We start from the raw sequence: 261,377 nt of genomic DNA, 5'->3' as shown, positions 1-261,377 counted from the left end.
TGTTTGGCATAGTCAAAGTAAAAAGAACTTCTGTAGATCAAAATAGTAATTATTTATAGAATTACATTTCGAGATTATTCAAATTCCTAGGGCCAAAATGTGATTTACTGTAAACTTGCAACAATAGGGTGGGGAATTGCCTCTCAATACTACATTTTATTTCTATTTGGTTTTTAAATCCACCATATGCAATGAGGGGGAAAACCACATGCACACAAGCCCTCTTCCCTTCCCCCCCCCCATAAAACAACATGACCATTGTTTGTTCCTGAATACAGTAGTTTTATAATTTTGTTAAGTTTGTTCCCCAGTTACTTCACCTTATTGAAGCTAATATACAAGCTGATAATATCAGTGGTTTTCCCTGTTTTTTTCAGCATTGTTGCTATAAAAGAAGTCTCTATCTTCATCAGTCATCGTTCCCATTACCATATGATGAATCACATTTGAAAAGGGTTTAATGAAGAGTTATATATGCTCAATAGAAAAGATTGCAGGGATCTTGGGCCTGATGCTGAGAAGTGCTAAGTGTCCTTGACTCACACTTTGGCAGGTGCTGAGCATCCTGCAGGATTGAGCTTTTGTTTTCAGTTTTGATTAGGTCCATACAACCATAGTGGTTTATAAAGAATAAATAAGAGTTTCACACCAGTTCTATTAAAAATGAGTAACAGACAGGCTACTAGTTTATTATCCAGAAATTGTCAGGTGACACAAAGGAAAGGCAGCACACACTGAGCTATGCATCAGGGCTTGATGCCTTGGAATATTGGTAACAGCGTGTCATTTTTAGGTCACTATTTCATATGCAGTTGGAGTTGGAAACTAGTGTTCCTCTGGAACCATCACAACCCTGATCCAAAGCTCTGTGTAAAGAGTTGGTGGGCTTGCTCCAGTGGCTAGTGTAAAAGCAATTTTCATCAAAGAACCAAAGGACAGATTGATTTCATACCAAGTGCTCTACCCTCGCAACTCTAGCCATTCCCCCCCTCCCAGCTGTTCTGAGTGTAATTTAATACTCTTTTTAATTTTTTGTCTGTTGTTTCACTATTTTCCCTCCCTCTTTCCATAGGTGCTGGAATTAGGGGTACTGCTGCACCCCCGGCTTGAAGTGGTTTCCATTATATATGGGGTTTAGTTTGGTTCAATGGCTCTCAGCATCCCCACTATACAAATTGTTCGAGAACCCCACCTCTTTCATAGCCCCTGTGAGTTTTCGTGGGATTCTACAGCAACACTTGCTGATCAAACCTTTGAAAAGAGTTTCTCTTTCCCTTTCTGCTCTGTCCTTGGCAGGAAAAGGCATAAACACAGAGATCAGTCTCCCACGAAGAAACCACTGGAATATGCCATTATCCTCATAGGGATATAGAGTTACAAACTTTAAAAATTAAAGCTGAGAATGTCATGTTCTTACTTGAGTGCTGGGACTAAAGAAAAGCATCAAACAGGGAGAGACAGTGTGTGTGGAGTGGGAAGCACATCAACTGTTTCCTGATTACAGGAGGAGAGTATAGAGACAGCAGTAAAGGAAGGAGCCTCCAGAAGGGAGCAAAGTGTGGAAGGTAGTACAGAAAGCCCAGCCTGAGTGTATATGTGTTTGAGGGCAGTGAAGGCCACCTGCAAGCTCAGCAACAGGCAGGGGGTCCTATGTTTGGCAACAGAAACTGAAGCCACAGAAGCCCTTTTCATGCCACAGGCTCTTTGTTTAGTGTTGCAGCAGCAACACTCCAGATGGATGCTGCAGTTGTCAGGGTGACCAGACAGCAAGTGTGAATAATTGGGATGGGGGGTTAACAGGCGCCTATAAGAAAGAGACCCCAAAATTGGGACATCTGGTCACCTAGAAAGGAAACACTCATCTGGGGTAGGGGCCCATTTTGTGGCCCAGCTAAGGATCACTTTGGAAGCAGCATGCAGGATGGGGGGGGGGGCCTCTGGTCTTGTCCACAGCCTTAGGAATACAAAGCAGCAGCCAAACCCTTTGCTGGAGGTCAATAGGGACAACAGTCCTGCCCTTCTTCCCTGGTTCACCAAAGAGCACACCCTCCCTAATTCCCCACCCTCACCTAAAAGGGTTATTCAGGCTTGGGGGGGGGCATAGCTCCCCTGCTGTGCAAGGCATGCTCAGGCAGGACCACGGGGTGGCAAGTGGGGCAATTTGCCCCAGGCCCTGCAGGGTCCCTCACAAGAATATAGTACTCTACAGTATTGCAACTTTATTTTATGGATCAGCCCCCTGAAATTGCTTTGCCCTAGGCCCCCTGAATCCTCTGGGCTGCGGGTGCTCAGGGGACCCCGACGCTAGGGGATGGGCGAGCTGGACATGCAGAGAGGCCGGGCAAAGGCTGGCTGAGGCACACAACCTGGGCAGGAGCAGGCGCAGGCGCAGGAGGCGGCCGCCCAGTGCTCCCGGAAGCGGGGGAAGGGCTGTCACATGGCCGCGCTGGCAGCGGCAGCCCCCTCCTATCCCGCCGGCTGAAGAGGAAGTGCCGCGCGCTCGGGGCGAGCTCAGCTGGCGGCGCTGTGCAGGCTCCGTGTGCGGGCGGCGGCGGCGGGTCCGGGAAGGCCGCTGGTGGAGGGCGAGCGGGGGCCGGCTGCTGCCCCGGCGGGCGGAGGAGGATGAGCAGGATGAGGCGCGCCTGGCTGCTGTGGGCCGCTCTCTGGGCCCTGCTGCCCGCGGGTAAGGGGCTGCTGTGCGGGCGACGCCGGGCCGCGGCCGGCCGCCGGCCCCGGTGATGGCGGGGAGGGCCGTCGGCGGGGCCGGCAGGGTCCTAGGGGGTGCGCCGGCGCGGAGGCTGTGGGGCGGGGGCCGCCAGGGCGCTGTGGGAGAGACCTGGCGCTGCAGGGGGAGGCGAGGGCCGGTGTAGTGGCAGGGAGGGGAAGGGCTGGCAGGGGATGTGGGAAGGGGGGGGCGAGAGTCGGCAGGGGGCTGTGGGGCGAGGACTCTGGAGTTGGGGGGGGGTGAGGGCTGGCGGGGGGTTGTGGAGCGAAGCTGGCGGGAGGGTGAGGGCCAGCAGGGGGCTGTGGGAAGAGCGGAGGGGGGGCGAGGGCTGTGGGGGAGAACTGGAGCTGTGGGGGGGTAGATGCAGTGTGGAGGTGGAGGGGGTGATAGACCTGGGGGAGGGGTGTGGCATGATGTCATGTTGAGGAGAGGTTGGTTGGCATCATGTGGAGAGTGGTTGAGTTCAAGGTCCTGGACTGTGCAGTGTGAGCTGCTGGTCACAACTGCAAGACTGTGGAGTAGGATGATGAGGTGGTAGTGGACATGGGTCCTAGTCATGTGGGCTGGTGTGAATGGGTTTGGGTGTAGGACTGCTTGTGTGAGCTAATATGACTCTGTGTCAATTCTGCTGTGTGCAAAAGATGTCTTTCTCTCCCAGCTGATGAACTTGTTGTGATGAGAACCAGTCACTTTCTCCCCTGTTGGGAACTCTGCTCACTTTCAGAACCAAACTCAGTCTTAGCTGTTGAAGATCTGAATGTCTGTCTGAAAAAGATGGATTGGCTCTTTTGGGTTTTCCAGTTCGTATCCAGGATCAGAATTAAAACTGCTTTAAACATTATGACAGGCCATCCTGGTAGTATTTCTAACTGGGCCTGGATTGTCAGGGTATTTCCAGTCCAACTCTGCTGACTAAAGGTCAGAAAATGTCAGATAAATATATAACTTTCAGATGCTTCCTAACCTCACACCAGCTCTTTTGAGGTCCATTCTATTGATAGGTCAGTGCTATTGGCCTCTGCCCACAGGAGGAAACTTTTTAAACACCCTATTGTTACAACTTATCAGCTCCACAGCGGGCAGGTTAGTATAACTGTTGTTTGAAGTACAGTGTTGTATTGACATGCTCTTAGTAGGATTATGCAACATGCGTAAAACACTGGCTGTCATCTAGAGCCTATATACATTAACAATGAAACTATGACTACTAATGGAAGTTAAATGGTGATAGCAGTTTGGGACCGTTTTGCGAAACAATGTAGTAGTGTAGTGTTGAAGAAGTGATCACTTGTTTAGAAAAAAGATTACTACTTAGGAAAGCTGCAGTGCTAATTTTTCATAACACCATATTATTTATACCTCTCTCATTCATACACAAGAAAGTTCTGAAAATGGAAGGGGCTAATGTGAAAGCCTCTAGTTCTTGCTGCTCAGACTTGCTCCTGTCTCCATTTGAAGCAAGATGATGAATATCATGACTTTTAATTGCCAGCAGTTTATATTTTTAGATGAATGGGCTTAGTTTAAGAGGTAAAGATTGGCATTGCTTTTGCTTATTATAAATCGTTAAATAACTCTTCAAGATCTGACTTTATCTAGTAACTGAAGGACTGTACCTTTAAAGTAGTAACAAGCTCTGACTATTTTCACACTTTGCCTTGTAAGCAGATGTTCACTCTTGGAGCCTGATGAAATGAGTTGCTCTTAATAAGAATTTTTGCCATTCAAACCAGACAGACCTAGAACTCTGAAACAACTACACAGGAGCACCTCTGGCTTTTCTCTCCTTTTATCTGAAGGTCTCATTTGCTGTAGGAGATGGTCAATAACACAGAGAAATAAAGCTATTAGTGAACTTCCTATATACATGGCACGCATCAAATTCCAAACCTCTTTTTTTTCTACTTCTCTCTTGCTTATTAATATGGCTTAAGTCTATACCTGTCTGATAACAAAAAGAAATCTAAAACCTACAACAGGGCTCGCCGACTCCTTTTGTTCTAAATTAATTCCTGATGTTAAGGTAAGTGCCTCTTTCAAGAAGAGTTAAGATGACCAGTTTTAAATTATGGCTTAATTTTCCTTAGTTCCCAGTCAATTTCTTTCTTTTCTGGCAACACCTAACAAGAAATGACACCTTTTCTTTCATTAGTCACCTTCTAGATATAATTTTTTTGAATTATAGATCTTTATCTGGAACATGGAAAAGAAATGTTACATATTTCCTTTATTGTGGACAAATTCTATAGTGCCTGACTATTTTGTGAGTCTACGTTTGTTTTATATTTAATCAAGTGTGTATCAAACTGGAAAATTAGGAATTTAACTTTAAAAAAAAAAAGACTTTTAAGTATTTATAATAAATATAGTTTCAGAATCCATCCTGTAATGTGCCCCTCCAACAATCTTGCCAAAAGACGTTGGCAAGAATTGTGAATAATATATTCATTTTTAAAAAACACAATTATAGGAATTGACATACAATAACCTTGTCTCTGTCAGTTAGTGGCCAGCTTTGAGAAATACAGGTGGAGAGTGCTATATCAGAAAATTTATTATGAAATTTGGTTACTGAGCACTTTCAGAAATCAGTTTTCAGACTTTAGCATCTTCATTTTTCTTTCACTCTGTGCCTACACACGCAAAATTATAAATTATAAAATCCTGTCTTAAAAATTCTTTAAAATCAGGGTGGATAAAAATCAATGATTTTTTAAAAAATTGGTTTTTCTTTAAATCAGATTTTTTGATAAAATACTTTTTGAGGAAAAAAGCATATCTAAAGATAGTTTTAGTTAAGATACAGTATAGCTCAAAGATCTCTCATTATGGAATAGGGATTATAAATTCTAATTTTATAGTATGAGACATATATTCATGTAATGTTTAAGAAAAGTTTTGTAAATGAGTTCCAATAGTTCATGGATTAGGGACCCAATCTTATGGAGCTCCAGGGGCTTCTGTATAGATTATTTAGGTTAATGTTTCTGTTTATCCAATGCGACTCAGTGCTCAGTCTAGAAGAGGGGTGGGCAAACTTTTTTGGCCCGAGGGCCATATCTTGGAATAGAAACTGTATGGTGGACCATGAATGCTCAGAGAATTGGGGTTGGGGTGTGGGAGTGGGCGAGGGCTCTGGTTGGGGGTGTGGGCTCTGGGGTGGGGCTAAGAATGAGGAGTTCAGGGTACAGGAGGGGGCTTCAGGCTGGGGCAGGGGAGTGAGGTGTGGGAAGGGATGCAGGCTCAGGCTGGGGGTGCAGGCTCTGGGTTAGGGCTGGGGATCAGGGGTTTGGGGTTCAGAAAGGTGGTCTGGGCTGGGATCGAGGGGTTCAGAGGGTGGGAGGGGGATCAGGGCTACGGCAGGGGGTTGGTGGGGCATGGGGAGAGGTTCAGAGGTGCAGGCTCCAGGTGGTGCTTACCTCAAGAAGCTCTCAGAAGCAGTGGGATGTCCCTTCTCTGGCTCCTATGTGGAGGCACAGCCAGGTGACTCCGCACACTGCCCCGTCTGCAGGTACTGCCCCTGCAGCTCCCACTGGCATGTCAGAGGGGGAACCATGCCACAGCTTTCAGGAAGCTCTCAGAAGCAGCGGGATGTCCCTTCTCTGGCTCCTATGTGGAGGCACAGCCAGGTGACTCCGCACACTGCCCCGTCTGCAGGTACTGCCCCTGCAGCTCCCACTGGCATGTCAGAGGGGGAACCATGCCACAGCTTTCAGGAGTCGCATGGAGCAGCCCCTGACCCTGCTCCCTGGCTGGAACATCGAAGGGGGGGGGTCATGCCGCGGCTTTCGGAGCTGCATAGAGAAACCCCCAACCCTGTGTCCCAGCTGGAATGCCTGAGTGGGGCCATGTGGCTGTTTCTGGGAGCTGTGTGGAGTGGCTGCCAACCCTGCTCCCCGGCTGGAGTGCTGGAGCAGGGCAAGTCCCAGATCCCACTCCCCAGCGAGAGCTCAAGGGCTGGTTTAGCACCGCTGACTGGCCGAATCCGTCCCATGGGCCATAGTTTGCCCACCCCGGTCTAGAAGATACTGTCAAAGATACTTAGTTTTGCGGTTCTCAAACTGTGGATTTGTGTCTCCGGAGATAACATGCTTGTTATCAGCAAAACTGTTTTAAAATAAATAAATAAATATATATATAGAGGTGAGAAATAACACCTCAACCCTACGGTTCCTCTGCAAATTTGTGTACACAGAGTCAATCCCTTATCGCTCTCTAAAAGTGCAAAGTTTCAAAAGCTTGAATGTTTAACTAAATTCAAAAATTCATATGCTGGTTTTGTTAAAATATTATATGTTTGCTGTTGAAGAAAAAAATCCAGAATACATAATGTTGTGTTTTAGTTTAAATAAAATAATTTAAATGTCTGTCTAGTGATGATCTCCTCCTAATACAGCATGGCAAGAAAATCCTCCAAATATTGATTAACCTGTTGAATTGGAGTTAGTTTACCTCCCAATGACTTCATAAATATCTGCTTTAATTACCTTTGGTAAATGAAATAACCAAACAATCATTCATTTTCTGATACAGCTGTAAAACTCCTCTGAAAAGTTTTCAAAATAAGTCAATCACTTAAAACATGTATACTGTGTACTTTCTAAAAATGAAACCTACATCTATCTCTGAGTTGTGAAGAATATGTATTAAGGTTATAACAACTAACAAGAATGCACTTTTATGTAGAAATCCATGATTATATCAAGTCTTCCTGACTGTATAAAATATAGCTACTTTGGTTTACAGGTGTCCAAAATAATCTGCAACCAAGTATTCCCACAATTTAGAATTAAGTCTAAAATTTAAATCAATGTGGGGGTGCTGTGTTTATCCTCCTTCTCTCCCATCCCACAGCCCCCCCCCCCCAAACCAACTAGCAAACCAAAACTTCCAGGCCAAGACTGAATCTTTAGAATTGCTATGACTCCAGGAAAAACATAAGGCTTAATCATACATCTACTGCTCACAAAAATAAATTTATATGAGCATTCCCAGTGAGGACTAAGCATGTGAGAGAAGGTATTTAAGATGGAGCCCATGACTTGAAATATAGATTTGTACACCACATCCTCTATGCTGGCTATATCAGTTGTGTTTTTAATAACCTTTTTTACAGTTTAAAGGGAATGTAAAATCTTATGTGTAGAATCTAAGAATGCTTGCCTGAAGGTTTCTGTTACTTTAGTGTGTGTGTGTGTGTGTGTGTGTGAGAGATGAATATGCTGCATTTGAAATGTACTTGAGCATCACTGTTTCCTTGCTATGGTTAGCCATGCAAACTCTTATCAGTTTTCCACTTTTTTACCTGTATTACAGAATCAAAACCAAGTTGTCAAGGTTAATCTTGTTACCTATTCCATTTTTTTTTTTTTTTTTGGATATTGAAACTTTTAAGTTGTCCTATTCTATTTAGAAGAATATTATTTGTCCACTGATAGTGTAAACTGTTTTGCTAATGCAGAAACTTCATATTATAGGTAAATGCACAGGAGGGAATCCTGCATGCTTCTGGAAATGGGATACCCCCATTAACAAAGGATTACTGCATACGTTACAATCCTTCTTGGGTATCTCTTCCAAATACCCTGGATAACATTGTAAGTCATTATGTAGCTATACTGTCTAAGAATTATAAAACCAAGAACAGTTTTGGATCAAGTGGAATTTCTAGGAGAAAGTACTGAGTAAAATCAATGCTATGTTAAATGTATACCCCAAATTAAAAAACAGAAGACCAGAAAAGTGCCACCATGGCTAAACTACTAAGAAGCGGTTAGAGGCAAAAGGGCATCCTTTAAAAATTGGAAGTTGAATCCTACTGAGGAAAATAGAAAGCAGCATAAACTCTGGCAAGTCCAGTTTAAAGGTATAATTAGGAAGGCCAAAAATCGATTTGAAGAGCAGCTAGCCAAAGACTCAAAAACTAACATCAAAAAATTAAATACATCAGAAGCAGGAAGCTTGCTAAACATTGAGTGGGGCCACTGGACAATCGAGTTGTTAAAGGAGCACTCAAGGAAGACAGAATCATTGCAGAGAAACTAAATATGCTTTGCATCAGTCTTCACTGCAGAGGATGTGAGGAAGATTCCCACGCCTGAGCCATTCTTTTTAGGTGACAAATCTGAGGAACTGTCCCAGACTGAGATGTCATTAGAGGAGGTTTTGGAACAAATTGATACAGTTAACAGTAGTAAATCACCAGGACCAGAGGATATTCACCCATAGTTCTGAAGGAATTCAAATATGAAATTGCAAAACTACTGTGGTACATAACCTATCATGTAAATCAGTTTCTGTCCCAGATGCCTGGAGGATGGCTAATGTGACCACCAATTTTTGAAAAAGATTCCAGAGGTGATCCCAGCAATTACAGGCTGGTAAACCTAACTTCAGTACTAGGAAAACTGGTTGAAACTGTAGTAAAGAACAGAATTATCAGACACAAGATGAACACAATTTGTTGGGCAAAAGTCAATATGTCTTTTGTAAAGGGAAATCATGCCTCATCTATTAGAATTATTTGAGGGAGTCAACAAACGTGAACAAGGGTGATCCAGTGGATATAGTGTACTTAGACTTTCAGAAAGCCTTTGACAGTGTCCCTCACCAAAGGCTCTTAAGCAAATTAAGCAGTCCTGGGATAAGAGGGAAGGTCTTCTCATGGATCAGTAACTGAATAAAAGATAGGAAACCAAGGATAGGAATAAATGGTCCGTTTTCATAACGGAGAGCGGTATAGTGGTATCCCCCAGCGGTGTGTACTGGGACCAATACTGTTCAACATATTCATAAATTATCTGAAAAGGGGGTAAACAATGAGATGGCAAAATTTGCAGATGATACAAAATTACTCAAGATAGTTACGTCCAAAGTAGACTGCAAAGAGTTACAAAGGGATCTGAAAACTAGGTAACTGGGCAGCAAAATGGCAGATGAAATTCAGTATTGATAAATGCAAAGTAATGCACGCTGGAAAACAATCTGAACTAGACGTACAAAATGATGGGGTCTAAATTAGCTGTTACCACTCAAGAAACAGATCTTGGAGTCATTGTGGATAGTTCTCTGGAAACATCTGCTCAGTGTGCAGTGGCGGTCAAAAAGCTAATAGACTTTTAGGAACCATTAGGAAAGGGACAGATAAGACAGAAAATATCATAATGCCTCTATATAAATTCATGGTATACACACATCTTGAATACTGCATGCAAATCTGGTTGCCTCATCTCAAGAAAGATATATTGGAATTGGAAAAGGAACAGAGAAGGGCAGCTAAAATTATTAGGAGTAGGTAACAGCTTCTGTATGAGGAGAGATTAGAAAGACTCTTCAGCTTGGAGAAGAAAAAAGAACTAGATAAGTTCCTGGAGATAGATCCGTCAATAGCTATTACCAGGGTGGGCAGGACTGCAGTGCCATACTCAGAGTGTCCCTAACTTCTGTTTGCCAGGAGCTGGGAATGGGCGATGGGATAGATCACTTGATGATTACCTGTTCTGTTCATTCCCTCTGGGGCACCTGTCACTGGCAACTGTCGGAAGACAGGATACTGGGCTAGGTGGACCATTGGTCTGACCCAGTATGGCCATTCTTATGTTCTATGTTCTCATTAGGATAACTTCTAAATGGGTACCACTGCTTATCTGCTGTCAAAAATAATCAAAAAAGAATTTCTTGAATTTAGCACTGTGAGTGTATATTTAAGATTAAGCCCAACTTCCACAGTACCCCAAATGATACTGTCATGCTGTTTAGACACCAAATTTTAATGTTTTTAAAAAACCTTTCAAAGCCTAATATTGAAATGCATTAATAAAAGTTGCTGATTTTTATTTCTCTCAAAGTTTCATGTTTAGATTTAAATACTCAGCTACTCCCCAAGTGTTCGTAACTCTGATTTTTGAGTATCAAGTCAGTTCTTGGCAAAAAAAAAAAAAGTTATAAATTAAAGTGAAATTGACTTTTTTGTTGTTTTCCAGACTGAATGAATCTCAAAAAAAAAAAAAAAAAAGTCGTCAAAATGGAGAAAAATGAACTAGATTTTAAAAATATTTCAGTTAAGTGTTCTTGGAGACACTTTGAGTTGAAGTGACTTTGTATGGAATACACCTTATTTTAGAACTTGATCTGTTTAGAACAAGAGTTGCCAATATTGATCAGCGTGTGCATTTGGGTAAAATACTAAAATGTATATGTTAAAATATATTTAATTTCAAATGGGTTTTCAGGTGTCAGTATTTTAATGATTATTTGGAATTTATATCACCATGCCTTAGTCTTGATCAAAACTTATCCTTGAGCCAAGATTAGAAAAATCCCACACATACATGTTAAAGCCGTTTTTTTTCCTTTCCTTTTGCTACCCTTGATGTGATTGGTAAATGCTAGAGGTTTGGAAATGAGAGAAATGTTTTTTTCCCTTGATTCATAAACAAGGCTAACTCTGTACAAAACCAGAGGAAGTGTAACAGCCATCTTTCTGTCAAGGACCTACTGTGGCCAAACATAGCTTGACTAGCCAAAGAAGACAGCTTGTTTTTTTTAAATAGGACTTAGTAAATGTTTTTAAAACTAAAATTAAATATACGGAAAAAATATTTAAACTACTACTACTTTGTTTTAGGGCTGGGCTACTGTCTTGGTGTGAGTGTTGCAAGAAAACCAGAGTTTGGATGTGTATCTGAGTCACTGCTTCTTTGGCTGGTGAAACTCGTGTTATGACATAGTTGGATTCTCTAGAGAGTTGCTGTCTGCTGCAGCATAAGCATATTCTGAAGACTAGTTTACAGAGTAGCATTGGCCTTGGAATAGGCTGTAAAATGGTTAAGTCTGGTTCAGAAATCTCAGATATACTTAGTTGCTTATTTCTATACTTTTAAATTGTTTTTGTGATCTTAGTATTGCAATGAACTCGCATGAACATGTCCCAGAAAGTTTATTCCTCTCCCGCTGCTGATTTCCTATTTTGAATCCAACATGCTGAGTCAACTATTCCATTATATTTCTTAATAGGTCTCTTTACTCCCTGTAAATAAATGTTTTTGTGTTATAAATAAATGGGAGAAACCATACTGGAAACTAATCTTTGATTTTTAGTTTTAACTTTTATACAACTTTTGATTTTTTGTAGACTTCCAGTAGTTTGGAGAACTTGACCTCTAAAGTGTTCTGCAGTAATTCTGAAGTTCCTTCTACTCTTGTAATAAAGGACAAGGCAGTTGTAGTGATGAGGGGAAACTGCTCATTTGTGGATAAAGCGAGAACTGCTCAAAGTCATGGTGCTAAAATACTGCTGATTGCCAGTAAAAGTGGTCTAGTAAGTTCTAACATTCTATAGCTTAATCTTTGTTAAAGTGACATTGTCTTAGTTGCATTTATTGTATTTTGACCTCTGTGGTTGTCTATTCTTTATACTCAAAATTACTAAATGAAAAGGCTTATCTTTGTTGTTTTCTACTAATTTTAGTTGCATAATCCTTTAAGTGAAAATTTTACATTTTATTAAGCATTAATATAATCCAGTACCTGTACACAATCATTGCTACAGAAAACAAAATCACTAAAAATATCAACTAATACAGAAGAACAAAAGGAGAGAAATTGACAGTAATAACTGCAAGATAAGAACAGTTCTTTTAGATCCTGTTTTATCACTTTGCCAGACATGCATGTCCTATTTTTCTTGCTCTTTTAAAATATTGGATATCTATTTATGTACATTATACTTGTATTTGCAGTTTGCGCAAATACATTTATATACAGCAAAATACAATATTGATAGTATAGCATCACTGATAATTGTTAATTTAAAAAAAACTGAGTTAAACTTGTTCTAAAAGGTGGGTTATCAGAGTCAAACTATTGAGTTTTGATTATCTACATAAAAGCATAAGACATTTACCAGAACATCTCTGGGTCTATAATGTCAGCCTTTCAGTGTCTGTAGCATAGTTTTCCTTAAAATATCTGAGAGTTTTTCTCTGTAGCTTTGAATCGTGTCTGCTGATTTTTGTTTGTGAACATAAATACTGGCATTCAGAGGATAATCTGCATATAGAGTTGTGTTCTGCAAATATGCTATCAAGTTCTCTCATACAGGTTTTATGTTTTAGTCTTCTCCTTCAGGTAACAAGACTGATGTACAAAACGTAACCATTCCAGTTGCTCTTGTAAGATTATGATATAATGGATATGCAGCAGGTAAGTGACTGATAAAATACTGTAATCATTTAATCTATCATTATTATGATCTACCCTAATATTTTTATCAGGTAGTGGCCAGTTAGGCATGCATATTGTATTTTTTCCTTGGTTCAAGTGTTTAGACAATATCTGTCTTCTATCTTTTTCAGAGAAAGGGGATTGAGATTTCAGTCATGAAAGCATTAACTCGCTCTTTGATTCTTTCAGGCTAATCTGTAAGAGTGTTCCTTCAGCTTATAGAGCAGACTTTATTTCAGTTGTCCACTTGTTATGCACTGTGATCTGTTTTTACACTTTATTGAAATGTACAGATTAGAAAAAGACTGACACTGAATTAGAAGAGAATATAGAACTGAACATGTCATGACCAATAGCTAGCAACTCTTCCTTTTGACATATGGGATACTGTGTAAGACAAAACAAACACTACATGTGATTACTTTTATATAGTGTGATAATGCAATATATAATACTAACGTTCAATAACAGATAGCAATTGACTTTTCTTTCATATTTTATACAACTTTGATTATCTGAAGCTCAGTAATTCAAAACAAGGTAATTTCTCCTGAGTTCTATTAACTGCATCAAAAGTTACTTCAGATTTCCAAATGCATTCAATGCCCTGTGATGTTCAGATAATTGAGATTATATCTTTGTGAAATTTGTGATATTTCTTGAATAGAAAGTAAAATAATCACTATGTTGCTAGTACACTCCATTCATTCACTATTGAATCCTCCCTTCCTCATCTCTGCTGGCAACTCCACTGTACAGTAACTCCACATTTAAAGTCATCCCGGTTAATGTTGTTTCGTTGTTACGTTGCTGATCAATTAGAGAATATGCTCATTTTAAAGTTGCGCAATGCTCCCTTACAATGTCTGGCAGCCACCTGCTTTGTCCACTGCTTGCAGGAAGAGCAACCAGTTGGAGCTAGCTGGTGAGGGCTTGGAACCAGGGTGGACTGGCAGCCCCCCATCAGCTCCCTATTTCCATAGGTTCCCTGTGTGGCAGCCACCCAGCAGGCTATCAATTGCTGGCAGTTCAGCTGTCCCTCCCCCACTGCCATATGCTGCTTCTACCCTCTGCCTTGGAGCTGCTTTCTGGAGCCTCCTGCTTTCTGTGCGGGGGGGAGGATGGGAGGGAAAGGGGGAGGAAGAGGAGCTAATGTCAGAGTGTTCCCCCTCCCCCCTGCTCCTGCACTCCGCTTACGCCAGTTCCAAAGAGCAGGGGGACACGTGACAGGGCTCAGGACGGAGGGGGCTTGCTGGTAGGAGCTGCTGTCTCAACTTGTTGATCTGTTTAAAAAGGCAATGTACTTAGAGTGGTGTCAATGTACTTAAAGGGGCAATGTGCATCTCTCTCTCTCTGACACACTGTGTGTGTTATTGTCTCCCCTCCCTCCATTCATGCTGCCTTGTAAAATGTGAGGCTGCATTAAAAACAATGTGCTAAGCCTCGAGGACTCAGCCGATTGCTAGTTCATCATTTAGCAGTAAGGCAGAATATCCCACCCTCTGACTTCACCACCTCAGCCAAGCTTCACAGTCGTCATCGCTGTGTACCAGTATTAAACTCTGTGTGTGTGTGTGTGTGTGTGTGTGTGTGTGTGTGTGTGTGTGTGTGTGTGTGTGTGTGTGTGTGTGTGTGTGTGTGTGTGTGTGTGTGTGTGTGTGTGTGTAAAATTTCCCTGGAACCTAACCCTTCTGTTTACATTAATTCATTTTGGGAAATTGGATTTGCGTAACATTGTTTCACTTCAAGTTGCATTTTTCAGGAACATAACTACAACGTTAAGTGAGGAGTTACTGTATTTCCTGTATCCTGTACTGTATTCCCTTGTCATGTTCGGTTCCTCTCTTGTTCTTCTCCCACATCCAGGCTATTCACAAATCTGTTAGCTCTTCCTCTGCATCATCTCTGATATCTGTCTTTCCTTCTGTGTTCCCACTGCAGAATTTCTTTTCCATGCCATGGTTATGTTTTACCTTGACTACTGCAGCTTCCTCCTTCTGTGTCTGCTTGTTTTTGTACAGTGCAGATTACTTTGACAGCACTAAATATATTATAGTGGACTAACAGGTACATGGGCCAGGTGCACAATTTCTCAAGTTGTTTTAGGAGTGTAATCCCTCCTTGGAGTGCCTAGTGTACTCCCACAGCATGAATTATAAGGTTGCTTCCAGGTCTCTGTCTCCAGCGTCGCAGTGGGAAATGCTGTTATCCCGCTATATCAATTCATTATAAGTATATAGCGTTACAGTTGCAGGGTAACAGCACCTTGGACCCATGCTGTCGTCTGCTCTATGGCTGCCCCCTTAGGTCTCAGACTTCTGTCACCTCTCTCTGGGCAGGGACCTGTGCCCTATCCCCTCAGATCTGGAATTCAGGCTGCAGTCCACCTGCAATTCACTGTGATTATCCCAGCAGGTCTGACCTAGCTCAGCACCTGCAGTTCACTCTCTTTCTCTAGGAGCAGTGACAGCGGCCAGACCGTTTTCACAGAGCACAGTACACTTAAAGGAAAACCGTTATGCAGAGAACCTATAACAAAACAATAAACAGTCTAAACGCATATTGAGTTTACCAGATATTACCCAACTTCCATGTGGGGATGTAGTAGGTCAAAGTCCTTCAAACCCTTTGAGTAGAGTTTGCCCCCTTGGTTAAAGGTTTATGTCCATTTGTTGGTTCAAAATCAGGGCTGCTTAGTCAGTTCAGGCTGATGCTTTACATCAGTATTTCCCCAACTTGGAAAGCCCCTGGTGGGCCGGGCTGGTTTGTGTATCTGCCGCGTCCGCAGGTCCGGCCGATCGCGGCTCCCACTGGTCGCAGTTCACTGCTCCAGGCCAATGGGAGCTGCGGGAAGCGGCATGGGCTGAGGGACGTTCTGGCCACCGCTTCCAGCAGCTCCCATTGGCCCGGAGCAGCGAACCGCAGCCTGTGGGAGCTGCAATCGGCCAGACCTGCAGATGCGGCAGGTACACAAACCGGCCCCGCCCACCAGGGGCTTTCTACATAAGCGGAGTCCCAAACTTGGGAAACGCTGCTTTACATGATTTTGGGGCCTTTGTTTCCGAGGCCTCCTGAAACAGGTAAACTAATCAGTGCCCCTTTCCTTAGGTGGCAAAGCTTCAGCAACTGGATATCTGCATAACAGCATTGGGATTTTGCATTAATCACCCCACAATGTGACACTTCCTGGGTTACCCAAGGTTGTGAGGCACCTTGCTACCACCTGCCCTTAGTGTGAGGAAACCGTGTACGTGTCTGCCAGGGATCAGCTGCTTGACCCTCACAGCCACAGCAATACAAGTGTTCTCAACCCATGTGGGCTCCGCTATTTGTCATGCATACCAACATGCTACAGGTACACTCCAACCCCTGAGTCCTTCAAGCATCTCCCTATGTGTTCAGCCCCGTAGCCTGGACACTCACAGAATTAGCAGGCCTGCTGTTCCCAAGGGAACAGTACAGCTTACTAGCTGTACCTTAGAACAAAGCTCTGCTCAATATATGGCACTTAGACTTCTTTATAAATAAAGAAAATTACAAGTTTTTTTAACAAAGAACAAAGGTTCATATGGTAGCAAACACAGAATATTTTGAGTATTTCTTTGGAAAGGGTTCCGTATAAGATGCCTTCTTGTCTAATAAGATACTGCTTAAGCTAAAGTCCTTCTCACAGTGTGACCAGGATGGCCGAGACCCTTCTTTCATGAGGCCAAGCACACTGGCAGCTTGCCTCCCCCAGTGAAGGATAATGGGCTTGATCTGCTCTCCCCAGATGTAGTTCCAAAAAATCATTTTCTTTAATCCTAAATGGGGTAACCCCTGCTGTTTTTGTTTTTTACTGCAGTGGCTACAATCTGTTGACTAGCATTTTGCTCATTTTATAAATGGACGTCCATTGTGAACCATACAATACTCAGTTTGCACATGACCACCAGAGAAAGAGAGGCTTTCCTCTCTTTCCAGCTGCCTGGTGGTGACCTGCATTAACTCACAGACTTAGAACATAATTGTTAGTATATATACATAACTCCTCACATATTTGCTGAACATAGATCTCACAATGATTATGATGACCAGTATTACACAGGCTTTTGCTGGAGACCTTACATGAACTAGTATGTAGATCTCAGACGCCGTAACATTTATGCTCTCCTGTGTTCTCAGCCAATTAGCACAAAGCGTTCCCTGAGTCTTATATGGGAAACTCAACCAGGAACATAACACTTATTGATACAAAAGTTTTTAACATATTCATAGACCTATGTCATTTGGAACATCTCAGTATAATAGTTTTTTAAATTTTAATGCTTCCAAGTCTGGCTTTCAAAAATGTAGATAATATTTTTAAAGTTGAAAAAATAGTCTCAAAGTTATGCCTATGCTGGGGGAGATGGGACAGATATGACCATAGAGAAGGATTACTAGGGTGCCCGACCAACATCTTAGCGGGACACACAGGTGTATTTCCTGCATGGTATGTCTGCCATTACCTCTTACAATTTCATGTTTCACCTACTTATATAATAAACATTCTCACAACAAGCAGGCATGCATGATTCACAGATGTGTTGGCACCATTTGACGACCATCCCATGTATATCTCTCTTTAAAACCTATGGGATGGATCTGCAGGGGGAGCTTTCATGCACTCCTGCTTGCCCTGGTCACCCCAAAACCTTTGGGTGAGAACTTGAGACTTGGTCCTTGCACTTCCAGCTCCCATGAAGCTTTCAGGGAGTGAAGATGCTAAGCCTTTGTTCCTCAAAGTGTCAGCTGCTTCCATGGTGGGTTGGGAATTCCCCACCCACATCTTCTTGGCATAGCCTAGGAAGCAATTCTTTGGAGAGAAGAGGGAACTAGTTGAGTTCTGGCTCCCTGTGAGGTGGCTCTTAACCACATGCTGCTTTTAACAGCCAAGGGATCCCAAGTCGTGGGCAAGGATATCTTCAATCCTCCCCGTAACCAAATTCATTTATCTGCCTCACAACCTCAGGCATCAGGCCAGGAGACTCCTGTAGTATAACCTCGTTCTCTGGGGGTGGAGGAGGAAGGGTATTGAGCTTGATCCTTCACTCCACTGGGCTGGCCTTTTGTTCCTACACTGAGATGAGGTGAGCAGTGTTTTTCTCGTCTGCCTTGCTCAGAGCACTTACATTTTCAGAGATCATTGGGCAGTTACAGACTCTGGAAAGAAAATTCCCCTTCCAAGGTCCTGGCTGTAATAACCTCTGAAATATCCCAGGCAGCTGTTTTACACTTTACTTGAGTGGGTGACATAGTTTTGGCAGTGCTTTTTAGCTGCCTCAGTGTCCCCACTTTCAGCTGAAGACTTAGTCACCACTCTTCTGTCTCAGGGTCCCTGGTATGGATGGGCAGAGAATGATCCCCCTTGCCTGCGCTCCAGGTCTTAGAGAATTTACCTTGGCTGTCTCTTTTCCCCACCTCCTAGTATCAGATATTTGTTTGGCTGTGCTAAGAAGGTGACTTGAGCTTAATGGGGCTTCCTGTATGTTACAGTTAATTTACACCCCCACCCTTCTCTCAGCCCCTCCACTTGCATAGTCACTGACACCCTTACCTGCATGATTACAGATAGCTGTCAGCACCTGATACAGGCCTGTAGCTTTTACAAGGAGAAGGGGAGCGGGCTTTGTTTGACAGTTAGTGTCATTTCCAAGATGCAGACCAAAAATAGTATCCTTTCATACACCTACAGCGAGCACTCCTGACCCTTCCTGGGGCTGTGCAGAAATCTGTGCTGCAGGTAGAGTGAAGGCTTTTATATCAGGAACTTAAAACCAGATTTCATAGCCTTTCAGCATTTCAGGGGCTTTCACTACTGGGGTTTTAATTATGGTCCCGGTGGTCTCAGAATGTCTTTTCATTAATTTTCACTTTCCTTTCCCACTGGGAACTGTATGGATCTGCACCAAGGAGGGTCAGCAGGACATGGGTGGAGTGATTTTGAGGTGTATCCACATCAGCATGCACATCATATGGAACAAGTGAACTGTTCCACTGAACTTGCTTTCTCTGGAGATTGTTACCCAGTTAATTGTAAGGTTGGAGTGCAGGATGGCTTTGCAGGACTGCGCTGGGTCTCAGTAGTTGATTAGGAAATCCCTTGCAGTTTGTCACAGATGATGTTGTTTTTCCGCATCTGCCCCAGGATTTCCTCTGAGGTGGCCTCTCTGCCTTGGAGCAGATCCTCCCCTTTGAGTATGGGTCTCTGCTTGGGCCCAGTCCAGGCTCTGTGATCCAGTTCCATCCCTATTAAGTTTTTATCCCTCTCAAACTGACTATTGGCTAATGGTCTGCCATTTTCCCTGCTAAACACAATTTTCTAGGGCTTCTATCTGCTAACCATGATTTTAGGCCGGGGAGGTCAGTTTAAACTTTCACAATTAGGCTTTTTTAGGTAGTTTATAATCTTTATAGTCCTCTCTGTCTGTATGGGTGAAAGCATCTAAGGAGGTGGTGGGCAGCCTGCGGCCCATCAGGATAATCTGTTTACCCACTTTCTGGATTCTTCTAGGGATACTCTCTTAGGTCTTAAGCCTCTAGCCATTACTTCTCTCAGGACAGGGCCATCATCTATCTCTCATCAGAACAGAGATGTAGGCTCTCGTCTTCTTGAAATTCACTGTGATTATCCCAGAAGGTCTGATGTAGCTCAGCACCTGCAGTTGACTCTCTCCAGGAACAATGGCAGAGTTACCACGTATCAGGTTTCACAAGGAAGGGTACACTTATTTTAGGACAGAAACATTACACAGAAAATATATAGGGTGTGGAGCTTCAGCAGCTGGATATCTGTATAACAGAATTGGATTAACCACCTCAAGTGATTTTTGCATTAACCACTCTCTAGTGATTCCATATTTCACATGAAACCCAATCAGGAACACACACATACTCGTAACTTACTGATACAAAGGTCTATAAATATTCTATGGACCCCATATTTAGTGTGTCTTAATAAAAAGTCTTTGACGTTTTTGTGCATCTGAGATCTAACTCACAAAAATTCAGGTAACATTTATAAAGTTGCTACAATAGTCCCCAAGTTATATCTGTGTTTGTCATATTTGTCACGTATAGTACATCTTCATACATAGTAGGTAGGTAAAATTGACAGTCTGACCCAGTTTGCAGCAGAAGGTGAAGATAACATCTGATTTTAAAAAACAGGATAAACAGTGCATATTCTGCCTGTCATAAAGAGCCTGTGCTGTTATATGTAACTGATACATTTATCATTTTTCAGGCCCTTGGAGCAAGCGTTAATGTGACACTCTATTCACCATCTTTGCCAGAGTTTGACTACAGTATGGTTGTCATCTTTCTAATTGCTGTGCTCACTGTGGCGCTGGGAGGCTACTGGAGTGGAGTATCAGAGCTGTAAGTTCTGTTAAACCATATAATCTATTAAGCAATGTAAAATGTAGATCTAAATATCTGGTGGTAGTGGTAATGGATATGAGAGGGCATCTTTAAAAACAAGATTGGATTTTCCTAAAAGGATATGCTCTAATTCAAACAGGAATTAGTTTGGGGAAGTTCTGTGGCCTGTGTTATGCAGGAGGTGAGAGCAGATGATCACAGTGGTCCCTTTCTGGTTTTATAATCTATAATTTATATGCTGAAGATAAACATATAGTGCCCATCTATACAAAGGGAAATAAAACAACCAGGAAACTACAGACAAGTTAGTTTAACTTCTGTGCCAGGGAAGATAATGGAGCAAGTAATTAAAGAATTCAACTGCAAACCCTTGGAAGGTGGTAAGGTGATAGGGAATAGCCAGCTGTTGTCATTAGCCACTGGTGTGGTGCTCTGCTCTTGTTTGATGATAACAGTCGGCTGCGTGCATGTTCCATCTGTGTGCTGCCCTAGCTCTGCGCAGATAGCTGACACAGCAAACCCCAAGAGAACCCCCAAAAACCACAGACTCTAGTAAGGTACGGAGGAACCTGAGCCAGGTTTATTGTCAAACCAAGCACAGTAATAGTTCCCATACATTCTACAAGACATACTATGAATTTGTGCCCGCTGGCAATGGACCGACTCAGTCAGTGGCGGGACTTTCCACTGCCCTGTAGGCTAGACAAAGATGTGCACTCCGGGACCTACTTTTATAGTTATAGGACAGATTACTCATCCCTACTGATGTATTGAAGTACAGCCCCTTGGCTCATTAAGGTGCTGTCACCTCCTTCAATCATGTTGTTTCAAACAGATCTATCCATCATGCTGTCCTTTTGACCCTGTCTTTAAGATGCACCTGCCTGTTCCTCGTTATCTCCGTGGAGTGTTCTGATGTTATCTTGGCACAAGTTCCTCTTATTAGCACTTGTCTGGATGCACCTGCCTCTAGCAACCCTCTTCTCGCCAACTTCTGTGAGGGGCCTGCCTCTGGCTCACAGCCCAGCTTTTGCTTAGCAATGCCTGGAAGTACTTTGGTTCAGGCTTCAGGCCTCAGACTGGACCTCTGACACAAGAGTTTGTTTCAGGGCCACATCTTACTACACCAGCATGGATTCGTAAAGAACAAATCATGTCAAACCAATCTGATAGCTTTCTTTGATAGGATAATGAGTCTTATGGGTAAGGGAGAAGCAGTGGATGTGGTATACCTAGACTTTAGTAAGGCATTTGATACGGTCTCACATGATATTCTTATCAATAAACTAGGCAAATGCAACTTAGATGGGGCTACTATATGGTGGGTTCATAACTGGCTGGATTATTGTACTCAGAGAGTACTTATTAATGGTTCCCAATCCTGCTGGAAAGGCATAACAAGTGGGGTTCCGCAGAGGTCTGTTTTGCGACTGACTCTGTTCAATATTTTCATCAACGACTTAGATATTGGCATAGAAATACGCTTATTAAGTTTGCAGATGATACCAAAGTGGGAGGAGTTGCAATTGCTTTGGAAGATAGGGTCATAATTCAAAATGATCTGGACAAATTGGAGAAATGTTCTGAGGTAAACAGGATCAAGTTTAATAAAGACAAATGCAAAGTGCTCCACTTAGGAAGGAACAATCAGTTTCACACATATAGAATGGGAAGAGACTGTCTAGGAAGGAGTATGGCAGAAAGGGATCTAGGGGTTACAGTGGACCACAAGCTAAATATGAGTCAACAGTGTGATGCTGTTGCAAAAACAAACAAGATTCTGGGATGCATTAACAGGTGTGTCGTGAGCAAGACGCGAGAAGTCATTCTCTGCTTCCTGCCGCAGGTGAGTGTGGGACCTTTCCCCAACTCCCCCACAGCAACACGGCTGAAGCTGGGGCAAGGAAAGTGGAGCAGGCTGGGACCACATTGCTCCGTTTCCTGCCCCAGGTGGCGGGGCTTCCTTGTAAGATTTGTAAGCCACTAACTTAAAACCAATCCTCACAGGAAGTATGTAATACACTTAGGAAATTCTTTTTCCTGTTGATAACTATTGCCTTTTCAGCATGTCAGCATTTGTAAATACATTGGCCTTGGGATTGGGGAGAGTGTGATGTCTGACAGGGAAAGTTTCACAAGCATCCCATACCGTGAGAGAGGTAGTTTGCCTGTATGGTTAAAGGGTTTCAGTTGTTTTGTTTGGTGCAACACTTCAGCAGTTTCAATGTGATTATTTCTTGTGGTAAGTTGTAAATATGGAGCACGTTTGTATTATAACCTTGAAGAAATGTTACTTTTAATGACACTGCTTTATTTCTCTTTCTCTCCCTGTTTAATTATGGACTGTAGAGGCAGAAAACTGATGGTTGACTGACTGGATTTTGCTGACACTAATGTTGTTGAGACACTTAATGAGATGGAACAAGTCCCAAAACACTTACTGGATCTTGTGCCTGTCAGTGACAGATACATTTTCAGTGGTTTTGAGTTCCTGGGCTAAATTCACTGCTGGCTTAATCAGGAAAACTCCACTAAAATGAGTGAAATTGGGGCTACTTTACACTAGAAAATTAGATGGACCCAGCTGTGTTGCTCGGAGTTGTGAACTATTTGCTCAAGGGTGTGGATTTTTAAGCCAGTCCGAGTCCCTGTGTAGACAGTGGTATATTGACTGATGAACCCTTCCTGTTGGCAAAGGTAGTGTCCATATTGAGTGCTACAGTGGCACAGCTGCAGCTGGGCTGTTGTAGTATTTCAAGTGTAAACTAGCTGTTATTCTGGTTTTATTCTAATGCCAGATTTTGCATTTTTAGCAGATTTTGGTAGCAGATTTTGGACCAGTGGCTCCTAAAAAAAGGTGTGAGAGGCTCCTTCCATTTGAGACTGTTCTTTTAGAGCTAACTTGGACTTTTTTGCTGGAATGTTTTCTTTAAAGTTCGACCCTCCCTCTCCTCAAAAACAGATTAATAGAAGGAATTAAATATTTCATCATGACCTATTGTGGAACAACAGCATGGACCTATAGAAAAGTAAAGTTTTGGGGGAGAATTTCAAAGGATGAGATGGGAATTTGGCGTTTTCTTCCAACTTCATATTTTTCTGCAGTAATAGTATTATGAAAGATCAGAATAAATCCTCAAGGTTTTTTCCTTTAGGCTATCAAATCTTAATGTTCTGCCTGAATCTGCCCTTACAGCTATGTGGGTTATTTTACAAATCAAAACCAGCTTCAGCAAGTTAGTTCAGCATATGCCTAGCTTTTGAAGTCAGTGGCCCTGTGCACATGCTTAAAGTTAGGCGTGTGGTTAATTACCTTGCTAAATTGATCCTCCAGTGACTACTTAAATCTTAATACAACAAAAATTGGACGCAAGGTAAGCACTTTGTTTTTATGTCCATGTTCAGTTTCTATAAATGAAATATTTTTGTCTATACAGTGAGGATTTAAAGGCAGTGACAAACCCTGAAGACAGAGAAATGAGAAGAAAGAAAGAGGAAAACGTTACTTTCACCCCTCTAACGGTTATCATATTTGTGGTAATCTGTTGTGCCATGCTACTCTTACTTTATTTCTTCTACAAATGGCTAGGTAAGAAGTAATATATAATCTTATTTGATTTCATATTTAAATATATTTTCTCCTTTAAATGCCATTGTTAACAGTTTTATGGAATTTAGTTTTATTTCAGAGTCAAAGTTCAGCTAACTTTTTTTTTCTTTTTAAATAACTCCCCCCTCAATTTATTGATGGAGCAGAGTAAGGCGAGTTATTTTTTTTTTTAAAAAGGGGGGGATGGAGAGGGGGCAACCTCTCTCTCTCTCTGTCTCCCCCCACCTGCCAATTTGTTTCTCCATTGAGGTTGCCAAGGCAATAGTTATTTTGGATAAAGTATATATGAGAGACAATCTCTTGCCTTGATGGTAAAAAAAAAAAAAAAAAAAAAAAAAAAAAAAGGTGGTAGAGTATACGATACCCTTTGTTCATCCTTGTAGAGGGAACATGGTAGCTGAATACTTAGAGCAACTGCTTACCTACATTAATGAGTTGTATCTAGACTCACTTTGGATTTGTAGTTTCATCAGACTCCTTGTGGTAGGTCCTAATGGCCTAAGTAAACCTGGTGTAATTAGATAGAGTTGGACGTGCTACTGATGACATAATAATTTTCCAGATGATGCAGTCCCAAGGAAACTTTTGCGTAATCATGTATTACTTTTTTCCATGCCTCGTTCGGTGGGTTGTGTAATGAATGAAGCTGGTGTCTGTAGGATCCCTGCCTCATTTGTTACAGAAGTTGGAAGGGGTGTGGTGTTTAAGGCAGGGGATAGCAGGAAGAGAAAGGATGGTCTGATGATTAAGGCAGTTGAATGCTGCCCTGGAGAACTTGATTTTATTCCTGCCTCTGCCACAGAGTTCTGTGTGAAGTTGAGTGTAACTGAGTGGTCTATCCCTTTTACAGCCAGGAACCTGAGGCCAGCCAGCTCTGTTCTTAGGGAGAGCCCCTTGAACAGCATTAGGACCTGGTAGAAAGACTTTATCAGACCCAGCTGGGAAGGGACTAGGTGATTGCCTGATGAACACCTGATTGCTATAAAGGCTGGAGGAGTTACAGGAAGGAGATGGGCTCCTATGTCAGGCTCTAGAGCAGGGGGACTACCCAGGCCTATAGGAAGAGTTGCCAGGAGCAGAGATGATCTGGCAAAAAGTCCCTTTGTCAGGGGAAAATTAGCTGATGGATTTATGTTGAATTGGTTTATTTTGTGGTTTTCTGAAGATCATCAGTGCACCCAATAAATGGTGTCCTGAAGAAAGGGGCTGAACAGACTCTCTGGGTATGGCGTTAATCCTTCCTAGGCTGGGGAAATGTCTTCTCCAAAAATTCTATAGGTGGCCACTGTGTCTTCCTCATTTTCTGGGTTGCCATCTTGAGACTCCTGGGATCTGATTTGCAGAAGTACTAAGTATTCACAACTGCAACAGAAGTCCATGGGAGTTCTTTTCTGAACACACTAAGTACTATAAATGCAAAGAACTTGGAAAAATTAGGTCTTACGTGTGATGAGATCTCGGGGGTTCAGCCTGGGACTGTGCGATCGCTGTGTTCCCTTAACTCTCCAGCATAGGGACAATGCTTTGCTAGTAACGAGCAGCAAACCGCTCCAGGCTCTATTGTCACTCAGCACAACCACATGTGGATCCCAAACCCAGCTAGAATGCATGAATGCTCTGAGCCACTCATGAATATCACAGAGAGAGGCACCAGCCAAATCCTCCCAGCTTGGTACCTCAGGAATGTACCATCTTGCACTGCTCAAGACTAGCAGTGCAAATTTATTTACTGATTCACCACTTCATCCATTGAAAGTGGATATACACCAGCCTTTGGTAAGGGTGTTTGCTCAGGTTTACAAACACTTCAGGCAAACTCACTGGTAAAGATAAACAGTTAAATTTATTGACAACAAAGATAGATTTTAAGTGATTATAAGTGATAGAGAAAAATTCAGAGTTTGATACCAAAAGAAGAAAAAATATAAGCAGGCAGTCTAAACTCTCAACTCTATTAGACTGAGTAACATCTAGATTAATCAGTTTTTCTGACCCCACTGGATATTGCAGTTCACAGTACACAGATCTCACTCTTGAAACCTGGGCCAGTTCCCTCTGTTGGAGTCTTCAGTTTCTGAGTGTCCTTGTTGCTTGCAGAGTAGGTGGGGGAAGGAGAAAGGTCAAGAAGTTGGCCCTTGTGTTCTGTTGTATATCCTTAGTCCGTGTGCTTGGACAACACAAGTCCAGGTATGTCTGGTGGGCATTACTGAGTCTCCAAGCAAAGCTGAGCAATTCCCCTGGTGTAGCCTTATGCAGGTGAGTCATTGAATTGTAACTCCCTTGCTTGACAGTGCCTGTTGATGGTTGTGTCTCAGTTCCCTATGTGCAAAATGGGGATGGTAGTACCACCTTACCTCACAGGGAGGTTAAAATTAAAGTGTGTAAAGAGCTAAGATGATATGAAAGTACTATAGAGAGACCCATGAAGGAACTAATAAGTCTGTATACGGTGTAGAGTTTGGATGGTGTGCAGTAAATAATACATGGTATCATATATTAAATGGCAAGGATAAAAATAAATATTGAATAGCTATCCATTCAGAGAGCACTGTCCATCCTGTGTGCTGAATGAGGTGTGGAGTCCTATAGGAAAAAAATGGTATAATTGTGTTATTGAGGACTGCATCATAATGCATATCTACAAGGAGGCTGAATTAAGGTTGCTCATGCAACCATAATAATTCTGGCACTTCCTAACTTTTGGATGCATGTCTTTGCTACCTTAGTGTTTTTGTTATATACAAATACTAATATAGGTTGCTTCTGGGTCTGTCTTTATTCTAGGCTGTTTGCTAAATTCCTTCCACATATCTGAATTTAGATGGCATTCTTGAGGGTTTTATTTGACATCCTTCCAATAGTTGGAGTGAACTCCTTCAGCAGGTTCATGTTGTGGCCTAAATGGTTTAAAACCCAGGAAATTCCAATCAGATGCTAATGCTCTAACTATCTGATGGGCATGGAGGAAAAAACAAACAAATAAGATAGTGTACTTAGGGAGTGTCCACCTTAACTTTATATTTCTTGATTTTTAATGGTTTCTATTACAACCAAGGAACCTATTGGCAAGCAGTTATTCCCCCCGGGTTACCCATTGTAAAGTTGCACAGGTGCATTGATTTTGATAGGTTAAGGCCCAGAGATGTCTAAATGGAAGGGTTTTTTGGTATTTGAACTTTTTTATGGTACTATAAGAGGAAATTATTTTGAGGTGCATAGTAGAACACACATTTAGACTTGAATAAATAATAATCGTGCAACACTGTCTAAAATATATATTAAATTTTAATTAAATGATTAATGTGTATTTTGAGAGAAATCATCTTTTGAGGAAAATCATATGCATATTAAGCCTGGTTATATATAACTGACTCATGAGGAACCTAAATCCTTATTCCACACACTGATGTTTTTGTGATGCTCTGCTCAGGACACCCAGAAGTGGAAGCCACTGTGTTAACCCCCTGCCTCAGCAAGTGAGAGTCGTGCTAAACTCTTGTCAGCTCCCCGACACTCCAGGCTGTCTGCCTTGCCAGCAGATTCCTTGAGATTCTGCCAGGCTAAACATGGCCTTGCAGGTAACAATCAGTGAACCCCAAGTTGCCCAGAGACATCTCCCTCTCAGAAATTATTAAATTTGCTGCCTCCAAAGAGACAGGGCACAAATCCGCCTGTTAGCTTACCTGAAAATTCACACTTTCTTCAGTACAACAGCACTGAGGTTTATAGTTTATGTAAAACTAAGAATAAGTTGAGTCATAAAGAACAGATGTAAGTGATACTAAGCAAGAGTAAAAGAGACTGGTATGGTTACAAACAAAACAAAAACCATGCTTTCTAGTGACTAAAATTAAATTTTTAGCAAGTTACAATCTTTGCCTATGCAGTTTTCTCACTTGTATCAGGTTACTAGCATCTCTAGCTCCCCAGGCCGAGGAGCCAATTTTCACAGAATCACAGGATGCTGTCCCCTTTGTTCCCTAAGTGATGGAAAACTAAAAGGTCTTTTTGCTCTCCTCGTATTTCCTCAAAGACCATTGTCTTTGTCCCACAGCATGCTCACTTAGCTGTTTTCTGCTTAACTTGATTGCTTTGTTATATGTACATGTACTTTCAGTGTCCTCTGTCGATCAGACAGGTAAATCCCCATTCCTTAGTCCAGGACAGGCTTATTTTATGCACTGCCTCTCAAATATGTTTTAAGAACATATTTCCAGTACGCATACATAATTCTTTATACACAACCTATACATAAATCATGCAGTGAAATTCCTGACCAGTGCATCACCAGTTTACATACAATATCTTACTAGATACCTTTTGGAAACATTAAGATGGCACGTATGTTGGGATATTGAGTGTGTCAGGCCTGTTATGAGTACAGTATAGTGGGCCCTCTGCCAGTGGGCATTGAGGGGCTCTGAGGGGCACAGGCTTGGTAGAGCGTAATAGATCCTTTAGTGTTTAATCCAACTATTGGGAATGTCTGTGAAGTATCCATTTCTATCAAAGTCTAACTTTCTTAGCTGCTCCTATTGAAGTAAGTGGGAGTTTCACCACTAACTTCCATGGCAAAAGGCATGAATCCTTTATTTGGTAGGATAAGACTGACTGAGAAACACAATGTAACTACAAATAATTATGTCTTATTTACTTTTTCTATTTTTCTGTTGCCTCTCCAAAACTCTAGGGACTTTGCAAAATTTGAAACGCAGAATTAATAACACACAATTTTTAGTACAATATTCTAGTTTTTTTTCTAAGTGAGATACACCTAGGAAATTTAAAGAACTCTATTTAACTATCTCATAAGAACCCACCTGAATAACTTTCAGTCCTCAGCTCCAGAGGCGTTGACTTTCTGATTTTCCTGTGGAGTGCTTTAGCCCTGCTCTGTCCCTGGCTCCACCCACATTCTACTTCTTCCCCCAAGGCCCCACCCTGCCCTGCATCTTCCTGCGCTGCTTCTCCCCATTCTGCCCCCTCCCCTGAATGTGCCCTGCCCTCCCCTTCCACTGCCTGCTGCTGAGCACCTGATCAGCAGCAGGTGGGAGGTACTGTAGGTGAGAGGGAGGAGCTGATTGGAAGGACCTGCTGGTGGTTGCTGAGCACCCACTGTGTTTTTTTTGTGGGTGCTCCAGCCCTGGAGCACCCACAGAGTTTGTGCCTATGCTCAGCCCCTCCACCTGTGAAATCCCAGCTTTTCTAGATGCCTGCAAGAAAAGTTGAGTCCTGGAGAGTGCACACAAGGTTTACAAATCTAGGCTCTGGTGTTCCAAGGATGGGATTGTTCTGTTTCTTAGTGGCATTGGTGGAAAGAAAACCACATGTGAGCATGAACTTTCTTTCCTTTAAAAATGATGATGTTTAAAACATTACAATTCAAGTCTCTAGTTAATGGGAATTTTTACAGCATGGTACAGACCTTTGAAGTTTCAGTATTTGTTTTATTGAAAACCTATTGATACAATCTCGATTTAAAGAGGCTGTCATCACAGGTATTTCCTAGCTCTTGGCTCCTTCCTGCCAGAGCATCTTTGTGTTGCATACATTTTGTCACTTATTTATTTTCATTTTTCTTCCTTCTAGTGTATGTAATAATATCAGTTTTCTGTTTGGCATCTGCAATGAGCCTGTACAACTGTCTTTCTGCTCTAATTAGAAAAATATCATTTGGGCAATGCAGGTATTGTATGTCTCTTTACTTTGTTATGGTTTATTTGTTTTGGATATTTTTCTGTAGCTACTAAAACTGCTGGGAGGAAATGTGCTAATGGTTTGAGAAACTAATTTTAAACTTGCAGCTGCTTATGTACTGTATTCAATATTTTAGATTTGTAACACAAAATAAGGGTGCCAGGGGGTGAAATGAGGCTCTTTATAAAATTTTAAAGTAATGGTTCCTGAGTAGTCCTTACTACTTCATTAGGACTACTGTGTCAGCAAGGAATACTAGCATAAAGAAATCTGGGATCGTGAAAACCATGGCTGAACAAACACACCTATGCTTTCTTGGCAGCAGTGGTGGGTTTAAATTGTAATATCTGAGATGTATTTTCAAGCAGTGTGTTATGGTCATATGGACTCATCTGTTTTCAGACATGCTGTGGAATTAGTGGTGAGCATGGAACTGCATGTGTGGCCTGTAAATGAATCTGCCTGATTGCATACTCTTCCTATTCCACCAGTGTCATTTGCACTACATTTAATTATAATTTTCTCTCTTTAACCTCTTTAAAATGTTTTCATGCACATTTTAAGCCATAACAGTCCTTCATTTGCACTGTTCTGTTAACTATTTTTTATTTCTCCAAGTTTCTATAATATACCGAAAGTCATCCAAGCTGTGTTCTGGATGCCTGTCTCATAAATCTAAAAAAGCAAAACAAGCAAAGAATTGCCCATAGGTACCCATGCCTTTGCTTTTCTCTTGGGCTGTTGAGAGCTTTGCACTGTGATTACAAAGTTAATAAATCTGGACTCTGGCGGAGCAAGTGGGCAGAATGAGTTTCAAAATGAAGGACTCCTCAGAGAGAGAGAGTGCCTTGTGAGCACCTCTGTTGAATTTAACTGTGTATTTTATTTGTTGTTATATTGTAGGCCTTTTTTGTATTTAAGACAAATTAATTTAACGATTTCATTTTTTAGGATTTCATGTTGCAACAAAAGTATTGAAGTGAGACTTATTTTTCTTGCTGGATTCTGCATAGCCACAGCTGTTGTTTGGGCAGTGTTTCGAAATGAAGATAGGTATGTGATGATTTTGGAGAAAATTTTGAATGGTGTCATGACAACAACTCAAATGTTATCCATATAGAAAATCCTGCAGCACAGTGTCCTTTCTAAGTTTTTGTTATTGTTAGTTTTTAAAAAGTGTATATAAAACTTTACTAAACTTAAACAGATGAATGAAAAGAACTGGTAATATTAAAACAAACCTATACAATTCATGTTTATATAGTTATTTGTAGTTAAAATTAAAGAAATTCATAGTGGTGAGGGAAATCATAATTCTTCTTACTACGGAAGAATAAATACTGAAAGAAGGAGAAGAAAGAAGGATGCAGAAACAGGAACATGTTACTTTTTTGGAAAAGACTGACTAAACTGACAGGTCATCTTCTACCATCCTTGACTAAAAACAAGTCTCTTGACCCTGATGACTTGAAGCCTTGTGCAGAACAACCTATAAGGCTAATATTAGCGTCAGAAGTGAAGCAAAGCTAAAGGAGCTGGTATACCACGGGTTGGCACAAAATATAGCTCTACTAGTCTAACATGGGTGAGGGGCGTTGGCAGCTATTTCATCAGTATCTTCCCACCCAGTTCATCTTTGCAGTTGATATACTCTACAGCATGCTGGTCAGGGGAGTCTGACCATTCTATCAGAGGAGGTTGCTCATGCGTAAATGGGCCATCTTGAAATAAGTCTCTTCATGTTTTCATTAACGCTGCTTCCTAACAGCTAACTTACTGAAAATAATCTTCATAGTGAAGAGTGGATTGTTTACACACAAGCTCAGTGCTGCAGTTTATAAAGACAAATTCTACCTATTAGTGCTTTCTCAGTGGCTTAATTGAGGTAGGAAATGAGGAATCCCTGAGTTAATTTTGGTATGAGTAAGGAAATAGGTCTTCACCTTCCTGGCATTGCAATGATTTAAGGCCCTTAAATGGACACTGTGAACTTGAAATTTACTCTTAAAATAAGTTCAAAGTAGTTTCGGGTACTGCACTAGGTCCCGTGTTCCTCTGGCCATTTTTGTGGGACTTACAATCATATTTTTCCATTTTTTAAAAACTTTCTTCTTCCCCACACAATTGGGGAAACTTACTAAGGCCTTGGCTACACTCACACTTTACAGCGCAGCAACTGGGGTGTGAAAGAACACCCCCCCCGAGCGCTGCAAGATACAGCGCTGTAAAGCGTCAGTGTAATCAGGGCAGCAGCGCTGGGAGCATGGCTCCCAGCGCTGCACGCTACACCCGTAAGGGATGTGGTTTACATGCAGCGCTGGGAGAGCTCTCTCCCAGCGCTGCCGCTCTGACTACACTCACACTTCAGAGCGCTGCCCCGGCAGCGCTGCGAAATTCCAAATGTAGCCATACCCTAAGATTCCAATCCTGAAACTTCTTTTGTGTGAGTTGACTGCTGCAGCTGTGCAGATTTCCACTGAAGCTCAGCATGGGCACAGCAGCCTACTCATTTCCAAGAAGTTGCAGGAATGAAGCCTAATTGCTTATGCATGGCAAATAAGAAACTGACTATATACAAAATTGAAGATTTTTGCTCCTTTTTCCATTAGTCTTAAGTATTACTTGTTATAATAGCAGATAAAAGACTTACATTAGAAGTGACTTTTATAGGTTAAGACTGTCTTCCATTAATGAACATCAATAAGTAGATATAAAAACTAGACTCCTCTCATTGTTATATCTTGCTGTAAGATTATAGAATTTGGTTTTTATTCCAACAAGACCAAACAAACCTACAGTATTCTGAAATATAGAAAAATAAAATGTAAAGAGTTCATTTTTATTTGTAGGTGGGCTTGGATTTTACAAGATATCTTGGGAGTTGCTTTTTGCCTAAACTTTATTAAAACACTGAAAATGCCCAACTTTAAGGTACAGTAAACAGTTTACCTAAATAAAGCATGTTGATATGCACATAGAAATCTAGTAACCGGAGGTAAATTAAAGAATGAAAAATAATGTTTAATGTTTTTTGGAAAAAAGGAAAGTTAGCAAAAGGACTCAACAGAATGTTCTTATAAATCATAAACTAAAACTACCAATAGAAAATGTTTACATAAATATTATGAGAGAATGTTAAAGGTAACCTAGAGGCATTTAGGAAGTATTGATGTAATTATGATTATCATGCAGTCTTTGAAAACTTGTGTTTAATGTTTCCTTCTCTCTTTGCCAGTCATGTGTGATACTTCTAGGTCTCCTTCTTTTGTACGATGTATTTTTCGTCTTCATAACACCATTTATCACCAAGGTAGGTCCACAGTTGTGATAAAGATTTGTGGTATGGAGGCCTGCTGGTGCATTTTAATTTTGTGCACTGAATTTATGCATTTAAATATTGTCCAGACATGGCTACCATTCTAGACATTCCAGTCTGTTACTCACAGGAGTTTATCTGTGAAGTAATTTCTCCTACGTTTCTCAGTCTACCAACATCTTAATGAAGGGTTGCACAGGAATGTTTGTCTCATTCATTTAAACTTCGAAACAAAGGGGAAAGGATGGAAACAGTGTAACAAAAATAAGGTGGATCCAAGCTAAATACAGCCTAGGGGGTGGGGAGTAAGTAATAGTAGTAGTAGTAGTAATAGATACATCCAAAGGGATTATAGTAGGAATAGGAGGTAAGGAGCACTGATATAATGGCAGGGGGCAGGGGAGAGGGAAACTAGCCTCAGGATGGTCGTTAATCCTTCAAAAATGGGATTGTATATCTCTTTTGTGCTACAGCCCCCAAAAGGCTGCTCTGTTTTTACTTGCTATAGTTTACATTCTAAAAATGCTATCAGTCATACAGCAACCTGCAGTTTTTCAAATTCTCAGTTTTTTATTACTGCATCCTATCTAAATTCTGACTTATTTCTATACCCCATCTTTTGCTTTAAGACCCTTATGTATCAGTTGAGGTTTTGGTGCTTTGTAGAATGTTGATTCTTTAACATGTTGTGGCACAAATTATTTGCAAGTGCCCACATTTCAAAGTAGAAAGAGAGTCTACAATGGCAGGAGTAGATTGCTGACACGTTCTTCAGCTAAATAACAGCTTTAGCTGCTTTCATTAGAAAACAAACTATAGTAGCCAGTTTAGGTCTGACAGTTTTTCTACAAAACAAAAGCATAAATCTTTACTTCATTAATCCGTGCACTTTGCTGGAATTTGAACAAGTTCTGTTTTGGATCAGTGCATTCCATTTTGAATGGGTTTGCTGGATGACATCCTGGACAAAATAATCCTGCATACAGTAGTACATTAAGAGGATTAGAGGACGTTGAGGTGCAAGCAGCAATTCTATGTGTAATATTGAAGTGTTACACTGTATTTTTAAATAAGTGTTAAATCACTAATTGAAAAATAACCTTAAATTTCAGAATGGGGAAAGTATAATGGTTGAAGTTGCAGCTGGTCCTTTTGGTAACAGTGAAAAGGTATGAATAGTCATTCTGTATTATGAATGCAATATGGATACATATGTGCAAGATATAACACTAACTGAATTAGCTATGGAAAGTCAGTAAATTCAAGTAGCTTTTAGGAATAATTTTCTCACAAAATATAGCCAGCTTTTGCTACTTTTGTTAAAGTATTAAATACCTGTTGACTTGGGTTTGATCCTAGAATGATGGAAACTTGGTGGAAGGCCCTGCTGAACGCTCAGCTCCCCATGAGAAAGTAAGGATTGTATTTCAGATATGTTCACTGGACTTTAAATTGCATCCTCTGAAAAGGCTGTTCTTTTGGGGAAAACCTGACTGTCAAAATTTTCCTCTTCAGGGCCTGGATATCATTGTTGGTCAATAGTTTATAGTCAGGATATCAATGTATATCTAATATTCCCATTGCTTGTGGTTACATTGTTCTTAATTTTTTTCATGTGTATGATCTGTAAAATTGCAAATCCATTTTTTTCTACTCTAAATCTTAAAATCACATTTTAAACACTCAGTTTGTTGGTTCCTGTTTTCTTAATTTAGGTTCTTCCTAATTTGATGTTTTCAGAAACTAGATGAATAAGTAGTTCTAATATTTAATATTTCTTTCAAAAAAAATGTGATTTAGATTGAATTCATGTGGGATTTAAAAATATTGTTTTACAGTTACCAGTCGTTATTAGGGTACCTAGACTTGAATACTCTGCACTGACGATATGTGGAATGCCGTTTTCACTACTGGGTTTCGGAGACATCATTGTACCAGGTAAAGAAATGTTTTTGTCAACTATAAACAAAATTATCTGTGAACCTTTTTCATAATAACCTGATTCTCAAAGTGGATTTTCTATATTTCAGGCCTACTCCAGAGTTAAATACTGATTTCTAGCTTTTGATCTATAAAATGCATTGTAAAACAATCTGTATTTTTATAATAGTCTGTAGTCTAAGTACAATTGTTTAAATTTAAACAATCTGCTTTCATATAAATTTATTTTATGGCACTTGTATTTGTAGAATATAGTGCCATTAATATAATAATAATCAGGATCAGTGATTTTTAAATCAAGTTGGGTTTTACAGGAAATGTAACATAGCAAAGGATTATCATCACTTAATTTCTAATTCTATGATGTATGGTACAATCAAAATCCTCATTTTAAAAGAGCAATGTATACTACATAACCAAATTATTTCTACAGTGTTCATAGAAGGAGAAAATATATTTGCCTTTTAATCAACATCATAATAGTAATTAGCTTTCTTCATCAATAGATCTCACAGCACTTTACAAAAGATTAGAAGGCTTATCTTGTGAAAACCTGAGTGCTACACCTGGCTCCACCATAGACTTTCTTAGAGACCTTGGGCAAATCACTTAACTTCTGTCTGACTTTCTCATCTGTAAAATATGAGTGTTTTTAATTTTTCTCTCCTGTACTGAGGCAAAATTTAATTAAAGTGTGTTGAGAATCTTTGATGGAAGGCACTGCATACGTGCTAAGTATTGGGTGTTGGTTACCACTGTGTAGTGCAGATCTGTCGTTTATATTTAATTAGTTGCAAAGCACATTAACTCATTTAAATGGACATATTGACTTTGGAGACAGGCTTATTCTAGAGTCATGTCTACACTGAGAGTGCTATAGCAGCATAGCCATGCCACTGTGATTCTGTACAGTTGATGCAGAGTACAGTGAAGGAAGGGGGTTTTCTGAGCAACAGTAGCTAGGTCAACAAAAGCATTCTTCTGTGGAACTAACTGTGTCTGCTCTGGGGTTAGGTCGGCATAGCTACGGTGTGGATTTTTCACACCCCTGAGCACAGTAGCTATGTTGATGTAAGTTTTTAAGTATAGACCTGGCCTAAGGTTTCTCAAATAAAACTAATTGTGTTCTAGCTGTCCACAGTATTTAACTTGCAATTTTATAGTTAACTGTTTTCTTCCATATTGTTGCTATAATGGGAAGTATGAATGTAAATTTGTTATGGCAACTTAAACTTCTTCCAATAAATACTTTCTCCATATTCTCTCTTTAGGTCTCCTGGTTGCCTATTGTCGAAGATTTGATATTCAGACAAGATCGTCTTCTGTATATTATGTTTCCTGCACTATAGGTAAATAATTTAATACATTATTTTGGCAAAGTGTGTTTTTCTGTAAGCTGTTTTGTGAGATTACTAGATCATTTTTTTAAATTTTACAAAAGGGAATACTGTTAATACTTTAATTTCTAGTTTGTTTTACTTGTCTGTATCTGAGTTGCGTTGTTAGAAATCAGTACTCTTGAAAACGTGAATATTTAAAGCACACTGAAATTACTATTTTTGCACATTTACATAATTAAATGGAAAATACTGTAATAGCTATAGTATTAGTCCTGTATGCAAAGGATATCTGAAATACATTGAGTGATGTAGTGCTGTATACTATTCAGTAGCTGTCCTGAATTTTTTTAATAGCTTATGCTGTTGGCATGGTGTTGACTTTTGTTGTTCTGGCACTGATGAAGATGGGACAGCCAGCCCTTCTCTATTTGGTACCATGTACATCATTACCAGCTCACTTGTTGCCTGGAGACGCAAGGAGATGAAGAAGTTTTGGCAAGGTAGCAGCTATCAGGTAAATGTGAATGTGTTCTATAGTCAAAACAGGTTTGTAACTTTGTGTGTATTCTTCCTTAAATAAGTATGTAGTATATATTAGTAGCCAGTCACTTTACGTCTGTATCAGTAGTGCTTATTGCATTTCTTAAAAAATTATATATTTTAGTCTGTAAGTCAACTTGATAGAACAAGATTTAAACGAAAATACAGATATTTGGCTCAATCCAGTAATATGAAAAATCAAAACAGATGACATTTTTCACATGAATACAATAGGAATTGTGCCAGAATGTGTATTATCTTCAGTATCTCTGAACCATCATATTGATGCAAAGTGTTATCATTTGGAACACTGAATATGGCACCCAAATGTTAAATTGGAAACCAGTTTCCAGGCTGCAATAGTTTCATATTAGAATACACTTGAAAAAAAATTGGAAGCACATTAGAGTTGACCAGTAGTTAAGAAACTAATTTCTAATGTTTTCTGCATTGGTCTTATGCTGTCATGATCACAAATGCCATTCTGCAACAAAGTGACCATTTGTGACTAGAGGCTTAGAAATATCAATTACAGTCAAAAAACTTTTTTTACTGTGTCAGCACAAAGCAGTTGTAACTGGCACTTTGAGGATTTCCCCTGCCTAAACTGATTCTTTCTTGAGTGGTGAGAATATGTCTATGACCCAGCAATCTTGGGAGCTGTTGGCAGCTAGCATATATAAAAAGAGCCTTGATGTTACTCTGATTTATTCTGGGAACTGGCTCAGCGGTAGGACCATCCAAGAATACTGGGAGAACTTAAAGGTGTCTTAAAGCCATCTTTGTATGTCCTGCCACTGAGTTGTATGATAGCTCTGGCCAGAATATGGACCACTGTTTTCAAGAACAATTGATTTATGGTGAGAGAAGTTGCTCTTAACTTTCAGATAGCTGTGTTAAGGTAAGCAGGAAGAAATTTTTTGTTTTTGTTGCTAATATAGGATGACACTCATCCAGATGTAGAGAGGTTACCTCCATGCCATGTAAGCTCTACATTGCCTGTCTGCAATGTAGAGAGCAATAATTCTACACTAGCTTCATTTAACGTGGTGTGTGTATTGCAGGCACTTGGGGGGAGGGAAGGAGTAACATCTCCTCACATAAATCCAGTGTGTAGAAGTGCCTCATGATGGTGTGGTGGGATTTTGCTCAGTACTCCAATGTATAGGCTGAAATAGGCTATGGAGAAACTGCATGGCCAGCCTGAATAGATACTTATGTATGTACTTGCTCTCCCCCCTACGGTGGAATTTCTTGTACAAAGCCCAATTGCACAGGTTGCTTCTGGGAGTAGAGAGTTATAGTTAACTTCATTCCAAGAGAACATATATGTTCCTTGCTTAAGTTGTTAGTATGTTTGGTCTAAAAACTTCTAGTTTTTTAGCTACCAAAATTTTTTCTTACATTTCCTCTAACAAAATTCATATTTGGAAGGTTTATGTTGCCATCGTAGTTATTTTATGTGCTTTTTCAACTGTGGGGTTTGTTTTTGTTTGTTTTTAAGGATGAAAACCGCTCTGAACTTGGCCCTATTATTGGGTCAAAGTTTGGCACACACAAAAGTTTGATTTACTTACTGGAGATTTGGCTGAAATTCAAACATTCTATGTGATCTTAATGAGGCATTTACTCAATTTCTTCTGTACAGTTTTAGGATTTCTTTGCCTTTGTTTCATCCAATTTATTTTTTTCAGAGGATCTTATTCAATGCATCTTCAGATTCAGAGAATCCTGTATATCTCAGATCTTTATCGCATAGTTTAACTTCCTGCAGTATATGAATATTCTGTTTTTGAACTAGCAATGGTTTCTTTACATACTTGTATTTTAAAAATATATTGGGGCCAAATCTTCAGTGCTAATGCTCAGTGCAGCTGGAGGAAAGCTGTGTTTACAACCATCTTTCAGCTAACCTTCTCTTGAGGCCTCTAGCATTGGAATACATTAGCTGGAGTAGTCCTTACTGGGATGGAGGGGGACCCCGATATACTTGCTGCACACGCTTTATGCCCATGAGGATTCTCCCACACTGAGAAAATCATCAATATCCCTTTTATAGCTAGTTTAATGTTCCTTTGTGCTGTTTCAACAGGGCAAAAGGACCTTAGAAGATGCCTAGTATCTTGTCATTAATGTATAATGTAAGCTATACTTAGTCATTTGACACAATAGCTCTGGTTTTCTAGATGCTGTTATCACTGAATAATTCTTTGTTGTTAATTTGTCTTGAAACATTCCTGTTGTGTATGACTGTAGTAATGGAGTGAATTTCATTTAGGTGTTGGACTCCTCCAGGAAGCCTTTGCTACAAGGTGTGATATAGTCTTCTTTTAGTGCAATTTGTATTAATCTGCTCATCCGTTCTTTTCTTTTGCTTTCTATTTTTCAATTCTTTGCATCTGCTTTCCTTCCATTTTTGGATATAATTCATTTAAAATATAAGGCAGATGAGAACTTCTGATTACATACTTTAAGAAATATGAGAGTCACGAAGATTTCAGCCTTTAATGTGGAATTTGAATAATCAGGCAAACTAATAACTGCATTAAAAATGAGTATTACTAAAGACTTTTTGTTTTTGTTTTTCCCCAAAACAAATTGTACACATTTTCTTCAGGAACTTAGCTACCTTTTACTCAGGTGGGGTAATGGTGGTGGCAGCAGCAGCAGCAGCCGCCACTTTCCACTGCATTGCCAAAGCAATAAAAACATGTCATGGAACTAACTGAAGGATGCCCTTCTGTGGGCTTTCCCCTAACAACTCCCATCCTTTGTCAAAATTAAAGTATTCCTTTTTTGACAGAGGGTGAGAATGTTTTAAAAATTCTAATATGTAAAATGTTATCATTGAAGACATATTACAAGAGGAGTTATGCTTTCTAGGCATTACATTTTTCCTGAGAATATTGTTAGAACTTTGTCCAAATTCAGGGCACATGCAGGCTGAGAGCAAGTGGAAGCATGTTTCATAAGAGTGGAAAGGCCGTGTGTATCTCACTACTACTCAGTACACCAGATCTCCATGGATGCCATGAGAGTCGCTGGATTGGTGTTTGATTACACTGCTTGCTATCCTTACTGTGTGGTACCCCGCTGATATTTCCATCTGGCTCAGTGCCTCATATAATCTTGTATACTGTCTGTGTGTGACTATTATTTCATAGTCATTACTAGTTAATAGCTTCCATGTCCAGCCATGTATTGTGCTGCCTTCCTTGACTTAGATCTCCCTGTGACTACCATGGTTTAACACAGTACCCTCCTCTTCTTTGTTACACTTCTTTTCAAAGCTTACAGGGGGATGATTGAGCAGTGGTATTCCACAGCCTGAGATGAGTATCTTTGTGTACAGTATCTGGAATAACACGTGACTTCACACACACACACACACACAGCTCTTGGCTAACATTAATGATGATAACTTTGGCTACAACTCCAGATGTAATGCTAAAAATGCATGCCTGACTACATAATGTAAATTAATTGCTTTTGCTCTGTTTACTTTTTTTGTTGTATCTTTTTTGAAAAGGATTGCAGTGTGAGAAATATACCTTCTCCAATCAAATTTCATGGGGATTTTTAGAATGCAGATGTAGTGGTCTTGTACTGGAATACTATCCACAGTCTCCTCATTATTATGCTTTGTAAAAAAATCCTGATTCTTATTTGCTTAGTCTGAACTAACTCTGAAGGGGGACTGCACACTATTGGGCAAATGCAGTGTTTTGAACCCTGATCTTCTTCGTCCCTCTGAAAAGAGAGACATGAAATTAAATACAGAACTTGCTTAAGCAACATTAATAATCAGATCAAATTTCACAGAAATAAAGAATCAGCCAAGATTACTTATATTGTTAAACTGTGTGTGTGTTTAGTAAATAGGCAGAAGTCTTAAAATGCAAATTAAAATGGGACAGGCAGTCTGATTTGTAACCTTTAAACTCACTTTCTTCACCCTCTTTTCTTCTCCCTCCACTCGCCACAAGAGTACAATTCTTATTCTTCTTATTTTTTGGACAGTGTTATCAGCATGAATTTTCAACTGCTCTTGTGAAATTCCTCCTTTGTTACATTGAGAGAGTTTTTGAGGCTCAAGTCTTTAGAAATGAGCATGACCGTATACATCTCACTGGGCTCAATGACGCAACCCTACTTTCAGATTCTGACCTTTTAAGGTGTATTCTGCTGGGAATTTTAATGAATCATTGCACACAGGAAAAGCGTTCATGACTCACTATAATATATGATTTACTTGGAAAAGTAAATTACTCATTTTTTTAAGTGTACAGCAATTCTGTGTAAAGTTGCACAGCTTTTTAAAAAATGAATTGGGTTTTTTGGATTGCTTATATTTCGCAGGTGGGCCAGTGGTGTAGCCCAAGTGGTAAATGTGTTCTTTTTTGGTCTGATATTTATCACCAATTATTGTTTTAATCCAAATATTTTTCCATAACCTGTTACTGTGCTTGTATTAGCAGAGCCTATAAAATTGTTCTTGGTGTTTTTAAAGTTACTTTTAAAAAAAAATTTAAAGTAAAAGTTCTCCCACTGGAGCAAAAAATAATGCAATATTAAAACTATAAATGTCTGAGACACTTAGATCATTGTTTTTCTATCTTCAGATTTTTCCCAACCTCTAAACATAAGTCATTGGCTTGTGTAGAGACCTTTCCTCACCGATCTATCTGTTATACTGGATATTGATAAACAAGTATATGAATAACATGACATGTTCCACAATGTATGCGTTTTATTAGTTCTGTAACTTAAATCACACGGGGTCATAATTGCAAGATAAGGATTTGATTAACTAGCAGTAGTTTCTTGTAATATCATCAGGCTTTAGCATTATGGTGTATATGTCTACATATAAAATGTACATGTGAGATGCAGTGCAAGGTTGGAGGTTTTTTTTGTTTTAATTGGTATGAGTTTGGGATGGACTGACTTGTTCAGAGGCGAGTTAGCTGGTCATCTGAAACAGATGTCAGAAAAATCTTTATCCTCACCATACTATTACATATTCTGTATATGCCACATAGACAGAATTATTTTAGAGATTTTATCATACTTTTAGTTGGCACTTTAACGTTCCACTTATTAAAGCCAGGTTTCCTGAGTTACTGCACAAAACCCAGAAACAGAAGAAAATTATAATACATTTTAAAAACTACCTAATTGAGTTTTTCCATGTACAAAATGTCATTATCTTAAGGTTTGATATCTGAGGACCTCTCAGAGCAAGAAACAAGTGTTGTGACCAGGGTGGGTTTGATTTAAATCACTAGTCAGGAAGAGTCGTTTTAATCATGGATTTCTACATAAAAGTGCATTCTTGTTGGTTGTTATAATCTTAATACATATTCTTCACAACTCAGAGATAGATGTAGGTTTCACTTTTAGAAGGTACACAGTATACATTTTTAAAGTGATTTATTTTGATAACTTTTCAGTTTTACAGCTATATCAGAAAATGAATCATTGTTTGGTTATTTCATTTACCAAAGGTAATTGAAGCAGATATTTATGAAGTCATTGGGAGGTGAACAATTTTCAATTCAACAGGTTAATCATTTATATTTGGAGGATTTTCTTGCCATGTTGTATTAGGAGAAAATCACCAGACAGAAATTCAAATTGTTATGTATTGTTTTTTTTTCTTCAACAGCAAACATATGCTTGTTTTGTTAAAATATTATATGAATTTTTGAATGTAGTTAAACGTTCAATTTTTTTTAAAATCAAGTTTGTTTTTGTTAACATTGTTAACTAAAATAGTTAAATGAAATATTAAAAAAAAAACACCAAAATTAAATAAACTGTGTCAGCCAGGTCAACACGAGTAACTTAAAATATTGGCTTCTGCAGCTAACTCAGTCGTCTTCATTTTCCTGTTTGTTTATAACTTGGAAAAGAAAAAGAAACTTTCCTGCTTTTTCATGTCCCAAGCAATTTCTCAATTTGGAATGAATTAGTCTAAAGAAAGAAAATATTCTTTCTAGACCGGCAGAAGCTACTGCTATTAAGTGAGCTTATCACTTCAACAGTCTCTGAATCCAAGTGCTTAAGTGACTTCCACCAGTTCACTGGTATGACTTTCTTTTAAAACATTATCAGCAGACATATATTTCTTGAATGGTTCACCCTTATCGCTGAAGTGTATTATAGTTGGCATTATGGAGGGATGATTGCTGGATGTCCATGCCATAGCCAGCTCCTCCTCTTCAGCAGTTAAGGTTTGAGCCTGGTACCGAGTATTGAGAATATTTGCAAGAAATGAACTGGAGATAGTGCTTGTTCCATATAATTTTTAATGCTTGTAATTAACTCTGTCATTGCATATTTCTCTCTTTAAGATCTCACTCAGTTCCTTCCAAATTTCAACAGCATCAGCAATAAAACAGCTGTTTCCCTGCATTCTGTTCAAGGCTACAGAAATAGACTTCAGGGTACTCAGCGTGTGTTCAACATTTCTCTTAAGCCCAATGTTGAGAACTTCAGCTGTGACAGTGCCATCTATTTTTTTCACAATTTTGTTCACAAACTGTCATCGTATTAGGGCAGTTCTTGATATAGTGCTCAGAACAGTCCACTACTGAGTTCCTTTGCATGTCTTGTGGAAGAGTTAACTTGGTTCCTCCCACTTTTTTCAGAGCAGCTGCTGCAAAGTGGTTCTTATGGAAGTATTTTGCAGTTTCAACATCATTAGCCTTTATTTCTGGAACACTGAAGTCTTTGACTAGGAGGTGCATCAAATGAGCACTGCAAGCGTATGTTATTAACTTGAGACTCTCTTCTAAGTAATTTGTTCTCATCTTGGATACATTTGCAGCATTGTCTGTGACCAAGCTGTGTATAGGACGTTTGAATTTTTTCCCACAGTTTGTTATACCTTTTACTGCTACTTTTTGTAAGTATTCTGCTGTGTGTGCATTTCCTGATGTATCAATTGTTTCTGTAAGGAAGACATTCCCTTCTTCTGTTGTCACACAAGCACATACAACAGGATCATTGTGGACATTGCTCCACCCATCAAGACTCAGGTTAACAGTTTCACCCTCTAGACCTTTTGCACGCTGCTCAATTTCTCTTTCAAACACTTTATCCAGCATTTGCCTGTGTCATCTGCTCTGTTGGGTGTACCGTAAAGCTGTCACACTTACATATGGAAGAGCTATATTAAGTAGCTTATGTTTTCAAATATATTTATCATTTGTCTGAGGTGGCAATTCGGTGACAAGTCCTTCAGTCCCTCACTTCCTCTTTGGCGGCACCTCGGTGGCACCTCAATCGCTCCGCCTGAGTCTTCGGCAGCAGGCTCTTCACTCTCTCTTTTCCTCTTTGATAGCACTTCGGTGGCAGCTCAATTGGGTTTTTCATTTTTTTCTTCACCGCATGGGGTGACAAAAAAGCTGGAGCCAGCCCTGCATTTGTCTCTTCTCCAGTGTCTACTCATTAGGGGACCCATGGTAACGTCAGCACCCTTATTTACGGATTGGAGAGATTTGAAAAAGAACTGCAATAACCGTTGTTTAGCTAACCAAAACATTTCAAAAATAGTTTCTATAAAACATAACTTACAAAATACATGGTCATGAGTAGTGCAGCCATCCTGAAAACATGAGGCAAAATATTTATACCACATCACATGTATAGTATATAAGATATAATACGGATCCTGAAATGGAGTTTATAGAACATTTTTATTCTGAAGAAATTAATTACCTGTCATTTTAAGCAGTCTGCAATACTCCCATTCATTCTGTATCCTTCATTTGGCTCTTGGCAGATGTGAGAGGTGTGTGTATTCAGGGGATTTTGAATTGCTCCAATAATTTAATACTGGCCTGTTTAGTAGGATTTTTTTAACAGTTCATAACAAGTTCTTTTCCAACTCAGTGTTGCATGTATGATCTTGGACTAAGTGGGATAGAGGAGGATATGCACCGTTATCAGAGTGATGTGGTAGTGCTTCCGATGAGGGACTAAAACACTTTTTTCCACCATTTTGAACGTAGATTCCAATGCTTGATTTGTGTAGACACACCTGGGAGGGGTTTTGTTTTGGCTTTGGCTGATTTGTCAGACACTGGATTTTCCAGCTGTAGAATCATGGAATTATACCTTTGTTATTCCTTGCTTATTATTTATCAGTGGTAATTGGCACAAAAAATCCAGCTTTGTTTTTAACATCCCAATTTGAAAATTACTTTCCATCACAAAACAGAAATCTGTGGATTTTGAATTAAATCAGTTAATTTTTTCCCCAGTACCTAAATACATAGGTGATCTTAATCAGTTACTCTAGGCTTGACAAATATGAACCATAGTTATGTTTATGTAATTGTTTTCTGTAGGTAAGAGATTTGTTTATTGTAAAGCTGAAGAATTGTACAAAGGATTCAAAAACAGGCAGGAGCTGGCTATGGAGGACAAATAATATGTAACTGGAATAATTAGAATGGTAGAACAATGTAAGAACATAAGAGAGGGTATACTAGGTCAGACCAGTGGTCCACCTAGCACAGTTTCCTTTCTTCTGACAGAGGTCAGTGCCAGGTGCTTCAAAGGGAATGAACAGAACTGGCAGTCATCAAGTGATCCACCCCGCCTTCCATTCCCAGCTTCTGGCAAACACTAAGGACACTTGGATTATGGTTTTCATCCCTACCCATCATGGCTAATAGCCATTAATGGATCTATCCTCCAGGAACTTATCTTGTTCTTTTTTGAACCCAGTTATAGCTTTGGCCACAAGTTGACTGTGTGTTGTGTGAGAAATACTTGCTTTTGTTTGTTTTTAACCTGCTGCCTATTAATTTCATTGGGTGATCCCTAGTTCTTTTGTTATGTGAAGGAGTAAATAACATTTACTTATTGACTTTCTCCACGCCAATCACAATTGTACAGACCTATGTCATATCCCCTCTTATTTATCGCTTTTCCAAGCTGAAAAGTCCTATTGTTTTTAAACTCTCCTCACAGGGAAGCTGTTCCATACCCCGAATAATTTTGTTGCCCTTCTCTGTACCTTTTTCAGTTCCAATATTATTTTTTTTTTTGAGATGGGGTGACTAGATCTGCAGGCAGTATTCAAGATATTGGTGTACCCTGGATTTATATAGAGGCATTATGATATTTTCTGTCTTATCTGTCCCTTTCCTAATCATTCCAAATATTCTGTTAGCTTTTTTGACTGCCACTGCACATTGAGTGGATGTTTTCAGACAACTATTCAGATGACTCCAAGATCTTTCATAAGTGATAACAGCTAATTTAGACACTATCATTTTGTGTGTATATTTCAGATTGTTTTCAGTGTGCATTACTTTGCATTTATCAACACTGAATTTCATCTGCTGTTTTGTTGCCCAGTCACCCAGTCTTGTGAGATCCCTTTGTAATTCTTTGCAGTCTACTTTGAACATAACTATCTTTAGTAATTTTGTATAGTCTGGAGCCTTTTTTAAAAATTGGCGTCACATTAGCTATCTTGCACTCATATGATACAGAAGCTGATTTAAATGATAGGTTATATACCATAGTTGTAAATTGGACTCTGGCTTCATTGCAAATAAAAACAACTTTCTCTTCGGAAAGGATTTTGCAAAGTTTAAATATTAAATAAGACACTTGAATTCTGTTTCCAGTTCTTACAGTGACACTGTGACCTTGAACAATTTGCTTCGCCTCTCTGGTCTGCTTATACAACTGTTAATTTTTTTTAATGGCTGTTTCTCTACCTCATAGAGGTGTTCTGAGGCTTTTAATTAATTTCCTATAGAGTACTTTGAGATCCTTAGATGAAAAGCATTGTCATAGTGCAAAATGTTAATTAATTAAAATAAGCTTAGATATTTCCTTTTCAGTCTTGTGTAGAGAATTTTCTCACTATATGCTGCTTAACTCCATGCTAATCCTTACTTAATTAAATTTCGCTTAACTAGATGAAAAGTTTGGACCAATGAGAAGTTTAGTATTTTAAAAAGAATAATCTTGTTTCTGCCTAGATGATGGAACATCTAGATTATACAGCGAATGAAGAAAGCACTACGACCACCAATGAACAGTCTGGAGAACAATAACACCGAAGAGTGTGATCTAAAATAGTGGTATTCAGATTTTATACAAATAAACTTTAGAAAATTGACTGATTTAACATTTACGCTAGAGTATTTCATGTTCCAGATGAACATTGTCTTTTTTACACTTGCACATATTTTTATGGAAAGGGTACTATTAATTACATTATATCGAAGTGATTAAAATAGATTTCCTTTTTTAACAGACAATATATTTAGTAAACCTGTGCCTTATATCACTTTAAATAAAAATATTGTCTATGCAATTTTCTAAATGTGTTATATACAATATATTTTTATACAAGTATATCTTGCCCCCAACTCCATCGGGTATAAAATGACTTTCTGACTGATATTTGCTTAAAATTGGTTGGCTTGCACTACTAGAAATTAGAAGTTCCCTTCACAGGACTTCTCTCAAACTTCTGAATGCAGAGATTATGTTCATTAGATTATAAAATAGTAGCGCAACTGTCTGATTTAGGTCTGTATATATAAACTATATGGCATAAGCCATAAAGGTGGATATGGTGCAACTCAACTTGCTTTTATTTTCTGCCCCACATTGGCCCGTCAGTCAGCAGTGAAAATAGAACTACAATATATAATTTAAACTAAACTTGATGCTTTGGTTGCGTTACTCAATTGCCTAGAAATCTATATACAGCCCCATAGTAGTTAACCACACAAACTTCCAGTTTCTTTTTTCCTAGAATTTCTTTAATTAGGAAAAAAAAAAAAAAAACCTCTGGAATTCTTGACTGCTTTGAATCTCTGGCCTGGCAACTTGCCCTAGAACCCCAGACCTTGTTCTTGCAGCTGTGGACTTCAATGGGTGTAGGATCAGGCTCCTATAAAGGAAGAAGAATCCTCTAGATTTGGACCCACCCAATCCTGAAGTTTTGGAGAGGAAGTTTTAAGAGTTATTTGTAGTTGATGCTATACAAAATAAGTAAAAGTCACTGTAATCCTTAGTTAAGGCCAAAGCATGTGTTTTAATTTGTCACTTAATCTTAATTTCTGTCTTGTTTTATTGATATGTTATAAAAAAATTAAAAAGGAAAGTGAGCTAAATCATTACTTCACATTTAGGAGAGTTTGATTTTGTTAACACTTGATTTTCTTTTGGAAACTGCAAATGGAGGAGATACTGAGGGATTAGGCCCATAATACGATACAGCAGTTATGCTAACACTTTTTGACCAAAGAGGCTTGCAGAAGCCTACAACTGCAAACCACTGAAGTTGACCCACTGCTAATTTCAGGAAGCCATTTAAATACAAAGCTTCTTCCTTTTTTGTAAGTGAATTAAGTTCTTACAGTAAGTGCCAGAGTGAGATCCCTAGAAACGGCAATTCAACAGCAGACTCAACACGAGCAATGGCAATGCCGGCTTCCCAGGAACATCTCACTTAGTCTCCACAGCTCAGTCAATCATTGACCTTTTTGTAGAGACTGACAACATGTATGCCAGCTGATGTGGGTGATTTAGCCACTTTATTTGGTTGTAACTGCACTGAAACTACCATGGCCACAAAACTGCTTTCAGATGGTGATCGTGGTCACTTCCTACTATCCTGAGCTAAACATACCCAGGCTATATCAAGTTGAAATGCTGTCATATCCCATTATCGATTTTTCTGAGCTATCCAATACCTCTTCAGTAGACTCTAGTTATTACAGTCAATTTCAGGCATTGGAAATACCTCAGTGCTTAATAGCATTACAGTAAACGTTGAGGTAATCTGAAATCAGATTACAAAATTCTGTACAGAAAAATAGGGTAAGACGTCTTTTTACTTTACTTTCTAGTGCAAACTGCTAAGTTGCTGTAATGAATGGAGTGGTAAGGAGAGAGAAGTATCTGAAAATTTCATAAGAAACTAAGATCAAAACTTGGTGTTTTGCTGTACTTTCAAACTTTAAAGGCTTCATAAACCCATGTAAAATTACCCTGTGTTTTTCCCTCTGGAGGAATTTCTATCTAATTTTATGTTAAACTTCCAAAACTACTTGATAACCAATCTAGTGTAAATTAAGGAGCCGTTTGGCAGCTTGTTTAACAATGTGTTCAGCAGCTTGCTGTGAGAGGTTTGTATCGCTCAAGGCCTAATTACTATTCTCTGAGGTTTCACACACACGGGATGTAAACTAACAGTTTTTTTCTTTGAACGCTTGTGCTTGATTTAGGGAAAAAATCAATGAGATTAAAGTTCGATGTACTAGTTAGTGTCAGCTACTGAAACTTATTGTATGACTAGTTCAAGAGAACATGTATTTTCAATTTGTTTTAAGGAGTTTTGGTGGTTTAATACTTGGACTTTTTTTTACACTAAGAGCCTTACTAGCATTACTTAATATAAAATTGTGCTTTAACTTTTTTCATTGTATGAATACTGACAACAGCCCTCTCCCGTGCAATTTTAAATGATCACATTAAGAATGTTTTCAATAAATTGTCTTTTTAAGAAGTAATTTGAGTAATTTCTTTGTTCCTTGTGTCTTTTTAAAATAAAACTAGTACTATTGACAATATTAATAGTGATACATGGTAAAATTTTCAAAAGTGCACAAGTGACTTGTGAACCTAACTCCTCGTCTAAGTCTCATGGATCTACACTACAGAACTATATCTACGTAAAACTGCATTGGTCAAGGGTGTGAAAAATCCACCCCCCCTGAGCGACATAGTTAATATATTCCTCCATGTAGACAGTGCTATGTTGGCAGGAGAGCTTGTCCCATTGACATAGCTATCGCCTTTTGGGGAGGTGGATTAACTATGCCGACAGGCAAAGGTCTCCTGTCAGCATAGAAGCATCTTCACTTAAGTGCTACAACAGCACAGCTGCAGTGCTATATGTGAAGATAAGCCCTAGGCTTCTACATCAGTTAGACACATATGAAAACTTTATCCACTGTCTAAACTACAATTCTATTTTGAAAAGGAACTGTCTTGTTTTGTTTTAAAATAGCACCTTCTTATTTGGGGAGGTACTCATCAGGTCTGGTGGTCTTTGTGTGAATTTTGAGTCACATCCATTTACTTTAGTGGCAATACTAAAAGTCCAGCAAACACTTGCTGTGTAGCTTTTAGTGGCATGATTCAATGGGACTACTCATGACAAATACTGTGCCTGGTAGCATTTGCAGAATCAAACTCTATATTTTGACTTCTGTACTTTTCTGTAGGTCCAACCTAGCTATAGAATACCTCTGTATTCTAGTGTAGTCCACTACAGTAATTTACTAATTTCTAATCCATTACACCTCTGCAACTCTTCAGATGGTAATGGCTTTACATGTGTCACAGAGGGCTTCATTTGATGAGCGTGGTTTGCACAGTTCTAAGAATATAGTTCACCCTGAAAAGTTTATTACCAGAGAAGAAAGAAGAACATAAGAATGGCCATACGGGGCCAGACCAAAGGTCCATCTAGCCCAGTATCCTGTCTTCCAACAGTGACCAATGCCATGTGCCCTAGAGGGAATGAACAAGTAATCATCAAGTGATCCATTCCCTGTCGCTCGTTCCCAGCTTCTGGAAAACATACACTAGGGACAGCATTCCTGCCCATCCTTGCTAATAGCCATTGATGGACCTATCCTCCATGAATTTATCTAGTTCTTTTTTGAACCCTGTTAGTCTTGACCTTCACAACATCCTCTGGCAAGGAGTTCCACAAGTTGACTGTGCTTGTGTGAAGAAATACTTCCTTTTGTTTGTTTTAAACCTGCTGTCTATTAATCTTATTTGGTGACCCATAGTTCCTGTGTTATGAGAAGGAGTAAATAACATTTCTTTATTTTTTCCACACCAGTCATGATTTTATAGACCTCCACTTACTCCTGGAGGCATTCTGTGCCACTGCACATGTGCAGAATTTATATCCTTCTCAAATTTCTTTGCTTCTCCATAGAAAAATGACTTCTGATGGGGAAGAAAGGGAAGCTGCAAGAGCAATCATGCCCCTCCCCTGCAATGTGGTGCATTGTTTCGGGCACCCAGTGCAGCTATGGCAGAGGTAAACCACCATGGTGGGGTTGTCCTCTTGCATCTGGATCTCTCCCCCTACTGATCCTCACCTCTAGACTCCTTTCCCCCCCACCAAACAGCCAAATCCCCCTGCTAAGCCCTAACCACCTTTACCTAGACCCCCCCCACAGAGTCCTATTTCCCCCTGCATCTGGAACCCCCCGATGAGCCCCTGTGCATCCAGATCCCCCCTGTACCTGGACCATCCCCCCTCTCCACCAAGTCCCTTGTACCCAGATTGCCCCACACAGAACCCTCTTACCCCATACTTGGATCCTCCACACTTGGATCTTGCTGGGCTGAGCCTGGCTGCTTCACAGCTGGAGCGAGGGCTAGGACTGGTCAGGAGTAGGAAACTCTGTCCCTCTTGCTTGCTATCTTAGTGGGCCTGGGGTGTTTCTGCGGCAGGCCTGGCCCATGTGTCAGGATCGGGTGCAGCATCACCACCAAGTCTCAGTTGCTTTATTCTCACTCAAGTCTCTACAGATTCCAACCTTAACCACAGTGTGGAATATTCAGAACTAAAGATCAAATGTGTTTTCCCATTATTGCCCTACATGACCTTTCTATTGCTGTGTTGAAAATGTATACAACTGTTACAAGCATGCACTTTGTACTCTATGCATGCGCTGACTCAGAACACTATTATAGTCAACAGCTATGGAAATTCAGGTCAAATGGGAAGCAGAATTTAACAATATTGCATACCAGAATAACTTTTTAACTTGAATAACTAATCCTGTCTCATTCATAGATTTCTACAAAATTGTGAAATCCTCTGTGTTGGGGTGTAATTCATGTATTCAGATTAGGTCTGATCATTAACTAATGCTGCGCCTGACCTGAAACCCCAGGGGCAAACCTCCCAAACTTTGGGGCAGTTTGGATTCGCGGCAAAACTTTGCAGTTGGCCTTTATCTCTAGCGTAAGCTGTATTAGAACATGGCTGAACTTAGGGGAAATGTATATCCCAGCTTTGTTGCTCAGGCCTGCTTCTTCCAGAAATGTCTGTCTTACCCATGTAATATGGAGATGGGAACAAATAACTCATTTTTTGGAGCTTATGTGGAAACCTAATGTCAGCATTAAAACTACCCTTAAAAAATATTACTTATGTAACCTACTAAAATGGCTTGTGTCACGATGAGGAGTGCAGTATAAAAATGTAGATAACTTCCCATAATCAGACATTTGCACTTATTTTTCAAATAAACAAACATAATATCAAAATAATTGGTTGGGCGGCTGAGGAGAAGCCTAAACCCACTGAATGTGGGATCTTCAAATTTGTCAAGGTATAGAATAAGGGTTAGAGTGCAATAGTCCAAGGGCAATAACATTTCAGGAAAGCAAACGGAGGAATTAAAATTTTGAATAACTTCTGTGGGAAGGAAATATTTAATTGTGCTGTTGTAGGATTTCACACCCATCACCTCTTCTGATGATTTTAAGTGCAACAGTTTGCAATTCTTTTGTGCAGAAGATACGAGGGGAAAAAACAGGGTACAGTTAACTCAAAATTGGCTGAGATGCTCTGACGGCTTGCTCAGGTCACCCAGAATTGAGAGCCACTGTGATACTACTTTGCCTCAGCAAGAGTGAGCTTGGCTGCTGCTAAGTTATGTGTCAGATTCCTGAACCACCAGCTTGCCTGCCTTCCCAGCAAACTCTTCAGAATTCTGCCAGGTAGAACTGAGTGAATCCTACTTCTCAAGTTCCTCAGAGACATCTTTCTGCAGTGTCCAGTCCTTCTCACTGGACACTCAGAAGTTAAGTTTGCTGCCTCCAAGGAGACTGAAGGTTATGGTTGTGTTTATTTTAAATAAAATGTGGTTTATAGGGTGCTTATGCATAGGGAAGCATGCTGTGGCTCACCGGCCTAGGAACGTTCTGGAGAAGGCCACGGGGAGGGGTGTGAGCTCGGCATGTTGACTGGAGCACTATGAGCATGTGATAAACAAACCCATATATGGGTTTGTTTAACTCTGATTGTTTAGAGGTTCATGTTATGTAAGTTGTTATATAACTTGTTATATAAGCACCATGTGCTATAAAGTAGCAAGGGAAGGGGCTCCTGGCTGGAGGGACTCTGCCTGATTCTTTGTACCAGGGGCTCTCTTTGTGCACATGTTGAATAAAGCTTTATTGAATTGAATTGCATTGAAGTCCCATGATTTCTACCCAGCATCAGACTCACTGGGAACCACCAAATCCCAACAAGACATAGCACACAACAGCCTTTTAACTTATCTGAAGACTTACACTTCAGGAGCAGTGAGATGGCTTTGTAATAAAACAGTAAGTTTTTATTAACAAAGAATGTAGGTTTAAGTGATTTCAAATAAGTAAAAAAAGAAAAAAAAACTTTTGAAGTGATAATCGAGATGACTCATAGAAGGTGTGAGAATACTTAACACGGGGAAATAGATTCAACTGGTGTAATGGCCCAACCATTCCCAGTCTCTGTTCAAACCTAAAAGTTTTTTTCTCCTGCAGATGATAGCTCATCTCAATTCATTGGCCTCTTACAGTTGGTATGGCTATTTTAACCTTTTCATGTTCTCTGTTTGTATAAATATCTTCTTGCTGTATGTTCCAGTCTATGCATCCGATGAAGTGGGATGTAGCCCAAAAAAGCTTATGCTCAAATAAATTTGTTAGTCTCTAAGGTGCCACACGTACTCCTGTTCTTTTTACGGATACAGACTAACATGGCTGCTATTCTGAAACCTGTCAAATAAGAGTGAAAGAGATGAAAGGTTACAGATAAAACAAAACACGGGGTGTTTTTTTGTGACTAAAACTTAACTTCAGCAAGTTACAGTCTTTGTCAAAGCAGGTTTCTCATCTGTAGTCAGTTCCCAGAGACTTCAGTGCCTTTAGTTGAAGGATTCAGCTTTCTCAGATTTCAAGAACTCTGGCCTCCTTTGTCCCTCAGCTGATGAATGCCTCAATGGCCTTCTGTTTCGCTTATATTTCCCAAAGTCCATTGTCTGTTTCAAGTGTCAGGAAGGCTTCCTGGCGGGTTAAAGCCTCCGTCCACTATCATGATTGTTAAGTGGTCACCTTCCCCACTTCCTAGTTTGATGGCTTTGTTTACCTTATGTAAATATACTTCCATTTTTTCTGATGTCTTCTTGCTAAGTTTACATTGGAGACACAGTCAAGCAGGTGGAACAATGTTCCTTTGTTTAGGACATGCTGAGTTTATGCATTGCTCGCTGAACGTATTTCCAGCTCACATCTAATTCTTTATACACCAGACATACTTGCGTTATGCAATAATACCAATGACCAGTGTGTTATCAGTTTGCATGTGATACCTTACATGACACCTGTTAGATACAGATTATGCCAAGAGTGAGTTTGGGCAATGGGTATGTCAGGTCTGATGTGAGTTATGTTATGGTGTGCCCTCTGCTGGTTGGCATTTAGGAGCTCTGGGTCACAAGTACTAAACTCCTTTTTAAAAAAACAAAACCTATCTTCAGCAAGAACAAGAAAGAAAAAGCTTGGACAATGAAGGGTAGAGTATGTCCTGTATTAAAGACCATCTCTCCATTTTCAAGCAGAAGGCTCCACTGACACAATTTTAGGCAGCATGCCTCATGATGTCATAGTATGGTCCCAAAATAGCTTTTAATTAGATATTTGAAAACTTACAAGGTACATAGATTGTCTAGTTCAGGTTATGGGTATACTAGAGTATCAAGATTTAGCAAATAAGTTTCCTACTAATTATAATTTGAAAAATCAAGGGAAAACTGGAATATTGCCAGAAGACAGGAGAAAAGCAAGTCACCAATCTTCACTGAAAATAAACAAAAATGGTCCCGGCAGTTTCCCTTCTGAAAATAAGGGAACAAATATAGAGTGAGAAATCACTAAACCTTTGAAAAATAGACTCGTGATAAGATAGCTAGTGTTTCACTATTATTTTTTTACTCAGAGCTCAGTCCAGGAGGAAGATGGCCAACAGAAAATATAAAATGCATAAATCAGGCCCATCAGTCTAACCTGACCCAGGTAAGGATATATTACCCTCAAATCTCCTTGAATAGTTGGCATATCTTCTTTGAAGGCTATGAATCATCTTCCTTAAGATGCTGTCATTCTAACAACAGAGGAAAAAACTAAACAACGCTCTGCTCTGTTGCCTAAAAAGGTACCTCAGCTTGTTACTCTTCATTTTTAAACACAAAGAGCTTTAAATAGGTGCCCCTGAAATGTACAGTTGCTTGATTCAAATCTATCTTGTCCTGAAAACCTGATCTTTCTGGGTAATAAGCTTGAAGTTTGACCTCTAAGATTTTTGTGACTGGGGTAAACTAGTCCTCTGCAATATTAAATACTTGTAGAGATGATGTAAATAACTCAAGTGGGTTTTTTAAATTATTACTGTCATCCAGCAATCCAGGAAAATTTACTAACCACTGTTATGAATGTGTGCAGGCCTTCTGCAGATGTTGCATTTTGCACTAGACCAGTCTTCATTAGGGAACTGAGCTAAGCCTGAAGCATAGTTGTTATTGATTTTCAACCCTCTGTTCCTTTAAGTGTTCGAAAGTCTGTGCTAACTGCATGGATTTTAATCTCCTTTCTGCTTATTGAGGTGTTAATGGCTTCTAACTTGAGTTCCATTCTGCTGCTGGCCATATATAACTTTTTGGAAATTCTTTCTGGAGAAATATCACTAGCTTGTCTACACTTACTGGGGGATCGATGTATGGCGATTGATGCATTGGCAGTCGATTTAGCGGGTCTAGTGAAGACCCGCTAAATCGACCACAGCTCACTCTCCCACCAGCTCCTGTACTGTACTTGAATGAGAAGTGCAAGGGGTAGGGTGACCATCCATCCCGTTTTTAACGGGACAGTCCCGTATTTAAGCCCTATTGCAGGTGTCCCGTCTTTTTTTAAAACGGGCAAGTTGTCCTGTATTTTCTGCTCTTCCTGCTGGTCAGTCAGGGGTCAGTCGGCGCCGCCTGCGCCATGTGCTTATGACTGGTGAGTGAGTGCAGGCAGGCGGTGGCTTGTCAGTGAGACCACGTGGTGGCTTCAGGCCAGGTGGAGAGGCAGGAAGATGACTCTTCCTGTGTGTCACCCTTTGCCATGTGAAACCTTAAGCAGGGGTTCTCAATTGGGGTCTGCAAGTGCCTTCAGGGGGGTCACTGGGCACTGATGCTGAAACCCAGTGCCTGAGCCCCAGCGCCACCCATGGGGCTGCAACCCCCGATCCTTGGCACCTTCCACGGGGCTGAAGTTGGAGCCGCAGGAGAGGGAGGTTAAAACCCTGATTCCCAGTGCTCACCACAGGGCTGAAGCCAGAGCCAGAGGGTGAACTGAAGCCCTGATTCATGCCACCCACTGCGGGGCTGAATGCCTGAACCCTGGCAACCTCTGTGAGGCTGAAGGCAGGAGCTGCGGGGCTGAATCTTGGCTCTCTGGTGCCCTCCATGGGGCAGAAGCCTCTGAGCCCATGGGCAGAGTTGGGGGGCACCGGGAATGTTGCCACCCCAAACTGCAGTGCACATGAAGGGGTATCCTGGGGCAGCTCCACACCCCGCACTCCTCTCTCTGGCCCTGGGCCAGTTCGGAGGTGGGAAGCTGCAGCCGGGCAGTGCGGGGCAACTGCTCCTCTGGCTATTAACATGGAGCAGGCAGCCATGGTGTTCCCTCCTCTCCTGCTGGCTGTTTCTCAGCTCCCAGCCCCATTTTCTCATGCAGCCGGTAAGAGCTGTAGGGATGAGGCTGGCAGAGCCCTCAGAACAGGGACTGCTCCCTGCACCCTGAGCTACCCCCTGCCCGCATACAGCCCCTAACTATCCCCTCACTTCACCCTGAGCTACCTCCTGCCTGTCCTCAGTCCCTAGCTATCCCCGTCCCTGCACGCTGAGCTACTCCTTGCCCGCACCCAGCACCCAGCTGCCCTCTCCCTGCACCCTGAGCAGTTATCAAACTTTGAGCTGAACCGTCCCATTCCCCGCCCCCCGTTGAGTTATAATTTTTGATGGTTCTTCGGGTGCTTGTTCACGTCCATTCCAATTAGGTGTATGCGCATTGCATGCACGGACATTGGAAACTTTTTCCCTTAACAGCTCCTGTCGGGATGGCAGGGGAGCCCCCTAGCATGGTGCCCTAAAGGCGGAGTATATAATACCGTGCTGGCCCAACCCCTCCACCCTTCAGTTTCTTCTTACTGCTCTCCTGCTTGCAAGTGATCCCTTGGCAATTTAGTCTTTCTAGTGAGAGTTTTTCTTAGATAGTTTTGAGTTACAGGTGTCTGGGAGTCGGTTCCAGCACCAGCCTGGAATGCCGCAAACCCAAGGGTTTAAAGCTTGCGCCACTTGCCGCAAGCCTATGTCCACTAGTGACGCCCATGACTTGTTGTCTGGGGGAAGTGCATCAAGCTGAGCACTGCAAAAGCTGCAAGGCTTTCAAGCCACGACGAAAGAAAGAGACTTTTGTCTTGAGCAGCTGCTCATGGAGGCCGCATTGCAACCAGCTGCCCCAGGTGCCGTCCGGTGCTGGGCCTGAGTTCCTTGGTGTTCCAGACTGAGGCTCAGGCCCATACAAATGTGGCTTGCAGCATGTTACCGCCTATCCCGAGTGTGCGACTCGGCACTTCCCAGGCACTGTAAATCACAGGCACCGAAACAGGCCGACCAGCTGGCTCGAGCCCTGCTGACCCCTGTTCTCCAAAATAGAAGTCATACTACGCATATGCCTGAGTCCGTCCCTCCCTCCCCCTCAGGCCCCTGACGTCCCCCTTTCCCTGCTGGGCTCTGGAGATTTTATAGCATGTTGGGTGGGGGAGGGAGGCTACTGCATCATTCTTATTGATTGCTGTTTAATACGAGCAATTTTACAAGGTGTCCCGTATTCCGCACAGGGAAATGTGGTCACCCTAGCATAGTGTGGACCCCACGGTAAGTAGATCTAAGTACATCAACTTCAGCTACGTTATTCACGTAGCTGAAGTTGTGTAACTTAGATGGATCTCCCCCTGCAGTGTAGACAAGGCCATTATTATTATAGTCTCTCACTTTCTCAGTAGGTGACACATCCCCTCTGTGATAACTCAGCTGTAAAGCTCAGAGGCTTCTGCTGCAAGCCTGTAGGCATAGGAGCTTTCTAGTCAGGTCATGAGCCATAAAAGTTAGTCAACAGCTGCTAGATGTACTGTATAAATAACTTCACTTTTCCTTTTTGCTCCTTGTCAACACAAAATGTCCCAAGGTAACCAATTACATTTAGAAATAGTTTTATCCTTGTTTTGTTCCAATGAAGCACCATCAGCAGGTCAAGCCCAAATCCCAACAGTAAATACACATCTGCCCAACTTGGGATGGAGAGGGGGGTGTGAGAGAGAGGAGTTTCCAATTGCCTGAAAGCAATGAATTATATCAAACAATTCCTCAACCTCCACCACCACTGATCGGTCCACAAAGAATTTACATTCCATAGCAGCACAGAATAATTAAGCCTGACACATCCAGAGATGAGCAAGAAACGTAATATAAAACAGCCACAACTCCTAAGGCCCAGTCTTCTTTTCTAGCTTAAATCACCGCTGGAGCTCCTTTGCACTCACCTCACTCCAAAACAACTTATTTTGTAATAGTTCATCCTTTCTTTGGACTTAATCCTCAATGAGGATAAATACTTCTGATAAATTAAAATTGACAAGTTATACTGTGTGAAGAAAGCTTTCTGCTAATTTTTAATGACGTACTGAGGCACTGAACACCATGTTTAACTTCAAATAAACTCATGGAGCACTTTTATTTTACTACGCAAACAACCGCTCTATTTTTCATTAAACTTTTTCTTTAAACAGAGAAATAATACTTTAATATGCTGTAGCAGATCTTCTACAAACCCTTACTCATGTGTGTAGCCCTACTGGCTTCAAGGGCGAATTGAATGGCTAAGTATTTTCAAATCAGGCCCTATGTTAGTGCAGTGCGATGATGAAATTTTTAAAGGCACAAAAGACTGGGAATTCAAAGTTACAGTTCTCTCAGCAGCTGAAATGCAGCCACATTAGACATGCATATATTTTTGGCATAAAAGTTAATGTCATATAAAGTAACACAATAAACATGTTACAAATACAAGAGAGGCCTGAGTTACTCTTCCAGTAGGAACTGTAACTGACTTTCCTGATTTTGGTACACTTAAAATCTCCCCAATAATACATTTTTCACTTTATTTATGTTATATTTTGAAGCTCTGTTATGGTTTATTCTGATTAGTGTGAAAGACAAGGTAAGATTCTTTCCCTTGAGAGTGCTGTCAGAAGGTGGTGATTCCACATCTTGCAAAACCAACTCATCCTTATGGATTTATGGCTATCAGCTGCAGAAAACCATCAAACAGGTATTTCTCCTCTGTGCTGCCTTTTTTTTTTAAGTTATACACAAACACACGAGAGTAAAAAATATTTTCTTACCTGAGCTGCAAAGAGATGCATAATAAGAGAAGAAGCTTCAGCACTGACAAAGAAACTAGCTTCCTTTGTCTTTCCTCCCTCCCTCCGACTCTTAGTTATACCCACGTTGTGTCTTGTCTTATATGAAATAGCAGTTCAGGACAGGGACTGTCCTACTCTGTGTTTATTCAGTGCCTGGAATGTGGGGCCCCATAGCTATCACTGTAGTGCAAATAAATAATAAGGAACTAACTGAGGAATAAGAGCAAAACACAGAGGTGTTTCCCCTTTTTCACTGATTCACATAAATGGAATATAGACTGAAGAAGAAATCCTTGTGGTACTCCTGTGAGACAAAAGTATCAAAGTTACTTTTGTCACAGAGATTTGACCCAAATAAAAGCCATTTAATTAATGTATATTGTACATTTAAAACCATGTCAAGGTGTTGAATTTTTAATGTCCTTTAATATATGCCTGGGGTGTTTTTGTTTGAAAGTATTAGGATATAACTGAGAAATGTTGAACTCGCCCATGTATGTCATGAAGACTTCTGACAGGATATCTCATGGTTCTTTCTACTGCAGTAAGCTGAGCTGATCTATAATTCTTTCCTAGTGGATTGTGGGAGAACTTGTCTGTGCTTCTGAGCAGCGGAGGACTATCAGTGCTCAAGTGGTTAAACTGAATCCACATTACAAAGTGTGTATATTAACAGCCAGGGTGAATATAGCACTTGGGGGGCTGAGTCAGCTAGCCTGGGGAGAACGCACCACTAAATGTGGGTGAGAGGGTTTTGTGGGTGGGCAGAAGGGGGAATAGGGGCAACACTTGAATTAATTCCGCTGTGAAGAAATAGCTTTATAATTCTTTTAACAGCAATTTACATTTTTGTTCAGATGTAATGTTTTCTGCATCTTAAATTGAAGGCAAACATTTCCACATATGCTTAACCTTATGTATGTAAGTCAGGAGTGGGCAAACTTTTGGGACCGAGGGCAACATCTGGGTATGGAAATTGTATGGTGGGCCATGAATGTTCACAAAATTGGGGGTTGGGATACGGATGGCGGTGAGGGCTCCGGCTCGGGGTGCAGGCTCTTGGGTGGGGCTGGGGATGAGGGGTTGGGGGAGTAGGAGGGTGCTCTGGGTTGGGACTGAGGGGTTTGAGGGCAGGAGGGGGATTAGGGATGGGGCAGGGGGTTAGGGTATGGGGGAGGGTCAGGGCTTCAGGCTCTGGGCGGTGTTTACCTCAAGCAACTCCCAGAAGCAGCGGCGTGTCTCCCATCTGGCTTCAATGCGGAGGTGCAGCCAGCTGCCTCTGCAGTTCCCATTGTCCGCAGTTCCCAGGTGGCAGCTGCAGGGGTGGCACTTGGGGTGGAGGCAGCCTGTGTGTAGGAGCCAGAGAGGGGACATGCCGCTGCTTCCAGGAGCCGTGCGGAGTGGGGCAAGCCCCCAACCCTACTCCCTGGCTGAAGCGCCTGAGTGGGACAAGCCCTAGACCCCGCTCCCCAGCAGGAGCTTGAGGGTTGGATTAAAACGTATGGAGGGCCAGATGCAGACCCCAGGCCATAGTCTGCCCACCCCTGATGTAAGTAGTCCCATTGCTTAGACTTAAACGTGTGTTAAGTGTTTGCAAGATTGGGGTCTAAATCAGTAGTATGTGACTTTTTTAAATAGATATTGAGACATGCTAGTTAACTTTAAATATTCATAATTTTCTCTACACTGTCATTAACAATCTCATAGCTATTATAATCTGTTTCTCAAATACACATCTCTGAAACATTGCTCCTTAAAAGGATTTTAAAAACCAACCCTTTGCTCATGCACTAATTATGTTTGCTGTCTTAAAGTATGTTTGTTAGTACAAGATAGAGATTGCTGAATCCTTGAGATGTCCTGAAAACAAGGTGTGTATCTCTCAAGTCAACTGGTATAAATATGAATGAAATAGCTAATTAGGAGTTTTAAAACTGTGTAACAGCCAATATACTTTGAGGGTGAAATCAGGCTCCATTGAAGTCAACTTGCCATATAGTAACTTGCTGAAATATTCTATGTTTGATCCATAAGGGAAGGTGTATTTTGTGGAAAATTTGAGAAAAATCTCTTTTAAAACCCTGCCTCAATTCCAGGAATAGGAGGAAACCCTAGAAATGGAAAAAAATCCTGGATCATGTGATTTTTGCTGCATTCTGCAATATTCTACACATTCTAAATTTTCACTTTGAAAAATCAAGCTTGTCTTTTTTCTGTTGTGAAGCTGCAACTGTCATGATGTGAAAAGATGTGTTGCTACCTTGTTAATGAACCAACTTTGTGCAAAAACAACAACAACAAAAGAAACCTGTAGCTGGGCAAACAACATTGGCAACAAATCTCAGAACTCTCAAGTCCCACCCATTAACCAATTGGCAAGCACTTTTAAGGTATAATTAAACTATAATGTGGCAGATTCTTACCTAGTGTAAATAAGTGTAACTTCACTAACTTCAATGGAGCTATGCTGACTTACACCAGTTAAGGTTCTGGCCCAATGTAAGGAGAATCACCTTCCTAATAAAGTTATAGGTATAGAATAACTCTAGCAACTGTTCCTCTTCTTGACCCCCGGAGCAGGGCCTTTTCCTGAAAAAGGGATGTGGTCAGAATGTCCTACTGTTCTGATAATCCCCCGCCACTATAATAGCTCTTTGGGGACTGTGAATAGTTATGTGTAAATTCATAGAATAGCAGGGTTGGAAGGGATTTCAGGAGGTCATCTAGTCCAACCCCCTGCACAAAGCAGGACCAATCCTCAACTAAATCATCTCAACCAGGGCTTTGTCAAGCTTGAATTTAAAAACTTCTAAGGAAGGAGATTCCTCTCACCTCTCTAGGTAACCTATTCCAGTGCTTCACCACCCTCCTAGTGAAAAAGTGTTTCCTAATATCCAATCTAAACCTCCCCCACTGCAACTTGAGACCATTACTCCTTGTTCTGTCATCTGCTACCACTGAAAACAGTCTAGATCCATCCTCTTTGGAACCCCCTTTCAGATAGTTGAAAGCAGCTATCAAATCCTCCTTCATTCTTCTCTTCTGCAGACTAAATAATCCCACTTCCCTCAGCATCTCCTCATAAATCATGTGCTCCAGCCCCCTAATCATTTTTGCTGCCCTCCGCTGGACTCTTTCCAATTTTTCCACATCCTTCTTGTAATGTGGGGCCCAAAATGGATGCAGTATGCCAGAGGACTCACCAATGTTGAATAGAGGGGAATGATTACGTCCCTCGATTTGCTGGTAATGCTCCTACTTTTATAGCCCAAAATGCCGTTAGCCTTCTTGGCAACAAGGGCACACTGTTGACTCATATCAGCTTCTCATCCACTGTAACCCCTAGGTCCTTTTCTGCAGAACTGCTTCCTAACCACTTGGTCCCTCGTCTGTAGCATTGCATGGTATTCTTCCGTCCTAAGTGCAGGACTCTTTAGAGGAACCTTTCCAATATATCACTATTGGAAGATAAAATGTTGTTCACAGACACTTCTTTGAAAAAGGTTCAAAGTAACTGAAGTGAATTACAGTGGAAATAGTCAGACTCTGAATTAGCTGAAGATCACAGAATGATCCTTCTATGTGTGTATCCATCTAGAAACTAAGCCATGTGCCCTATAAAAACCATATTGTAAAATGACTAACCTATAAAATGAGAGAGACAAATATGTGCTTGGGGGAGAAGGCTTGGAAACTCCACCTTGTTAAGTAAATGAGGTTCGTTAATTACCCTTTTCTGCCATCAATGACTCTAATAAGGGGAAAAAATGTTTCTACACAGACTCTATTTGACCTTGGTTGGTGTATTAACCTGATTTCCTTATCAGTTAGCAATTGTATTTGGCTTAACTGCTTGCATACCAGCACATATTTTCAACAACTTGAAATGTACATCCATTGGATCACTAAGTATAACTGGTCATGCATCCAAAACCAGACTTCCCCATGAATTACCCACTTCTTTTATTGTAAGAAGGAATTTCCATTTGTCTTTCAATGGGAAACTCAGTATTTCTTCTGCATGCTAATGAGAGCAGTTAAGCAACTTTTTCCAAATATTGTATGCTTACTCTGTTACTGATTATATATTGCATTACTGGGACAAGGAGCATTCTTAAAGAGCCTCCTTATTATCTCTTAGCACTTGTTATTGCAATGAGATCAAGTTACAACTGGTTTAGTGAGATGTAAATACTAGTAGGCATGAGATTCCTAAATCTATGGCAAGTATTAGATCACTGTGATACTATATTTCAGCTTCGCTAGTAGCTGTGGTAAATTCCAAAATAAACAATTGCCCAGAATAAACAGTCAGTGAGAGGTTGTTCGTTTGCTTTTCAAATGTAAGAATGAGATAAAAAAGACCTTAATTTAAAGGAATAAAGCATCTGTTTTGAATTTAATGATAAGAGTAGACTGCATCAGCTAAAGGACGTGGACTTTAGTGGAATATAAAATGACGTTTAATTAGTTTTCCTTTATCCACAGGTGACAGCTGACGATGGACATCTCATGTGGAAGAAAAAAATGGTGTCTAAAATTAATGAGCATTGTGGTTGGAAAGCCATTAACCCTTAATTAGAACTAGTAAATGTGTAACCTTCTAAGGCATTCTGAAGTTTACTTTAACGCCTGAAAACGTATTTCTCCTCACCACCTGCATCTAAAAAATAAGTCTGAGTATCAGGGATAAAAATAAAAGATTTCATATATGATCTATGAACAACTGACTCTTTCTAGGTGACTAACTCTACTGATTTCTGAGCTATCCTGCTTGTAAGCTCAAAGGATTAAAGGGGGCAAGGTACTTCCTTGTGCCTCATACCATCTGCTCCATGGCATGGGGAGTAGTAGGCTCTGCGGAGACACTATTCCCCTACCTCCCACAAACAGATGACCCTGCTTCCCTGGAGCAATGGTGAAACAGAAAGGGAGACTGGCTCCTTTAGTTACAATCTCCCTCCCAGGCTGCTCCAGCAGTGGCTGCCCCGTCTTACTCTCCGCTGATCACAAACTGTTTGACAATCTAGCCCTTTGTTAGTTAATCTAATTGCAACTTCTCAGAATTAGTAGGTTTACGTGGTTTATTCCTGGCCTCAAGATATGTTCTCCTAAAATGATAGCTTGTAAAGGAATGTCTCAATCAATGTTCTAGTTTGGCCTCCAGCTACCAACCTCTTCATTCTTTTGGCTTTACAGCACATTGAAATACCTGTACCTTCTGCAGAGAGAGAAGACTGTATTGTCTTCAAGTCAGCATGAGATGCCAGGCTCCTGGGCTAAAGCTGTCTAGATTTGTTAGGCTGACTTTAAAGTGGGAGGATAAAGGGTGTGCATTCGTTTAAATACTCTCTGGCTAATGAAGTGATAAGGTGGAAAAGAGCAAGGAGTAAATAAATGGACGTGCATAGATTAAGGGCCTGATTTTCAGAGGTGCTGAACTCCCTGAGCCTCTTTTGCATTTAGATGGAGTTGAGGATTTCAGCATTTTAAATCAAGCCCCAAGAGTCTATGTTCCACTGCTATAAGTATGGGAAATAAGCCAGACTAGCCCAAAATGATATTTTATGAAGAGGAGTGTGACCTAATCATCATAAGCAAAACTTGGTAACCTTGATTGGTATAACCTGTGGAGATGAGAGAGAGATATGAAGAGGAGGAGACAGAATAGAGGCAATCTGTGTCAAAAGTACTTGCAGCATTGGTGGGAATCCCACGTTAGTGGGAATTCCACATTCTTGCTGCTTTTCCCCATGGAAAGCCCTTGAAATTCCTCTGGAAGATTGCCTCTGCTGCTACCCTTTGTGCTTTCTCACCCAGCATATTGGTTATGAGAAAATGGACACCATTCTTATCAGTGTCACCCAGCTGTCTCTGCTGGGGAGGCAGCACTAAAGAGCTGAGGTGGTGCAATCTTCCATTTCTTGTATTCAGATCTGTTGCAATTTGCTACCACTTCTTGGTGCAGCACTATGTGCTAGCTTGGCATGTAGGAATGAGTGATGTTCTAGTGGCTTGCCCACAGAGAGGATCAGACCTACTGCTCCTGTTAATAGTTGATTATCCTTCAGTTCAACCTGCAAAGATGTGTGACTTGGAAGCTGAAGGACCAGGATGTTAGTTCCAGCTGTTTGTGTGACTGTTACAGAAATTTGTCTGTTGCTTGCAGCCCCTGGATTTGTCTCAATGCTATCCACTGCTAATCTCACAGATATCTGTCTCTGTTACTAGAACTTTAAATGGAAAAATCATTACCTTCCTACAAGAGTGTCAGTGCTGGGAAATATCTGCAGAGCAGTTCCATGTAATTACATCAGAGCTTGTTTCTCATGGAATATGAATCAGTTTTCTGAAAAAGTATTTTGATTTGTGTTTTCTGCTACATTTAGGTACTTAAGTGTTTAGAGTCCAAATCTTCTATCCTTACTCACGCTGAGTCACACTGATTTGAATGTACCACACATTGTACATAAAGATGGCAAAATCTGGTCCTCGGCTAGCTGCAACTCCGTCTGAGATTCCCCTCCTCCCCCTACTGCTGTAATAACTTCAGTGTTTTTGCATTGGGCCTAGTAAATCAATTTTGTTCTTGACACTGTGATTTGCCTCCAGACTGCTTTTTGTCACTGGAAGAAAAGTACTGCAAATGTGTGGATTAGGTAAGAGTCAGTAGTTAACAAAACAGTAATGTCAGAATTTTGCTTTTGGAGAGTGAGGTTTTGCTAGACCATTAATATTTGTTATGTTCAGGGCAGCAGGATTAATTTCTTAACTGAAAACACCCTTTTTGCTATCTTCTGGAAACAAACTGCAGATTATTCCAGTTTGAGATTTGTTACAGCGGATTTACCATGAAAATCTATAATGAAATTCTGCTATATTTTAAATTAATGGCATAGATTCCAAAGTGTGTTAGTTTTATTTTTTGTCTTTAAGACAAGATTCCTGCCCTGAGGAGTTTACAACACAAATGGGACAGGGCTTATTACTGACAAAAGCGATCAGTTCCAACTACACGTTTTTCTGCAAATTTTGTCCAACACACATGACATATACTTTAACATGGTGTTAATGATGAATTCTCTCCCTTATCCAAGCATATGGGTGTAACCTGCAGGGAAAGCTTCAGTGATTACTAGATTTTTTTTAAACATAATTTAAATAAGTTGAATACCATAGCTCACTTTTGAAATACATCAACTGTACTGTGTTTTATGAACTTCTGGGTGCATATTAGTGACTGTTTTTTATGAAGGCACTTGAATCAACATTGAGAAACACAGCCGTTAGGGCATGATTCTTTGATGTACTGACCGCTTCCTTGAGGTACTAAACACCCTCATTTCTCAGCAACTTCAATAGAGTTGAGAACAGCTACTTTCTGCATGCCACTGATGCTTCAAGGCATCAGCCCTAAAACTTCTCACCCATTCCCCAAAGCTAGTACTGTTTTTGCATGAAAAATCTTAAACATTTTAAGAGATAGGCATTGTAGGCCCCCAGCAGGAACAGAGTTAAGCTACTTGCCTTTGAATAATATGGTTCCAGTTAAACTGGTTTCTAACAGACTTTGAGAAGGGCCTACTGTTGCCATGTTGAAGAACTGGCAAATCCCTGTGCTAGCTTTGAAAGCTTCTTTTTAGTTTTAAAATGCTTCTTTGAGACCCAGCTATCCTGTATTGGGTAAGTTAAGTTGCTAAGGCTGATGCAAGACATTTCCTCACTCCAGCAGCTGAGAGCTAGCCTCTCAGTCCTTGCTCCTGGGGAAACATGGGACCTGAAATCTGATCTTTCCAAGAGCAGAGTAAGGAACAAGCCTGCTGGACTGTCTCTGTAGGTTTTTTCCCTCAATGAAAGAGCTCGCTACAGCTGGCTTTAGGCACCTGCACTAACCAGGGGAACTTCTGCAGGCCAAGCAATGTCAATTCTGGGGGATGGAACAGCTGATCTGTTAAGTATCTCTTATTCTGTTATGAGTCCTCATCCCATACACAGCAGCGAATAACTGTGCACAACACACTCAGATCAGCATGCCACAATCAGGTGCTGGGATCTGTCCTCTCTACTGGAAAACCCCTCTTGGTAGTGAAGATAAGAGGTGGGCTACGATCCTCCATTTTATGCCAATTCGCTGTGACCCTCGCTGTAAGGGCCACGCCACCCCAGCCCTGGAGCTGGGCCGAGGCGGCTGCCTGGGCACATCTCCAGCTGTCTCCGCGGCGCGCACAGAATAACCTTTTCCGTCTTGGAGCCCGAGGCGCGTCTTTCAAATGACCCCCAGTCTAGTCCCAAAGCCCGCGCTGCCCAGTGGAAATTAGCGACGTTGGCTGCGAGCGCCAGGGGAGCGAGTCATGCGGCACGGCAGCCTCCCAGCGGCGCAGATTTGCTGCAGCAGCGTTTCCCTCATGGTGGGTCTTTGTCCCTCAGGTGACCCTGGCCCGAGCCGACCTCAGCCCCGCGGCCCGGGCAGGGGGTGCAGTGCGGGGAGCGGAGGGGCCAGGCAGGGGCGGAGGGGGCGCGAAGAGACCCGGGCGGGGGGGACCAGCGGCACCTCAGGCACAGGGTGGGAGGGAGGCCGGCGTCCCCCCGTGCGTCTCCCTCCCCCCCGGGGGCGGCGCGCGCTGACGCGGCAGCGCTGCTGCCCTCGGCCTAGGGGAGTCGCACAATTATGAGAAGAAGCCGCCGGGCCAAGACCGCCGCCGCCGCCAGCGTTGGGTCCCGGAGCAGAGCCCAGCTCGAGCCGCCCCGCTCTCCTCCTCACCCCTGGAGCGCTGTCCTCTCCCGGCTCCTCCTTGCCCAGCGCCCCGCAGCCGCCGAGCTCAGCCCCGATAGATGGAGACAGGCCCCGCCACCGCCGAAGCACGAGCAGGAGCAGCCCGGCCCGAGGCGAGCCAGAGCCGGCGCCGAGACCCAGCCCGACCCTGAGGAGAATGGTGAGGGGGGCGCTGGGCTTGGCTGGTCCCGTCTTAGCTCCGATTCGGCCCCGGGAACCGCGGTGGGCCCGTCGGCTTGGGGCGAACAGGTCCCCACCGGCTTGGCGTGAACCGGTCCTAGCCGGCTGCTCCGAGCCGGAGCCGGTCAGGGCCGCTCCCGCCCGCCCCCTTGGCGGAGCGGGGCACGGGGCTAGCCCATGGCGCGCCCCCTTCCCGGGGCTGTTCAGTCTGGGGGGAGGGGTATTGACGCCTCACAACGCGCTGTCAGATGCGCGCTAGTGACGCGGGGGAGCGGGCTCAGGTGTTTCCGTCGTGATGCGCCCGGGTGTCAGCTCGCCCTGCGGGGCGCACGGCTCTCCGAGAGGCGACTGCACCTTCCCTGGAGCCGATCGTGTCTCCCTTAACCCTGCGCTCTCCAACAGAGCGAGTTTGGTGTCAGAAGAACCCTCGGCTGGTTTTCAGTATTTGTGTGGTGGTCTCGTTAGCCTCTCTCGGGGCTAAGTAATCCAGGTGGCGTCATACTTTAGATAGGCAGGAGCTTGCCATTGCACAGTATTTTTCTGCATTTATCGTATGTAGGCTTGGAAGGCTTTGATTTTTATCAGTAAGCGTCAATTTCACCATACCGCCACAAACCAGTGAAAAACATTTTCATCAATAGTAATCGAAAGAAAAATGCTGCTTGAGATCATCTGAGAGTTTGATTTGTATATTTTAACATGGGATGTTGACAATTTGTGTTTGTAAAGGTTCTAAAGCGTTAACTTCTTAAATCTTAACATCTACTGTCATTAAATAATTATTTTCTGCCTCCCCCCATTTGTTGCAACTGTGAAAACTTAAGTAGCTATAAATTGAAAAAAAATGGTTAAAACCCATAATTTTGCACAACTGAAAATTTTAATAAAAAAGCTTAAACATAAACATTGATCATGTCTGTCAAAATTATAAAAAAATGATTTCTGCCAAGCCTAATCATATGTTCCTCTTGATATAAGCCAACGTTGTATTATTGCTGCATACCTGCATACCGTACTAAGAATTTGAATCTTGGGTCTATCAGTTCAACCCCCTTTCTCTGTTGCTTAAACTGCTTGGTTTGGATCTTGTTTCTATTCAAGAATATTACTTCATTGTGACACACGATCTTTAATAATGTACCCCTTTAATCATTTGTCTAGTTAATCAGAATTATTTTGTACACAGCTATATCTTTCTGAAACTTAACCATTCTTCCATTTTAATTTTTCCTCCCTATTTAATTCTTACATGTCATAACTTTATGTAAATAATAAAAAATACAGGGCTCTATATTAGGACCTGCACTCTAGTACGATATTGCTACTTACAGCTTTCTGCAAAGAATACACAATTTTAATTTTAACCTTTTTGTTTTTAATTACTAATCGGTTAATTGCATAGCTGATACTTAAGAGTTGATATAGTAATCCATCATGTGGAACTATTTCGAAAGCATTCTGAAAATCCAAATAGAGTATTAAATCTGTTGTTTACCACTATCTAGGCCAATGTTTTTAATTTAAAAAATGTTTTATAACATGACTTATTATGTGAAACCATGTTGATTCTTACTTAGTATATTGTACATTTCTATACACAAATGTTATGCTTCTCTTCCTAGTACAAATGTAGGACTTAGAAATTCTAGGACAGATGCTGAAAATTAGACTATCTCCTTTTAAATATTAGGACCTAGATTTGATGAGTTGAGAAATTGCATCACAAAGTTTCATCCTGTATTTGTTATTCCTGTTACATACTGTGACTCTACTGCAAATTGATCCTTAACTGTAACAGGTTTCTGGGTTGAATTAGCATTAAATGACTTATTTATTTTCTGGCAGTGTAGTAGCTACATTGTAGTATCTTGTACCTTCTGCTTTTGTTGGAGTTTGTCAAATCTTTCATTATATTCAGAAAAAATCATTTTACAAGTTAATTTGCGCAGAATGTCTTATTTAAAAAATTATTTTGTGCTAAATTCAAGATGTTCTTAAATAGCCAAATCCTTTATAGAATATTTTAAATTTCTGAAGCGTTAATACTAGAAAAACTCAGTATGTATTTAGTCCCTGATTGTGAAAACACTTCAGTCAGTGAGTAAGTTAGAAATCAATATGATTACTCCATGACTACAGTTATTCAAGTGCTTAAGTGTTTTCAGTTAAATTTGTTTCAGTTTCGGACACTTTGTAATCTATTGTTCGGGGGCGGAGGAGCTATTTTGTTGTATTAGCAGGTTTCGGGTTGGATGTTCATCTGCTCCTTTTATCTTATGCTGTTCTTGTTTTCATAATTCTCATTAAACTGGAAACATCTGAAGGCATTTTAAAATGTGACTTCTCATTCAGCAGGGAGATATGACAAAGTAGTGTAAGTGAAAATGTTTATTTTAAAATCTGACCATGTAATTGTCATTCCTCTATAGATCTCTCCACTGGCTCTGTCTAGTCTAGCGGTCCCCAACGTGGTGCCAGCGGGCGCCATGGTGCCTACGGGTGCATCTAAATGCGCCAGCGTCCTGGCCGGTGATCAAGCATCTGCCAAAAGAGGATGAGAGGCGTCACTGCCGAAATGCTGCTGAAATTCAGCAGCATTTCGGCGAATGCTTGACCACCGCCATGGTCCTTAGTCTGGCGCCCACCAGACGAGAAGGTTGGGGACTGCTGGTCTAGTCTATCACGTTTCAATTTAAGCTTCTTGTCCTGGTCTTTGAGGCTCTGCATAATTCCCTCTCTCTGCTTATCCAACTTTGTTTCTTATCATATTGGGCCTGACTTCTCTGCTCCACTAATGATAACAAACCTGGATGCCCCATTCATCTGCTTCTCCCACAATCATCTCTATTGTTTTTTCTGTGCCTGCCTTTCCTTAAACTGATGCAGTAGGCCCAAATCCGCATCCCTCTTCTCCTTCAGAGTCCTTCTTAAACCCACTTATATTGTAATGTTAACACAGTGTGGCGGCTTGTGCCCCTCTAGTAGAGAGACTAGACACATAGATAAAAAGAGAGAGGTGTTGAATCTTGTTACTTTTCTTAGGCTACAGCTACACTAGAGAGCTTACAGCAGCACTGTTGTAAGTTCTCTAATGTAGCTGCTCTAAGCCGCTGGGAGGGAGCTTTTCTTTTGGCTTAGCTACTCCAGCCCCTCTGAGTGGCGGTAGCTGTCAATGTAAATTATGTTGCTGTGGGGGGGGGGGTAGTTTATTCACACCTCTAAGTGACATACGTTATGCTGACATAAGCTGCAATGGAGACAGCCTCAGTTAACAGGCCAGGTCCTTTGGCTTGAGGAGTAGAGGTTTATGTTTTTGGGTTACAACTAGCCTGTGGGTATTGAACCTGGGAGCTAACAGTATAAGGAGTTCATACATACTCTTTTGTTGAGTAATTATGTACTCTTGTTGCTGTGTTTACTTTCTCTCCTTCCCTACTCTGTTTTGTTTTCTTTTCATTGCATTGTGTCACTTTAGATTGTAAACTTTTTATGGCAAAGACAGAGGATGTATTTGTGCTCAGTAAATAAACTAACACAGAATAATCAAATTCCACATTATTTAAAACGAAAGAATGTCCCACACCTATTTGTTTCACAGGGTAAGATTATTAATGGTGGTTTTTCATTTTTTATTAAAATGAAACAATCAGCTTGACCATATTTGTTTGAAAACATTGTACCTCTGTTGTTGCAAATAGCACCTGTGGCTTGTTAAGAAGTGTGATTTAAAAAAAAACAAAACTCCTGTATATTCAGTTTGTTTACAATTTATAGGCAAATTGTGACAGCACTTTATATACAGTAGAACCTCAGAGTAACTTACATCTCGGGAATGGTGGTTGTTTGTAACTGAACAAAACGTTATGGTTGTTCTTTCAAAAGTTTCCACCTGAACATTGACTTAATATAGCTTTGAAACTTTATTATGCAGAGAAAAATGCTGCTTTCCCTTTATTTTTTTAGTACTTACATTTAACACAGTACTGTACTGTTTTTTGTCTCTGCTGTCTTATTGCATACTTCTGGTTCCAAATGAGGTATGTGGTTGACTTGTCAGTTTGAAACTTTGTTGCTCATAATTCTGAGGTTCTGCTGTAATCAGTTTTGTTTCTTTCTCCTTGATGGAAAGACATATATATAATCAGTGGGAGGGAAGAACACTTAGACTCTGACTGTGTCCCTTTAAGCAATATTTGAATATAGTTTAGATTGTGACTACAAGATGCTGATACTAAATTTGAAAATTCAGTATTTAACAGAGAGGTTTGGTATTTCTGAATTCTGCTTTAAAATTTGAAAGAGGAAGGCAAGGAAATGATCCTTTAGTATATTTTACTCAAAAAAGGACATTTTACTGATGGATTTATTTATTTTGAAATCTCTTCTTTGCTTCAGTGGTGTCTACTTTTATTATAGTATTTTCATGCTGTATTGATCTGGTGAAACATTAACTCTTTTTTTTGTGCAAGTCTGGAGTAGAGTTAGTAATGCAAGTTGGCAGTAAAATAGTGCGTGCTGTCCAGAATAACTTACTGTCTTTGAGATAATGTATCCAATTTCCAGTTTAAATAATTCTCTTCTAAGGGAGGGTTGAGCAGTGGAGTGGATATCTGCTTAAAATTACAAGAAAAGGTGTAGCTAATGCTACTTAGGAAAGCTGTCATATTTTCTATTCAACAGCAAGAAAACTAAACAAAACGCAATGCCTGAATATGTTTTCGCCAATTTTGCAGTGACCAGTGTTTGAAATAATTTTTTAAAAACTTTCACCGTACACCATCTTTTGGATGAGGGCTTTGATTCGGCTTTTATATTTGTACCTCTCATGTATTAAAATAATTTGAAACATTAATGAATATTTTTAGTGTATTTAGAATAATATGAATATTAAGTAATTTTGCAACTCTTTGCTTAGTAACATATTTCAGGATGGCACACGTTTAAGTGGTTTGGGTATCTAGGTAGATGCTGAAGTCTGTTAAAAATACTTATTTGCCTTAGGACTGCTGGTTCAAATCCAGGCAGCCAACTTTTGAGTAGATAAATTGAATACCAGGCAGCAAACTACATCTGTGCGTCTTGTTCCTTTACCACTGTAGACTTTTTCTCTGGCTTGGATGCCTGCAACCTTGCCTTCCCACAAGTCCGTTCAAAATGTAACTGCTAAAATAATCTTCTTGGTTTGTTGCTGAGATGCTCTTCCTCCAAGTCCTTTCATTGGCTACCCTCCTCCACTGTACCAAACATAAACTTCTCTTTTCTATCCAGCCTGTTGTGTTACGGCAAGGTTGACTCATACTTTTGCTCTGCTAAAGATGCCTTGACCACCTATTTTTCTGACAAGCACTTAATGCACTTAGTCTTAGGCCACGTCCAGACTAGGTATTAAAATCGATTTTAGATACGCAACTTCAGCTACGGGAATAACGTAGCTGAAGTCGAATTTCTAAAATCGAGGTACTCACCAGTCTGGACGGCGCGGCATTGATGTCCGCGGCTCTCCGTGTCGATTCCGGAACTCCGTTCGGGTTGATGGAGTTCCGGAATTGATGTAAGCGCGCTCGGGGATCGATACACCGCGTCCAGACTAGACGCGATATATCGATCCCCGAGCAATCGATTTTAACCCGCCGATGCCGCGGGTTAGTCTGGACGTGGGCTTAGTGTGCACCTCGTGAGCGGGGAAAATCTCCCAGTCAAAATCCAAGAACCTGCCACTTTAATCTGCTTCAGCTCCCTTCTAAAATTCACCTCTGCTGCAATACATACAGAAATTCAAATAAAGTAGCAACTGGGCAGATGGAAAGTTGTGATCTCTGCTGCTGAATGGCTGAGAATTATGCACATCCTGTTGTATTTTTTACCTTGTCTCCATTGCACCCCAGCTCAGCCCACTTGTTTGTCTCTTAGGGCTTGTCTACCCTAGCCAGCTAAATTGGAGATTTAGTGGGTCTGGTGAAGACGAGATAAGTCATTGGGAGAATGCTCTCCTGTCAACTTCAGTACTCTACCTCCCTGAGAGGTGGAAGCTAAATTGGCAGGAGAGCATCTCCCATCAACATAGCATGGTGTAGCTTACATTGACCTAGCGCAGTGTCTACATCACTCACCCCCCACTCCCGAGCTACACATTATTTTGATTTTATAATTAGTTTGCGAAGTAAAAAGTTCTATATCAGGGGTTCTCAAACTTCATTGCATTGCGACCCCTTTCTGACCACAGAAATTACTGCATGACCCCAGGAGGGGGGACCAAAGCCTGACCCCCACTGTCTTGGGGGGGGTGGAGGGGTAAAGCCAGAGCCCCACCACTCTGGAAGGGGGTTGAGAGGCAAAGCTGAAGTCCAAGGGTTTCAGCCCCAGGCAGAGGGCCTGTAACCTGAGCACTGCCACCCATGGCTGAAGCCCTTGAGCAGTGGGGCTCAGGCTTCAGCCCTGAGCTGTGACAAGTCTAAGCTAGCAAGTCCAAGTCCTGACCCACAGTTTGAGAACTGCTGTTCTATATAAATTAACAACTGTTTGGGTCTTTGTGTACACTAGCCTTGCATTTATTTATTTGGAAGAGTGAATTTAGGCGTAAACTGACAAGAAACTGATTATTTCCTGCTTATCAGTTTCTGTGCTTAATACCTCCATTCCCCAAACACACACTGTTTGTTTTAAATAATGTTAAGGTAATAAATTGAAAAATGAAGGAATTTCTAAATATGGCTCATGATTTTTGACTAACATCACTATGCAAAAATGTACACCATAGGCATGAGTCTTACTGGTTTGTCACAGGAGCTTGGCATTATTATGTAGCTTTTATTTTAATCCCCTACCCCAGTCTCTCACATGAGGCTATAAAACGTGTATTATATACCAGATGGATCAGAATAGATGTTACTCTGTTGACTAAATCTGTAGTTGTGATTGGAGAATCATACTTTATGGCTCAGATAAAACAAAGTGTTCACTTGGATTAGTTCCAGCATCCTGTTCACTTTAATTAGGTCATGTGCTACCATGATAATACTTTATGGAAATATAGGTACAGTGTGTACTCAAGGTGATTTTGCTATGGTTCATTCTCTCATCTTTTTAATGTTTAAAATGAATGTTTTTAAAACAGGTGTACAAAAAGGCCTCTACAATCTTAAAATGGCAGAACTGATTCTGTTGCCTACTCATTAGGAAAAAGCGGGGACTGGGTTTGGATATCAGCAGAAATATACACACACAAACAATCGCTAGTTGATTTACTTTCTGGTTAACTTTGAAAAATACCGATATTTATGAAGGTGCTGACGTACTTCTAGTAGTGTGAATAGCACCTTTGTAGCACTAGTAGCATGCCTTCTTTGTTTAGGGCTTTGAATTCACTGCATGATCAGAGGGGTTTACACCGTTTTAAAATGTGTGTTTGTAGATCTATTTCTGTAGATCTACAGGAAATCTTAACTTACTCAGGGTCTTGGCATCCATGCTGAGTAGCCAGGTTCCATTATAAAATCTTATTTTATCCCCAAGAGTGGTATGGCCTGTAAACTGCCAGTTTTACTCTGACAATGTTTCTGCAAAGTTTGACTTGTTTCAAGTCACTTAAAAAACCCCCTAATTCGAAAATGACTGACCTTGTTTTAAAAAAGCTTACTACCCTTTCAAACTTTTTGCATACTCAAATGTTTTCAACTTGCACACTGTATATATGTGAAAAAAATAGGTTGTAATTGTGGATACTTTTGAGTCCAGTCCTGCTTCCATTGACTTAAATATGAGATTTTCTTGTCTTATTTGAAATTGATTTCAGTAGGAAAAGGATTGGGCACAGTTTGTGAGCATGGTGCCCTCTACTGATTGGCAACAGCATGAAAAATGTATGGGTGCCAACATGGCTGATAGGAGGTCTGTTAACTGTCTCAAGTAATGGAGGCCTATATTTATTGGAACTAGTGGTCCAGGGTTCCAGTTCTGTCTCTGAAAACTAGCATGGTTTCTTAAAATTTTGAGAATACTCTATTTGCGTTAATAATAATGTACTGAGATTAAAACACTTTTTTTAAAAAATATTTTTGGTGAAATGTTTTAATTATATTTGTTTACCTCTATCTTCCCAGTGAAATCACATTAAACTGTGATCTTTTATTCTAGGTAGCTTTTTCTGGTTTTTGCTGTTTTTATATACAAAAATATTAAAATTATTTAAGACACTGATACTGTGTCAAAACTAGACAAGGTTTTCTGTGAATGAAACCAATGGAGGAAAAACTGTGTGTGTGTGTGTGTGCGCGCGCACGTAACTTTTCTCATGTGAGTAAGTTTTCTCAGAGTGTAGGATCTAACACAGATAAACTGCTATAGTAGCAGTAACAGTTGCCTCTTGCATGTTACTGAAGCTAAGTGTCAAATTATGAATTAGGTCTGGAAAAATTATACATTACTTGCATGTTAATTTTATTTAGGGAATAATATCATTGAAATATGTACCAATATAATTTCAAAAGTTTTCCTTTAAAGACTAGCTCATTTATAAGTCCTAAATCAGTGGTTCTCCAACTTCTGTACTGGTGACTCCTTTCACACAGCAAGCCTCTGAGTGTGACCCCCGCCCTTTATAAATTAAAAACACTTTTTAATATATTTAACACCATTATAAATGCTAGAGGCAAAGCAGAGTTTGGGATGGAGGCTGATAGCTCGCAACCCCCCATATAATAACCTTGTGACCCTCTATGGGGTCCTGACCCCCAGTCTGAGGATTCCTGTCTTAAATAAAGGACAAACTGATGCCACTTGCTGCATTTTTAAAGTAGCCTGCCTTCTTTCTGTTTCGTTCGTTCTTTCTTTTCCAAGGGTAACATAACATCACATTCTTAAGATTTTTGACACAAGCAGGAATTTATTCATGTAAATTTATTTTCAATTATAGCTATAGGTAGGATAACTGTGGTAATGCTTTTCGCCATGAACACTGCTAGTCGTGGTTTAATATGGTAAATATGCACTTTTTCACAGTAGAGAAGAGATGTTCACCTAACTTAGTCAAAATCAAAATGGCAAGTGTGATAGCTTGAATTTTATATCATGCAGTAGTTCTTCTTACCTTTCCCTGCCCAAATAGTTGGTTGTTTCCTCGGCTTCTAGATTTTCTTCAGTCACTCCTGTAATATTTCCATCTTGTTTGGTATTAATGCGAAAATACATCTAGAGGTGATGGAGGAACTTGCTGCTTCTCTCAATGTATAGTCTGCCTGTATGTGCTTGATTAATTTTTAGGATTTCTTGTATGCTTGACAGCTGAAATCCAAGATCTGCTTTTTTCTTCCTTTAAAAACAAATCATTGTGCAAATACTACAAGAAGAGAATCACTTCTTGTCAAATCTGCACTTCTTGAAAAACACAGGAATTTAAAACTAGAATTCTTGCCCTTCTAAACAATAATCTCTATAGCTGTCCTAATAGGGAACTTGTCTTTAGCTAGCTCTTGCTGTCTACAAGATGTCCAGACTTTGGACAAAAATATTTTCACAACCTTTATAGATACAGCTATCATATATAAAATATGAATTCTTTATCCTTATTGACACTTTATCCTTAGTGTATAAAATTGGGTTTTGAACTGGAATTTGGCCATACAGCTACTCTGTTCAGCATTGGGAGCATTACTGTAATGTGGAGAGGACCTCCTGTTGCACAGATGCTCCTACTCCTCCCAAATGCTTCAGGCTTGGAGGGTGTGGCTAGAGGAAAGTGGGCATTGCAGAAGTACATTGCATTAAACCCCAGTGCAGTTTTCAACTCTGATAGGTCACCAGAGCAGCCCTTATTGTGCCAGAAGCAGTTTCTCTATCTAGCATAGCTAGTGCCTCCCTCACATAGAAAAGACATGGTGAACTCTTTACCCTCTTATTTCCCTGTGATGTTCTATAATCAGCTTGTTTGGCTGGTCTACTTTTTTTGTTCTCGCTTCTCTTCCATTCCTCCTTATGCATGGTGCCACCCTGTTTAATTTTTGACCTGACTATATTACACCTAATGGTGCCAGATGACCTGAATAGATCTCAGGACTAAAAATCGTAGTGTAAATGGGACTAACTGTATTCTTGTATCCAACTCTGCATGGGGGTGGGAAGGGAGTGGCAGCAGGGTGTATGTGTGGGGGGAGCTTTGATCCAAACTCTGTTCTGTTGACATAGATCTCTCTAGAAAAATGTAGCTCTGGTAACTTTATAGTTCCTCTTAAGTTTAAAAACCATACTCTATGTATATATTATGAAATGTCCAGGATGAATCTGTCAGTTTTTAAGTAAACATTCATAAAGTTTTTCAGTTGCAGAGATCAAAACAGTCTGTCTTGTTCTGTGGAACTCTTGTTTTTGTACTTGTTCATTAAATCTCATTTGCTGCTGCCTTAGGAAACACATAGGTAAGTGAACATATACATAATACTCCACTGCATGCCTTTCTGAGAAGGGGATGGTAATAACATTAGTAATTTTAAAAGTGTGAAAGGGCTGTTGTTCTTATGACTATTCTTCTATGTCCTTTTCTTTAGCAGATTGTCTAACTAATAAAGGCAGTAAGCTGACATTTTATGTCACATGAATTTCTTTTGAACAAGTACATAATGTGATATAATCAATGGGCCTATTAAGTACATACACCTCTACCCTGATATAATGCGACCTGATATAACACGAATTTGGATATAACGCGGTACAGCAGTGCTCCGGGGAGGCAGGGCTGTGCACTCTGGTGGATCAAAGCAAGTTCGATATAATGCGGTTTCACCTATAAGGCGATAAGATTTTTTTGACTCCTGAGGACAGCGTTATATTGAGGTAGAGGTGTAGTGTGCAAGTTTTCAAACTACTTGGAAGAAGTACTTTTATGATATGGAGTTTTGTAAAAAAAAATTTTTTTTTCTCCCTTACTTGGTTACTCTCACTTTATCCAGTACTACTCCTGGGAGGATTCTGCGTGACTGCGCACCTGTAGAAAATGCCCCCCATTGCAGAATTCTTGTGCTTCCCTGCAGAAAACAGCAGGGAAGCAAAGGGAAGCCGTGATGGGGGGCAGGACCTGCTCCATGCACCAGCATCCCAAGCAGGTGCTTGGGACAGCAATCTGCAGGGGCAGAAGTCTGTGTGTTTTGTGCCCTCAAGCTGCTCGCCCAGTTGCCACCATGGACAGCAGGGGCAGTCCATGTGCCGTTAGGGTGGCTCACGTGTTCCCGCGGTGGCAGCAATTCGACGGCAGCTTCTATGTTCAGCTGTCCGCGGTGGCGCAGCTTCTGTCTTCCGGCTGAAGACATAAGCTGCCGCCAAATTGCCGCCGCCGCGGAAATGCGCATGCCGCCCTAACGGCACACGGACTGCCCCCACCGTCTGGGGCAGCAATTGGGCGTGCTGCTTGGGGCGGCGAAAACAGTATAGCCGGCCCTGGCTGGGGGATGACTATAGGTGCAGTTTGGAGGGAGGCAACCCTCCCCCCACAAAACACAGGTGAGAGGGCACACAGGGTTACGTGCCAGTGCCTCTCCCCCCTCCCCATTTCTACAAGCGCAGAGCTGCCCGGCTGAAGAAGCCTGCCTCTTGGCTCCACTGACTGCAGCTGAATGCCTCCTCCTTGGTCCCAGTGCCAGTTGTGCTCTCCTTCTGTGTGCTGGGAGCCTTCCTGTTTTCTGTGCAACAGTGAGTGCCTAGGGTGAGGCTGGGTAAGCGTGGGGAGGAAATGAGGGAAGTGGAGGTGAGAGGGTGGGGGAAAGGAAGAGAGTGGAATAGGGGAGGGGAATGTGGGAGTGAGAGGAGGAGGATAGGGGATTCGTGGGGGAAAGGGGAGCTTGGCATGCATCATCCCATCGGCAGCAGCTGGTGCTCCCCAATTAACCAGGCCCGTCAAACTCTCACTCTGACAAGTCATACCCCTCTGACGAGCCCCCCCCATAGCCCCACTCCACTGATCCCCAACCAGCTGTACTTGGACCCCCACCCCATCAAGCCCCAGCACTTGAACTTCCCCACTGAGTCCCCGCACACCCAGACCCCTCCTGGTGAGCCCCAACCACCTTCACCTGGATCCTCTACAGAGTCCCACTGCCCCTGCACCTGGAGCCCTCCAGCGATCCCCTGTGCATACAGATCTCCCACTGAGCCATCCATACCCAGGTCGCTCCACACAGAAATCTCTCACCTCACACCTAGATCCCCCCACACTAAGCCCCTCCTCACTTGGATCCTGCTAGGCTGAGCCTTCCCACCCACACCTAGTGCACCCAGTGTAGAGGGGATGGGCCCTAGGGTGTTTCTGGGGCAGGCCCAGCCCTTCCACTGTCAGGGTCAGGTCCAGCCTCACTGCCGAACCCCTGTACCAGGAAGGTGGGGCCTTCATGGTGATCTTCCACCTCAATGCAGTCAGTGGCCTGTGCTCCCCACTGCCATGCTGGAGCCACACTGACAAATAAAATTAGCAGAATTGTGCAGAATTTTAAAATACTGTGCACATAATTTTTTGGTGCAGAATTCCCTCAGGAGTAAATATTGAAGCCAAGTTTAGGGAGGGATGGAGAGGAATGTATTAAAATTAACTACTTAAAGTTTTCAAGGGTTGAAAATTATCTGACACCTGTTAGCAAGTAGACTAATCATTAAGTCAAGGTTAAGGACCTATACCATGTTGAAACTTTGGGCTGTCTGCATTACAAATTTAAATCGACTTAAGTTATGTTGACATACAGCCACTGCTGTAATTAAATTGCCGGTGCATGTCCATGCGATGTTCCTTATGTCTGCGAAATACATCCACATTAACAACTCCTGCATCGACACAGCAGTGCACCATGGGTAGCTATTCCACTGTGTAAGGGGCCATTGTCTGCTGTGGTGTTCTGGGAAGGGTTTGCAGTGCCTCGTGGTGGTAGGCTCAGTGTCTAATGACGCATGTGTGCCTGATTCTGCAGTATTGTATTTTATGAGCTGAGACTCTGATGCTGTTGTCTGCCCTGCTGTGTGCCATGGACAGAAACAATTCAAGATTGCTGCTGGCATTCCTGGAACAGCTGCACATGGTAGACCGTCTGTTCTGGGCTTGAGAAACAAGGACTGAGTGGTGGGATTGCATCATTATGCAGGTATGGGATGACAAGCAGTGGCTGCAGAACTTTTGGATGTGCAAAGCTGCTTTCCTGGAACTGTGTGTGGTGCTCACCCCAGCTCTCCAGCGCAGAAACACTGAATTGAGAGCTGCATTAACAATAGAGAAGTGAGTGGCGATCGCTCTTTGGAAGCTGGCAACGCCAGACTGCTACCAATCAGTCACAAATCAGTTTGGAGTGGGGAAATCCACCAGGGGGGTTGCAGTGATACAAGTGAACAGGACCATTAATTAATTCCTGCTACCAAGGACTGTGACTCTGGGCCATGTGTGTGAAATAGTGAATGGAGTGGAGCTATAGATGGCATGCCTATTCCCATTTTGGCCCCAGACCACCTTATGATGGAGTATATTAACAGAATGGGCTACTTTTCTATGGTATTGCAAGTGCTAGTGGATCACTGGGGTTGTTTCACCGACATCATTGCAGGCTGGTCAGGGAACGTGCATGCCGCACGCATCTTTAGTATCGCAGGCCTGTACGGAAAGCTGCAAGCAGGGACTTTCTTTCCAGACCAGAGGATTACCATTGTGAATGTGGAAATGCCAATGGTGATCCTGGGAGACCCAATCTCCCCTTGTTCCTGTGGTTCCTGAAGTCTTACACCCACCACCTTGACAGCAGCAATGAGTGCTTCAACAACAGGCTCAGCAGGTGCAGAATCACTGTTGAATGTGCCCTTGGCTGCTTAAAGGGGCTCTGGTGCTGTCTTCTCAGCAGGTTAGACCTCAGTGAGAAAAATATCCTCATGGTTATAGCTGCCTGCTGTGCCCTTCATATGTATGAATCAAAGGGAGAGAAGTTTCTCCAGGGGTGGAGGTGGAGTGGCTGTCTGCTGCTTTTGAGCAACCAGATACCTGGGCTGTAAGAGGGGCCCAACGGGGAGCTATTTGGATCAGGGAGGCTTTGAAAGGAGCATTTTAACAATGGACCATAGTAATGTATGTTATGTGTTTAGCCAGGGTTTTGGGTTTTGGTTTCTTTTGCAATGTGTAGTAGTATGAACCTTGTAATGGTTTCTGTGTGCGCTACTGTAACACTGTAAATGCACCTCTTAGTACTATCTTTGAATGTTTGCAGTAGTCACTATATGTTGGAGAATAATAAAGATTCATTCCCTTTCCGTAAGTTCATTTTTATTCCACACTCATGCAAACTTATTTATGTATTAGTAACATATTTTTCCCTGTCTGTGTGAAGTTTATAGGGGAAGGAACAGGAAATTCACACACACATTTGCCAATGAGACTCTTAGAGCTGGATGTATGTCCAGCGGTCATTGTGTGAATTGTCCCATGAGGTGGAGAGCCTGGGGTACTGCTCAGCCCCCTGAGGAAATGAGGAAGATGGGGCGAGGGGGACTGTGGGAAGGTGCAGGAAGGCAGTTCTGAATTGGCTGCTGGGGGAGGCGGGCATGGATATGTTCACCTTTAGGTTCAATGAGGGACTACATGTCTGTTTGCTCCCTAGGCAGCGTTATCATCTGTTCCTGCCCATTTCCTATCCTGACTATCCCTCTGCAATTTCTCACTGATGCCTCCCTCCATGCTCTTTGCTTACAATCTGAAGCACCAGATGACAGCAGCACCTTCTTGAACATGTCTGCCTTACTCCTCCGGTTTCTTTTCCTTATCTGAGTCAGGTACTCCACTGCTGTGTGGGAGACTGTCAAAGGCACACCTGCAGCTGCTAAAGAAACAAAAGACGAGTTTTTTTTTGTCAGTCTCTTGACCCAAATAAGTAACAAGCACATCTTTCTCACTTTCCCTAGGCACTCCCATGGTGCAGTGGTAGCCCTTGGGCTGGGAGGGGGTGAGTTGGGACAAAAGTGGGGGTAGCCGTGGGGTATCAGTACCAGCACATAGGCCAGCTGCTGTGCTTTTCTATGCTGCCAGGGCAGACAGTTGTCCAATACAGGCATAACTATGGGCATCCCCAGAAATTTTTTCCATGGCACACACCCCTGGGTGGGGGAGATGGGATGCCCGGAGTGTGTGTGTTGAGACCTTCCCCCACGGGTAGGTGGAAGAAAGGCCCAAGGGAGTATGGGTTGGATCCTGACCCTTGAGTTGGTTGCAAAGTGAGCCTGCCCCACACTCAGCTGCAGCTCCAGTCCCACATGGCTGTCTGGGCTCAGCTCCCTTCTCTGAGTGTTGCAACCTGGCACAAGAGTCACAGCACAGCACCAGGTTTGCCCCAGCCACTCCTCTGTCATGATATGTGGGTGCTGACTGGGCCAGTTTTGGGTAAGTGGTGCTGCAACCCCATCTACCAGATTGCAATGCCACTCATAAATTTGGCCTGGCTGGCTCTCCCATTAGGGGGCCTTGTCAAATCTGAATGGTACTGCAACCCTGGAGATTACAACGTATGGAGCTGGGAGCCAACCCTAGCTAGTCTCATTGCAGGATCTGCTGCTTTGGGTACCACTGGAAATGGCAGGCAAGATCTGTGGTAATCTGAGGTCCCTGAGTCAGAGTTTGTTCAGGAAGGTGTCAAGTTATTTTGTCTTTTTGTTGCTATCTGCTTAGCAAGATGATAGTTTTATTTCTATGCAACTGACAACGAAACAGAGTTGAGAGATAAGCTATAAGTTCTTCAGAACTGCCTAGCTCTTCACTTGTTTTTCTGTCTTCAGGAAGTGGATAGTCAGTCAGTTGGGATATTGGTTTTTAGTTAAACATGACTTCCATAAAAAAAAAAATATATATAATACACAAGAATCTCCTTCCTGTGCTGGTCTGTCTGTATTTATGAGATATTTTAACTCTCCTGCCAGACTAAGTTATTTTTTTGTCCATTGGATGACCTCAGCCTTTTAGCTGATCATGGCTCATTTGGTGAGTCAGGTGATGTCTCATTTTAGGAGAGTTACCTTTGAAAAGGGTTTTGTTTTCTCTGATTGCGAAACTGGATATTCAGCTTGGGGATTTACAGTTCCATAGCAGCCAGAAATAAAGGAGTGGATAAAAGTAGCACCAACAGGGATTCTCTTATTTTACTATAAATTAGTGCTAGTTGCTCCTAGATTTATATCAGCAGTCAGGAATTAATTCACCTACGCTTTGCATTCTACCTAAATTCAGTGCTGTGTGCGCACTTGAGGGGATTATGCATTACTTCCTATCACAGTACTTGACAGACTGCACAGTCAAAGTAGGGGTGTGCCTAGCAGCCTTAGTCTTGGCTTGAGGATAAAATGAATGGCATTGAGCTACATGCAGTATGGCATGCGTTATATGGGTTTTATTGCTAGGTTTGTAAATTTACTTTTAAGGTAATGTCTATTTTTAAGAGGAGAAGTGGACAATACAGTGGGTGAAACTTTCAAAATTATTTCTGAATGGGAAAGTTAATTTTAAAAGCAGATTTCAAACAACTAATTGCAAGTCATGATAGCCATACAAATGCTTGTTTAGATAACCTTGTACCCACTTTCAATTATCCTTATGAGAAATCCAATAAAGATGAAGAAGAAAAATTGCCAGGGGTTTGTCCCCTTTAGAAGCAGATGGTGGCATTTCAAAAGCACTTTAGTGAGTTAGGTGCCCCCCTCCAGTTGCAAGCCAAATATTCATTGGCATATCTGTCATGGCCTATAATCAACTATTTTAGATGTGCTTTTAATGTTAAATCCTTTAGAATGTGCAGAGGTTGAGTAAATACACTTGAAAGAAAATAAGTATAGTGTGCCGTCTGAAACTGGAAATTAGGACCATGGGGCTCTCTGGTAGCGACGCACTGTAAGCAGAGAACTGTTTAGCAGTTGCTGATGTTATCAACTCTACTGTGAGCAATGTAGAACTTGGGTCATGGCAGATAAGTGGAGGAACTGAATCTAACTTGCAGTAACTTAGATATGAGCATCAGAGGATGAATATTAGGTATTTTACATTTATAGCTTCAGAAGTATTCAAATAGTGCTCTTGTGATAGGCATGCCAAACGTTAATGACTTAATGATAACACGTTTCTATTTCCATTCCCTTGTTGACAGTTGTTAGTCTGCTCAAGTCAGCAGACCCCAAATTCCTCACTGTGGAGATAGAGAAGGCCTTTTGTGACATTCAAAAAATAAAAAAATAAAAAAAGGAAAGGAAACAAATCTGCAAATGGAGGCCTTTGAGTCTAACTAAAGTTGGACTAAGTTAACTCCTACAACTTGCTCTTCTATTACTAGTGTTTCAACAGACTACGTCCATTATTAATTAGCACTGTAGACGTGAATGACATTCTACAGAACAAAAATGGGGTCCCTGTGGTAAAGAGTTTATAAATTAAAATCTCAGTTCTACAAAGATTTAAGCATATTCTTACCTTTGGGTATGTCTACATCTAAAATTTTGCAGCGCTGGTTGTTACAGCTGTATTAGTACAGCTGTATAGGGCCAGCGCTGCAGAGTGGCCACACAGCAACCAGCGCTGCAAGTGGTGTTAGATGTGGCCATACTGCAGCGCTGTTGGGCGGCTTCAAGGGGGGTTCGGGGAACGCGAGAGCAAACCGGGGAAGGAGACCAGCTTTGCCGCGGTTTGCTCTCGCGTTCCCCGAACCACCCTGCAAACCGCAGGGAAGGAGACCTGCTTGCATAGGGGTTCGGGGAACGCGAGAGCAAACCGGGGAAGGAGACCAGCTTCGCCGCGGTTTGCTCTCGCGTTCCCCGAACCACTCTGCAAACCGCAGGGAAGGAGACCTGCTTGTTCGGGGAACGCGAGAGCAAACCAGGGAAGGAGACCAGCTTCGCCGCGGTTTGCTCTCGCGTTCCCCGAACCACCCTGCAAACCGCAGGGAAGGAGACCTGCTTGCACGGGGGTTCGGGGAATGCGAGAGCAAACCGGGGAAGGAGACCAGCTTGATTACCAGAGGCTTCCTCAGGTATGCTGGGATACCTGCTTATTCCACGGAGGTCAAGAAAAGCGCTGGTAAGTATCTACACTTGATTACCAGCGCTGGATCACCAGCGCTGGATCCTCTACACCCGAGACAAAACGGGAGTACGGCCAGCGCTGCAAACAGGGAGTTGCAGCGCTGGTGATGCCCTGCAGATGTGTACACCTCCTAAGTTGCAGCGCTGTAACCCCCTCACCAGCGCTGCAACTTTGTGATGTAGACAAGCCCTTTACTTACTGTGAGTGGCAATGTGTAAAGTTAAGGACATTCTTAAATCTGTACTGGATTGGGGCCAAAATTAAGACCAGGACAAGAGTAGACTGCAAGAACAGAGCACTGGGATTAAGAGAAGATGAGGATGGAAATAGAAGATAACAGCAGTTGGGGTGAGGATGTAGGAAGTGTAGTGTCCATGTCATGAAGATTACATAATTTTGGGGTTTTAGTTGAAACTTATGACTGAAAGCCTCATTGAACAGGTGGGTTTTGAAAAAGGACTTGAGTGTGGAAGCATGGCAGACACAAGCAGGAAGGCTACTCAGGAAGTGATACAGTAAATAAAAGAAGGTACAGAGGAGGCAGTAGGAAATGAAAATGAAGGGTATAGTCAAACAGCTTGGGTTGAGCAAAACGTACGGGAGTGTAGAGATGAGAGTTAAGGATTTTGGCTAAATAGATGGTAATAGTAGTGACTACTGTTTATCAGGCAAAACTTGCTTGTTTCATTGTTACATCATCCTCCCTTTTAATCTGTTTAATCAGTTTTGTCACAAATGAAGATTGTGAGCTCTTTGGGGCAAGGAATGCATTTTACTTTGTGTCTTTACAGTGCTTAGCACAATGGGTCTTGATCCCTGATTCTGGGCCTCTAGATATTGCTATAATAATAAAGAATAAGACACAGAGAGCCTAGAAGTCATAAATGAGAGGCTTGAATTTGATCCAGGAGCCCTTATAAAATGAGCAAAAGAATTTTTCCAAAGTCTGAATTTTTTTTTTAGCTTAATACTTTCTCTTGGTAATCTGGAGATAAGAAACTGAGTGGTCGAGAACTTAATTTTTCCTTTTTTGCTTCCCCACCACTCCACTTTTACTATTGATGATCAAGGGTCTTGTGTGGCCTACACTACCAAGTTAGGTCAAGGTAAGCTGTCTTGCATTAACTTAGTTGAGCACGTATCTACACTTACATTTGTCACCCACCAACATACCGTGACCTGTTACTCCACTTCCCTGAGCTGCGTTACTTAGGTTGACCCTAGTAGTACTCCAACAGCTGTTCCACAATGCCCAACACTGACTGCTGTGGTCACAATTGTGAACTCCTCTGCTCAGAGGTCACAGAGGCCACCAGCAGTTATCCATTGTTGTGTGCCCAGATGACCATGCTGACTACATGCTCCAGATGCTCTCCAACTTGGAGTAGATCGGAGACATTGGATCTCCTGGGCCTGCGGGGAAAAGAGGCTGTGCAAGCACAGCTATGGACCAGCCATAGAAATGTGGATATCTATGAGTAGATTGCATGGGGGATGCAAGAGAAGGAATATGACAGGGAAACAACAGCAGTTTCATGTGAAAGTGAAGCAACTGCATCAGGCACTTCAGAAGGCCAGGGAGGCCAACAGTTGGTCCGGTGCTGAGGCACAGGCTTGCCGCTTTTATAAAGAGCTCCATTTTGAGGAAACCCTAGTACTACCCTGCAGACCATTGTGGATACCTCCAAGGAGCTTGAGTCACAGGCCGCTGGCATGAAGAGCAAGGATGAGGAGAAGGTGGAGGAGAATAGGGAAATGTGACTTAAGGGACAGCGTGGGGGGGTGGTGTCCTCTAATGTCACAATCTAGGACCTGTTTGAGATTCTGCGATAGTCCAGTGCATTCTGGTATTTGAGCATGGGTGCACCCAATGTAAGGGAAGAAACCTTGGGTAAGTGTGTAATTGTATTTCCCATTACATTGATGTATTGATGGCACCCCCAAGTTAACAGGACACAGCTATTGACGTTTCTTTAATTTATTTGTACTAGAAGAGGTAGCGGTGTAACAGAGAGGTAGCGTTTGTTTGCTTTTTGTTCCCGTGTAGAGTTAGGCAAAGGGGGAGGGGCATGTGGAGCAGTTCATTTACGTACACAGGAATGTCCCTTGAATCCTCCTGAGAGATCTCTGTGAAACTTTCATGGAGGTACTCTGCAGTCTCTCCTGAAAGTTTCTAGGGATGGCAGCTTTATTTCTTCCTCCATGATAGGATGCTTTCCCATGCCAGTCATTGATAACTTCAGCAGACACCATTGCAGAACACAGGGTAGCAGCATATGGTTCCAGGCAACTTCAGAATGCCAGCAGCAGCTGTGCTCTCTCTACTTTTGTTACCTTCATAGGTGAGAGATGGGCTTAAATCTCACTGCCTGTAGAAAATGGTGCCGGTATTCAATGCCATTGCCCTATACTCATCGTTCATGCAACTGATCAGTTCTCTCCTCATTTTTCTCAGCCCTGGCAGGCCATATTCACTAATCCTGTGAGCGACACCATGCACATGCACTCAGAGGCAGAACTATCAATAAAAATGTCTTGTTTAAAATGTAGTGGAGCAAGGGAAAGGAGTTGTGAATCTTAACTTCAACTTCCTGTTGTGATTATACTGACAATGGTACCTCTGTGTGTTTTGTCTGCTGCTGTTGCAGCCTTACGGGGTTCAACCTCTACACGCTAGGAATACCTGAGCCATCATTACTACTTGACAACATATGCTGCAGAGTGCTTAGCAGTTCAGAAAGCACCCCTTTACTTGTTACTATAAAGTGTGACTCATCTCATAGGATCAGTGACAAACAGTGTGCTAATCATAAATTAGTAGGTGCAATGACAGTGTTATATTCATAATGTGCATCAAGCACCACACAATTCCTAACAGGTCCCAAAACAGCAGGTCCAGGTGGAGCACAGTACATCACAATACATTACTGTGGCTCACTATTTAAGTGGTCTTTTGAAGTCTCCCTGAACTGTATAACTCCCCATTGAGCTCTTCTAATAGCATTTGTGTCTGGCTGTTGAAACTCGGCAGATAGTCGATCCACCTCTGCCCTCTACTCTGGCGGCAAATTTTTCCTCTTTGCTTTACAGATGACATGTGGGACACGGCAGGCAGCTATAACCATTGGATCTCAGAGGGGAAAAAAAGCATCCCAATCTTGTGAATAAACGATGACAGCATCCCTTCAGTCTACCAAAAGCACATTCAGCTGTTGTTCTGCACTGCTGAACCAGTAGTTGTATCTTTTCTTGGTGCTGTCAAGGTGGTCAGTGTACAGTTTCCTGAGCCAGGGGAGCAAAGGTTAGGCTAGGTCACTTTTAACAGTTTTAACATTGCCTATGGTAATCCACTGGTTGGAAAAGAGAGGCCCTGCTTGTAGCTTTCTGAACAGTCCTCTGTTCTTAAAGATGCAAGTGTTATGCACCTTCCCAGCCAAAATTCATGTTCATGAAGTGTTCCAGATGATCCTCCAACACTTGCATAACTATAGAAAATAACCTTTTCTGTTAATGTAGTTACTATACTTAAGTTTTTGATCATTCAACCTAGACATTTTTGACCTTTTAAAAACAGAACAAAACAAAAAAAACCCAAATTAATGGCCATTTTGGAATTTTGCTCATCCAACACTCATCCTTCTGGAATCATCGAACAACTTACTTTGTGTGATCCCAGAAAGTCCTATCTCATAGTGTGAGCTCAATTATGAAAGCGATCTATAAACCTCTTTTAAAACTTTAGTTCCCTGCAACTATTTAATGGATCGCATACTCATTAAGATTAATATTGGGAGCATGACTCTTCTCACTATGGTGGAGCTATTGCAATGCCATAGTTAAGGTTGCATTCTGTTTTTAACTTCAAGTAGAAGTTCAGTCTTATAAATGAAAAATGCAGTGGATCTGCCCCAGATCTGCACGCAGTCAAAGTTAAACTTTTAATTTTGAGGAATATAAAAATAATAGTTGGGATAGTTTGAATTCTAGTCCAATTAAAAATTGGGTCAAAAATTCACTGTCTGATTTTTTTCCCCCCTTCAATCTTAAACTGCAAACTGTAAAACTTTTAAATAAAATTAATCACATCATGTGTCACAACTAAGGCTGTCAAGCGATTAAAAATTAATCGTGATTAATTGCGCTGTTAATAATTGAATACCATTTATTAAATATTTTGGATATTTTCTACATTTCAAATATATTGATTTCTGTTACAACACAGAATATAAAGTGAGCACTGTACACTTTGTATTTATTTTTTATTACAAATATTTGTACAAATATGTTTAATATGTACAAATATGTTTAACAAATATGTTAAAAAAAATGCTATTTTTCAATTCACCTAATACAAGTACTGTAGTGCAATCTCTTTGTCAGCGAAGTTGAACTTACAAATGTAGAATTATGTACAAAAAAACTCCTGCATTTAAATGTAAAACCTCAGGGCTTACAAGTCTAGTTAGTCCTACTTGTTATTCAGCCAATTGCTCATACAAACAGGTTTGTTTACATTTGCAGAAGATAATGTTGCCTACTTCTTTACAGTGTCATCTGAAAGTGAGAACAAACGTTTGTAGCCAGTATCACAAGATATTTAAATGCCAGATGTGCTAAAACTTCATATGTCCCTTCATGCTTCAACTACCATTCCAGGGGACATTGGTCCATGCTAATGATGGGTTCTGTTCGATCACAGTCCAAAGCAGGGCAGATGGAAGCATATTCATTTTCATTATGTGAGTCAGATGCCAACAGCAGAAGGTTGATTTTCTTTTTTGGTGGTTTGGGTTCTGCAGTTTCCGCATCAGAGTGTTGCTCTTTTCAGACTTCTGAAAACATGCGCTGTAGCTCATCCCTCTCAGATTTTGGAAGGCACTTCAGATTCTTAAACCTTGGGTCAAGTGCTGTAGCTATCTTTAGAAATATCACATTGGTACCTTCTTTGTGTTTTTTCAGATCTGCAGTGAAAGCGTTCTTAAAATGAACAACATGTGCTGGGTCATCATCCGAGACTGCTATAACATGAAATGTATGGCAGAATGCAGGTAAAACAGAGCAGGGAACATATAATTCTCCCCCAAGGAGTTCAATAAGAAATTTAATAAACACATTATTTTTTAATGAGTGCCATCATCATAGAAGCATGTCCTCACATGTCCTCTGGAATGGTGGCCAAAGCATGAAAGGGCATACCAATGTGTAGCATATCTGGCACGTAAATATCTTGCAATACCCAGGGTTGTGAGTTCAATCCTTGAGGGATTCCATTTAGGGAACTGGGGTAAAAATCTGTCTGGAGATTGTTCCTGCTTTGAGCAGGGGGTTGGACTAGATGACCTCCTGAGGTCCCTTCCTACCCTGATATTCTATGAAATACCAACTACAAAAGTGTTAAGCAAATACCTGTTCTCACTTTCAGGTAACACTGTAAACAAGAAGAGGGCAGCATTATTTCCTGTAAATGCAAACAAACTTGTTTGTCTGAGCGATTAGCTGAGCAAGAAGTAGGACTGAGTGGACTTGTAGGCTCTGAAGTTTTACAGTTTTTGTTTTTGAGTGCAGTTATGTAAGGAAAAAAAATCTACATTTGTAAATTTCACTTTCATGATAGAGCTTACACTACAGTACTTTTATGAGGTGAATTGAAAAATACTATTTCTCCATTTTTACAGTGCGAATATTTATAATATTTTTTGGGTTTCAGTTACAACACAGAATACAATATACATCTCTACCCCGATATAATGCCACCTGATATAACCATGAATTCGGATATAACGTGGTAAAGCAGTGCTCCGGGGTTTGGGGCTGCGCGCTGCGGCGGATCAAATCAAGTTCGATATAACGCGGTTTCGTCTATAACGTGGTAAGATTTTTTTGGTTCCCGAGGACAGCATTACCTCGAGGTAGAAGTGTATGTGAAAATGTAGAAAAACATCCAAAATATTTAATAAATTTCAATTGATATTCTGTTTAACAGTGTGATTAAAACTGCGATTAATTGTGATTCATTTTTATCACAATTAATTTTTTTAGTTAATCGCATGAGTTAACTGCGATTAATTGACAGCCCTAGTCACAACTGAATTTTATGCACTGTGATTAACTGGAGAATACTTTCCACAACAGCTACTTCGGCTCACTAATGCAGTAGCAGAAGCTTTTAAAAATGGTTTAGGAGATGAATATAAAACTGCCTTCTGATGTATTTTTCTCAAAGTCAAGTGGCACTTGGGTGTTTCGTCAGAGAAAATGTTTGACAAAAATAATGGTTACTTTTATCAAAGGCCAGGATCTCTGTGAAACTGTTCATCACCAAATCTCCTGAACTGGCCTTAACAGTTTTCTGAAGAACAGGTTTGTCAACAAACCATTCACTGTTGCTTTGACAAAGATTCTTTTCTGTGTTTAAAGGAGTTGTTGTGATGGTGAAGATCCTGGTCTTGGTTAAATGGTTGATTTGGAGTGAGCTCTACCTGTGAATCAGTTGAACAGTAGAACAGGTTGAATATTTTCTTTTCTTTTCTTTTTTTTTTCTTAAAACGACTTTTTAATGAGAACATTGAAAAAACCTAATTGTGAAAATTCTGTTTCAGGAGCAAGGCCGTTTTTTCATGGAAAATATTTTTATGTGAAAAAACAGCTGCACTGGTCTGCTGATTCATGAGCAGAGGTCTTAAGCTAATTGTGTACAGTTTAATGAAGAACAGAGTCTTCAACATAGCAATGGCTTCTTTCATGCAGGACAGAATCTTCAGTTGCTCCTAAACCAGTTGGGTTCTTGGCTAAAAGTCTTGTCTAAACACGAAAGTGGCACTGGTTTCACTTAAAATTGACACTTTTTAAAAAATGATTAAGTTTTAATGTAAAGCTGGTGCAATTTTCTTGTGTAGATAAGGCCAATGGTTCTGTTCTCTATAAAAGAAATAACTATTAAAGAGTTGGGAAATTAAAAAAAACAAAACAAAAACACAGCACATCCTCATACAAAACTAAAAAGCAAGGAAATTAAAAATTAAGGCTGTCAGCTTCAGTTTGATTTACTCCCTTCCTCAGACACACACCTTAACACCAGCATAATCACCATACACTGCAGACCACAAACATAGCTCTACCCAAGTAGTGTTGGTAGGCTTCCAGCACCCCATTGCCAAACCTGCAAAACCTTGTAAACCTGTGCATGTTTGGATGAGACAGTGAGGGTGGGGGGGAGAAGGAGTCTGGTCTGGTTTGTGGTAGAGGTGGGTGGACTTATTTTGTGTTAGGGGGCACTGGAAGGCTGGCATCCCTTCTAGGGCAAAGTTCAGATTGTGGTATGTGATGGATGTGTGCTAGTAATGAGGTGTGTGCCTTTGGCAGAGGAAATATACTGTTGGAAACCTTAACTTCATTTAAAGAACAAAGTATGAAGTGTAGAGCAAATTTAACTGACGCATAACCCTGTGTGTGCGTACATACTCATTAAATGAAATTCACTGGTGCTGGAAATAACACAAATCAGTCATACTTCATTTGTGATCTTTCACCAGATATTGACTACAACCCATATTTTCAATATGGTCTAACAATTGTTTGAGTTTGACTGTGAAAGATCCAGAGTTGCAATATTCTGCTGTTATCTCTAATCTTCACTTATTTCTGCCAGTGTGTCTTCCTTCAAAATGTGATGCCCTTTGCATCATTTCTATTATGAAATAAAACACAGGATCAGTTAACTGATTGTATTTATTTTAACTGAATGATTTATGTACATGCATGGAGATTTTTCTATATTCTATCTATATGTGAATTATTTGTACTCTTTCTGCTGCTGACAGTTAGGTATATGTTTGTTCATCTGCATAGTACTTGTCCTCAGAATAAGGAAAAAGTGTTTAAAAGGTTGAGCCTTGATCAATGAAACGATCAAATGAACCACATCTCTTAAAATAGAGACTCGAGCCAGTAGTGCTGAGTGTATGTTACACATTCGTTTTTAGGTGAGTTAGTGAGGTATTTGTTATCTAATCATGCACAGTTGATATTTATTCAGGCAGTGAACCCCACCACTCTCTGGAAACAAAATATGATGGTTTTACATTATGGTTACTCTGTAGCACTGTGTATAAATACAGTATCATATAATGATGGTGTCACTAGTTAACATAGCTTTTTCTAGTATTAGACACATCCATTTGAATTGTAGGTATTTATAACAAGGTTTTGTCTGGTTTAATGACACTCTTTGAAAACTAATTTTTTGATGGTGCTCCTTGGACACTTGTGCTGTCCTTCAGCAGTAAATTTGGAGAGAGATTTTAAATGTATATTGTAAAGTAGCTGACTGACTTTTTGTCCTATCTAAAAGCTGGTAGTTACAGAGGTATGCAGTTTTAAATTGCAATGAAAGCCAGTGCTGGTGGGGTTTGCTGGAGCCAAGCCTTTTGAACAACTTTAGAAAATATATAGTATCAAACTTCCTACCTTCCCTTTCTTCCTTCTAGCTACTTCCCTCCTCTGCAGCTAAACAAACAGAAAACAAAACTCAAACTTTCTATCCCTTATAACATGACTAATGTGAAATAATGTTTTCCTTTGGGGGTGGGTGGTGGTCCACAGTGTGAGACTTTTTACGTTTTATTAAAAAAAAAAAAAAAAGGTCTGCATTGTCCCTGGGAAGTGAAACTATCCTCCTAACAAACCAAATAAGTTGTCCCCTAATATAAAACTTTTTTTGTTTAAAAATAGTTCCTCTTATATTGCGACAGCCACATTGAACACTTTGTGGTTAACTTGGACTAAGGACAAGTTAGGCTACTTTTGCCAGACAACAGGATATTTACCACCTTGTCCTTGGTACCTAAGTACTTAGAATACTGTTAAAGTTTTGTCTGGAATTTGCAGACAATGCTTGAAATGTATACTACTTTTCTTTTCGTGAACAGAGGAGAGAAATACAATGTAAGACTAATAAGCTGCTTTGTATGTTTGAACTGGCTGTTCATTTTTGTGATGAGGTTCATTGGATATAAATGGTGATGGGGAGATAGAGATTTATTTGGAATTTCTGCTTTTCAGCTATTGCTCCAGGAGTCTGGTGTACATGATGTGTTACAGTCAACTGGGCAGGAATCACGGTTTAGTCCCATGATATAGCACATGTTTGGCTAATGAAAACTTCTTTCTTAAATCAGATAACGTCTCGTAAATAGTGGAAATACGTGAGTATAGATAAAGTAGTAACTTGTGAACTGTAGTTATGGAGAGCCAAGCTACTGGATACTTTTAAAAACACTCTGTACAGAACAGATACAGATCAGTTTGCAATATTCAATTGTAGAGGTCTTGCACAAGAAAGAGAATTATAGTAGGTGCATGGTATTGACTGCTACAGTCATGTTGAAACAGTTTACGTTATAACCCCGTTTTCGTCTTTCATAGCTTGCTGAAATTTTTTGTACTTGGTCTCTGCCCTACGGCAAAATCATCTTGGAAAGCTGGGGGTATGTGAGGAGGGAAATGATTTCTGCTTCTAAAAGAGGAGAATGGGAAGAGAATTACTTTCCCCACTATGTAAGAAATCATTGTATGGATTGAACATCCATACAATCTAAACAATTGAATTTTGAAAGTTACTACTTGGTGTAAAACTAGAATAATTGGATTTTGAGTGATAAAGAAACTGAGGCTGGAGAGATGGATTTCAGTTTCCACCTTGGAACCAAGCATGAAGCTGCAAAGCACACTGTCTATGTACACTATGGTTATGCTCATTAATAAGGCTATGTTTTAGTCATGAGTATTTTTAGTAAAAGTCGTGGACGGGTCATGGACAGTAAACAAATTCTTGGCCCGTGACCTGTCCATGACTTGACCTATATACTAGGGCTGTCAGTTACTCACAGTTAACTCACGCGATGAATTCAAAGCAATGGCGATTAAAAAAAATTAATCGTGATTAATCGCACTGATTAATTTCAGTTGGCATTCTATTGTTTAATATTTTTGGATGTTTTTCTACATGTTCAGATACATTAATTTCAATTACAACACAATACAAAGTGTACAGTGCTTACTTTATATTTTTGATTATCATTTTTACAGTGCAAATATTTGCAATCGAAAGAAATAGTATTTTTTCGTTCACCTCATACAAGTACTGTAGTGTAATCTCTTTATCAGGAAAGTGCAACTTACGAATGTAGTTTGTTACATAACTGCACTCAAAAACAAAAAGTAAAACTTGAGAAGCCTACAAGTCCACTCAATCCTACTTCTTGTTTAGCCAATCGCTGAGAAAAACAAGTGAGTTTAGATTTGCAGGAGATAATGCTGCCCGCTTCTTGTTTATCATGTCACCTGAAAGTGAGAACAGGTGTTCGCGTGGCAGTATTGTAGCTGGCTTTGCAAGGTATTTACGTGCCAGATGCGCTAAAGATTCATGTGCTTCTTCATGCTTCAGCCATTGTTTCAGAGGAGAAACTTCCATGCTGGATAATGCTCGTTTAAAAAAAAAAATGTTGTTTAAATTTGTGACTGAACTCCTTGGGGGAGAATTGTATGTCTCCTGCTCTGTTTTACCCACATTCTGCATATATTTCATGTTATAGCAGTCTCGGATGATGACCCAGCACGTTAGTTTTAAGAAAACTTTCACTGCAAATTTGACAAAATTTAAAGAAGATGCCAGTGTGAAATTTCTAAAGATAGCTACAGGACTCGAGCTAAGATTTAAGAATCTGAAATGCCTTCCAAAATCTGAGAGAGATGAGCTACAGCGCATGTTTTCAAAAGTCTGAGAAGAGCAACCCACAGATGTCGAAACTACAGAACCCAAACCACCAAAAAAGAAAATTAGCCTTCTGCTTTTGGCATCTGACTCACATAATGAAAATGAACATGCTTCAGTCTTCACTGCTTTGGATTGAAAGCCCTGAGGTTTTACATTGTTTGTTTTATTTTTGAATGCAGGGTTTTTTTGGTACATAATTCAACTTTGCTGATAAAGAGATTGCACTGTAGTACTTGTATTAGGTGAATTGGTGTTTGTATTTTTTTACAGTGCGAATATTTGTAATAAAAAAATACAAAGTGTGCAGTACTCACTTTATATTCTGTGTTGTAAATGAAATCAATATATTTGAAAATGTAGAAAACATCCAAAAATATTTAAATAAATGGTATTCTATTGTTTAACAGAATGATTTATATATTTTTTTAATCGCTTGGCAGCCCTACTATATACCCATGACTAAATCCTGGGTAGGGGGAGGGCTCAGGAGACGGCCCAGATTTTTGGAGAAGGGGAGGGTGATCCAGGACCCCTGCTTGTGCTGGTGGAGGTGGGTGGGTTTGCTGGGGCTGGCACGCTCCCTACCCAGCGGCTCTGCGTGGCTCCTGGAAGTGGTGACGTGCCCCTGCGGCTCCTAGGTGGAGGCCTGGTCAGATTGCTGCTTCTCCCTGAGAGCTAACTCCACAGCTCCCATTTGCCAGGAACCATGGCCAATGGGAGCTGCGGGGGCAGTGCCTGTGGGCGGAGGCAGTATGCAGAGCTACCTGACCGCACCTCTGTGTAGGAGCCGAGGGATATTGCTGCTTCCAGGGAACCTCCCAAGGTAAGCGCCGCCCTGAGCGCTCTCCCACACTCAAACCTCCTGCTGCTGCTTGGGGAGTGGGGCGCAGTGGCTGGGACTGCCCCACCAGCGGAAGTGTGGCTGGCCAAGAGGCTGCGTGAGTTAGGCAGCCCCTGGGCCAGCCACACCATCCACTGCAAAAGTAAGAGAGGTCCTAGAAAGTCACGGAATCTGTGACTTCCAGGACCTCTGTGACAAACTCGCAGCCTTACTCGTTAATAGTTTGTTAATGCAATTTGATCTAGTCGTCTTTGAAACAGGACTAGATCAAAGAGCACTAATAAACTGTCATTGTGTATCAAGGCACATGCAGAGTGCGGCAGGAGGGGGTGATGGCTCCATCTAGGGGTGTGGGTTCTGGGGTGGGACTGGGGCGTTCAAGGTGTTGGAGGTGGCTGCGGGTTGAGGCAAGAGATTGGAGTGCGGAGAGAGCGAGAGGCTGTCTGGGGGTGGAAGCTCTGGAGGGGGGCTGGGGATGAGGGGTTTGAGGGTGCAGGAGGGGACTCCAGGTTTTGGCAGGGGGTGGGGCAGGGGCTCGGGGTTGGGGTGTGGTCTTACATCTGGGGGCTCCCGGCCAGTGGTGCCGAAGGGGGGTTAAAGCAGGCTTCCTGCCTGTGCTGACTCTGCGTTGCTAGGTAGAGGCACAGCAGGCGGCTCTGCACACTGCTCCCACCCACAGGCACCGTCCCTGCAGCTCCCGTTGGCTGCGGTTCCCAATGGGAGTGTGGAGCCGGTGCTTGGGTTGGGGTCAGTGTGCAGAGCCCTGTGGCCCCCCTGCCTAAGAGCCAGACCTGCTGGCTGCTTCCGAGGTGCAGCGCAGAGCCAGGACAGGTAGGGACTAACCTGCCTTGTCTCTGCAGCACCACTGACTGGATTTTGGTGCTGACCAGAGCTGCCAGGGTCCCTTTTCGACTGGGGGTTCTGGTTGAAAACTAGACACTTGTTCACACTATATATAGTTAAATATGTTTTCTGTATAAATAAATATGTTAAATATGTTTCATGTGCTTGACACTGAGAAGCATTTTCTATATTGAAAGTAGTAGTTTACATTCATTCCAAAGATATGTAATCTGCAGTTTACTAAAAAATAAATGCACAGACTGCTTAATCATCTAATGTTCTTGGGGAAGAATCTTTAACAATTTTGTTATAGTTTTATTTAGGAGTTTGAAAGCCTGCAGCAATATGTAACATCATTAGTAAATGAAAAGTCAAGCAGAATAACCTGGAATCCAGCTGTGTACTTCAGAAAACTAGTAAACAAATAGCAACAAACAAATTTTTTGGTAGTCTTAAAATATATGGCCATATTAATTGGTGTATTGTGTAAACTTTTATACAGATTGCTTATTAATACTAATTTTTGTTAAGGAAACTTGTGGAATAGGAGAGCTTTTTATTTGGAAAGTAGTCCAGACATTTTGTTCACTAATTCTGAAGAATTGCATGTTGGCTTTTTATCAATCAAGCAGGATATAGAGTTTGTCAAAAGTATGTTTTTCTCTCTGTTACAGTGTGGTAAATAAGAGTGTTTATAGGTTCCATGCCTCCAACCCAGTAGGGACAGTCCCCTCTCAAATGTCCCCGCCTCCCACAGGTGTAACTAGCTCTGCACTCTGCCCAGGGCCTCCCCTCACGCTCTCAATGACTTTTCTTGAACTCCCTTCTCAGGAGTCTTATCAGGGCCTGCTGCTCCCATGCCATCTGCCCTACCTCCTTTTGGAGGTCTCACTGCACCTCCCATAGTCCCTCTTGGGTTTCCTGGAGCCTGACTGGCTCCTCGGGGCACCCCTTCCCCAGAGCTGGGTTTAACCCCTTACAAAAGAGGGGAAGAGACTGTCTAGGAAGGAGTATGACAGAAAGATCCTAGGGGTCATAGTGGACCACAAGCTAAATATGAGTCAACAGTGTGATACTGTTGCAAAAAAAGCAAACGTGATTCTGGGATGCATTAACAGGTGTGTTGTAAACAAGACACGAGAAGTCATTCTTCTGCTCTACTTTGCACTGGTTAGGCCTCAACTGGCGTATTCTGTCCAGTTCTGGGCACTGCATTTCAAGATAGATGTGGAGAAATTGGAGAGGGTCCAGAGAAGAGCAACAAGAATGATTAAAGGTGTTGAGAACATGACCTATGAAGGAAGGCTGAAAGAATTGGGTTTATTTAGTTTGGAAAAGAGAAGACTGAGAGGGGTCATGATAGCAGTTTTCAGGTATCTAAAAGGGTGTCATCAGGAGGAGGGAGAAAACTTGTTCACTTTAGCCTCTAATGATAGAACAAGAAGCAATGGGCTTAAACTGCAGCAAGGGAGATTTAGGTTGGACATTAGGAAAGAGTTCCTAACTGTGAGGGTAGTTAAACACTGGAATAAATTGCCTAGGGAGGTTGTGGAATCTTCATCTCTGGAGATATTTAAGAATAGGTTAGATAAATGTCTATCGGGGATGGTCTAGACAGTATTTGGTCCTGCCATGAGGACAGGGGACTGGACTCAATGACCTCTCGAGGTCCCTTCCTGTCCTAGAGTCTGAGTCTATAAAATGGAGCGGGGTGACTGCTCCGCTACACACCTGTTTTTAAAAAAACACACTTTTTTGCACTGACACTTTATAATAGAATAGAGAAAACATTGGTGAAACAGTGACATAAATGTTCAGCTAGCTTCATGAAATAAATAGTGAATATTTTGCAACTTCAAAATACCACATAGCAACTATTTTGGTCACACTTGAGTGAACTATTTCAGAATGTTTGCTTGCATGTTCTTGCATCTCAATTTGCAGTGTGTGTGTGTGAGAGTGAGTGAGTGAGAGAGATTTAAAATGCATGCTGTCGTTAAGTGCAAAATACTCTTGCCATCCGGAATATACAATAAAGAGTTTCATGAAAATTCTGTGTAAGTGCACTTCTCTGATTTTTCAAAAGTATAACCTATTCATTTTATGTAACCATTAAAATATAACAGTTTATAATTTTTGTCTGTCTTTTGATGTTTCGTTAATGCAGTTTGATAGAGCTTTTAGCAACAGACAGTAATTTAGGCCAAATTACCTGTAGTTGCAATCTGTTTTTCACTAGTGGATATTTCTTCTTTTGTTACATCATTTTTTTCATCATAAGTACCTGACTGTTGCAAAACTAACTTCAGAATGTAGTTAATCAAAACATTTAGACTTTTAAAAAGTGACTAGTCTTTATGGTTCCAGTGGATTCCTTGTTGTTTTTGTGTATACAGACTAACACAGCTACCCCGATACATAAAAAGTGATTAGTGATTCTGATTGCTTCAAATTGTAGGTGCCCAACATGAGGCACTTTAAAGAGGCCTGATTAAAATCAAACCTCTTCACATGGGCATTCAGAATCATTCTTGCTTTTGAATATCTTTGCCTTACAGTTTGTCCTTGCCAATACTGCAGATATATGCGTTCATCAATGAAAAACAGAACTATATTTAAATGGGGAATTATATTTCTTTAATGCCTACTTTTGGCTATTGTATCATACTGTTCTTCTTTTTTTTTTCTTAAAGAATATTGACAGCAATTTATATGATTTTTACAATATAATAATTCTTGTATAACTCTTATTTTTACAGTCCCAGAAATCCTGGATAGAAAACACTTTCACCAAGAGGGAATGTGTGTATATTATACCAAGTTCAAAGGATCCTCACAGGTAATCAGAAATTTTATGCATGGCTTCCTTAGTACTTCTTAATTAAATTGGTATAAAATAGATTGGTACAGTAACTGCTGTTCTTAAAACATTCATGTAAACTCAGTTTTTTTAATCTATATAAAATGAAACTCTCTACCTTTAGTTCACTCCTTAGTGCCTAAGAATCGCAATTGTGTCTGTAAGGCTTCTCTGACTTTATTGAAAGTCTCTCAACATACCACAGAGGCCTATTCATTTGAGTACGTCACCTCTTAATTTTTCTACTAGTCCCTGTAGGGGGCATAACTATCTACAGTGCTTCTTGTTGCACATTTCTTTAGATCAGAAAGCACTGTAAAGATGCAGTTCATACAGAGACTGGTAGAGGAAGGAAGACTGTGAGCCTGCAGGAAATACATTTTCTTTCATGCTGAAGAGTTGACATCAAGGAGATAGGGAGAAATAAATGTGAGAGTGTGATGCAGAAAGAAATGAATGGAAAGAGAGAAATCCATGAGAGCCAAAATTGGCAATGGCCATACAGACTCAAAGGTGGAGGAAAGTTGTGTTTTCAGAAAACTCGATTCTGATATCCGGATGTGGCATGTGATACTTCCTCTCTTCCCCCCCACCCCCTCCACTCCATCGTCCTCATTCAAAACCTTTGGGGGGGAAAACAACACTGTAAAAAGATGAGGAAAGGTCAGAATGGGCATTGAAAATGGTTACAACTATGGAGGGCATGAAGTATGATGAAAATCTGAAAATATTAGTATTTTGCTTAGTAAGCATTGAGTAAGAAGAGACCTGACTTTAGGCATATGAAACAGTACAGGGTTTAATAAAACTGATTAAATACTGCTTTTAACTTAGTCTTTCACAGTACCTGAACAAGATGATGTGAAATTAAAATGTGCAGTACTTAGAAATATGACCCCTCAAGCGTCTAGTTAGTTTGTGAATTTCATTGGTTCTAGAAATCATTCAGATATAAATTAGCAGGATTCTACATGTTGTAGCATTTTGCTGATATATCTATATATAAAAATCCACCTCCAATCACAAAAGAGATTAAATCTATTGTTACTTCATGTTATATGGTAATTTAAAAATTGCTAAAATTAGAAATACTAGTTGCAATTTAACTGCCTCTGCAGCCCCAAGTTAAGTGTTACACAGGTTCACATGACTTTTAGAATTAAGCTTCTGCTTTTCAGATCCATAAAGCTGCTAGTTCAAGTCCTGCACATAGAACACTTGTATAACTTTGCTAAATTCAGACTAATATTAGTTTCTTTTGAGAATTTGTTTCAGGCAGAATAAAGATCTAGTCTGAGCTCTAGTCTGTGAAATGTATCACAAATGATTTATTAAATTCCTTGAAACCATAGGACCCTGAGAAGGTTTTAGAATTTACTGCCATGATCCAATTGAAACACATGGAAAACTTGCAAATGCAAGCAGAGTAATTAGGAAGCTGTTAAAATTTCCAGAGCATTTCCCAGGGAACAAAGCAGTCTTTCAACAATTGTCTTTTTAAGTTTAATCCATTTGTAGCCTACAAATGAAGTTGCATATTTGGCCAATCCATTCCTTAGATTTTATCTTACTGTAGTTCCTCAAATGTGAATGAAGGAATCAAATATAGAAGAGAAAAAAACATCTTTAGATGTTTTGCAGAATAATTTTGCTTAGCATAAGTTGTGATCTATAGTTAAAAACCTAATTTGGCAATTATCAAAATCTAGTTTCATATTAAATATCCAGAAGATTTATAACTTAATGTAGCTTCAAAAAAGGCTAAAATAACAAGAGTTTAAAGAGCTTGCTTTATGCTTTAATTTATTTTCAGCATAATTATAAAATGTGAATATACAATATAATTTTATTGTAGATAGTATATTTTTGTACAATTATACCAAAATTTATTATGGTCTTGAATAATACAGGTTAGTTAATTGTTTATGATGCAAGTTACAGAAAACTGTGATGCAGTACAGAAGGGGAAAGTAAGAGGCAAAGACAAAGAAGAAAAGATGTGTAAAATGAGATTTGGAAGGAGATGGAATTAGAATTTCTGCATCTTTTTACAATGAATTATTTGCATCGTACAAGTTCATTAGAACCCAGCTTAGCCTTATGCACATGCAGGACAAAATAACCCTCACCCCAAAGCAAGAAATCCTAACAAGACACAGGAATGAGAAGGATCAGCTCTGAGGGGGAGAGGCCGCAGTATTTAAACTATGGAGTCAAAGAAAAAGACAGTATATTACTCCCTCTCCCCCACAAGAGTTTAAGAAAAATATAAAAGCTTCATACTGCCTAGTTTAAGACCCCAGTTTACCGAGCATTTAAGCATGGGTTTAACCAGAAACAGTGTGATTAATCCCATTGAAGTTAATGGTGATTAAAGACCATTATTTAGCTTCAATAGGACTATGCATGTGCTTAAGTACTTTGATGAATCAGGGCATAAAAATAATAATTTAGGCCATGTCTACACTACAAAGTTAAGTCGGCTTAAGTTACATCAATGATCATAAACTGCTGTAATTACATTGCTTTTGCATTTTCACACAGTGCTCCTTGTGTCAGTAGAACTTGCCCACAGGTGATGCTGTAGCTCTGACAAAGAGAGTACACCTCTACCCCGATATAATGCTGTCCTCGGGAGCCAAAAAATCTTATCGTGTTATAGGTGAAACCAGGTTATATCAAACTTGCTTTGATCCGGCAGAGTGCGTAGCCCTGCCCCGCCCCCGAGCACTGCTTTACCACGTTATATTTGAATTTGTGTTATATCAGGTCGCGTTATATTGGGGTAGATGTGTATGTACCATTGGTAGCTATCCCCCCATGCAAATTGCTTCCACCTCCCATTAGGAGGAATGGAGCTCAGTGCATCATGGGGGCGAAATCACCGCCCCGATGATGCAGTTTTCTCCATCCCATAATTCCAAGGACTTCTGACTGAATTTTGCACTGTTTTCAACTGGCCCTGTAAACCTTGTGCCTGCCCCCTCTGCCTGAAAGCATGGATCCTGCACTGCTCACCAGTCTTTGATAAGTATTATGAACACAATGCAGCTGACCTTCAATATTTCATAAATTGCTAATCTGAACAGGAATCTATGCTGCCTGCACTACTGTGTGCCATGGAAAGAAACAATTCAAGATTGATTTGGCATTTACAGAGCAGCAGCACAAGGTGGACCGTCCCTATTGGGCTAATGAAATAAGCACCAAGTGGTGGGATCAGATTTTGCTGCAGATATGGGATGATGAGCAGTGGCTGCAGAACTTCCGTATGTGCAAAGCCACCTTCTTTGAACTGTATGTGGAGCTCACCCCTGCCCTCCGGTGCCAGATGGTGGAAAATGTGGTGGTGATTGCTGTGTGGAAGTGGGCAACTCCAGACTGCTACCGGTCAGTCATGAATCAGTTTGGAGTTGGGAAGTCCACCGGGGTTGCAGTTATGCAAGTATGCAGGGCCGTGAATCACCTCCTGCTATGAAAGACTGTGACTCTGGGCAATGTGCAGGAAATAGTGGATGCCGTTGCGGCAGTGGGATTCCCTAACTGCGGTAGGGCTATAAATGTCGCATACATCCTAATTTTGGCCCCAAACCATCTTGCGACAGAGTTCGTCAACAGAAAGGACTACTTCTCTATGCTGCTGCAGGCGCTGGTGGATCACCAGGGTCATGTCACTGACATATACACAAGGTGGTAAGGGAAGTTGCGTGACACATGCATCTTCATGAACCCGGGCCTGTACAGAAAGCCGCAACTAGGGACTTTCCAACAGAGGATGTGGAAATGCCCATAGTGATCCTGGGAAACCCAACCTACCCCTTACTCCTGTGGTTCAAGAATCCATACACCCGAAATCTTGACAGCAACAAGGAGCACTTCGATAACAGGGTCAGCAGGTATAGAATGACCGTAGAATGTGCCTTTGGCAGATTAAAGGATTGCTGGCGCTGCCATTTTGGCAGGTTAGATCTCAGAGCACTGCATAACACTTATAAAGCCAAGAGAGAAAAGTTTCCCCAGGGGTGGAGCACTGAGGTGAATTGCCAGGTGGCTAATTTTGAGCAGCCAGACAGCAGGGTAACTAGAGGGACTCAATGGGGGGCTATTTGAATCAGGTAGGCTTTGAAGCAGCATTTTGACAATGAGCCCCAGTAATGTCTTTCTGTAATGAATTAAGCCAGGCATTGTTTACTTGCCACCTTGAATGACCCCGTAATGATTTCTGCCTGAGCATTAATTGTAGTCTGCAAATGTGGCAGTTGCCACTGTCTGAATTTCTGTTGCAACCATCCTGTGTAAGTCACAAAGAAAGAATCACTGTCTTTGTAAGACTCAATTTTTATTAAAGTTAATACACAGATTAATATTTCTTACAAGAGACCTGACAGTGAACAGCACTCACACGTAGCTGCGAGAGCCTCACTTCAGAAAGGCTAGCTGTCATTATGGAAAATGTCACTTGCAGTGGAGTGCAAGAGGTACTGCTATGGATCAGGAATGTGAGAGGAATGTGTGTGGAGAGTTTGGAGAGGGTAAGGAATACAGGTCTCTTCGAGCTGCAGGAGGATATTCATGGAGAAATTCTGCTCCTAAAAATTCTGTGCACAATATTTTAAAAATCTGCGAAATTCCACGTTTTATTTGTCAAACTAATGCAATATAATCAGGCTGGTTTCAGTTATTTTGGTGATTTATTTAAACTACAATACAATGGATGGAGAATGGGAGTGGGAAGCATTGGAGGAAATCCCCAACCCACCTTGCCTTATAGTAATGTAGCTAGGTTTCACCCCTTATTTCTAATGATTAGTCAACAAAGATATGCAGTCATATGCTCAGTATTACATCATAGGCAAGTGAAGCTGGGGAATGAAACCCATAATTTATATTGGCTACTGACCATCTCCAGAAAGGTCAGAAGCAAACAGTTCATGGAGCACATTTTGATAGGAAAATTTTTCAGTCCAAAAATTTAGATCAGTTTTAATCACTAAAGTAATCTTAGCATTTGTAAGGCCACATGTCATTTACACAACTCTGGCAATGTAAAGGAGCCTTAAAAGTTTTACACCTGTTTTACACTCCTGGAGGAATTCACTAAGACAATGGGAACAATTACTAATCAGGCAGGCTGGTACATTTTGCTCTAACTGAGGGGACAGAGCCTGCCCCAAGCCTACCTCTGCAGAAACACCCCAAAGCCCTGCCCCTCCATGCCACGCGTGCTGCAATAGCGAGCAAGAGGGACAGAGCTTCTCTCTCTCTCTCACATGCATGACTGCCCGTCACCATCTCATTTATGTCTCTGCAGCTGCTCCAGGCATCCAAACGAACCTGCCTGCGCTGTCAGGGAGGCGTACATGACTGCTGTTGAGCATTCCCTTTGCTTCCCATTAGAAGTAATTTTTCTGGGGGGAAGCAAAGAAATCTGCGAGGGACATGAATTCTGCGCATGCTTAGCGAGGCAGAATTCCCTCAGGAGTAAGTGGGAGTTGAGCACTCGTGTTCTGTCTGCAGAGCAATCAGAGACCGCAGGATCTCTGTTTGGTCCTCAATGAACTTTGTTACCCACTCTTGACTCTGTCCCCTCTCCTCTAGTTTCTCATTTGTCTATCTGTGTTCTGTGCTTGCTATTGGCCTGATCTGATGATTGCAGCAATTCTCAAAACATATCCTCACTCTTCCTCGTTTACCTCCTTATCTGATGGAGGTGCTCCGCTGGTTTGTAGGAGCTGGCTCTCAAGGGCACATCTGCAGAAGCAAAAGAAACAATACGCAGAGTAATTATTGTTTGCGCACTCAGTCTTAAATCATAAAAGTTACATATACCTCTTTCTCACTTTCCCTTATTAAGCACGCACCACGGTCAGAGCACTAAACATGGTGAGTTTGGCCTGGAGGGTGGTGAGGGGGAAGAAGGTGGAAGACAGGACAAAGGATCTGGGTGGTTTCAGAAGGGGATCAGTACAAGTATTCTGAGACATTATTCTGAATACTAGCACTGTTTTCCACAGGTGGGGGACAATCAAAGCTGAAATCATACTATTGAGGGTAACTTAAGATGCAAGGATGCATCTCCTACATGTGTCACTTCAGATCAGTACCATATGCCGCTCGCCTGAGTGATTCTTTGATTCCTCCAGAAATAACTGCCGATTGGTGTGTGCCAAAATTTCCTACAACGGAAGAAGAAACAAAGCAGCTCTGCCAAGGCACCTTTGGCTGAGGATTGCTGAGTAACTGCAGGAAAGTTTCCTAGAGCTCTCTATGGAGGATTCTTAAGAGATCTCGGTGTGCATTAACAAACTTTTCCACAGTGCCCCTATTCTGTAGCTGCACAGGGAAATGCGAAGCAGAAGCAAATAGTACCTAGTGGTGTTAATTTTGATCCTTTCTCCCACATGCACCATGTAACAAAATAAGACACTTCTACCTCCATGTAACCATGCATTATCAAAGAAAAATGAGTACTTACTGGAGCTCCCCTCTCCTGCTTCAGGCATGCCTTTGCCGGACTGCTTCTGGGACTGGCTAGACCCCTCTGGAGTCAGAAAGAGGTCCTGGCTTGCTACACCACCAAATGAGCCTGTTGCACATCCTCCTCCAATTCACCCCTCTCATCCACCACTTTGTTCTCAGGGTTGACTGCTGGGCACTGCCTTCAGTCCCCCTGAATTATCCACAGGGCTCTTGGCAGTGGAGGTGGGGTCACCACTGAGGATAGCATATAGCTCCTTGTAGCAGTGGCATATTTTTGGTGCTACACCAGAGTGATGGTTGGCCTCCTTTGCCTTCTGGTAGCCTGTCTCAGCTCTGTTATCTTAGCATGGCACTGCAGCATGTCCCTTTTGTGCCCCTTCTCATCCATGCCATGAGCAATCTGCTTGTAGGTGTCAGTTTCTACAAGCTGCGACTGCACAGCCTCCTCTCCCCACAGATCCAGCAACTCTGGCATACGCCATGTGGGAGCCCATTTGCTGTGGAAAGCTGGCATGGTCAGCTGGGAAGATACGATGTGAGCTGTCCAAGCTGAGTAAACAGGAAGTGGAATTTCAAAAATTCCTAGGGCTTTAAAGGGAGAGGGGTGCATGCCTGTGTACCTGTCTGCAGGGCAGCAGAATAGAAACTGCTTAGCAGAGCAGTCATGATGGGCATTTTAGGACACCTCCTAGAGGTCACTTTGGGAAACATAAGCAAGTGCGATGTCTACAGCAGGGGTGGGCAAACGTTTTGGCCCAAGGGCCACATCTGGGTGGAGAAATTGTACGCAGGGCATATGAATGCAAGACTGGGGCAAGGGCTTGGGGTATGGCAGGGGGTTGGGGTGCAGGAGAGTGCTCAGGGCAGGGGGTTGGGGCACAGGAGAGGTGAGGCAGGAGGTTAGGGGGCTTAGGGCAGGAGGTTGGGGTGCAGGCTCTGGCCCTGTGCTGCTTACCTTGAGCGGCTCCAGGGTGACAGTGGAGTGCAGAGGGGTTAAGGCAAGCCCCCTGCCTGCCCCAGCCCCGGCCCGCTCCTGGAAGTGGCCAGCTGGTCCACCAGTGGCACCTGGGTGTGGGGTGGGGCAGGAAGCTCTGCTGCACACTGCCCTCACCTGTGGGTATCCCAAAGCTCCCATTGGCCACAGTTCTCTGTTCCTAGCCAGTGGGAGCTGCGGGGGGCGATGACTGCAGGCAAGGGCAGCACACGGACCTCTCTGCCGCCCTCCCCCAGGGGCCGCAGGAATGTGGTGCCAGCCGCTTCTGGGAGCAGTGCAGGCCCCGGGCTGGCAGGGAGCCTGCCTTAGTCCCGCTGCGCCACAGGGCTGGCAATCCCGTGTGCCGGATTGAAAGTTTTGCCCTCCCCTGGTCTACACCGACACTGTGTTGCTCTAACTTTGTTGCAAAAAGCTTTATGTAGCTTATCAAGGTGGTTTTATTATATCAGCATAGCAGGAGAGTTAAATCAGCAGAGAAGCATTGTTGTGTGTACACCTCATCTGTTTTGTCAACGAAACTGTGTAATGTAGACAAGGTCTCAGTTTGTTTATAATTGTTTCAATGAGTGCAGGTAGAAACTTTTTGAATGGAAGTTGACCTTTGTAGCTTAACAAATAGATGCGGAGCATGTATTTTTTTGTGCTAACCATCTCTGTGTTGCCATGCTTTCTATATTAATGTTAATTGGAGAAATAAATGAAGAAAAGCTTGAAACCTATATAGTTGGTGAAAGGTTAAGTACACATTTTCTGTATCATTATAGATCTATTTTTTTGTTCAATAATCTTTGTTCTGTATACATATAAAGTGTACAAAAAATGTTAAACTTGTGTTTACCTGTGTATTCTTCTTCATAGATGCCTTCCAGGATGTCAGATTTGTCAACAACTTGTCAGGTAAGCAACTCTTTATTTTGAGTGAAAATTATTATGACTTTAGTTTGTTACAATAAGTCTCTGAATAAATATTTAACATTTTTAAAAAGAATTTTAATATTACAAAATGACCGGCCAGCAGAAGACTAGAAATAGAAGATTGTGTAAAGTATACAGAATTCTATGGAAGCTGTATGCAGTGTGGATAGGGCCCTGCCAAATTCATGGCCATGAAAATTGCATCACGGACTGTGAAATCTGGCCTCCCTCTCAAAGTCTGGCGTTTTGTGTGCTTTTACCCTATACTGCACAGATTTAACGGGGAAGACTAGCGTTTCTTAAACTGAGGATCCTGACCCAGTTTAAGGTCAGGTTGCAAGGTTATTTTAGGCGGGGGCGGGGTATTGCCACCCTTACTTCTGCATTGCTGCCATCAGAGGCGGGTGGCCAGAGAGTGAAAGCTGCTGACTGAGGGCCCAGCTCTGCAGGCAGCAGTGCAGAAGTAAAGGTAGCAATGCCATACTAAGCCATCTTTACTTTTGTGCTGCTGCTGGTGGCGGCTCTGCCTTCCGAACTGGGCTCCCAGCCAGCAGCTGCCACTCTCCAGCTGCCCAGCTCTGAAAGCAGCGCCAACATCAGCAACAGCGCAGAAATAAGGGTAGCAGTATCACAGTCCCTCGTACCTTGTGACCCCCCCCAACTCCTTTTTGGGTCAGGACCCTTACAAATACAACACCATGAAATTTCAATTCTTCTTTGAGTGCATGCTCATATCGATTCCAATTAGGTGTGTGCGCGCCACGTGCACGTTCGTCGGAAGACTTTTACCCTAGCAACACTCGGTGGGTCTGCTGGGTGCTCCCTGGAGTGGTGCCGCTAAGGCGCCGGATATATACCCCTGCCAACCCAACCGCCCCTCAGTTCCTTCTTACCGCCTGTGTCAGTCGTTGGAACAGAGGAGTGTGGTTTTACTGACCTCCACCTCCCTAGCTACTTGTAGTTCTCTAGTTATTTTTGTGTATATAGTTCAGAGTTTTATAGTTATAGTTAACATCACTCATAGTTAGTGTTATAGTTAAGAGGGGTTCGGGGATTAGCCCCTTCCCCGCACCCAGTGCTGGGGCCCATGCCCGGTTCACCGGGTTTCAAACTGTGCTCAGCCTGTCGCAAGCCAATGTCGACAGGAAATGCACACGACTCCTGTCGTAAACGCCTCGGGGAATCTCACCTGGCAGATAAGTGTCGCATTTGCAAGGCCTTCAAGCCTAGAACAAAAAAGGAGCGGGACTTTCGGCTAAAACAGCTCCTCATGGAGGCGGCTTTTACCTCTCCGCCTTCGGCACCGAGCGCTGGACAATCGGCGGGCAGAAGCGCCTCCTCGGTACCAGACCACTCTAGTACTGCCAAGACGTCTCGGCACCAGCCGTCATCGGCACCGAAGTCGACTTGGCACCGCTCCCTCTCCCCGAGGTTGAGAAAGCCTAAGACTCCTGCTGCTTCCGTGCCACCTGCACCGCAGCCAGAGAGCTCGTCTAAGTCGGATCGCCCGGTGTTGGCACCGTCGATTCTGGTCACACAAGGGCCGTCGAGTCTGGTGCCTGTCAGCTCCCTGGCACGAGCCGTGGTTGAGCTTACTATTCCATCCACGTTAGACACATTCTCAATGGTGCGGGATCTGATTCCCATGACAGAGTTGACGCTATCTCATCCACCGGCACCGCTGGTGCAGGTAATTCAGTCTATCGGCAAGCCTGCCTTGATGAGACCATCCTCTGTCGGCGCACCAAAGCGGCACCATTCTCGATTACGGTCCCACAGACGTTCTTGGGAGTGGGAGCGCCGATGGGACCAACGCCCCTCACAGTCCCGGCACCGTTCTCCTCACCGGCACTGGTCACACTCGCGGCACTGTTCAGTATCCTGTTCGCCAGCCCGCCACTCTCGGCACCTCTCCAGCTCCCGGCACTGCTCCAGGCACCGTGACTCCTGTAGCCGCTCCCGTCCAGCCTCGAGATCTTGGTCGACCTCCCAGCACCGCTCCGGTCACAGGTCCTGATCTCGTTCCCGGTACCGGTATGCCTTATGGTGCCAGTCCCCGATGCCAAGTAGAGCAAGGTCCGCTAGAGACGGAGACTCTGCCCAGGGCTTCTCAGCTCCTCCATGGCCATCCAGACACGCATCAGTGTCCTCCAACGCGGACAGCTCTTAGGCACAGGACCGCGATTCTGATGTGCCCACCAGAGTCTTCCAAGAGGCCCAGGACCAAGGCCTCCATCAGTGGTCATTCTGGACATCTTGGGTGTACCACCAGGCCTAAGGCGTACCAGTAGTGCCGTCCCGCTCTATCCTATCAGAGCACAGAGTGCCAGAGGCGACGGTTAGCCGTCCCCCTCTGACTGCTACGGAGAAAGCCCCAGTTCACCCACTGGACTCCCAGGTTCCACTGGAGCAGGAGGTTGCCCAAGAGCAACAGGCCACACAGGACCCACTCATCCCTTTCATCTCCTCTTCCTCTTCTCCAGATGAGGCGGTAGCAGGAACATCCTCCTCGGGCCCTCCTTCAATCTACCTGAGAGCCCATCAGGACCTCCTCAGGAGGGTAGCACTCAATACGAACCTCCAGGTGGAGGAAGTCCTGGAGGTAGAGGACCCGGTAGTGGACATTCTGTTGGCGGATGCCCCCACTAGAGTGGCCCTACCGTTTATTCGGACCATCCAGGCCAATACCGATACTATATGGCAGTCTCCAGCCTCTATCCCTCCTGCGACCAGGGGATTCGAGTGTAAATATATGGTGCCCTCTAAAGGGTACGAGTACTTGTATGTCCATCCTCCTCCCTGCTCACTAGTCATCCAGTCTGTTAATGAGAGGGAACGCCATGGCCAGCAGGCGCCAGCCCCGAAATCGAAGGAGGCTAGGCGAATGGACTTACTCAGTCGCAAAGCGTACTCGGTAGGTGTCTTACAACTCTGGGTGGCAAATCAGCAAGCCCTGCTCAGCTGCTATAATTATAACACCTGGGCGGTGGTGGGTAAATTTATAGAGCTTCTCCCTTAAGACTCCCGCCAAGAGTTTGCTGCCCTCGTGGAGGAAGGGAAAAAAGTGGTCAGAACTTTCCTCCAGGCCTCGTTGGATGCAGCCGACTCAGCAGCCAGGACTCTGGCTTCGGGTGTTGCCATGAGGCGCATCTCATGGCCTCAGGCTTCAAGCCTCCCACCGGAGCTGCAGTATACCATCCAGGACTTGCCATTTGATGGTAATGGCCTCTTTTCGGAAAAGACTGACCCCAGGCTGCAAAGCCTGAAGGACAACAGGGTCATAATGCACTCTCTAGGCATGCATACACCGGTGACCCAATGCAGGCCTATCCGTTCCCAGCCTCACTGCCCATACTCTGCACCTAGACAAAGACAGGACTTCGGCAGGCGGTGCGGCTGAGGTGGTCGCAGACGACTATCAGGATCCCAAAGGGGCCAAAATCAAGGTCCCTCGAAACCATCACCGGGACTAAAGATGAACTTTTGAAGGTGCACCCGAGAGCAGCGTACCAGTTACAGGCCAGGATCCCTCTCCCCCCTTCTCCAGCCATCTCTCCTATTTCCTCCCGGCGTGGTCCCAGTTAACTTCAGATCGCTGGGTCCTATGCACGGTGGAGTATGGGTACCACCTCCAATTTATTTCAACCCCGTTCCCCCACCCTCCAACCCCGTCCCTCTTCAGGGACCCCTCTTACGAGCAGTTCCTCTTACAAGAGGTGTGGATGCTCCTCGCCATGGGAGCTATAGAGGAGGTACCAATGGATGAAAGGGGCAAGGGGTTTTACTCCCGTTATTTCCTAATCCCCAAGTCAAAGGGAGGTCTCAGACCTATCCTAGTCCTGCGAGGACTCAACCAGTTTATGATAAAGTTGAAGTTCCTCATGGTATCCCTGGGGACCATTATCCCGTCCTTGGATACTGGAGACTAGTATGCTGCCCTTGATATGAAGGATGTGTACTTTCACATCGCCATTTTTCTTCCTCACAGGAGATTCCTCCGCTTCGTAGCCAACCGTCAGCACCTCCAGTTTACTGTCCTGCTCTTTGGCCTTTCTGCAGCCCCAAGGGTATTTACAAAGTGTATGGCCGTAGTCGCTGCCTACCTCCGCCAACGTCGGATCCACGTTTTTCTGTATCTGGACGATTGGCTCATCCAAGGGGCCTCCAAGACACAAGTCACTCAGCATGTGGGCATCGTTAAGGACCTATTCACGTGCCTAGGCCTGATGATCAATATAGAAAAATCCACTCTGGTTCCCACGCAGAGGTTAGACTTCATAGGAGCTATCCTGGACTCCAGTCTAGCCAGAGCCTGCTTACCACAGCCGCGCTTTCAGGCGATGGCAACAATCATCCGAGGTCTACAGAATTTCCCAACGACCTCGGCTCGCACTTGTCTTGGTCTCCTGGGTCATATGGCTGCCTGCACATTCATAACCAAATACTCCAGGTTCCGCCTCAGTCCTCTCCAAGTTTGGCTCAACTTGGTATATCGCCCGGGCAGGGACCCAATAGACATTATAGTCACCATTCCCCCAAGCATCCGAGGCTCCCTAGACTGGTAGCTAACTCCCTCCCTGGTGTGTACAAGGCTGCCGTTCCATCCGCCCCAGTCCTCAATCTCCGTGACGACGGACGCATCATCTCTCGGCTGGGGTGCTCACCTCGGACACCTTCGTACTCAAGGCCTCTGGTCATCTCAGGAGCTGACATTACACATAAATGTCCGAGAACTGAGAGCAGTCTGCCTGGCGTGCCAGGCGTTCCAGCATCAGTTACAGGGCCATTGTGTCTCAGTGTTTACAGACAACACAACGGCCATGTACTACATAAACAAACAGGGAGGGACACGATCCTCCCCCCTTTGTCAGGAGGCCATCCAACTCTGGGACTTTTGTATAGCCCGCTCGATAGACCTGGTAGCATCCTTTCTCCCAGGGGTTCGGAACATTCTGGCAGATCAAGTCAGCAGGTCCTTCCTGTCTCACGAGTGGTCGATCTGCCCGGACGTTATTCATTCTGTTTTCCAGAAGTGGGGATTTCCCCACATAGACCTGTTCGCTTCCCGCGCGAACAGGAAATACCAGATGTTCTGCTCCTTCCAAGGTGTCTCCCAGGGATCATTCTCGGACGCTTTCCTGATGCCGTGGAAGAGCCAACTCCTTTATGCCTTCCCACCATTTCCACTGGTTCACAACGTCCTGCTAAAACTCCGCAGGGACAGAGCGCGCCTCATCATGATCGTTCCAGCGTGGTCCAGGCAGCACTGGTACACCACGTTGCTTGACCTGTCGATAGCCAACCCAATTACTCTGCCACTCCACCCAGACCTCATAACTGAGGACCACAGCAGACTTCGCCACCCGGACCTGCAGACCCTTCACCTCACGGCTTGGCTGCTGCATGGCTAAACCAGTCAGAGTTATGTTGCTCTGCATCAGTACGACAAGTTCTCCTGGGTAGCAGAAAACCTTCCACCCGGTCAACATATCTGGCCAAGTGGAAGCATTTCTCCTGCTGGTGCGAAACGCATAATCTTACTCCCACTGAGGTCTCGATCCCCTCTATTTTGGACTGGTCTCTCAAACAGCAGGGCCTAGCAGTATCATCGCTGAGGGTACACTTGGCAGCCATCTCTACCTTTACCCAGGGGAAGGTGGCCGTTCCGTGTTCTCACACCCTATTGCTTCAAGGTTCCTCAATGGCCTGAAGCGCTTATACCCCCAAGTACGCTGCCCAGCCCCGACCTGGGACCTCGACCTGGGACCTCAACCTGGTTTTAACCAGACTTATGTTTCCCCCATTCGAGGTGTTAGCAACCTGCTTGCTACTTTACCTGTCTTGGAAGACAGCTTTCCTCATAGTCATTACATCGGCCAGACGAGTCTCCGAGTTTAGGGCTCTTACGGTGGATCCACCATACACTGTGTTCCACAAGGACAAGGTGCAGTTGCGACCACACCCGGCATTCCTCCCTAAGGTGGTTTTGGCCTTTCATGTTAACCAGGACATCTTTCTCCCGGTCTTCTTCCCGAAGCCACACTCATCGCGACAGGAGCAACAATTGCACTCCCTGAACGTCCGTAGAGCGCTCACATTTTATATTGAGCGGACAAAACCTTTCGGAAAACACCCCAACTCTTTGTCGCGGTAGCAGACTGAATGAAAGGCTTAACTGTTTCCTCTCAGAGGATCTCATCTTGGGTGACGGCGTGCATCCGCACTTGTTATGATTTGGCTCATATTTCCCCAAGCCACATCACCACGCATTTTACCAGGGCTCATGCTTCATCTGCCGCCTTCCTGGCTCGTGTACCTATCCAGGAGATATGTCACACAGCTATCTGGTCTTCGGTCCACATCTTTGCTTCACGTTATGCTCTGGTTCAACAGTCCAGAGATGATGCAGCCTTTGGCTCAGCAGTTTTACATTCTGCAACATCTCGCTCCGACCCCACCGCCTAGGTGAGGCTTGGGAATCACCTAATTGGAATCGATATGAGCAAGCACTCGAAGAAGAAAAGACGGTTACTCACCTTTGTAACTGTTGTTCTTCGAGATGTGTTGCTCATATCCATTCCAAACCTGCCCTCCTTCCCCACTGTCGGAGTAGCCGGCAAGAAGGAACTGAGGGGCGGTTGGGTCGGCAGGGGTATATATCCGGCGCCACTCTAGGGGTGCCCAGCCGACCCACCGAGTGTTGCTAGGGTAGAACTCTTCCGACGAATGTGCACGCGGCGCGCGCGCACCTAATTGGAATGGATATGAGCAACACATCTCGAAGAACAAGAGTTACAAAGGTGAGTAACTGTCTTTTTTTAAATAGCTGAAATCATGAAATTTATTATTTTTAAAATCCTATGACTCTGAAATTGACCAAAATGGAGCGTGAATTTGGTAGGGCCCTAACTATGGGGTAGTTGTATAAAATTTCACTAAAACATTATTAAGGTTGGAAAGTCAAACCCTCAATGGTTAGGGAATACCAGAATTAAAGCCACTGTATGCATATGCATTATGATGCAGTCTTTAATTACATGATCATATTTATTTATTTTTCCCTTTCTCATTCAGTGTACACAATGGATTGTGCTCACTTTATGAGCAGCTAATTGATATTTTGTTCAGTCTTTGTTGCTCAACGTGTGGCCTCAACCCTCTTTACTATTATATGTTGTTATATTGGAATTGGAAAAGGTTCAAAAAAGGGCAACAAAAATGATGAGTGATATGAAACGGCTGCCATGTGAGTAGAGATTGATAAAACTGCGACTTTTCAGCTTGGAAAAGAAACATTTAAGGGGGGATATGATTAAGGTCTATAAAATAATGACTGGTGCGGAGAAAGTAAATAAGGAAGTGTTATTTACTCCTCATAACACAAGAACTAGGGGGTCACCAAATGAAATTAATAGGCAGCAGGGATGGATCACTTGATGATTACCTGTTCTGTCATTTTCTGTTGGGCATCTGGCATTGGCCATTGTCAGAAGACAGGATACTGCGCTAGATGGATCTTTCATCTGACCGAGTATGACTGTTATTATGTTACAACATGCTATTCGAACCCTTCTCTGAAAACAGAAGTATTAATTTCCTCATGGGCTCTTCTATGGTGCTCATCACTAGTGTCTGAGTGCTTCAAGGGTGTTAATTTCTTTTTGCAACCCCCCTGTGAGGTCAGGTGGTGGTATTTCCATTTTCAGTGGGGAGCTGAAGCACAGAGAACAAGGTGAAAAGCTTTCACTAAGCCTTGGTGACAAAGTTGAGATGACTAGGACCTGAAATTTTTTTTATTTTTTTTTTTTTGTTCAGAGCAGTTACCATTAGATAGCATTGTACGTTGAAAGCACAAATCCCATTGACTTCAGTTGCAGCTGTGAGTGCTCAGCACTTCCGCAGATTAGACATCAGGGTATCAAATCAGGTACCCAGAAAATGAGGAACACACCATTAGTGGCCACCCATGAAAAGTTTTGTTCAAGCAACTTGAATAGCATCACATAAGAATACTGTGGAAGAGGCAGGGATAGAATCTAGTTTGCCAGGGCAGCATTCAATTGGCTTAATCTTGAGGCCATCCTCTGTCTTCCTACCATCCCCTGCCTCATTCAACTTCTGCCACAAATAAGGGTCCTAAAGACAACAGTCTCTTTCATTACACAGTCTGGTTCATTCCCAAAGCAGGTCTGTCCTGTGCACTGAATGAGGCAGGGGTCGTGTGGAAAAAAAGTAGTATGTGATTACATAATTAAAGACTCTGTCAAAATGCATACATACAAGCAGAGCTGTCCCTTGGGTAGGCGAATTGGGGCAACTGCGCCAGGCCACATGCTTTGGGAGGCCCTGCGGGCCGGTGCGATTGGCCAGCGTGGTTGGTCCCAGAGGAGACAGATCTGTCACTTCTGCCCCGGACCTCCCTAGGGATGGCCCTGCACACAAGGCAATCTTTATTTCTGGGATTTTCTGACTGTTGAATGCTTGACTTTGCAATCTTAACAATGTTCTTTTCACATAGTTTTTTGTGTGTAATTGCCTAGGTTTTGATAAAAGTGAACTAAAAAACCAAATTCCATGATGTGGTATTGTATTGAGACTGAAGTTTCATCAACAGGTTTGGAGCTTTTGGTTCCACAGCACAGAACTCTGCCATTTGAGTTAACATAGTAACAGAGAGCAGTAGTTGATTGATATTCTCTGTGGACGAGCACTGGAGGGGGATGAGATACCCACTTTGCCATTGGGTTTCACAGATATTTCCTGACAGCAGAGGAATGCTGAGACTTGGGAGTTTGGGGTTCCATTATTGGAAATGGTGGAGTCATTTTGGCTGAATCTTTCAGCTGGCATGTAAAATTTCAGTCCAAATGGTTAATGTGGCAAAGATATAGGCAACTGGAAACAGGGTCTTATAATGGAAAGTGTTGGGCAACCTTAATAATGGGCAGCGCTGCCAGCCCTACCTATAATGCTTAGGAAAAAGTAACTTAAATAATCAAACCTTTCTGGACACTGAGTAGCCAGCAGACTAGCAATGTGTTTTGGCTTCCAATTCACTGCACTCTTCAGCTTTGAATAAGAGCCATCAGTATTTGACATAATTATGAATCATCTGTATAACTTTGCTCTGAATGTTATGGGAACTTTTGTCTTTGGAAAGCTAAAGAAAATAAGTGGGGAATTAGTACTAAGTGCCAAAATATCTTGCCAGGTTTGATTACATCAGCCTGACAGTCTTTTGATAGGAGTTACTCATCCAAAGGTTTTCCTGTACTTTATCGTTCTGCACTATAGACCTTAAGAGTGGCACAGCTGTACCGCTGCAGCTGTACCACTGTAAGGTCTCTAGTGTAGTGGCTCTATGCTGTCGGGAGAGAGTTCTCCTGCCAGCATAATTAAACCATCCCAAACGGTACCTATGTCGGTGGGAGATGCTGTCCCACCGACATAGCGGTGTTCACAATGGCACTTCTGTCAATGAAATGTTTGTTGGTTGGGACGTGCTTTCTTCACACTCCGATCAACAGAAGTTTTACTGACAATCGTGCTAATGTAGATATAACCCTAGAAAGGTATAACTGAGGTTCAGATAGTTCATTTATAGGCATGGACATTCTAACTTTTTCCCACTAACTCTGCTGTAAAAAGATTTGTCCCCTTTAATTACTCCATGCATCCAAGTACAATGAGATTAATGACTACAAATGTAAAAATTAAATGTAGTATATAATCGTGTACAGGTGCTGCTGTGGTCGCTTGGTCAGGCAACATGCTTGCTTTACTGCAAGTCTTGCCATGAAATATACAGATGTCAAACTGAGTGAAAATTTTAATCAAGAAATAGAAGATTGGTCAGTGGAAAAACACACAGAACAGAGTTCAACTGATGCTTATGGTGTCATTAACTTTCAAGGTGGCTCTCATTCGTGCAGAGCAAAGGTATGTACAAAAGACTTTTTCACCTTCCCTTGACCCATTGGCAAAGATGTTTGGATACTCCATTTAAATCTTGAAATGAAAGATTTGGCAAGAAGATGAAATGCCTATTCCTGTGTTATGAGATAGTTGCCTCCCTGCTATCAGTAGGAGTCCTGTTATCCCAGATTTTGACTTCTTTAGTCCAGTGGTGTTCTGCTAAATTTATTCTGTTAATGCTTGTGCTGGATTGAAAGTCATGGAGACTGAAGTACTCCATTTGCCCACAGAAACAGCTACAGCATGGATAACAGCACTGCAAGTTTCCCTCTCCCTGGCTTGCAGTGTATCTCAACTCTGTCCTGGAGGAACCACTTCTAGGAGTGGAAAAAATAGTTCAGTCTCCATGTCCTTTCGTTATTTGGCACCTGTGCTGAGACTGCCAACTAATTAGTACCAATTGTGGTGATGGTGGTGTTAGTGTGGACCCCCGCCATCTGGGAACTAGTCTGAGTAAGGTTTCACTTCTGCCCATTTGCCCCCTCTTCCCTGTATGGCCTATGTTAGGGACGTAGCATCATTCTTAACTCCATTACCCCCACCTCCTCTCTGGAGGAGGTGGGCATAATGGGACGGGAGGCAAGAGGGGAGAGAATGGTTGTATGTTTCTTTTCACAGTTGGAATATCTTTTTACAGGGGATATACAGACAGAAAATACACTCAGCCTCAGCAATTGAACTGGTCATATTTTGGCAATATTCTAGATTTTCATTAATATCCTCAAGTTTAGAAATGCTCATGAAATTGTCGCAAAAGTTTTGTAGAACACAGTGTTATTGTGATGGGCCTACATGTAACCTACCTACAGCTTTCGTAGGTGCTTCAAAATCTTATTGCCATTGTCTACTTGAATTTTTTGAGAACCTGCAAATACTTGTACCAGTTCTTATTATCCATTGTTCATAAAGTATGACAGATGCATATTTTTCAGTGTTCAGTAGTATTTCTTCTCATGGATCTTCCTTATCAATTATGTAATGATTTATTATAGGAACTTACTAACCCTCACAACTTTTTTTTTTTTTTTGGTCGTAGTATGTGCGATTGTCATATGACACTAAGCCTGAAGCCATTCTACAACTTCTTCTTAAAGAATGGCAAATGGAGCTGCCCAGACTTGTTATCTCTGTACATGGGGGGATGCAGAAATTTGAACTTCATCCACGCATCAAACAATTGCTTGGCAAAGGTCTTATTAAAGCTGCAGTAACAACAGGTGCCTGGATTATAACTGGAGGAGTGAACACTGGTAAATAAATAAAGTATACATTTTATATAATATAAATCTTCAAATAACAGTACAGACTCGTGCACAGTTTACCCACATTCTAGTTCTTAAATAAAGGTAAGCAGATTCCAAAATGACTGTCTAGTCGGAGGAACAAAACATTTGTATCTCTAAAATACTGTCTGAAGTTTGACTGACCTTCAGTTAAACAAATGAATGTTTATGAATTTTATCTTGAGCATATGAACTTAAATCTTGTGATATTATGTAATATAGAACATGTAAATTGTGCAAAAAGTGTATGTTGCCTCAAGATATGCTGTATTATAGTGCGACTTGTCAGTGTAGAAGACTGGCTGGCATATATGTTGTAAAGTTACTAGAAATTCTCAGTACTCTGTTACTGTTAATGTATGTTTTGTGCACAGTAGGTCTTCCTTTATGCTGTCAACTAAAGGAGTTCTCTAATCTTCACAGTAATTGGGGAGGTTAATACATTAATAGGATGTAGTTTCAATATACAGAATGTTTTTTCTTGTGTATGAACAGGTGTTGCAAAACATGTTGGTGATGCCCTGAGAGAACATGCTTCCAGATCATCTCGAAAGATTTGCACTATTGGGATAGCTCCATGGGGAGTGATTGAAAACAGAAATGACCTTGTTGGAAGAGATGTAAGAATGGGCTTATCCAGTTGAAATAACTTTTAACTGTGTGATCTTTTGTATTTGTGTTTTCATAATCTGCTCAGGTTTGCAGTCTCACTGCCTTTTATGATACTGAGGTACTTTTGTCTTTGCTCTGGGAGATATAGGGACATCTGTTCTGATTTACAGAGGAGTACTGCTGTAAGAAATTATGAAATGCTAATTCAATAGAGTAGACTGTTGTACACTTGTGTGGCCCCAAAGAGCAGGTTAGAGTAGCTACAGAATTTCCAGAAAACTTACTCTGTAATCTGAGAACAAGCATAAGAAATTATAAGTCCTTGGAAAGGTTTCTAAAAAGCTACAAAACCTGACAATACCGGAGTGGGAGATGTTCAAAAGTAGCAAAGAGAGATAAGAGCACAAGTCCCATGGAAAGTAAATGAAACGTGTCTTCCTAAACTCTTTAGGGATTTTTTCAAGTATCTAGGGATTTAGAGTTGGACTCTCCATATCTTTTAATTAGGGAGCAAAGTGGACTTAAAGCAGTGGGAAATGGCCAGCCCTATCCATGTGGGGGAACTCTCTACTGGCAGAGGTGGCTCTTCTGCCTCTCTTACTAGCTGCCCACCTCACACTTGGTACAGGATTCGATGGGGAATGGACATAGCAAAGCAGAGCACCCTTTTGGCTGATCCTCTCCCTGGCATAAACTAGTTCCTTGCAGCTCTAGCTTGGACCAGGGCCATGCACTCAGGATTTAAAGAGGGAGCCACTCCCTGATTAGAGCTCTCCACCCCCTCCATTGCTTGAGTAGAGTTTTGGCAGGATGGAGAATGAGTTATGCAGAATGAAAGTTCTTTCTCCCCCTTCATAACTGCATAATCACCGTACACTATTGTAACTTTAAGTGGAAAGTTAGACAATGCGTAAACTACTTCTTAAAATTGTCCTCCTACATCTTGAGACTCAACTCTAAAAATGATATTTCAATTTGTCTGCAGCTATAACACAGAGAGCTTGGTAGATGTCTTCATGGATTGAGGCATATACTTTTGCTGTCTGTTTTGTTCTTTTCTGTAGTCAGGGTTTTAATTTGCTAGAGGCCTCCTCTCTATAGCACTTTAGAGAAGAATTATTGTGTTGTACAATAATCCACTTTCCTGCAAGAATGCAACCTATAGGCAGAGCTGCTGGGTGAAGACATGTGTGCTGGCAGGTATCATTTTAGGTCTGCTGGCTTTCAGTGGTGTCCCTTTTACTTTTAACCAGACCAAATAGCTAAAATTGTGGTGATCAGTCTGGCACTTGGCAAATAATGCCTGTTGTATGTTATTTTTTAGGTTGTTGCTCCATATCAAACTCTGTTAAACCCTCTAAGTAAACTAAATGTCCTAAATAATCTCCATTCCCATTTCATACTGGTGGATGATGGAACAGTTGGAAAGTATGGAGCAGAAGTTAACTTGCGAAGAGAACTGGAAAAAACTATCAATTTGCAGCGGATCCATGCAAGTAAGCGATCATAATGTCCTGGCAATGACTAACGTTGCTCTGTTCTATTAAAAAATATTACATGCATACAAACTATGGTTTAAAAAAAACCCCACATTTATTAGGGTTGTGAAGTGAAGCTCTCACAAGTTAGGAAATGTCAGAATCCAGGGTGGCTTACTACTGTAATGTCTCATTCCTGCGGGTTTTTTCCTGACTGCTCTGCTTTAAACTAAACCAACATAAAGTAGAACCTCAGTTACAAATACCTTGGGAATGGAGATTGTTCATAACTCTGAAATGTTCATAACTCTGAACAAAATTTTCTTTCAAAAGTTTACAACTAAACATTGACTTAATACAGCTTTGACACTTAACTATGCAGAAAAAATGCTGCTTTCCCTTTATTTTTAGTAGTTTACCTTTAACACGGTACAGTTCTGCATTTGCTTTTGCTTTTTCTCTGCTGCTGCCTGATTGTGTGCTTCTGGTTCCAAATGAGGTGTGTGGTTGACTGGTCAGTTCGAAACTCTGGTGCTCATAACTCTGAGGTTCTACTGTATTCATATAGTAAACATCCCAATAGTTAGGTCAACATACAATATTCATAAATTAAAATATTTCCAAATCGGTAACAAACTGCTAATTTTTGGTGTCTGGTTTGAGGCATTTAGGACCTGATTTTCTGGAATACATAACACAATCCCCACTGATTTCACTTGTAGTTGTGAGTGCCCTGCCTCTGCAAATCAGACTGCAGAATCTCAAGTCATGCATCCAGAAAATTAGAAACACACCGTCACACACACAGCCCATCTGTACAAAATTTCAAGTCTGCTTCCTAAGTATGGAGACGTTAAAGCGTTTTAAAGAAAAGGCTGTTAGAAATGGCTGAACTCTTTGGGCTGAAATACCCTCTTCTCTTCCCACCACCCCAATCATCATTCTGAGGTGGACACCTGGCATAGAACATTTTAGCTCAAAGAGTTTAAGTTAGGCAAAGGTATAAGCAACTGCAAAAAAGGTTGTCCAACAATTTCCATTATAAGCCCCCAATAGGTGGTGCTGCCGCCAGTTCCATGTATAAAGAAACACCTGAGGCTAAGCTCCCCTCTTTAACTTTTCCTAAAATGTATCCTACTTCACAGCCATTACTGTGTCTGATAAATTGATCTAACTGAACCAAAGTGGACACAAGATCCCTCTTGAAGGAAACTTAAAGGTGCAAGAAAAACCGATATAACCAGTTTTAAACGATGTCCCCACACAGGAAAAGGCACCAGTTTAACAAAACTGTTTTTTAAACTGATCTGAGTTAAACCGGTGCAACTTGTGTGTGTGTGTGTGTAATCAAGCCCTGAATTTAAGCCACTTTCCAGAAACCCAGTTGCCCATGCAAAATCCATGTCTTGGCCTTTCCGGACATCGCTTCAGCTGCTGCCTTGAACCCTGGGCACTGCTTATGGATTCTTACTGACCCTGCTGCAGCTAGGAGGCTTCTTTCGTGGCCCTCCGGGGCTGGCACTAGCCACCAGCCAGTTCTAGAATTGGCAGTGTAGCATCACTAGATCAAGCCAGGATGTATCACTTTAGGCTTTGGAGTGACTAGGTCGTATGACTTGCCCCACAAGTACTGGTAGCCCTCACTGATCTGATTAGCCATCTCCTTTGAAGCTGATCACTTGTTTCATGGTAGGGGATGACTGGAAAATTTGAATTAAAGGTCACTGCCATTTGGGGGAAGGAAGCCCAGGCATTTTGCACTGATCTGCACTCTCCTGTATTAGATTAACATAACGGTATCTGTCCTTTAAGAATATTTCTGTAGTTAGTGCCTCATAATTAAGGCTAAGATTTAGTTATGGGTATTTTTAGTAAAAGTCATGGACAGGTCATGGGCAGTAAAAAAAAAAAATTCATGGCCCTTGACCTATCCATGACTTGTACTATAAATACTCCTGACTAAATCTTAGGTGCAGAAGTTATGGAGGTCTCAGAAAGTCATGTCATCTATGACTTCCATGACAGATTTGCAGCCCTACTCATAATCCTTAGTCACATGAAGACTGATCTGCACCATTGGTGATGGAACCATTACTGATAAGAATGTACTTGAAAGCCTTGAAAATGTTGTTCTGGTTTTTGACATTTTTCCCCCTCTGAAGAATTCTAGACAGTTCTTATGTCATGCCATATTCCTTACATATAATATAATGACAAAACAGTCCATACTTTATTAAAAACATAGTGCCTGTATTCATGTTACTAATCTTTTAAAAATTAGCTTGTTACAAAATATGCAATGTGCTTTTGTGATGTAGAAAAGGATTATGGTTCATCTTCTAATCTTATTGTTTTAACAAGTGGTGAAATATACTGTGAGGCAAGACTGTGGGCATTAATATGATGTGTTCATACACTGTGTAATTTGTTGTCTGTATATTCACATACAAATATCATAATGATCTCAACTGCTGTAGCAAAGCAATTTTATGTGAGATGTAGTAACTTTTTCCTGTTACTTGTTGACCTGAAGTAAACTTGGAAAAGCTTGCGTCACAGCATATTGGTAACGCTTAGATCAAAGAACATGAATTTTTTTTTTAAAAGGAAGATTAATTTTGGCTTCAAAACTTTTATTTGATGTTTTTTACCTTTTTGTAGGAATTGGCCAGGGTGTCCCTGTGGTAGCACTGATATTTGAAGGTGGTCCCAATGTTATCCTCACAGTTTTGGAATACCTTCAAGAAAGTCCTCCTGTGCCAGTAGTAGTATGTGAGGGAACTGGGAGAGCAGCAGACATACTGGCATATGTTCATAAGCAAACAGAAGAGGGAGGGTAAGCCTACATATGATTAACACTTTGACTAATAGTGCTAGACTTGTTTGAAAGCACTTTCCATTAACAAACTTGTGTAGGAGCCTCGTGTTCATGAAAGTCAGAGGTTACAAGCAATAACTTCAATCATGCATTCTGTCCAAACTTCCCACACAGCTGTACCAATAAACCTCAATTCTGAGCTGCCATGCTGTTTTGTTTCTGGATTCCTTCTGAGCAGAGACTACCAGTCATGCCTGATTTTGTAAATTGTGTGGTGCTTTTGTAATGCTTCCAAGGGGACAGTAGGATGAAGTCCCCAAACTCATTTTTGCTTGTGACTGAAATCAGAACTGACCCAGAATTCTCAGACACAAGACTAATGTAGTCCCACTATGTTACCAAGCTACCTGAAAATACCACTTGAAAGTATTTTAGCTGTCAGACTTTTTCATTTAATGAGCTGTATGTATAGTAAGAGCTTGACTGAAGAGAGAGAGGAAATGATTCTGTATAAACTGTTTCTTTTGAAAACAAATATCACCTTAAAACTATTCTGATGGTGTGGGATATGGCTGCCTACTTGTGAATGATGTTTCATACAGGAAACACAATGCATTTGTGTTCCATGAGCCTCACTGGCTTCCAGTTAGTTTCCAGGTATACATAAACAGGACTCTGCATATTTAATGCTTTGTCAGAGACTGCCTTTTCTATTGTGATTCTGAGGCAGTAGAGATGAGCTGAGGTGCTAAAGCTAAGAGCCTGCTAGTTTTGATTGTGAAGAAGATAGGAGGCAGGACATACTCAGAGAGAGGGAGTTCGATTTTTGAGTTCACTTTTGTCCTGTTAATCTGCCAAAGCTCAGATTTTATCATCCGGTCATGCTACGCAGCCTAGCTGTTCTCTTAGGATTTTACTGGAGGTTATTGGGTGGTGGAGGTGCTGAGCTGGTTTCGGAGATTGTGGGGAAAGTCCTAGTTTGTATGGCCCTTAGGAAGAAGGGGGACTTACTTTAGTTTTGGACAATTGTTATAATTGTATTGGTAAAGCTCCTACCTGTACCCAGAGTTTTTGGATAGGAATGTTCTAGACCATTTGAAATATATTTATTGACTTGCTTACAGTTCATGTATAACAATATGGGCTTTTGGTTGTTTATGTAATCTTAGAAATATTCCTGATGGAGCAGAACCTGAAATCATTTCAACCATCAAAAAAACATTTAACTTCGGTCAGAGTGAGGCAGTTCATCTGTTTCAGACGTTGTTGGAATGCATGAAAAAAAAAGAACTTGTAAGTAGATTTCAGCAAAGGAAGCTTTTTATTTCAAGCATGTGTACATGTAAGATCTAAGTTTAGAATCTTCTCAGATTGTATCAATCAGGGTTTATCTTTATGGGATGGAATCTGAACAACTAGGGAAGATAGAATGGTCCCAAATAAAAATCAAACTCCAGTTTTCTTGTTTGTTTTTCTTACCTTTGGTCATGTGATTCTGCTTACTGTGATTACAGCTGATTATGTTATTTGGTCAGTATTATGGTAAAATATTTAGTCTTAGTGACCATGATTCAGGAAAGTATTCCCTAATCAGCAGGATAATTGAGCACATTCTTAATTTTAAGCACAAACATAAAGTCCTATTGAAGTCAATGGGATTTAGGCATTTTGCTTGTGGGGTGGTGTTTTGAAAACTGCTTAACTGCTTTACTGAATAGGATGGGTTTAAGTATATATTTAAGTATTTTTCTGAATCAGGGCAAGTAGTAGCATCCCAGACTCTAATCCCAATCTTGTGTCAGTATTTAAACACATGAGCTAACAAAGTTCTCATAAACTCAAACTGATTTTAGATTTTTATATTCTTTATGGTGAAAGGCTTATCCCTTGTGCTACAAAATATAGAGGAGATACTGTTTTTAAAAGTGAAATTGAATACTTATTTCAGTATTATGCTGGTTTTTTTTTAAAAAAATAAAACAGATTACCGTATTCCATATTGGGTCAGATGAACATCAAGATATTGATGTTGCAATACTTACAGCACTGCTAAAAGGTGAGGTTTTAAATTTAAGAGCATTTAATAACTCCAAAATGGCACATTAGTGATATGAGGGAAAATTTAACAGTTTATATAGTACAGTGATATTAATGTATTTTTTTGTTTAATTTTTTTCCAAAGTGAGTAATTGTTTTGTTACAGCTACTTACTTATGACATGGCTATATGGTGTTAAATAATAAAAAATATATTCTATATTTGTGTGTTTTCTTTGGGGTAAAAATATTTGTTTCAAAGAGTTTAGGGTGTCTTAGTGTGTAATATCCCACCTTAAAATTTGAAAACTTGTGAAATAAGGATTCATTTTATGAGCAACTTAAAGTATAAATGAACATTGTTTGTTTGTTTGATTTAGGTACAAATGCTTCTGCATTTGACCAGCTTGTCCTTACACTGGCGTGGGACCGAGTTGATATTGCCAAAAATCATGTTTTTGTTTATGGACAACAATGGCTGGTATGTAAATATTCTAGATTAAACATAGTGGTATTTTACAGGACAGAGGCTGAATTATTGCAAAGAATGAACTTTTTGATTGTGTAGAAATAGTAGAATACTGACATTTTTAGGAGATCAATTTCTGGACATTTAGTTGCTATGTTAGCTACTTCGTTTTTTACTTATCTAAAGTTATTGGATTTATTTTTTTATGTGCTAAATGTTCCAAGTACCAGGGAAAAAAATTTAGTACAAAAGATTAAAACTTAACTCTCCTTATTTATCAGGAGCTGTAACATCTAAAGATATCGCAACTCATTTGGCTTCTTCTGCTTTCATATTACATGATCGTATAAAGGTCTTTAAAAAGAAGCCAGTAGAACAGATTCTTGTTGCTGTCAGTTGGAAGAAACATACATTGGGTATTAAACAGCAGCGTCTTTCGTTTCTTGTATTGTCTGTGGCTTGTAAATTGGCTGGGTACTAAGGTTCAGATTTTGGTTTTCCTTTTTCCATTAATAAAATAACTTTACAGTACTTTGCAGTGAAAGCACAGGGACATTGTTGGAATTAATGGCAGTTCTGACCTTGTTTGTTTTCGAAGCTACTTGCTAAAAGTAGTTAAATATCCTCTCACTATTTCCTTGCTTACTTTATTGCTGTATATAAATGAGGCTGTGTTTTTAATTTAGTTCTGCTTGATAAGTCGAGGTACATTTATCTCAGTAATAGTCTTTGAATAAGTAATTAGTTTACCACCGTCTCCTCCCCTCCCTCTCCCCCCTCTTCAGGTTGGATCCCTGGAACAGGCTATGTTAGATGCCCTTGTGATGGATCGAGTTGCATTTGTGAAACTTCTTATTGAAAATGGAGTAAGCATGCACAAATTCCTTACAATTCCCAGGCTGGAAGAGCTTTACAACACAGTAAGTTAATAACAATTGTAGATAATGTTATATGCTTTATTCAGTTTATAAAGTCACAGCTGTAAACTTGTCATAATTAGAAACAATTGTAAAAATAGCTGGTAGAAAATTCCTGGTTTGTATACGTACTTATTTTTAAAGATTACCTAGAAACGTTGTTTTCATGAGCATTTATTCCAGTGGGTCTCAAACTTTTTTACTGGCGACCCCTTTCACAGAGCAAGCCTCTGAGTGCAACCCCTAATAAATTAAACACACTTTTTAAGTTTGGGGTGGAGGTTGACAGCTCACGACCCCCCATATAATAACCTCGTGATCCCCTGAGGGGTCCCAACCCCCAGTTTGAGAACCCCTGATTTATTCCATATTTTTAACTACTTTACTAGGAGATCATACAGAACAGTAGGTGCAACATATAAACAATGTTTATGCTTTTTAGCAGTTAATATGCTTTACTTCTTCAGAGTGTTTTTTACAAACAGTGTGGTAACTATATGACAGTTACTTTTGGATCTTTCAAGGGAAATTAGAGGGTATAAATAATTTGAATTTGGTTTTAGAAAGCGCAAAAATAATCTTTTTCTGTAAGTGAGAGGTGTGGTCTAGTGATGGATTAAAGCAAAGGATTAGGAACTAGGAAACCAGGTTCTATACCCCATTCTGTAAGTAATTTTGTTTTATTTTTTGGACAGATCAATTTGTCTGTCTGTCTGTCTGTCTGTCCCCAGTTTCCTCATCTATAAAATGTGTACAATATTTATCTTTAGAAAGCACTCTCAAAGTAAAAGATATTATATAAAGGCAGTATACTATTGCCATATGTAAATAAATGGTTAACGATTAATATTTTTTTAAGTGTTTAAATATTTAATATATAGCATTTCACACTTAAGTGAATTGTATAGAGATGATTTCATATACTGCTGATGTACAGCCACTTCTGGGATGGACCATGGCAAATGTTTTAACAACAACACTACATGGCTGTTTAGAAAATGAAGACTATTTTATCAAAGTAAAAACTACTTTTACTTAGTAAAGAATTTCTCATGTGGTAAGTTACTCAGTTGTTTTCATTTTTAAATTCTGTAAACATGACTGGAATTGATTTCTGTGGTTTAAAAGAACTAAAAAGTAAAATGATACATAAAATTTAATGTGGTGTTCCATTCTGTTTGTGTGAGACGAGCTACAGTACATTGACCTGATCTCTCTCTCTCTCTCACACACTCACACTCACACTCACACACACACTCACTCACTCACTCATGTCTGATCTCAGGGTTACAAGATCAGAAAGGAAAACCAAAAACAAAGGGGAAATGCTTAGCACATAGTATTGCTAGGTGGTGGAATATTTGTATCTGACGGTTGCTCGCAGTTTAAAGAGAGAACATCTTTCATTAAGGTCAATATGCAAATATAAAGTTTTTGCTTTTGCTTCCATGTTCTCATGTCAGTGATGCGTATTTAAGATCACTTATAATTTAACTGTCCAAAATTCTGTGTTTTCTTTTCTTTGTGTGTGTAAAGAAACAAGGCCCAACTAACCCAACACTCTTTCACCTTGTTCGGGATGTCAAACAGGTATGCTTTAAACTTGTATCAAACAACTATGAAATAAGATGTTTTGCTAGCAATTTAAGTCTTAGTGTATTAGACTGTTAGGGTTATTTTAATATCAACAACAGTTAGCCAGTTCTAATTTTATTAATTAATATGAGTTTCTTAAACCCAGATTTTGAAAGAGCACCTCATACAGTCAGGTAGGATGGGAGAATTGATTCTGAGAAGTAGATAATATTACTGTGGCCATACTAAAAGCATTTTCACAACAGTTTTGGAAGGATGATCTGTGGTGATAAGTTAGTAGGTGTGTACCTATAATTAAAGATCAAGGGTAAAATTTTCAAAAGCATTTTTTAAAGTAAAAATCAGTGGGATAATAAAATTTTCGTCCAAGTAAAACTCCAGATCCACAGGCCTTATGCCATGTGGTCATTGTATTAAGACTTAAGACTCGCCTGCTGTTACAGACCCTATGCCACCAGCACTCCCAGCTATCTCCGTGACACCACTGATTTTCTGAGGAAACTACAATGCATTGGTGACCTTCCAGAAAACACCATCGTAGCCACCATGGATCCCACACACAGATAGAATACAAGCTGTCAGGAACAGTATCCCTGATGATGCCACAGCACAACTGGTGGCTGAGCTCTGTGCCTTTATCCTCACACACAACTATTTCAAATTTGATGACAGTATATATCTCCAGATCAGCGGCACCGCTATGGGCACCCGCATGGCCCCACAATATGCCAATATTTTTATGGCCAACCTGGAACAACGCTTCATCAGCTCTCATCCACTCACGCCCCTTCTCTACCTATGCTACATTGATGACATCTTCATCATCTGGACCCATGAGCAGGAGACTCTGGAAAAATTCCACCACGATTTCAACAGCTTCCACCCCACCATCAGCCTCCGTCTGGACCAATCTACACAGGAGGTCCACTTCCTAGACACCACGGTGCAAATAAGTGATGGTCACATTAACACCAGCCTATACAGAAAACCTACCGACCACTATGCCTACTTTCATGCCTCCAGCTTCCATCCCGGGCACACCACACGATCCATTGTCTACAGCCAAGCACTGAGGTACAACCGCTTCTGCTCTGACCCCTCAGACAGAGACCAACACCTACAAAATCTCCACCAAGCATTCTCAAAACTACAATACCTGCACGAGGAAATAAGGAAACAGATCAACAGAGCCAGACGTGTACCCAGAAGCCTCCTCCTGCAAGACAAACCCAAGAAAGAAACCAACAGGACTCCACTGGCCATCACATACAGTCTCCAGCTAAAACCCCTCCAACGCATCATCAGGGATCTACAACCCATCCTGGACAATGATCCTACACTTTTACAGGCCTTGGGTGGCAGGCCAGTCCTCGCCCACAGACAACCTGCCAATCTGAAACATATTCTCACCAGTAACTGCACACTGCACCATAATAACTCTAGCTCAGGAACCAATCCATGCAACAAACCTCGATGCCAACTCTGCCCACCTATCTACACCAGCGACATCATCACAGGACTTAACCAGATCAGCCACACCATCACCGGTTCATTCACCTGCACATCCACCAATGTAATATATACCATTATATGCCAGCAATGCCCCTCTGCTATGTACATTGGACAAACTGGACAGTCTCTACAGAAAAGGATAAATGGACACAAATCAGATATTAGGAATGGCAATATACAAAAACCTGTAGGAGAACACTTCAACCTCTCTTGCCACACTATAGCAGACCTTAAGGTGGCCATCCTACAGCCAAAAAACTTCAGGACCAGACTTCAAAGAAAAACTGCTGAGCTTCAGTTCATCTGCAAATTTGACACCATCAGCTCAGGATTAAACAAAGACTGTGAATGGCTTGCCAACTACAAAGCCAGGTTCTCCTCCCTTGGTTTTCACACCTCAACTGCTAGAACAGGGCCTCATCCTCCCTGACTGAACTAACCTCGTTGTATCTAGCTTGCTTGCATATATATACCTACCCCTGAAATTTCCACTACATGCATCCGACTAAGTGGGTATTCACCCATGAAAGCTCATGCTCCAAAACGTCTGTTAGTCTATAATGTGCCACAGGATTCTTTGCTGCTTTTACAGCAGCAGTAGTGGCTGAAATGATATTCTAGAGCTATATTCAAAGGAAAATGGATGAGGATCATCCTCGTCAGTTACCTTCTTCAGCCATCTCCTTGTTTAAAAGAGTTTTGAGCCTGATGAAAGAGGAAACTGAAATAGGATTAGTTTTTTGTTTTGTAAGATTCTGTTCCCAAAAGAGAAGATACTAGTACTACAAACTATGTTAGTCAGCTTCCATTTGAAGTTAGTACCATCTTCAGAGAGTTTTGGGCAAAATAAGACTGACTGTTCCTTCTCTGTTACCGTTGGTATGTAATACTTTGTAGTGTCCAATTTTTCTTCCCTCAGAGATTGAATTACACCAATAGTTAAATAGGGCCCAGTCTTGTAAAATGTCTGGGAAAAACTCCATTGATCTCATTAAGAGTTCTGCATGCAGAGTCACTGTGTATTGGACCAGTAGTAAAGCTAGTATCCAAGGAGCATGTTCTATTAGGCAGAGCTCCCATTCTTCTTGTCAGATGTGGAGCTTGCCAACATCATTTGCAGCAGCCTCATCAGTGGAGTGCACTCCCTCAGACCACCATCAAATCTGGTCAGAGGGTAGTCATCAGTGATGTGTGACATTGTCTGTCTTTGGCCACAACTGCATGTGGGATCCTCTTGTTGGCCCCAGGTATGAAATCTGGCTGCACATTGACCCAGGTCTTTTGAAATCAGTACAGGACAGTCCATGAGCAGCGTGGAGATGAGTGTCTGATGTCAGCTGCAGTCCACTGGTTGGAACATTAGTTTCACAGAGAAATCTGGACAGGGTAAATGGGCCCACACTGGTGCGTGAACAAGAAGTGTGCTCTTGGATGGTCAAAGAAATCTGTATGTAGTAGTAGGCTTGCCCTCATCTTCTCAACCATTCTGGCCATAGTATCCTCATGACGAATATGTGGGGGAGTGACGTTGCTTAACACAGGGAGCCATGGTACTGGTGTGGGTCAAATCGTCCCAGTTACAATGCACATGGTTGAGTGTAGTTGTGTGTCAGCCAACTTGATGTGAGATGGATCAATCCGGACCGGAGCATTGTATTCTGCTACAGATTAACAGAAGGCTAAAACAGATAATTGAAGCATTTGAGCATTTGCTCCCAGTGAAGTGCCAGCCAATTTGCTTGGAAAGTTGTTATGCTACCTCACCTTAGTCATAGCTGTGCTCAGATGGTTAGGATATATGAGAGATCTATGTAGAGTTACTCCGAGGTAGACTGGGTGGGATTTGTGTTTCAAGTGGCGTCCATTGAGAAAGATATTCGGTTCTGGGACTGCTCTGGTGTTGTAAAGATGGAACATACTGAAAAGTGTCTTGGTCACACATGAAGGATAGGTCAATCAATGGCATCCCTAGCCTCTGCTTGCCAGAAGCTGAGATGGGCGATAGGATGGATCACTTGATTATTACTATTCTGTTCATTCCCTCTGAAGCACCTGGCTTTGGCCACTGTCTGAAGACAGGATACTGGGATAGATTGACCATTGGTCTGACCTAGCATAACTGTTCTTATGTCCTTGGTTGTAAATGCCGACCACTACAGTGTTTGGCCAGCTTAATCAAGTCAGTGTTTAGGGCTTGTTCAAGTTCTGGCAAAAGCTTGGACACCTAAGGCAAATGCCATCTGGTATGTAAACTTGCAGGACTGGGTAAACAGAAGGTTGTTTGTGTACAGATTGAAAAGTGTTGGGGTCATGTCATGTCATGTCTCATAGTCAGACAACTTGAATTGTTGTGTGAAAGCAGCTGCTTGAATCTAAAAACGATCTTTCTAAAAAGAGTATTTTCTGTTTTGTCCTCCACAAAACCTTAGGTTTTCAGTTTTAACTTATTTTGGCTGTTTAAATGAAAAGAGGTTAATAGCACTTGAGTTACAAAACCAAAAAAACACATGGAAAATTACTGTACCTGACAAAGTAGAATCTACTCTGCTTTGAAATAGTTTAATATGTTAAACCTCAAACAGGCTTTTAGAATAGAAGGCTTAACTCACTCGTTATCTAGAATTGACATACATGTGAAAGTGCTGTAAATAAGTTTAATTATGTTGTAATATATCTGCGAAGCTAAGAGCAGTTTTATATTTCTAGGGAAACCTTCCTCCAGGATATAAAATCAACCTGATTGATGTAGGGCTTGTTATTGAATATTTGATGGGAGGAACCTACAGATGCACCTATACGCGAAAACGCTTTAGAGTCATATACAACAGTCTCAGTGGGAACAGTCGGGTATGTGGAGTTTGATAACGAGAAATTGCTTAAAATGCTTTACATTTAGGAAAACATGTTTTTAAAATGTCTAAACACAAACAACACTTGACTGCTTGTGAAAATTATAGCCCAGTCTTGTAAATCTTTGTTAGAAGACCAAATCCATTAAGGGCAATGGGACTAGCTGTGTGATTAAGAATTACTCATGTGAAAAATATTTTACTATTTAAGGCTTTTAGCTACCATGTGGAGATCAAATTTATAATCAATGATAAACCATTTCAGTTACATAATTTTTCAGTTAAATTGTCATGCATTCAGATTTTTATAGTTGTCTCATATAGTGTTTTTATCCAAATGTGTTAAGAAACTTAAAAACATTTAGCATCTTCCTCCCCCCCCCCCCAACTTCCAGCGGTCTGGGCGTAATCCGTCAAATAATACTCCTCAACTGCGTAAAAGCCATGAGCCTTTTGGGAACAGAGCAGATAAAAAAGAGAAAATGCGACATAATCATTTCATCAAAACTGCACAGCCTTACAAACCAAAGGTATGTTTGTATCATAAGATTTCACCATTTTTTGATTGTAAATTCTTCAAGGTAAGAACGTGGGGTGAAATCCTGGCCCCACTGAAATTAGTGGCAAAATATAGTCAATAGATCCTCTGACTTCATACTTTTATGTAAAATGCTTAGCACATTGCAAGGGGTATATAAATAATGCATTTATTTTATTTTAAATATCATTTATAAGCAGTGGTATTTAAGGGCGAAAAACTCATCCTTGGTGTAACATCACTGAACTCAGTTACAACAGAGATGAATATGACCCATTGAAACTACCTGCATTGGTAAAGTGAGCAGGATTTGACTTTAGGTTAGTAAAAAACTGTTATCAATGAGTTTCTTTATCGTACTTTAGGAATCTTTTTGTTCATTGCTTCTTTGTCCAATAATTTGCAAAACATATGGGCAATGTGTCCCAGATGTAAGCATGAATTAGCAAGATTTAACTTGAGTTTTAAAAGGAAATTCCAGCTGACTTACAAATACGTTATGCAGCTAGAAATGGTGATTAGTGCTCTATCACTGTCAACAATACTTTAAATCTAAATTTGTTCTGATAAAATGTAATTTTCTAACCTTTCCTTTGTGTTTTTAAGATTGATACAAGTGCAGAAGAAGGAAAAAAGAAAAGAACCAAAGATGAAGTTGTAGACATTGATGATCCTGAAACTAGACGCTTTCCTTATCCTCTTAATGAACTCTTACTTTGGGCAGTGTTAATGAAAAGACAGAAAATGGCCCTCTTCTTCTGGCAGCATGGTGAAGAGTCTATGGCTAAAGCCTTAGTTGCCTGCAAGGTGTATCGTTCAATGGCACATGAGGCAAAACAAAGTGACCTTGTTGATGATACCTCAGAAGAACTGAAACAGTACTCCAAGTAATCTACTTTTTATCTTTGTTAAATCTTTTTTATAATCCTTCTTATAACATTAGCAAAGTAGACATGAATAGAAAACATCTTTCCCCTTTCTGCTACTTGTTTACTTAGCATGCTTGAAGAAAAGGGATCTTCTCAAAGTGATTAAATTATATTCTAATGCAAGATGCATGTCATCACCTTTCTTATATTGCTATTGGCAAATCTGGTGTTTATATTAAAAGAACTTTGAGCACCTTGACAGATGTTTTAACCTAAACTCATTGTATTACATATGGAGTCTTCACACATTTTAAGGAAAGCCATATGTACTTTGTGAATTTGTGTGCGTTAGATAATGTAAGCACACCTATCAGATGACAGGGCAGATTGAAATTCAAACATTGCCCAGTACAGCCCATCAAATTCTTGTCAGCGCAAGAGGATCATGTGGGATATAATCACTTGATCCAGGGATAACCATGACAGTGGGTGCTCTATTCACTATTATGGGCTCCTCCTTGGGGCCCCAAATCGAGATTAGCTCCAGTGAGGTCTAACGCCCCCTTCTGTATGCCCTGCCATCTGTCTCGCTCACTGTGACTCAGGGTACCCAGGTTTTAATAACCAGGAAAGCCAAGCCACAAAGTCTTCCCCTTCTGGGATATCTAAGACTTTCCATACCGGTGTTCTAAGGCAATCTTCTTGTGCATTGCCCTGATGGTACCACTTCCCCTGGTGGCTGGTAGGGGAATCTAGGCCCTTCCACTAGTCTGGATTCCAGTCCTGGAACCCTATACCTGACTATCATGGTCTACTTTCCCTCAGACCCTATTGTCTTTCTCTGGACTCCTTCCTACAGCTTCTTGCTCCTCCTCCTCCCCTCTAGATATCCCAGTTCGAACTTTCTCTTCCCAGGGAGTAACTGCAGACTACTGAGCTCAGTAGCCTTGACTACCTCCCTGCTCCCAAGGAGTGACTGCAGACTATCTTGCTGCACCCTCTTTTCTGCTGCCAACTTTTTATCTTTATTGTACCCCTGTTTGTTTCTTCTCAGCTGGGTGCTATCATTCAGGGAATTATTTAGGCCACATCTGAGGGGAATTAGGTGGTCTAACTGGTTAATTGGCCTCTTAGCCTCATTAACCACTTCCAGAATGGTGTGAATTGAATACCCCATCACATATCCCAGTTGTTGCAGTGGAAGCAGGGAACTCCCCTCAAAATCCCTGATATTGTGTATGAAAGAAGAAATTCTCCAGAACCTGAAATTGGTAAGCCCATATTTTTGGGGGTTTTCCCCCTTTTTCTAGTGAGTTTGGACAACTTGCTGTTGAACTGCTAGAACAGTCCTTCCGACAAGATGAAACCATGGCTATGAAGTTATTAACATATGAGCTGAAGAACTGGAGTAATTCAACCTGTCTTAAGCTAGCAGTGTCTTCAAGACTCCGCCCATTCGTAGCTCATACTTGTACACAGATGTTGTTGTCTGATATGTGGATGGGAAGACTAAACATGAGGAAGAATTCATGGTACAAGGTAAACATCCTTTCAGTTCACCAGTAGTGTTAATTCTACTGGCCATTCTTATTTATTGTGTTTATGCTGAAGTGGAAGAAAAGCATGTTGTATACAAAGTACTATTCCTGTAAAACTTGTATCACTGTAACCCTTATTTACGTTAATAAATGTTGTGAAACTGTTCTACTGTAACTTTTTTAACTTAATCAAGTCTGGACATGTTATTGTAAAACTCTTTTTTTGATGCTCTATTATCTTTTTAAATAAGGTACAGAAATGTAGAAGGCAGAAAACAGGCAAGTAGTCCTTAATCAGAGGCATATGTAGATTACTGTGAATACTAATCCACTACTAAAAATATAGTGGTGAAAAAAAATTAACAACAGAAAATCCACTGTAAGAATACAATTTCATATGCTTCTGCATTCTACAGGCAGTAAGTAAAACTTGATGTAGAAATAAGCTTTTGCTTTCATTTTGGAAGCCCAAGATGAACAAATGGAGGGCATACAGTGGAACACTGGCACACAAATCTGCAGGATCAGTTAGTGTAAGTTTTCAGAACAGTGCACTAAAGTCCTGCAGCTCTAATTAACAGTTGCAAGAGTGCATATCTGTTATGGACATGACACTGAAAATTTACTCCATTATTTGGAGTAACAAAGGGAAAATCACCCAAGAAGTGCAACTTTCATACAAAACCTCTGCAAGCATCATCTGCTATGTGACCTACTAAAATCTTACATGCCAACTTATCTGTTTACCTCTCTTGCCTTGTAATGGACTAACTTCAATAAACAGCTATTTTATCTAGTACTTTTTATACATGTTTCAGACTTCATGATTTTTCTACCATGACTAGAAAAACTGACGCATGTATAGTTAAACATGCCCTGTCTCTAAGACCACAGCCATGTTCTTGCCAAAATTAGGGGAAAAAGAAATAACCTATGAATTCAGTTAAGCTGTAGCTCTCTGTTGTTTAATCTTGGAATACATTCTGTCCAGTGATGTTTAGTTTTGGAATCCACTGATTTACTTTTTTTCCCAAGAATTTCATGAAACATTCTTTATATGCTCACTCCTGGCCTGTAAGTTACATGTATAAATAACAAAAAATCTTCTCTCTCCACCCCCATTTTTTTTTCTACTAACTACCTGACAAGGACAATTTGGATTATAAAATTATATTTTTACAGGGGATAGTCTGTGTACCAGTATGTGTGACACTTTAATATGCTGATGTTAAGTGGAAATACACTTTTAAAATTGCTCATCTTCAATTCTTGTAGGTGATACTGAGCATCTTACTACCCCCTGCCATACTAATGCTGGAATATAAAACCAAGGCAGAAATGTCCCATATTCCGCAATCTCAAGATGCACACCAGATGACAATGGAAGATAGTGAAAATAACTTCCAGAATACAGCAGAAGAGATACCTATGGTAACATAAAACAAACAAACAAAACCCCAAAGAACTAAGAAGTATTTCTATACATAAATTCATAACCTATCCTTTTTATGTTAGGAAGTATTTAAAGAAGTAAGGGTCTTGGATAGTACTGAAGGAAAACATGACATGGAGATGCCAACAAAACCTAAGCGACTTCCAATTACACGAAAGTTTTATGCATTCTATCATGCGCCAATTGTGAAGTTCTGGTTCAATACGGTGAGTTTTTGAAGAAAAGCTGTGTAAAATGACATGCTCAAGAACTCTTTTAAAAAATAGTCCATATTTTATGGCTGGTTCTTTGGCCAGCAAACAGTTGTTACAAATAACACCAGAGTTGAACTGCTCTTGTCCTTCTAAAACTATCTTCCTAAGAAATGAGAATCACTGGAGTCTTAGAATCTGGCTAGTGCGTGCACAGTCTGCAAAATATATCATCCTTGCACTATGGCCTGTTTGTCCTGATATGTCATTCTCCTGCAAGGTAACTCAGGATGGATACTTAGCACTCAGATTTCTTTTTTTTTGGTGTATTATTTTGCCTCATCCAGTTTAGCAGACCTTACATAATTGTTCATTAGTCTAACATATTTAGACGAAGTTATGTGTAATTCATTTTAGATAATTTACACAAACTTGTATTTAACATCCTAAATTTTTCTACATTATTGTTACTTTTTTCTTTTGCTCGAGGGATATATAAAGCCAATATACAATATTTTCCCCATTTATTGGCATTTACTACCCTGGTTCCTGTAAGCAAGTACTGTTATCCTACTTACTATTTTGGTGCATTCTGTATCTAATTAGATTATCAAAAATAATCTACACACACTTGAAAATAAGATGTGTAACTATATAAAATTAACTTTTTTGCTTACTTGCTTTTTTTTAGTTGGCATACTTAGGATTTCTGATGCTTTACACATTTGTAGTCCTTGTAAAAATGGAAGAAATACCATCAGTTCAAGAATGGATTGTTATAGCTTATATTTTTACGTCAGCTATTGAGAAGATTCGTGAGGTATGTTTGTAATCTCAGTTGTATTCTAAATTACTTCACTAATGTCAAGTAGAGCAGTGTGCTTTAAATGATCTTTATCAAAAGATAATGTAAGTGATACAGATTAAAAGTATTGTAGTGCACTTATTATTAACTCCGTTTTAAGCTATTTTATCCTATTAAAGGCATTATGAATATCTCCTTTTTTATCTAACGAATAATTTACTACAATAATCAAATCCCTGTCACTCAAAAACGGCTAATGGATTTGGATGTGGTATATTTTAAGCAGTCATACTGAAGTACCATTAAAAATATGAAAATTAATGGTCTTTCAGCCTTGGTCCTGAAACACATTTGTTCTGCAAGTGGTAACCTCAGAGCAGAGCTGAGATTTTAAAAGATGTGCATGGTATTGTGCATAGACTCTCAATAAAAGTACACACAAATGACCAGTTAGCCATCAGACTGATACATTTTAATGTGGAATTGTGTTTGTATGTGCAGTTGTGGTAATCACATATGTAAATCTAAAAATCTGGACCTTAAATATTTGTTTATTGGAGTATATCAATTTAACATGGAAGCATGCTCAAACATGCGGATAAAAATTTTGTTTACTGATAAAATGTTCAAATGGTTCAGTGGTCTTGATATGAGATAAATTTGCAGATACCTGTTTTCTTTTTTCTTCTTAATGTAGATCTTTATGTCAGAGGCTGGGAAAATTAATCAGAAGATTAAAGTGTGGTTCAATGATTACTTCAATATCAGTGATACAATTGCCATTGTTACTTTCTTCATTGGGTTTGCACTAAGATTTGGAGCAAAAGGGAACTTTGATGACAATACTTACAAAGAAAATTATGTTTTTGTTGCTGGAAGAATAACATACTGTCTAAATATTATATTTTGGTATGTGAGATTACTGGATATTCTAGCTGTAAATCAACAGGCTGGCCCTTATGTCATGATGATTGGCAAAATGGTAAGTTTTGTTTTATTGAAAATATACCTCTTTCTCTCATTGCATCCGTTTTATAATTTTTTAAGAATCTATTTAGAAAAAGGCTACATTATATTGAGGTGTAATTTTCCCCAAATCAAAATGTGCAAATGGGTTAATTAAGATATAATTTCTGTTCACGGATCCTCAGAACAATGGGGGATGAGAGTGGCTTCCCAAACATTTGGTTATAGTCTGTGATATCTGCCCTTCTGATATAGAAAATCTATTTTGTTGAATAGGTGCCATTATTGCTCTTCTTTTACAAACATCTCTCAGAACTGAAGAAAAGGCAGCAGTCCTTCCATCTAGCTTCTTTTCTTTTGTAGGGTTAGGATGATATTACTCTTATTCTTTGGTTTTTTTGGAAATAGGTATATTCTATCCCTACACCGTTTAATGCAGTAGTTCTTGTTCCATACCAGAACCTCCCATGCACTTATCAATATGGGAAGGGCAACGTGGTTGTGCGCCACAGTTTTGGAATCTCTGCTCTATTGCTAACTGCCTTACTGATCTTATTCTTTAAAGGAAAGAGCCATTCAATTTATTTATGGAATCAAAAGGATTTAAATCAGCGGTTCTCAAACTGTGGGTTGGGACCCCAAAGTGGGTTGCAGCCGTGTTCTGATAGGGTCACTAGGGCTGGCGTTAGACTTGCTGGGGCCTGGGGCTGAAGGCAATGCCGAAGCCCCTCCCTCTTGCTTCTCATGGATTCTCCTCTGAAACATGAAGTCAGAGAGGCAGACTTACATAGTCAGTACCCTTTTGTTCGTTCGTGTTCTCTCTTTGTCTCTCAGATGATTGATGAGAAGCCGTTTCTTTTATAGCCTCCAGCCCCCTTGTCAGGTGACTCACTGATCAGCCTTATCAGGTGATCAGAGACCTCTGCCAAGTGATCTGTTACTTAGTTACCACCCCCTCAAGTTCAGATTTGAAAACTGGTTTACCCTGGATGGCAGCCTTCTATTTGTCCAAGGGTGCTCCATTTAAATGGATAATCATCCAAGTTTAATGTCCTTCCATTGTTAGCCCTTTGCCACACCACTCCTTGGAATTTTAGCCAAGATGGGAATAAAACGGCAGCAGGAAGGCAAAAACAAAGCCTTATACTCAAAACGGAGTTTGCAGCTTGATAAAGATAAATATGCAATGTTCATAATCTCAAATATAAGTCATAAACTGTGCATAGGCAGATTCCCCAAATAATCACATCTCAAAGCAGATTTCCTTCCTCCTGATCAGACAGCATAAACTAAAATTTTCAATACATTCCCTCTTCTATAGAATCTGGAACTTGCACAGAGTGTTAGGAGTTATGAAGGTTGTCTAAATAACTCTGCCATAGTGAATAATAAAATCATCTCACTGTGAGATATATGAACTGTTGGATGATAAAATCGGAACTAGGGAGTAAGATGTATGCCCTGGTTCTGTTTCTGTGTCACATGCATTTTCTGAGCTTGGGAAAACTGTACCTACACTGTGCTTAGCCTCACAGAGAGTGTGGGAGGGAGGAGGAGTATATCACGTTCCTAAAGAAAGGTGGGTACAGTAAATCAGCGTTCCAAGCTGTAAGAGCATACAATAGTTTGGTGGGAGGAAAAACTGAAGATGAAGGTTTGTGGTCTTGTGCTGAATTTTAGGTGGCTGAATCCTCTAACGCAGGGGTCGGCAACCTTTCAGAAGTGATGTGCCGAGTCTTCATTTATTCACTCTAATTTAAGGTTTCATGTGCCAGTAATACATTTTAATGTTTTTAGAAGGTCTTTCTCCAAGTCTATAATTATATACAACAATAGTTTAGTTATATAAGTAAAGAAGGTTTTTAAAATGTTTAAGAAGCTTCAGTTAAAATTAAATTAAAATGCAGACCCCCCTGGACCGGAGGCAAGAACCCAGGCAGTGAGAGTGCCACTGAAAATCAGCTTGCGTGCCACAGATTGCCTGTCCCTGCTCTAACCCCATTATAAATTCCTCAAAAACTGCTTAAAATTGCAAAATGCACAAAATTCCGTAAGCTCGCACTAGAAATTGCTGCTATAACTGTATAAAAGCTTGCTTTAATCATATGGAAGCTGAGTATACTTCAGTGCTGGTTAATACGGTACTTTAAAAATAAAAAGAATTAAAATAGCATGTCAGACTGCTGCAAAACTTAATTGTATGTTTTATTCCTTTTAGTTAAGGAGTAAGTATGATAAATCCTTATCCTCAGTTTGCTAACCCCCAAATCTATTTGTTTTTAGAGAGAGAGAGAGAGAGATCTAGATAGGCACAAAGTTAAATATTGTTACATTTTGGAGATAGAGTAATTACACAAGTGTTTTGAAACCATAATTGCCAAAGCTTTTCTTTGGTAAACTTTTTGAGTTTTTTCTTAACTTGAACTTTTTTTAAACAGGTGGCCAACATGTTCTACATTGTAGTGATTATGGCACTTGTACTGCTTAGTTTTGGTGTTCCCAGGAAGGCAATACTCTATCCTAATGAAGCACCATCTTGGACTCTTGCTAGAGATATTGTGTTTCATCCATACTGGATGATTTTTGGTGAAGTTTATGCATATGAAATTGATGGTAAGATGATGCAATTTTGGAACAATTTATGGAAACTCTCAAGGATTAAGGATATTTTTTTCCAGATGCTGATAGGCTGAGGTGTATTGGTGAAACACGAATTTAGTTAGTAGTATTGGATTACCTTTTCTTCTTGAGGTATATCCATTAAGTCCCAGATGTCCAAATGTAGGGAACTCTTTGTCTGTCTTATGCTGAAAAAAGCTTAAACATGACCTAGAATGAAAACTTTTGTTTCTTTTTTGGCCAAAAGGGGAAGTGTCTTCCAACTGGGCTAATCCTAGAGCTGTATTTATTGCATATGCAACCATCATGCCAAGATTTTGTTTCTGTGAGCTGAAAAAGCATTTTACTTAACTGATAAAGACCACTCAGTAACTACAGGATGCCTCTTTTTCCTGTAACTTTTTAAAAACTGTTTCTAGTGGTATTTTTTTAAAAGAACAAATTACAGGATAGATGCATAAAGCTAGTTATTGCACAATCTTTGAGTGATTCTTTCAGCATCTATATCTGCTATAAGTATTAAAAGTCCTCTCTAAAAGAAAATATGGTCTCTGTGTTTTCTCTCCAAAGTATGTGAAAATGATTCATCAGTTAGCCGTCTCTGTGGACCTGGAACATGGCTGACCCCATTTCTTCAAGCTGTGTACCTCTTTGTACAGTACATTATTATGGTTAATCTCCTTATTGCATTTTTCAAGTAAGTATATTGTTACTTTCAGATAATTGTTAATCTGGTGATTAAGTACATATCTAACTTGAATAAACTAACTAAAAATAGTTTGGTGGCCTGATGGCAGTGAAAGGCACTGCTGTTTGTTGGCTGTGTGTTCTTCAGGTGCTAATCTTGATCCATTACTCTTCAGCACTGTAGGGACAGTCTGCCCAGCTCCTAGGGCAGAGGGATTGTGATACACCCTGCTCATGATGCTATACTTTTTGAAGGCACTATGTCTAGCCCAAAATTGCAGAGAGGCTAAATGCAACAGAGGGAGAAGAGAATTTGCATCCCTGCCCTCCTCCTCTCCTTTCAAAAATAAAAAAGAACAAAATTGGTTCTTGGGTTTATTGCTCCACTGGCATAACTTCATATCGAGAATGTTATTCCAAAGTGCAAACGTAATTTTTTGGTTTTGTTTTTTTTAAATAAAGATCTTGCCTAAGGATAGCTATAGAGAAGTTTAAAATCAAATTTTGCCATTAAAAAACTATTTTGAAAAAGCACAGCTCATTAAAACTGAAGACTTGCTTAATCCATGATTGGTGGGCCTGCTTCCAATTTTCAGTAATCAGGGGGGTTAGTATACCAGACCACATTAAATTCAGCCAGTCATTTTAATTTCAAAAATGAAATTTGACCTAAGTGAACTTCCTTCTGATGGAAGGGACCAAACGGAATAGGAGAAATGATTTCTCCTGCCCCCCTTAACTACAAACCAGGCAATACACAACAATGTAATATCTCCACAATCCCAGTTTGACTGTTAGGCCTGAAACCAGCTAGCTTTACGCAGAAAGTATATAGGTCTGGTGAGAGAGATGGGCTGATTCAGTGCATCTTTTCTGGGATCCTCCACTGGCAGGACTCTTGCGGAATCCTGGCTGAAGTTTAAAAGCTGCTCTTCTCTGACAATGCCAGGAGGTACAACATTCTGTCCTGGCTACAAGTGAAAATTGCTGGCACAGCTGTCCTTGCAAGCACAGGGGAGTACAATTTGCACTAACTCTATCTGGAGGCATGAAGCAAATCTATATTACTGATAACTTGAATAACGTGTTACAGGAAAATTGTAATTCTTTCACTGAATTGACATATCTGAAGGCACAGTGAACTACAAACATACTGGAAGTGCCTTAGAATCACATTGATGTTTTAATGTAGTCTTTTGTATTCTTGTTTTTACCTGGTGGCAGGGCAGGGTGTCCTGTGTAGTACTTTAAGAAATATAATCTATACTAAATAAAAGGTAAATTTAAAAAAAAAATCCAACTTATAAATTTCTTACTTTAACACTGACCAGGGAACCTGTTGCAAATTAATGCAGTTTTAATTAGCAATCAAAATTAATAAAAAGCAAAGATGGAAAATTGTAATGTCATTAAATTTAACTTTATAAGCCTAGTTCAATTTTATTCTTCATTAGTTTTCAAAATATACTAAGTTTGCTAGTATACAGTGACGTCTCAGCAAAGATTTAATAGCATTGTTTCGTGTTCCTGTGTTACTGGAAAGTGCAAAAAGAGTGCCATTTTTGTGTAAGTGTAACATGTATGGCTCAATAACATCCTGCTGTACTTTTGCGAAACACTTGCCTGTAACAGGTCATTGTTGCTAGTTTATACCTACACATGAAACAAATCTCTACAAGTTTTACATTTCTGACTTTACATCTGAATCTGTATACCTAACAATACAAAAAAAGTTTCTTAGATTGTCAAATTTATTTGACTTTAGGCTTTTTGCATCTATCTTAGTTCAAGAACAGAATGCAGATCTTTATTGACTGAGAAAATACCAGTTTTCAGTATAAGTGTTCCGACGGTATTTTTAATCATAAAAATTGAGCTTCCTTTATACCTGTTAAGAAACTGTATGCTGCAAATTTCAGAAATAAGATTAGATGTTTTTTCTTTCTTTTTTTTAAATAAAGGGCAAGTGTGCTTTAGGTGGTTCAGATTGTGCTCTTACTACAGTAACTACTACAAGCAATGATTATGTTTATGGGGCCAGACTTGCACAAATTACAGGGATATTGTATGTGTTTGCATGCCGTGAACTGCACTTGTGCATGCAGACAGGATGATTGCATGTGCAACTGACTAGTTAAACATTTAACTGATTGTGTGTTTAATCTAGTTTGCACATACAGTCACAACAAATATGCATGCCAACATATGTGCATTTTTGCCTTGCAGTTACAAAACTGCTGCAGCTAGTTCTTTAATGCCTCAAATAACTGGTGAATAATTATTGTAACTATGACTAGATAGCTTTTTCTTTCCCAATGATCACCAGTTATGTTATGATACTTATATTTGTACAGTAGAGTTATTCTTAGTGCATTACAGAAGGGATCCTAGAGATGAGAGGGTAAATATATGCTCCTTTCTATGTTCTCTTCACTGCTTCAGAACTTAGCATTTATGAGACTGCTAACATATTCGCGAATTTTGGTGGTTAGAGTTGTCCATAAGGAACAGAATGAAAACAACCATAGGGCCATGAAGTCAGATCCTGATGACTTCATCACTCCAGCTCAGTCTACACAAACAAATAACCAATAGGCAAAATCATGTGATTATTAATATCCTGAGCACCATTCCCAAATACAAGAAAAGCTGTGTTATCCAGCGCTTCACCAGCTGTAAAGCTCTATAAACTGGTATTTCTGATCTTCATTGAAAGTCCAGTTTATAGTCCGGTCTGTGTGGGTCCCCGGAAGTGGCGACATGTCCCTGATGCTCCTAGGTGGAGGAAAAGCTGTGAGGGGTCCGGGGCTAGGGCATGGGCAGGGGTGCAGGACATGGGCTCTGGGAGGGAGCTTGGGCATGGGAGGGGGCTCTGAGCAGGGGATCGGGAGGGGTTCTGGAGTGCCGGATCTGGGTGACGCTCACTTCAGGCAGCTCACCGCAAGTGGCAATATGTCCCAGCAGCTCCTAGGCGGAGGTGCAGCTAGACGGCTCTGCGCGCTGCCCCTTTCCTGAACGTGGGCTCCATGGCTCCCATTGGCCAGGAACCGTGGCCAGTGGGAGCTGCGAGGCGGCGCCTGTAGGGGGAGGTAGCGCACAGAGCTGCCTAGGAACAGACGGGACATGTCGCTACTTGTGGGGAGCTGCCTGAGATGAGCACCACACCGATCCGGCACCCTGACCCTCTCCCATGGCCCAACCTTCTACCATGAGCCCCTTCCCACACCCAAACTCCTTCCGAGAGCCCGCACCCCCTCCAACACCCAAACTCCCTCCCTTTTAGTAACTGGAATTTTTACTGGCACCCACCATTCCCCCAACATGCCAGGTATAAAAGCTTTTACTGTAATATTCTATAAACTGAAAGAACAACTCTACCATCAGGATGTAGGATAATAGGTTAAAAATAGGTCTTCTAAAACGATGATAAAATTGCAATCTAGTTGCAAAAAGAACACATTTATCCTTAGCAGTATATCAAGAAATCGTAATCTCTGGTCTAACAGTTCATCTGCTTTGGAGAGGATCTCTGTTGCTTTTCCGAAGTTTTAGTATTAAAACCAATACATGCACAAAGTTTTTATTTAAAAAAAAAAAAAAAGAAAAAAAACTTTGAGAGAGAGAGGAAATCTCTCATTTATAGGGCCAACTTTCCTGTCTTTTTAATCTGAAATTACTACAGAGTTAATGTTATGGTTTATCACAAATGAACCTGAGTGTGAGAGGAGTATAATTCTTTCTTGCCATATTGATATAGCCTTCCCTTGATGCACTTCTGACTCCCATTTAAAAATTTGAGTTACTTCTTCAGTAAAGTGAAAATACAGTTATGTACAATCTATGCCTTTCTCTACATTTATGCCTTTGTAAAATTCGAAAGGCAGTAAAATTGCTTTGGATAGTAACTAACCTCTAAAATATTTGTGTTAAAACATTTTTATGTTTTCCCTCCTTCAGCAATGTGTATTTACAAGTAAAGGCAATTTCAAACATCGTATGGAAGTATCAGCGCTATCATTTCATTATGGCCTACCATGAAAAACCTGTCCTGCCTCCACCTCTTATTATTCTTAGTCATATGGCTTCCTTATGTTGTTGTATCTGTAAAAGAAGAAAGAAAGACAAGACTTCAGATGGACCAAGTAAGAACAAATTTTATCCAAGCAATTATTAGTTTTTCTTGTTTTTCTGTTATTAAAGTAAGTTATCAAGAAATTGGTAATTACTGTTTGGTTACTACTCTTCATTATAATGCACAGAGAGCACAATATAATGTTTAATTCATTAATAATGAAGCAGGTAACTTGTGTATATTTTATTATCATTTAACCCAGTGTTTTCCAAACTTGGGATGCTGCTTGTGTAGGGAAAGCCACTGGCGGGCTGGGCCAGTTTGTGTACTTGCCGCATCTGCAGGTCCAGCCAATCGCGGCTCCCACTTCCAGCAGCTTCCATTGACCTGGAGCAGCGAACCGCTGCCAGTGGGAGCTACGATTGGCCGGACCTGCAGATGCGGCAAGTACACAAACTGGCCCAGCCTGCCAGGGGCTTTCTCTACACAATTGGCATCCCAAGTTTGGGAAACACCGATTTAACTAATTTAAAGTGGTTGAGCTCTCTGATGAAACAAATACCTTAAAAGAACTTAGTTCGTAAATCTTGTTTTATGGGAATGAACCACAACTATTCTATCTGGCAATTTCTACTGCCATGTTACCAGTAACATTCTATGCCAAGCCTCACATTTCAGTTCTGTCCCATATCAATTAAAATAATCCTTCTGTTATAACATTTGGGGTTAAAATTGGTAAATTGAGCACTAGAGTACCATTATTTTAAAACTGAATGTAAATGCAGTGGACAACTTGGAGAGAATAGCTGTCTATTTGCATGACACTGTGTGTAGGTAAAATAAAATAGTCCCTTGCCCTATTTATCAGGGTGTCCAATTTTCTGATGAGGGTCAATTTTTTTTTCTTTTTCTTCCCATCTTGTTTACTGATTATTTTCATATATTTCATTATTTACTGTCTTTTCACGTTCTTGTTTCATTTTGCTAATAGTAGTTCCTTGTAAGCAACTGATCCAGTTTTCCTGTTTTAAAGTAGTTTTAAAAATATTGACTTTATACAAAACTGGATTTTTACACTCTGATTTAATTCCATTTAGATTTAAATAAATCTTGCAAAGACATCTTACTTTCACGGTGTTTTGTAGGGTTAGTTGGATATTTTTTTTTAAATCAAAACTGTGGGTTTTCAGTTAAACACATTTTTTCATGAAAAGTATCTGCTTTCCTTGGAAAACTTCAACTTTTTTTTAAAACAAAAGCACCTAAGAAACAAAAAATGAATTTACTATGATGCACTGTGGACAGGGGCTCAGCAAGGGCAGAGACCATGGTGTATTGTGGGAGATGTTGTCTAGCCCGGAGCCCGGCCAAAAGAAGGGAATGGCAAAATGAGGCACCCAAACTACAACTCCCATGAGGAACCTCAATGCGATTTCTTAATTGAAACTTTTGGTCTCCAGCCAAAAAATGTTCGGTTTTTTCCCTGAAAATATGCAGTTTTCAACTTTTTCCCCACTGTTAAAAAGCTGAAGTTTTCCACCATGGATAAAACCATTTTTCAACCAGCTCTACAGAGCTAGGTAGCATCTTCATTTACCCCATATCATTGATCCATGTGGCTACTTATTTCAAGCATTTGTGATGTAGCATAGCCTACTAATCTCCTGAATTGTTGCTTTCTCTTTCATTAGAACTCTTCCTAACAGAAGAAGACCAAAAGAAACTTCATGACTTTGAAGAGTTGTGTGTTGAGATGTATTTCAATGAAAAAGATGATAAATTCCACTCTGGAAGTGAAGAGAGAATTCGAGTCACATTTGAACGGTAGAAAATTTATGTAGAAACTTAAAAATGTAAATAAAAACTTTGACTTATTAAAATCTGTTATCAGGAAAAGGTACAGTGCATGTAGTTGTTTGTACAAAATATTCATGACAATGTTGTATGACACTTTTTCTTAGCTACATAGAAATTATTACAGACTGTTCTATGCTGACCGTATTTCTGAGTTGTAGAAGAGCTCCTGACACTTACTAGTGCATAGCAGACAGAGACTTATAGTCTCTTTAAAGAGGTCTTCTCAAATGTATTGGAATGGGTGTTAAACAACAGTACTGTCAGCAGTTCGCTGATGTACATTTATTCCTTGTTGCCTAAGTATGTACAAGTATCCCTTTTTCTACAACAATCCACTGAAATCAATTGTCACCCTAAGCCTTTAAAATTACAAATAATACATTTTCCTTTCTCAAACTGGCAAAAAGAAGTATAGCAAAAGTGTTTCTTCTTTACAGTTTTTGAGAACAAAAAGCTTACTTTTTTCATTTTTTTTAGGGTTGAACAAATGTGCATTCAGATAAAAGAAGTTGGTGATCGAGTCAACTACATCAAACGGTCATTGAACTCTTTAGATTCTCAGATTGGCCACCTACAAGATCTCTCTGCTCTCACTGTGGATACTCTAAAAACACTAACTGCACAAAAAGCTTCAGAAGCTAGCAAAGTCCATAATGAAATTACCCGGGAGTTAAGCATTTCAAAACATTTGACACAAAACCTTATTGATGATGGTTCTCTGAGATCTTCAGTATGGAAAAAACACAACATTGGAAATGCGTTTGGTGGTTCTTTTCCACAAGGAGACCTCGAGAGTAGTAATGCTTTATTATGTAACATTTCTATGCACAGTGAAAGAGATATTCAACATAAGACAATTGGTCAGGATTTAGCTTCAGTTGGCAGGAGGGAAGAACTAAGCTTTCAAGAGGCAGGTTCTTCAGGCAGTGCCTTTTTTCCAAGTGCTGTTTCTCCTCAGGAACTTCGACAAAGATTACAGGGTTCAGAGATCTCAAAATCCATTAATAAAAATAAAAAATTAGGCAATTCATCGAACAGCATGCCACGACTAACATCCCCAACAGCTAAATTGTTTGTTAGCACTCCATCTCAGCCGAGTTGCAGAAGTCAGTTGGAATCTACAGCAAACAATGAAGCAGCAATTTTGTCTAAGGCTACAGAAGGAGATAGTAACGTAGAATTTGGTGCATTTGTGGGTAAGTATAACAAAGTAGATTGTGAAGTCAGTAGTAGCTGCTCTTATCCTCTTGCTTCTGGCTCTGCTTGCCTTGCTTTCACCCAGTCTCGTGTTGAAAGTGGTGGATACGTTAATTGTGGTTTTATTCATGATGGAGATGACACTGATGATTACAACTGCAGAAGCAGAGTTGATACATATGATGAGCAGTCCTCTGAGAACAGTATCCAAAAGAAGCTACCTCTGTCATCCAGCAACCAAGCATCAACAGTAAACTGTGACCCAGGTGGTGGTTCACATGAAAAATTGAATGTTAAAGATGAAGTTTCTAAAAGCCAGCGTGTTCAAGCAATGGAACCACCAAATAGAGATTTAAGTTCTAACATCATTGCAGGACTACTTCAAAAACTGTGGACCAAATCGAAACCACAAGGTTTGATTTACCAAGAATTGTATGGTATTTTGGGTTTATTCTGGTTGCAGGTGACTTTATTCTACCATTGTGCTTTGCTATTTTGCTTTAAACCTTTCTATTTTCTCTAAACGATATGGATGTTTTTTAACTTTAAAATTATCGTTTCTTTATAATTCTGTCACATAGACAATATTTTTCAGACAAACATTGGACAGCTATTGACAGATAAGTTTCTTAATGTTAGCAGTTCTACAGCTCAGGTGAACTCTAGAAGGACTAATTTTAAGGTCCTACTTTTTGCCCATGTTAAAAATATTGTCTATATTTTGAGAAATTGCGGAAAACTTGTTTTGGCTAATGGAATCATGAATAAATATCTTTGTGATATCTGTGTCAAGCTAAGGGATCCTTACTATGCTATCCTTCTCAACACTTCTGTGACCAGGATCTACCACTGTTACCTACAGTAATACTGTTGTAGTGCAGTAATATTTTAAAAACTTTCCAAAGTCCTTTTTTAAACCAATATTACATGCTTCTTCAACTTTTACATAACAGTAAAAAGGTGCATGTTTTTATTAGATTCTTTAGACACTCTTTGATTAATAAAACAGTGGCAGATTCGTTTTGAAAGTAGGTGTTGGTTTACTAACTAAATATCGTAAATTAGAGACCAAATACTTTAAATTAGAGCCAAATACAAGTGGAGGATCACAGTCTTAATCTGTCAGGCACCTGTTCGAGTGTTATATTGCAAAAGCAATTGTGTAGGGGATCCCAAAACATATTTTCCAAGTGATATTTACTATTTAAAGTTAAGTTTAAATTTAGACAAGAGTTTTGTTCTGATGCCATGATGCTTAGGTGCTCGAAAAGTAATATTTTTTGACTTGTAGGGGGATGGCAAACTATTTAATTGTTTAATCATTCACAGGGCTCATTATAATACAGAAAAAACCTTTATACTTTATTAGTTTTTTAAAGCAGAAAACACAACATTTGAAATCTGACAGTATAGCTCAGTCAGGTCTTTAATTAACCGCAGCACTAATAAGGTTAAGTATTAAGTATACGTATTTTACTTGAGCCATGCCTTCATTTATATGGTCCTTTCTCTTCTGGAATTTAGAATATACTCTTCATCCATAATATATATGTTTTATAGAAATTCAGATGTGGTGCAGATATATGTTGTCAATCAATTATGTTTGTTTTCATTATAAAACCATGCACATTTGGTGGAATTCAGAAAATATTTCCTGTAACTATTAGGATGAAGTGTATATTTTAAAAACCTACCACAGGAAACTCTGCTTTTTCTATACTTTTCACATTTATGTAAAAATAGTGAGACTCAGAATATCAAATTAAATGGTATATGGAAGTTTACCTCTGAAACTAATCTAATTTATTTTCTTGAAGGAGTAATATTTTTAAATTGTATTAATTTTATTGTGGTGATGTTCTACCCATTTTATGTAGGAAAAGCAACAGTTCCTTATCTTTACTAACCTATCATTTATATCCATTTACTTCAGAGTTCTTCATTATAAGTCTTTTTCTCAATGGAAACACTGGCAGCATTTATTAAAGTTTCTCCCCATCATAACAACATTATCTAGCATGTTCCAATTTTTTTCAGTGTTATCTTTGATACTGAATATTTTATATTTTTCAATTTACTGGGTCAAAGGTCACAGAGACAGCATGGAGTTACAACAATTTAAGGAGTCAGCGATTAAAATTAAAGAAAAAAATGCTAATATGGAGGTAAGACTGAAATTTTTATTTTTAGATTGCAAATCAGTAGTTTAATGTGGACATAGACAGCTTTTTCATGTATAGTTTACCAAAGATTTTTGAAAATGTAAGAATAGATTTTTGCAAAACTAATATGAAAAGAAATTTACTAACAGTCAGTAACAATGCAACCTTAACTATAGAGGAACTACTGTTGCTGCAAAATATGAAACTAGTAAGTATTTAACAGGATTTGATAGTATGTAACCTCACAGAGGCCAACATTAGTCTAGCCATTAAAGTAAATTAAAAATGATAACTTGACTTTAATTAGAATAATAATTTAGATTCCAAGGGCAGAAGGGTCTGCTGTGATCATCTGTTCTTCTTCGAGTGATTGCTCATATCCTTTCCAGTTAGGTGTGCGCGCTGCGCATGCACGTTCGTCGGAAGACTTTTTACGCTAGCAACTCCAATGGGCCGGCAGGTCGTCCCCTAGAGTGGCGCCACCATGGCGCTTGATATATATCCCTGCCGGCCCGCCCGCTCCTCAGTTCCTTCTTACCGCCGTGTCGGTCGTTGGAACTGTGGAGCGCAGCATAGCTGTCCTCCACGTCCCTAGCTCTCCTTCGTTTCACTGTTCTCATAGTTGTAGATAGTTGTAAATTGTAGTTAGTTATTGTTAATTGTAGTATAGCTGTATATACTTATTAGTGGGTTTGGGCTGTAGCCCTTCCCTGTGCCCGGCACCGGGCCCATGCCTGGTTCGCCGGGGTTCAAACAGTGCTCCGCCTGCAAAAAGCTGATGCCGACCAGCGATCCCCACGACGCCTGTGTGAAGTGCTGGGGGAATCGCACATTTCAGACAAGTGCCGCATCTGTAAGGCTTTTAAGCCTCGGACAAAAAAGGAGAGGGATCAGAGCTTAAGGACTCTCCTGATGGAAGCGGCACTTAACCCTGTGGCCTCGATGCAGAGTGCCGGCTCCGCGCTGGCACCGGACCGCGCCAGCACCAGAAAGACGCCCCGGCACCGACCTTCCCCGGCACCGGGACCCGACGCAAGACCCTCGAAGTCTGCGACTCCATCCTCACAGGCTCGAGTGGAGTGCCCGGCACCTACCTCTGCCGTGGCACCATCAGCAGGGATTCCGTCGACTCCGGGCCCCGGAGGTCCGTCGAGCCTGGTACCTCCTAGCTCCCCTATAAGATCTGGGGTTGAGCTGTTGGTCCCTTCAACGCCAGAGACATTCACTTCGGCGCAGGACCTAATTGCTCTCACGGAGCCTACTCAGCCTCAACCCCCGGTGCGGGTTATATCTAGAGGCAAGCCTGCGACAATGCGAGCGCTGTCTCCGGACTCGCCCAGCTGGCACCGATCCCCTTCAAGGTCCCGGCACCGTGGACGTTCTCGCTCCAGGCGCCGCTCGCAGTCCCGGCACCACTCCCCTCGGTGGTACCGGTCGCACTCGCGGCACCGGTCATCTTCCAGACAGTCTCGCTACTACCGGCACCGGTCTGGATCGAGTCGCCGCTACCGGCACCGAGACTCCAGGAGCCGTTCCCATTGGCGGTCAGCACCCCGGTCGACCTCCCGGCACCGAGCTGGTGGCAGGTCCCGGTCGACCTCCCGGCACCACGCTGGTGGCAGGTCCCGTCCTGATCCCGGCACCGGTACGATTCCCGGTACCGGTCCCCGGCACCGAGAAGATCGTCGATGTCGAGACCGAGGGAGCCCTACCAGCCACGTTCAGCCCCACCATGGCCTTCCTGGCAGCCGTCTGTCTCATCGCAGACAGACAGCATGTACGCCCTGGACGCGGACAGACCTGCGGCCCTCTTCCATGACCCTCCTTCGCAGGATCAGGGACCGCAGCAGTGGGGTTTCTGGACGCCCTGGGCGTACCATCAAGCCCAGGGCCCTCAACACATTCCACCTCAACCAGTGACATCTGAGTGCAGAGCTCTGGAGGCCTCGTTGTCTCGCCCTCCCCCCTCTCCGGCGGGGGAAGACAGATCCAACCAGCAGGACCCTGAGCTCCCTCCAGAATCAGAAGCGCTGGTACAGACGGAGCCCCCCATGGACCCGCTCCTACCTGGGGTCTCCTTGTCGTCCTCCCCCGATGAGGCAGTGGCGGGAATGTCATCCTCCAGTCCTCCCCCACTCGACCTCAGGGCGCACCAGGACCTCCTCAGGCGTGTAGCGCAAAACTTGAACTTGCAGGCTGAGGAGGTTTCGGAAATCGAAGATCCTGTGGTGAGCATTCTCTCAGCGGATGCTTCCACCAGAGTCACCCTTCCCTTCATCTGGACTATTCAAGCCAATGCTAATACCATCTGGCAATCACCGGCCTCCATCCCTCCTGCTGCACGCAGGGTGGAGCGCAAGTGTATGGCACCCTCCAAAGGATATGAATACCTGCATGTCCACCCAACCCCGTGCTCCCTCGTCGTGCAGTCTGTGAACGAGAGGGAGCGCCACGGGCAGCAGGCCCCAGCACCGAAGACCAAGGAGGCGAGGTGCATGGACCTGCTAGGTCGGAAGGTCTACTCAGCGGGCACCCTCCAACTCAGGGTCTCTAACCAACAGATCCTCCTTAGCCGCTATGCCTGTAACTCCTGGGTAGCAGCGGATAAGTTCAAGGAGTTGTTGCCTCAGGATGCGCGTCAAGAATTCGCGGCAATTCTTGATGAAGGCAAGAAGGTTGCAAGAACTTCATTGCAGGCATCCTTGGATGCGGCATACTCGGCCGCCAGAACTCTGGCTTCAGGGGTTACAATGCTCCACATCTCCTGGCTACAGGTTTCTGGCCTTCCTCCGGAGCTCCAACACACCATCCAGGACCTCCCGTTTGAAGGTCAGGGCCTGTTTTCAGAGAAGACTGACCCCAGGCTGAAAAGCTTGAAAAACAATAAGGTCATCATGCGCTCTCTAGGGATGCACACACCCGGGACGCAGCGCAGACACTTCCGGCCGCAACAGCAACAGCAGCGCCGGCCCTATCCCCACTACCGCCAGCGGCAAGACTTTAGTAGACGCCGAAGCAGGAATGGCCGGCGCAGACAATCGGGCAACCAAGGGGGGCACAATCAGGGCTCCTCTAAAGCCCCACCTGGCCCAAAACCTTCGTTTTGAAGGTGCGCCCGAGGATGCTGTACCAGTTTCCCCCACGGATCCGTCCCCCCCGTTTTCCAACCGCCTTTCGTTCTTCCTCCCGGCGTGGACCCAAATAACTTCCGACCGTTGGGTCTTACGCACTGTGCAAATGGGGTACAGTCTGCAATTTATTTCACACCCTCCCTCCCGCCTCCCACCCTCGTCCCTCTTCAGGGACCCCTCTCACGAGCAATTCCTCCTTCAGGAGGTGCGGACGCTCCTCGACAAAGGAGCCATAGAGGCGGTTCCGGAGAACGAGCAGGGCAAGGGGTTTTATTCCTGCTACTTTCTGATCCCCAAGGCCAAGGGAGGCCTCAGACCCATCCTCGACCTGCGGGAACTCAACAAACATATGGTGAAGTTGAAGTTCCCCATGGTATCCCTGGGGACCATTATCCTATCTCTGGAGACTGGTACGTCGCCCTCAACATGCAGGACGCTTATTTTCATATAGCCATTTTTCCGCGACACAGACGCTTCCTTCAGTTTGTGGTCAACCGCCACCATTATCAATTTGCGGTCCTCCCATTTGGCCTCTCCACGGCCCCGAGGGTATTCACGAAATGCATGGCAGTCGTCGTCGCATATCTTTGACGCAGTCGCATACACATATTCCCCTACCTCGAAGACTGGCTGATTTGAGGCACGTCAGAGTCGCAGGTCTGCAACCACGTCCGCAAGATCAGCAGACTCTTTGGAGCTTTGGGCCTCATTATCAACGTGGACAAGGCCACTCTGCTCCCCACGCAGAGGATAGAGTTCATCGGGGCCATTCTGGACTCCACCTTGGCCAGGGCCGTTCTGCCGCTGTCCAGGTTCCAGACGCTGTCGGCCATCATTCGGTGTCTAGCGACAGCTCCCTTGACCTCTGTAAGAACATGCCTAACCCTCGTAGGCCACATGGCGGCCTGCACCTTCGTTACGGGTTATGCGCGGCTTCGCATGAGGGCCCTCCAATCCTGGCTTATCACACAATACCGTCTGGCCAGGCATCTGCTGAACGCAGTTATCACCATCCCCCAGGAGGTATTGGAATCCCTCCGGTGATGGCTAGACCAGTCCATAGTGTGTGCGGGGTCCCGTTTCATCCACCCCAACCCTCGGTATCCCTAACAACGGATGCCTCAGACCTGGGCGGGGGGGGCCCACCTCGGAACCCTGAGGACGCGGGGCCAGTGGTCTCCTCAGGAAATGGCCCTCCACATCAACATACGGGAGTTGAGAGCGGTCCGCCTTGCTTGCCAAGCGTTCTCCCATCAGCTTCAAGGTCGCTGTGTCTCGGTATTCACCGACAACATGACGACCATGTACTATATCAACAAGCAGGGCGGCACGAGATCCTCTCCCCTATGTCAGGAGGCAATGCGGCTCTGGGACTTTTGTATAGCCCACTCCATTCACCTCATGGCTTCCTTTCTCCCCGGAGTACGGAACACGCTGGCAGACCGTCTGAGCAGATCCTTCCTTTCGCACGAATGGTCCCTTCGCCCAGACGTTGCCCTCTCGCTCTTCCAGAGGTGGGGTTGTCCCCGGCTGGACCTCTTCGCGTCCAGAGAGAACAGGAAATGCCAGATGTTCCGCTCTTTTCAAGGGCAGGAACCAGGGTCGGTAGCAGATGCCTTCCTTATCCCGTGGACGACACACCTGCTCTATGCGTTCCCTCCATTCCCGCTTATCCACAAGGTCCTTCTGAAGGTGCGCAGGGACAGGGCCCACTTGATTATGATAGCTCCAGCGTGTCCCAGACAACATCGGTATCCGATGTTGCTGGACCTGTCTCTGGCCAACCCAGTCCCCTTGCCCCTTTACCTGGACCTGATCACCCAGGACCACGGCAGGCTCCGTCACCCGGACCTCCAGTCTCTACACCTCACGGCGTGGCTCCTGAGTGGCTGACCTGGTCGGAACTACAGTGCTCTACCCCTGTACGTCAAGTACTACTGGGCAGCAGGAAACCTTCCACTAGAGCGACGTACTTGGCCAAGTGGAAGCGTTTCTCTTGTTGGTGCACGGAGAGGGGTTCCCTCCCTATGGAGGTTTCTATCGCCAGTATTCTCGATTACATCTGGTCCCTCAAGCAGCAGGGCCTGGCGATATCGTCCCTTCGAGTTCACCTGGCGGCTATCTCCACCTTTCATCCGGGGGGAGATGGCCGTTCGGTTTTCTCTCACCCTACGGTGACTAGATTCCTGAAAGGACTGGAACGTCTCTACCCCCAGGTTCGACCCCCTGCCCCTACCTGGGATCTCAACCTGGTTCTGACTCGGCTCATGGGCCCTCCATTTGAGCCATTAGCAACTTGCTCCCTGCTCTCTCTCTCCTGGAAGACTGCTTTCCTGGTGGCCATCATCTCAGCCAGATGGGTGTCAGAACTCCGGGCCCTCACGGTAGATCCCCCGTATATGGTCTTCCATAAAGACAAGGTGCAGCTGAGGCCACACCCTGCCTTCCTCCATAAGGTGGTCTCAGCCTTTCATGTCAACCAGGAGATCTTTCTCCCCGTCTTTTTCCCAAAGCCCCATTCGTCCCGCAGGGAGCAACAACTCCACTCGCTTGATGTCCGCCAGGCACTCGCGTTTTATGTGGAGAGGACCAAACCGTTCCGCAAATCCCCCCAGCTCTTCGTGGCAGTAGCAGACCGAATCAAAGGACTACCCATTTCCTCACAGAGGATCTCCTCATGGGTGACGTCCTGTATCAGGACCTGTTATGACTTGGCTCACACTCCTACGGGCCATGTGACTGCGCACTCCACCAGGGCACGAGCATCATCGATGGCGTTCCTCGCCCGCATGCCCATCCACTAGATTTGTAGGGCGGAGACCTGGTCCTCCATTCACACCTTCGCTTCCCATTATGCCCTGGTCCAGCAGTCCAGAGATGACGTGGCCTTTGGCTCTGCAGTGCTCCATGCCGCAACTTCTCACTCTGACCCCACCGCCTACGTAAGGCTTGGGATTCACCTAACTGGAATGGATATGAGCAATCACTCGAAGAAGAAAAGACGGTTACTCACCTTTGTAACTGTTGTTCTTCAAGATGTGTTGCTCATATCCATTCCACACCCGCCCTCTTTCCCCAATGTCGGAGTAGCCGGCAAGAAGGAACTGAGGAGCGGGTGGGCCGGCAGGGGTATATATCGAGCGCCATGGCGGCGCCACTCTAGGGGGCGACCTGCCGGCCCACTGGAGTTGCTAGGGTAAAAAGTCTTCCGACGAACGTGCACGCGCGGCGCGCACACCTAACTGGAATGGATATGAGCAACACATCTCGAAGAACAACAGTTACGAAGGTGAGTAACCGTCTTTTCTTACCCCTGTATAATACAGGCCATACACTCTAGGGTTTGTTTTGGGGAAGTTACATCTTTTAGAAAAACATCTAATCTTGATTTATTACATTATCAACATTGCTATAAAATGAAACATTACCAATTTGAAATTCATAATTTAAAAGCAAATTGCAGTATTTAAGATTGAAGATTTGTCTTCGTGTCTTACTACTTATAAAATAAGACGACATAGTGTAATTCACTTCCTCTGTCAGACAGTTTCTTTTAAAATTGTTCACACCTAATTCCAAAGAGAAAATCTTACTTCTGAATTAACTTCAAGATTAGATAGTTATCTGTGACCAACCTTGTGATGGACTCTTGCTTTTAGAGCGTGAATAGGTGATGTACTTTGCACTGAGCTAGCCAAGAGTATTACTAAAAAATTGCACTGAATGCTGATACAAAGTATGCATCTGTTTATGGTACTGGAAATGTCCACTTTAAATAATTAAGACTCAAGACGTATCGTATATAGTCGTTCATTAGCCCATTCATTTATAAGCTGACCCCCCAAGATGGTTAGGTAAAAATAGCAAAAACTGTATGACCCTTTCATAAGTCGACCCTATATTTCAGGGGTTGACAAACTTTGACTCCCAGCCCATCAGGGTAAGCCACTAGCGGGCCTGGATGTTTTGTTTACCTGGAGCATTCACAGGCATGGAACCCATCAGCTCCCAGTGGCCATGGTTTGCCTTTCCCAACGCCAGTTCCTGCAGCTCCCATTGGCTGGGAACGGCAAACAGCGGCCACAAGGAGCTGAGGGTCTCCATGCCTGCAGATGCTCTAGATAAACAAAACGATAATGTATTAGATATTCAATGATTCCATAGAGTTTAAAATCATCATCAAATTTCAGTTTAGACCCATTTATAAGCTTACCCCCGCTCTTTGATGTGTCACTTTTTTACCAAAAATATTTGGCTTATGAACGATTATATACGGTAACTTGAATTTCCACTTAAAGTAAGAGGTGGATATGAGAGGGATATCTTAATCTACAGCTACTGTAATGTGGAAGATCCAGCTTGCTCATTGTAGCAGAGAGAGAATAGGGTACCACTTCCAGTTATGTCAACGGCTTCTCAAATAGATGAGGTGAGGCTTTAGATATATAGTTGTGAGAATTCCAGTTTAGTGTACATTCATAACACTTGGAGAAAAGTGGAGTTCTGAAAGAGTTTTTTTCCGAAGCGCTCAGTTAATACAATATGTGACCTTGAAGACTTATAATTTGTGTAACTCAATCCATTATTTCACTTTCTTTCACAGGAGCAACAAGAGGACTTTAAGAAAGCTATTCTGGAGGGCATGGAGTTGACCAAACATGAGGTATATGGGAAGCATTTGATTTTGTTACAGTTGAGGAACCATTGCATCTAGCTCGGTGCTCTCATTCATGCAGGAGTTCTAAAATGAAGTATGAGAGAACCTCAAGAATCCCTTGTGTGAAGAGGAAAACTTTGGAGATAGTGGAGGTTACCCCAAAGAGCAGAAACATGTTGATATTTATCTGAGTGAATCACTTTTTTTTGATTTGCATGTCCGTAGACTCACTCCCTGCAACTGCTAGTAGCAGTTGCACTACAGTTAAGGTTGAATTTCTTCCCATTATAACTCCATTCTGAACACTCCCACTTCCTTTCCCTTTTCCTCCCCCCTAAAAAAACCCCAAATCCTTACACCCCTTCAGATAGGAGTCTGATCTATGACCAACCGAGAAGTTCCTCACCAAATTTGAAGTTAATCTGACAAACTGTTCATAAATTGTTATGCCCTTTAAAAAAAAATTTAATCAAAATTAGCAAATTCTTCTAATTATTGTTTGCCATATACACGCAAAAAATCTGAAAGGATATAAAATTAATATCAGATTTTACTGGCCAGGGCCAAATCTCAGGCAAGCTAATTAAAAGTTAATGTTTAATTGCAAGTAGGATGTTAGGTGCCTGACACTCCTGACCCTTAGATTGTTTTCAGGAGGGAATCCTTTCTCTTAAAGGCTTTACTTTTGTTGGGAGCATTGGAGAATTTTAGCTGGCCCAGCAATCTAGCAAGTTTTGTAAAGCTGGGAGCTAACAGGTCCTCTGCAGTACTAGAGGTACTTGAGCACCACAGGTGATTGGATATGTACAACTTCTATCTTCTATGCCTGCAGTAGTGGGCATATTGAATAACAGAGGCTGCCTGGAAATAGATAACAGATTCTGTATAAGTGCATAGAGCAGATTCATCTGTGGGCACATGCTGCTTCTTCACCTTTGGAGGCGCCAAAGTCAGCTCAGCATATCTGGCTGGAACACTCTAGCTGCAAGTCTCTAGGGACCAATGTTCCCTCTAATTTTTCCCATGCATGTATGGAATGAGTTTTGTTATGTGCATCAATATGGAGGTGATGTGTGGCGGGGATGGGGCCGAGGGATTCAAAGTGTAGAAGGTGGCTCAGGTTTGTGGTGCGGGCGGGTGAGGGCTCTGGGCTGGTGGTGCGGCCTTGGGGGTGGGGCCAAGGATGAGGGGTTCAAGGTGCGGGAGGGGGCTCGAGGGTGGGGCTGAGGGTTGGAGTGCAAGGAGGGAGGACTCCAGCTGGGAGTGCGGGCTCTGGGCTGGGGCCAGGGATGAGGAGCTCCTGGACTTGGGGGAGAGGTGAGCATCTGTGTGGCCCTTGAATTTAGCTAAGGACACCTGTTTTCTGGAATCAAACACCACTGAACAACCTCTTGACATTGACAGCTCTGAGCTTTTCTAATATCAGTAGAGTCAGGACATGTACAATGACTGCCTTTTTAAGCATACCAGCATTTTCAGGACACTTAAAATAGTTACCCTTTGCTTGACTGGGAGTTGGGTTCCTACTTCTAATGTAAGCACTGCAAAGCCATGGCTGCAAGACACCAAATGATATAATGATGATAGTAATTGAAGCCTATATACCACAATGAGACTGGAGCTATGGATGACACTAACTTCCTTCTCTGAGTGCATGCATAAAATTTCTGTTTAGGAATATGAAAGAAATCGTCTTTGTCAAGCCAGCCTTAGCTGTAGAACTGGTTTTAAAAAGCCTTACAACTTCCCAACAGTCATAGGCCTGAAAAATCACAGTCTTTCAATTTCTATGCCTCTGCTCTTTAGAATCATGGATCTGTGGATTTTATTCAAGTAATCTTTGGCTTTCACTTGGCTGGTAGTGTGCTCTAGATCTGAAATGCATGAATATATGAGTATATTCTGTGATTAGGTTGTATCTCTAATTTTTGCTAGAAAAACAAAACTTTCAGTTGAGTATTGTTTTGAGGGCTGGCTGTGGCTCTGCATGTGTTCAGAAAGTATTTAATTGTCTGTAAAACCTACCACCTGCACAAACTGAGGATGAACTTACTCCCTCCGTAGGCCATGATGCTGCAAAGATGTAATGTGAATAGTGGCACTGCTCACATCCTTAAGATGAAGCACAAGACTTTAGTCTTTGCTGGAGAAGGTATTTAAACAGTTGGATTGATCAATGCCAAGCTATCTAGTAATCAACCCAAATAAATGTCTCCACTTTGGTCTATTAAGAGCCAGTGTGGGTATTCTTTTTCATTCCATTTTGGCTTTGTTTAAGCCTGTAGACATTAACCCTCTCTTTGCTTGTTACTGGGCAATCAAATGTGTTGAACATAGGCAGCCTCTATATTGTCATATTAGAGAAGTAGTGTTAAGATTTTCTAGCTTTCCAGAAAAGATAACTTAGAATATTTAAATGACTTATTGATGTCTTTGAATATTAGCTTCAATTTGTAACACTGAATTATACAATAGGAGCTAATAATTCACTTTTCACATATGGCTACAGTATATTTACAATAGTGAAATATCAGTGTCAGTATATTTTTCTTTACTAGTATGTATTCAGAATCTGGGGTAATAAATCCTAAATTCATATTTCCTTTCAAAATTTAACCTGGTTTAATTTTACAGATCTTTAGAGTTAGAATTTGAAAAATACAATGCTAATTAACTTATAAATTGTACCATAATTAAATTATACTTGAATAGTCTATTAATATTACCATATATGTACAGATATGAGTAGCAGAACTTAGTGTTTCTAAAGGTGTGAGATGTTTAATACATTGTTCAGTTATCTTTGTTTACTGTATTTCTCCTCAAACATATATCTAGTTTTTATTACTTACTCTAAAATTATTAGAATCAAGATAGCTGTAAGTAGGTGTTCATCTTTAAAATTTGTACTGAATTGACGAGAAAGTATTTGTGAATTTAGCAAGCTGTAAAGGTACCCTTAAAATGTATTTATGCTGTAAATTTGAAAGATAGTACTAGAGAGAGAGATAACAGTTATATGCTGAACACTGAGCAGATTGCCAAACTTCAAGAGGGGAAAAGTACTTCAGGAATGATGACTCATAACAATCTATGTGTTTATAATACAGACTGGTCTTCAAGCTGATGGCAACCTAAGACAGGTTAACTCTTGTGATGGATTTACAGAATATCACAAAAACTCTTTGGCAGTTCATTCAGAACAATGTAAGTGTGCTAATTTTTCTGGAAGTCCAATGTTATCTCTGAATTTTATAAATTATGCATAATCATTATTTCAAAGAGTGCATCAACATAAAAATCAAACTTGTCTCTGAATATACATTTAACCTGCTATTACCTGAAACACCAGAGTACTCTTAACTGAGAATAGGGAAGAATCTTCTGTATATTCTAAAGGTTTTTAATTTTGTGCATTTGTTTGGTCAGTTGTACTGTTTTTTCCAAGATAGTTCCCCTGTTCGTGTGCTTTTTCACATAGTTACACAAAGGAGAGAATCAAATTTCTTATAAAAAATGGAAAATGTTACTTTAAAATGACAAAAATTACAGGAAGATATAGATGTTACTACTTGAAACTAATAATTCATCTATTTACAAATGACTAGATTTAAACATGAGGGTGTTTCCTTTTAGACTTACTTTACATATGCGTTTCAAACCTTTTTTTTTTTTCTTTTTTTTTTTTGTCCTTTTGGAAGACATGCCTGGTAACACACAGAAAATTTTTGTGAGTGTTTAAATTCTTTTATTAGGGTTTAGATTAAATGGCTCAGTAGCTCACTTTGTTAGGAAAGATTTAAGGCATCCTCTATTTTGGTAAACACATACTTGTCTGATTCTCTTGTAAGATTGTCAATTCATTTCTTTTCTAGTTCACAACAAAAGTAGAAGAGCATCAGCTGAAGATACTCAGCAAGTAGACTCTAAGGCTGCATTGCTTACGGTTTGTATACTCCAGTTGACAGTTTTATCAAATTTCTCAAAGAATTTCTGTAAAATTATAACTAAAATAAAACATTTTATTAAGATAAAGTTCAATCCTTACTTCATATGTAGACCAATTGACATCCAGTTGTGGTATTCACTGTGAACTTGCTTGCCTAGTTAAAATAAGGAAATGTACTTCTATGAAACTGGTATCTGTCTGTCTGCTGAGGAAATTATGCTCAGTAAGAGATCCAGTGAAGGATTTCAAAGTGGGCTTTTGATCGACAGCAAAAGGAAAGGAATCCAGATCTGACTGTGTCCATCATTGCCCCAATCTCTTGACACATGCTCCCTGCAGAACTAGAATCCCCACTGATACTCAACCGTTGGTCAGAAATTATCATGGGAATGCTGGGAACATATGACTGTTATGAAATCAGTATGAAGGTAAAACAAGATGATGTACAGAGAGAGAAAAATAGATGGGCTATATAGAAAGAGTAAAGCTCAGTTTGGGGTGTTCTCCAGTAGGTTCAGGAGGAAACAGCAGAGGTCCTGTTTTGAGTGGGAGGAAGGATAAGGAGTTGAAGATTATTGTATTTGTCTTCAGTATAGTTCTGTGAGGATAAGCATTAACTTGTGTTGCTTTACTGTTTTTATAAATAATGTTCTCAGGAGTAAAAGGGTTTAAATAATCCACTAAATAATCATAATGGATATAATCACCTTTTCTACTGTGTTAATCACTTATTTGTTCTTGTATATCTTAATATATTATTCTTTCAGTATGTTATGATGTCCTTCCACTATATTTGAATCTTTCACTTCAGCTACTTTATCAATACAGTCCTGAGAAATACTGCTAGTAGTACCTTTTATTTTCATCTCTTAACATAGACTATACAAAGAGGTTAAGTAAACTCATTCTGCTTTCAGTATTGGGGAAAAATACTTGTGATTTTTTTCTCTTTTTGATTTAAAGGATTGGTTACAAGGTAGACCTTCAAGTAGCAATCAAATGTAAGTTTTCTAATCAATAATGGTAGAATTGTCCAAATATTTTCTGATGCACTGTTATCTATCTTTAGGGCTTTGGTTTTTAATTTTGGCATTTAAGTTATTATGGCAGTGGTTCTGAAACATTCTAGTTGACTTAAAAATTAATATGAGAGCATGAATCTCTGAAGTGTAATCTCTAAAAACTAGAAAATGGTAGGCATTTTAAAAATCAAAGGGAGTACTGAAATACCATATTGTAAATAGTCAACTATTCTGCACTGGATCAAGTCTTACAATAGTCTTGCATTAATGCCTTTTTAATTTTTTATGCCACTGGAGAGCAGCTCCTTTCAACTCAATGAGCAATAATTAAACAAAATAAAGTGAAAAAGCGAGTAAATTATGTTTTCATTAAACTGTTTACAAGCATGATTTGTTTTATTTGAGTGACTGGTATCCATGTAAGTTAAATAAAAGATCTGTCCTGTGGCCTTTTTTCCTAATAAATGACTAATTTTATTCATTGAAATGCATTGACAAGTTCCATTTAAGTAAATGGAGCCACACATGCACATCTGAGGGTAGAATGTGCGCCTAAATGAAATGGTCTAATTTAGAGAGACAGGGTGTGTGGTAACATCTTTTATTGGACCAGCTTCTATTGGTGAGAGAGACAAGCTTTCAAGTCACATCTCTGTCTCTCTCTAATATCCTGGAACTGAAAGGGCTACAACTACACTGCATATATGGTCTAATCTGACACTAGTTAGTGAATGTGGTTTTAAACTATATATTTTTAGCTTTCTGTGTCCTTAACCTACCTTTCATTGTGAATCCTTCCCTTAAACTACACAGTTATTACATTAATTAGTAATTGATCCCATTTAGTTAACTGTCTAATAAAGCCATAGATTTAATAATCTGATGATTGAAATAGAAACTGAACAAGTAGTTTTCAATATAACACCTCTGTGGGATTTAGCTCTTGAAATGAAAAGTTGATATGCTGTCAGACACGAGGAGTTTATAGTAAGGCTTTGGCAACATACAAATACCTAGTGTGTGTGTGTGTTTTAATAATTAAGAAACTTTCTACTGTCCTTGAAAAGTAGAGTAAAGTAATAAAACAATAATGTGAGCTCCACAAAGTGACTCTAAGCTACTGTGTCAAAATCATAAAGGATTAAAAAAAAGTGGCTATCTTACAAGTGACATCTAATACTTTTGTGTGTCACACTCTTTCTCTCTTTGACAGGCCTTCTGAAGAAGATACCTTGAATGGTAAGCTTTTTTGCCTTTATGCAAACAAGCAGAGGAACATTTTCAACAAACACAACACATGTACCACATATTCTAATATGAGAATATATTTAACATTTGGTAGCAGAAAGGAATTACAAGATGATAGGATATGGAAATGAATGAAGGTGAAAACCAAACGAAAAGTGACTTTTATTTTAGTGTTAGGAAAAAAAAGTAGGTTATGGATTTTGAAAGCAGTAATTAATGAGAGAATTATTTCTTGTTTTCTGCATGTGGAATGTGTGCTTTTTTTTTTTTTTTGAAAGTGTTAAATAGTTATCCTCAGTCGTAGACATAAGTGACTAACACAGTCCATAACTGTCATAAGGTTTAAAAAAATCATTCATATTGCACATACAGGCTTCATAATTTATCAGATATTCAGGAACTAAATGTAATAGCTGAGATTTGCAAAGCAAACTTTTTTTTAAGTTCAATATTCGCTTTGAGAACATAGGAAGCAAAAAGGAGAAGAAATGCACTCTTTGCATGTATGAAGATTTTAACACACATGCTCATGCAGTATACAGTATCTCTTATCTTTCCTGACATTTGTAGGTATTGCTTCTCCTTTCAAACCGAGCATGGACACCACTTACTACTACTCAGGTCAGTATGATAAAACGAATAGTTCAAGTTTAAAAATTCACATTTCTTTTTATGAGGTCTGAGAGTTCATGATTTCTATAACTTTCCTCTACAGCTGTGGAAAGGAATAACTTGATGAGATTATCACAGAGCATTCCATTCACTCCTGTGCCTCCAAGAGGTAAGAAGCTTAATCTTTTTAACTGGAGCAGGTGGAAGAGAGGTCAGAATGAGGTTTTAATATTGGTTCATTAAGAACTCTGGCAAACTTTAAAAAATTGCTTAATTGTTTTTAATACAGAATGGGCAGACCAAACTTGATCAACCATTTTGGCAGCATCTCAAAAATAGATTACAGGACAATAAATAGAAGTCTAGTATCAGTATCTTACAAGACACTCACAAAATGCAGACTTCAATTATCATAGAATATTATGATGTCACATCTTTACTAATGCAGCTTGTTTGTGTAAAGGAGACTATGATTTAATTCTAGTAGTCTTCAGAGTTATAAAACTTTTCTGAAAAGCATTATGTAAATTGTGTGGAAAAGCTCTTCATACTGACACTTTTTTTTCTGCTTTGTTATGCTTATTTTATAAGGTTTCCATCATTGTGGTAACTAGGCGTGCTTTGCTTGATTTAAACTGAATGATTAATAATTCCAATAAGAGAAGCAAAAACATTATGGTTCCCTGCTGGTTTAAGAAAAAGATTAGAGAGGGTTCTTCCAATCTGTTATGAGCTCCAAATTGCATTAGCAATTTAACATCTTGATTTATCCATGTCTAAAACATATTTAAGTATTTGCAGCCTTGTTAGTATTTCTTTTCAGAGTTTATTACAATTAACATTTCTGTACTGTGATGTTACAGGTGAGCCAGTCACTGTGTATCGCCTTGAAGAAAGTTCTCCCAACATCTTGAACAACAGCATGTCTTCCTGGTCACAGCTAGGACTCTGTGCTAAAATTGAATTTTTAAGTAAAGAGGAGATGGGAGGTGGATTACGTCGAGCCGTTAAAGTAGCATGCACGTGGTCAGAATATGATATCCTGAAATCAGGACATCTTTATATCATCAAATCTTTTCTTCCTGAAGTTGTGAATACTTGGTCAAGCATTTACAACGAGGAGACAGTGTTGCACCTCTGTTTGAGAGTAAGTTTTATTCTTGACTATTATTAGACATTGACAGGCAAAAATATTAAATACATTTTCAGTAACTAGTATACAACAAAGTTTTGATGCTTCTAATGTTCTACACAAATCAAAGGCCAATTGAAATATTTCTTGTTCAATAGATTTTTATTTTGTGTCAAATAATTCAGTCTCTTGACACAGAAGGAATTAAAACAGTTGTATAGTTGTACACAACTTCTGACTGGGAGTAAAAGGATAGACATTAACCTTCTTGCTGATATTTTATTCCCCAAATTTTCCCCATTATTTAATACAGTACTGAAGTATGGGCTTTCAATTGTAGGAAATTCAACAGCAGAGGGCAGCACAGAAGCTCACGTTTGCTTTCAATCAAATGAAGCCTAAATCCATTCCATATTCTCCAAGGTAAAGGTGTTAAATTATTCATGACACTGCAAACTTTCTACTAGCCAAGTATACTTTTATGCATATTACTATTTGAAAAAAATGTGTCCTCGGATTCAGTACACTTTTGCAAAAACACTGTTTAAGAAGTGTCAACAAAGCCCAAAGCCCAAGATTTGGTGGTGATGGGGGACTTCAACTATCCAGATATATGTTGGGAAAATAACACTGCGGGGCACAGACTATCCAATAAGTTCCTGGACTGCATTGCAGACAACTTTTTATTTCAGAAAGTTGAAAAAGCTACTAGGGGGGAAGAAGCTGTTCTAGACTTGATTTTAACAAATAGGGAGGAACTTGTTGAGAATTTGAAAGTAGAAGGAAGCTTGGGTGAAAGTGATCATGAAATCATAGAATTTGCAATTCTAAGGAAGGGTAGAAGGGAGTACAGCAGAATAGAGACAATGGATTTCAGGAAGGCGGATTTTGGTAAGCTCAGAGAGCTGATAGGTAAAGTCCCATGGGAATTAAGACTGAGGGGAAAAACAACTGAGGAAAGTTGGCAGTTTTTCAAAGGGACGCTATTAAGGGCCCAAAAGCAAGTTATTCCGATGGTTAGGAAAGATAATGTGGCAAAAGACCACCTTGGCTTACCCTTGAGATCTTACGTGACCTACAAAATAAAAAGGCGTCATATAAAAAATGGAAACTAGGTCAGATCACGAAGGATGAATATAGGCAAATAACACAGGAATGCAGAGGCAAGATTAGAAAAGCAAAGGCACAAAATGAACTCAAACTAGCTATGGGAATAAAGGGAAACAAGAAGACTTTTTATCAATACATTAGAAGCAAGAGGAAGACTAAGGACAGGGTAGGTCCACTGCTCAATGAGGAGGGGGAAACAGTAACGGGAGACTTGGAAATGGCAGAGATGCTTAATGACTTCTTTGTTTCGGTCTTCACTGAGAAGTCTGAAGGAATGTCTAGTATAGTGAATGCTTACGGGAAGAGGGTAGGTTTAGAAGAGAAAATAAGAAAAGAGCAAGTAAAAAATCACTTAGAAAAGTTAGATGCCTGCAAGTCACCAGGGCCTGATGAAATGCATCCTAGAATACTCAAGGAGTTAATAGAAGAGGTATCTGAGCCTCTAGCTATTATCTTTGGGAAATCATGGGAGACGGGGGAGATTCCAGAAGACTGGAAGGGGGCAAATATAGTGCCCATCTATAAAAAGGGAAATAAAAACAACCCAGGAAACTACAGACCAGTTAGTTTAACTTCTGTGCCAGGGAAGATAATGGAGCAGGTAATCAAAGAAATCATCTGCAAACACTTGGAAGGTGGTAAGGTGATAGGGAATAGCCAGCATGGATTTGTAAAGAACAAATCATGTCAAACTAATCTGATAGCGTTCTTTGATAGGATAATGAGCCTTGTGGATAAGGGAGAAGCGGTGGATGTGATATACCTAGACTTTAGTAAGGCATTTGATACAGTCTCGCATGATATTCTTATAGATAAACTAGGAAAGTACAATTTAGATGGGGCTACTATATAAGGTGGGTGCATAACTGGCTGGATAACCGTACTCAGAGAGTAGTTGTTAATGGCTCCCAATCCTGCTGGAAAGGAATAACAAGTGGGGTTCCGCAGGGGTCTGTTTTGGGACCGGTTCTGTTCAATATCTTCATCAACGATTTAGATGTTGGCATAGAAAGTACGCTTATTAAGTTTGCGGACGATACCAAACTGGGAGGGATTACAACTGCTTTGGAGGACAGGGTCAAAATTCAAAATGATCTGGACAAATTGGAGAAATGGTCTGAGATAAACAGGATGAAGTTCAATAAAGATAAATGCAAAATGCTCCACCTAGAAAGGAACAATCAGTTTCACACATACAGAATGGGAAGAGACTGTCTAGGAAGGAGTATGGCAGAAAGAGATCTAGGGGTCATAGTAGACCACAAGCTTAATATGAGTCAACAGTGTGATACTGTTGCAAAAAAAGCAAACATGATTCTGGGATGCATTAACAGGTGTGTTGTAAACAAGACACGAGAAGTCATTCTTCCGCTTTACTCTGCGCTGGTTAGGCCTCAACTGGAGTATTGTGTCCAGTTCTGGGCACCGCATTTCAAGAAAGATGTGGAGAAATTGGAGAGGGTCCAGAGAAGAGCAACAAGAATGATGAAAGGTCTTGAGAACATGACCTATGAAGGAAGGCTGAAGGCATTAGGTTTGTTTAGTTTGGAAAAGAGAAGACTGAGAGGGGACCTGATAGCAGTTTTCAGGTATCTAAAAGGGTGTCGTCAGGAGGAGGGAGAAAACTTGTTCACCTTAGCCTCCAATGATAGAACAAGAAGCAATGGGCTTAAACTGCAGCAAGGGAGATTTAGGTTGGACATTAGGAAAAAGTTCCTAACTGTCAGGGTAGTTAAACACTGGAATAAATTGCCTAGGGAGGTTGTGGAATCTCCATCTCTGGAGATATTTAAGAGTAGGTTAGATAAATGTCTATTAGGGATGGTCTAGACAGTATTTGGTCCTGCCATGAGGGCAGGGGACTGGACTCGATGACCTCTCGAGGTCCCTTCCAGTCCTAGAGTCTATGAGTCTATGTAAACCTTCTGCCACTGCTTTCGGGAAGAATATTTCCTGTTGGTACTTACCAAGGACTAGACTGAACTTGTATTTTATAACCTAGCCAGATATAAAAATAATTTTGTCAAACCAAAAGATTTATCAGGCAGCAACTGCATAATTACCTTATCTTATTGATTTTGGTAATATTTATGAAATATATTCTTTATAAGGTTCCTGGAAGTTTTCCTGTTATATTGCCACTCAGCTGGACAGTGGTTTGCAGTTGAGGAGTGCATGACTGGAGAATTTAGAAAATACAACAATAACAACGGTGATGAAATAATTCCAACTAACATGCTAGAAGAGGTCATGCTAGCATTCAGCCACTGGACTTATGAATATACAAGAGGAGAGTTGCTGGTACTTGACCTGCAAGGTAACATACTTATTTTGAAACTGGGATTAAGGGCAGTTCTCTTTACGTTCTCTTTACCATAGCACCTTAATGAATGATTGTGAATAGTGTTCATAGCGTTACATAATATTTTTGGTCCACTTTACTTGAATGAGCAGTGGGTTTAGTTGATATACCATTACAATACTATAGAAAAAACTTAGGACAAAAGTTGAATTCTTATTTTCTTTCTTAAAGTGTGCACAATAAAAAAGGTTAACATTTATGTGTTGGCATCTTCAGTCCATATCTGTAGTATCTTAATTTATCCTCAAGTGTCCATCAGACATGGAAACACTCACAGCTAAGATGTAGGAATCTTATTCTCTCTGGGAAAAATTCACCAGGCAAAATTCACCTTGAGTAGTGGGCTTGCAATGCTGTTCAGGAACCACTTAAGCTTTAAAAATAGGGCTTGAATGGGATTTAAGTGGTGCATAGAGCTTGGGTGGGAGCCATCTGTACAGGAGTGTATATCATCTCATAAATTTTGACTTTCTACCTTGATTTATGTTCTTGATGACAAATTTGGAAATCCTTACTGCTGAGGGATTCTGGTTTACAGTATTAATCTATTAATATACTGTATCCAATTTAACTCTTGTATTTTGTGTGAAGGTGTAGGTGAAAATTTGACAGATCCGTCTGTGATAAAAGCTGGAGAAAAAAGGTAAGATTAATGGGTTTTGTTATGAAACTGGTATTTAATGTTTGACTTGGATGAATACATACGTGCTTATGTATGCTCTGTTTTAAAGGTCTTATGATATGGTGTTTGGTCCTGCCAACTTAGGAGAAGATGCAATCAAAAACTTCAGAGCTAAGCACCATTGCAATTCTTGCTGCAGGAAACTTAAACTTCCTGGTACGTGGGGATTTTTTGTGGGTTTTTTTGTTTGGTTAGTTGTTTTTACCCTTACTATTCATTTAAATTGTGTGTAGCTATGTCACAAGTTGAAAATTTTAAAAATTAAAGAATATGGAAAATAGTAACGTTAATTCTAGCATTTCACCATAATAATCTTGTAATGTAGGTTTGTGTGTGTGTTATTTTCTAGTGGACCAAATTCTTCAAGCATGTGCCAGTGCATGGATCCCAATGTAGGTGTGAATGCACCTCATGAGCACTAGAGTGAATTTTTTTGAATAGCGGTTTCTAAGGGTCCTTATGTTCCCATTCAAGGGCATAAAGGCTCGGGCAGCCTGGACCCTCAGTTATCTCTTGCCACTCATGGCAGAGAGGTGGAACACAGCGAATGTCCAACCCACTCTGTTCAGAGACCCTAAACCGGTTCTTTTTCAAGCTATTTGATGATGATCAGGGGTCCTAGAAATCCTTTTGCCATGGAAAAATGCAGAAAAATACAGAATTTGCATTTTTACAGAGAATCTTTAGTTTTTACATTTTTTGAAAAAATAAAAACACATTAACTATTAAGAAGGCTAAGATTTTGTCCCAGATATTTTTAGTAAAAGTCACGGACAGGTCACAGGCAAAAAAGAAAAAATTCACAGAAGCTGTGACCTGTCCGTGACTTTTACTAACAATATCCCTGACAAAATCAGAATCTGTGGGTCCCCACACCGCCTGCAGCTCTGGGGGTCCCCCATTGCCCACGGGGGCTGGAAGCTGCATGGTACCCCTGCCACTTCCAGCTCTGGGGGCTCTCAGGGGTTCTGTCACCTGTGGCAGTTGGGACCTCAGGGGGTTCCCCCCAATGCCCACAGAGGCTTTGGGGTTCCTTTGGTGGCTGAGGGCTATGGGGTTCTCTGCCACCAGCGGCAGATGATAGGTCTCAGGGTTCCCGCAGCGGCCGGGAGCTGCAGTGTACCCCAGCACCCACGGCGGCCAGGAGCTGCGGCTGCAAAAAATAAAATCCCTGCAGTCTGCATGGAAACTTCTTAAAGACACCATAATAGAGGCTCAACTTGCATACCCAAAATTAAAAAATGTTGTAAAAGAACCAAAAAAGTGCCACCGTGGCTAAACAACAAAGCACTGAGAGGCAGAAAAGCATCCTTTAAAAGTGAACGTTAAATCCTAGTGAGGAAACTAGAAAGGAGCATAAACTCTGGCAAATGAAATGTAAAAATATTATTAGGAAGGCCAAGAAAAAATTTGAACAACAACTAGCCAAAGACTCAACAAATTTTTTGCTATTGCTTTTTAAGTATGTCAGAAGCAGGAAACCTGCTAAACAACAAGTGGGGCCACTGGATGATTGAGATGCTAAAGGAGAACTCGAGGACAATAAGGTCATTGTGGAGAAACCAAATGAATTGTTTGCATCAGTCTTCATGGCTGAGGATGTGAGGGAGATTCCCAAACCTGAGCCATTCTTTTTAGGTGACAAATCTGAGTAACTGTCTTAGATTGAGGTGTCATTAGAAGAGGTTTTCGAATAAATTGATAAACTAAATAGCAGTAAGTCACGAGGACCAGATGGTATTCACTCAAGAGTTCTGAAGGAACTCAAATGTGAACTGGCAGAACTACTAACTGTAGTCCATAACCTATCATTTAAATCAGCTTCTATACCAATTGACTGGAGGATAGCTAATGAGACCCAATTTTCAAAAAGGGCTCCAGAGATGATCCCGGCAATTGCAAGCCAATAAGCCTGACTTCAGTACCAGGCAAAATGGTTGAAACTATAGTAAAGAACAAAACTGTCAGACATAGAGATGAACATAATTTGTTGGGGAAGAGTCAATATGGTTTTTATAAAGGGAAATCATGCCTCGCTGATCTACAAGAATTCTTTGAGGGGGTCAACAAGCTTGTGGACAAGGGGGATCCAGGGGTATAGTGCACTTAGAGTTTTTAGAAAGCCTTTGAAAAGTTCCCTCACTAAAGGCTCTTAAGCAAGATAAGCTGTCATGAGATAACAGGGAAGGTCCTCTTACGGGTTGGTAACTGGTTAAAATATAGGAAACAAAGGGTAGGAATAAATGGTCAGATTTCAGAATGGAGAGCGGTAAATAGTTGTCCCCCAGGGGTCTGTACTAGGCCAAGTCCTATTCAACATATTCATAAATTATCTGGAAAAAGGGGTAAACAGTAAGGTGGCAAAATTTGCAGATGATACAAAACTGCTCAAGCTTCCAGGCAGATGCGAAGAGCTACAAAAGGATCTCTCAAAACTGGGCAATAAAATGGCAGATGAAACTCAGTGTTGATAAATGCAAAGTAATTCACATTGGAAAACATATTCCCAACTATACGTATAAAATGGTGGGATCTAAATTAGCTGTTACCACTCAAGACAGAGATCTTGGAGTCGTGGATAGTTCTCTGAAAACATCCACTCAATGTGCAGCGGCAGTCAAAAAAGCGAACAGAATATTGGGAATCATTAAGAAAGAGGTAGATAATAAGACAAAATCTGTCATATAGGCTCTATATAAATCCATGGTACGCCCACATCTTGAATACTGCTTGCAGATGTGGTTACTCCGTCTCAAAAAAGATATATTGGAATTAGAAAAGGTTCAGAAAAGGGCAACAAAAATTATTAGGGGTATGGAACAGCTTCCATATGAGGAGAGATTACTAAAACTGGGACTTTTCAGATTGGGAAAGAGATGACTAAGGGCAGATATGTTCGAGGTTTATAAAATCATGACCAATGTGGAGAAAATAAATAAGGACGTGTTATTTACTCATAACACAAGAACTAGGTGTGAAATTAATAGGCAGCAGATTTAAAACAAACACAAGGAAGTATTTTTTTCACACAGCACACAGTCACCCTGTGGAATTCCTTGCCAGAGGGTGTTATGAAAGCCAAGACTATAACAGGGTTCAAAAAAGAACTAGATAAATTCATGGAGGAAAGATCCATCAATGGGACAGGGATGGTGTCCCTAGCCTGCGTTTACAAGAAGCTGGGAATGAGTGACGGGGATGGATCACTTGATGATTACCTGTTCTGTTCATTCCCTCTGGGGTACCTGGCATTGGCCACTGTTGGAAGACAGGATACTGGGCTCGATGGATCTTTGGTCTGACCCAATATGGCCGTTCTTATGTACTCCGCAGCTCCCTGCCCACACAGATGGCAGGGGACCCTGCAACTCCCAACCACTGGAGGCTGAAGTCACCGTGGTCTCTGGAAGTCACAGATTCCGTGACATCCACGACTTCCATGATCAGATATTAACCTTAACTAGATTTTGGTGAAAGTACCAGTGTTACTTATTCGGTGTGTGCAACCTTCTCCTCTTGTGGTTTATTTTTGAATGTGCTTTAAATTTACATAGCTAAACATACTTCAATCAACTGTTTCCAGTGTATAGAGCAGAGTGGGCAAACTACGGTGGCCTGTGGAACCGTCTTGCCTGGCCCTTGAGCTCCCGGCCTGGGAGGATAACCCTAGCCCCTTCCCTGCTGTGTGGCCCCCCACCCGCAGCCTCAGCTCGCTGTGTGGGGCTGCAAACTCCTGCCAGGCAGCATGGCTGCAAGAGCCACAGGGAGTGTGGGGGGGGGGGACCGGGGGGGTTGTGTGTTAAATTGCTCCCCGTAGGAATGTGCTACTTACGAAGCACCAGCACTGGCAGCTGTAAGTAGTACACCGTAAGTAGCATGTTCCTATGGGGAGCAACTTAATACATTACACCCGGGTAGGGATGGCTTTGCCTTCTGGGACCCCATGCCCTTTATCCTCTCCCCGCCCCCTTACCATGACACTCAGAGCAGCAGGACTGGCAGCCATAAGTAGCACATTCCTACAGGGAGCAATTTAGGACACTACACGCCCTCCATACAGTTTTGGAACCCCAATGTGGCCCTCAGGCTAAAAGGTTTGCCCACCCCTGGTATAGAGGTTACTCAATGGTGGTGTATATGGGTTTGTGTTTTAATGAATCTCAAATTTCACTTCAGCCTCTAGAAGTGAGTAATTAAGTTACAAAAAGATGCTGGAAACTTTAAAAATCACCTCTAAAGACGGTGTTGCTGAGCTTGGCAAGGACAAATTTCACATTGATGGTAATGTGCTGGTTTGTACTGGATGCAGCAAGGCTGTAGATTACATTCGAAGGCAGACAATTGTAGAACACATTAAAAGCACTTAAACATAAACTGAATGAAAAGAAATGAAAACAAGAGGATGAAACAGCATGGCCATTGATAACAGTAAAAAAGTGCACTGTGACTTGATCAGTCTATTAATTTTATTTTATTATGATTGGCATTGGCAGGCTTTGAACTTGTTTAAAAATTGTAAATGTATCAAACATTTGTGTTCAACTGATAGCTGTGTATATTATGGCTAGGGAAACTCAAGTTCAGCGTTTCATTTTAATCATGGAAAAATAAGGATTTTTATGTTTCCTTTTTTATCAGAGAATTTCATTTTTTTTAATCACAGAAAACTACGATCCCTGGTGAGGAAATCTTATCTGCACAGTTCACATAAGGATCATTCTAAAAATAAGAAAATAGATTGCAACAGGGTTGTAAAACTTCCTCCTGCCTCTCCACCCCCAATATAGTGATGTGAGGTGCTTTGTGCCAACCACTACACTGCATGGCAGTCCAAACTCTGAGTTCAAATCCTGCCCATCCTGCAATGGACTGATCCCCATAAAGAATGGGCACAGCCAATGCTCCTCCTATCTAGGAGGGAGCCATATCCTGGATAAGTGCTTTGTGTTTAAGTTTTTCTCTGCCAGTACGCAAAAGTTCAGGTATGTTAGGCTCAAAGTACATCTACTGTAGTGATCCATGTGGATCACTTCACACCCAAAGGTGATAGTTATGACTAGAGCAAGACCAGATAAATGAGTATTGACCAGTAATCCCTCAAGCTCCAGAATCAGGCAGTGGAAAGAAGGTGATGAGTACATGAGCAGAGTCAGCACCATCAATGCTGACCACCTTAACATCAGCAAAGTCACCAGTGCACAAGATCTTGGTGTCAGTAATCTCGGCACCAGCCCCTTCAATGTCAGCAGTTCAGCACTGATTACCTTGGCACCATAGACCTGATGCAAATAACTCCAGCTCCTGTACAGACTCACCTACCCACAGACGACAAAGCCAGCATTTGCACCACCCCATAAAGAGGACACCAATTTATATAGTCAGTCCAAACATAAGCATAGGTCCAAGACTGCAGGTAGCTCCTGGAGGACGGATTTGAGACATCACTCCTCAAAACACAAAGCCCCTTGGCATTTGGGCAGAACAATAGTCTCATTACTGACTGAGCTGAGCAAGAAACTCAGATATGTTGTAGAACCATCCATATCACCCCTAGCAACATTGCCATTACCAAAAAGGTGGATTGATATCAGCCCTTCCACAAGGAGATACTTTGCTCCTCCCTATCACTAAAATACTACTTGTTGCTAGCATTGAGTATCAGTGTGGGAGTGTCACCGGGCTTGCCAGCCTCAACCAGGTTAATACACATATGGCATGCTACTATGGCCATATTGACCTTACTGGGGACCATCCTCCCATCTGTTGAGTAGCAGGTCATCCTCCCACATGTCTAGAAAAAAATTGTGCAGCTTCACTGGCAAGACCACTTGTACTGAACTGGATGTGGGCCAACAGGAACAGGAGTCAATAGAGGGACAACTCCAGTCTCTTCCCAGGGAATCCTTCTCATCACTGGAGGAGACTGAACAAATATATATATTTCCTTAAATTCAGGATGGTAATGCTTGCCTCCATCATTCCATATCTGCAAGCTCAAGATTGGCTTGTGGCTCTCAAGATTCATATTTCCACACAGCCATCCATCTGGCCGACAGAGAGTATCTAGGATTCATAGTGGGACCCAGCTATTGCCAGTACAAGATACTGACATCTGGACTTTCCATGGCACAAAGAATCTTCACAAAATGCCTAGAGTTGGTAGCAGAACACTTATTTTATTTTATTTTATTTTTTAAGGCATTCATTTTTATCATTACCTGGACAATTCGTTCATCAGGGCAGATCCCAGCAGGAGGCTGCAAATTTCACCCTTTCCCTGTTCACCCAATTAGGCTTCCTAGTGAACTACAAAAAATAGTGTCTCATCCCATCACAGATGATAGAGTTCGGAGCCCTGATTGACTCCCATTCAGCAAGAGTGTTCTTCCCAAAGACAGGTTCCTGTTGATGCAGTTGCTAGTGTGTGAGATAGACTTGAGCCTAACTATGATGGTATGGATGTGTCTGGAGCTGCGAGGCCATATGTTGGTGTGCACATATGTGACACTTCTTGCCAGATTTTACCTGCAACCGTTCCAATTCAGTTTGTTCTCCAACAAGATACCAGATGAACAAGAAAGTGGTGGTCCCACCTCATGTCACAGTACTGAGCTGGTGAAAGAAACCTGGAAATGTGTGTGGAGGGGTACTGTTCTCTAGCCCCTCCATAACAAAGACCTTAATAACAGACACATCAGGAACAGGCTGGGGAGTCCACCTGGATCACTTGCAAATGCAAGAGATTTAGGCCCCAGAGGATATGGGGCTTCACATCTATGCCCTGGAACTCAGAGCCATCAGTCTAGTCTGTGTGGCCTTCAAAACTCTTCAGTGCAGATCCTGACAAACACCTCCACAATGCACTACATGAACAGGCAAAGAAGTGCACGTGCATCTACCCTCTGCCTAGAAGCCATCGAACTAATGGACGTTGTGCCACGAACGTGGAATAACCCTGATTGTCCTTCACCTCCAGAATGTCATCAACAACCTTAGCAGATTTCCTGAGCAAACAGTCACCACTCATGAGGGGTCGTTGCAGAAATCCATCATAAAACTAATATTTCTACATTGGAGGATATTGGTAATAGATCTGTTGATCACCAATATCAGTACCAAGTGCAAGAGCTTTTGATCCAGAGCAGTTCTGAATCTAGGTTGTTACTGGTGCCTGCCTTCTTCCAGTGGGCTCAAGGCCTTCTGTGTACCTTTTCACAAATTTCTCAGGGTGATTTCCAAAATCAAAGGAGATAGAATCATGATCATTCTTGTAGCTGTGTATTGGCCGAGACAGTTTTGGTTGACAGACCTACTACAAATGTGCACCCAGCCTCCAACCCAACTCCCAGACTATCCAGACCTGATCTCACAATACCATAGTCAGATACTCTATCCAGACATGAAGTTGCTGCACCTATGTGGCTATTTGGGTGGCTGAGTAACATGGACATAGATAGCTTGCTCCCTGCAGGTCCAGGAAATCTTAGTACAGAGCAGGAATACATCTTCCAGAAGAATGTATTAATCTAAATGCAAGCAGTTCTTGAAAAGAGTATCCCAACATGGTCTGGATCTGATCCAGGCCTAGATACCACATATTCTCAACTGCCTATTTCAGCTCTCTTAAGGTCTGCCTCACAACAGCCTCAGCTTGCCATCTGCCTTTACAGTCATGTTCAGTCTTTGCTCCCCACAATATCAGTTTCTCAAAGGACTATTGCATGTTTACCCGCCAGTCAGAGAACCTACTGCTGCCAGGGACCTCAGTCTGGTCCTCCTGAAACTAATGGAACCTCCGTTCAAACTTGTGTTCGACTGCTCTCAGCATCACTTACACTGAAGACAGGCTTTCTAGTGACTATTACTTCAGCCAAGAGAGTGAGTTTCAGGCACCTATGGCTGAGCCTCCCTATATTAAATTCAGTAGGAACATGGTGGACCTCACCTATAGTTCATTTGGAAGATAATGTCAGAATTTCATCTAAACCAAGTGGATTAGCTTGCCTGTCTTCATGAAGTCACACTCTGGACTGAAGAAAAGAAATTACAGACTAGATGTATCCAAGACTTTGAATGATTTGGTGCTATCAATGTAATAAAGCAGACTGTTTCACTGTCTATTTTATAGCCATGGCTGGGCATTCCTAAAGGTGAAGCCATTTCTCAGAAGACATTGAAATGGGTAATGCAATATATTTTGTTGTGTTAATAATTGGCAAGGCTCACTCCACTAGAACTCAGGAAACATCCTCTGCCTCCCTCAGAAATGTGTCACATTCTTGAGATCAGCAAGGTAGTGGTGTTGTGGAGTAGCCAACTGAACTCTGTCAAGCATTATTCATTAGATTTAGCTGCCAGATCTGATGTTAATTTGAGATAGTAGTCCTACAGTCATCATTCAGCTGATGCAGCTGAAACTTCTCATTCCCACCATTCTGAAGAGATGCTGCTTGTTGGTCTCCTACACTGACACATACTCAAAGAATCAGCATGGATTCCGTGACCTGCCCGTCATCTATGCTTTTTGCAGTCCCCTGGTACCCCAGGCTTTGAATTATGAGAGAACTGAGGCAGGGTCATGGCTGACCCATCCTTTTTGCCCTTGTATAGGAGCATGAGGAGGCACGAGGCATGCATGGCCCACTTGCACACTGCTATTCAAAAAACAATTTTGTACACAAGAAGTGCATGCGGACCTACAGGAAGATCCATATTGGCTGCAATATCTCAAAGAAACACGTTTACTGTAGGGTAAGTAACCATTCTCTCCATGTGGCATCATATTGACACCCATGTGGTTCATCAGCAGGATTGGAAACTTTAGATCCACTGCATAGACCTCTTTCACTGGAAGTAATTGAATAACTGATCGCAATAGCAGGTTGTCATCTTCTATGTGGATGAGCAATAGGAGGATGAGACACACCCTGTGCTAGTGGGTTTCACAGATATTTGCTAATGGCAGAGGAATGGTGAGATTCAGGAATCTTGGGTTCCATTTCAGGCTCTGGAGATGAATGTGTTTCTGTGGGCACCGACTCTTTTCTTCCCCTTCCCGCTCCAGCTTGAGTCTTGTAAAAGGAAGTGTCTGGCAACCTAATAGCTAATTTCATGGCTATGATTTCATCACTGTGAAACAATTTTTTTATTCCAACAAGATAAGTCTGCTAAGAACACAAGTAAATTTGAATCTGTCTAAGTTGTCTGTCAGTCTCAAACAATGTTACATTCTTTAACTATCTTGAAATTGTGTTAACACTCTTTGCAACTTTCCAAGAGGGAAAAAAAGAGAATTGAAAAAAAATAAAGAATTTTCATAGTGGCCAAGGGCTTGAAAAGTTTGAGGGCAATCTGAAAAATAGAAAACTAGAGAACTAAACTGGAGAATTGAGGCAAAACAATTTCACACAAAAGGAAATAAACATAGACTGCATCTGCACTACAGCACTTAGTGGCACAGTTGCACTGATGCAGCTGTGCCACTATAGAGCTTTGTGGTGGAGACGCTTTAAGCCGATGGGAGAGAGCTCTTAAACCCCTGCCTCTGCAAAAGCCAGTAGCTGTGTTGACAATAAGCTCTCCCGCTGACATAACACTGTCTAACCAGGGCTTAAGTCGGTATAACTGACATCGCTCAGATGTGCGGATTATTCAAATCCCTGAGTGACATAAATTATAGTGAAGTAACCTGTAGCATACACCAGGTCATACAAAAACAAATTATTGGGAAAGGTTGTGGGAAAATATAAAGTCAGGAAAAGTAGCATAAAATCAGCACAAAAACTTACAACATGTTAAAGCAGGCGGTAGAGTTATTTTAGTTCATAAGTATTCTAATTCTACAAAGATTCAGTCTGGGGTAAAAATAGTGTAATGGAGTCTTTCATGTCTCATTTGCCAGTTCAAATCTAGTCTAAGTTTGTAGTGACCGAAAGCTACCACTGCCTAGTAGCAGTTTGATGACTTACGTAAAATTAGTTGGTGTTCCTTATCTAGTTTGTACTGAAGTGGTGACCATATCCCAAAAAATCCCACAGCCATAAATGGAACTCATTTACTCCTTTTGTCAACTATCACAATAGACAGGTCTTGGATTAAATGAATATAGAATCTAAACTGTCCTCAATCCTAGACATGGTTCTTCCATGTTAGGGTTGGTAAAGCAATGAAGGGAAGATTGCACTACTGCTGCCTGTATTATATGTCTTTTACAGGTAATTAGAAAACTTTAGCAACCGATTAATCTCAGTTCTGCCTTCTAGGCTTGTCCTGAAACTTTTAATATCATAATCTGTAATTGGCAAGAAAAGGAGTCAATTTCCACAGTAGAATGGCTGTTCCAGGCCAATGGGAGCTGCTGGAAGCGGCGCGGGCCGAGGGACTTACTGGCCGCCACTTCCAGCAGCTCCCATTGTCCTGGAGCAGCGATCGGCCGGACCTGTGGACGGAGCAAGTAAACAAACTGGCCCGGCCTGCCAGGGGCTTTCCCTAAACAAGCGGTGTCCCAAGTTTGGGAAACACAGGCATACTTAGATCTTTAAATGTGTTTTTAAAGATTTTAACGGCCCTTTCATTTTACCAAACCAAGAAATATTAACATTTATTTTGTTGTTGTCTTTTCTTTTGTTGATGTAGATCTGAAGAGAAATGATTATACGCCTGACAAAATTATATTTCCTCAGGATGATTCTCCAGAATTGACAATTCAGCCTGGAAGCTGCACCAAAGAATCACAATCAACTAGTTCTATTCACTTGATGCTGTAATGACATGAGCAAACACTGGCATTGCACAGTGTCACTAAGTTGTAGATTATCTGTCTTCCACTAAAATCAGATGAAAGAGAGATCAAAACAAAGAACCAAGTGTTATAAGTGGAATTTTGATGTCCGGTCTGTAATCTAAGGACGTAACAACTTGTGGTAACCATCTACAGAGATGAGCTGGCAGCTGATTATTTTAAGAGTTGAATGACAAGAATTTATGAGATGTTTTTAAAGAGTCTTTTTTTTTGGAGAAGGTTATTTTTAGTTTTGCTTTTGTCCAGTGGAGGTTCGTCTAATCCTCTAATCCTGTGGTGCAATAGGCTCTTGACTAAAAGGACTTCTTTTTGGATGTTTTAAGGCAAAGTGTCTGTTTGGCAGCTGGTTTACTGTCAGCCAGCTAGAGAAATGGGAGACTGCATCCTTCTTCATTGTCAGAGATTTTCCTGAGCATTGTCAGAAGTGTCTCATCTCATTAGATGCCATGTAGTTTCATCTGGCCTTTGGAAGGGAACAGATCCAAAGGATCTGTGTATATCGTGCCAGTATGCTGAGGTTGAAGTCAGAAATGGATCTATTCCAATAAAGAGTTTGTCTCCTGAATCAGGATTCAGCTTCATAGATGTGAAGCCAGTTTTTATGGAATAGAGCCTTAATTGTGTAATGAAATTTCTTATTTTTATACATTTCAGTTTTATCAAGTCACTGTCAAATAGTAACAAATAAAGCCAGGATAGATTGGTATAATTACATCATATAGTAGAACAGAGTACATACTGGTCCAAACAAGAAGTTGCCTTGTTGGAAAAAAAAAGAACGAAGTCAGGGAAATGCTTTTTCTTGTAATGACTGCTTCTGAAGTTATGCCTTCCAAAAATCTCATAAAACCAGTATATCAAAACGGAATGTACACATGAACTTTTAAATGCATTTAAAATTGTATAGAAACATCTTTTAATGTTATGTTGTTTGTGGTACTTATTTAAAAAAAGACTAGGGTTGGATTAGCATTATGTAAAGTACGGGAGATTGCAATGCAACTTTATGCCAATAAAATGTAATTTAACTATCCCCAGTCTTGTTGAGTATTCAACAAGAAAAACCTGTTGTCCAACTGAAGTTTCATGCTGCGATTTTTATTTTGTTTGTTACATAGGTACTAATTTGTAATTTTTAATTGAAGGGCAATATAAAGCTCTATGAAAAAAATTTTTTATTCAGTAGTGTATCTTATAGATACAGACCTAAGGCACGAACACAATAGCTGTTTAAATCGTGTTTTATGTTGATGGGGGAAAGGTAAAGTGTATTAAAGATATAATACTGTATACATTTTGTATATCATTAAATCTTTAAATCTAAAATAAATTTATTCTTGTTTACAGACTTCTGCTGTCCTTATCTGAAAGGGATGTCTTAAGTTTTCTTGGGGCGAATATGAGTTTATGCAGGAGCATAGAAATTGCCGTATTAGATCAGGCGAGTGATCCATCTAGTCAGATATCCTTGTTCAAAGGTGGCTAATGCCAGAAGCTTGAATAAAGTGTAAAAATTCCCCTATTGGACAACTATGTAATAACTAGTGTAATGAATAAACATGAGTATAAAATTTTTAAGCTAATTAAAATGTTTATTTAGAATTAGGAACACATTCCTTAGAGTTATATGAATATAAAATTATGGGGTAGCTTGAGCAGTAGGTATGAGCAGTAGGTATGATTGTAAATCTAGTCTTTCATTATATTCTTGGCCAAACAAAACTAACATTTTAATGGAGCAGATAAGGACGTTTTCAGAGTTCAGAGGGAGTGTCTACCACAGACAGTTCCTCAGGGATACGATCAAGGGCCTGAAAGGACATATAATAGAAGCAAGATTATAAAGACATTTTCAGTTACTACAGGGGGGAAAAATATAATAGAACTCTGAGCGAGTGTGGGTATGTGTCCATATGTGTGTACACAAAATTTGCAGGCTAGGAGAGTTAGAGACAAACATTTGACAATATGGAGTTTTTATTCTTACCATTTTAACTAGTGTTTTGCCTGTGAATTTATTTTTTGAAATCCATTTTTGAACTTTTGAAACCTTGATGTGTGACAGTAGATAGCCACTCCACTACGGAGCAGAGAAAGCATTAGGACCAGGATCCCATAGAGCTTGCAATGTGCAGGACTTGGAATTCCCTGCAGGAGTCTGAGTACTGAGCTGTGGGCGAGTCTAACCCCACGTACATTCCCACCTTGAGAACACATTTGTGTCATAAGATTTACAGGTTTCTAAGTGCCCAATAAAATATAAAATAGTTCCAGACAGGGCTGTCTGTAGGAGGGTGTGGGGCCTGGGGCAACCCCACCCTCCGCCTCCTCCCCGCCCTCATTCCACTCTCCCCCAAGACCCCGCTCCACCTCTTTCTGGCTTCTACCCCTACCCCAAGCGATGCTGGGAGCTGGCAGGTTGGGGCCAGGTCCCCCACTAACTCCCCAGGCCACCTTGAGCCCTGCGTCCCAAAGTGCAGGACCTGGGGCTCCAATTCCAGAATTAAGAAAAGAAAATCACAATTTCAAAAATAGTCCTTAAGGTGCTAATTGAGATCAACAACAACAAAAAATTAAATGTAAACTGTTTCCCAAGCTGTTTGAGATGTGGTGAAAAAATAGCAGGAATTTTTCAAAAGTGAAGAGCCCTTAATTTTTAATACTCTTAAGTGCCAAATGCATTGTCTCACTAACCTCAAATTATCTAACCTAATTCTCCCCGTTGGAACGTGCATGATATTCCATGCTAATTGGTTCAGTTTGGGCTAAATTTAGAGGGGGAGCGATCAGGATCATAACTTAGGAAAATGACTAGGTTTAAATTTAAGTGTGTAAAGTGCTTTTTCTCCATGACTGAATAGATGATTCGGCAAATATTCAACATCCTTTCCTTATCCCCGAAAACAGATTCACAATTCACCATAGTTGGTGCCTTTACCTCAGGTTTCAGACCACTGCTTTAAACTATCCACTGCATACTTTAAAATATCAGACATGAGAAATAGGTACAATACTGAAAGTCCATATTTTTCAACGTTTCTACATTTTTTAAAATAAAAGCTTAAAATCTATTCCAGGAATTCAAGAAAACTGTTCTGAACCATCTGAAAACAAATGGCAATTAACTGATTTTAGTATGTTCTTAAACTATTGTTAAAAGATATGTATTAAAATTTTCCCTTTTCCTTTATAGTGAAAATATGGAACCCTGAATTGATCTTCATACTGAAGGAGCATTTGTTGTTGACTTTACACAATTAAAGAAATATTTTCCCCAGAATATATTCTTTAGCTGACACATTCAGCTAGATTTTCCAATATTTTTCATTTTGTTTTTTTTAAAAAGTATTCTGATGGACTAATCTGCATACTATGTGATCCTAAAATGACTAGGCTTTTTCTTTGCTGTTGACTCAACTTCCTGTAAAATAAAGTGCAATCTCACTTCCTCAGCCATCAATATCACTTTCATCCCGAACTTTTAATGTTATTAACTTGTTAATTTAAGATAAAACAATCAGCCCAATGTGACAGAAGGTATTAAGGACTGTTCTCTTGCAGTATTTAGGTGCTGATGTATGTCAGAGCTAAACAATCTAACTGCACTGTCACGAAAGTACATAAAAGGTGAGTCCACCGAGAGGGCTGGTTCCCTAGCTACGGATGTGCAGCCATGTGACCTGTGAGAGGAGCGGCACTAGTTTTTCAGCTTGTGACTGCACTTTTCCACAGCTGCCCAGTTTTTTCTGGTTGTTTCTAAATCAGTACCACACAATTTATAGCCGCAAGAGGAAAAAGAGATTTTAACAGAGAGCATGGGAGTAACAGTGCATGTTGAATACTGGTAAGAGATCACTTAGATTTTTAAAATGTATTGTACTAATGACACTTCAGGAGAGGCTTCTGGATATTATGTAACTTTCGTTTTTTATAGTTAATGTTTGTTCCTTTTTATGAGTTTTTTGTGTGGAAAATTAACCATCGGTTTCAGCATAGAGGTGGACTTGCTGCTCCCATGCTCTGCAGTCTGCCCAGATGCTATTGATTGGATCTGGGCCTTAGTTTAGATTTCACAAAAATAGGGTTAAACATCTAACATTAATATGTATGCTGGTTCTATACATCTTAGTATCTCAGATTAGTACTAGCCAATGAGAATTTTGATTTATCTCTCTCTCTATATATAGAAGCTGTATTTTTTTAAAAAGTATATATTTTTCAGCAGTTCATTTAGAACAATGTAAAATAGACTTCTTGTTTTGTACAAGGGACGAAATCATATTTTAAAGTTTTTAATCTACAGTAACTTTCAGTATCACTCTTAATTTCTGCTTCCTCCCTATGCCTTGTTTTTGCGGCCACCGTGAGTCATTGTGTGAATATAGTATGAATAACAGTGTGTTTGACTCTATAGAAAAGGGCTATACTTTTTTGTGTGGAATGCAGACGCTGAATAAAGTGTCACTTTGTGCATATCTCCAGAAGTGCACTATAATGTTGCATGCTTGGTTGATGTAAATTTAGGTGGTGTCAGTGTGGGCTTGAGGAATAAACAGGAATGGGAGTCAGGAAATCTTGAGTTAAAATCCCGCTGTGCCCCTTACTCCCAAATCACTTCACTTCTTTCCCTCAGTTTCCCTATTTGTAATATGTAAGTTATAGCACTTAACTATCTCAACAAAACTGTTCTGAAGATTAATCTGATTTGGTAGGTACATCACTTGTTAACAGGTCTGCTAATGCTAATTATTATATTTAAGGTGTATCCTACCTGGTTTAAAAACACCTTCCCTTTTCCATTTCTCTTCCCTGTGTTCATTTTGTGTATTGTCCTTGTTCTTGTCTATCTCATCTTATTCCTGCCTATGTAACTCTTCTCATGCATGTCTTGTTTGGGAGAGGTTCTTGAGAACCTCAGAAATAGACTGCCCCAAATTAGAGTACCTTTTGTGTGGAAATTACAAAGTAACCATAACCAATGTAGTTTTGGGCTCTTCTGATTATCCTGCCCAAGAAGTTGCAGTAGGAGCAACATCGTTGCTATATTCAGATCTTTGCCTCTATTAGGCTAGAATCACAAAAATTTAAATAACTTAGGCAGCAATGACTCTTGAATTGGAGTAGCAATCAGAAAACCTCTTAAACTGGTCACCACAAAAGAAGGCTCATATGCAAATTCAAGAAGACCAGTTTGGAAATATATCTAAGATTTCCTCCTTTTATGATGCAGTCTCTGTTTCCAAGAAACCTGTTGTATGTGTTAAAATACAAATTGCTGTAACACAGTAGGGTTTTAACACATGTTAATTAGCTTATTTTAAAACAACACCTTTTTTCATAGTGAAGAAAAAAATTTACACCCACACTCTTTAAAAATAAAACTTAATCCTACCGGAGGGGAATTTATAAGTAGTTTTAAGAAATATCTGAGAAAGGCTGTATTAATTGGTAAGTTAGCACATATCAGCCTGCAACAATAAAGGAACTTTAAACTTACAGATTACTGGTAAATTTACAAATTTGTAATCACCAGTCTGTGATTACAGAAGTGTCTTCCTGGAGAAAAAAGCACTAGAAATTCCCAAATCAGTTTAATAGTGTTGCTGTTTAGTAGCACAGCAACATTGCTGATCCTAGAGCAGGGATAGGCAACCTATGGCATGGATGCTGCAGGTGGCACGCAAGCTGATTTTCAGTGGCACTCACACTACCCAGGTCCTGGCCACCAGTCTGAGGGGCTCTGCATTTTAATTTAATTTTAAACGAAGCTTCTTAAACATTTTTAAAGCCTTATTTACTGTACATACAACAATAGTTTAGTTATATATTATAGACTTATAGAAAGATCTTCTAAAAAAATTAATGTATTACTGGCACACAAAACCTTAAATTAGAGTGAATAAATGAAGACTCGGCACGTGACTTCTGAAAGGTTGCCGACCCCTGTCCTAGAGTGTAACCGACCATAGATGATACTCTCACTGTAAGAAAAGACTTGGGTTAAATCCTGGCCCCACTGATGTTGATGCAAGTTTTGACACTGACTTCAATTGGGCCAGAATTTCACTTTGTAAATTTATGCTAGAAATTCCAATATAACTATGTGTCCTTAATCCATAATTGCCACCTTAAAGCTAATTAGCAATTTATAGATGCTAAACCTTTTTTGTCTCTTTTGTTTTATAGTGGAGGATGAGGGTACGCAGCCCGTTATCAGGAGCTTGCCAAGAAAATCAAAGAGCAAGTTCCTGATGCGGAGATTTCAGATGAAGTGGGCAGGAAAGGTAAGAGATTGCAATAATACACAAGCTTTATTAATAGTACTAAGTGCTACTAAGTCATGTAGAAAATGTATAAGCATGATCGTCAATTGGCGTTTCAGTTAAACTGCATATTAATTATAGGGAAGTCCTGATCTTGCCTTTTTCTGTTTATGCCATAATATTGCATCATCATTAGTGTGTTAACATGTAAGAGATGCTGATGGTCACATGGAAAATGTATTAGTTGTATAAAAGACTGGATCCAATCCAGAGTTCAGTTTCACATGCAAAAGCTGATTTTCCCCAAAACTTTGGGCAGGGAGGTGGGGTTACAATTGAGGTAGACCATTATTAATTAGAAATGGGCCCAACAAACATTGTTAGAAAAGCACCTGAAAATCTCTCTCTTGCAGGAAGCTTTGAAGTGAAGATAAATGGCAAGCTGATATTTTCTAAGATCGAAACCTCTGGCTTTCCTTTTTCAGAAGATGTAAGTTCTGAATGTTGGTGTTAGACTGCATACTATGGTCTCGGATAGCAAATGTGCCTGTGCATCACCCCACAGAAAGACAGCAGCTTGACTGACCCACTGCCAAAAAAAATATGGTCACAGATAAAGGGCCCAAACTGGGGGGAAGCTAGAAGGGTTAGTCATATTCCTGCATGAATGGGTGTCAGCAGCCCTTAGCCAATGGCAGCCCACCCTTTCTAGGAGGGTTACCATCAGTAAATTCCAGTGCTTTTGACAAGCACTGGGTGCCCCCTCTAAAACATGTTACCAGGCAGAAGCAGACCTTTTCCTGTTCCACACCCCTGTTGCAGCTGATCTGCCAATTTCCTCAAACCAGATGTTGCAGGCTGCTTTCCCTCCCCTTTCAGCAGAGTTCTCTCCTCCCCCCACAACACCCCGGCAGCATTTGGTGGTGGCTACTTCACCTCCCAGCATAGCCTGTGCACAGCCTCCTTCCCAGTGTCAGCTACACCGTGTGCTTTTCTCACTGCCATTCCCACATCTGCCAGTAGCATTCAGCTTAGCAGCTAGCTCCAATTGTCTCCTGGCCAATCACAATAAGTAGTTACTTTTATTATGCGTATATCACAAAATGCTACATACGCCTTAGTCCCAGGCTGAAGAAGAAAGGATGTTTTATGAGGTGAGATTTAAAAAAATAGTGCTGCTACTTAGCACTTGATGCAGTAAGCTGTCAAAGCTGTGTGCTCTTACACTGAACCAGAAGTGTCATCCAGGGGATTCCATCACAGTGAAGGGAGAGGAGGCCCAGATTAAGACCGCTAAATCCATTGGCAGGTGTGTAGGCAGATGAATTAGATAGTAATGGTGGGAAAAGTCCCTGGAATCCAAATGGAGAGCAATGTTTTAGAATATTCATAGATATCTTAATGCCAAAGGAACTTCAGTAAACCAAGCCTGGGCTTAGTCTAATTTCTGGAACTCAGGGCAGTTCATTAACCCCTTCCTGCCTGACGACGTGTGGGCTGCCCACCCCATCACTAAAACTATAATCGTTTTGATTCTGATGTATTACTGTCTTGGTTTGATTTTTAGATCGTGGAAGCAGTCAAAAAAATTAAGGATGGAGGAAGCTGTGAGAAGATCATCAGGAACAAAAAAATTTGCATCCTTCAGTAGAAGGAACCACAGAATTTAAACCACTGGAAATGGCACCTGGATTCCAAGTTGGGAATAGATTCTTTTAATGACTGTTTTTGTCAAAAAGATGATAAAAATCAGGAAAAAAAACAAGAAACTGTTCCCTGGGATGCGGAGCTCAAGTGTGTCTTACTGAACTACAATAAAGAGAAATGAGTTCTTTGCAATTTAATTTCCACCTGTGGGTTTTTCCCTTGCAAGCATAAGAACATAAGAATGGCCCTGCTGGGTCAGACCAAAGATCCATCTAGCCCAGTATCCTGTCTTCTGACAGTGGCCAATGCCAGGTGCCCCAGAGGGAATGAACAGAACAGGTAATCATCAAGTGATCCATTCTCTGTCGCTCATTCCCAGCTTCTGGCAACCAGAGACTAGGGACACCATTCCTGCCCATCCTGGCTAATAGCCATTGATGGACCTTTCCTCCATGAATTATCTAATTCTTTTTTTAACACTCTTATGGTCTTGGCCTTCACAACATCCTCTGGCAAGGAGTTCCACAGGTTGACTGTGCATTGTGTGAAGAAATGCTTCCTTTTACTTGTTTTAAACCTGCTGCCTATTAATTTCATTTGGGGGCCCTAGTTCTTGTGTTATGAGAAGTAGTAAACAAACTTCTTTTTCTACTTTCTCTACACCAGTCATGATTTTATAGACTTCAATCATATCTCCCCTTAGCAGTTTCTTTTCCAAGCTGAAAATCGCAGTTTTATTAATTTCTCCTCATACGGAAGCTGTTCCATACCTCCAATCATTTTTGTTGCCCTTTTCTGAACCTTTTCCAATTCCAATATATCTTTTTTGAGGTGGGGCAACCACATCTGCACACAGTATTCAAGATGTAGGCATACCATGGATTTATATAGAAGCAACATATTTTCTGCCCTATTATCTATCCTTTTCTTAATGATTTCCAGCATTCTGTTTGCTTTTTTTGACTGCTGCTGCACATTGAGTGAATGTTTTCAGAAATATCCACAATGATACCAAGATCTTTTTCTTGAGTGGTAACAGGTCATTTAGACCCCATCATTTTATATGTACAGTTGGCATTATGCTTTCCAATGTGCATTACTTTGAATTTATCAACATTAAATTTTGTTTCCTAGCCACCCAGTTTTGAGAGATCCTTTTGTAGCTCTTTGCAGTCTGCATGGGACTTAACTATCTTTAGTAATTTTATATCATCTGGAAATTTTGTCACCTCACTGTTTTTACCCCTTTTTCCAGATCATTTGTGAATATGTTGAATAGGACTAGTCCCATGGGGGACACCACTATTTACCTCTCTCCATTCTGAAAACTGACCATTTATACCTACTCTTTGTTTCCTATCTTTTAGCCAGTTACCATCCATGAGAGCACCTTTCCTCTTATCCCATGACAGCTTACTTTGCATAAGAGTCTTTGGCGAGCGACTGTAGTGGGCCAGCTGCCCCACCCCCATGTGAGAGGGGGCTAGAGTAGGCCAGAGAGGTTGTGCAGGTTGGAGGCCAATCAGGAAAGAGCCAATCAGTGCTCAGCTTGGCGGCAGTGTGTCCCAGACCTTCATGGGGGAAGATCTGTGTCCAGAGCAGGAGACCAGCACCTTGGACAGAGTAGTGCTGGGCAGGTTCATGAGGAGCATAGTAGGGCTCCGGCTCAATACCTGCCAGACTGCAGGCCCTGATAGAAAGGGCCTGTACAGAGCCAGAGGGAAAGTGGCCCAGAGACAGATGGACAAGGGGAGAGAAGGAGGGCAGGGAGGCTGCCACTAAAGGGTCCCTGGGTTGGGACCCGGAGTAGTGGGCGGGCCTGGGTCCCCCTGCTTCCCCTTTGTACTGCACCTGGCCATGCAGTAAAGTGGCTCAAACCAACTGCAACCGGCCCTTGAGACAAGGGGTTAGACTTTGGAGATTGTGGTTGGCCACTGAGGCCAGAGCACAGATGGTTGCTAACCTCCCCAGAAGGGGGTGAGGATGGACTAGGGGGCACTGCTGGAGGGCAGTAGCCTGAAGAGGATGCCGCCGAGTGGGGACAACGTGGATCCAGACACCAGCAAGGAACAGACGGCGGATGGGACACCACCAGCAGAGGGCACTCCCCATGAACTGAGCTAATTCCTGGAGGTAACCAGTGGGAGGCGCTGTGGTGGTGAGTCCCAGCCCCGTCACAGGGAACTTGTCAAAGGCTTTCTGAAAATCTAAGTACACATTATCCACTGGATCCCCTGGATCTATATGCTTGTTGACCCCCTCAAAGAATTCTAGTAGACTGGCGAGTAATGATTTCCCTTTACTAAAACTCAGACATTTATATGTCTGACAATATTTTTCCTTATTATTTCAACCAGTTTGCCTGGTACTGAAGTCAGGCTTGCAGGCAACTGGAGAACTGTATATTTTAGTCTAATTTAATTTTAGAAAACCTCAAATCTCCTGATTTGCTTAGAACTGGTGACAGAATTATTCAGAATACTTGCATACAGCATAATTGTAGAGAATAACATGCTTCTAAGAACTTACATGTAGCCTTAGCAAGCTCCAAGCTTTGTCTGAAGCAGTTTTCTCATTTCTACAGTCCCTTTTTCAGCATCACCAACCCTCATAGTTGCAAAGTTCATAGATGCAAAGAGCGCTGACCTCTCTCTTCCCTTAGTGATGGGGAACGAGATGCCCTTTTCCTTATATTCTCCAAAAGTCTTCATTTCAAGAGTCAGGTTGACCCACGGGTGTTCAGACAGTGATGTCCTCCAGTGAGCATCCATACACACCATCCATCCATACATCACACAATGATGATATTGACTAGATGTCATCGGCTTTTATTTGGTACTACACGTGACAGCTTTACAGATAAATACTATGACAGTAGTGTGTGAGGTGTACTAAGTGTGTCAGGCCTGATAGGAGTCCACAGAACAGTAAGATCGGAAACATTCATTAACCTGGGAGGGAATGTGTCCAATCCTTTGGGATTGGTAGAATCTTTTATTTTACATGATGAAATAAGATGTACAGAAAGTTTCATCATATTTGACATGGGTACCTGGATGGAGGCTTGAGGTTGGATCACTTTAAGGGAACTATGAAGTTTGGGCTTCTGAGTAACCAGTAAGGTAATGAAGCTGTTTTTATGCTGATTTGTCAAATCTAAGTATTGGAATATCCACCAGCTTTTGGGGGTTTAGCTGCCCCATTTGTTGCAGTTCATCCTGATTGAGTGACCACAGCTGGCCCCCACTAGGACCTCAGTCACAGGGGGTATGAGAGTTGGAGCATCCCTGCCCTACTTTTGTTTCATCCACCTATCCTGTTTTATGTGATACCTAGACTGTAAGCTGTCTGGCCAGTTGTCATAAACAGATAAGTAATAGTTAATAGAACAGAAGTACTTCATGTCTCTTTTGACTGTAAAGGGTTAACAAGTTCAGTGAGCCTGGCTGTCACCTGACCAGAGGACCAATCGGGGGCAGGATACTTTCAAATCTTGAGGGAGGGAAGTTTTTGTGTGTGCTGTTAGTTTTTGGTGGTTGTTCTCTCTGGGTTCTGAGAGCGACCAGACGTGCAACCAGGTTTCTCTCCAATCTCTCTGATACAGGCTCTTATAGGTCCAGAGTAGTAAGTACTAGGTAGATAAGGCGAGTTAGGCTTATGTTTGTTTTCTTAATTTGCAAATGTGTATTTGGCTGGAAGGAGTTCAAATTTGTATTTTACTGAAAGGATTTTAATTTGTACTTGTATACTTAGGCTGGGAGGGTATTCCCAGTGTCTATAGCTGAAAGACCCTGTAACATATTCCATCTTAAATTTACAAAGATAATTTTTACTGTTTTTTCTTTCTTTAATTAAAAGCTTTTCTTGTTTAAGAACCTGATTGTTGTTTTTTTATTCTGGTGAGACCCCAGGGGACTGGGTCTGGATTCACCAGGGAATTGGTGAGGAGAAAGGAGGGACGGGGGAGAGAGAGGTTAATTTTCTCTCTGTGTTAGGATTACTTTCTCTCTCAGGGAGAATCTGGGAGGGGGAGAGAGAAGGAGTGAGGGAAGGTGGATTTTCCTCTCTGTTTTAAGATTCAAGGAGTTTGAATCACAGTAATCTTCCAGGGTAACCCAGGGAGGAGAAGCCTGGGAGAGGCAACGGGGGGAAAGGGTTTACTTTCCTTGTGTTAAGATCCAGAGGGTCTGGGTCTTGGGGGTCCATGGGCAAGGTTTTGTGGGGACCAGAGTGTTCCAGGCACTGGAATTCCTGGTTGGTGGCAGCGCTACAAGTACTAAGCTGGTAATTGAGCTTAGAGGAATTCATGCTGGTACCCCATCTTTTGGACGCTAAGGTTCAGAATGGGGAATTATACCATGACACCATTGTTCTGTAAAATGTATCTTTTTAAATACTTCTCTCCCTTTTTTCCCTCCCTCATGCAGCTGCACATTTTTCAAGCCTCCCTACTCCATCCCGAAGGCTAGCTCAGATAAGGCGGAGGAAAAAGAAGACACGAGGCAAAATGTTCTCAGAAATCATGGAAGTAACTCGCAATGAAAGAGCTCATCTGAATGAGTGGAAGGATGTGGTAGCAAAGTACAGGAAAGATGCCAGTGAACGTGAGGATAGGAGGGACCAATGTGAGGATAGGAGAGACGCTCGAGATGAGAGGTGGCGGCAGGAAGATCAGAGGTGTAGGCAGGAAGATCAGCAGTGGCGGGATGCAACACTGGAGCTGCTGTGTGATCAAACTGATATCCTCCGACGTCTGGTGGATCTTCAGGAAGAGCAGCGGGGTCACAGAGTGCTGCTGCAGCCCCTGTGTAACCACCCTCACCATGTTCCATGTCTTCCTCACCCAGACGTGTAAGAACGCGTGGGGGAAGGCTTCATGCACCCACCCACTCCACCCCAGTGGACAGTCCAACCAAAAGGCTGTCATTACATTGAAATGTGCTTAATGGCCTTTTCCTTCCTTCCTATCCTCCTCCCAAACCACACCTGGGATACCTTGTCAGTTCTCTGCCTCTCTTTTTATAATTACTTTTTAATAATGAATATATGATTTTTAAAAGATAGTGATTTTATTTCCTTAAGCAAGCTGTAATCGAAGGGGGAGGATTGGTTGCTTACAGGGAAGGAGTCAATAAAGGGAGGGGGGTTCATGAAGGGGAAACAAACACAGCAGTCACACCGTACCCTGGCCCGTGATGAAACTCATTTTCAATGCTTCTTTGATGTGCACCGCTTCCTGGTGTGCTCTTCTAATCACCCTGGTGTCTGGCTGCGCGTAATCTGCGGCCAGGTGATCTGCCTCAGCCTCCCACCCGGCCATAAAGGTCTCCCCCTTACTCTCACAGAGATTGTGGAGCACACAGCAAGCAGCAATAACAAAGGGGACATTTGTTTGGCTGAGGTCTGAGCGAGTCAGTAATGTGCGCCAGCGAGCCTTTAAATGGCCAAATGCACATTCTACCACCATCCTGCACTTGCTCAGCCTGTAGTTGAACAGCTCCTGACCACTGTCCAGGCTGCCTGTGTATGGCTTCATGAGCCATGGCATCAAGGGGTAGGCTGGGTCACCCAGGATGACGACAGGCATTTCAACATCCCCAACTGTTATTTTCTGGTCTGGGAAGTAATTCCCTTGCTGCAGCATTTTAAACAGAGCAGTGCTTCTGAAGACGCGAGCATCATGAACCCTTCCTGGCCATCCCACGTGGATGTTGGTGAAACGTCCCTTGTGATCCACCAGTGCTTGCAGCACCATTGAAAAGTACGGTTTATGTACTGGGTGCCCTGGTGCTCCGGTGCCAAGACAGGGATATGGGTTCCATCTATCGCCCCCCCACAGTTAGGGAATCCCATTGCAGCAAAGCCATCCACTATGACCTGCACATTTCCCAGAATCACAACCTTTCGTAGCAGCAGCTTAATGATTGCTTTGGCTGCTTGCAACACAGCAGCCCCCACAGTAGATTTTCCCACTCCAAATTGATTCCCAACTGACCGGTAGTTGTCTGGCGTTGCAAGCTTCCAGAGGGCTATTGCCACTCGCTTCTCCACTGTGAGGACTGCTCTCATCTTGGTATTATGGCGTCTCAGGGCAGGGGAAAGCAAGTCACAAAGTTCCATGAAAGTGACCTTACGCATGCCAAAGTTTCGCAGCCACTGGGAATCGTCCCAAACCTGCAAAACTATGCGGTCCCACCAGTCTGTGCTTGTTCCCGGGCCCAAAATCGGCGTTCAATGGCTAGCACCTGCCCCATTACCAGCAGGCTCTCCAAAGCGCAGGGGCTTGCGGTTTGAGATAATTCTGTGTCCATGTCCTCATCACTCTCGTCGCCGCGCTGCCGTAGCCGCTGTCGCTGCCTCGCCTGGCTTTGCAGGTCTCGGTTCAGCATAGACTGCACGAGAATGCGCGAGGTGTTTACAACGTCCACTATTGCAATATTGATCTGAGCAGGGTCCATGCTTGCTGTGCTATGGTGTTTGCACAGTTCACCCAGGAAAAAAGGCGCGAAACGGTTGGAGGGATGAGGCTGTACCCAGAACCACCCGCGACAATGATTTTTGCCCTATCAGGCACTGGGATCTCAACCCAGAATTCCAAGGGGCGGGGGAGACTGCGGGAACTATGGGATAGCTACGGGATAGCTACCCACGGTGCAATGCTCCAGAAATCGACGCTAGCCTTGGACCATGGACGCACACCATCGAATTAATGTGCTTAGTGTGGCCGCGTGCACTTGACTTTATACAATCTGTTTTATAAGACTGGTTTATGTAAAATCAGAATAATCCCGTAGTGTAGACGTACCCTCTCTCTTTGTGGTTTACTTGGAGGAGGCGGCGGCTCCCCAGCCGGTAAGCCAGACTCTTTAGCCAGGTTCTTGAATGTTAACCAGGTCTTGCAGGATGTACTATGTTAATGTTTTATTGTGATTTGAATAAACAGTTTTAAAAATGAGTTGTTTTTTTCTTAACCCTCAGAGATGCTCTAAAATGGTGTTTGAAAACCCAGCTCTTCTTTTCCTCCTACTTACAACCACCACCACAATTCTTCAATCAGAAGGGGGAAAAGTTTGGGCTAACAAACCAGGGCTGGGTCTTACATGCATTAAAGCCAAAGGGAGTTTTACTATTCATCTCTGTGGGAACAAGATTGAAACACACACACACACACACACATACCCCGGCAGCTATGAACTGGAAGATACATGTGAACAAACGTGCAATATAGTCCGTTTTCTGACCTTAACTAGAACTCATGGGAACTCAGCAGCACCACATAGCAACAAGGTAGAATGTTGTCTTATGATGCCAGAAGAATCCAAACTGGAATTGTAGGGGAAAGACAATGAGAACTCCAGGGGAAGTACATACTTTTGGGCAATTGTACTAGAAATGCTATGAAATAAGGGAATGCCTGTATGAGAAGGGAAAGAAAAGAGGTGGTGAAATGAAGAGAAGAGGGTAAGAGGTAGCTTCCCAAAGTCAGTGGAAGTAACACGCTCTTTTTCAAGCCAAGAGATGGCTTCCCAATCTACATCGACACCTGATGATTTCAATATATTTTATTCCCTGTGAGTCTGCATTTTATAACCTAATCTATGAAGGAGGTGATGAACAGTCATTGAATAGAGTAGATGGAATTCAGCTGAGCATTTTAAAAAGAGCTGGGGTGATGGGCAGAGCTGATTAGAAAATGGTAACAATTTTCTCATTTGTTGTTGAATTTTTAAAAAATGCGAGAGCAGTTTGTGAGTATTGGTGTCCTTGAGAAAGTTTTGGGGAAAAAACAACTGTATATGTGCAACATTGCTAAGGCAACAAGCTAGAACACACATTCCTTAGTATTAGAAATAAATATGTATATAGGAAAGTGCAGTACGACCAGTCCCAGCTGGTGGTGGTTTTCCATCACATGTGGCTTTGAAGAGCAAGTGTATTACATAAAATGGAGTCAGTGCAAGACCCCAGATTTTAGTATGTTACCATTTAATTATACATCAGTTACTTTACTGGGACTGGCTGGGAGGTGGGGAGCAAGGGGATGGAGCTAACAGAACAAAAGCAAGGGAAACAAGCTCCTAAACGCCTTTTTGGTCCCCCTCTACCTAACCCTGCTAAAGTTGCACCATTCCCAAATGGAGAGGAGGCACCGGGGAGATGTGCTATCATTCTTGCACTTCTATGACCTTGCATAGGTCTCCATGCAGGCATCCTCAGAGAAAACAGATGGAGGATTGCCACCGTATTGTGGGCACTTTTGTCTGTGAACAAGACTAATATGGAAGGGAAACTCTTGAGCGATGCTGCTGCCACTGGACTTGTCTGTAGGAGTAACATAGAGCGCATCCTAGGGTGAAACGATAAGACTAACATTCATTCATTAACAAAAACAAAGCATTGGGCTCAGGCCTGGAAAATGCAGAGAATCGATAGAAGGTCCATAATGTGGAGCGAAGGGCCCTGCCACAGAGCAAGAGAGAGGCAAACCTGTCTGTTCTCCTGAAAAATGGTCTCTAGGAGTCTTGGAGGCAGATGTCATGAATGCATGTGAAAAAAGCATGCAGGATCCATCACAGGTGACAAAACAAACCAAGCCTGTGGGAAACACTTTAGGCTCTCTATCCCTCAGGGCTAACCATACAAGGTGCTGCTGAGGTCTCCTGTGAGCTATTAAGCACCCGCCACTACCATTAAAGTCAATGGGAATTGAGGGTGCTCAGCACCTTGCAGGGCTGGACATAAAGGTGAGCAAGGAGAATGATTGTCCCCCTCTGATATTAGCCCAACAAGACATCAATTGATGGTCCCATGTTAGCTCTCCATAGTATGGCATGTAGTAGCCTCCCTAAGATACCCTGTTTGCTATTAACGGTGAGGTTGCAATCTGCTTTCAGAGCTTGCTTGGGGTGGAGGGAGTGGGGCTGTTCAGGCTCTTTCTTGCTATTTGTTCCAACTCTTTGATTCAGAATCAGTTGTGTGAGTAGCCAGCGGGAGGTGAGAGCTGGGCCCAGCTAAGGGTATGGATCTGCCGAGGAGCAGCTTACTGCTAACTGGCTTGGAAGACTTTTCCCTGGTTAGCCAGCTGTGAAAATGTGAGACTTCACATCTAGCCTTTGGTGGGGTAGGGTGAGGGGCACAGCACTGACCCCCTTCACCCCGTAGCATTTTTAATGATTTACTTTAAGATTATTCTGTTGTCACCAAGGGTTGCGAGGCCATTAAAAGTCCGGTGGGTGGCGCCGCAGGGAACCAGGACTAAGGCTCCCCGCCTGTCCTAGTGCCACATGGCTCCCAGAAGCAGCTGCCAGATCCCTGCACACCTAGGTGCATGGGGGGCCAGGGAGGCTCCGCGCGCTGCCCTCGCCCCCAGTGCCAGCTAAGCACCTCCCATTGGCTGGGAACCATGACCAAAGGGAACTGAGGGGGCAGCGCCTGCAGACAGGAGGGCAGTGGGCAGAGCCTCACTGGCCACCAATGCGCCTGTGGGCTGCACTGCAGGGACCTAGGTGTCGCAGTAAGTACTGCTGGGACCCCGAAACCCTGACCCAGCCTAGAGTTCCCTCCTAGAGCCTGCACAACCTCCCACACTCCAACCCCCTGCCCCAGTCCCCTCTTGCACCCCAAACCTCTCATCCCTGGCCCCACCCCAGAGCCCTCAACCCCCTGCACACCCCAACCTTCTGCCCTAGCCCAGTGTCCCCTCCTGCACTGAAACTCCCTCCTGAAGACTGCACTCCCACAACCCTGCCCCGCAACCCCCTGTCCCAGCCCTGAGCCTGCTCCTATACTCCAAACCCCTCATCTCTGGCCCCACCCTAGAGCCTACACCCCCAGCCAGAGCCCTCACCCCCCACACCACAACCCTCTGCCCCAGCCCTGAGCTTCTGCACCCAAACCCCTCATCCCTGGCCCCACCCCAGATCCTGTACCCTCAGTTGGAGCCCGCAACCCCTCCTGCACTCTGAACCCCTTAGCCCCAGCCTGAGGCCCCTCCTGCACCCTAAACCATTAATCCCTGTGCCCCACCCCAGAGCCTGTACCTCCAGCCAGAGCCCTCACCATCCTGCAGCCCAACTCCCAGCCCGTAGCCCTCTCCCACATTCTGAACCCCTAATTTCTGGCCCCACCTGGAGTCTGCCCCCAGACCCCACCCCCACACTCCAATCTTCTGTCCCACAGCAGAGCCCTTTCCCACACCCCAAAACTCTCATTCCTGGCCTCATCCCAGAGTCCACACCCCCAGCCAGAGCCCTCACTCCCCTCCCACAACCCAACCCTCACTTCAGCCTGGTGAAAGTGAATGAGGGTTGGGGAGAGTGAGCCATGCACGGAGGAGGGATAGAGCGAGTGGGGGCAGAGCCTCATAGAAGGGGTGGGGCAGGGGCGGGGCCTCAGAGTGGGGAAGGGGCAGGGGTGTTTGGTTCTGTGCTATTAGAAAGTTGGCAACCATAGTCACCATCTCACTCTCCTTCATCTGCTGCATTCTCAACACCAGTTGCTGTGCGTGCTGTTGGTTTTATTGTGAAGGGTTGTGGTAGATTCTCCACCACTAGTGATTTTTAAATCAAGATTGGATGTATTTCCAAAAGATCTGCTGCAGGAATTAGTCTGGGGAAGCTCAATGGCCTGTGTGATATAGGAAGCCAGACTAGATTAACACAATGGTCCCTTCTGGCATTAGAATCTAGGATTTTAACCAAAAGGGCCTCAATTTCTCTCTGCAAGAAGATAGGCCACATTTTTCTTTTCTGTGGAAGTACCCCGCAAATCAGACATTCTTGGCTCTAATGTGATTCTCCAGCATCTCCTCACCTCGGTTATAGAGCAGGCCAAACATGGGCCCTACATTTTTACAGGCTTTGACACCTGCAAGTATTTGAGGCTGACCTGTGTTTCCTTACATCCAATCTAGGCACTTCCTATCGCGACCCTCACGCCCTCCCAGGTTGGTAATGTCTGAGTGCTTCTACTCTATCTTCTGTGTGACCTGACTGAGGTGCTCTAGCGAACGAGTCCTCCCATTTTGACTGTGTGGGAAGGGATGGAAATAAGGTTTGGCTGTGGCACCCCACTGGGATTTGACTGAATAGGAGGGCCGGACTTCCCCACCTCTGCTGAACTGACACAAGTGCCGTATATGCCTAGCTGGGTTAAAATGGAAATAGCTGTAGTCCTGTTCCACCAACACTGATTTTTTTAAACTCTGCCGTGGATGTTATGTCCCTGTCAGCACATCCCATTAATGATGGGTTTGCCCTCTTTACTCATGTTAGCCCTAATCAGCCATATCCAACCCAACCCACAGTGCTAGTTGTGCTCAGAGACTAGAGACACATGTGAAACTGGGCAGGGAACAGGGAAAGAGACAAGTAATCAGAGACAGGGAGGAACGTGAACCAGGCATTGAATGTGGAAGTCAGGGGATAGGATGACCTGGTGGGAGAGATGTGGTGAAGACAGATGGTAGAGGCAAGCCCTGCTGCCAACCTCTATGCTGACATGGGCCCAATCCTGAAAGGTGCAGTCAGTACTGTCCAGCAGGTGATCAATCCCTGATCCAATAGGGCTTGTAATTAATAACACTAGTGCCCCAAGAAAACACAACAACAAAAAACAAACCCTAAAATGCCCAATGTCAAGCTTCACAGGAATCATATGGGGAAATGTCTATCCACCTGCCAAAGGAGAGGGAAAAACTGATATGAAAAAATTCTAGCAGGGTGCTACAAACAGTGATCTTGATCCTTCTAGTCTCCTGCAAACTCCTAGTAAAGTCAGTGGGAGCTCCAGGAGTAGAGGGCTTGCAAGGTTGAGAGTAATGGAAAGTAAAACAGATAATTGCAAACTAATTATCTGAATCCCTTCCAAGCTGAGGTTGGGTCACTAACATCCCAATTTAACATTCCAAGAAGACAGAGACAACTTAGGTGTAGGCTTGGTCTCCAACTCATGTTAATTTTGCAGATATAACAATATGCACAACGTTCAGTGCTGATCTGTCCAATACATTTGGTAGCAACTACACAATTTGCTCTGAGTTTGTCAGTTTTATTTTGTGTGTGATCAGTGGATGTATGGTGCTGTTATTAGATTCAATACACAAACCACAGTTATGACTATGAGTGTGTATTCTTACAAAAGAGACCTTGACACAGCAGGCAATGGCTTTCTTTGAAATAAGGCCGATTTGAATGTGATAATAAAGAGACCGTTGCATTTTAGGTGGCAAAAGTACAATTTTGGATTTTGTTCTTGTTGGAAATGCAGCTCTGAAACTGTGCACCTGGAGCATTCGAAGGATTCTAGTGAGGAATCCAACTATGAGACAAGCCAACCGTACCAAGGCCTCACTGGCCTGCGTAACTTGGGGAACACTTGCTACATGAATGCGGTTTTGCAGTGCCTCTGCAGTATATCCCCATTGGTGGAATATTTTCTCTCAGGGAAGTATGTAGCCACCCTACACAAGTAAGTTGATTTATTTGCTCTCTATTTTATTATTGCTATTTATTATTTGTATTGCAGTTGCTCATAGGAGCCCCAGTCCTGGACCAGGACCCCATTATGCCAGTTGCTGTATGAACACAATATTTAGGATGTATTTTTCTGTCTCAATATATAAAGTTTTTCCTAAAGAAATTAAGTTTCAATTGGAGCTGGCATTAGAAAGCACAGAAATACTCAGTAGCACAAGGAAACCAAAAGCAGCACACTTTGCTCTCACTTCCCAGGCCCCACACACCATCTCTGCCTCTTCGTCAACTTGCTTTTCCTAGTCAATGTTCACCTTCTGGTTTCTCTCTGAATTCCCTCTTTTCTGTCCTATGTGGGCTTTTATACCACACTCGTTGTAGGATCTAAGTGCCTTTCTGTGATGCAGTAAGCAATGTGACTAACGTGTCACGCATTTGTTCTCTCATCCCCTCCACTGGGGTGAAGCATGTGCAGTGCATTGCATTCTGTTTGTTTACTTATGTATTTATTGGAGGCAGTTGGTTTTGGTTGGTTGGTTTGGTATGAATATACGTGTTACTGTGGTCAAAGCAATACAACTTACACTTGGAGCTTTGGAAGGTGGTGAGGTTTATAATAATTCTTAGTTCCTGGGGGAGTTCGTTCCACAGTCTTAGACTGGCCCCTGAGAAAGTTCTGTCTCCAGCACAAATGAGCTTTCCCTTCCTGTGGAGAGTTCTGTCATGCCAAAAGAGTGAAATTGTTGACCAGGTCTTGGTCCCAGAGCTTTAGACAATCTTTCAGATATCCTGGGGCCAGGCCATGGAGCACTGCGAAGATAAGGATTGAGACCTTGTATCTGATTCAATATTCTATGGAAAACTAGTGTAGAGAGCGGAGGGCAGGTCTGATGTGCTTGCTGTAGCCTGTGTTAATGAGGAGACTGGCTGCAGCGTTCTGTGCTAACTGGAGTTTCCCGAGTGCTGAAGACTTCATGCCCAGGTATGTTGCATTGCTGTAGTCCAGTTGAGAAGGGACCAAGGCATGAATAACTGAGGTTAGGTCATTCACTAGCAAAGGATGGAGTCTCCTAGTGAACCAGATGATAGAAAGAATTATTCATGGATGCTGCTAAGTGAGAGCTTTGCATCAACGAGGAATCCAAGAGTACTCCTAGACTACAGACTGAAATAGCCTATTGTGAGCGTGCCCCTTCAACAAACAGAGTCTGCACTGTGACTATGGCCTCCTCACAATGCTTCCTCTGCCCATTCAGCTTGGCTTTTGTGTTCACATTTTAAGCACAGCCACCACATCTTTGTATTCCAACTAAAGCCCCTTTTATGCTACTTCAGGGAAAACAGTGAGGTTGCTACAGCCTTTGCCTATTTGATGGCCGATATGTGGCTGGGAGAGTTTGAGTGCGTCTCACCAGAGGTGTTTCGTTCAGTCATCAGTGACTTATGCCCGGCTTTTACTAAGAAGACTCAGCAGGACGCCCAGGAGTTTCTGATTTATGTACTGAACGAATTACATGAGGCACTTAAGAAGGTAAGACTGCAGTTATGGCCTTCTAGGGCTGTGAAGTGTAAGAGCACATCTGTCTCCTCTTTGCAGTCATTACTGCATAGCGTGGAATATAGTAATTGTCTCCTCTCTCCCTCCATACTGTACAAAATGGTGCTGTGAAATCATCATCTTCTCCAACTACTACACACATTGCAACCTTTAACCCCTTCATTAGCTTCCTGTTACCACATTCCCTTCAAGCTCCGTAGCTACATCACCAAGGCCCTACCTAATCCCGCATCTACACCTCTGCTGTCATTTCCTCCTCCTCACCCTCTAGTCTCTGCATTCTTCCCTATCATTCTTCCTCCCTGTGCCAAGAATCTTGTCTGCCCAGATCCACCTCTGCTTCTCTCTTCCTTCAAATCCTTCCTTAAACCACTCTACCAGCAATAAGTCCCTCCAGCCTATCTGCTCTGTGGATATATAAAGTGCTGCATAGTAACAGGGTTCTATGTATCATTTTAAATCATCATTAGTACCAAATGCTAACTTATGTAGCCATCTGCCGGGCAATCTGATTTGTAAATGCACCAAGTGCTCTCACAGAAGTTATCTGTGTACCAAAGTTCTCCTTTAGAATGATCGTAGAGGGGAAATCAGATGATTTTTCTTGCCCCATTTACAATTCCAGGTTAGGCATCTCAGCACTGTGATTACTTAGCTCAGACAGCAAGTTAGAAGCTAGAAAGTCCTTGGCGACGTCAAGTGTTACTGCAGTTCAGGAAAACTTTGACAGTCTCTGGATTCTATCCCTGCTATGTGAGGCTTGGGCAGGGGCATCAGTTCAGTTAGCTCATCCCTAGAGCTCTAGTTTAGAATTGGGACCTTCTTTGTTTGCTCTGGGGTTCAGAATCCTGAAGGTGGTGGAACAAGGGAGTGCTCCATGCTGGACCCTATTGTGAGAAGCAATAGAGAGTGGTTCCTTCATGCAGAGAAAATAAAAGAATATGCCTCCCAGGGAAGCACTATGGGAAGGAAGAGAGGGGCAGGGTGTTTGGCACATGATACTGGGGAGGTGTTTGAAAGTTTTACAAAAGAAAACAATGTGTGGCTGTAGCTAAAGAGATCTTAACAAGGCCTTGACCCTGCAAAGACTTAGGCATTTGCTCAACTCCACGCAACATGAGTAGCCCTACTGATGTCAGTGGAGCTTCTCAGTGTACAATGTTAAGTGCATACTTATGACTCGGCTAATAAAGGCTTTAAACAGCGATGGGCTGATGACTGGAGGTGCTGATAAATGGAGCTGGTTGAACCATACCTTTCAAATAGTATTCATTATAAATATTCCCCCTTTCTTGATTAGCTCATCCTTTACAAACCAATCCTCATTTCAGGAAGGTATTTTTTCATCTGTAAGTATTTGCTAGAAGTTCTGAAGAATAATTTTCAGTCGATAAGCTCTTCGCAAACTGTTGACCTCAACTGTTGATTATTTGTGTTGTGTGACTGATCTAGCTTCTGCTTCCTGAATGAATGACTGAAGATTTTTTTAAACATATGACTAATAAACTTCTGGTTTGGCTTTGCAGACAACTTCATGCTAAAACTCATGAAAACATTGGAATTTGTTAACGGAGCTCTCACAATTTAACTAATCTCGCCCCATGCGTCAGAGTGAACTCAACAGTGATGCTTTTATTCATAAATCACTATTCAACTAGGGCCCTACTTATAAATATGGAATACAATGTCTTATAAAGAAGCAGAATAAATAATGGATTATTATAAAAAATATGTTTTTACTGCCACCTGGGATCATGTGTGCTTCCTTGACAACCGGTACAAAGCATGTTTAGATGTGTTTGTAAGGATTGGTGTCAGTAGTTTGTTAGGTTTTTTTGTTTTTTTGTTTTTTTTTCTTACAGTCATGCAAAAGGAGATGCTATGGGAACACATCCACTTCTAGGGAAGATAGGGGAACCGGCAGTGAAACATCAATCATCACCCAGCTATTTGAGGGGCAGCTCAGTTATGACATTACATGCCTGGCGTGTCACACCACCACCGATAAGAATGAGGTCTTTACAGTTCTCTCTCTTCCCATCCCTTCTGAGAGTGCCTGCTCACTACAGGTAGGGTTTCTAAGAGCTCCTCCCAGCTTTTGGTGGTCTCTGTTCAGTATAGCGGTGGAAGGTTTATGTTAATAGACCATCTCACAGAAATACGTTCCCAGCACATGCCAGTTCCAGGGCATCACCTAAAAGGGATACATTCTTTTCAGTAGAGAATTTGGCCCTAGGACTAGAGAAGACACTAGATCAGACTTCCATTGTCCTTTTGGCTGTTAATAGTGTAGCTTGTGTTGTTTGGAAATGCCCCTGAATTGCTGTGGAGTGAGGGATGGCCAGAGACATGTCTCTTTTATTTTGTATTGTATAGAAAGTAACTGTGAGGCATTTTCTTTCAAATTCTCACTTATCAAAATGCTTTCTTAGAGGAAAACACATTACATTTTAGCTGCTTTGTATTCTAAGTGCACTCACAGAGCTGTACCTAGACATTTTGGCACCATAGCATATTTACACCCCCTACTGTTTTTTTTAGATGATATGAGTTAGGATATTTATAGAGCAGTGGTCCCCAACCTTTTCATCAGGCGGGCTCCAGATGAAGGACTGTGGTGGCGGTCGTGCATCCACCAAAATGCTGCCGAATTTCGGTGGCATTGCCTCTCGATGACGCTGCTTGTCAGTGGCAAGCGGCATCATCGAGAGGCGTCACCACCGAAATGCCGCTGAATTTCGGCGGCATTTCAGCAGATGTTCGACTGCCGGCCAGGATGCGGGCACATTTAGATGCGCCCGTAGGCACCGCATTGGGGACCGCTGTTATAGAGTAATGACAATACATTTATTTTTGCATATTGGTACAGTACATAGACAATAAAAGCTACTGCCTGATTCTTTTAGGTGCCACATTAATTTTCACACAATCCTTTAACATCTCTATAGTATCCTCCTATATAACCTTTAAGAAGTAAACTCGATAGGTACTGAAAATAAAATGGACTGAAAATAACCGTAACATAAATATGGATACTGCAATTACTTAATGGCATAAAACATTCAGAAAGACATAAAATTGCATTTCTATTTATATTAAAAAAAGTGATATTGATGGTTTTCCATCCCACAGTGAGACTGTGGCTAGAATAAACAGCCACCTCTCTCAATGGAGAATAAAAGGAACTCAAAAGTAAGCAAAGAATGAATCCACCATGGAGGTGGATTATCTAGCAATTGAATTACCATGATAGCATCTGACTCTGTATAAGCAGAAGCCATCCTTTTTCTGGCCTTTATATAAGGAAAACAGCTATGCGGGATGGGTGGGGAGTGTGTGTAAGATTTCTGTCTTTTACCTTTTGCATTGTGATTTTATTTTTCTAAGAAGAGTATTGATTATTGTTTGCTTCCTGGTATAATATTATGGTTGGTTTATACCTGATCATTTCTCCTGCTGAATCCTGCCAAGCAAATTGTGATTATCCCCTTTAAAGGTGAAGGATGACAGCAGCATGGCTTGTTTGTATAAGGCCAGTTGGGGAAGCTATGTTGTGATAGTTCATAAGAGGCATGACACATCCTGCATCTTGGCAGGAGGTTAGACTAGATGATCCTTGTGGTCCCTTCTAACTCTGTGGTTGTATGACATTTGACTTCTGGCCAGGCGAGGCAACACACACCTAGGGCTTTGCTTACACTGCAGAGTTTTGTTGACAAAAATTTAATTAAGATGCTTTAAATAAACTGCTGGTGCATGTCCACGCTATGCTCCTTGCATTGACAGAGCACATCTGCACTAACAGCTCTTGCATCGACACAGAGAGCAGTGCACTGTGGGTAGTTATCACACTGTGCAACTGGCTGCAGGGTGCTTTGGGAAGGGTTTGCAATGCCTCATGGGACAGGTACAGCATCCCATGATGCAGTTCTCAATCGCATCGTTCCAGGGGCATCCTAGTACAGGGGTGGGCAAACTTTTTGGCCCGAGGGCCACGTGTGGGTATGAAAATTGTATGGCAGGTGATGAATGCTCACGAAATTGGGGGTTAGAGTGTGAGAGGGACTGAAGGTTCCAGCTGGGTATGTGGATTCGGAGAGCAAGAGGGGGATCAGGGCTGGGGCAGGGGGTTGGGGTGTGGGAGGGGTTTAGGGGTGAAGACTCTGGGTGGCACTTACCCCAAGCAGCTCCCAGAAGTAGCAGCATGTCCCCCTCTGGTTCCTATGTGGAAGCACGGCCAGGTGGCTCTGAAGCTGCCCTGTCCACAGGTGCCTCCCTGGCAGCTCCCATTGGCCTTGGTTCCTGGCCAATGGGAGTTGCAGGGGTAGTGCTTGGGGCGGAGGCAGCGTGCGGAGCCCCTTGGCTGCCCCTACGGGTAGGAGCCAGAGGGGGGACGTGCCACTGCTTCCAGGAGCTGCGCGGAGCGGGGCAAGCCCCTGACCCCGCTCCCCAGCAGGAGCCCAAGGGATGGATTAAAATGTCTGGAGGACTGGTTGCAGCCCCTGGGCCGTAGTTTGTCCACCCTTGTCTTAATAGATTGCCAGCCACTTTTCAACTGAAGTGTGTGTGCAGGGACAGGGAGAGTGTGTGACAGGGTGTGTGTGGGGAAGTGTGGGGGAGAAATTGTGTTGCAGAAGTGAGAGAGAGGTTTTGGGGGGGGTGTATATGTGAGAGAGAGAGAATGACTGTTAAGGAAGTGTGCATCGGTATGGTGTGCTGTCTCTTTACATTCAGACAGCAGCTTGAGCAGCATCTCCACCCAGCAGCCCGCTCTGCCTACCTGCATTCCACATTAATGGTCTGTGATTCTCTCCCACAGCCTCCTCTGTTTACTCTCCAGGCTGCAAAATCTCAAAGCTTCCCGGAGCTCTGAAAAGGGAGGGACACATGCCTGCAGGGCAGCCAAGTTCAAAACAATGAGCAGAGTGGTCACAGTGGGCATTGCGGGATACTGGGGGAGGCCAGTTATGTTGATATAATGAACTTCAGCGTCTACACTGACGCTTTATCTTTTTAACTTTGCCTCAAAACGCTCTACGCATCTCATCCAGGTGGTTTTATTTTGTCGGCAGAACAGTGGAGTTCTGTCACCAAAAGTGGCATTGCAGTGTTTAGGCCTCCACTGTTTTGCCGCTAAAAACTGCCTTTTGCCAACAAAACTTGGTGGTGCAGACAAGGCCAGGGCCGGCTCTACTGTTTTGCCGCCCCAAGCAGCGTGCCGAATGGCCACAAACGGCGGAGGCAGTCCATGTGCCGTTAGGGCAGCACACGCATTTCCACGGCGGTGGGAATTCAGAGGCAGCTTCTGTCTTCAGCTGGAAGACAGAAGCTGGGCCCCTGCAGACAGATGAACATAGAAGCTGCTGCCGAATTGCTGCGGCCGCAGGAACGCACGTGCCGCCCTATGGGCACACGGACTGGCCCCGCTGTCCAGCGGCAATTCGGCGTGCTGCTTGGGGGGCAAAAACACAGGGACTGCCGCCCCTTGCAGACTGCTACCTCAAGCACCTGCTTGGATGACTGGTGCCTGGAGCTGGCCCTGGACAAGGCCTAAGTGTGGAGACAGAAGGAAGTATAGGGCTGTGGTGGCTGTGAAATCAGATTATGCTGTGCTTTAGTGTAAGACAATGCCAATGCCACAGTTATAGTGGCTAGATGGATATATCTGTGAAGTGATGGCCCTGGTCTCATAGAGAAGGGAATCAGGAACAGACTAGCTAGGTCACAGCCCAGAATGCTACAAGCACAGGTCACAGCTGACATGTTTCTTCGCCAGTGCATATCTCACCAGCAGCCCCGCTCCAGACCTGCACCCAATGCACATTTCCCTATTGGTCTCTTCCCTTGTACCCTAAATGGCCTGTGTTTTTACCTGTCTGGGCAACTGAAAATTGTCCCTAGCCCAAAATTAGAGGCCTTTTAAAAGAAAGAGCCAAGGTGTGTTCAGCATCCTGGGCCAGTCTGCCCTGAAGGTGTCAATTCCCCGATGTGTGAGTGCAATTGCTGGCCAGTGAATGGAGCATTGTGACAAGCAGATCTGAGGGAGGCTCCTTATTCTGTTCTCTGTAATAAAGTTTGAATCAGGCTGGGCAGCAACAAGTCGGGGTCCGTCACAGTAACAGAAAAGTAGCTAAAGGCAGGAGCAGGGCGTGTTTTACCCCTACTGAGTGTTGACTAAAAAGGCCTGTTTTACTTGGGCAGTGTTTACTTTCTTTGTTTTTACTGTTGCTTCCCCCAACTGTAAATCACAAGCAGCCCAGGACTTCTTCATTTTCCTCTCTGAACACTTCCTCCTAAGCATGAAAGTCCCTTTGCCCCCCCTCCCCCCATATTTTTGCAAACAGGGCAGGTGGCTTATCCCATTGGGGTAACTGTTACCCTTCTGCTCCTCTCTGTGCTGGGGTTTTGCCACTTCGCCCTCCACCACCACCTGGCAGTGCCTCACCCCTGGCTCCTTGGTCCCTCTCCTGCCCTGCCTCCAGCTGTTTGACACCCTTCCCCACACAGTCAGTTTCCACCCCTTGTTCAGAGCCTGCCCATTGCCCCCTCCCATTTGCCCCCTTTAACCTTTTTAATCCCCAGTGAGAGCAGCAGTTTCAGCAGATGTTACTGAGCAACGAGCATGCTCAGCGGGAGCCAAGCACCACTCAGCACCTTGCCCAGCTGCTGCTCCACCAAGATTCTAGTGCTGGGAGCCTGCTCTGTCAGGGGTCAGCGATCCTACAGAGAGGCAGGGCCCTGGGCTCTGACCAGATGCTGCTGGGCCCAGTCCTGTGGGCCACCCCATTTTTGCACCCTTGGTGGCTCTGCCTCATGGCAGGCTGCCCCGCCCTAGTTATGGCCCTGTACACTCATAATGTCACAACCTCACTGAATCATGTGGCACAATTTCCTCTGCGGTGTACAAACAACACTGCGCAAGTTGACTTCCGCAACAGGCTTATTGAGACACCCTCCCTAACCCGGCTTAGTGGTCAGAAATTCACCTCTCTACACAGAGCTATGGTGTTTGTTTTACCAAACATGTTTTCCTTTCACAGGACTGTCTTGAATGTTTCTTTCAGCAAGACACACTGACCTGGAACAATCAAATTCACTGCTCCTTCTGTGGAACTAAGCAAGATGCTGCAGTAAAGGCCAACATAGGCAAGGCGCCAAAGATGATTATTTTTCACTTAAAGAGGTACAGCCTGCATCTGGTAGGACAGCTACGGCTCCTCTGATTTACATGGGATGTGGGAAGGTCACTTGCATTCAGAGGCAAGGGGAAATCAGTGCACGTAGTCTTTTTGCACATACAGTACCTGGATAATTACACAACAGGAAAAGCATGTGAGTCAGACTTCTGATAAACCCAGAGAACGTGTTACTTTATCCAAGTCATCAAATTGCACTCTCAGAGCATTTTTGTACTGCTTCTCCCTCTGCAATAGAGGCAATTCTGAAAGGGGAGGGGTTGGTCACAGAGGGGAAAGTGATAGAATTGTGGAATAAATGAAGAAAGAAGAGTGTTTGTTGTAAAACTGGATCACACTAATAAATGGAATTTTACAGTACAGGTGATGCTAGTCCTGATAGCTACTTACAGAGCTACTAACGACTGTGATGGACAAAAACAGAGAATAGTGTTCTGCCACATCAACAGTGCGGACAGGGTATTATTCCTCTACCCATCCCTTTACAAAGCGCAGAGATCTACAATTGCGTTTGAGCCCAAGATTTTAAAATGATGTGTTCTGTATCCATTTTGCCCTCAACAGCGGAAGTGTTATGCTATACAAGGCACATGGGATCTTTTTTTTGGGGGGGGGGGGGGAGGCAAATATGCCACATTTATTGAAAATACAAGAGTTAGCATATGCTTCTCTCTCTCACACCCTCTCTCGCTCCTGCCAGTTGATGTTTATAGTTACCTGTCTGTTGTAGCTCGAGTCAATCTAATGGCCAGTTAGATTGAGCATGAGTGAGGAGCTGGGCTCAGTCGGTTGCAAACCAGCTTTATAGTTGTAAATTCCCACTTGAGTCCATGCATTTTGCAATGTCATCCTGCAATCATTAGTCCTTAAGTGGTGTTAATCTTGCGGTTTTCTGCTGTTATCATTTGCTGGTTATTGTCAGGCTTCCCATTGTTATCGTCTATTTGTTGTCTCGCCTTCGGGGATGCCTGCCTCATCTCTGAGCTGATCAGTGCTGCTAACATGGTTAGCATCGGATACAATGGATGTTTTCTGATTGTCTCCGGGTTTTTCCAAGCCTCTCACTTTTCCTTGACCATCTGGACATTTGTGGTGGCTTTCCCACCTCATCTTTTCCTGATGCATTCATTCCTCATTCACACAAACAGTCTCTCACAGAAACCTTCAAAGGTATACAGACAGCAGTATTTTATATTCAGCAGAATACATGGTAAAACAAAACTTGCTAAATCTTATAACTAAAACGATTCACATTGGGGCTTCAGGCCCTCAACATTTCTTCTAATCTCCTTAATACAGATACAATACAAGATCCTGTCTCTTACTTACTAACACCTTAAAACAAGGAAATGTATATTTAACTAGAGTGCCTAATTTGTAATACATATAGGAAACCATAGTACACATTATAACTTATCCTAAAAAAAAGGGTGACGATAATCAGTTGTTCTGGTCTGTCATTCCTTTCTGCTATTCAAAAAGGGTGACTGACAGGATAAAATCAAATCATACATTAATTCTCATAGTACAATTGTAAAATCCTGCTCTTACAGATGTGGGTGAGGAAGTCAAGGAATCTGCAAGTAGGTGCTACAACTTCATAGTTGGCTTACTTCAGTGCCCAGAACTTCTTGTTAAGTTTGATTATGTAACAATTATTTTTAAAAAGTGATCATTTCCTACTCCTTCCATGTATCCATCTTACTCCTTCCATTCTTCTCACTAACTCCCCAGCTAGTATTACTCTGGCATGGTTAGTGCTGCATGGCCAGAATTAGCGTTAGTGCTAAAGCTGGATTTAGCATCCCCTGCTGAGCATGCATCTTGTGACAGATTGATCATGCACTCATTGGGCCTTCCTTTCACTCCCAACACAAAGCAAGGATCTGCTTGTTCTTACTCCAAAATGTCACTTGCAGTCTGTTTATTTAATCTCTGTTTGGGGCAGTAATTTACAAGTATTACTTAGCATTAAGACAGCACTTTACATGTCAAAGAACTGCAGGTGGTAGCTATTTATTCCTCCCAATGCCCACGTGAAGGTAAGCAAATGCAGCATTACAATAACTGAAAGCATTTGTAGTGGAAAATACTGTCTCAAAATGTTTTATTTTCAGGTTTGACTATCAAGGCAGCTACAAAAGGAAACTGGGAACTAACATCTACTATCCACTAAGCAACTTGGATCTTTCGCCTTATATTTATCCACTCTTTCAGAAGAATCCAAAATACAACTTGTGTGCTGTGGTGGTAAGTTGGATGCAAAGTTATATCCTAGCTTTATTGGTAATACTATGAATGTTTGTTTGAATGACAGCAGTGATTGATCTTGGTCCTAAGCAAACAAGCAGGCAACAGTCACCTCTGCCTCAGCACCCAAAGTTTACAGAACAGGAAAAAAAATGGTACAGATACAACTATCACTGCCTTATACACAGCTGGCATTTCAGAGTTAGGAGATGTCTCCTCAACTAACCCATTACTGATCAAATTAACACATTTTTCATTGGCTAATGGAAGATGGCAGGGTACTTCGATTGAAATTATCCGGCTGTCAGGATTGAATTATAGTTACAGCAGGCCTGTACACAGATACAGTTTGATTACCAGGGCATCATGGAATGTAACATGCTAATTCCCATCCCTGTTATAACATGGCTTGGTCTTGTCTGTGTAGATCAGGGGTGGGCAAACTATGGCCCACTGGCCAGATCTGGCCCCTCAGGGCTTTGGATATGGCCTGCGGGGAATGCCCTCCCAGCGCTGCGGGCACAGCGCCGCTCTCAGAAGCAGTCCTCAGGCCGGGGGCAGAGGGCTCCCTGTGCGTTGCCCTTGTCTCCAGATACCACCCTCCGCAGCTCCCATTGGCCAGGAATGGGGAATCCTGGCCAATGGGAGCTTTGCAGGAGGTACCTGGAGGTGTGGAAAGGGGAGCACACACAGAGCCCTCCGCCCCACCTTCCCCAGGGGCTGCAGAGCTTCCTGGAGCGGTGCGGGGCCACCGTCAGGGCAGGTAGGCAGGGAGCCTCTCCTAGTCCTGGTGCGCGCTGCTGCCACCCCAGAGTCCGAACCCCTCCTGCACCCTGCACCCCAGCTTCCTGCCGTGAGCCCCCTTGTACACCCTGCAGCCCTCCTGCAGCCCAACCCCTGCACCTTGCACCCCTCCTGTACCCCAACCCCTGCACGGAGCTCCCTGCCTGCACCCCAATCCCTTGCTCTGAGCCCCGTTGCACCCCACACCTCTCCTGCACCCCAACCCCTGCCAAGCCCCCTCTTGCACCCCAATCCCCTTCCCTGAGCCCCTGCATACACCCTGCACCCCTCCTCTGCCCCAATCCCTTGCCCTGAGCCCCTTTGTGCACACCGCAACCCCTCCCAGACCCCGCAATCCCTCCTGCACCCCAATCCCCTGCCCCAGCCCTGCATACAATTTCCCCACCCAGATGTAGCCCTCAGCCCTAAAAGTTTGCCCACCTCAAATTGCTCTTTAACTGGTTTCAGAGTGGTAGCTGTGTTAGTCTGTATCAGCAAAAACAAGCCCACGAAAGCTTATGCCCAAATACATGTGTTAGTCTCTAAGGTGCCACAAGGACCCCTCGTTGTTTTTGTTCTTTAACTGTTATTGGTGTATAATTGTGTTTCAGGTCTGTACAATGATTAACACAACTTGGTACTATTTGTACAGTGATATCAAACCTATTTTATTGCTTGGGCATGGTACTATTGTATTATTATGCAGTGCCCCACAGCATGCCAATTCCTGTGTAGATCGACTCTGTGTCAAACCAATTAAATCATGAAAAACAGGGCAAACATTGACACTTGATGCAGGCTGTTTAGTAAATGCCCTTCATTCAAGGACCCTATTTCTGATTGAAAGTGCTTTCACTTGAAAGCTTCTAAACACAAGAACAGATCCTCCAGCCATTGAGTGTGGGTGGTCAATGTGAGTTTTGCTGGGAGATGGATTGCCAGGTCAGAGCTGCTATCTGGGCTGTAAGTTTGATCCCCCAACGTGAAAAAAATGTAATTATTGTCCAGACAGCATTTACTTTTTCTTCCTGCCACAGAGCTCTACCTATTTCAAGCCTTTCTTTGGGGTAAAGGGAAACTGGAATCTTATTTTTTCCCCATCATTTTAATAGCTGAGTGCAAATTAAAATGATCACCAGATTCCTGGCTTTGAGTCTTTCTCTCTCAACTTTCTCGTTGTAGAACCATTTTGGTTATCTGGATGGTGGCCATTATACGGCATTCTGCAAGCACACATTCACCCAGAACTGGTACAGTTTCGATGACGCACAGGTCAGTGAGATTCCACAGTCCTCAGTGCAGTCTGCTGCAGCTTATCTCCTATTCTACAGCTGTAAAGCCTTCTCTGTACCTACCAAAACCCATAAGTACTAGGAAGATGTCTTTGTGAGAACAGTCCAATTATTAGAATTCACTGACACTGGTGGCTAAGTCCCATTTTGCCATTAAACTAGTGCATCTGCATTGCTTGACTGTCTATTTTGATCTTTCTGATTATGCTTAGGAATGGATTTCAAGGGAGAAATCTGAAAGTTGACCTCTGCAGCACAACTTTCAGTGTAATAAGTGAAGGAGTGTCCCTCCTACAAAGCCCCTCACTTCAAGTTATTTCTAAAAAGCCTCTCACTAATATTCTTAGCACCATTATTATTATGGCTTGCACTACGACAGCACCCATTCTAAACATAGGGGAGATATGGAGTTTGCTTAGAGACCCTTCAATCTATATGGACAAGACAAATCAAATACATAACAGCTTCCTCCAGACAAGCTCTTCTCTACTCTCCAGGTGCCCCAGTCCATTTGCTCTGCCATAGCTTCCCAAATCTATCCTCCTTTCACCCTACAGCATTAGGCACAGGTTCAGTATGAAAGCCTATGGACGAAAACAACAGCCGGTTGACAGTGCTGGTATTAATGACAGCATCTAAAGGCAGGGAGCTCCCTTGAGGAAAGAGCTCACATGGCCTCACCCCTGTCCTAAACTCATTGCTCTACCCCCACCCCACGTCCTCTTTGTAGTTGTGAGTGTAGGAACAAGAGCCCACGCATGGCCTCACTCGTCTCCTACTGCTTTCACTCCCTAGTCCCTTCCCCTATGCAGCACAACATTGTCTATTAGCGGCACAAAGCACCAGAACGCCACGGTGGGCTCGCTCCAAGAAAAAGCCATTTCCCTTCTTCCCCAGCAACTGCTTTTTTCTCTCTGGGTTCTGCATAAAAAGCATGAATGCAGCAGATGGCTGAGGAGCCGCACCTTAGTTGTACTGGGATGGTACATATTCTTTTGCCTATAGCTACTTGCACTTTATCAAAAGGAAAATAATAAAAAAAACCCACAGAAGCTAGTGTCTAACCCACTCATCAAACTGACAAGAATGTTTTTACTACGGCCTCTTGCCTAGGTTTATTAGTGCTGTCTCCATTCTTCCCCACCAGAAAACAGAGTGAAGTGTTCCAAGTCTACATTGAAACAACCTAATTCCAGCTATCTATCTGGTACATTTAATGGAAAACGCCAATGGCTCAACAGTTAATGTTGGGGGCACAGAATCCATGATTTATATGCCTCCCTCTCCCCGCTTTATGCAAAATTTTAATTTTGTTTTAAAATTGTGTCTAGCTCCTGTAGGTGTGAAGGAAGCCTGCCACATGTGAACACATGCTGTGTTGTCTTTCTGGAGCTGTGGCTAGAGCGATTTAGATGGTCCCAGTCATGGCCGGCTCTAGTCATTTCGCTGCCCCAAGCATGGCAGCATGCCACAGGGGGCGCTCTGCTGCTTACTGGTCCCGCGGCTCCGGTGGCCCTCCCACAGGCGTGCCTGCGGATGCTCCACCGGAGCTGCGGGACCAGTGGATGCTCCGCAGGCATGCCTGCCGTCCTCCCAGCAACTGAAAGAGCGCCCCCTGCGGCATGCCGCCCCAAGCACACGCTTGGTGCGCTGCTGCCTGGAGCCGGCCCTGGGCCCAGTGCTCTGAACTTCCTAATTCATCACTGGTTGTAAATGATGACGCCTGCCTCTGACCATTTTAAAATGTGAATATTTATGAATTTATTTATTTGGGTTTTGCTATTAATATGCTGATTCAGAGAGGTTTAATAGCACAGAAGTTAAACATGGCAGACATTGTCATGCTATAGAAGATTTCACTCTCTCTGTGGTCATGTCAGGTGAAATACCAACACTTGCAGACTAGTACAATGGGAGCAAGTATGTGAGTTTGACAGAGGCATCTGTTATTGAGAATGTGCCTTTATGCACAATGCAATTTTGCATGGAAGTCCCACAATTGCATAACTGCTGTCTTTGTGTGCAGATCACCATGGTCCCCTAACATTCTCACTATTTCATATAGAGAGAATCAGAGGTAATTTTCAATGAATTCATATTCCATTAATGCTTGTACCTTGTGAGGTGGAAAGATCTTCTGGAGCGGGTAGGAAGGCATGAAATAAAGGGTATTTCACAGTGCTGGAATAATTTAAGTTGCAGCAGCACATATGGAGCTCACACAGCCCACCATCAGTGGAATATCGCAGCACGGTACAAAATTAAAGAGTACCGTAATACTTGTGACAGGGTAGCATCCGGTAGCCACTTTGTGTCAAGAGAGATGCAGAAGCATGACTAGGGTAGCATTTGACACAAAGCTGTTCTCTACTCTTGGTCGCTGTTTGCCTCAAAGACTTTGCTTAAACTCTGCTAAGAGCTCAGAAGGAGGATTTATTCTTTAGATGTTGCATCTTGGAGCAAAGTTAAGTAATGGGAGGCACTCTCAGCATTAGGGCAGGATAGAGCATGCTCATGCCATGTGTGTGCTTGTGCCCTGTCAGAGTCAGAACAGCATCAAACAGGAGAAACAAACAAGCAATTAAAGCGTAATGAGCCTGGCTGGAGTAAACATGAAAAACACTTAACTGTGTTTCCTTAGCGCAATCATCCCTTTCTAATGCTGGCTGAAAGTCTCCTATGCTGGATTCAGCAAAAGAACCCTCTGTGATGATCTTATGCAGGTGTAACATGGATCCATTATGAAGTTGTATATAGGCTGAAGGCCCAATTAAGTCAGTTTTCAACCTTAAGTCTGCATTGCCTGGGTTTTTGGTGCTAGATTTAACGTTAACATTGCCTTCACATTTTTTCATGACTAACCTCACATCTGCACCTGCGGAATACAGAGTTCAGCTAGCCAAACACAGTGTAGACAGTAGTTCAGCATCTGTAAAATTGTTTCCCTAGTTCACTCAACCGTTTGCTCTCAAACAGCCTTAGGTCATTGCCTTCCTCAGTAAAAATGGTGGCAATGTTGACCAGGGCACCAGTTTATCCCCTACTCTTTGAAAGTGTTTACAACCTCATCAACAGGTACGTTACTTTAAGAGTGTGGTATTCCCTAGTACTGTGCTGCTGCATTAACTTCTGCATTGAGTTCAAGTGCTACTGCTCTCTGTTGGACAAGAGTCAAATCAGAGTGATAAAAGCTCACCGCAGAGGACTGAGACTTCCAAGAACCAATGCAAGTCAGGAGTGGAAATTACAAAGAGTTGCCAGATAATGGAAATGTGTAGAACTGAACCAAAATAGCTCCTAAACTAATTCACTCTGAGCAGCTGGTTGTCCTTTCAGGTGGAATGCCTGCACTCCGTGGAAGAGGTACAAAATGTATAATAAAGCCCCAAGGGACTTTGACTGATGATCAAATTTTGTAGCTGTCCAAGAAAAAACAAATCCCCCAAACAAACATTTAACAGGATAGTGTATTTTAAATAATTTCTTGTTAATATTCTTAATGCATGTGTACATGAAATCTTGTATTAAAAAATTAAAGAAAATCTCATTTCTTTAGAAATAATTTTAAATGCAGAAATATTCACAAAGGCTAACAGAAAAATACAGCTTTGCTTTTTCTATACCTATAAGACTTAGAGGATTGCTTTTATTTGCCAGTTCTAAATAACTGCAATACTTTGAGTTCTAGAGATTTTCACAAAAGGACCACATTTTATTATATACATAGCTCTGATGTGCAAGTATGCAATCAATATGTACACTTACATTCCTAACTGTTTCCATCATTCTAGAGTATTCACAGTAGAATCAAGCTTAAGGTTAGAAATGTGAAAAGGCCATAACAGTGATAGAAAACAAATCAAGATATGCTGTGGGATTTTTTAGGAAATTTAAACCTATTTGCTAATTAAGCTAGAATTTCATTTTGGAGCAGACTAAAAATATAGTTTTGAAATAAGCTTAACTTAAGTATGCTTGTTGTTATGGTTTCATAGAAGTTGCTATTACCAAAAGCATTATCAATCAGTCTTCTGACTTAAGCAATAGCACTGACCAGAAAGACTCTGTTGCAGAGAAGCTGCTGCAACCTTTCCCTAATTAAGTGGCTATATATTTGTCACTGTTTTGCATATTAATATGCATTTCAATACCTGTGTTGTGCATTTAGAAAGAGAACCAATTTTTTTCACTCAAAACACTTCATGTGGCTATATCTGCTGCTCGCAGTTCAAAAGAAGTGTAAAAGAGAATATATGCAGCTGAAGACTTCACAGAGGATCCTGAGATCTCAGATACTTCATGATCATCAAACTTATACCAGCGCTGTTTTGTAGCATTTCTGCAGTATGCTGTGTAGTGCCCTCCATCCAACCCTCCGTAATGATTCTGGGTGGGGGGAAAAAGTGAAGAGATTAAAATAATATTTTCTTTTTGGCAAGAGCCTTTCTTAGAGTCCGATTCATGATTTAACCAATTGTGCTTTGCTACCACTTCTGCCCTTAGCTAGAATAATAAACTTGAATACCATGCTTTGACCAACATGAAATCCCATTGCAGTAAATATCAGATTCGTTTTCCCTTTTTTCTACAGTTTAATTTGTATCCAGGCAGGAGGCCTAGAAATCCATGTGACTCAAAATGACTTTGTAATACTGGACATACAGAAAGCAGTAAATCCATCTTGTTTTAAAAACCTAAGTTTTAAAGTTGGCTGTGGTTACTTACCGATACTGAAAATAGGTTGTATCTCTTCAAATTACTCTTTGGACCAATAACATATTGTGACAGGTCAAGACTTTCCAAAGGGAAATCTACATATGTTTGTAGCTTTTGCTTCCACCTTCCATCATAGGAGAATCTAGAGAGAGCACAAATCAGCACTAGCCAGAGCAATGGTTCAAGAGATGTCCCAAACTGATTCCATGTTTATAATTATTTCTTACTCACTAATTTTAACTGGGATCTGAGCTAAATAAGACTAAACAGTAAGTTTCACAGCTAAGCAGAGTGTCAGGGCTACCTTACAATTTAAAGTTGCAATACTGCAAATACTTCCATTGACTTCAGTAGGTAAAGTTACACACATGTGACAACTCATATGAGCGATTCCAGGATGGGGGCATATGAAAATAGGAAGCAGATGAAAACTAGATGTAAATTCTTGATATCCATGGGCTCAGGTTGTCTGTACAACATTCTGTATTTTAAAAAAAAGTCTATTGCTTTACTAAAGTCTCCATTAAGGCCAAGTTAACTGCATTTATAGATACATGTTCACAACTTATTGCCTTACCGTTTCAAGTGCACCAGAAGAACGGGTGGCAATTTCCAAATCTCTATTTTTTTCAAAGAATCCCTTCGTGTTTTGCAATGGCTACAGTAAAATCTGTTGTTATCTGTAAGTTTCTCCTCTTTGGAGAATAATCTAAGGCATTCCTAGGACAAAACATAGAAAACACACTTAAAAGCCTGGTGTTTATAAAAAAAAAATAAAGATGTAGCTCAAATATCTGTCTGCTATTGTACAGGAGCTACATGTGCACCATGTTTCATAAGAATAATTAGGAGACTTTAGTTCATGAATCTATTAATGAAAATAACTACTACCTATGTGGAGTAAAAGTTAGTTTCTAAATATAGTTACTGCTTTGTTAATAATAATAAAAAAGCAAGTATCCTACTATGACCTGCAATAAAAAGAGTTTAGTTACTACAAAAAAGTTGTTTAAACTACAGTAGCACAAAAGGCACCTACATCTGTCAGTGTAGTCATATAGGTAAAAATGATTGATTTATTTTTTTAAAATCCTCCCCAAATAAAAAACATTGAAAGAAAAAGACAACCATATATACCACAGTTCATCCTAGAGCAAGTTACACTGGCGAGACTGACATACCCCCCAACCAAAAAGGCTGAAGCAGAAGCAGCACCATACAAAAAACCTAATGCATAATTATTTTATTGCAGTAAAAGCACACATTCCCTCTCTATTACTAACTTACCTGTAGTGTACATTTACTAGTGGATGCAAGTGGCAATGACAAATACATGAAAGCCTCAAATGTTCGGGACTTTTTGTGACACGTAAGACATTGCACTGTAGATTTGAACTGGCCTTGAAAAAGTGCCACAATAATAGATTCATTGAGCTGTTTGTGTTTGTGCCAGGCTAGTTCTGCTGCTTTGAAGTCATCAAGATGATCGTTATTTTCTTCTTTATATCTCTTCCGATTGTCAGCCTGGATATCATAAAATTAAAATATTTTATCACCATATAGCACCATTTTATATGTAAGTACAAAGATGTGAAGCTGTATGAAAAGGTTTTATACACTATGCAAAAATTTTTAAGCATGCCAACAAGCTATATAATTGTTATCTAGTCATATTTCTGTGTTGTCTTCTTTAGCACTTCTTACAGATGCACAGGATAAACACTTATTGTTAGGATTTCACATCTCATTGTATTGCCATCTGTAGAACACCCCATAAGCAATCGCAGCGCATGCTTCAATATTAGCACAAGTGCATAAAATGGAAGTTGATTTAGATAGTTAATCTGTATTTCAGGAGTTTACAGAAGGCTTCTTGCACAAATAATTTGCCATACAGATAATATATTTGAAACATTCTGGTTTATATACTTTAAAAAGATTCACACCATCCCCATTGTGAATATCTACTCTGATGGAATCCAATTAGGAGCAACAAATCATCGTTTTCCCCCAAATGCCAAGAGTTATTGCATGAAAATGTCTCCTTTTCTGGCAGCCTATGCCTCCAATATCTGCGTGGGGTGGGGCTGAGTGTGGGAGACGTATAGATTTAAATGCAACAACAAAATTCTGAAAACAGGGATATTAATTTAAAATAAGATGAGGTAAAGTAGTTTAACTCATCATCACAATATGGAGAATGTATAAACATCACTAGACACACAAAGGAACGAGTATTATGCTGAATTAACTTACTTCCTAATGGGCCATAAAATAGGTTATAAAAATAAGTAAAAAAGACAGATTGAAGACAACACTTTAAAATGAAGAAACATCTGAATACATATTACTGTATTGCTGGCTTTATTATACATTTAATTCAGGAAAAAAACAAGTGTAAGAAAAAGTATTAAAAAATGATCCATAATTATCTTATACAATATCCTTTCGATGCGTGAGAAAAGACAATATTTTTCAAAGTACTTCACTTTAACTAAAAAAGGCTTTTGGAGAGATCACCATTTTTAAATCATGGAAATGCTCTTTTTACAAATAGGCTCATGATAAACCTAGGTAACAATGTGCAAATTGCCACTTGTATCTAAAGGGCCATTCGTGTGTCTAAATACTCATTTAACTTCTCAATTGCAGTATCTGGGCTCAATTTTTGGCTCCTCCTCCAGCTACTTTGTCCTAAAGCAGCCAAAAAGCTACCCCTAACAGAGCAGCTCAGGGTTCCCGATACAAGGAAGTTCTTGGTAGTGCAAAGCTAGCATAGCTGATTCTACACCACCTGTCCCATCTGCTCTATACAGGAGGTGGGCCAGGGGCAGGGCACAGAGTGTCTGGATACAGCTTGGGCAGCCCAAGATCAGGGGATGGGAAAGGTGGCTTTAGAAAAAAAACCAAAACAAAACAAAAACACCCACCTGAGTCAAATGCAAACTCAGCACAGCAGAGAATCTGAGCCCTAGGTGCATAAAGCAGAGATGCAATTGCATACATAGAAATTTTTCAGTCCAGTCCTTACATTGTACCACTTATTTCCATCTTCATAACAGCACAAAACTTCTGCCACTAAACATTTTATATTTCTGTTCTACAATCTGACTGAGATGCGTGATTTATCAGCAGGGAATCACTTACTTTATTTAGGTCTTCATGCAGTCCATCCATTAAAAACAGGAGCAATTCTTGGGAGTCTTGTTGACTGTATCCTGAAAATTGGTCATTGATCTTCCCAATTGTAATTTTAAAATCTTTTGGACTGATATATCGGTATTGTCCTGTCCACAATGCTTTCATTATGATGCCAAACTCTTCTGCCACTTCGCCTTTATGCCCCAAGAGATTTAACCTACACAGTTAAACAGAAATACTGAATATTATATTAAGCCATTAAAACAAGACAAAATATTAATTTCCTTTTTTAATCCAAGATTGTGTAAAGATGAAGTACGTTTTCCCAAGATTAGACCATCACTTATGTCTTGATCCTGCAAACCCTCATGCATATGTTTAACTTTACACACACACAGAGACAAATGTTTGCTGGAGTGGGGTCTTACTGAGAGACTTATGTGCTACAATTTAAGTATACCAGGCTGAAGCAGTTAAAACTTTTATTTACTTTGACATTTTGCTGTTCACAGAGGGTTCATTGGAGGTAGATGCAGCCATTTTCCACTTCTCTCATTTGAACCAACTGTTAGCAAGACTTGCTCTTTTTAATTTCTGCAATGCAGCCAGGCACCGAGATGGTGGGTGCACTAGAAAGTTTTCCTGGCAAAGCACACTCTCACATACCCAAACGTTCGAAAAACCCTCACAAATTTATAACATGGTACTTTTAATATAACTGAGGTTTTAAAAACATCATGGCCCCATTTTTTATGTTTTGAATGAAAAATAGTAACAGTTGTAAATACACATTCGGAATTCGGCCATGTATTAATTAAAATAATCCAAGATAGAAGAAGAATATTCATTACCTGTTAATGTCATCTTGATACAAATTTCTATTGAAATAATCAGCCAGAAGTGGTGCATTGCAGAGACACTGCAATATGGAGTTCATATAGCAAGTGTTCCCTAAATTACGAAGCCCTGTGAGAGCTGGTCCTGATCCCCCGAACACAGGGTTGAGATTACGAATCTGTGGTGCAGAGAGCCTTGAGATTTCAGCTTTAGTGTAACATACTGGTCTGTAAGGAAAAAACTGTTGTTAGCAAACTGGAGTTTTCTATTCTTATTACTACGTTTGCCTTATGGCCTATCATAATGCTCTGTTCTGCCATGTGGGCACCCTATCCTTCCCTCATATTGTAGGTCAGAATAAACTGGGAGCTCTGAGAAGCCAGTGAATTTTAGCCCTTGCAGTTAAACCAGGGGTGGGCAAACTACAGCCTGCAGGCTGGATCTGGCCCCTCAGGGCTTTGGAGCCGGCCTGCGGGATTGCCCTCCGTGGCACTGTGGGCGCCGCGCCGCCCTCAGAAGCGGCTGGCACCACGTCCCTGCAGCCCCAAGGCGTGGGGGATGGGGGGGGTGGAGACAGAGGGCTTCATGTGTTGCGCTTGCCTCCAGGCACTGCTCCCGCAGCTCCCGTTGGCCAGGAACGGGGAACCACCGCCAGTGGGAGCTTCGGGGGAGGCACCTGGAGGTGCAACAAAGGCAGTGCACACGGAGCCCTCCACCCCCCTTCTCCCAGGGGCCGCAGTGCTTCCTGGAGTGGTGCGGGGCTGGGACAAGGCAGGAATGCAAGGAGCCTGCCCTGGCGCGCACCGCTGCCACTCTGGACCTGCTTTAGGTAAGCAGCACCGGGCCGGAGCCCAAACCCCTCCTGCACCCCAACTCCCTGCCCTGAGCCCCTTGATGCACCCCACACCCCTGCTGCACCCCAACCCCCTGCCGAGCCCCCTCATACACCCCACACCCCTCCTGCACCCCAACCCCCTTCCCTGAGCCCCCTCATACACCCCACACCCCTCCTCTTCCCCAATCCCTTGCCCTAAGCCCCTTCCTGCACGCTGCACCCCCTCCCACATCCTGCACTCCCTCCCACACCCCAACCCCCTGCCCTCCGTTAAATTTGCCCACCCAGATGTGGCCCTCAGCCCAAAACATTTGCCCACCTCTGAGTTAAACAGTGTGCCTCATGTCAAGGAATTAAACCTAATATAATTTATTTCACAATAAACAGCAGCCTAAGGCCTGACAGCATGCGGACAAACGGCTGCCATTTAAAAGTCAGCATTTACCAGCACTCCCAACATAGTGGTGTCTAAAATCTCTATATGTTATTGTTGGTAAACAAGGAGAAATCACTGTTCACTGGGGATCACTGTATACTGTGTTCTGCTTTGAGCTCTGCAGCTATGTAGTTTAAGTCTACCAGAAACATTCCACATAAACCAATAGGAAAGAATTAATAGAATTCAGGTGGGCAAACTCGAGACCCTATCATATTGTACTAGCTGTGATGTTTTGACTTAATTTATCAGACATACTTATTTTCACGACTGATTGCAGGAGTTGCAGGAATTTTCTTTTTCTCTTCCTCCTGAATGGCTTGGGTTATGTCTGGTGAAGAGTAGGATCGCTTCAATTTGGGGTGTTCTCTGTCCCATTCAGCAGTCACCTGTGGCTTGGCTTTATGAGTTGGTGGAGTGGATGGAGGGGTGGATGAAGGAGCCATTTCCGGAGGATACATCTGAACAGTATTTGTTGGCGAGTGGTAATAACGAAACGTCCCAGTGATTGGATCCAGAAACTTGGGTGACAAAAATTAAAGTTTATTGAGGGATTTTACTCTGTTTTTAGACTAGTTGATCAATACTATTAAACTACTAAAAACACTGGCCAGAATAATTCTAATATGAAGAGATTGCAGACTACAGTAATGTGACTTGATCTCAGTATCTAGTGAATAGCATCATTCTTCCCAAAGTATGCATTAAATGTTGCTGGCAAAGCTCCAGTCATTTCATTAACAATAATCTTAAAGTTTAGAAAATAAGAACAATCACACAGAAATGTAAAGAAGGGAAAAATGTCAACCCAAATCTATTATATAATTATTGTGCAAATAAAAGCCAGTAACACATTCAGGTAGGTGACTTAACTGTCTAGATTTTTGGAAATTATAATTACCTTTGCCCAGCCTGCAGGCAATCCTGGTACTATCCTCCCCATTTCCTCACTTCGTGCTCTAATCAACGGCTCCCGCTGGGACTAATATAATACAATTCAAATATAAAGACACATGAAGTTATTGTTATGCAGAGCAGCATGTCTAGTTTATCTTTAGTATTCTGTAAATTCTCCATGTAGCTAAAAGCTTACACATAGAACAATTCAATAAGAACCACTAGTGTTCTAAGTAGAAATTTGGATTTTTTTTTTTTTGTCTAGGGCAAAAAACAGATAGTATGTTTCTATTGTTTAGCATCAATTGATCTAAATGAATGACATTCATCGTCACACACCAAAATAATGCAAATCCATCTAATTGCACATATAAAGCAATTTGATTTTCCAATTCCTTTATTATCAAAATCACTTTAGGTATGTGTGTTTGTGTGTTCTCACTAAATATTTATGAATGACTCTCCCACTCCCCACAAAAAACAAACAAAACACAAAAAAAACCAACTCCACCACAAAAAGGAAAAAAAGGAAAACAGTGAGATGACAAAAATATATATATATATATATATGTGTGTGTATACATAAAAAAAGTCATGAAACACTTGTTAATCCCATAGGAGATATCAAGTACTTTCACTTGAAAAAGTGTTAAATATGTTTTGCTTTTTACAGGAAAAAATGAAAAAAGTATGTAAAGTAACACAAACAGCTGCAGGACACAGCAAAGATTCCTCCTAAAGAGAAGATCTCAAAAATAAATGAGGTGGAATTTAACATAAGATAAAATTACAACAATATGATATCTGCTCTGGGTTTCTTTCAGCTACATACAACACTCTGTATTTACTTTAAGTCTTTCAGTATCTTGTTCAGTATCCTCTCTTTGAGTTCCACTTTCTGGTTGTTCTTTAACCCCAGTGTGCTGTAAAAGATTTTGAAAAGAGACTTTCAATTTTCATATGGAATTACTGAGTGTCAGTGAGTAAGTGGCACCTCACTATAGCAAGTGTTCCCTAAATTACGCTATAGCAAAAGATTGAAGGGTAAACCTCGGTTTGTTTCAGTGACTACACCAGGTACATACTGTGGCACTCTGTACCTCAAATCAGAACCCTGGAACCCCCATATTCATTCCTGTCATATAATTATGATATATTCCACACAAAGCATGAAATAGAGAATCACAGAAATGTAGGACTGGGAAGAACCTCAACAGGTCAGTGGCCAGCATATACCTCGGCCCATGCCGCTTCCAGCAGCCCCCATTGGCCTGGGACCGTGAACTGCAGCCAGTAGGACTTGTGATCGGCCGACCCTGCGGACACTGCAGGTAAACAAACCGTCCCGGCCTGCCAGCAGTTTTCCCTGGTGGGCCGAGTGCCAAAGGTTGCCGATCCCTGAACTAAACCATTCCTGACACGTTTGTCTAACCCAGGGGTTGGCAACCTTTCAGAAGTGCTGTGCCAAGTCTTCATTTATTCACTCTAATTTAAAGGTTTCACATGCCAATAATACATTTTAATGTTTTTAGAAAGTCTCTTTCTCTAAGTCTATAATATATATAAAATAAACAAGGTTTTTAAAATTTTTAAGAAACTTCATTTAAAATTAAATTAAAATGCAGAGCGCCCCCTGGACCTGAGGCCAGGACCTAGGCAGAGTGCCACTGAAAATCAGCTCGCGTGCTGCCTTTGGCATGTGTGCCATAGGTTGCTTACCCTTGGTCTAACCTGTTCTTAAAGAACCTCCAGTGACGGAGATCCCACAACCTCCCCAGGCAATCTGTTCCATTGCCAAACTACTCTGACAATTAAGAAGTTTTTCCCTAATGTCCAACCTAAACATCCTTTGTTGCAATTTAAGCCCATTGCTTCTTGTTCCCTCTAACAGAAAATCATGGCACAACTCTAATTATGGAGCTGCAAGCACACCTTCACGATACTGATAAAGAAAAAAAGAACAAACAAAAAGGGATTTGATGGACTAATTGCTTACATTTAATATGGAATGGAAAGTTTAAAAGTAAGGGGTTTTGTATTTCTATATAAAGTAGAAATGTTTACTTCTAACATCCCAGAGTTATCAGAGCGGCGCAAAATGTATGTCAAAATTAAAAGACACTAGATTTCTTCATCTGAGTTTATGGAGCTTCTGCATGATTAAAGACTTCCTTTGCATTAATATCACTGATGTTAGGCATGAATTCCACTCCCCTAATCTGAAGGTTAGAGAAAATTTCAATATCTTTTTATGGTGCATTTTCAAGCTGTAAATGTGGCCATTAACCTGCGGTGAAGCTCAACCTATTTCTTCAGATTAGCTGATTCTATTTTATGACCACAGAAGGGTAAATGTGACTGATCTTGTTCACTTTTCTTAGGCTTCAGTGGGATAAAGGAAGGAGGTATGATGCCAGAAGAGAGAGTGGGGAGCAGATCTGCTCTCAAACAGAACACTGGATGGGGGTAGTAGACTACTTGTCCTTTCCATACTTGTTAACAATACTATGACCTTTATCCTCTCCGGCAAGAGTTCTGTCTAACCTGTGGCATTTGGGAACCAATTATAGCTGTGTGATTCTGTCCTTCCCCAGCACAAGTTACAGCAGTAAAGAGAGGATTGGTTTAACAGAGTAGAGTGCCACCATGCCTCTGAAATGCCGCCTATGCTGGGGATGAAAGGATAGACAGAGCAAGAGTCAGTTCTATTGGCTCTATATCAGCAGGGATTTCCCAAGCCCCAAGTGCACTCCTTGCTGCCCAGCTCTTCTGAGAATCTGGCCATTTTATGTTGCTTAAATAGCACAAAGTGGGAATGAGGGTCTGCTCCTTTGGGATTTGTTTTGCATTTTTCCTCTAGTTTTAAATCAAAATGTCAGGTCCCAAACAAAACCCAGTTATTTGCAGTTCAATACCTCAGCACTGGCACTTTCCCAGTGCAAGCGTTCTGATACACACTGACAAAACTGTGCCAAATGATTACTCTATTTTCATTTTGTGGCTGTTGAACTGCTCGTTTACTAACCTTGCTTGAGACTGACACTCCTGTCACAGATGTATCTCCTAACGCACGCCTCTGCATTTCTGGTGTTTGAGTTCCCTTTGCTCTTTCTTCCATAGGTACTTTTTCAAGCTCAGATTTTTTTGCAGCAGTGTTTTCATGTTCAGTTTTATTTTGTCTTTTTGCTTCTAATACTTCTTTGCGCGCTCTCTCTTGTTCTTCCTTTTCCTTTTGTTCCTTAATTGCCTGATCTTCCTGCTGTCTCCTCTCTCTCTCTTCTTTTGCCTGCTCTAGCTTTCCTCGGTGCTCCTTTTCTTCCTGTTCCTGCTTCTCCAATTTGAGCTTCTCTCTTTGTTTCTCTTGTTGTCTTTCCCGCAATTCTTTTTCTCGTTTGCTCTTCTCCAACATGGAAGCTGTTTCTGCGTGTATGCGGCTTTTCTCTTCTTCTGTCAGCATGGTCTTTGCATCAAACGGTGGCTTTGTGGATCGATCTGGAATCATTCTTCCATTCTGAATAAGATGTTTGTCAAGAGTTGTACCTTCAGATTTTGGACTATTAGCATCATCAAGAAATTTTGCTAAAGGCTTTTTAGTACGATCAATCTGGAATAATAAAAACGGAGTATAAAATGAGAATAAAATGTCAACTAGAAACATTTGTTACAGTCCCTAATATCACACAATACTAGGATCTTCTAGCAACTCTGCCTTCTTTAACTAAACTGCCTTTGGACTTATACAAGTAAGTCCACATTGTTTTAGCCATCTTGCTTTTCAAAACTTCCATTTATGGAACCTATTAGTGAAAGATGTTCCATCAAAGTTCTGTGCAGACTTCAGTTTACTTACTCCTGGTCTTCATGAACATTCCCTGAGGGCTGAAGCAGACATTTTTGGGGGAGAGAAGCGGGGACACCACCTTAGATTTGTATTCCTCATGTATAACATCTTGGCTGCTATGCTATAGATTTATAATAATGAAGCTTTCAGTAGAAAGTCCTGAATAGAAATCAAAATAATAATGTTTCTTCAATGTAAAAAAAAAAAATTGTTTAAGAAAAGGTATGTGAAAGGGCAATACTGAAAGACAACTTAAAAATGTCTACTTCTGCCAGATAAAAACAAACATGATGGAAGCAAGCAGACTGTTCTCATCCATTTTGTTTGATCATCCATTGATTTTTAAATGGTTTTGCATAATTCTTCTTGACCTGCCTATTCCATCAGAAACCAGAAGGCAATGTTGTTTAGTAGTTGGGGAACAGGACTAGAGCTGAGAACTCAGTGTAAAGAGTCTTTAGTGGCCTCGGGCAAACCACACACTGTGCGTGTTTCCGTTTACCCATTAATAAAACTAGGATATTAGGTGAATATTAACAGTCTGTACAGCACTTTGAAGGTAAGTAGGGTTAAAACTGATTATTATTAGAACTCAACGCTAGTTCTCACGTTGTCACACGGTGAGCTGGACCTTTAAGGGCATTAAGCCCCAGCTTAGACTTGGGCATATCCTTCCCTTTCTTCTGACCATGTGACAGAGCATGTGACTGAGTGGCGAGCTGCCTGTGGCTCAGACCAGTGAGAGACTAAGGGAAGAGTAGAGTGTCTGAGGAGTCTTTTCATGGCTGCCTAGGGAAGGCCCTTGAGAAAGCAGCCTAGGGGAAAAAAAAAAGTGAGAGCCACTTCATGGTTTAGGGTTCCTGGGTTGAAGTCTAAATTAGAGGGAAGACCCAGTTTCCCCTTATGCCTCAACTACACTGCCAGGAGAAGGAAACTAGTGCTCCTGTGATGAAGCGGGACCAGGACTGCTGTAAGCTCCTGCCAAAAGAGGAGAAAGTAGAGAACCAGGAGAAAGGGCTGTGGCAACAGGAAAGTGAAGAACCTTGTGAGTCTCCTGCAGCAAGAAAAGTAAATCAGTGCTTTTTATTTTTGATTGTCCATATGGGGAACATTCTTCTGTTAGAAGACCAAAGCACATAGACCACTAAAGCACCTTAATAGTCTGGGAAGACAGGCTCCAGAGGCATGGTGACCGGGAAGCTGAGGTTTGAGATAATTAAGAGGTAAGCCGTGGACCAAAATGCTAAAGTTCATCACATGCTGTTTGATCAGAGTAATTGGGAAATTAATTGTATTAAGTCAGCAATACTCAATCAAATGCAGAAAGCTGTGAGGAAACAGTAAAACTAGACTTTTCCCATTTGCAGGTCTCTTTTTAATAAAATATAATTAACATGGACAATACAGCTACATAGAAGTTTTCTTTTAAATGAAAGCTTAAACAAGAAAGAACATATCTTACCTGTGGGACATTTATCACAGTGTATATTGGGTGGACTACATGTGAACCATCAGTCTCAGGGGTAGCCGCAACTGGTGCACTTGGAGTTGGTGTGTTATATGATCCTGTCCTCCCCTCTTGATTACTTCCCATTTCATCATTCTCAGTCACTTCTACTGGAGTGGGCTTTACATGGACAACAGGTGGTGGTGGAGGAGCTGGCTCTTCCAGAGAGGGATAAGTAAAATCCACTGAAAACCATAGAAATATAGTGCTTTTTTAAGAACAAAAACATATTATGTATGTAATTAGCATCCTAATCTAAAGCAAGAGCAGACTATTAAATTATTAATATATATTTAAGTTACTGTATATAATCTTAGATTGCTTATTTATTCTTTTCAATGTTTTTAAAATGTCTTCCCTATACTTACAAGAGACAGACACCGCTTCACTCTTGCCACGCGGTGGTGGAGTTACTTTAGCATTTGTTGTATGTTGGGGATAGCAAAGAAGCCAGGTCTCATAACCTCCTTCTAAGACTAAAGGCTCACTCCGCAGTATAGTTTTACTTTCCCACTGGAAAAAGTTAAAATGAGAGACATTCTGAATGTAGCAACAGAGCCTTTATATTACAACTCAAATTATGCTGAAAAAACTTACATGCCTGGCTGTTACATTTTAGTAGACAGATTATTGTTCAGATTGACAATCAATCAGTAAAATCGTTATTATTTAGATTGTAAACCCTTTAGGGAAAGGATTCTCTCCCCTATCTATGTACAGCACCCAGCACAATGGGGCTCTAATCCCAACTGGAGCCTTTAGGCACTACCATAGTATAAATACTTATTACTATTAGCAGCAACGCTTGAATTCTGAAAGTTTGCCATTTATAGTAAGCATATGCTTGCAAATGCCTCTCATGGGTTGACGTTCTGTGAATAGGTGTATTAGCTTTAACATTTTAAAAATCTGCCATCAACAAAACAAAAGCCCAGAATTTCAGACTTGAGCCTGCCACGCTGCCCTGAGCTCACTAGTATGACCAGAGAGCTTTGTGGGGTTCACAAAACATGTGTGGCAATACATATAGATAACAGGCTATGCCAGCACTAATTCTCAGTCCTTCTAACTGTGCAGCTTTAGGTGACAGAAAATGTTGTGTGCACAAGAGTCCTTTTACAATCTCAATCTATTTCAAGAAAGCTGAGAGGGGAAACAATTAACATTGTAGTATGTAAATTCTACAATTTTATCTTTCACCACTGAACCATTTTTAAATAGAACTGTTTAATTTCTAAACTCTTACTATAGCTGAAACTCAGGCCAATTTAATCCGTGCTCCCCCAGTAAACAGAAACAGAGAAGATGGCCAAGAGTGTCGACGGGGGCTTCTCACTTTCTCCCAACTCCTCCAATCTTGGAGGCGTCTGGCTCACAGCGATTTACCTCCACTTTGGCAGCCATGGATTGCCTCATTAAGACATTTGGTAGTGGACCACTTCCAGAGCTCCAAGGAATGATGTATTATGAGTTAGCAAGAGAGAGGAGAGGGACTGACTGAATATATGTCCTTGACATACTAATACAGGGGTGGGCAAACTACAGCCCAGGGGCTGAATCTGGCCCACCAGCTGTTTTAATCTGGCCCTCGAGTTCCTGCTGGGGAGCAGGGTCTGGGGCTTGCCCCACTTCGGTGATCTGGCACTCCAGGTGGGGAGCAGGGGGGCCACTCCATGTGGCTCCCGGAAGCAGTGGCATGTCCCCCCCTCCGGCTCCTATGCATAGAGGCAGTCAGGGGGCTCTGCTCTGCACGCTGCCCTCGCAGCTCCTATTAGCCAGGAATTGCAGCCAATGGGATCTGTGGGGGAGGTACCTGTGGATGGGGCACTGCGCAGACTGCCTAGCCGTGCCTCCGCATAGGAGCCGGAGAAGGGAAATGCTGCTGCTTCTGGGAGCCACTTGAGGTAAGCACCGCCCGGAGCCTGCACTCCTGAGACTCTCCCCATGCCCCAACCCCCTGCCCCACCCCTTATCCTTCTCCCGCCCTCGATCCCAGCCTAGAGCACTCTCCTGCACCACAAATTCCTCATCCCCAGACCCACTCCAGACCCCAACCAGAGCTCTCATCCCCTCCTGCATCCCAACCCCAATTTTGTGAGCATTCATGGCCCACCATACAATTTCTATTCCCACCTGTGGCCCTTGGGCCAAAAAGTTACCCACCTATGTACTAATACGAGGACAGCCACTTCCCCAAATGATCTGTAGGTCAGGCAGATAAGAATTTTTAAAGAGATGGTTCACAACATTTATCACATTTACTCTCCCCACACAGTTAGCTATGTTGTCCTCAGCCAGAAAGAGGAAGCAAGCAAAAAATGTGAAAGATACACGTTTGTGGCATCAAAACCACACAGTCTCGTTGAAAACCATAGGAAGAGATGCTAAGGTGTTTACCCAGAATGTTTATCTGTTTTTCTTGCATTTTAGAATTATAGTTACTTAATAACCACTTCTCATCAGCCAGGATAATAAAGTTAGACAAATATAAAATGCCAAACTTGTGTACCTTAAAAAGTGCATCTTTCAGGCTCTGTAGAGTTGTTCCCAGCTGCAAGTCTCTTGCAGAACTAAACCAGTCAAATAGCACAACATAATCAACATGTCCCCTCTTCTTCCATGGCTCTTTAGAACTATCTGGGAGTTTAGCTTCAATCCAGTTAGCAGTGACTCTGGAATATAGGAAAACTTGTTTGAGTACAAACACCACATTTTGTCCAAGAATGCCTAAAAACATTTTTTAAGACTGTGTATAGATGATAAAGGTATGATGATATGCAATACATATAGCAAAGTAACAATGAATCTAGATCTGTTCTTATATTAGTGCACCTAGAAGCTTAAACTGGCCAAATGTTCACAACTCATTCATTCACTCAGGCCAGTTACTTTCTGAAACTGAAAGCACAAGCTTACCTCACTTTAACAAGTTGCTCATAACTCCTGTATAAGGAAATGGTTTTCAGTCGGTCTAAAACGGAATATGGTTAAGTAAACCAGAGACATATATTTTATTTCTCTTCCACCAAATGGTTAGAGTTCATTAATATCAGTGCATAGTCACAAGATTCTACCACACAAAGGTTATTCCATACCCAGGACTGATAGCCTCTTCTGGAACACTGATGGAATTTGGAATACAGGATTCCTGATAATCTTTCAAGCTTCGAGCATCCATTATGAGCAATTCAATGTTTTTGTCCATCATCATTGGAAACAGTTTCTCAGCAGTGATTGCTCCTTGAGATACAGGAGCTATTATATGCAAAAATATATTACAAAGAGAAACAGAAATCATTTGATCACATCTCATGGGAGAGGTCAAGACTCTTGTTTGCAAATAAATAAGACCACAGAATAATATAGTTTCAGGAAAAACTGAATTTGAACATCGAGGCTCATCTCCCATGTGAAATTCTGCCCAAAGAATCATGAACGTGGGACATCTGATATGAATATCTACAGCTCCTGGCTTCCACTATAAACAGACTGTAGCTGTTCTTTGATTTTATACAATATTTAAAAAACACCAGCTTAAAATAATCAGTATTGTCACACTAGTCTGCACTGGTTTATAGGTTGAAGGAGAATTCAAGAGAAGAATTTCACATTTGTACACTGTAGAAATGGAGCCTGGGGAAAAGGGTCCTTTATTTAAATCAAAATTTTCTTACAAAAGTCTCTGAGACACATGCCTTGAATATTTCACACCAGTTGTAGCTGGTGACTTTTTTTTTTTTTTTTTTGCCTGTTTGACCATGCCACGGTTAGTTCAGTTTACATTTGAAATTACTACATTATGAATTATTGTGTAATGATCAAAATTCAGTAATTTCTAAAAGCAATCACTACCAAATCACCTGATGAGACACAAATTGACGACAACTTTTATGAAAGTCATGGAGAAGTGAGCAAAGAAGTCATAAAAAACCTCAGTGTCAAATGTAATTTTAACAAAAAGCAGACTGGAGAGGCTCAACTGATATACTGAATGTCATAATTAACAAGTACAATGCTAAATTAAGATGGTACACTAATTTTGATTTTAAAGAGAGGAAATCATAACCGGGGGGGGGGAGGGGGAGAGAGAAGTGAAGGAAGCTATCCAAGAATCCAAAGCCAGAAGGGACCACTGTAATTGTCTAGTCCAGGGGTTCTCAAACCTATTTGACCGTGCTCTCCTTCTTGTGTCTGCGGTTGTTTATGTCCCTCTCTCCTGTGCTTCTGCTACACAAGTACATATAGGACACCCAGCTATGAAGGCAGAGTGGAGAGTGGCGGCTACTGGCCAGCTCGGCAGGCAGCGCTGCTACCAGCAGCACAGAAGTAAGGGTGGTAATACTATACCATGCCACCTATACTTCTCTGCTGTGGTGGTGGCGCTGTCTTAAGAGCTGGGTACTGCTCTCCTAACATTTCTCATGCCGCCCCCACCTCCTCCCAAAGAAATTCCCCCAGTTTGAGAACCTCTTTTCTAGTCTGACCTTCTGCATAAAACAGGCCATAAAACTTCCCAAAAATAAATTTCTGGATATTTCTCTAAAAGAGTCTGCAATCACAACTTTAAAATGGCCAATAATGGAAAATCCATGATGCCTCTATGTAAGTTGTTCCAATGGTTAGTTACTCTCACTGTTTAACTAAACTATATGAAGGTTTTTTCCTGTTAAACAATGAAGACTTTTCCTGTGAAACATTGCATCACTTACCACTCAATCTGTCAAGTTGATCTTTTCTTTCCACTGAACCTTTCTTCTCACCATTGATCTGTATTATTGTAAAAAAGTGTTACAAGTTGCTGTTTTTATTTTCTAATATAAAGTAACAAGTTCAGTAAGTGGCCTTGACTCACAAAACATGAATACAACAGGAAGGGACCCACTAGAGGGTAATCTCTACAAAGATCTGCTGTCAAAATGTCCAGAAGTCTCAAGAAAGAGGATGGGAGGGCAGCTGCCCATAACCAAGGGGAGCTGTGGAAGATGTAACAAAGCCTGGGACTGCTGTGCTTGTTAGGTAGAGTTGCTGCTGGGTGATTTTGGGAGGAGGAAGGCAGGAGAGAGAAATGATGCATGACTCCTGGGACACTACTTTTGCCCACTCAAATCACAGATTCCAGGCCCAACTGAAATTTGTCCATAGTTTGCCAGCACCCTCTCAAACAAGAAGCATAAGATCTGCAACATGGAGGATCATTTCCATGCACAAAGCTAGGGATACAATTCCATTCACTGTGTTTAAATAACAAAAAAATTCATTATGAAAGCTTGTAATATCTAGACAGAGCAGCAAAAACAGTGTCCACTCATGCATTCATCCAGACATAAGAGGACTCCCTCTCTCTGCACATGTGCAATGTGCCCAGCCATTTGATGGTGTCGTCATCAGCCAGGTGGAGAGTCAGTAGCCTGCTTTTAAGAGGACTTAAAGGACGGAACATAGCTTTCACTTGAACTTACTCAATTTTGTTACCACTAAACCTCAAAGTATAAGAAGGCACAAGTGTTATATACTAATGAATAACATAATTTTTAATTTAAAGAAAAAAATTGGGCTCTATGGAAGAATTGAAGTCTATTATTCTGCTGAGCTTTAAGAGTTCTGTGGGGTCTTGCAGGTATCAAATATGTCCACAAAGGTCTATGACAAAAATTATGTTTAATAAAAAAATTCATATCTTTCAAAAGTTTCATATTATGCCATAAAAAAATATAAAGCCTTTTACCAAAAATGGTAGAAGTAAACTTAAAATGGTTATCTTTAAAGGATAATGTTTGTTTACTTTGTAGAAAGTTAATCTAGTCATGGGTGCAACGTTACTAGTTAACTCAGTTTCTTCAATAAAATAAGTGGCCTCATATTAACAGTTGATTTAATGAAGTGCTCATTTAAACATAATGCATTTACAGATTTACTAGCATGTCTGTAAATATTCCCCTCCATTACCCTTTGGTTTTTTTCCTTGGAATCTACTGCATTTTCTGAAGAGTGTTTGGCTAAAGCCTTTCCATCATCTTTTACTTCTTGCTTTTTCTGCTGCTCTTCTTGTCTCTCTTTCTCTTCAAGCTTTTTCCGAACTTCAGCTTCCTCATATCTAGTAGGAAAAAGTCCGTTTTTAAAAATGTTTAACTTCTGCTTCAGTAGCTTTGTGCAATTTTCGCCCCAAACATTTTAAATATTGAGGTCTCACAACACTTATTCTTGACTTCTCAAATTCTTCCTATTTTCCTCAGTAGCTGCTTGATATTATTCCTGTCTGTGCTTTTTGCATTTCATAACTCACCTTGTTTTTTGGGACCAACTGATGTCCTCTGCTCTTCTCAAGGCTTACAATTTCTTTCCTTCAACCTCAGCTGTTTATGTAAATGCTTCTGCTCTGGCATCACTGAAAACGTTAAATTTCCCACCCTCTTCTGCATTTGTACAAAGTACAACTACATGTAAAGATTTAAATAATGTTGACATCCGAATGTATTAGTCATTCTCCCTGGGCACATTTTTGCTAAGAAAATCTAGTCTGGCATCTAATAAGTAACAGTATCACTAATAGCTAATTAGTATAAGAATAACTGAGCCTATAGTTTTCTATATTTTCTCAGCCAGAGAAGTCTTCAGTCTAGTCTTTATTCAGTTTATTTTAAAGACGTATTGCATCAGAAAATCACAACTAATTGTGTGCATCAGGTATCTAAATAAGTGGACTGATTTTTTCCAAACAGTTTTGAGCACTCAGTAGCCATCGTTAAAGAATTCAAACACTGGAGTTCTAATAAAGTCAGTAAGAGTTACTGGGTACTCAGGACTTCTGGAAAAAAACCAAAACAGGTTATTTAGGTGCCTGTTTTTTTAAGACATTTGGCCTAACCTTTTTTTTTTTTTTTTTAATATGAAGTGTTTTTGCCTCTCATTGTAAAGACAGCTCTAGTATTGTAAACAAGTAGTCATATGAATGACCATTTATCTTAATGAGATGTTAGCTAATTAGGACTTCTTGAAAGTCATCAATGCAACCACTGGACTGTCCCAAGTCAAAACAGGGACGTTCAATTAATAAACTACATCACTGATGCAATATGTACCTCTCACATCCTGGTTCACTATCAGCATAATGAACATTCCATAGGGATGAGGCTGCAAGTTTGGAATCTGATGTTTCTATGTAACTTTCTAGTTAGTGACACAACCACTGATTCAGGAAGCATCCCTATTTGAGACAGCACATAAGCACATGCTTCAGCCCCCTTAACTTCAAGTGAGACTTAAGCATGTGTTTAAGTGCTTTATTGAATCTCAGCAATACTGAATGTCTAGCTACCACTTACAAATATGAATACAATTCTTACTAAGTGAATTAAGTCAAATTTTTCTTCTGCTTCTATGATGTGCAAATTGGATTATCCATATTGAGATTCTCTTACTTCAAGGCAAATGGTGTTTTACTACCTGAACTCTCAGAGTTTTAAATTTGGTAACTAACTACTTTCCAGAAAAAAAATTATGCCAGAAAAATAGTAAAGTAAATTGGTTCATATCTTTATTGTAAAGTGGCTTCTGTGACTGTACAGGAGCCACCTTTTTTCTTTAAGTATCTTTAAACATGTCAATACATATTTTAATTGCTCAAGTACATATTTGCACAATACACTTGAAATAATTAGTCACTGTATCAACCCTCAAGCTTTGTTCCTTTGAGACAATCCATAAGCTACCAAAAAAGCAGCATTCAAAAACATTGCCTTTGAGCAAAAGTGTAGTTTTCCTGCTAAAAACGGCATCCACACTAGGAGCGCTTTCCCAGTATAATATACTAGTATACCTATCCTGGAAAAATGCTCATGGCATACACCTGGCCTTAATATGATCACGTGACAGGAAAGAATACTAGGGAAGGACTTTCAATAGAGTGACTAACAGCAATTATCTAGAGGTTTTCATTGCAGCCTCTGATTTGTGTATACATTAATGAAAAACAACAGCTGACATTTGTTTATGGTATAAAGTTCTGTTTATTAAAAGTTAGAGAGAAATTGAAGGTAGATCTAAGCACATGGGTTTGAAGTGACTGGGATGAATGATGGTAAATGAAATCCAGTTTTAATAAAAGACTCAAATCAGAAAGTTTAATTTTTCTGGATTACAGGTATCAGCGACTACTGCAAACAATATCTAAAAGGCAAAACTACAACAGCAGATGCGCAAATTTCAAGTATTCAGCAATATTTACATATTGCTTTGTAAAAAATGTTACACATACCTCAGTTTCAGACTCTCTGAGAGTCTTTCAGCTTCTTCAATAGCTTTTTTTATGTTTGTAGGTCCCAGTATAGAATGAAAGTAATCCTAAAACAACAAGAAGAACCACCCCAGCATAAAGTTAATACTGTCCAACGTGCATACAGGATAGAATACTTCTGCAGACACTACCAAGAACAACATTTAGCACCTAGTTTACAGCACACTAAAGTTTACCTACTGAAGGAAAAAATAATCTAAAACTAATTTTATATTATTGCCATAGTTACTCTGTGAATGAAGTGAGATGTTCTTCTCTTAAAGATTTTAAGAAAAATACCACACTATTTATAAACAAGGCAAATATTCATATGTATGTTAATATTTAATTTTTATAATGTTAACAAGCTCTGGTCACAAGGTTGGGAGAGTAAAAAACATTTTATCCACTTTTTAACTAAGGTTATCTTAATTAAAAGAATAAATAATACTCAATTTAGTTTTGTACTGGAAAAGGACTTTAACGGGAAAGATAGAAACAGGACTCATACTATTTATTGTCCAGTAGATGATATGCCAATGTAATTAGCAAAGTATACTGTAGTAGAATAATAAGAGGCTTATAATAAAGGACTGCCTCGTTTATCAACACAAACTACAAAAGTTTATTTAAATAAATACAATTCCTTTACTGAAATTACTGTCTCAGTAGTGCACACAAATGTAATTCTTTCAACTGCACCTAAAATCTTCAGATATAAAGACCACTGATTCCAAGTACTTCTGTTACTTCTACCAGTATAAAAAATGCAGTCGGAAAGCTATATTACCTGTTGTTGCTTGAAATCGGGTCTTTTTTTAATAAGATTATATACAGTCACATATTTCATATATAGGACATAAGCCTTTTCTTCATCTCTGTCCAACCTGCATTCCTCTGCTGCCTTGAAGATCTTAAGGGCACTCTGCACATAACTTGAAATTGGAGGGAAAGGGTCAATTAAAAAAACCCACAACTGTTGACCTAGTTTTCAAAAGAACAGTTGGTTTTGTAATGAACTCTTGACTTAAATGTTCACATTCCGTGTCCATGTAGTTTAAACATCCCTTTGGCATCACTATCCAAGTTTTACAGTTAAAATAAATGACAGCTACTTTTTTCCCCCTGAATTATATTTCTCTTTGCCATTGTTTATTAGCTTGCTAATTAAAGTACTGAAAAGAAATTATTCAGTAATACATTAAATGGCCATTTAAAACATTTCAAACAAGAATCCATCTACAGAGGGTCTGTTCAGAACCAGTTCTCTCTAGAATGCAGAGTGGACTGGTTCTTTTAAAGCACTAGGCCTATGAAAACATACAATAAGCACATGAAGATTCAGTCTACAAAGTCCAAAGTTAGGCTGTTTCTATTCCCATGTGATGGCTGAATTTTTCAACTGATGTTAATAACTTGCATTAATATAGCTTGTTGTCTCGAAGAATCCTAATGCACTTAAAAACTTTCACAGATATCATGTTCACTTCACCGTTGAAACATTATCTCTTGGATGATCTCTCCATATTTAGTTTGACAATCCACAGCAACACTATACAGGACTGAGGGAAGCTAGCTATTGAATTGAAACTCAGGATGGAATTTATGTACACAACCTGAGCTGGAATTTGGCCAGAAGTGCAGCACTGCTACTTAATGAGTTAATGCTTACTTAGAAAATTGGTCTACATTATCACCATCTCTATAGAAGAGCACTAAACACTGCATCACTTGTTACTTAGCTGTGGAATTTGAACAATTAATACAAAGACAATTAAACAAGGAAATTCACATACTTTTTTGTACTGGTCTTCTCTGCTTTTATTTCTGTTTTCTTGTTAAGATCTTTCAACGAAGTACAGAGGTATAGTTCCTTAGGTACAGAAGCCACAGCAGGCATGTTAATGTACGGTTACTTATGTCCCTTCAAGGATAGTATGGCTGTTTAAATGTCTCTAATATTGGTGTTTTTCTGAAAATAGAAAGATAGGATATTATTGAACACATTCTGTTAATGTCTTCAGCTGATTTTTAACATATAGGTTTTAACATGAAGCATAAGACATTAAATGCAATAAATCCATATGATTACTTAGCTAAACATACAGATTTGCTCAACTTCAAATGAAGAGCTTATTAGTAATAGAACCCTCTGGAAATTATGCAATCAAGAAAACCCAATTAAATGTAAAAGCACAGTTTTTAACTTAACTGAATCATTGGGCGTACTTTGATTTATGAAACAGAACTGTAGTGCCTAATCTGTCAATTACAGAATTGGAAAGAATTGACAAAATTGTGGCAGGGCTATTTCTAACACTTATCTATATTATTTTAATAGTGTTAAGTGTAACCTAAGTAAAAAATTAATAATTACTAATTACATAGAAAAGCTTTTTCTTAATTTAAAAAAGACAAATTGTCATGTACTACAGGAAGCAATCATACTTTTACATTTTGTATCTGTAATACCAGATTTGTTAATTTGTCTGGTATTGCCCTGAGCTTTAATATTCAGCCAGAAGAGGAGGAACATTACCACAGAAGTTTAGGATATAACCATTTAAATGTTAATTGCCTCAGAATCCTGTTACTAGTCTTATGTGCTAGCAATGCCAGACAGATGTATTTGAATTTTTGGATGAATATAAGTAAATCTCTCAAAAAATTATGGGGGAGTTATTAAGATATTATTCTAGGAAAATAATTGGGAATGGGAGCAATCTGATGTCTCCATGGCACAACAGGAGGAGAGAGAAAGTAATTCTGAAATTTAGGAGGAGAAAAACAACTTTATCCTACAAAGATTCATTTTAATGTAAGCCAATAAGTATATCAGAAAGAAATTGACCTTTTATGTATTCATAATCTTAAAAGGGTAATTGATTTATGGCTTGCTTATGGCTGACCTCTGCACACAGACATTACCCAAGAAAGGTGACTGGCAATACACAGGTAGCAGAGAGTGCTCATGCCAAGAGAAGGCAAGCTGCAATAATCCATAAATTTGCAACATCTTTGCCACACCTCTCTAGGTATTAATAACTAGCTTACACATAACTGCTTTTATGTTTTTCATATGGAAGATTCCTCCAGGAAGCCATCAGAGTAACAGCTAGGCATCTTGCACATGTCCATCTTATCCGGTATTAGTATTTTACAGTAAATATGATTTTATTCTGAATTAAATCAGACTGTCCAATTTTCATGGAAAGAGAAAATACTGATCGATACCCTAAAAAAAGAAAAAAAGTCTCTTTTCTTTACTCAAGAAGAAGGGTGGAGGTGGTGAGAGGGACTTGACTTGCTAATTTAACCACGGAGAATACTGGTTCAGAAGCGGCCAATCTAAAAACTTGCCCTTACATTATGAATAAGTATCAAGAAAAGAAAAACAGTTAGCCCTGTATAAGGAATAAACAAATCTCCTAAACTGCTCTGTGCTAAGTATTATCATTTAGAGGTAATTTCACATTCTTGCTTTTATCTCCTGATTTGATAATGACAGTCATCTGAAGCAATGCTTAAATTCATCTTTAATAGTTAACGACGTACCTTAACACCTCAAGATCTGACATCAGGAAGAAGCTTTGTTACTTCTCTTCAAACTTACAGCCATAATTTAGGAATGGCTACTATCAAAACTGAGTAATAAGCCTAACTTCTCTTAGTTATCAACAGAAATTACTTCATTGTTATGACCATGTGATATAAAGAGTTCTATGGTAGTTATCACATCTCGCTGTTTCATGGTCTATTTGAAATTAGTTGATGGTCTCAGCCCATTTCCTAGTAGTCAGATGCTTATATCAGAAAACTAACAACATTTAAAGCCCCAATTGTAAGTCTTAGCAATGATCCTAAGATTGAATGGGAAAGACGAATGAACTACCCCCCCTCATTCTCAAATGTAGATAAATGGAAGACTTCAGATGCCTGCGTTCTCAAACAAGCACTTTTCACTAATGACAACCAAAATTTATAGGGTTTAAAGCCAGAAAGGATCATTAAATCACCTAGTCTGAACTCCTGTGTATACTGTAGAGGCTATAAAACTTGACCCAATTACCCTTGTTTTCAACAAATTGTGTTTGACCAAGTATAATTTGTGTTTGGCTAAAGCATAAACTTCCCAAAGGCATCCAGTTTTGATTTGAAGACATCAAAATTTAAGAATCCATCAAATGTTTAGTTTAAGTGAAATACAGAATTAAGAACCTTCCTCTAAAAGGCATATGCAGAGATAGTCAATACTTTCAAAATCCTGCTTTGAAAGAATGTGACAGGTTTGGATCTCTCTCTCTCTCTCTCACACACACACACACACACACACACACACACACACACACACACACACACACACACACACACACACACACACACACACACACACACACACACACACACACACACACACACACACACACACACACGTACTTCTTGCAAGGTAACAGCCTTTTCTGCACAGGGTGGAGCAAATTTGGGGTAATGCTGCAGTTACGTGAGAAGATTTCATTCTCTTTTTAATAGGATTTTCACATTATTTATTCAATCCATCTTCAGAGGACAGCCTTAGCTGGCTTCTTTCTTTTTCTCAGGACTATAAATAAAGACTTCATTTTCCTGAAGCTTTAAGTCCTTTCCAAATATATCTTCAAGGTTCAATGTGTTACATAACTTTTATGTTCTCTGAAACTCTTAGCAATAGCAGGTAATTGAATATTATAAACTGTTTTACAAGTATTATAACTTTAAGTGTGAATTCTGACACTGGTATGAAAACAACCCTAGTCTACAAAACAACAATATGGAAAATAGACATTTTGTAAAATGGGAAAGATGCTAATAATATCTCCCAATAATTGACATTAGAATTTCTATTTGGGATCTAATCTACAATAAATATATAGAGTTCTATCTGGTCCAAAATTACTCTAAAGATTTTTTATGAGAAAATAAGGTGAGTAGCAGTTTAGCCACTTATTCATTCGTACAATTTCTCAGTAGTGAAGCAAATGTCTTCCCAGATTTTACTGTTCTGCTGCTGCGCTTATGAGCCCCAAGATCATGCCATGTACACCACAGTGATAGATTTAGTTTTCCTTTCCTATCAGAAATGTTTCTTCACTCCCCTTATTTTTTTTTCAAGATTTTTCTAAGAGTAAATTAATTGCCAAACAATTAACAGCTTTGATTCTATCTGTACATGGGGCACTGGTTTAAGATTGGTGCTCCAGATGCTACTGCACTAAACATAAAATTAATAAGGAAAGGATGTAGGAGTACTGTAACTTTCTTTTTGAAAAGAAACCAACAGATTACTTCTTACACTCTTTGGTATCAGACACAATCATGATAAACATTTGGCTTTGTGGATTTCATAAATTCATCTAAGATTTCTACTGTAATTTCTAACTTAACCTTGCAAAAATGCAATACTCAACCTTAAGTATGTAACGGTGACTAGCACCTTCATAATTTTCCAGATCAATGGTTCCCAAACTATAGTCTGTGGATTACTAGTGGTCAAAGAAGTACTCCGTGGTCGTCTCTGGAGAGCTGGCCAGTCACAGAGTGCTGATTCTGGGCCCCCCTCCCTTTTTTTAAGCTGCTAAAGCATATTAAAATAAGCTAAAATACTTCAGTTTTCTAAAATTGCTCTTCTTAACATAGAAATATTATTTGATTGCCAGTGGGAAGGAAAGCGATCCATGCAATTGAGTGGGAAAGAGGGTGGCCCACTGTGAAAGTTTGAAAACTCCCGATCTAGGCTATTTTATAAAACGCGGCTTGAATTTCTCCATGAAGTTGTGTTTTCCTTAAGAATCAGAATTCTAAACAAACATGAACCCACATTGCTAGTGCAGTAGGAGTTTGAATGAGGTGAATCAAAGTCAGAAGTGGTGAGACATTTACACAGTGGGTCACTGACTCTCTTCACCCTATCTCCAAAACAGATGAAGAGCTAAAGGTGACATGGAAAAGCTATGGTGACATAATTTGTTACTGACGTTGTTGTGCTGGGCTGAACAGCACTGAGCTATAGTGTTATCTGAACTAAATCAGTTCCAAGGTTCATTTTGTTTTTAATTTGTCATTGTTGCTCCTGGAGACCAACTCCAAAATGGTGGAATAATGAACATTTCCAAATGGAGCAATAGCCTCCTTGGTAGAGATGGGCTGGAAATAAGACCTATTTAAACAAAAAAGCCACATGTAACAGCAACAACTTATAAGACTCTTAAACAAAAATGTCTGTGCTCTTTCCACAATTTTTGCAGCAGAGATAATATTGTTAGATTGGTATTAACATTGATTGACAACGCGAGTTCACACATACATTTGGGCATAATACAGTTTTATGCAAACTGAAGCTGTAATTAAATACAGAAATGTCAATTTCAGAGAAAGTCAAAGCACAGAGAAAAATCAATGCTTGACAGGTCATATGCCTATTTCAGAAGAAACAAATGTTTTGTACTCCATACTAAGATTGCTTAAAAATGGTCTGTTTAGGCTTTGTCATTACAACAAAATCAAAGAGATTCAAAGTTAGTATTCTTTCTCTCCTTAACTCACTATTGCATTTAGTTATTGCAGCAGACTCTAAAAAGTACATGACGATGCTGTCGTCCTGCTACACCCATACACAAAGTGTATTACGGACAGAGTAGCAACCTGAGCTCTGGATTTCCTAGCTTCTGTTGGCTTAAAAAAAAAAAATCAGGTGCTGTTTACAATACAGAATTTAACTAGGGCTGTCAATTAATTGCAGTTAACTCACGTGATTAACTCAAAATAATCGTGATTTATCGCAGTTTTAATCACACTGTTAAATAGAATAACAATTGAAATATTTATTAAATATTTGTCTACATTTCACATATATTGTATTCTGTGTTCTATTTGAAATCAAAGTGTATATTTTTATTACAAAAGAGTATTTTTCAATTCACCTCATACATATACAGTAGTGCATGAAAGTACAACTTACAAATGTAGATTTTTTTGTTACATAACTGCACTCAAAAACAAAACAATGTAAAACTTTAGCACCTACAAGTCCACTCAATCCTACGTCTTGTTCAGCCAATCACTAAGTGAAACAAGTTTGTTTACATTTATAGGCGATAATGCTGCCATCTTCTTAGTTACAATGTCACCAGAAAGTGAGAACGGGCATTTGCATGGCACTTTTGTAGCTGGCATTGTAAGGTATTTACGTGTCAGATATGCTAACCATTTGTATGCCCCTTCATGCTTTGGCCACCATTCCAGGGGACATGCTTCCATGCTGATGACGCTCATTAAAAAAATAATACGTAAATTAAATTTGTGACTGAACTCCTTGGGGAAGAATTGTACATCCCTTGCTCGGTTTTACCTACATTCTACCATATATTTCATGTCATAGCAGTCTCGGATGATGACCCAGCACATGTTGCTAATTTTAAGCACATTTTCACTGCAGATTTGACAAAATGCAAAGAAAGTACTAATGTGAGATTTCTAAAGATAGTCACTGCACTCGACCCAAAATTTAAGAATCTGCAGTGCCTTCCAAAATTTGAGACGGATGAGGTGTGGCGCATGCTTTCAGAAATTTTAAAAGAGAAACACTCCAATGCAGAAACTATAGAACTTGAACCACCAAAAAAGAAAACCACTACCTTCTGCTGGTGGCATCTGACTCAGATAATGAAAATGAAGGTGCTTCGATCCGCACTGCTTTGGATTATTATTGAGCAGAACCTGTCATCAGTATGGACGCATGACCTCTGGAATGGTGGCTGATGCATGAAGGGACATATGAATCTTTAGTGCATCTGGCACGTAAATATTTTGTGATGCCAGCTACAATAATGCCATGTGACTGCCTGTTCTTGTTTACAGTGTCACCTGAAAGCAAGAAGTGGGCAGTATTATTTCCTGCAAATGTAAACAAACTTGCATTTTGCGTGCCAGTAATACATTAACGTTTTTAGAAGGTCTCTTTCTATATAATATATAGCTAAACTATTGTTGTACGTAAAGTAAACAAGGTTTTTAAAATGTTTAAGAAGCTTCATTTAAAATTAAATTAAAATGCAGAGCGCCTTGAACCAGTGGCCAGGACCTGGGCAGTATGAGTGCCACTGAAAATCAGCTCACGTGCCGCCTTCGGCACACATGCCATAGGTTGCCTACCCCTGCACTGCAGAACTTGTATTAGGTGAATTGAAAAATACTATTTCTTTTGGTTTTTTTACAGTCTAAATACTTGTAATCAAAAATATAAAGTGAACACTATACGCTTTGTATTCTGTGTTGTAATTGAATATATTTGAAAATGTAGAAAACATCCAAAAATATTTAAATAAATGGTATTCTATTATTTAACAGTGAGATTAATTGCATGATTTATCATGATTAATTTTTTTAATAGCTTGACAGCCCTAAATTTAACACTTCTTTTCACGGGTTAAAAACAGTCATTAGCTCTTTACTGGAGAAAGGAGTTCAAATTTTGTTATAGTTTCAAGAAAAAGCAGTCACAAAGACACTCCTGCAAAAGAGTCACCTGTGATTACATAACTATGAGGAATATGTCAGTACAGTTTAGAGTTCGCAATTTATTCCTCTGCTGCTTTGACTAGCAGCAGTTCTTTAGACAAACTGAACACCTACCACACACTGTGCTCCCAAAGTCAACCATTTAATTCAGACTGCTGACAAGTCTCACTGGCTCCCTTCCCTCCATTGGGCTGGCTACAGAAGCTTGTCTTACCTAATTACTGTTACTAGGTAGGGTGCTACTATCCTCTCAGAGGGAAAAATTGATTTATGATCAGTTACAAGAGCACTCAACTTGGCATTCAGGAGTGGAAACATAACAAGCCATGCTACCTCCTCTCCTAAAATTTCTCTCTCCTTCAGTCTCATACTTTTAAAATATTTCCCCTCAGTGTCTTCCCCACACTTTCACCCAGTCACTCCTAGCTCACCTCCTCCACTTCAATTAAAACACTAGTGGCGGTGCTCATGCCACTCTGCTGCTTCAATCCATCCTAGATTTGCATTAATAGCCTACAGGGGAAGAACTGAATAACCCATTACCAAATCCCTGACCTAGCCATTCCTCTTACAACATTCCTTTGTGGAATTACAGGATACATGGGTCCCTGTCTATAGACAGTTTACTGCAGAATACACCACTGGCTGCATAACTGATCTCCAGAGTTTAAGCATTCACTAAGAAAATTGTTTCCAGATAATATACTTCCAAAAAAAAACCCCACAATTTTTTGAACAGAGTGTAAGAGCTAGTGTACACTAGCTGCATAGATTCTAAGGCCAGAAGGGGCCACTGTGGTTATCTAGTCTACAGTGTGATTATCTAGTCTACATGACACAGGCCATAAAGCTTCCCAAAAATAATTCCTAGAGCATATATTTCAGAAAAACATCCAATCTTGGTTTAAAAATTGTTGGTGATGGAGAATCCACCATGACCCTTGCTAAACTGTTCCAGTGTTAATTACACTCCCCATTACAAATTTGTCTTATCAGTCTGAGTTTCTCTAGCTCCAACTTCCAGCCATAGGATCATGTAATACCTTTCTCTGCTAGACTGAAGAGCCCATTATTAAATATCTGTTCCCTACGTAGATACTTATACAGTACAAGCTTTGTTTACCTGACAAGTTGAGGGACTGGGGGGGTGCCTGTAAGTGAAAAATGGTAGTTAACTAAGAGGGAGTGAGTGTGAGGGCATGGGGTTGGGGCACGGGAGGGGGTGCGAAGTGCAGGCTCTGGGAAGGAGTTGGTACAGGGTCGGATAACAAGGCTTTTACTGTATTCTGTAGTCAAATCACCCCTTAACCTTCTCTTTGTTAAACTAAATAGACTGAGCTCCTTGAGTCTATCACTATAAAACATGTTCTCTAATCCGCTAATTATTCCAGTGGCTCTTTTCTGAACCCTTTATCAACATCCTTCTAAAATTGTGGGCACCAGAAGTGGACTCCAGCAGTGGTCACACCAGTGCCAAATACAGATGTAAAATAACCTCTCTACTCCTACTCGAGATTCCCATTTATGCATCCCAGGATTGCATTAGCACCTTTTTTGGCCACAGCATCACACTGGGACTCATGTTCAGCTGATTATCCACCTCAACTCCCAAATCTTTTTCAGAATCACTGCTTTCTGGGATAGTCCAATATCCTGTGAGTATGGCCTACATTCTTTGTTCCTAGATGTATACATTTACATTTAGCCATATTAAAATACATATTGTTTGCTTGCACCTAGTTTACCAAGCAATCCAAATTACTCTGAATCAATCACCTGTCCTCTTCATTATTTACCACGTCCCCAATTTGTGTCATTTCAGTACTTTATTAGTTATGATTGTGTTTTCTTCCAGAGTATTGATTAAAATGTTAAATCCCTGAAGAACCTCCCTAGAAACACACCCCATTCAATGACGATTCCCTGTTTACAGTTACACTGAGACCTATCAGTTAGTCAGTTTTTAATTCATTTAATGTGTGCTATGTTAATTTTATATTCTAGATTTTTATTTAAAATGTCATGCAGTACCACGTCAAACGTCTTATAGAAGTCTAAGAATATTACATCAACACTACTACCACTCTAAAGTTTTGCAGACATAGTTATGTCTGTAAGGAGGGTGACTTTTATTTGTCAAAAGAGATATGATAAAAGTATAAGCGATAGCAGTATAAGCACTCTAATACCAATAATCTGCATCTACACTAGAAGGTTTCTTCTGATTCAACTACGCTGATATAGTTAAACCAGCAAAACCCTCTCAATGTAGACTAGACTTAAATCAGTAATGTGTCATCCTGAGTCTGCAGACAGTATAAAACAATAGATCTTAGAGCTGTAAACTACTCTACTCTTTATAAGTGTTTAATACTGAAGAAAAACAAGTGTCCATATTAACTATTTAATTGCTTGTCATCTTAACAAGATAACCAATTAGTTTTTGTTTATCTCAAGCCCCCACCAGTGTCATCCCAAGTGCCAAAAGCCTACTCAGCCCCAATCCGGCAAAGATTTACACATGTGCCTAATTTTACTACCATGAGGAGTTCCAATGATTTCAAAGGGATTATTCCCAGTAGTAAAGTTAAACATGTGAATGTCTCTTTTAGGATTGGGCCACTACTTGCTAAAACTTCCATCTTTCAACTTTGACAATGCAGTTCTGTGTTGTTACCGCAGCATATTGAAAATTTAGGGGCAGAGTAAAACTGAATTTAAAATAATAATATATACAGGAGCTGTATTGATCCTATTTTAATATTTAATGCAAGTAACACTCCCTTTTAAAAAACATTTACCCGAGCTGCTGTCAAATTTCCATATTGCTGCATCTGAATACTACCAAAACTAAGGAGCTAGTTAACAAGGAAATACATGGGACTTTTTTTTGTAAACAAACATTTTCATAGAATACCATTTTCACTTCATTTTGTAAATAGCATTTAATCTGTTATGACCAGGAAACTAAATTTTGATTTAACCAGTCCACATCCTATCCTTGGCTCTAATGGTAAAGGCCAAGCATGGCTGAGACACCCTCTAGAAACTCTACAAGGTTCACCTCACTGAAGTTCCCCAAAAGTTCCTTTCAATGAGACAGGGAGGGATGCTCAACATCCAGGGAGGACCTAGGTCTCCATTTGGCAGATGTCAGAACATCTGCTAGATTGAGTACCTCCTACAAGATTCCCCTATTATAGCACAACACCCCCAGAAGCTATACTGCACTGACAGAGTTAGGAGGATAGGGTCTGTACTCACTGCCTCAGGCTGCCGACCCGGGGCAGGCCCATGTCCGAACAGTACTGCTGAGGAGACTCTACATGGCCCTAGTTGCTGAGACAGAATTCAAGTGGACTCCTCCCAGCCCAACCCTAACCTCTAGACTAAATAACCTATGTGTAAAAGATCTTTTACATAGCTAATTAACAATTGTATTTACAGAGGATATGAGTAAGCAGTGACTATAACAACGAGTGGAAATAATGGAATATGCTACTTGCAACATGACTCTGTGCTGTCTTTTTGACCTAGCCTGACATGCCAAGTATTGCACATCATGTTCTGGTAGGTAGTGAAAAATTAATCTTTTTATACATATTTAATGTCCAAGAATTCAGTAAGTGGGAGACAAGTTTCTCCCAATTTTAAAAGTTAAGTTTACTGCCTATATTCTGCATGCAAATATTTGATCTTGTTTTATTAGAATTAGATTTGTGAATCTACCCTTAAAATTTTTCAAGATTTTACAGTTTTAGGGACAGTCATGCAATCTGAGACACACAGACCAATTCCAATGGAACTCCACATGGGTATGTGGTCCTTCAGTCAGAGTCCCACTGATCCGTGTGAAAAGATTTCAGATTGCAGGATCAGGGTTCATATAATCAACTGTTCAAAACCACTTTAGCACTTTTGAGGAAGCCCTTTACTTGACTGCTAGATGAATACATGTTGTCAGGTAGTTTAGGCCAGAAAACTGATTTTGTAAACTATTGTTGTGTACACAAGTCTAAACTACTAAAAAAAGTTAGTGACTTTAAAGAAGGGGGGGGGGGGAAGTTCAGTGAAAAGTAATTCAATCCAAACAAGTTACTGTAGAAATAAGGGAACCAGAAAGTGAAACTAGCTAACTTGTATAATTTATCCAAATTGCGTGAGGTGCCAAAAATAAATAAATAAAATAAATAAATAAAATCTAACTTTCTACCACTTATTGTAAATTGTTTTGGTTTTTAATCACTAAAGTGGTAATACAAGGCTACTTTAATTTTTGTTTTTTAACCAGAGAGTTTTCTTTTGATATAGCTGTGAGCACCCTAAGCCCTTCAAAATAAACACCACACAATGGCAGCTCCCAAAACTATGGATCTGCATACTTCACCCAACATAAAACATTCATAATGCTTGTTAAACTATCAAAATAAAATCATAACTTGTTTCCACAGCACTCTTCACCTGAAGCTCTTACAGTGCTTTACAAATATTAAGCCTCCTCATCTGGTGCCTAGAGCCAGTTCCATTTTACCTACTGGTAAACTGAGGCTGGGGAGGATTAAGTGACAAGGTCACACAAGCAAGTTACTGGCAGTCAGGAACAGGACCCCCAACCCTGGATACTAGTCCCCTCCGCTAACCAATCCCCGCACCACCCTCTGCTGTCCTGCAGGGCCTCCAGCCAGTCTCCCCATTCTGTCCCCAGACCAGCCCCACTGTCCCCCATGCGCCCACACTGAGCCCCTGTCCCTCACCAGCCCGCATGACTGTCATGCACAGCCCGGCCTGGGCAGCCCCAGATCTCGGATCGCCTCAGCAGCGCGGGGACGCGATGGGCTGCCCCCGAGCCAGGACCTGCCCCCCGGCTGCTGAGAAGAGAGCCCCGCCAGCCCTCTCAGCCGAGCCCGCACCTACGGCCGGAGGAAGAGGCCGTCTCCCATCCGGGCCTCTCACTCGCTTTCTGCCCTCGGGCCCGGCCACCAGGCCCAGGCAGGCGGGTCCGTACTCACCGCCGGGGAGACTCGCTGCCTCAGACTGCCGGGCTGGGGCAGGCCCATGTCCGAGCACTACCGCTGAGGAGACTCTACGCGGCCATAACTGCTGAGGCGGAACTAGAGTGGGCTCCTCCCACTCCGCCCCCAAGCTCCCCCTGCGAGGGCGGGGGCTCTCCCGCAGCCTCGCCGGGACACGTCCCCCTGGGGCGGGGAGAGGCGCCCGGGCTAAGCTGGGGACAGGTGAGCCGGCCAGGTACCGGCGTCGGGACCCCGGGATGCGACTCTAGGCCGTGTGGGAAGGAGCGTGCGCTGGTCTGGAGAGAGCCGGAGTCAGGAGGCCTGGGCTCTGCGCCAGGCTGTGGGAAGGCGTGTGGCGGAGCGGGTCAGGCTGTCAGAGCTCTACGCCCCAATGATCCGGGCCTGTAGCACCTGTAGGAAGGAGCATGGTCAGAACTGGGCACTAGGACTCAGGATTCCCAGACTCAGGGGGTTTACACTGCACACTAAGTTGTCCATGATTCAGGTTTGAGCACAAAGCCCCCTTCCGTCCGCACACAAATCAGTCCAACTTGGCTTAGGAAGCACTCAGGACCTGCTCGAGGAGTGGATCAGAGCCCGAGTCCAACTGTGGCTCAAGTTCGAACCTTGTCATTTTTCAGTGTGGACACAGCTCAAGCCACAGACTTGAGTCAGAAGGTCTTTGTAGGGCAATATGGACGTGTTAGCACAGCTGTGAGACCCACGTCTAGCTATTGTAAACCATTTGCAATGCACTGTGGGGACACAAGCATTGGCTTGCAAACAGCAAGTCCTGGGCATAATGTGCTGTGTAGACATATTGAGGGAGTTCAATCAGAGGTGGGCACTAAGAGTCAGGATACTTTGACTGTATTGCCAATTTGAACTTCTGAATTACAGTAAAAAGAACATCACTCCTTGTGTGACCTTTTATATATGCAGCATTTTTGTTTCATGCCTGCTGCCCTAGCACAGCTGCCTGAGCCCACTCATACTTGTGGTCTGTCACTGATGTTGCAATTCGGGGCGGGGGAAATCAGTAGACCACCTCAAGACAAGTCAGCTACCACAAACTGGATTCTTTGGGCTAGCTTTTCACCCATGAGAATAGATTTAGTGCAACTGAGAAGGTGTGGGGGCAAAGGTCATTTTATGCCTCATGCCACTTTTGTACTCCCTGATTTGGTTAGCAACACAGGATTGCCAGAGCACTCCGGTCATGCTCTCTTTGTCCTAGGTATCCCCATTAAACTACAGGTGAAAGGAGGGTTGCCATAGAAGCACTATGCCAGTTCTGCACCATTCAGGGGTTCCCCTTCAAAGGGAGAATCCCCAGGTAGCTGTTTCACCTGGTTTTCCAGCTGCTTATGTGCCCAAAGCAAAATAGCTAAAAGACAGTGCTCTAAAATGTACCATTTTTTTTCTGGGACATCCAGCATTTCAGCTGAACTGAATTGAGCCACCTGTTCTGCAGTGACAAATAAGGCAATTGTGGGTGTGGAGGTACGGAGAGAACCCACCCACTCCAGTCACGACATCCTTTGCCATAGGGGAAGATACACTGATCTTAGAGCCAAGATATCATGAATTCAAATCTCACCACCACTGACTGCTATTTGTACTTCTGCGCACTTTGTAGTCCTCATTACTTTGCAAGGCTCATGCCTACCAAAGAAGGAAGTAAAGTGTGTGTAGATATATTGGCTTCATTGTGTATATGACTATTAAAACATTGAAATGATGCTCCACTCTTTCCTGGCCCTAGTGCATGTTTACAGCTGCTTCCCTGCAGCTCTACTTACAGCGCTGGCAGAAAGTTCCTCAGGGACATTATATCAGTGGAGGAAAGGCATAAGATAAATCAACTATTCCATGTTCTCATCCATCCTCCTATGCCTGGGTGGGCATGCAGCTGTCACAGGAGGTAGTAGAGGCCTGAGATGCCTCTGCTATCTTTCTGCTCATAGAGTGTTCCCCTACACAGAAGCAATTCTTCACTGGTCATCTGTGGAGAATTCAGCCCACTGTCAATATACATTTTGATTACATGCCTTAGTATATAACTGACTACTTTTAATACTACATGTTCAAATAATGTTCAAAGAAAATTCAAGCCTTTTGTGTACAATAAGATAGCCAAAATAATTCTTTATGTTTGTGTGTGTGTGTGTGTATATATATATATATATATATATATATATATATATATATATATATATATATATATATATATATATATATATATATGGTATCTATGACATACAGCAGTGGTCCCCAATGTGGTGCCCACCGAGGCATCTATGTGCACCTACATATTGGCCAGCGGACAAGCATCCGCCAAAATGCTGCCAAAAAGCGGTGTAATCAAGAGGCGTTGCTGCCGAAAAGCGGCGTCACCAAGAGGCGTCACCCCTGAAATGCCGCTGATTTTCGGCAGCATTTTGGCGGCGACGTCTCTTGATGTTTCCACTTCTTGGCAGCATTTCAGCAGATGCTTGTCAGCCTGCCATGGTCCTCAGTGGCTCGTCGTCCAGTGCCCACTACCCGGAAAAGGTTGAGGACCACTGACATACAGTATTCACATATATGCCATGGATCCAATGGAAGTTTTGAGTGCAGCACTGACTTTTCCCATATTGTGCAGTTGAGGATGTCAATATCCTAGAAATGTGGACTGATGAACCATAACATGATTCAAAAGAATCTGTTAATAACTTTTACAAGAGCAGCTACAAGTACTTTAGCAGAGGTGGATAAATATTCTTATCCTAATTTTGCAGATATCACAAAGGGAGTCTATGGCAGAGACAGAAATAGATCTCAAAACTCCTGACATCTAAGACTGGGCCTTTTGTGTGGAAATAAATGATAAATATCATGCTAACTATTGTCCAAAGTGGCGTAGTAAGAAAAATCTAGTCTAATAGTGGCAGGGTTAGCCACTGGGCCAATGGGGCCTTAGCCAATTGAGGGAGGCCCAGAAAAATGAGTTCCCTCACATCCAGACCAACTCTGCCCACCTGACCAGTGCTCCTGCTGGGAGCGGGGCAGGCCCCTGTGCTTCGATCCCATGCCCTAGCAGGAGCGCTGGGTGGGTGGAGCTGGGCAAGCCCCCATGCCCCGACCCTGCTCCCAGGCAGGAGCACCCACTGGCTCTGGCCCAAGGCCCCACAAAACTAATCTTCCTCTGTTAGTCTAGTCCCTTTCTCAAGGCTTTCCTATTGTGGCTCCCCTTCCCTCTATAGCAGTGTTTCCCAAACTTGGGATGCCACTTGTGTAGGGAAAGCCCCTGGCAGGCCAGGCCAGTTTGTTTACCTGCCCCGATGCCACTTCCAGCAGCCCCCATTGGCCTGGAGCAGCAAGCCCTAGCCAGTGGGAGCCATGATCGGCCGGACCTGCGGATGCGGCAGGTAGACAAACTATCCTGGCCCGCCAGGGGTTTTCCCTACATAAGCAGCATCCTAAGTTTGGGAAACGTGGCTCTAGAACTCAGATATATCCTTAAAATATGTCTATTTTCCAAAGTGAAGGAAAAAGAAAAAAAATTATACAATAGTGTGGCATACATATTTTGTTAGCATGGGTTTGGGATATGTCAATTAATCATGAATCGCAATGTAACAAGTGAGATGTTCAGGTCATCCCAAAAGCTTGCTAATAAAACCTTCGTGCCAGAGCAACATGAATTCTCTATATGCCAAATATATTAAGCAAATCACATAAGCATGTGCTTACCTTAAGAATTTATTAAGTACTCTACTGGATCAAGGCCTTAGAGAACAAATTTTTTTTAAATGTTATTGTTGTATTCCTCTGTCTGTAAAGCCAGGTTCCCTTAGTACCAGGAGTCTAGTTTGTGGAAGCAGGGAAAGAAAGAGAGGGTTTAAGTGCAGCCATTTAAGTGTCAGAGACAGAGCAACTGTTCTGTCAAGTCTTAACCTAATACTGCATGACCAGTAGAAGCAGGACTCATGTCAGAAGCGAGTGGAGAACAGCAGAATAGTCAGTGTGACCTAGCCTTGAGATAACAAAGTTTGAGAAGAGAAAGTGAGAAAATACTGGAATAGATAGCAAATAGCCTAAATAAAATGCAGATGTTTTTAATTAATGCATGTCACAAAGAGGTATAAATGTATGATTTTGCTTGTACTTTGGAGAAACTGAGGCAGAGATGCTCTCTATCAGCTGTGTTCTTCCCTTGCAATTGCATGTCCTGAATAAAGCTGTCTCTGATTTTGTTGCTTCCAACCTGAGAGTGGAGTTCTTTTCTTCCACAAGTTAAATAAAACTGGTATTTTTTTTTAAAAATACTTCAAAAAATTACCTGAAATAGTTTTTAATCATATAAAAACATCACAGCTTTAAAGTCCAATATCTCAAGGCCTTCCAGGGCTAGAAGCAAGTTTGTTGTATCCCATTGAAAAACTATGAAAGAGAAAGTTACTCACCCTGTGCAGTAACTGAGGTTCTTCGAGATGTGTGTCCCTGTGGGTGCTCCACTTCAGGCGAATGTAGAGCAGTACCCACTATGGTTGGGGGGACTTTGGAGTT

General features: G+C 41.6%; 5 protein-coding genes across 12 annotated transcripts; 4 read left to right on the top strand and 1 right to left on the bottom strand.

Annotated features, from left to right (window-relative positions):
- Positions 1–8,207: 8,207 nt before the first annotated feature.
- Positions 8,208–49,354, top strand: LOC115659173 (signal peptide peptidase-like 2A). The gene is given in 17 exon segments (XM_030579032.1): positions 8,208–8,322; positions 11,859–12,044; positions 12,841–12,905; positions 12,907–12,928; positions 20,217–20,350; positions 23,791–23,942; positions 29,553–29,649; positions 30,612–30,713; positions 32,510–32,591; positions 32,896–32,970; positions 34,089–34,145; positions 34,815–34,914; positions 36,189–36,266; positions 36,612–36,698; positions 36,701–36,771; positions 39,076–39,109; positions 46,808–49,354. Coding segments are annotated over 16 exon segments (1,278 nt in total). The 5' UTR covers positions 8,208–8,322; positions 11,859–11,954; the 3' UTR covers positions 46,840–49,354.
- Positions 49,355–66,275: 16,921 nt separating this feature from the next.
- On the top strand, positions 66,276–191,589 carry TRPM7 (transient receptor potential cation channel subfamily M member 7). Of its 6 annotated transcripts, none has more exons than XR_004002444.1 (41): positions 66,276–67,799; positions 101,623–101,702; positions 110,056–110,094; positions 119,853–120,051; positions 121,124–121,337; positions 121,866–121,990; positions 123,307–123,478; positions 126,122–126,296; positions 127,448–127,571; positions 128,262–128,334; positions 128,695–128,795; positions 129,569–129,703; positions 131,237–131,290; positions 135,515–135,655; positions 136,053–136,187; positions 136,802–137,082; positions 138,375–138,603; positions 139,878–140,033; positions 140,118–140,261; positions 140,938–141,066; positions 141,749–142,033; positions 144,456–144,630; positions 145,207–145,333; positions 149,281–149,465; positions 151,087–151,219; positions 151,730–152,448; positions 154,538–154,614; positions 162,346–162,405; positions 165,510–165,606; positions 166,275–166,345; positions 167,312–167,349; positions 168,584–168,609; positions 169,189–169,239; positions 169,334–169,399; positions 170,094–170,377; positions 170,703–170,785; positions 173,584–173,789; positions 174,426–174,477; positions 174,566–174,672; positions 188,879–188,944; positions 191,504–191,589. XR_004002444.1 is itself a non-coding variant. In XM_030578852.1 (40 exons), exons 1-40 carry the CDS (start codon positions 67,743–67,745, stop codon positions 179,197–179,199), a joined length of 5,625 nt encoding a protein of 1,874 aa, XP_030434712.1. In that variant the 5' UTR covers positions 66,276–67,742; the 3' UTR covers positions 179,200–183,120. The 6 variants fall into 6 exon arrangements, 4 of the variants coding, with proteins under 4 accessions (XP_030434712.1, XP_030434709.1, XP_030434711.1 ...); XR_004002445.1 differs by lacking the exons at positions 188,879–188,944; positions 191,504–191,589 and adding exons at positions 183,127–183,267; positions 185,152–185,234; XM_030578852.1 differs by lacking the exons at positions 188,879–188,944; positions 191,504–191,589 and adding an exon at positions 179,180–183,120.
- LOC115658788 (migration and invasion enhancer 1-like) lies at positions 188,896–193,424 on the top strand. Its single transcript, XM_030578225.1, has 4 exons — positions 188,896–188,944; positions 191,515–191,601; positions 191,994–192,070; positions 193,148–193,424. The coding sequence occupies exons 1-4, from the start codon at positions 188,896–188,898 to the stop codon at positions 193,229–193,231; spliced, it is 297 nt and encodes a 98-aa protein (XP_030434085.1). The 3' UTR covers positions 193,232–193,424.
- Positions 193,425–200,745: 7,321 nt separating this feature from the next.
- Positions 200,746–220,255, top strand: USP50 (ubiquitin specific peptidase 50). Its single transcript, XM_030577098.1, has 8 exons — positions 200,746–200,798; positions 204,140–204,172; positions 205,495–205,695; positions 207,036–207,231; positions 209,121–209,327; positions 214,299–214,441; positions 216,572–216,704; positions 218,670–220,255. The coding sequence occupies exons 1-8, from the start codon at positions 200,746–200,748 to the stop codon at positions 218,859–218,861; spliced, it is 1,158 nt and encodes a 385-aa protein (XP_030432958.1). The 3' UTR covers positions 218,862–220,255.
- A 1,973-nt stretch (positions 220,256–222,228) lies between these two features.
- Positions 222,229–257,021, bottom strand: USP8 (ubiquitin specific peptidase 8). Of its 3 annotated transcripts, none has more exons than XM_030577095.1 (20): positions 256,824–257,021; positions 245,058–245,233; positions 244,052–244,196; positions 243,244–243,329; positions 240,936–241,083; positions 239,699–239,756; positions 238,085–238,244; positions 237,499–237,661; positions 235,358–235,502; positions 234,945–235,174; positions 232,667–233,245; positions 230,490–230,564; positions 229,646–229,726; positions 229,003–229,265; positions 227,488–227,700; positions 226,643–226,853; positions 224,783–225,019; positions 224,073–224,215; positions 223,505–223,637; positions 222,229–223,165 (listed from the first exon to the last, which is right to left on the bottom strand). In XM_030577095.1, exons 2-20 carry the CDS (start codon positions 245,159–245,161, stop codon positions 222,980–222,982), a joined length of 3,360 nt encoding a protein of 1,119 aa, XP_030432955.1. In that variant the 5' UTR covers positions 245,162–245,233; positions 256,824–257,021; the 3' UTR covers positions 222,229–222,979. The 3 variants fall into 3 exon arrangements, with proteins under 3 accessions (XP_030432955.1, XP_030432956.1, XP_030432957.1); XM_030577096.1 differs by lacking the exon at positions 256,824–257,021 and adding an exon at positions 256,725–256,809; XM_030577097.1 differs by lacking the exon at positions 230,490–230,564 and having other exon boundaries at positions 256,824–257,020.
- Positions 257,022–261,377: the final 4,356 nt, after the last annotated feature.

This window comes from Gopherus evgoodei, chromosome 10, assembly GCF_007399415.2.
Source record: "Gopherus evgoodei ecotype Sinaloan lineage chromosome 10, rGopEvg1_v1.p, whole genome shotgun sequence".
NCBI lineage: Eukaryota > Metazoa > Chordata > Testudines > Testudinidae > Gopherus > Gopherus evgoodei.
Note: the sequence above shows the minus strand (reverse complement) of the source record. Positions and strands in the feature narration are given on the sequence as shown.

Bases quoted from the DNA above. Each gene is read 5' to 3' on its own strand.
- TRPM7 (XM_030578849.1), top strand. From the start codon at position 67,743: ATGCGGCACGGCAGCCTCCCAGCGGCGCAGATTTGCTGCAGCAGCGTT. The intron at 140,262-140,937 runs GTGAGTTTTTGA...GCTTTTTTTTAG, and splicing joins TGAAGTTCTGGTTCAATACG to TTGGCATACTTAGGATTTCT. The intron at 154,615-162,345 runs GTAAGACTGAAA...TTTCTTTCACAG, and splicing joins AAAAAAATGCTAATATGGAG to GAGCAACAAGAGGACTTTAA.
- USP50 (XM_030577098.1), top strand. From the start codon at position 200,746: ATGGCTTCCCAATCTACATCGACACCTGATGATTTCAATATATTTTAT. The intron at 209,328-214,298 runs GTAGGGTTTCTA...TTCCTTTCACAG, and splicing joins AGAGTGCCTGCTCACTACAG to GACTGTCTTGAATGTTTCTT. The intron at 216,705-218,669 runs GTAAGTTGGATG...TTCTCGTTGTAG, and splicing joins ACAACTTGTGTGCTGTGGTG to AACCATTTTGGTTATCTGGA.
- LOC115658788 (XM_030578225.1), top strand. From the start codon at position 188,896: ATGTCAGAGCTAAACAATCTAACTGCACTGTCACGAAAGTACATAAAA. The intron at 191,602-191,993 runs GTAAGAGATTGC...TCTCTCTTGCAG, and splicing joins AGATGAAGTGGGCAGGAAAG to GAAGCTTTGAAGTGAAGATA. The intron at 192,071-193,147 runs GTAAGTTCTGAA...TTTGATTTTTAG, and splicing joins GCTTTCCTTTTTCAGAAGAT to ATCGTGGAAGCAGTCAAAAA.
- USP8 (XM_030577095.1), bottom strand. From the start codon at position 245,161: ATGCCTGCTGTGGCTTCTGTACCTAAGGAACTATACCTCTGTACTTCG. The intron at 239,757-240,935 runs GTAATGGAGGGG...ACAATAATACAG, and splicing joins CCAAGGAAAAAAACCAAAGG to ATCAATGGTGAGAAGAAAGG. The intron at 235,175-235,357 runs GTAAGTATAGGG...TATGGTTTTCAG, and splicing joins TGAAGCGGTGTCTGTCTCTT to TGGATTTTACTTATCCCTCT.